The following is a 288,358-nucleotide window of genomic DNA, read 5'->3' as shown; positions in this document are numbered from 1 at the left end:
ATAATCCATGATCTACCATGTCGAAGGCACTAGACATGTCAAATTGTAGAAGTAGTATGTTCTTGCCATTTGCAATCGTTTGTTTGAAATTATTCATGAGTAACTAGTACTGTTTCGGTATTGTGGTTGGTCCGAAATCCTGACTGGGACTCGTGTAGTATTGAGAATTTGTTTAAGTAGTTTGTGAGTTGTTTGGTCACCATCCCTTCCGTTAGTTTGGTTATTAAGGGAATGGATGCTACTGGCCTGTCATGAAGCACAGGCTCACCTTTTGGTAATATAAAAGTTGCCTGAGTGACCGTATGAGACTTCCCCAATATTAATTAGCAATTACAAGCACACAGTACTATTAGTTCTACCACTAGGTGGTTGTGTATTATCCTATAAATAAGCAGTGGATTTTCCCCAAGTCCATTTTAATAATGGTCTATAGGAAGCCATCCAACCCTTTTTTAAACCGCACTAAGCTAAGTGCTTTTACTACATTCTCTGGCAACGAATTCCAGAGTTTAATTTCACGTTGAGTGAAGAAAATGTTTCTCCAATTCATTTTAAATTTACTACTTTGTAGCTTCATTTCATGCCCCCTAGTCCTAGTATTTTTGGAAAGAGAAAACAAGCGATTCACATCTACCCGTTCCACTCCACTCATTATTTTATAGACCTTCTTATCATATCTCCCCTCAGCCGTCTTCAAGCTGAAGAGCCCTAGCCACTTTAGCCTTTCCTCATAGGGAAGTCATCTCATCCCCTTTATCATTTTAGTCGCCCTTCTCTGTACCTTTTCTAATTCCACTATATCTTTAGATTTCAGCAAAGCGTTCAACAAAGTTCCGCACAGATGACTCATAAATAAACTGAGTACCCTTGGTATAGGATCTAGAGTAACTGACTGGGTTAAAAATTGGTTGAACAGAAGGAGACAGAGGGTAGTGGTAAATGGAGCTTGCTCTGAAGATAGAGATGTTATCAGTGGGATTGGTCCTAGGGCCGGCTCTTTTTAACATCTTTGTGAATAATATTGCAGAAGGGCTATCTGGTAAGATTTGCCTCTTTGCAGATGATACCGAACTCTGAAACAGGGTGGACACCCTGGAAGGTGTGGATGACATGAGGAAGGATCTAGCAAAGCTTAAGGAATGGTCCAAAAATTGGCAACTAAGATTTAATGCTAAGAATTGCAGGGTCATGCACTTGGGTTACAAAAATCCAAGGGCACAATACAATATAGGGGGTGAAGTGCTCCTGAGTACAAAAGAAGACCAGGTCTTAAGGGTGATTGTGCCTGATGACCTTAAGGTGGCCAAACAGGTAGAAAAGGCGATGGTCACAGCCAGAAGGATGCTTCAGTGTGTAAGGAAAGGGATGACCAGAAGGAAAAAAAAGAGATCATAATGCCCTTGTATAAGTCTCTGGTGAGGCCCCACTTAGAATAGTGTGTGCAATTCTGGAGACCGCACCTACAGAAAGATATAAATAGGATGGAGCTGGTCCAGAGGGCATCTACCAAATTGATAAGTGGTCTCAGTCATAAAACATATTGTGATAGGCTCATGAACCTCAACATGTATAAGCTAGAAGAGAGGCGAGAGAGAAGGGGTATGATAGAGACGTTTAAATACTTCAGTGGCATTAATGTACAGGAGAGGAATCTTTTTCAAATGAAGAAAAACTCTGGAATGAGAGGGTATAGGATGAAGTTAAGAAGAAACAGACTTAGGAAGAATCTAAGAATATATTCTTTCACAAAAAGGGCGGTGGATGCATGGAATGGCCTCCTGGTGGAAGTCGTGGAGACGAAGACTTTGTCAGAATTTAAGAAAGCATGGGACAGACACATGGGATCCCTTAGGAAAAAGAGGAGTTAGTGGTTACTGTGGAAGGGCAAACTGGATGGGCCATTTGGCCCTTATCTTCCGTCATGTTTCTATGGTTCTATTATGAGCCTTGAAAACAAAAAGAAGCACTAAGAGCCTTCAAAATCAGAACATAATTCCTTTAATGGTTAAACTTGAAAAACAATCTTCCAACGGTGACCCAACACGGGCCGTGTTTCAGCATAAAGCGCCTGCGTCAGGGGTCAAAATGCAAACAGCCCTCTCTTCCCAATCTAAGAAGTTCTATTATGAGTCTTGACATGACCCTCAAGAGTCAGCCCAGCTTGGGCTTCAATGAAAGAAATGCAATCTGCCAGCCAATTGGATATTGTGCATTTCCCAATGGCAGCTGTCATCCTATTGGAACCAAAAGAAACAAAAAGCTGGGTGGACTGTCTGAAGGGTCTAGTCGGCTCCAAGTAAAAGGCCAATGCTTGCTTGCAGTCCAAGGTGTGCAGTGCACTTTCACCAGGATGGGCATGAGGTTCGGGAAAGTTGGAAGACTGGTCAGATTGAACCCAACACAACCTTAGGCAGGAATTTAGGGTGCAATGCGGAAAAAAATTTCTATTATGATGAAATTTGGTTGTAAGGTGGATCCGCTACTAGGGCCTGAAGCTCGCTGACCCTGTGAGCTGAAACAGCCACCAACACAAGACCTTCAGATCAAGTACTTCAGATGAATCAAGCGGTTCAAAGGAGTTTTCATCACTTTTCATGAGCATTTATATTTATTTATTTATATTTATACATTTGTATCCCACATTTCCCACCTATTTGTAGGCTCAGTGTGGCTTACATAGTACCGGAGAGCGTTTGCCGTCACCGGTGTGAACAAATACAAAAGTGATGTTGTGGTCAGTAAAGTTTCATGTGGCACTGACCACCTCTAGGGAATCGTATTTGAGGAAAGTTGTGTTATGTCCATTACGTTTCTTTAGTTATGTTGTGTTGCAGCGATCAGGCATTTAGGTTGGATCAGTAGGGTATGCCTTTTCAAACAGGTTAGTTTTAGTGTTTTCTGGAAGTTGAGGTGGTTATATGTTGTTTTCAAGGCTTTCAGCAATGCATTCCACAGCTGTGTGCTTATGTAGGAAAAACTGGATGCGTAAGTTGATTTGTATTTTAGTCCTTTGCAGGTTGGGTAGTGCAGGTTTAGATCTGAAATATAAACACCTCTTAGTGGAATCTTTCCTGGAAGCCAGCAAGACCCTAGAAGCAGTGATGGCGACCTTTCAGAGACCGAGTGCCCAAACAGCCAACCACAAAATCTAATTATTTATCGCAAAGTGCCAACAGGGTCGGTACTCATTATGGGCGGGGTCACCACATATGACTCCACCCCTATGATAGCCTGCTAATTATAGCGCTTTAAGGTATAAAAACATCACATAAACAATAAAGTTAAAAAAAAGTTTATTTCAACTGTGCCTCCCTTGGACAGAGCTGTATAAGAACACTAGTAAAAAGGAAAATTATGATCATACCTGATAATTTTCTTTCCATTAATCATAGCTGATCATCCATCGACTGGTGGGTTGTGTCCATCTACCAGCAGGTGGAGATAGAGAGCAAACTTTTGCCTCCCTATATGTGGTCATTGTGCTGCCGGAACTCCTCAGTATGTCGATATCAAAGCTCCATCCGCAGGACTCAGCACTTAGAGAATTACACCCACAAAGGGACACTCTGCCCAGCTCACCACCACCGAAACGGGGGAGGGGAATCAACCAGCTCATCCCCACACAAGTGGGGGAGGGGAATCCGTCCAGTTCATCCCCGCGGAGCGGGGGAGGGACACCACCCCGCAGATGCGGGGGGATCTGGCTTATCCTGCAACCGCAACCACAGGAGGAGCTGACTAACCCCAACACCGCCGAAGCGGGAGGGGTACAAAGCTGCCCTACAGCCGCACGAAGCGGGAGGGAGTGCCGGCAGAATTTAAATCTCAATCCAGCCCCGTAAAACGGAGGGGAGAGGAATGCAGCAGCTCACTGTAACACAAACTCGTCTCAACTCTTGAAGAATCCAAGTGAAAAAAGAACTTGAACACGAAGTCCTCCTGAAGAAACTGAAGACTAAACATGAACCTAAAATTCAACCAGAATATAAACAGTACAGATATCTGGGAGGGGCTATGGATTGATCAGCTATGATTAATGGAAAGAAAATTATCAGGTATGATACATAATTTTACCTTCCATATCACCAAGCTGATCAATCCATAGACTGGTGGGATGTACCGAAGCAGTACTCACCCAGGGCGGGACATTGAAATCCCTGACCGCAACACTGAAGCTCCAAACCGGGCCTCCGCCCGAGCAGCCACAGTCAGCGGTAATGCCTGGAGAAGGTTATGGGCGATGCCCAAGTTGCCGCCTTGAATACTCCTCTTCCAAGGAGACGGACCCGGCCTTGCCATTGGAGGCCGCCAGAGCTCTAGTGGAGTGAGCCTTCAGCTGGATAGGCGGCACCTTCCCCGCTGGCCCACATAAGCCGCTGCAATGGCTTCCTGAACCCATCTGCCACTGTAAGCTTAGAAGCTGCAGACCCTTACGAGGACCTGTAACAGGACAAACAGATGATCCGACTTCCGGAAATCATGGTCACTTCCAAGTATCTGATGATGACTCGTCTCACATCCAGAAATTTGAGAGCAGAGTATTCCTCTGGGTAGTCCTCCCTACGAAAGGAAGGGAGACAGAGCTGCTGATTCACATGGAACCGAGAACATCTTGGCCAGGAAGGAGGCACTGTGCGAATAGTCACTCCTGCCTCAGTGAACTGCAGAAAAGGCTCTCGACATGAGAGCACCTGGAGCTCGGAAACTCTTTCTGGTGAAGTGATAGCCACCAAAAAGACTGCTTTCAACGTCAGGTCTTTCAGAGATTCCTAGACAAGGGTTCAAAAGGCGGCTTCTGCAAGGCTCTTAGCACCAGGTTGAGATTCCACGCAGGCACCATGAGTGCAGAGGAGGGCGCAGGTGATTAACCCCCTTGAGAAAGCGCACCACATCTGGCTGCGAAGCCAGGGAAGCACCCTTCAGAGCGGCCCCTGAAGCAAGCCAGAGCCGCACCTGGACTTTAAGGGAACTGAGCGACAGGCCTTTCTCCAGACCTTCTTGCAGGAACGCACAACACTGAAGAAATTGGAGCAGTGAAGGGAGAGAAGTGAGCCGCTTCACACCACGCTGCAAAGATACGCCAAACCCTGGCGTAAGCAGTAGAAGTAGAGCGCTTCCTCGCTCTCAGCATAGTGGCGATGACCTTGTCTGAGAAGCCCTTCTTTCTCAGACGCTGCCGCTCAATAGCCAGGCCGTAAGACCAAAGGGGGAGGGATCCTCCATCACCACGGGACCCTGATGTAACAGGCCCTGCTCCACTGGCAGCCGCAGAGGATCGTCGACTGAGAGCCTGATCAAGTCCGCATACCAGGGACGTCTGGGCCAATCCGGACCCACCAGGATTATCCGGCCCGGATGCTTTGCCACCCGGTCTAGCACCCTGCCCAGCATGGGCCAGGGCGGGAACACATAGAGAAGCTCTTGTGTCGGCCACTGTTGGAGAAGAGCATCTACTCCCAGGGATCGAGGGTCCCGTCCTCTGCTGAAAAAGCGCGGCACTTGGCAATTGGCCGATGACGCCATCAGATCTAGGCTCGGCTGGCCCCAGCGCTTCGTGATGTCCAAGAACGCCTGAGCAGATAGCTGCCACTCTCCGGGCTCCAAGGTATGGCGACTGAGAAAGTCCGCCTTGACATTCATGACTCCGGCAATGTGGGCCGCTGACAGCTGTTCCAGGTTCGCTTCCGCCCAATGGCAAAGATTCATGGCCTCCTTGGCTAGAGGGGCGCTCTTGGTACCTCCCTGGCGGTTGACATAGGCCACAGCCGTGGCATTGTCCGACAGGACCCGTACTGGCTTCAACGCCAGTACCGGGATGAACTCCAAAAGCGCCAACCGAATGGCTCTGAGTTCCAGGAGGTTGATAGACCACTTTGCCTCTGCAGGAGACCAGAGCCCCTGCGCTGTCCTTCCCAAGCAGTGGGCTCCCCAGCCCGACAAAGAGGCGTCCGTCGTGACGACAATCCACTCTGGGTCACCAGAGGCATTCCCGCAGACAACTTGTCTGTCTGCATCCACCCAGCTCAGCGCCCTGCGCACTGCTGGGTCCAAGGGAAGGCGCCACAGCATAATCCTCCGACCTCGGAGTCCAGCGCTGCAGCAGAGAGTGTTGAAGTGGTCTCATATGAGCCCTGCGCCCAGGGCACTACTTCCATCGTGGCCGTCATAGAGCCCAACAGCTGCACATAGTCCCAAGCCCGAAGAGGAGAGCTACTAGGAACTGGTCCACCTGAGCCTGAAGTTTTGACAATCCGATTGTCTGGCAGGAACACTCTGCCCACTTGGGTGTCGAATCAAACTACCAGATACTACAGGGACTGAGTCGGGCGCAGCTGGCTCTTCTCCCAAGTTGATGATTCCATCCCAGGGAGCTCAAAAGAGCAACTACCCGGTCCATCAGCTTTGCCCGCACTCTGCATAAGAGGGGGCTCGGATCAACCAGTCGTCCAGATAAGATGGACTTGTATTCCTTCTTTCGCAGGAAGGCCGCGATGACCACCATTACTTTGGAAAAGGTCCTCGGAGCAGTAGCCAACCCGAAAGGGAGGGCTCTGAACTGAAGTGTCGTCCCAGGACTGCAAAACGCAGAAAGCGTGATGAGGGAGCGCCAGATGGGAATATGCAGGTACGCTTCCTTGATGTCCAAGGAAGCCAAGAAATCTCCTGCCTTCCTGCACTATAACAGAGCAGAGAGTCTCCATGCGAAAGTGCCGCACTTTCAAGGCCCGATTGACCCCTTTGAGGTAGAGGATAGGCCGGACAGAACCTCCTTTCTTTGGTACCACAAAGTAAATGGAGTAACCGTCCCTTGCCAATCTGAGTTTCTGGCACCGGAACGACCGCACCCAGGCGGATCAGGTTGTCCAAGGTCTGCTGCCTGCCACAGCTTTGACCGGAGACTTGCAGGGAGAGAGTACAAACCCGTCTCTTAAGGGTCGGCAGAACTCTAGCTTGTAGCTGTCTCTGATGAATTCCAGCACCCAAGCGTCTGAAGTTATTGTGGTCCACTCGCCCAGAAACGAGGACAGCCGTCCTCCAATCTGCACTGGGGCGTGGACCAAGGCCCCGTCATTGGGTACGAGACCCTGGGGGAGGACGGAGGGAGCCCCTCCGGGACGGCGGTCTCTGCGAAAGGAATGCTGCTTGGGGGAGAAATTCCACTTGAAGGAAGAGGGGGCAGAGGAGCCCGACCTGCCCGGGCGGTACCGACGGGCTTCCTGAAACCGTCCTCTGGAGGTACCGGGACGAGTACTAGCCCGAGCCCTGACCTCTGGTAACTTCTTGCCCTTAGACGTGCCGAGATCGGTCACGATTTTGTCCAGCTCGACCCCAAAGAGCAGCTTGCCTTTAAAAGGCAATCTAGCCAGGCGGGATTTAGAGGCGTGGTCAGCAGACCAATGCTTCAGCCAAAGCCACCGCCGCGCAGAGATTGTCTGAGCCATGCCTTTAGCTGAGGCCCTCAAGACATCATACAGCAAGTCTGCCAAATAGGCTAAGCCCGATTCCAGGGCCGGCCAATCAGCCCTCAAGGAATGATCCGAGGGGGAAGCCCGCTGCACCATAGTTAGGCACGCCCTGGCCACATAGGAGCCGCAAACTGAGGCCTGCAAACTTAAAGCAGCCGCCTCAAAGGACGACCTTAAGGCCGCCTCCAATCTTCTGTCTTGGGCGTCCTTTAGGGCCGTGCCACCTTCCACCGGCAACGCCGTTTTCTTAGTCACCGCAGTGATTAAAGAATCCACGGTAGGCCACAGGTAGGCCTCACGTTCACCTTCAGGCAAAGGATAGAGGCGGGACATAGCCCTAGCCACTTTAAGGCTCGCTTCCGGGACATCCCATTGAGCCGAAATTAAGGTGTGCATGGCATCATGCACGTGGAAGGTTCTAGGCGGGGCGCTTCGTCCCCAGAATAATGGCAGAGCCAATAGGGGCTGAGGGAGAGACGTCCTCCGGAGAGGAAATCTTCAAATGCCCATGGCCTGCACTAACAGGTTGGGCAAATCCTCTGAGCCTAAAAAGCCGCGCTGCAGAGGGGTCTCCGCTCCAACCGAGCGGCGGATCCGTCTCCTCCAAGGAATCCGCAAAGGACCGTTGGGAGAACTCAGATACGCTGCCCTCATCTAATCGGAGGAGACAAAGTCCTCCAAGGCCTGGGAATCAACCCGAGGGCGTTTACCTCCGGGGACCTCAACCTCTTTACCAGACGAGGGAGCAGGGGCAGCGTTTTGCATAAGGAAGGCCTGATGCAGCAGCAAAACAAACTCGGGGAGAAATCCCCCCAGACCTGTGCACTTCCGCAGCCTGGGCTACAGCCCTAGACGCACCCTCAACCGGCGTTCGCAAGAGCGGGGGAGAGACATGCTGCGCATCCAAGATGGCGTCCGGCGCGACACTCCGCGAAGGAGCCGCGCGGGAAGAACGGCGCTTAACTTTAGCCGCTTTTGTGCCGTCGCCCAAATTAAGGGCGTTTCATGGCATTAATGTCTCCTACCTCAAGGGCGGCCCAAGAAGAAGCCGTCCGAGCCGCGTGGCCGGCCAAGATGGCGGAGGCGAGCAGCTGGGGATGGGCGTTTATGGCGGGAAAAACCGCCACGCCGGAGGAAGGACCGGGACACTCATCGGTCACGAAACTGTCCCCAACAAGGGCGAATCAGCCTTTAAGACCCCCGCATCCCCTCTAGAAGCGCCCAAGCGATCCGTGGAGCGACTCTTTGCGCCCTCGCCCTCCGACGCCATATGCCACGTGGAGATCAATAGGGGAACCCCCTGCCCGCTATAAAAGGTAAAAATTACCTGCTTTCCGCTCCGAGCTGTAACGACCTGGTGTCCCAGTGAGTAGCTGCAATAACGTTTAAATAAACTTCGAAATAAATGCCTTTAAGGACGTTCAAAAATTATTATTATTTTTTTTTTTTAACGGAGCCAGCAGGAGGGGGGAGAGAAAAGGAGGGACCTGGTGCCACAGGTTTGCACTTGCTCAAGAAGAGCCCTCAACCCCAGGCACTCAACAAAACTAAAGATTAGGCTTGGAGGCCTAGCCAGAGCTGCTGCTGTGTGTGACCACCACCTGCTGAGATAGAGAACATACTGAGGAGTTTCCGGCAGCACATGACCACATATAGGGAGGCAAAAGTTTGCTCTCTTCTCCACCTGCTGGTAGATGGACACAACCCACCAGTCTATGGATTGATCAGCTTGATGATATGGAAAGGCCCGTTTCTGACACAAATGAAACGGGCGCTAGCAAGGTTTTCCTCAGAGTGTGTATGTTTGGGAGAGTGTATGTGAGAGTGACTGTGTGAGAGACAGAGTGAAAGTGTGAGTGTGTGTGTATGAGAGAGAGAGAGAGTGAGTCCTGGGTGTGAGTGTGTTTGTGAGAGAGTGTGTGTGTGAGAATGAGAGTGTGTGCAAGTGTGTATGTGAGACACAGTGTGAGAGAGAGTGTGTTGTGTGTGTGCGAGAGAGAGAGTGGTGTGTGAGACACAGATTCTCTGTGAGAGTGAGTTTATGAGACCAACGCGAGTGTGTGAGTGACTGTGTGGCACATAGAGAGTGAATGTGATACAGTGTGAGACAGAGTGTGTGAGAGTGAGAGTCAGAAAGACATTGTATATGAGAGAGAGAGTGTGAGCCCTGCCCTCCCAATCCATGCCATCTGTCCCCTGCCCCCTCCATTCATCCTTTTCCAGCAATTCCCCTCTCTCCCTGAGCCCTGCCCTCCCAATCCATGCCCATCCATGCTCCTCTGTCACCTGCCCCCTCCATTCATCCCTATCCAGCAATTCCCCTCTCTTCCTGAGCCCTGCCCTGCAATCCATATCCATCCATGCCCATTTGTCCCCTCCCATTCATCCCTATCCAGCAATTCCCCTCTCTCCCTGAGCCTTGCCCTCCCAATCCATGCCCATCCATGCTCCTCTGTCACCTGCCCCCCTCCATTCATCCCTATTCAGCAATTCCCCTCTCTCCCTGAAGCCTGTCCTGCAATCCATATCCATCCATGCCCATCTGTCCCCTCCATTCATCCCTATCCAGCAATTCCCCTCTCTCCCTGAGCCACTGCCCTCCCAATCCATGCCCATCCATGCTCCTCTGTCCCCTGCCCCCTCCATTCATCCCTTTCCAGCAATTCCCCTCTCTCCCTGAGCCCTGCCCTCCCAATCCATGCCCATCCATGTTCCTCTGTCACCCTGCCCCCTCCATTCATCCCTATTCAGCAATTCCCCTCTCTCCCTGAGCCCTGCCCTGCAATCCATATCCATCCATGCCCATCTGTCCCCTCCATTCATCCCTATCCAGCAATTTCCCATCTCTCCCTGAGCCCTGCCCTCCCAATCCATGCCCATCCATGCTCCTCTGTCCCCTGCCCCCTCCATTCATCCCTTTCCAGCAATTCCCCTCTCTCCCTGAGCCCTGCCCTCCCAATCCATGCCCATCCATGCTCCTCTGTCCCCTGCCCCTCCATTCATCCCTTTCCAGCAAATTCCCCTCTCTCCCTGAGCCCTGCCCTCCCAATCCATGCCAATCCATGCTCCTCTGTCCCCTGCCCCCCTCCATTCTTCCTTTTCCTGCAATTCCCCTCTCTTCCTTCCATGACCCCCCCTCGCATCATATGCTCCTCTCTCTCCCATGTCCCAGCCTGGCTCCCGCCCTCTTCTTCCCCCCCCTCTCGCATCCATGCTGCGTTTCTTCCCCTTTGCCCTCCTGCTCCCAGTGTTCAACTTTGCTGCCCAACCTCTTCTATCCCCCCCAACATCCCTTTCTTTTTGTTTTTTTTTTTTCAAATTTACCTCCCTGGTGGCGGTTCCGGCAGCGCAGCGTCAGGGAAGAGGCGGCGTTCCCGACGTCTAGCCTTCCCTTCGCTGTGTTCCGCCTTCTTCTGACATCATTCATTGACGTCAGAAGAAGCGGAACCCAGCGAAGGGAAGGCTAGAGACGTCGGGAGCGCCGCCACCTTCCCTGACGCTGCGCTGCCGGAACTGCCACACGGAGGTAAATCTAATATACTAAAACGCACCGTGCGTAGTGCAATCAGTTTTGTTTGTTTTTTTTTTCTGCCCTCGCGATCCGTTTTTTTTTTCCCCGCCCTCGACGTCATGACGTTTGACGCGGGGCAGGACAGAGACGGCTGGGTGGCTTCACACCACGAATCCACGAACCCTTCAGAAAGTGTTTGAGTGACTTCAGAACGTTGTCTTCAGAACGTTCACGGTGCGTTTTATTATATTAGATTATACAGGAAGCAAAAATACTTACTACAGCAGTTGCAGACATACAGGATAGATCAAGTTTTGCTTGCTTACATTTGAGTATCACTCTTTTTATATACATTTTACACAATGGTTGGCCTTGTGTATGTCAAAGCTAATCTATAAATTTCTTTTGCAAATGTCAGCAGATTCCGTTCCCATGCTTTTTCTGCTAATTTCCAACCGCCCCCCTCTTCCACCCTGCTTATCTTTGTTCTCTTTTACTGCCTCATATGCTTCCTCTGAGTTATAGGCATCTGGCATATGTCTAAAAACACTTCACTACAGTTCCTTGCATTTCTTTATCTTTACTTCTGCACATACATTATATACAAATCCTCCCTTGAACCTTGCCACAAGGTTCACCATAGGCTTGACCAGGTTATAGTTGGACACACTGTTAGCTAGTGAACACTATGTATAACATGCGCATCATCAGGCCGTCATGGCGTTTTCACAACAGTTTCTATCAAACCTGGGCATTATCAAACCGTACAGTGATACTTCGTTGTGCATGGTTTATATTACTTTTCAAACTGTCATATTTGTTTGCTTCTGCGATATGCAGCATTTCATACTGTTCATTCACATGAACTGGAACTGTCAAATTAAGTGTTTGTTCACATACCTTGCGACAAATGGCCATAAGACAAGGAGTACAACATAACAACACCAGTAGCACTATAAACACAGTAAGGAAGAACATGAGTATACCTTTTAACCATGGGGTCAATTCTTAAACATGATTAAGTAGAGGAGTGTGGTAGCCGTGTTAGTCCACTCTTAAGGTTATCAATAGAAATCAAACAAAATAAAACATGGAAAAGAAAATAAGATGATACCTTTTTATTGGACATAACTTAATACATTTCTTGATTAGCTTTCGAAGGTTGCCCTTCTTCGTCAGATCGGAAATAAGCAAATGTGCTAGCTGACAGTGTATATAAGTGATAACATTCAAGCATTACTATGACAGTCTGACAGGGTGGGAGGATGGGGGTGGGTAGGAAGTATGCATGGGGACATCAAAGCATATCATTGATATTCTAACAGGGTGGGTGTGGATAGGTGAGGGGGAGGGTGATCAACAGAGACATACAGCTTTATGGTTTATAAGGGCTAGGAACCCCAGATCCTTGTTAAGTCTCTTAACAAGGATCTGGGGTTCCTAGCCCTTTATAAACCATAAAGCTGTATGTCTCTGTTGATCACCCTCCCCTCACTATCCACACCCACCCTGTTAGAATATCAATGATATGCTTTGATGTCCCCATGCATACTTCCTACCCACCCCCATCCTCCCACCCTGTCAGACTGTCATAGTAATGCTTGAATGTTATCACTTATATACACTGTCAGCTAGCACATTTGCTTATTTCCGATCTGACGAAGAAGGGCAACCTTCGAAAGCTAATCAAGAAATGTATTAAGTTAAACCATGATGTAATTGTATCCCACCAAGAACCCATCCAATAATCCTCATAATCTGATACCTCAATTTAGCAAGGGAAAAGGATCCTTTGCATTGCATTCTTTACTATAATAGATTGATTCCCTTATCACTGTGCAACAGGATGTCTCATTGACAACACACATACACCACCTGCTGGGCTAATAAAAATCAACAGAGCCTATACAGGTATGCATGGCATGACGAGCAGTATCATCAATTTGGCTTTGACAAAGTATTACAACAATGTCTAACTCATGTGTTACTACATGCAACAGAGGACTGTAGTCTGCGTATAGACAAACCTAACTCAGCAGCTACAGCAGAGCCAGCAAAGGGGAGCCAAGCAGTAGGCAGATAAAGCATCTAAACGTGTTTTAGTTAATGGATATGTGGAATTAATATAATCTAAAGCTAACTGCAATGCCTCTTCATCACTGTCGGCTGCAGGCACGGCTGTCTAGTAGAAATGGAACGTTTCCTGCGACTACCAGAAGAGAAATGTAGCAGGAGCAGAGGAGTTTAAAATGGATATAAGATCAACTAAATTCAACTGCACTAGAGTACAAACGAAAAAAACAGAGGGTAGAGAAGTATATAACACAGAATCACATAGAAGATAATCTCCCAAACGGAGATGCTGGAGAGAGGTAAGGTGTTGTGATACAAGGCAAACTTTTGGGAAAATGGGAACACAGGGTTACTTGCGTGCAGGGTCCGAATAACAAGCTTTCCGTAATAGTAGTATTAGCATGGACAGTTGAGGCATTAAATTGACACAACGAAAAGAGAAAGCTAAGGTTTGCCATGGTCAGGTGGTCGAAGAAATGAAAACACTTGTCATCGTTCTGTTTACAAGATGGTACATTAGCACAAGCTGATTGCGTGGCGGTCTGATTGATGACGTAGGGTACCCTGTAATATAATTGGAAGATGCAACATCATAAGTATAGTTGCATAAAACCTGAGGCAGTGGTTGGTGGTTGTCTGTGGAATTAATTAAGCACCAATAATTTAATATAGGAATGGTGGATGCGTACAGGGAGAAGGGCAGTAGGGAGATATCATTGGGCCAAAACTCCCGCGTTGCTTTATCGTTACCCAGTGAACAACTACCATTGGGAAAACAGTGGTGAATGCCCTGGAGTTTGATCATAGAATAAGAATGGACATGTGCGGGAATTGTAGTCACAGAAGTTACGACTGGGGTACATATAATGCAATGAGTCAAATTCAAGGTCCCGGGCAGCCGTTGTATCTAGCAACATAAGAGTTCATAAGACATGGTGAGGGACCAATTATGAGTCCAATGAGGAAACAGAGGAAGGGGTAGGGTACGTAGATCTGCGAGATGAACCCATGTTGAATGATCCTGAAGGCGCGCTGCCTTAGCTGTAAGATCAGTAATTGTGAATGGTCCTACGTAGATTGGATCTTTCCACGTTTTATGGTTATAATTCTGTCGGAGAATTGTTGGCCAACCTGAAAAGAAAACAGATTTATCAGTTAAAATGCTGGTGCCTGGTTTAATGGAGGTAAGAACTGTGGCTTCAGCCAGTGCGACAAGCGGCATGCAATTGCCGCCAATATGTATGTGGAGTAACCTGTGGTGACACAACAGGTGGTCTCATCTTGTCTACCAGTTGCAACTGGAAGGGGGAAATTTTTAAACGCTTTCAGCAGACTGCTCCGCAATGACATAAGAGCTAAGGGCAGAAATATCATACCAATTATAGTTATGATCCGGGGCCGAGGCATGCAGAGCATGTAAACAGCACCCTCAATTTTGTTTTAAAATGCCATTATAACGCTCAGCCAGGCCATTGGAAGTGGGACGATACACAGCGGTGATACCTTGCGGTGGGTGATATTCATAATAGATTGTAATTCCTGCAACAGTAAATTGTTAAAATGAGAACCATTAGGAGGTCACGTGATGCTTGGCTGAAGGAAGGACGCCGCATCCCACAGCTCCGAGGCCCCGTTTTAACATCTGGCCCGCAGCGCAGATAGCAGCTAGCGAGAAAAGCCCACAAAAAGCAGTAATCGTTAGCGGAAGATCCCCAGCGAGAGTGGCTGGCTCGGGAACTGGGTAAAATTTGGATATGACCACAAAATCAAGCCGCAAAGAGGGAGTGCGGAGCGGCGTGGGCGACGGCAAGATGGCGGAGGCTGGCCCCGCGGGAGAATCGGTGAGTTCGGCTTGGGCTGCTGAAGTAGCAGCGGAGGTCTTCGCTCTCCCTGGAAGCATCGGTGGACAGAAAACTACAAAAAATTTCAGACCAAATCGAACAGCTTGATGGTAAATTTGAAGGACTGCACGCAGATTTGGCAGTATTTCAACAGCGGCTATCGGAAGTGGAAGATCAATGCTTGCAACATGAAAACCGCCAGAAAGCCATGCAGGGAAAATTGGAAGAGTTGGCCGCAAAAGTTGAAGACCTAGAGAACAGGTCGCGAAGAAACAACCTCCGTCTCGTTGGTCTTCCAGAAGCGGTTCGCGAGGTGGACCTGAGGGACTCTTAGGTCTTGGATCCCTAAAGCTTTAAACCTTAAACGGCTGGAAAATGGCCTACAAATTGAGAGGGCCCAAAGACTGGGGCAAACAAGGCAGGAGACTGAAAACCCGAGAGTGTAATATGCAAAATACTGAATTACAAGCACAAGCAGGAAATCTTACGAGGAATGGCGCCTGAAGGGCAAGGTGCAGTATGAGTCACACACAATTTATGCTTTCAAGACTTTTCGGCTGCAGTAGCAGCCCAGCACAGGCAGTTCACGGAGATCTGCAAGCTGTTGTACAACAGGAAAGTGCGCTTACGCCCTGATATTCCCTGCTAAATTACGAATCCGCATGAAGGCAGACAGCATTATTTCACATCGCATGAAGAGGCCCCAACAATTGTGAACCATATGGGTAGGAGCGCGGAGGCGGGACAGATGGGAGCAAGGGCAAGCAGTTCGCAGCAAACCTGAGAAGGACAGCGGCAGGAGGAATAGAGAAGGAGACCAGAAAAGGTGGATGCCAGATGTAGAAGTGGATATGGACATAAAAGACTAAATTAAAGTCCACTAAGGAGAGGTATCCAGTTTCACACACAGGGTGGGTTATAGGTCTGAGAGGGGTCTGGTGATCAGGTTGGGGGTTTGCTCAAAAGGGGGTAAAATGTTAGTTTGTAAATTTAGTTCACTGATGTTAATGTTAAGGTGAAGATTTATTCATTGATGTGTGGGTTTACTAGGTATAAGACATAGGTGGGCGCTGGTCGGGCAGGGGCGGAGCGGAGGGCCGTGACTGTTTCTCTGCGAGAACGACTTGTAGAAAATGGGGGGGTTCGGGGGAGGGAGGGAGGGGGATGGGGGGCGTCCCTTTTTGTTTATATTTTTGGTGTTTTTGTTTTATTACTATTGCTTTCTTCATTTTTTCTTTTTGGTTTATTGCCTGGTTGAGCATTGGAAGATCGGGTTGTTTGGGGGGGTGTATTCCAAAGTAAGAGGGGGTCCATTCAGGGGCTGGGGAGTGGACCTCACATTTAGGAACACATTATCAGGGAGTATCATTGCAAAATTGAAGGAGTAAGGTGCTCTCAAGTTAATTTCTTGGAATGTTGGGGGTATCTCCTCGCCCATAAAGCGCACTAAAGTACTGCAGGCCCTGCGGAGGCATAAGGTGGATGTGGCATTCCTGCAGGAACGCATTTAACGGACGGCAGAACATAATAAATTTAAGAAAGGCTGGATAGAAGTAGCAGAGGGGTCACCGGCGGTGGGGAAAAAAGGGGGGGTGTTGATGCTGTTCCGCAAGGGTCTACAGGTTTTGGAATAAAGACAGTTAAAGAAGTATAGAGGGCAGGATCATATTGGTGGAGGTGGAGAGGGGTGAAATACCTACATTTTCTGTAATATATATGCGCCTAACTGTATATGACCCCAAGTTCATTGCCTCGCTGATTGAACTGCTGAGCCCCTACCAAGGGGTAACATCATACTAGGAGGGGATTTTCAATATGGTATATGATCCCAGTATGGATAAAAGCAGCCCTTCTGGACAGAGCAGAGGTCAATCCCGGGGGGGGGGGGGGGGGGCCTGGCCTCCTTAGTGATACTTAAATTTGATTGATGTGTGGAGGGTGCTTCACCCAACACAAAGGGATTATACGCATGTATCAAGAGCACATCTCTCACAGTCTCGCATAGATTATTTTCTAATATCACAGGAACTGTTTCCTGTGGTTCCCGCGGCGGAAATAGATGTATGCGAATCTCAGATCACTCCATAATATGGGTGCAGATTCAACTGCAGGGGGAGGGGAGAAGGGGGGGCGGTTGGATATTCCCGGTGGATCTCTACCTGTGATCCGAACTTTAAGGCATACATGGGTGAAAAATGGCAGGACTTTGCAACTAACAATAGCGTTCATATAGAACAAGCCAGTCTATACTGGGAAACAGCAAAAGCAGTAATGAGGGGGGAGGTCATTGCATATAGAGCCCGAGCACGTAGATCAGGGATAAGGAAATTCTCCGCCTTGGAAAAAAGAAGTCTGTAAACAGAGGAGGCGGTTTGGGAAGGTAATTTTGGCGGAAAACAAAAAGGAATTGTTAACAACCAGAGACAATTAAATGAGCTTCTTCATCAGAGGGCACAGAAATCACACATGTTTATAAACACCAACTCTTTATGTATGGGAATAAAGCAGGAGCCTTGATGGGGAGGTTAATCCAGGGAACTAGAAGCCCGGTGAAGATCTTACAAATTAGGGACCAAGGGGGCAGGCTCCTCCGAGAAACGCCACATATATTGACGCGCTTTCGGGACTATTTTGAAGACCTGTATAAGGATCCAGTGGAGGTTATGGAGGATAGTGAGGTCTACCCTGCCAAGGGTAACGGAGGCGCAGAGAGAAGCACTTAACAGCCCTATAGAGGAGGGGGAGTTACTGGTGGCAATGCAGCAGAGTCATCTACATAAAGCTCCAGGGCCAGATGGGTTCAGTATGGCTTTTTATAAACTGCTACAGGAGCAAGTTATACCTCCATTGCTGAGGCTATACAGTGGTGGAAATAAGTATTTGATCCCTTGCTGATTTTGTAAGTTTGCCCACTGACAAAGACATGAGCAGCCCATAATTGAAGGGTAGGTTATTGGTAACAGTGAGAGATAGCACATCACAAATTAAATCCGGAAAATCACATTGTGGAAAGTATATGAATTTATTTGCATTCTACAGAGGGAAATAAGTATTTGATCCCCCACCAACCAGTAAGAGATCTGGCCCCTACAGACCAGGTAGATGCTCCAAATCAACTCGTTACCTGCATGACAGACAGCTGTCGGCAATGGTCACCTGTATGAAAGACACCTGTCCACAGACTCAGTGAATCAGTCAGACTCTAACCTCTACAAAATGGCCAAGAGCAAGGAGCTGTCTAAGGATGTCAGGGACAAGATCATACACCTGCACAAGGCTGGATGGGCTACAAAACCATCAGTAAGACGCTGGGCGAGAAGGAGACAACTGTTGGTGCCATAGTAAGAAAATGGAAGAAGTACAAAATGACTGTCAATCGACAAGATCTGGGGCTCCACGCAAAATCTCACCTCGTGGGGTATCCTGATCATGAGGAAGGTTAGAAATCAGCCTACAACTACAAGGGGGGAACTTGTCAATGATCTCAAGGCAGCTGGGACCACTGTCACCACGGAAAACCATTGGTAAACATTACGACATAACGGATTGCAATCCTGCAGTGCCCGCAAGGTCCCCCTGCTCCGGAAGGCACATGTGACGGCCCGTCTGAAGTTTGCCAGTGAACACCTGGATGATGCCGAGAGTGATTGGGAGAAGGTGCTGTGGTCAGATGAGACAAAAATTGAGCTCTTTGGCATGAACTCAACTCGCCGTGTTTGGAGGAAGAGAAATGCTGCCTATGACCCAAAGAACACCGTCCCCACTGTCAAGCATGGAGGTGGAAATGTTATGTTTTGGGTGGTGTTTCTCTGCTAAGGGCACAGGACTACTTCACCGCATCAATGGGAGAATGGATGGGGCCATGTACCGTACAATTCTGAGTGACAACCTCCTTCCCTCCGCCAGGGCCTTAAAAATGGGTCGTGGCTGGGTCTTCCAGCACGACAATGACCCAAAACATACAGCCAAGGCAACAAAGGAGTGGCTCAGGAAGAAGCACATTAGGGTCATGGAGTGGCCTAGCCAGTCACCAGACCTTAATCCCATTGAAACTTATGGAGGGAGCTGAAGCTGCGAGTTGCCAAGCGACAGCCCAGAACTCTTAATGATTTAGAGATGATCTGCAAAGAGGAGTGGACCAAAATTCCTCCTGACATGTGTGCAAACCTCATCATCAACTACAGAAGACGTCTGACCGCTGTGCTTGCCAACAAGGGTTTTGCCACCAAGTATTGGTCTTGTTTGCCAGGGATTAATACTTATTTCCCTCTGCAGAATGCAAATAATTATATACTTTTCCACAATGTGATTTTCCGGATTTAATTTGTGATGTGCTATCTCTCACTGTTACTAATCACCTACCCTTCATTATGGGGCGCTCATGTCTTTGTCATTGGGCAACTTACAAATCAGCAAGGGATCAAATACTATTCCACCACTGTATAATAATATGGCTACAACAGGAGAAATGCCAGATGCGTTGAACTTGGCGAAGGTGATAGTGCTATTAAAACTGGTAAAGAGGAGTTAGTGTGAGTCTTATAGGCCCATTTCATTACTCAACTTGTGATATAAAGCTATATGCGAGACCCTGGCAACTCGATTAGCAAGGGTGCTCCCACGTTGATAGCAACTCCGCAGGTGGGATTTGTGAAAGGAAGATCAGTAACAAAAACATTAGAGCACTTCTAGCATCGTTAGAGACGGTAGAGATGAGAGCTGAGCCTTCACTGCTAGTCAGCTTCGATGTCAAGAAGGCATTTGATAGAGTAGTCTGGAGTTTTATGTTTGCTGTGATGAAGCAAGATGGGGATAGAGGGTTTTTTTAGGAGAGCGGTGGGGGCGTTATACAGGAAACCGCAGGCCATTTATGTGGATAAATGGGGAACGGTCGGGCTTTGTTTCCCATACGCCGTGGCACGCGGCAGGGGTGCCCTCGTCCCCCTGTTGTTCGTATGGGCTTTAGCCCCACTAATTAGGGAAATTGAGATGCATCCAGAAATTTGGGGCGAACCTGGGGGTCTTTCTCATTCAGGGCCTCCGCTTTCGCGGACGAAATATTAGTACAATTACTCAATCTAAACAATCTTTAGACGCGCTGCTGGAGCTGTTCAGGAATATGGAGATTTTGCAGGGCTAAAATCAATTACTCTAAATCCCAGGCTTAACGGGAAATCCAAGGGTGAGGGGCTATGGGGGCATGAATTCCCTCTGAAGTGGGCTGTCAGAATCTCTTAAGTACTTAGGGGTGCGGATTCCCATGCGTACCTCAGCAGTTTACCAGTTAAATATCACTAGAAGATTAGAGGCACAGAGAAAGCAATTAAAAACATGGAAGGTCTTGCCACTTAACTTGCATGGAGGATACATCTGTATAGGATGGTGGAGTTCCCACGGTGCTTTACCCTGTTGCAGACCCTCCCACTGCGATTAAGGAGATTTAAATCTGATTTAAATCTTATCAGATTTAAATCTGATAAATAGGGGGATAAGGAAATTATATGGAGTGCTTCAAAGCCTAAGCTGCCGTTAAAGTTGTTGATGGGTCCCTGGAGGGAGGGGGGGATGGGATGGGACTTCCAGATATACGTCGCTATAACCAAGCTTGCTTACTAAGGCACTTAGGTGACTGGTTTATGGACAGGCAGGACTTCACGTACCGAAGGTTAGAGCAGGAGTATTTTAAACCATACCATTTGTATTACCTGCTACAGTGTCCAAAGAAAATGTTACCGAGCCCGATGGGGAGCAGTTTGTTGGAATTTATTGTATTTTGCATGCATTGCCTGTCACCTATTATTTCTCTGTGATTACTCTGTGACCTCTGATGTGAACTTACTTAGAGAGGTCACACAGCTATGCAACTTCCTGTGGGGGTTAGATGCAGCAGATGCAGCACATGCAGCACATGGCGCACATGGAGCTCATGTTCTCTCCTAACCTGAGAGGATCTATGGTGGTGTGAGCATCCATTACCATCTAAGCACATGGAAGGAGCTGATAATACAAATGTATAGTAATATGTATATATAAGCCTGGTCCTGATTATAATCTAACTACAAACTGTGAGTAAACAGATGTTTTGTTACTTCAACTTTAAGTGACTCAGCAGTGAATTATTCAGGGGTGAATGAGAGAGAGATGAAGAAAGAAATTAACATTTCTAAAGCTGAAGCTGTGTGTACTAAATCTGCTAATTATTTACTACAAATAATCCAACAAAAGGGTTATGGGCCCAGGGCTCAGGAATTGAAAAAGAAGAGAAATATTACCAGGCAGAAAAAAAAGGCCACATTTTTCTCTTAAGTTTTAAAGGAAAGATTCAGTCTGTCTCTCTCTCCCCCCCACACAGCAGACAGAAGGCTAAGAAAATGGCTGAGGGAAGAAATTCACCATTGTTCTATTCTCTCAAGGTGCCTAAATTAACTGAGTTTAATTATCAGCAGTGGGAACTAAGATTCATATGTCTCCTTCGAGCAAAAAGATTAAATATATGCTTAGACCAAGACAGAACAGATGAAAATATGGCTGAATGGGACAATGCAAACTATTATGTGAAGTGCATGCTTTTGGAAGCTCTCTCAGAGAAACAAGCCATATTAGTGGAGGGAAAAGATACACCAAAGGACATTTTATATAAACTGAGAACTATGTATGCAACTACATATGCAAAGCAGCAACCAATTTGGTTGGCAGAGTTGAATGAAACCAAATTAAGGGATAAAAGTAAATGTAATGATCACATTATGCATCTTATGTCTTCATTTCAAAAGTTAGAACTTTCTGGAATTCCCATGTGTGATGCATTGAAAAGAGCATTTCTTTTTACCTCACTATCAAAGAAGTTTGATGTTTTTAGGTCTGTAAATGAGGCCATTGAAGGGCAATCTTTTGAACAGGCAACATCAAAACTAAGGCAGGAATGCATAATAAATGATTCTGAGGAGATGTGTTCTCAAAGCAAGTCAGAGAGAAATGAAACAAATTTCTTGGCAAAGAACAGAGGAAGGCGGAGCTATGGGAAAACTCCACCCAAGGGCAAGCTGATTTGCTACTTATGTGGAAAGGAGGGACATGTATCTAAATGGTGTAAGGAAACACAAAACACTCCCTCTAGCTCACCTAAGCCAATGGAACTAAAGAATTTTCAAACCAGGAAATGTATGAAGGACAAAGATAAACACAAGGGTTTTCTAATGACAGAAAAATCTTTGACTATGGTAAATAATAATTCAAATGAAAGTACTTGGATTTTGGATTCAGGGAGCACATGCCATTTAACCAATTGTAAGGATTTCTTTCAGGAAATGTGTCCAGAGGAAGGTATTCTTAAAACTGCAAACGCAGGGACTGCTAAGATCCAAGCAAAAGGTATTGGATTCTTAAAATGCAAAGTGTCTAATGAAGTTAAAGAAATTCCTGTAAGTGATGTCCTTGTATCTTCCCAAGCAGTTTGCAATATGCTTAGTGTATCTACATTAGATAAGAAGGGATTTGCGATTCATTTTGAAAACAGTAAGTGCACAATCTCTAAAATGATGAAGTGTATGCTGAAGCTTTTATGCATAATGATGTTTATAAACTGAGCATTTCAGGTGAAGCCTCACATATGGCGCAAGTAAGGAAGAATGATGGTAAATGTAGTCTGGAAATCTGGCACCGCCGCCTGGGACATCGTGATTTTAAGGTGATCCAGGATCTTTACAGTAAGCAACTGGCCACTGGCATTCAGATAAGTGCAGATGCTGGTAAAATGGAGAAATGCATAGACTGTGTTACTCAAAAAGGTGTGAGACCCTCATTTCCTGCATACACAGGAAATAGGAGTAATAAAGTGCTGGACTTAATACACAGTGACTTATGTGGACCGTTTAATATCCCATCATTGGGAAATAACAGATTTGTGCTAATATTCTTGGATGATTTCTCTAGATATTGTGTGGCCTATTTGCTGAAAGAGAAAAGTCAAGTCACAGACATGCTGAAGAAATACGTAGCCATGGTGAGCAATAAATTTGAAAGAAAACCAAAGGTTCTTCAGACCGACAATGGTGGTGAGTTCACTTCACAAAGCATTGCGCACATTTCTAGAACAAGAAGGCATTCAGCATATCACAACAGTAGCTTACACACCAGAGCAAAATTCTGTTGCAGAGAGAAAATTTAGGTCACTTGTGGAAATGACCAGATGTATGCTGTCAGATAGCAATCTCCCTAAAAGACTATGGGGGGAAGCCATTCTCACAGCAGTGTACCTACAAAACAGAATGCCAACTAAAGGCGCTGAGCGCACACCACATGAGACATGGCATGGTAGGAAGCCAAACCTGTCACACATAAGAACATTTGGAAGTACAGCATATGCTCATGTACCAAAGCAAAGAAGGCATAAGCTGGATTCCACAACAGAAAGGGGCATTTTAGTTGGCTATGCTCCAGGACACAAAGGATATAGAATTTTGAATCTGAAAACTGGCATTGTTGGCATAAGACATGTTACATATTTGATGAAAACAAAAGGGTTGATAAAGGCTGGATTATCCCAGATGAGCCTTATCATCCAGAATATGAAACTAGAACCATAATAGACATGCCAGTGTATATAAATGCCATACCAAGGCAGATGTCTGAAAGCAACTCATCTGTATCTAACGAGGAACAGGCAGAGGAAGCAGACACAGAAAGGATCATTGAAGAAGACAGTACAGTTGGAGAAGGGGAATCAATTGGAGAAGGACTCTCAGATTTAGAGGATGCAGAAAGGTCAGACCAACCTGTTGTCAGACGCTCATCCAGGGAAACAAAGGTGTTCCACCCCCAAGACTGTCTTACTTAACAAAGTCAGCAGAAGCTCAAGAGCCCTTAACATGGGATGAGATTGAGAAATGTCAGCAGAAGAAGCTGCTGAATGGCATAAAGCTGCACAAGAAGAAATTGATGCATTGGATAAAAATAATACTTGGATTCTTACAAAATTACCTCCTGGCAAGAAAGCTATAGGATGCAAATGGGTATTCAAGTTAAAAGGAATGCACAAGGAAAAGTGGAAAGGTATAAAGCCAGATTAGTCGCAAAGGGATATCTTCAAAAATATGGAGAAGATTTGATGAAGTGTTTGCACCTGTAGTGAAACACACGACAATAAGAACACTTCTGAGCATTGCAGTCTCAAAAGGCATGCAAGTCAACCACATTGATGTGAAAACAGCATTTCTTCACGGAGATATAACTGAAGACTTGTACATGGAACAGCCAACAGGTTTCATAAATACAAAACAAAGACAGCTAGTGTGTAAATTAAACAAAGGTCTTTATGGATTAAAGCAAAGTGCAAAATGTTGGAATGATAAATTGCATGAAATATTGACAATTTAGGATTTAAGCAAGGTGAAGCAGATAAATGTTTGTACACTAGGTGCACAAATGGACAATATGCATACATTTTAGCTTTTGTTGATGATCTGCTCATTGCAAGCGAAAGTGAGCAAGAGTACAAGGACATTGTAAAATGTTTAAACCTCAATGTTGAGATAAAAGAACTTGGTAATGTGTCATACTATCTTGGTATAGAAATTGAGAAACAAAATGATGGTTCTTATCTTCTAAGCCAGAAGCAGAAAATAAATGAGCTTATTGAAAGTTTAGGTATGCAAGATGCCCAAGTTGTAAGCACTCCCATGATCACTGATTTTCTGAAGGATGAAACAGTAAGAGAACCTTTACCAGATAACATCCAATATAGATCAGCCATAGGTAAGCTTTTATATCTAGCTACCACATACAGGGCTGATATAGCAAATGCAGTAGGAATTTTGAGCAGAAGGGTCAGCTCACCTACCAAATCAGATTGGACTGCAGTTAAAAGGATGGTAAGGTATTTAAAGGGTACCATTGATTGTAAATTAAAGATTTCAGCCAATAGTAATCCAAAACTAATATGTTACTGTGATTCAGATTGGGCAGGGGATCATTCTGATTATAAATCCACAAGTGGATATGTGTTTATGTATGGAAATGTACAAATTTCATGGGCCAGTCATAAACAAAGTATTGTGAGTCTGTCTTCTACAGAAGCTGAATATGTGGCCGTATCGGAAGCGTGCAGAGAACTGATGTGGATTGAAAAACTTTTGCTGGATTTTGGAATAGCTGAAAAGAGACCAATCCAGATAATGGAAGATAATCAGAGCTGCATCCGACTGTCACAGAATGACAAGGTTCAGTCACGCACCAAGCACATCGCAACGAAATACCACAACGTGCGAGAGTTGGCGAAAGAAGGGGTCATCAGTCTACACTATTGTCACACCAGTGAGATGACAGCTGACATCATGACCAAACCGTTACCCAGAGAACATTTTGTGAATCTGCGTATAAAGCTTGGACTTTGTATGAATAAATAATTGCATGACAGTTATGCATGAGAAGGGGTTTGTTGGAATTTATTGTATTTTGCATGCATTGCCTGTCACCTATTATTTCTCTGTGATTACTCTGTGACCTCTGATGTGAATTACTTAGAGAGGTCACACAGCTATGCAACTTCCTGTGGGGGTTAGATGCAGCAGATGCAGCACATGCAGCACATGGAGCACATGGAGCTCATGTTCTCTCCTAACCTGAGAGGATCTATGGTGGTGTGAGCATCCATTACCATCTAAGCACATGGAAGGAGCTGATAATACAAATGTATAGTAATATGTATATATAAGCCTGTCTGATTATAATCTAACTACAAACTGTGAGTAAACAGATGTTTTGTTACTTCAACTTTAAAGTGACTCAGCAGTGAATTATTCAGGGGTGAATGAGAGAGAGATGAAGAAAGAAATTAACATTTCTAAAGCTGAAGCTGTGTGTACTAAAATCTGCTAATTATTTACTACAAATAATCCAACACAGTTTACTGTTGAGTCCATTGAGAGAGGCGTGGCGGGACTTAGTTCAAAGTTGGGGTCTAGCAGTGGATATCTCTGACCTGTTGCCCATTCAGGGCAATCTGAGTTTCAAACCAGGGATGGAAAATATAGTGTTCCGTAGGTGGGCTGCAATGGGAATCACAAGACTAGAACATGTTTTGGGATCTAGAGGCCAGATGCTGGAGTTGGGGGCTTTAGGGGTAGGAATAGAGAATAGTTCCATGTTTGCGCACTGTCAACTCGCACACTATGTTAGGTCACTGGAGCCTGGGAAGTTGGGGGGTGGACATGGACGGCGTCTTAGAGCCTTTTTTCGGTCAGTACCTGGGGAGCACCTCTCAGTTTCGGGCCTACAGAGAGCTTTGGGGGAACAAAGTGGTGGGAGGGAAACAGGGAACATACTGAAATGCTGGGCCCAAGATTTGCAACGACCCAATTTGAGCCTCGATTTTCAGGAATTAACTGCATGAATACCCACACTGTCGGGTAATGCGACATTGCGAGAATGTCAATTTAGAATCTTATACAAAGCATACATGACTAAGAGTCAGGTATTCCGATTTGGGGGTGTCCAAGATCCAACTTGTGCGAAATGTGGACTGGGAGAGAGTACATGGTTTCACTCGCTCTGGGAGTGCCCAAAAATAAGACGTTATTGGGGGGACATAATCCAGTATTTGGAATCAGTGTTACAGGGAGGGGTTCTCTCTTCCCCAGAGGGATTTCTGCTTGATAGATACGAAGTCTTTGGGCAACATAAGGGGGGGGGGGGCTCGGCAGTTCATTCGAAAGGCAGGAATTATAGGGAAGAAGCTCATTATGGAGGCGTGGATGCAGGTGGAACCGCCGGACTATTGGCACTGGAGGAACCGCATACATGAGCTGATGATGCAGGAACGTAGGATGGTGGGATGCTCCCCTAGAAGACGGAAAGCGTTTCTGAGGATTTGGGAGCAGTATATTCAATCTTTGTCAGCCAAGGCTCGCAGCTTCATTTTGAATAGCCTTTGAAGTTTTTGTTTCTTTTTCTTTCCCTCAACTTCGTCTTATTTATCCTTTGTGGTTTGGGGGGAGGGGAGGGAGGGTAGATTGGGAAGATAAGGTTTGGGGGCTTGTAGGGTGAAGTACCTGTCAGGGAAGTTTGTCTTAATGGGGGGGGGGGGGGGGGTAGGTTGGGCATGTTACAGTGTTAAGTGTTAAAAGGTGACATTCAGGGGGTACGGGGTATGTATTCATTATTATTCCTATGTCAGTTTATACTTGTCTGTACCCCATGTTGTAATACAGTATGGATAAATGTTTCTGGAAAGGGGTGGGGAGGGAAGGGGAGGGGGGGTTGTCTGGGGAGAAAACCGAAAACTATTTGACGTCGGAAGAAACACCGACAGTTGTCTGTTGTACTAGTTCTGTTATTGATGTGCTGTTATTGACTGAAAGGTGATGAAAGCATTTTATTCTGTATGTTAAGTCAATAAACAGATTTAAACATAAAATGAGAACCATTATCCGACACTATTTTATGAGGACAGCCATGTGATGGTAATATATGCCTGATAAAACATTGAATAACTGTATGGGCTGTCTCCTTGAGAATCGGAACTTTCGGACAGAGAAACAGGATCATTCAGGAGTGAACAATAACCAAGAGCTGGTTTGGGCTTTGGGAGACTACCAGGATCGGACGACAAATTAGGACAAGTCAATGTGCTCTCTCGGTAAGAAGGGGGTAATAGAGTCTGAGTGTGAGGGGGACGGTTCAGCCCGAGCTGCCGCCTGTATTTCACAATTGGCAACATCAGCATGGAAAAGATCAGCAGCGACCATAAACAAATTTAAAACATGCAGATGTTTTTGTAGGGATTTTCCTTTCTTGTTTTGTTGTAAGTATTTTAAAAGAGAGAGTAATTGGGGTTTCAGAAAAGACCCCCGCAGTGGGCCATGCAAGAAATGGGTCTTTTGTCGCATAGCCTGCCTATTTTATACATAATTGTTCAGCGAGTTTAGCTTCAAAAGGGAATGTGTCTTTAACATGCACTAAAGGGGAACAATTCTTACGGCTATCTATATATAGCACATAAGGAGTATCTGGAGGGACATTCCCGGCTGCACTAGACATCTCTGGGGCAGTCCCTTTGGATTTAGAACTGAAACGCTTCATAATACAGAAACCAAGCCAAAAGAGAAAGAGGAAATAACACACAAATAGAAGAACAGATATCATCAAATATAAAAACAATGCCACAATGGAAATCAAAACAAAATCTGTATCTTTGCTTCAGTTTCTACTTACAGTTTCGATGAATTATGCCCTGACACCTACTCACTCCAGACTGGCCATTTCTGAAGATAATAGGGAAAGAGGTACAAAAATATTAACTTAGAATTCCGGTTGGGGAATGGAGTAGCGAGGCGGAAGGCGAAGCTGCTCCGGGACACTAACTGACCTGCACTCGTAAAAGGCGTCCTAAACAGAAAATAAACATCGGCTCCAGAACGGGAGTGAGTCCTGCACAGACCGGAGACAAGGAGCGGCGATCTAAAAGATATGGCGACGAAATCGGGGCGGAAGGAGCCCAAAGACCGCATACGTCTGGGAGACGGCAAGATGGCGGACAAAGGAGCGCCCGACTCACCTTCGCCCAGCTCACTATGGGCCGCTGAGATCACGGAAGAAGTGAAGGCAGCAGTGGAGCAGACGGTCGGACAGAAACTGCAGCTGATTTTGGACAAGTTGGACGGCATGGAAGAGAGGAAGGCCACGCTGATGGCGGAACTCCACGAGGTGCAGCAGCGAGTGGGGCAGGCGGAGGAGGAGGTCCGGAAGGTAGCAGAAGAGCAGCCGAAACTAACTCGCAGGATGGAGGAATTTGAATCGCGGCTAGAGGATCTCGAAAACCGCTCAAGACGGAACAATCTGCGACTTGTGGGTCTCCCAGAAAGCGTGGGGGAAAAAAATCTGAGTGCATTCCTGGAAAAATGGCTGCCAGGAGCGTTGGAGCATCCGAGCCTTGGAGGGAAGCTGAGAATTGAGCGGGTGCATCGTTTGGGCCCAAGGCGAGATAATATGGACAGGCCACGGGTAACCATATTAAGGATCTTGAATTATGCCCACAAGGCAGAGATTCTGCAATGCTTGAGAGCGGGGAAGAAGTTGGATTACCAAGGGAAGAACATATTATGCTTTCAAGACTACTCGCAGAAAGTTTCCGCAGCAAGAAGGGATTTTGCCCCTGTCTGCTCTACTTTGTTTGGTCTCAAATACAAGTTTAGCCTCCTTTACCCAGCGCGGCTGAAGGTGATCAACAATGGCCAAGCGGTCTTTTTTGAGAGGGTGAAGGAGGCGAAGGATTATGTCAGCAAACTGCAAGCAGCGGACGGAGGTGTGCATGGAGGGAATAATGGCTGAAAGGACAACTTCTTAAAGACTTGGCCAAGTCTGATGTGGTAATTATGACCGCAGGAGTCTGGAAGAGATTTCAAGTTGATTGTTACAAATGTTTGTGCGGACTCATCGTTGTGAGTCGCAACTGTTTATAGTTGGGGCTGTGGGCAGCCTGCAGTTTGACATGGATACCAGAGGGTTGCAACCCTCAGAGGAGTAAGAAAGTGTCCTAATCCTGGGGACACGGAAGCTCATTTGCCTTCGGGCATGGTGGGGGTACAGTATGGTGGGGGGGAGATAGGGGGGGAGGGGCTGGGAGGGGGTTGGGAAGGGGAAGGAGGAGTAGGGTCGGGGGGGGTAGGACAAAGGAGGGTTACTGGAGAGAGACGAATGTGGATGTGTGTGGAATGTGAGAGTGAGATCTGGCTGACTAGGAGAGAGGGAACGGGGTGTGAGGTGGAAGATAAAGAAGATTACCCGGGAGGTGGTGGCTGGGACATCTCCTGGGTGCGTATAACTGGGAGACAGAGGATGGGAAGGCACACTAGCATTTGGGGATGATAAATTTAAAGATTGTGACCTGGAATGTGGGGGGTATACACTCCCCAATAAAGAGGCAGAAAATCTTGAAAGTTCTGAATGATCAGAAAGCAACAATAGCTCTCCTGCAAGAAACACACTTAACACAAGTAGAACACGAGAAGCTGAAGAGATGGTGGGTGGGAGAGTTTATGGATTCCCCTGCAGTAGACGGGAAAGGCGGAGTGATAATACTGATCCGCAAAGGTCTGCATGTGAAAGTACAGAAAACTATAAAGGACACTAGAGGGCGGTATGTCCTGGTGGCTCTAGAGATAGAGAGACAGCCATTGCTGTTATGTAATATATACGCGCCCAATAAATTTGAGAAGGTGTTCTATAAGCAGCTTCTGCGGCGGTTACAGGACATGGGAGAAGGCCCTGTTGTGATGGGCGGGGACTTTAATGAAGTCAGAGAACCGCAATTAGATAGATCTAAGCCAACGGGAAGGGAGCTGTCCAGAAGCCAGAGGGGTTTGGGGATGCTGGAGGAGGCGTTAGATGTGATAGATGTTTGGAGAACCCTAAATCCATTAGAGAGAGATTATACGCACCTATCCCGAGCCCACTCCACGCTATCCCGCATTGATTATATAATGATTGCAAGGGAGATGTTAACACAAGTACAGGGGACTAAGATTGGTCCAATAGTGGTCTCTGATCATGCTTGGGTCTCCCTGGACATGCAATTGAACAGAGATGCGCAGAGGACCTCTTCCTGGCGCTTCCCGACATACCTTTACCGAGACAAGCAATTCCACCTGCAGCTGAGAAATAGATGGGAGCAATATCAGGAGGAAAATGAAGCCCATAGGAGTGACCCGGTGCTTTTCTGGGAGGCCGCGAAAGCGGTGCTCCGAGGGGAGACAATAGCCTACAATAGCTTTCGGAGGAAGGTGAGGCAACGAGAAGTGCAGAGGTGGGAGAGGAGGGTAACAGCTTTGAGGAGACTATATGGACACACTCAGACACCAGAAGTGCGGGCCCGGTTGTTGGAGGCGCAGCAAGCTTTAAATGAACTTCTGCAGCAAACAGCGCAAAAATCTGCACTGTATTATAAGTATCACCTTTATAAATTCGCTAACAAAGGGGGAAAATTTTTAGCTCGATTATTGCACAAGCAGGTGGGCTCCAGGAAAGTTCTTTCGCTAGTTAATAAACAAAAGGAGCTAAAGCATAAGGATAGAGAAATAGCGGAGATCTTTAGGCAATTCTATGAAGCGCTGTACAAACCGCAGCTGGAGATAGCAACTCCGAGTGAGGCATATCTTGGGAGCGTTGATGTGCCGAAGCTGCACAATGATGACCTACAGATCTTAAATGCAGCAATAACGGAGGATGAGGTAGACTGGGTTGTAAAGCAGAGCTCGCTGGGTAAGACACCTGGGCCGGATGGTCTCAGCAATGAATTCTATAAACTACTTAGGCCGGGAATAGGACGACAATTATCGGAGGTTTTTAACGAAGTGATCAGTAGGGGACAGATGCCCAGCCATTTGAACCAGGCTAATATTACGGTCATACTGAAGCCGAACAAGCAAGCGCACCTGCCGGAGGCCTATAGGCCTATATCTCTGTTGAATTCAGAGACAAAATTTATAGCTAAGATACTGGCAAATAGACTAGCTCGGTTCTTACCGACATTGCTGGAGCAGTCACAGGTGGGCTTTGTGAAAGGCCGGAAAGTAGTCAAGAATCTAAGGCGAATACTTGGTGCCCTGGAGCGAGTGCGGAATGAAGGTTTGCAAGCTATGTTAATCAGCTTTGATGCTGAAAAAGCCTTCGACAGGGTGGACTGGGGCTTTATGTTTGAGACCTTAAAGGCCTATGGCATAACGGGATTTTTTGGGAAGGCTTTACAGACTTTGTATACGGAGCCTAGGGCGCGAGTAAGTGTCAATGGGCTATATTCTGGCTGGTTTACTATAGGGAGGGGAACCCGGCAGGGCTGCCCGCTCTCGCCGCTTTTGTTCGTATTGACCCTGGACCTGCTAATACGGGAAATTGGAAATAATGTAGGAATTAAGGGTGTACGGATCCGGGGTCAGGAGTTTAAAACAGCGGCATTTGCGGATGACTTGTTGGTACTGATCACAGACCCACAGAGTTCGTTGGACCAACTGATGGACAGTTTGCGGGAATATGGGGACTTTTCAGGGTTTAAACTGAATCTGGAGAAATCGGAGGCACTAGTTAGCGCGGGGGTGGATCCGGTGATTTGGAATCGGACACAGCTCCGTCAAACACATAGGGAGTTTAGGTACTTGGGAGTGCAGCTCCCAATGGATCCAGCGCAGCTGTATAAGGTTAACGTCCCTCGTTTGATTGGGGAATCTAAAGCACAGCTGGCGGCGTGGATTTCCATGCCACTGTCCTTTCTTGGAAGAATACATTTATATCGCATGATAATATTCCCAAAATGGTTGTATATGCTGCAGATCTTGCCTATTAGGCTGTTGGCTAAAGATCTGAAAGCCCTGCAGAGGCATGTAGCGTGGTTCTGTTGGGCGGGGAAAAAATCGAAAATGCAATGGAAACATGTATATGGGGCGCAGTGTAAGGGAGGCTTGGGTATGCCTGATTTGAAGGATTATAATTGGGCGTGCTTGGCTAGACACTTGCGGGATTGGCTCCTTAATAAGACAACCTATACCGATATATGTTGGGAACAAGCTTTCTTCAGGCCATGGTCCTTAAATTGTTTGTTACAAGCTAACAGAAGGGGGATACCAAACCCGTTTAAAGATAGTGTACTTTTGCAACCTCTACGACAGGCCTGGAGGGTACTCTTAGGGCACTGGGGACAGGATCCGGGAACCAGTGTGATGCTGACGATAGTGGGGAACATGGACTTTCCGGCGGGTCAGGAGAGTCGTATTTTTCAAGACATGAAGAGGCAGGGAGTGTTTTTATTGGAGAGTTTTTTGCAAGTGGATGGTTCGCTGTTGCCCTATGGGGAATTTGAAAGGAGATGTGTGGGAGGTCCACTGGCAAAATTGGCCTACTTGCAGTTGGAACACTACTTTAGAGGTTTGCCCCAGTCTGCACTCACATTGGATTTTGGGAGGAAGATTCGTGACTTTCTGAAGGGGGATGCAGTGGGGCAGACTTCAATCTCTTTGTTTCATAAGGCACTGGAAGAACTGAAGCCTAAAAAAGATATTGGTGAGGTAGTGGGGAGATGGGAGCAAGAAGTGGGGGTTCCTTTGCAATCGAGAAGGTAATGGCTGCCTTAAAAGGGATGACAGGGGTGGTGCATAGTGCGGAACTGCAGGAATGTCATTTTAGATCAATCCATAGGGCATATTTCTCGGGTAAGCAAGCGTGGCATGCCGGGATAGTGGGGGCAGATAAATGCGGGAAGTGCGGAGTGGGCATGCCTTCTCTGGCACATGGGATGTGGCAATGTCGGCTCATTCAAGGATTCTGGTCGGCTCTCGCCCGGTTCGTATCAGAGCTATTGGGAAGTAGGATACACTTTCCATTTTGAACGGGTAATGTTTAGCTCCCCAGGAGTATGGACGGTGGGAACAAGGAGAAAAATTGTTCCTGAGCAAGTCCTGCCTTCTGGGGAAGAAATGCATAATGAACCACTGGCTAATGGACATACCGCCCTCATACTGGTACTGGAGGAACAAGTTGCATGCTCTCATGTTAGGGAGGCTAGGGGTGCCCGTACACGCCGAAAAGGAGACAACACTTTTGTTCGAACATGGACTGCATATTTGAATGTAGTAGCCCCTAGAGCTAGAAGTCAGGTGCTGAATGAACTGGGTTGAGAGGGGATGAATGTGGAGTGACTGATGGGAAGCGAGTGTGGGGGGGTGGGTGTGAGGCGGGAAGGACTGAGGTAATACTGAGGAGAGCAGACAAGGACATCCACAATGTAGAGATGACTCACTCCTTGAATATGGGGGTTCCTATTACTAGTTTGCACGACTTCTAAAGAGGTGTTGGCACAGGATGAAGGGCTGTAAGATATAAGTCCATGTGGGGCAGATTATGTCATAAGATATAAGTCCATGTGGGGCAGGCTATATCGTATGGTCGACACCTCCTGTGTTTCGATTGTTGGCTGTTCTGTGTGGTTGTATTGAGCAGGGTGGTATGCACCCTTTTGGAATATGCAAGGGTGATTCGCATTAATAAACATAAGGCGAGAGATGGAATAGGGAGGGATGGGGGGGGGAAAGGGGGGGGATAAAATGTAAAAGTGTATGGTGACTTAAGTGATATCATTGATAATTTGCGTTTGTCTCATTTTCTGAGCAACTTGTACAAGCTCTGTTACACACTAATAAAAAGATTTAAACATAAAATATTAACTTAATTTCTTCCTTCAATTCCAAGGATCCTACTAGATCCGTACTGACCAGCGAGCAGCGTCCTTCCGCGGGTCGCCAATTTGTTAATTATAGCGCTTTAAGGTATAAAAACATCACATAAACAATAAAGTAAAAAAAAAAAGGTTTATTTCAACTATCCTCCCTTGGACAGAGGCTGTATAAGAACATTATACAGGAAGCAAAAATACTTACTACAGCAGTTGCAGACATACAGGATAAATCAAGTTTTGCTTGCTTACATTTGAGTATCACTCTTTTTATATACATTTTACACAATGGTTGGCCTTGTGTATGTCAAAGCTAATCTATAAATTTCTTTGCAAATGTCAGCAGATTCCGTTCCCATGCTTTTTCTGCTAATTTCCAACCGCCCCCCTCCTCCACCCTGCTTATCTTTGTTCTCTTTTACTGCCTCACATGCTTCCTCTGAGTTATAGGCATCTGGCATATGTCTAAAAAACACTTCACTACAGTTCCTGTATTTCTTTATCTTACTTCTGCACATACATTATATACAAGCCACACCCCTTACACCAGCCATGGCGCATATAAACAGACATCATTGAAAATATTATACTAGTAGCTAGTAATTCGGGTTCTTTTTTCCCACATGCATCACCTTGCACTTGCTCACATTAAACGTCATCTGCCATTTAGCCGCCCAGTCTCCCAGTCTCATAAGGTCCTTCTGTAATTTTTCACAATACTGTCGCGAGTTAACGACTTTGAATAACTTTGTGTCATCAGAAATTTAATTACCTCGCTAGTTACTCCCATCTCTAAATCATTATAAATATATTAAAAAGCAGCGACCCTAGCATAGACCCCACTAAACTACCCTTCTCCATTGTGAATACTGCCCCATTTACCCCATTCTCTGTTTCCTATCCTTCAACCAGTTTTTAATCCACAATAGGACATTTCCTCCTATCACATGACCCTCCAATTTCCTCTGTAGCCTTTCATGAGGTACCTTGTCAAACGCTTTGAAAATCCAGATACAGGATATCAACCGGCTCCCCTTTGTCCACATGTTTGTTTACCTCCTTCAAAGAATTGAAGTAAATTGGTCAGAACAGATTTCCCCACACAAAAGCCGTGCTGACTTGGTCTCAGTAATCCATGTCCTTGGATGTGCTCTGCAATTTTGTTTTTGATAATAGCCTCTACCAGTTTCCCCGGCACCGACGTCAGACTTCACCGGTCTATAATTTCCCGAATCTCCCCTGGACCTTTTTTAAAAAAATCGGGCGTTACATTGGCCACCCTCCAATCTTCCGGTACCACGCTTGATTTTAATGATACATTGCATATCACTAACAGTAACAGTAGCTCCGCAAGCTCATTTTTCAGTTCTAGCAGTACTCTAGGATGATACCATCCGGTCCAGGAGATTTGCTACTCTTCAGTTTGCTGAAACTGCCCCATTACGTCCTCCAAGTTTACCGTGAAGGTCAGTAAGTTTCTCCGACTCATCCGCTTGAACTACCATATCCGACACCGGTAGTATGGGAGGATACGCATACAAAAGGCCTGACCCCAATGTAGGATTAAGGCATCTGAGGCTAGCCTGTCGTAGGTCTGAAGTCTAGAACAGAACTGAGGGACCTTGTGATTGATCTGAGTGGCAAAAAGATCCACCGAGGGGGTGCCCCATGCTCGGAAGATCTTGCGGACAACTGTCCTGTTGAGAGACCACTCGTGAGGTTTGCATGATCTGCTCAACCCTGTCGGCCAGACTGTTGTTTACGCCTGCCAGATACGTGGCTTGGAGAAACATGCTACGACGGCGAGCCCAAAGCCACATCTGGACGGCTTCCTGACACAGGGGGCGAGATCCGGTTGCCCCCTGCTTGTTGACGTAAGTACACGGCAAGCTGGTTGTCTGTCTGAATTTGGATAATTTGATTGGTCAGCTGATCTCTGAAAGCCTTTAGAGCGTTCCAGATCGCTCACAACTCCAGGAGATTGATCTGGAGACCTGATTCTTGAAGGGACCACGCTCCCTGAGGTTGGAGCCCATCTACATGAGCTCCGCACCCAGGAGAGATGCATCCGTAGTCAGCACATTTTTGAGCGGCTGAGGAATTTGGAAGGGGCTTCCTAAGGTCAAATTGGAGCGAATTGTCCACCGTACCAGGGAATGTGAAAAGCGGTGGACAACTGGACTGCATCCCTCTAGATCCCCAGCAGCTTGATACCACTGGGAAGCTAGGGTCCATTGAGCTGATCTCATGTGAAGACAGGCCATGTGGGAGTCACATGAACTGTGCAGGCCATATGGGCCCAGAAGCCTAACATCTGCCGAGCTGAGTCTGCTGAGATGCTCTGCCAAGGAAACCAGTGACAGAAGAGTGTCTGCCTCGCTTCGGGAGGTAGGCATGAGCCGTCTTGCGAGTCCAGCAGGGCTCCTATGAATTCTAGTCTCTGAACTGGAAAGAAGGGTGGGACTTGGGGCATTTATGAAAACCCCAGTAGCTCCAGGAGTTGAATAGTCATCTGCCATGGACTGTAGAGTTCCTGCCTCCGATATGTTCTTTCACTCAGCCAATCGTCGAGATAAGGGAACACATGCACTCCCAGCATGCGTTAGCGATGCGGCAACGACCGCCAGACATTTGGTAAACACCCTGGGCGCAGAGGCAAGACCAAAAGGCAGTACACAATACTGGAAAGTGCTGCATTCCAGACGGAATTGAAAATACGGCCTGTGAGCTGGCCGTATCGGGATGTGTGTATAAGCTCTTTAAGTCCAGGGAGCATAGCCAGTCGTTTTTCTGAATCATGGGAAGAAGGGTGCCCAGGGAAAGCATCCTGAACTCTTCTCGAATCAGATATTTGTTCAGAGCCCTTAGGTCTAGGATGGGATGCATCCCCATTTTCTTTTGCACAAGGAAGTACCTGGAATAGAATCCCAGCCCTTCTTGCCCCGGTGGCACGGGGGCTCGACCGCATTGGTGCTGAGAAGAGTGGAGAGTTCCTCTGCAAGTACCTGCCTGTGCTGGAAGCTGAAGGACTGAGCTCCCAGGTGGCAATTTGGAGGTTGGAGATCAAATTGAGGGAGTATCCCTGCCATACTATTTGAAGAAACCCACCAATTGGAGGTTACAAGAGGCCACCCTTTGGTTGAAAATATTTGTTAACCTCCCCTGACCGGTAGATCGTCCGGCTACGACACTTTGATTGCGGCTATGCTCGCCTGGAGCCAGTCAAAAGCCCGTCCATTGCTTTTGCTGGGAGCTGCAGGGGCCTGTCCAAGGCGCACGCTGTTGACGTGAACGAGCGTGCTGGGGCTGAGCCTGAGCCGGCTGGCGGGAAGGTGGATTGTACCTACGCTTATGATAAGTATAGGGAGCATTCCTCCTTCTCCCGTAAAAATGTCTACCTGATGAGGTAGATGCTGAAGGCACCCGGTGGGAGAGTTTGTCGAATGCGGTTTCCCGCTGGTGGAGGTGCTTGACCACCTGTTCGACTTTCTTGCCGAAAATATTATCCCCCCCGGCAAGGAACATCCGCAAGCCGCTGCTGGACTCGATTTTCCAGGTCAGAGGCACACAGCCATGAGAGTCTGCGCATCACTATACCCTGAGCAACGGCTCTGGACGCCACATCAAAAGAGTCGTAAGCACCCCTGGACAGGAATTTACGACATGCCTTCAGCTGCCTGACCACCTGCTGAAAAGGCTTGGCCTGCTCCGAAGGGAGCTGATCGACCAAGTTCACCAGTTGCTTCACATTATTCCGCAAGTGAATGCTCGTGTAGAGCTGGTAAGACTGAATTTTGGACACAAGCATAGAGGACTGGTAGGCCTTCCTCCCAAAAGAGTCCAAAGTCCGAGGTTCCCGGCCCGGGGGCGCCGAGGCGAAATCTCTCGTACTTTTGGCTCTCTTGAGAGCGGAATCCACAACCGCAGAGTCATGAGGCAACTGGGTCTTCATCAACTCCAGGTCCCTGTGAATCCGATACTGGGACTCAACCTTCTTAGGGATGGTGGAGTTAGATAATGGTTTCATCCAGTTTCTGAACAATGTCTGCTTGAGGACATTATGTAGAGGGACAGTGGATGACTCCTTAGGTGGTGCTTTTGCCTCCTAAACACTACTCACTTGCCCTGTCCTTTATCCTCATCTATTTTTTTCCCTTATCCTTAATTGTTCTGTCTGTTTACCTGTCTTATCTAGATTGTAAGCTCTTTGAGCAGGGACTGTCTTTTTGTGTCTGGTGTACAGCGCTGCATATGCCTCGTAGCACTATAGAAATGATAAATTGTAGTAGTAGGTGGAGAAGGATAGTCGAGGACCTCGAACATCTCAGCCCTGGGCTCATCCTCAGTTACCATCGGGAAGGAAATGGCCATAGACATTCCCGCACAAAGGACGAGAAAGACAAACTCTCAGGGGGGAGAAAGATTTCTCTCTGGCAAAGGAGTGGGATCAGAGGGAAGACCATAAGACTCCTCAGAAGAGAAATATCTTGGGTCTTCCTCTGCCTCCCATGAGACCTCTCCCTCGGTATCGGACAGGAGTTCCCTGACTGCAGTCCGAAGCCGAGCCCGTCTCAACGCCGAGGAGCTATGGCCCCAATGGCGATGCTGAGAAGTTGACTCCCGTGTCGGCGGCGATGAAGCTCCCTCCAACGATGTCGACGGGGAGTCAACTTAAGTGGCAGCCGAGGCCCGACGTCGAAGGCCTCACCACAGGCAGGGAGCCAGCTGCCGCATCTATCGACGGTACCGTAGGCGCAAGCAACGTCGATACTGGAACAGAGGGTCGCAGCAGCCCTTCCAGGATCCCTGGAAGAATGGCTCGGAGGTGCTCATCAAGAGTGTCTGTCGAGAAAGGCTGTGGGAGCGGTGCAGGAGTCGAAGCCAGAATCTGCCGAGGACAAGGAGGCGGTACCGGGCTGTCCCGAGACCGGCGCATCGACACCTCTTGTATGGAGGGTAAGCAGTCCTCCCAGCGTCGACGCTTCCTGGGTGCCGAATCCCTCGACGCCCCGGAGCTCTCGGTACCGTGACGAGAAGGGGACCGATGACGGTGCTTCTTTGCCTTCGCTCGAGGCGTGTCACTGGTACCCCTCGGTACCGATGAGGACGTGGAATCCACACGCCTCATCAGGGTCGGGTCCGAAAGAGGTCGGTCCCGATGGGCCTGTACTGCAGGAATCCTTGAGGCAGGTGGAGGCCGCACTCGATGGCTCACTGCTACCAGCGTGTGATGGTCTCTGGACAGCCATTACCTGCGCTCCTGAGGTCGATGGACTCTCCGGTGCCGACATCTATACCGCCGCCGATCTCGGTACCGCTGTGGACGTTGATGTACGGGCCAAGCTCCAAATAGACGAGCTTGTCTTGACGCTTGTGTTCGCTTTTTAAGGCTAAGACACAACTTACATGCGTCGGGGCGATGTTCGGCCCCAAGGCACTGAATACACCACGCATGAGGGTCAGTACCTGAGATTGCCCGGTTGCACCGAGTGCACTTCTTGAAGCTGCTGGTGATCCTCAATGTCATCGACGGAAAAAAATAGTGGCGGCGAAAATCAAACTCGCGATGGTGCCAAAAGAAGAGCACAAAAGAGGAGAAACCCGTACTGGGCGGCCAAAAAGGTCGCACACGAAAACGAAAGGACACTTATTTAGGACAAAAACCGAAAGAAAAATGAAGAAAAGCCGATGAAGTGAAGGCTCTTTTACTGAGGCAACAGAACCGCCATAACACAGCTGCTCTTGACCGGGAAAAAAAGAAGACTGAAACAGGACTCTCGCGTGCACGGGCGGGAGATGGCTGCGCATACGCGGTGTGCGTACCCGCACGCTCAAAGGCTCTAGCAAGCTTTGTTGCTAGCCGATTTTCCGGACCTGGGCTGCCGTAGAGTCACCCACATGTGAGAACAAGCAGCCTGCTTGTCCTCTGAGAATAATGCGACCCCACACAAAAGATATGCTGATTTAGCTCAGAAGTGGACAGCTGACTTGAGGGTTGGAAATTCGAGAAGGGGATATTCTACAATTTTTTGAGGGGGATTTTCTTAATCTATATAGTGCAAGGCAGAGAGAAATTCAATATGCAGATGTATAGCGGAGCCTAAGTGCTACAAGTGTGACGATACAGATGCGTCATTTTTTCATATGATATGGACGTGGCCTATATAAGGTACTTTTGGACTAAGGTACTGAGTTATGCGGACAGATACTGAATAGGTCGATTATCATGGGCCTAAGGTTATTATACCCTCCTGTATTCATCTCATCACAATCTCTATTTTCCTTTCCTTTTTCTCAACTCTCAACCTTCAACATTTCCTTCCTTCCATTCATCCATCTCTTTCTATCTGAGTACATCTCACCTTCGTCGCTGTCGTCACACCTCTCTACTCTTCTCCGTACTCTCTTGCTCCTCCTGCTCTCGCTGGGGACATTAATCCCAATCCTGGCCTTCACATCAGCTCTCATCCTATTTGTGGCAGTCACACCGTGAATATTCCTATCTATTTCTGTTCCTCTCCTCCCCCCTTCTTCCTGCCTTTCTCTTGGCCTCTATGAATACCCACTCTGTCCTGTAACAAACTTTCCTACATCTATGACCTCTTTATCTCTCGTACTCTCCATCTGCTTGCCCTAACTGAACTTGGCTATTACACTGAAGACTCTGCTTCAGTCGCGGCCCTATGCCATGGAAGTTATCTTTTCTCCCATACTCCTCGCCCGGTTTGGCCGCCGAGGTGGTGTCAGGCTACTACTTTCACCCTCTTGTAGATTTCAACCTTTTCTTCCACCTCAGTCTCACTGTTTTTCTTCCTTTGAAGTCCACTCCATCCATCTATTTGCTCCTCTGCCTCTCCAAGTAGCAGTCATTATTGACCCCCTGATAAGTCTCTTTCTTCCTTTCTCACTGACTTTGATGCCTGGCTTTCCTTCGTTCTTGAACCTTCATCTCCTTCCCTCGTTCTTGGGGATTTTAACATTCATGCTAATGATCCCTCTGACTCTTATGCTTCTCAGTTCTTGCTTTAACATCCTCTTTCAATCTTCAACTGTGCTCCACTGCCCCCATCACCAGAATGGCCAGTCTTGATCTTATTCTTCTCAAACTGCTCACTCTCCAGTTTCTGTGCCTCAACTCTTCCCCTCTCTGACCATCATCTGATAACTTTCACACTTAAACACCCTGCTCCCCAGTCCCATCCAATCTTAACCAATACATTAAGAATCTTAAGGCTATTGACCCTTCTACTCTGTCCTCCAGTGTTTCAAATCTCTTCTCTACCACGTTGTTATCCAAGTCTATCAATGAAGCTGTCTCTTCCTATAATACTATTCTCTCTTCTGCTCTGGATACTCTCGCTCCTCCCATTCCCCGTTCTGTAAAACGTACAAAACCCCAGCCTTGGCTGACCTCTAGAATCCGCTACCTACGTTCCTGTGCCTCCTCTGTCCGAACGCCTTTGGCTGAAATCCCGTGCCCATGCTGACTTCATACATTTCAATTCTTGCTGACCTCCTTCCAGTCTGCTCTTTTACTTGCCACACAGGACTATTACATCCAGTAGACAAATTCTCTTGGCTCAAACCCTCAATGTCTCTTTGCCACACTGAACTATCTCCTCAAAGTGCCTTCACCTCCAACCCCCTCTTCACTCCCCCCCCCAGACTCTGGCTGAGTTCTTTCCTGATAAGGTTCACAAGATTGAATTCTCAACCAGGTCACCTCCACCTCTCCTTCCCTTAGTCCATTCTCTCAGCCTTCCAACCCCTGCCTCCTTTTCTGAAATCACTGAAGAGGAAACTACACATCTTCTTTCCTCCTCGAAACTAACTGCCTGTTCCTCTGATCCTATTCCTACCCATCTACATAACACTCTCTCCTATTGTCATCCCTTTTATCTGTCACTAGTAAAAAAAAAAAAGCCCGTTTCTCATTGAAATGAAACGGGCGCTAGCAAGGTAATGACCTTCTGCCATTAATGGTTTTCCCCCGTCCTCTCCCCCCTCCCCCCTCGTCTCAGGACCCCCCCCTCTATCCAGCCCCCCCCCCCTCTCCTCCGATGTACGCGCCCCCCCTCCTCCCATTTCCGCCGGCCAGCGCCTCCCTCCCTCTGTCTCTGTGGACTCCGACAGCAAGAAGGACGTGTGCGGGTGTCCCAGCCCTTCGTACGTGGCAGCTGCTGTTTAAAAAGTTTTACCTCTGCTCATCCAGCAACACTGAAGTGCAGCAAGTACAGACGCTGCTTGTTTCAGCTGTTCCTCTGGTCCTGCCCTCATTTCCTGTTTGCAGAAGGGCGGGACCACAGGAACTACAGAAACAGAAGCGAAACCACAGAGTTCCCTCGAGGGCGGGGCAGTGATCGGGAGTGCGATTAGGAACCTTATGAACACTACACGGCTTCATTGCCACGCTGCCACGGAGTCAGCTTCAGAACGTTGAAGGTGCGAATTATTAATTAAATATCCTCAATCTTTCACTTCCACTATGACTGTTCCTGATGCCTTCAAACATGCCATAGTCACACCACTGCTTAAAAAACCTTCATTGGACCCTACCTGTCCTTCCAACTATCGCCCCCATCTCCCTCCTCCCTTTCCTATCCAAGATACTTGAACGTGCTGTTCACCGCCATTGCCTTGACTTTCTTTCATCTCAAGCTATTCTTGATCCAGTTCAATCTGGCTTTCGCCCCCTTCATTCAACTGAAACAGCGCTTGCTAAAATCTCCAATGATCTGTTCCTGGCCAGATCCAAAGGTCTCTATTCTATCCTCATCTTTCTCAGTCTATCTACTGCTTTTGACACTGTTGATCACAGCCTACTCCTTGATACGCTGTCCTCACTTGGATTTCAGGGGTCTGTTCTTTCCTGGTTTTCTTCTTATCTCTCCCAGCGTACCTTTAGTGTATACTCTAGTGGATCCTCCTCTACTTCTATCTTACTGTCAGTTGGTGTACCTCAGGGATCTGTCCTGGGACCTCTTCTTTTCTCCATCTATACTTCTTCCCTTGGTACTCTGATCTCATCTCATGGTTTTCAGTATCATCTTTACGCTGATGACTCCCAGATCTACCTCTCCACACCAGAAATCTCAGCCAAAGTCCAGGCCAAAGTATCAGCCTGCCTGTCTGACATTGCTACCTGAATGCCTCAGCGCCATCTGAAACTAAACATGACCAAGTCTGAGCTTCTTATCTTTCCCCCTAAACCAACCTCTCCTCTTCCCCCATTCTCTATTTCTGTGGATAACACTCTCATCCTTCCTGTCTCATCAGCTAGTAACCTTGGGGTCATCTTCGACTCCTCCCTCTCCTTCTCTGCACATATTCAGCAGACTGCTAAAACCTGTCGTTTATAATATCACCAAAATTCGCCCTTCCCTTTCTGAGCACACTACCAGAACCCTCATCCATACTCTTATCACCTCTTGCTTAGACTATTGCAACTTGCTTCTCACAGGTCTCCCACTTAGCATCTCTCTCCTCTTTAATCTGTTCAAAATTCTGCTGCATGACTAATATTCCACCAGTGTCGGTATGCTCATATTAGCCTCTCTCCTCAAGTCACCTCACTGGCTTCCTGTTCATTTCTGCATACAGTTCAAACTCCTCTTATTGACTTATAAGTGCATTCACTCTGCAGCTCCTCAGTACCTCTCCACTCTCATCTCTCCCTACACTCCTCCCCGGGAACTCCGTTCACTGGTAAATCTCTCTTATCTGCACCCTTCTCCTCCACTGCTAACTCCAGACTCCGTTCCTTTTATCTTGCTGCACCATATGCTTGGAATAGACTTCCTGAGCCGGTATGTCAAGCTCCATCTCTGGCCGTCTTCAAATCTAAGCTAAAGCCCACCTTTTTGATGCTGCTTTTAACTCCTAACCCTTATTCACTTGTTCAGAACCCTTATTTATCATCCTCTCTTTAATATTCCCTTATCTCTTGTTTGTCCTGTTTGTCTATCCTATTTAGATTGTAAGCTCTGTTGAGCAGGGACTGTCTCTTTATGTTCAAGTGTACAGTAATGCATACGTCTAGTAGAGCTATAGAAATGATAAATAGTAGTAGTAGGGAGGAGCTTCCTTCGTCGGGCAGAAAGGTCATTGCTTTATAAAGTTCATGTCATAGGGAAGCAATTTATTTTACAATACTGGACACAGAGCCTACCACCCTCTTTTTGGCACTGGAGGAATGCTTTTCATAATCTATTGCTACTGGAAGCTCGGGATGCTTGTCATACAGCTAATCGAAAGAAAAAATTTGGAGCAATTTGGGAGCTTAAATACAATCCTTGTCAGGACAGGCACACAGTTTAATTTTGAGCTCTTTGCTCTGGGATGGAGGGGGGAGGGGAGGGGGATCTAGGGTAGTTCTCTAAAATCGTCACATGTGAGGAACTGTACGAGTCCAGGTTCCTTCCTGATCGGTGGATTTGTTAAAAAGATTAGAGTGACAGAGTTTTGGAGGGGAGAGAATGGGGGGCAAAGAGGGGCTTCTCTGTTTGGTATGGGGTGTTATTGAAGGAAAGAGAGAAGGTTCACTTTTTAGGGGGGGTTGAATAGGTATAGAGGGAGGGATGTTGTTTTTTTTGGAGGGGAAAATTATGATGACGGATAGGTAAAACTTATGAATAGTTGCTGTTTGAGATGCACAATGTTCACTGATATTGCTCAAGTTGTCATCAATAAAATATTTTTCTTTGAAAAAATTAAATATAATGGGCATCTCTGAGACCCGGTGGAAGGAGGATAACCAGTGGGGCACTGTCATACCAGGGTACAAATTATATCGTAGTGATAGGATGGATCGAATTGGTGGAGGGGTAGCTTTGTATGTTAAGGAGGGCCTTGAATCATATAGATTGAAAATTCTGCAGGAAACAGAATACATCTTGGAATCTCTATGGATTGAAATTCCATGTGTAAAGGGGAAAAGGATAGTGATAGGAATGTAATATCACCTGGCCAGGATGAACAGACAGATGTAGAAATGTTATCAGAAATTAGGGAGGCTAACAAACCGGGGAACACAGTAATAATAGGAAAGCAAATAGAGTGTTAGGGATTATTAGGAAAGGAATGGAAAACAAAAGTGAGGACATTATAATGCCTTTGTATCACTCCACAGTGCAACCGAACCTCAAATACTGTATGAAATTCTGGTCACCGCATCTCAAAAAGGATATCATGGAATTAGAAAAGGTACAGAGGGTGACGTCATCAAGCAGCATGGACGCTTGAGTTGATAGCTCCGGTGGCCTCGCGGCGAAAACGATTACAATCGCAACTTAAAACAACGCTGGAGAGCTAAAATCATCAGCAGCACTAACCTGTGTAACGGTGCCACGATAGCGTATGAATCATCACCGGACAGCAACTGATCTTTCACGGTTCGCATTCGCGGGAGATGCGACAACGCCAAAAAGCAAAATGGTGGACGCACGAAAAGTGAAAGAAATGGCGAATACAGAGAAGCCTAAACCACAGGAGCTGCCGGTGGAACAACAATCAGTAACAGACCCAACTGAGGAGGAGCAACGAGGCCTGCAGACATGGCTGCAAAACATTAGCGCGGACCTCAAAGCGCTGCGCACAGAGGTGGCAAAGCTGGGTACAGATCTACGAAGCGAGATCAGGGAGCTGGGAGTACGGCTGGAGGAAACAGAGACGCAAGTAGAGGCCCACAGCGAGGCCCTGAATTCGCTAGATCAGAATATCGCTGAAATACGGGGCGATCAACAACTGCTATTTGACAAAATAGAGGACTTAGAGAATCGAGGCCGCCGTAGCAATCTGAGGTTTCGAGGAGTACCCAAAACACCACTCTACCAAGACAGCGAGCAAGTAGTCCAAAAAATTGTACAAGAACTGTTTACCAATAACGGGGCAGCAATGGAAAATGAGACAGTGCAGCTGGAAAGAGCACACCGGGCGCTGGGACCGGTAAGAGGCAATAAACCCAAAGATATCATTGCCTGCTTCACTAGCTATAAACTAAAAGAACAAATATTGAAATTGGCGCGGCAAACCCAGGACTTTAAATGGGACTCTTACACTATTGAAATCTACCAAGATCTGGCAGCGGCGACGCTACGACGGAGAGGAGATCTGAGACCCTTTACGAGACATCTCAGAGAACTTAAAATTCAATACAGGTGGAGGCACCCTTTTGCCCTGGTATTTACAAAGATGGAAAAATACACAAATTCGGTCAATCGCAGAAGCCAGAGCAATCTGCCCGGAAGCGGTTGAACCGGAAGAGAGACGGGAAGCAGGCCCAGGAGGAAGGCCCAGCATCCGATCCCTCCCGCCGAAATGGCAACGGGTGGGGAAAGGTCCGAAGAGACTACAACGCCAACAATCTGCATCGCAGATCACTTGATGAGATATAAAATATGCAACAGGGAATGCTACTAACTTTAAAGTTGCTGTTGATGTTGAAGTTGATTGTGTGGAGCTACACTCCAGCATTGGACATGAGGTAGTTTGAAATGTTTCTTGCGGCGGGGGCCCCGAGGAAGTGCCAGCTGCTCCTTCCTTTCTGAGTAGGCATCTACAAGGGTTGTAAAGTGATGCCTAGAATGTATGGGGAGAGGTTGGGAGGGGGGAGAGGGAATTTTGTGGGGGGGATAGAGGGAAACAAAAGCAAACTTTGTATGGTACAAGCAACAGATAAGACATATGAGAATGGCCAAAGTAAAAGCAAGGCAGAGGGGCGAAAGCTTACACGTTAAGTGGTAATGGGGGATATTAAATGCATGCTGCTTAATGTCAGGGGGCTAAATATACCCAGAAAACGACAACTATTGTTCTGAGAACTAAAGCGACTTGGGGTAGACATAGGACTGGTACAAGAGACCCACCTAAAGCCTAGGTACGAATACTTGTGTACCAACAAGAAATACCCTATCATTCATTTTGCCTCAAGTACAGACAACACAAAAAGCAAAGGGGTCCTGGTGGCATTTTGTAGTGGTAAGCCCTGGGAGATAAAAAAGGTTATAAAAGATAAAGAAGGGAGATATCTGATGATAGTACTTACACTAGGGGGGAGAACCTACACATTGGTGAATGTATATTGCCCCAACACAAACCAGGGGGATTTCTTCAAAAGTGGATCAAGTCCTAACTAGGCACGTTGAGGGATCCCTACTGGTGGGAGGAGACTTTAATCTCACTCTACACCCTTTGCTAGACAACACAACCCGTAAGGCGAGCTATGCCAAACAAGATAGGCGAAAACTTCATGAGTTCATAACACGTTGGCAACTTATAGACTACTGGCGAAAAGATAACCCCTCTCAACGAGCATACACATACTACTCCATGGTGCATCAGTCCTCTGCTAGAATAGACATATGGCTGGGGGATGCCTCCTTGTTGGGATCAGTAGGAGAGCAATCCATACTTCCTCACACCTGGTCGGATCACTCACCGATGATACTCACAATCAAGGGGTCAGACCCTAATAAAAAGAAACGGCAGTGGCGCCTTGATGACGCCCTACTGGCGGACCCATCTAATATATCCCAGATAGAAATGAAAATTCAGGAATATATCCAGTTTAATTGATAACGGGGAGGTCTCCCCAACTGTGCTCTGGGAGGGATTTAAAAGCAGTAATGAGAGGACATTTGATAGCCTTGCGATCAAAGAGATGGAGGGAGAGATGCACTAAAGAAACTGAATTGCGCCAACAACTTACTCAGACGGAGAAGCTGCTCCAAGAGGGGACAGATCAAAACCCCACTGAAACTCAGGGGACAGGCACATAACATTCGCACACAAATACATGATCTAGAGCTAGCAGATTTGGCAGAAAAATTACAACGGATACGTCAACTATATTTTGAATTCGGGAACAAACCTAGTAGACTACTGGCTCATAAGCTAGCACAACACACTAGCAGAAATATGGATGGTGGCCTAGAGATGCAGGGGGAACGATACATGCTGAACCAGAATTTCTAGAATCAGCTTTTAGTAGTTACTATAAGCACTTATACAGCAACGAGGGGAGCAGCGAAATAGAAGAAATCAGGGCCTATCTAGCGAGTGTGGACCTCCCACGGCTTCCAGACACGGCAAATCAAACACTAGGGAAACCCATAACACAAGAAGAGGTAGAACAAACGATCAATGGGTTATCTATGCATAAAGCCCCGGGGCCAGACAGGTTCACAAACAAATTTTATAAAACGTTTCGAAAACAATTGGCCCCTCTATTGATACGGGTATTTAACTCACTGGATGAGACCATAGGCCTCCCACCAACATGGAATTTGGCCACGATTACGATCCTCCATAAACAAGGCAAAGACCCCCAGTTGTGCAGCTCTACAGACCCATCTCACTGTTAGGAGTAGATTATAAAATATTTTCCAAAATTATGGCCACTAGGCTACAGAAATACCTCCCACAGCTTATACATGAAGACCAAGCAGGTTTTGTTCACGAACGACAGACATTTGATAACATTAGAAGAACCCTGCAGGTCATCCAGGGGGCCCAAACACTCCAATCACCTTTATGTATGGTAAAATTATGTATAATCATACCTGATAATTTTCTTTCCATTAATCATAGCTGATCAATCCATAGACTGGTGGGTTGTGTCCATCTACCAGCAGGTGGAGATAGAGAGCAAACTTTTGCCTCCCTATATGTGGTCATGTGCTGCCGGAAACTCCTCAGTATGTCGATATCAAAGCTCCATCCGCAGGACTCAGCACTTAGAGAATTACACCCACGAAGGGACACTCTGCCCAGCTCACCACCGCCGAAACGGGGGAGGGGAATAACCCAGCTCATCCCCACACAAGTGGGGGAGGGGAATCCGTCCAGCTCATCCCCGTGGAGCGGGGGAGGGACACCACACCCGCCGATGCGGGGGGATCTGGCTTATCCTGCAACCGCAACCGCGGGAGGAGGAGCTGACTGACCCTAACACGCCGAAGCGGGGAGGGGTACAAAGCTGCCCTACAGCCGCACGAAGCGGGAGGGAGTGCCGGCAGAATTTTAAGTCTCAATCCAGCCCCGAAAAACGGAGGGGAGAGGAATGCAGCAGCTCACTGTAACACAAACTCGTCTTAACTCTTGAAGAATCCAAGTGAAAAAACTTGAACACGAAGTCTTTCTGAAGTAACTGAAGACTAAACTTGAACCTGAAATGCAACCAGAATAAAAACAGTACAGATATCTGGGAGGGGCTATGGATTGATCAGCTATGATTAATGGAAAGAAAATTATCAGGTATGATTATACATAATTTTACCTTCCATATCATCAAGCTGATCAATCCATAGACTGGTGGGATGTACCGAAGCAGTACTCACCCAGGGCGGATATAGAAATCCCTGACCTCAACACTGAAGCTCCAAACCGGGCCTCCGCCCGTGCAGCCACAGTCAAACGGTAATGCTTGGAGAATGTATGAGCCGAAGCCCCCGTTGCCAGCCTTGCATATCTCTTCCAAGGAGACGGATCCGGCCACTGCCATCGAGGCCGCCTGAGCTCTCGTGGAGTGAGCCTTCAGCTGGATAGGCGGCACCTTCCCCGCGGCCACATAAGCCGCTGCAATGGCTTCCTTGACCCATCTTGCCACTGTAGGCTTAGCAGCCTGCAGACCCTTACGAGGACCTGCAAACAGGACAAACAGATGATCCGATTCCAGAAATCATGGTCACTTCCAAGTATCTGATGATGACTCGTCTCACATCCAGATATTTAAGAGCAGAGTACTCCTCTGGGTAGTCCTCCCTACGAAAGGAAGGGAGACAGAGCTGCTGATTCACATGGAAGCGAGAAACAATCTTGGGCAGGAAGGAAGGCACTGTGCGAATAGTCACTCCTGCCTCAGTGAACTGCAGAAAAGGCTCTCGACATGAGAGCGCCTGGAGCTCGGAAACTCTTCTGGCTGAAGTGATAGCCACCAAAAAGACTGCTTTCAACGTCAGGTCTTTCAGAGATGCCCTCGACAAGGGTTCAAAGGCGGCTTCTGCAATGCTCTTAGCACCAGGTTGAGATTCCACGCAGCACCACTGAGTGCAGAGGAGGGCGCAGGTGATTAACTCCCTTGAGAAAGCGCACCACATCTGGCTGCGAAGCCAGGGAAGCACCCTTCAGGCGGCCCTGAAGCAAGCCAGAGCCGCTACCTGGACTTTAAGAGGAACTGAGCGACAGGCCTTTCTCCAGACCTTCTTGCAGGAACGCCAACACTGAAGAAATTGGAGCAGTGAAGGGAGAAAGTGAGCCTGCTTCACACCATGCTGCAAAGATACGCCAAACCCTGGCGTAAGCAGTAGAAGTAGAGCGCTTCCTCGCTCTCAGCATAGTGGCGATGACCTTGTCTGAGAAGCCCTTCTTCCTCAGACGCTGCCGCTCAATAGCCAGGCCGTAAGACCAAAGGGAGAGGGATCCTCCATCACCACGGGACCCTGATGTAACAGGCCCTGCTCCACTGACAGCCGCAGAGGATCGTCGACTGAGAGCCTGATCAAGTCCGCATACCAGAGACGTCTGGGCCAATCCGGACCCACCAGGATTACCCTGCCGGGATGCTTTGCCACCTGGTCTAGCACCCTGCCCAACATGGGCCAGGGCGGGAACACATAGAGGAGCTCTTGTGTCGGCCACAGTTGGAGAAGAGCATCTACTCCCAGGGATCGAGGGTCCCGTCCTCTGCTGAAAAAGCGCGGCACTTGGCAATTGGCCGATGACGCCATCAGATCTAGGCTCGGCTGGCCCCAGCGCTTCGTGATGTCCACGAACGCCTGAGCAGATAGTTGCCACTCTCCGGGCTCCAAGGTATGGCGACTGAGAAAGTCCGCCTTGACATTCATGACTCCGGCAATGTGGGCCGCTGAAAGCTGCTCCAGGTTCGCCTCCGCCCAGTGGCAAAGACTCATAGCCTCCTTGGCTAGAGGGGCGCTCTTGGTACCTCCCTGGCGGTTGACATAGGCCACAGCCGTGGCATTGTCCGACAGGACCCGTACAGGCTACAACACCAGTACCGGGATGAACTCCAATAACACCAACCGAATGGCTCTGAGTTCCAGGAGGTTGATAGACCACTTGCCTCTGCAGGAGACTAGAGCCCCTGCGCTGTCCTTCCCAAGCAGTGGGCTCCCCAGCCCATCAAAGAGGCGTCTGTCGTGACGACAATCCACTCCGGGGTCACCAGAGGCAATCCTGCAGACAACTTGTCTGTCTGCGTCCACCAGCTCAGCGCCTTGCGCACTGCTGGGTCCACGGGAAGGCGCACAGCATAACCCTCCGACATCGGAGTCCAGCGCAGCAGCAGAGATAGCTGTAGTGGTCTCATATGAGCCCTGGCCCAGGGCACTACTTCCATCGTGGCCGTCATAGAGCCCAACAGCTGCACGTAGTCCCAAGCCCGAATAGGAGAGGCTACTAGGAACTAGTCCACCTGAGCCTGAAGCTTGACAATCCGATTGTCTGGCAGGAACACTCTGCCCACTTGGGTGTCGAATCGAACTCCCAGATACTCCAGGGACTGAGTCGGGCGCAGCTGGCTCTTCTTCCAGTTGATGATCCATCCCAGGAGCTCACAAGAGCAACTACCCGGTCCATAGCTTTGCCGCACTCTGCATAAGAGGGGGCTCGGATCAACCAGTCGTCCAGATAAGGATGGACTTGTACTCCTTCCTTTAGCAGGAAGGCCGCTATGACCCCCATTACTTTGGAAAAGGTCCGTGGAGCAGTAGCCAACCCGAAAGGGAGGGCTCTGAACTGGAAGTGTCGTCTCAGGACTGTAAAACGCAGAAAGCGTTGGAGAGGAGGCCAGATGGGAATATGCAGGTACGCTTCCTTGATGTCCAAGGAAGCCAAGAACTCTCCTGCCTTCACTGCCGCTATAACAGAGCGGAGAGTCTCCATGCGAAAGTGCCTCACTTTCCAGGCCCGATTGACCCCTTTGAGGTCGAGGATAGGCCGGACAGAACCTCCTTTCTTTGGAACCACAAAGTAAATGGAGTAACGTCCCTTGCCAATCTGATTTTTTGGCACCGGAACGACCGCACCCAGGCGGATCAGGTTGTCCAAGGTCTGCTGCACTGCCACAGCTTGACCGGAGACTTGCAGGGAGAGAGTACAAACCCGTCTCTTAAGGGTTGGCAGAACTCTAGCTTGTAGCCGTCTCTGATGACTTCCAGCACCCACGCGTCTGAAGTTATAGTGGTCCACTCGCCCAGAAACGAGGACAGCCGTCCTCCAATCTGCACTGGGTCATTGGGTACGAGACCCTGGGGGAGGTCCGGAGGGAGCACCTCCGGGACGGCGGTCTCTGCGAAAGGAATGCTGCTTGGGGGAGAAATTCCTCTTGAAGGAAGAGGGGGCAGAGGAACCCGACTTGCCCGGGCGGTACCGACGGGCTTCCAGCAACCGTCCTCTGGGGTACCGGGACGAGTACTAGCCCGAGCCCTGACCTCTGGTAATTTCTTGCCCTTAGACGTGCCGAGATCGGTCACGATTTTGTCCAGCTCGACCCCAAAAGAGCAGCTTGCCTTTAAAAGGCAATCTAGCCAGGCAGGATTTAGAGGCGTGGTCAGCAGACCAATGTTTCAGCCAAAGCCACCGCCGCGCAGAGACTGTCTGAGCCATGCCTTTAGCTGAGGCTCTCGAGACATCATACAGCAAGTCTGCCAAATAGGCTAAGCCCAATTCCAGGGCCGGCCAATCAGCCCTCAAGGAAAGATCCGAGGGGGAAGCCCGCTGCACCATAGTCAGGCACGCCCTGGCCACATAGGAGCCGCAAACTGAGGCCTGCAAACTTAAAGCAGCTGCCTCAAAGGACGACCTTAAGGCCGCCTCCAATCTTCTGTCTTGGGCGTCCTTTAGGGCCGTGCCACCTTCCACCGGCAACGCCGTTTTCTTAGTCACCGCAGTGATTAAAGAATCCACGGTAGGCCACAGATAGGCCTCACGTTCACTCACAGCCAAAGGATAGAGGCGGGACATAGCCCTAGCCACTTTAAGGCTCGTTTCCGGGACATCCCATTGAGCCGCAATTAAGGTGTGCATGGCATCATGCACGTGGAAGGATCTAGGCGGGCGCTTCGTCCCCAGCATAATGGCAGAGCCAACAGGGGCTGAGGGAGAGACGTCCTCCGGAGAGGAAATCTACAAAGTGTCCATGGCCTGTAACAACAGGTTGGGCAAATCCTCTGGGCTAAAAAGCCGCGCTGCAGAGGGGTCATCCGCTCCATCCGAGCGGGGATCTATCTCCTCCAAGGAATCCGCAAAGGACCGTTGGGAGACCTCAGACACGCTGCCCTCATCTACATCGGAGGAGACAAAGTCCTCCAAGGCATGGAAATCAACCCGAGGGCGTTTACCTCTGGGAACCTCAACCTCTTTATCAGAAGAGGGAGCAGGGGCAGCGTTTTGCATGAGGAAAGCCTGATGCAGCAGCAAAACAAACTCGGGGGAGAAACCCCCCAGCTGTGCACTTCCGCAGCCTGGGCAACAGCCCTAGACGCACTCTCAACCGGCGCTCGCAATAGCGGGGAGAGACATGCTGCGCATCCAAAATGGCGTCCGGCGCGAAACTCCGCGAAGGAGCCGCGCGGGAAGAACGGCGCTTAACTTTAGCCGCTTTGTGCCGTCGCCCAAATTAAGGGCGTTCATGCATTAATGTCTCCAACCTCAAGGGCGGCCCACGAAGAAGCCGTCCGAGCCGCGTGGCCGGCCAAGATGGCGGAGGCGAGGAGCGGGGATGGGCGTTTATGGGCGGGAAAAAACCGCCACGCCGGAGGAACGACCGGGACATTCATCGGTCCACTAAACTGTCACCCATCAAGGGCGAATCAGGTTGTAAAACCCCCGCATCCCCTCTAGAAGCGCTCCAGCGATCCGGGGAGCGACCCTTTCGCCCTCGCCCTCCGACGCCATATGCCACGAGGAGAAGAATCGGGGAACCCCCTGCCCGCTATAAAAAGGTAAAATTACCTGCTTGCCGCTCCGAGCTGTAACGAACTGGTGTCCCAGTGAGTAGCTGCAATGAACGTTTAAAGAAACGTCGAATTAAACGCCTTTAAAGACGTTTAAAATTTTTTTTTTTTTTTTTTTTTTAAACGGAGCCAGCGGGAGGGGGGGAGAAAAGGAGGGACCTGGCACCACCAGGTTTGCACTTGCTCAAAAGAGCCCTCAACCCCAGGCCTCAACAAAAACTAATGATTAGGCTTGGAGGCCTAGCCAGAGCTGCTGCTGTGTGTGACCACCACCTGCTGAGATAGAGAACATACTGAGGAGTTTCCGGCAGCACATGACCACATATAGGGAGGCAAAAGTTTGCTCTCTATCTCCACCTGCTGGTAGATGGACACAACCCACCAGTCTATGGATTGATCAGCTTGATGATATGGAAACTATCATTAGACGCGGAGAAGGCCTTCGACCGGGTCAGCTGGCGGTTTCTTTTTGCAGTACTAGAAGAGGCTGGTGTGGGAGGGCGTTTTGCGGAATGGCTGCATTTAATATATAAGGCCCCCAGTGCGGCTGTGAGGGTTAATGGTACATTGACCAGCCCTTTTCCCTTATATAGAGGCACCAGACAGGGGTGCGCATTATCGCCCCTGCTGTTCGCCCTAGTAATGGAACCATTGGCAATCAGGATATGAGCACACCAGGGAATAAGAGGCCTCACAGGAGGAGGTGTTGAAACAAAGATACTACTCTTTGCAGATGACATCTTGCTTCTATTAAAAGATCCCCTGGCTGCCTTCCCAGCTCTGGAGGATGAAATACAAGCATATGGAGCACTATCATGCTTCAAGATTAATTTCGAAAAATCTAAGGCGCTTGATATAAATCTACCTAAAACCTCTCTAGATATATTGAGAAAACAATTTCCATATAGATGGGCTAACAAGTATGTCAGATATCTTGGGGTCAATATACCACGCCAGATGGAAGAAATATTTGAATATAACTTTCCGGGTAAGGTGCGGGAACTAGAACGCTGGGAGGGACTGACATTATCTTGGGTGGGCAGAATCAATGCAATAAAGATGATAATTCTCCCAAAATTGCTGTATCTATTCACGGCCCTTCCAATCGAAATACCAGATATCTTCTTCCGGGGTTTACAGGGCACACTGTTCTCATTTATCTGGAAGAAAAGACCACCCCGGGTAAGGCGAGAAACGATGTACCAATTCCGAGAGCGGGGGGGCATGGGGGCTCCATCATTCCAAGAGTACCACATTGCAGCCCACCTACGAATCTTAGCAATTTGGTTCCAGAACTCAGGGAAAATTTGGACGGACATAGAACAAAGTTGGCTGGAGCCATACCCCCTTAGGGCAATACCATGGTTACCAAAACATACTTTACGAGGCCTGATTAAGAGAAGTCCCCCTCTTCTGCAAGGGCCATTAAAAATCTGGTATAAGATTAGAGAACAATTTTTCCACGAACGTATATACTTCAAACATACATATCTCAGATACGCCCCTCAATTTGGCCCAGGAACTTTAGACACTGTGTATAAGGACTGGGAGGATATGGGACTTTATGAACTAGGACAAATGTGTGAAGAAGGCGAGATCCCCTCATATTCGCAGTTGTGCCAGGAACATGGGCTCTCCCCCATACAGGCCTTTCATTACCACCAGGTACAGAACTTTATTAAATGCAAAGCGAGAGAAGAACTTGAGTTGACTGAGACACAACTGGAAAAAGGAATGACAAGTGGGGGGAACAAGGGAGGTATATCCAGAATATATAAAGCCCTCTTGGCCCGAGAAAACCCAGTAGAACATTATACACAGAAATGGGAGATGGCAATGGGGACCACATATGACCCAGCACAATGGAAAAGGGCACTCAAATCCCTACTTAGAGTATCGGTCTCTAGTGCTATGGTAGAGAATGGGCATAAGATCCTATATGGTTGGTACCACACCCCAAGTCGCTTGGTCAAGATGTTTGGTTCGGGCTCCTCCCAATGCTGGCGGGAATGTGGATGTGAGGGCGATATGTACCATATATGGTAGTCATGTGTACACGCACAGAGATACTGGAAGGCAATTGTGGACTATTTAAACTTAGTGACTGCCGCACACTACCAGCTGAAGGCAGAATGTTGCCTACTCCACTTCAAACCGCCGGCAATCCAAATACATGTGCATCAGTTTGCCACACAAGTGTTTGTGGCAGGTAAACTAGCGCTGGCGGCGTCCTGGAAAAAACCTAGCCTACCTGACATTTTAGTGGTACAGGAAAAACTGAAATACATACAACTGATGTCCAAGCTCACAGCGATGAACAAAGGACGAATGGCCCAACACCAGAAGATATGGGATTCATATCTCACTTGGTCGGCATCATCAGTGAACATACAAGGACATAGAGACTGCTAACAAGGAAAGAAGGGTGGGGGTAGAAGGGGGGAGGGGAGGGTGGGAGATGGAGACAAGCATAATGATGTTAATAGCTGAAGAGACATAGAACTGTAAAAAGCAATCATTCTAAAAGTTATCTACAGTAATTTGTGAAAGGTAAATGTTACATAAGTACATAAGTAGTGCCATACTGGGAAAGACCAAAGGTCCATCTAGCCCAGCATCCTGTCACCGACAGTGGCCAATTCAGGTCAAGGGCACCTGGCACGCTCCCCAAACGTAAAAACATTCCAGACAAGTTATACCTAAAAATGCGGAATTTTTCCAAGTCCATTTAATAGCGGTCTATGGACTTGTCCTTTAGGAATCTATCTAACCCCTTTTTAAACTCCGTCAAGCTAACCGCCCGTACCATTTATGTTTATGTTATATGGTTATGGAAAAACTATAAATAAAAAACTAAAAAAAAAAAAGAAAAGGTACAGAGAAGGGCAACGAAAATGATAAAGGGGATAGGACGACTTCCCTAAGAGGAAAGGTTTAAAGCAGCAAGGGCTCTTCAACTTGGAGGAAAAGACTGTTGAAGAGAGATATGATAGAGGTTTATAAAATAATGAGTGGAGTGAAACAGGTAGATGTGAATCGTTTGTTCACTCTTTCCAAAAATACTAGGACTAAGGGGCACGCAATGAAGCTACAAAATAGTAAATTAAAAAAAAATCGGAGAAAATAATTCTTCACTCAACATGTAATTAAACTCTGGAATTCGTTACCAGAGAATGTGATAAAAGCAGTTAGCTTAGCGGGGTTTTAAAAAGGTCTGGATAACTTCCTAAAAGAAAAGTCCATAGACCATTATTAAAATGGAGTTGGGGAAAATTCACTGCTTATTTTTAGAATAAGCAGCATAAAATGTATTGTACTGGGAGGTCACGTGATACACTAGAGAGGGGAAGACGTACTTCCATGCTCTCTTAGGCCTCGCTGCCCGATTTTGGGAATAATCACCCGTTTGGAATTACAAATAGGGTCCTCAGGAGTCTATTGGAGGAGTGAGACTGGCTGATAGATAAATTTATCGAGTCTCAGCCAAAGCGATGTCTGGAAGAGCCACAAAGCGAGAGAAAGAGAAACTGCGTGGGACCGGCGGTGACGAGGACCAATTTAAGCGTGAGGGACAAGCCTTCACAGCGGACCAGCTAAAACAATTAACGGAGGCAGTGGGACTGGCGATCGAGTCCAAGCTAGACAGCCTGGCGAACCAGGTAACAAACCTGGAATCGCTACTTACAGAATCGACCCAGCGGATCGGCGAGCTCGAGCGCCGGGTCTCAGACATCGAAGACGCCAGCGACCCGGCCGCAACTCTGGTTAAAACGCTGTCCTCCTCCGTAAAACTGCTCGAGGCAAAAGTAGACGATCTGGAGAACAGATCACGGTGAGCAAACTTGCGTATAGTGGGGTTCCCGGAAGCTGTGGGAGATCGAGTGCTGGCGTCGGAACTTGAGAAGTGGCTGAAGACAGAGTTTGCTCTGTCTGACATGGGGCCGTTGTGCCTTGAAAGGGCCCACCGCGTGGGCAAATTCCAAGATCGACGCCAGTCCCTGCGAGTGGTGATAATAAAAATCCATAATTATCTCCACAAAGCTGAAATACTGCGGGGCTATAGATTAAAATGGGACACCACAAAATATGACGGTCAACTAATTCGCATCTTCCAAGATTATTCAGCATCCCTCCAGGAGAAGTGGAAGCAGTTTAACTCGACTTGTCGTCGTTTGCATGAGCTCCACATTAATTTCATGCTCCTTTACCCTGCACTGCTAAAGGTGAAGCAAGGGGGAGGCTGCAAGTCTTTTGAAAACCCATTGGAAGCAGCATACTATCTGCAACGGCTGGAGAACAACCAGAATGCAGAAACAGGGGACCTGGAGACTTGATGAGAGCCCCGGAACATTTGCTGAGGACTTTAAAGTTTCTTTACTGGTAGACAGGTACCTGGGTGTTTGGAACCTATACTTACAAAGGGTGTAATATGCAATTCTCAGTTTACTTAGGGCGGGGGGGGGGGGGGTCTTAGGCATGGCAGTGACCTCAATCCCGTGGGAAGAACGGGCAGGACAAATGTTGAGTGGGAGAAGGGGGGGGGGAGGGAGTTGGAAGTGGGGGGGGGTCTCTTCAGGATTTTCAAATTTTAGGGTAATGAGAAGCAACTTGCAAGCCACTGGAGGACTAAGCCTCCTGGTGAGAGGGGCTGGGCTCACCGGGAGAGGGAAGTTGGTGCAGTCTCTGAAGGACTTACTAACTAAATTGGGTGTATAGGGTACCGCTTCGAGTAGCGTCCTGGAATGTTTCGGAAATTTCATCCCCAATAAAGCGTTCCAAGATATTAACCCAGTTGAAACATCACAAAGCCTATCGCCTGCCTACAGGAAACCAAGCTAACAGACAGTGAGCATGAGAAGTTAAAACAACAGTGAGTTGGGGAATGCTACTACTCTTCCTCAGGAGCTAAAAGGGGTGGAGTGGTGATTTTGATCAAAAAGGGCCTGTTTTGTGAATCCAGACTGGTGTTCAAAGATCAGGAGGGTAAAGTGGTGTTGATTAAGCTAAGCATGGGCAGAGATCACTTTTACTTGTGTGCAGTCTATGGCCCTAACGAGCATTCCTCGTCTTTTTTTCAATCTCTGATAAGTTAGGATTGCAGCATTCGAATGCCCCCTGGGTGTGGGTGGGGGATTTCAATCAGTCCATGAATCCTCAGGTGGACAGATCCTCGGGAGGGACGGGACTGCCAAAGGGGGGACGGAGAGTTCTTTCGGGATTTTGTCAGGCGCTGGGACTAGTGGACCCTTGGCGCTTGTTACATCCTGAGACTAAAGTCTAAAGAGAATCCACGCGTGTGGAGAACTCAATAGATCCCATGGAGCATAAAATGAAAATAAGAAAGGTGGGAATATGAGCCAGGCTATCCATAAACTGGAACCAAACCGAAGTTTTGAAATAAAATTGATTTAATAATTTCCAAATAAATGATATTAAAACAATATCACATAAACAATGACTCGACACAACATTGTGTTTCGGCCTACATCAGGAGTCTAATGACTTAGATCACCTATGAAGTGAAATCATGGGTTGACGTTATGAAAAAAATCTCATATCACAAAATACAAATCCTGTGCACAACAGCTCAAGAAAGGTCTTTAAAAAAGACCGTTGCATTAGAACAGTGGCTGGCAGAGGAGTCAAGATGGCGGTTCGGGCTTGAGGCTCTGTGGAAGCCAACGCTGAGCTCTGTTCAATATTACCTTTTTCCAATATGCCGCATACAAAGCGAAAAGGTGCAGTAAAGGGTGTCTTACCGTCGGCCCAATCACTCCCTCCGGGCCAGCGAACGCTCCTGCAGTTTGCCACGAGCACCCCTGTGGATACTGGCATGAGGAAACCCGCTGTTGGATCCGCCGAAGGAGCGGCGTTTCCACTAGGGTCGGAGACATCATTATCCCCGCAAGAGCTTAATCCGCCGCTTTGCCCTGCAGCCCTTCGGATGAGCGATGAGGACTCAATGGGACCGGAAGTCGGTAACCAGGGGGCCTCAGACAGCAGAACTCTTCCCCAGGACACAGATGGTTCGATCATAGAGCTTCAAGCTCCCCAAGCGGTGACTCTACACTCTATTTGGGCAGCAATTCAACAACTAACTACGGTCACAAAAACTTCTCGAGATACAGCATTGCTGGTAAATAAGCTTGATTCTTTAACATTAACCTTAGAAACTGTTAAGACTGAACAATTTGCTCAAAAAACCGAAATAACATCGTTAAAATCTGTTACGGATGCTTTGATAAAAGACAAAATGAAAACTTCTTTAAAATTGGAACATTTAGAGAATTATAATAGAAGACTAAATTTGAGGTTACTGAACTTTCCTTTTCAAATTGGAGTTACTCCAGTGGATTTCCTTAAAAAATACTTAATGGAAGTTTTGGCTTACCCTCAATCAGCAATACCACCTATTAATAGAGTTTACTATTTGCCAGATAAAATCTCCAAAGCGAATCCATGTGATAATAATCAAGGTCCAGAAATAAACTTGAAAGACTTATCAGCATTTCTGGAAGAATCTATTTCAGAGATAACTTGTCGAAGGACTCTATTGATATCGTTCGTTTTCGAGCAAGATCTAAATGCATTATTAAGACTTTACTTCAAGAATGCTACTAAACTTTTTCATGGTCAAAAAATCTGGATTTTTCCAGACGTGATAAAAACTACTCAGGATCGTAGGAGAGCATTTCTAGCTTACAGAGAAGAGGTTAAAACTATGGGCGCTACCTTTTTGCTGGCTTATCCCTGCAAATGCTGTATCAAGTTTCTAGGGAATAAATATATATTTTTTGAACTAGACCAGCTAAAAAAGTTTATAGATGCTAAAAAGCTATCCAAGTAAATGTGTAGAAGATATTAAGGAAATGGAAATTTGACGGGGGAATATGAACCAGGCTATTTACTTTTTGAATGTCTTGTTTTATCTCCTTAATTGCTTTATCTCCTCTCCCTCCTTCTGATTGTTGTGGTCTAAGAAAGTAGACTATATTTCATAGTTAATATCTGTTAGGTATACTGAAATACTTATTAGTTTGAGATTATGTTGAATTGTTTCATGGTAATACTAACCTATGATAATTTTACTGCTGTATTTCCATTTATAAGTCTATCTTGTAAAAATGAAAAATTCAATAAAGAAAAATAATTAAAAAAAAAAAAAGACCGTTGCAGAACCACTCCGTCTTACACTCTGCGGAGAAACGATTGAAGTGTTTCATCCCTCCACAATAGACTATACTCACCAATCGAGGGTCCATGGGTCCTGGTCTAGGTTAGATTATGTGCTGGTACAACAATCTCTTTTCTGTAGGGTTACCCACTCGGAGATAGGTCCTTTAGAAATATCAGACCATGCATTGGTATGAGTGGACTTAGCATTTACGGTGCGGGGAGAATCGGGCTACACGTGGAGGTTCCCCTCTTTTTTGTATGGGGAGTTAAAGTTTAGGGGATATATCCAGGAACAGTGGGATCAATATGTGACAAATAATCAGGGTTCTTGTGACTCACCCATTGTTTTTTGGGAAGCCTCAAAGGCTGTTATCTGGGGAGGTATAATTGCATATTTGAGCGCTAGGGCGAAGAGGCTAGCAGCTGGGATAATTCAATTAGAGCAGAATTTAAGGTTAGCAAAAAAAAAAAGATATATTCAGACCCCCTCTCTGGAGAATAGAGAAACATGGATTGCTACGAGCGTGGCTCTAAATTCCTTGATCCATGAGCAAACTCAGAAGCGATTGTGGGTGAGAGGCTCAAACTTTCAGAGATTTGGAAATAAGCCGGGTAGGTTGCTGGCCCATCAGGCGCGTTCACATACCCAAAGAAAAATGATCTCGACCATCACTATTTCTAAGGGGACCCAGGTCTCTACCTCTGAAAAGATCGCAAAGGCATTTTATGACCACTTTTCCGAGGTATATCAGGAGTGGGGGGGGGAGACTACCTTGATTTACCAGTAGACAATTATTTAGAAGACTCAGTCCTTCCCCGGCTTTCACCAGCTAATCGGAGGCGCCTCTCTCTACCAATTCAATCTCAAGAGATCCAGCGGGTGGTTCGGTCCCTGCCTTTGGGCTCGGCGCCGGGGCCCGATGGGTTCTCGGCAGAATAAAGCTTTACTGGTAGAGTCCTGTGCAGCTTTGATTGAATATTTCGAGGCGGTGGTGGAGAGGGGGCATTTCTTGGCTGGGGAAAACAAAGCATTAATCACATTGATCCCGAAGCCTGGTAAAGCCAAGGATAAAGTAGATTCGTACCGTCCCATATCCCTGATTAATGTGGACCTAAAGATTTTAGCACAAATTTTAGCAGATCAGTTGGCACCATGCAGGGATTCGTTAATCGGTGCTCACCAAGTGGGCTTTCTTAGAAATAGACATTCAGTACTTAATGTACGGAAGGTACTCCTGTGGATTGTGCAATGCAGGACCAACGAATCTGACCTATTGTTGGTCAGCCTAGAGGCCGAAAAGGCATTTGATAAGGTATGATGGGAGTATTTATTCCAAGTATTAAACTATGTTGGGGTAACGGGCTGGTTCGAGCAAGCCCTAAAAACATTATACACAGCCCCCACGGCAAGACTTTTAGTCAATGAGCTAAAAACTTCCCCTTTGAGTATTCGAGTAGGAACAAGACAAGGATGCCCCCTCTCCCCATTGCTATTCTTATTATATTTAGAACCGCTGCTGCGAACCCTGGAGGTAGACCCTGATATTACTGGAGTACAACTCTCACCTCACCCGGTAAAAGTGCTGGCATTTGCTGACGATATGTTATTGACATTGACTCAACCGCAACAGTCCCTCACTAAAACACTATTGGCTATCCAAGAGTTTGGCTGTTACTCCGGGTTGACCCTGAATCGTCAAAAATCGGTAGCCCTTCCAAATAATCCTGAAATACGGACAAGGTGGAGGGGGCCTTTGGGACTTCAGTGGGCAGAGAAGGAGGTGACCTTCTTGGGGGTGCACATCCCAGTTGATCTAAACTCTCTTTTTACAAGGAATATGGCTTGTTTGAAGGGCCGGGTGGTCAAGGCCTTCCAGAGTTAGCGTGCCCTCCCGATCTCTTTGTTGGGGAGAGTGGCACTCTATAACATGGTGCTTTTTCCAGTCTGGATTTACTCGTATCAGACCCTGCCTCTGTTTTTGACTTGGAAAGATGAACGCTGGTTGCACAAACAGCTCAATCAATTCTTGTGACAGGGGAAGAGAGCGCGGATGCCCATAGCCAGAGCGGTACTTCCTAGAGATAAGGGCGGACTGGGGCTGCTAGATCTTCGACTTTTTTCAGTGGCAAGTAGTATGCGCCACCTGTCAGATTGGTTTCGGGGTACCCAATTTTTCTCCTATACCCGGGCCGAAATTCACTGGTTGGGATCCTGCCATTTTGCTAGCTGGTTACATGCGCCAGCAGGCAAAACACCAAGTTTGGGCGCAGTGTCGCTGATTCTTCGGTCGTTGCGACAAACATGGAGCTGGCTGTGCAAATTTTTTGTATTAAACAAATCAGTGTCTCCCTTATTGCCCCTTTGAGGTAACCCAGATTTCCCAGTGGGGGATTCTTCAAGAGCTTTCAGAGATTGGACTGAAAGGGGAATTTTTTATTTGAATCAGGTGTTGGATGAACAGGGCAAAATGAAACCTTTCAATGAGCTTTGTAGAGAATTCAAACTGAAGAAAATAGATGCATTTGCATACATGCAACTCCATCACTATGTGAATTATTTTACCTAGAGTGTCACTGACTGGGGAAGTTTGGGAATGCTGGAATGCGATGTTGGGACTAGATGCGCAGTCACGGATCCCGTTGAAATATTTCCATGCGCATTTGAGAGAACATTTAGTACCTAAAAATTTTGTCCAGATGGCGCAGAAATGGAGTACAGACCTGGGAGTCAGGGTCACTGCGGAACAACCTCAAACTTACTAAGACCTCGCAGATAGTAGCGAACGTGTGCTGGTGGGAGATCCAATTCAAATTTGTTTTCCGACTACACATTTCACCAAGGCGAGCTTTCAAGGCAACATTGTGTACCACTGCAAACTGCCCCAAGTGCAGAGGAAGGGAGGCGCACTTGGGCCATATGTTTTGGTCCTGCCCAGTAATTCAAACATTTTGGACAGCTCTGGCAGTGCAGATGATGACCATGTGGAGAGTTCGATGGCATACCTCCCCTAGACAATTGTTTGGTGACTTCACTATACAGGGACAAATAAAGCCGGGACTCAGAGCATTTCTCCACCGAGCGACTCTGATGGGGAAGAAGGTGATTTTACAACATTGGCTGGAGCAGGAGGGCCCCTCCATTGCTTGGTGGCGCTCTACCATGATTCATATGTGTTCCTTGGAACGCAGAGGTATACCAGACCTAGCAGCTAAAAAAAGGAGATTTATTCTGTAAAACTTGGGCACCCTTTTGGGACACGTTAACTCCAGTGGCTCGGAGCAGGTTTCTTAACTCTTGAAGAGGCAGGGTATAAGTATAGGCATGGGGGGGTATGGGGAGGGTTGGGAAGGGTGGGGAATCAGAGGAAGTTGGGTGAGGGCTAGGGAGGGGAATAAGCAGTGGCGTACCAAGGGGGGGGTGGTGGGTGAGGTCCGCCCCGGGTGCATGCCGCTGGGGGGGTGCTGAGTGCCTGTCCGCTACGTTCGTTCTGTGCTCCCTCTGCCCCGGAACAGGTTATTTCCGAGGGGGGGGGTGTCCTTTCACCGGGAGGGGGGGGGTCGCGCTGCACCCAGGGGGCGGGGCGGGGCGCATCGGCGATCCGCCCCGGGTGTCAGCCCCCCTAGGAACGCCACTGGGAATATGTTGTATAAAAAGTTGTTGATCTTTGTATGGCAAGTGGATGACTTGGAGCATGTTACTGGTCTTTCTTTGATGTGCCTTATTCTGTACTGTTTGGCCAGTGTTAATAAAAAGGATTTTAAAAAAATGTATTGTACTGTTTTGGGATCTTGCCAGGTACTTGTAACCTGGATTGGCCACTGTTGGAAACAGGATGCTGGGCTTGATGAACCTTTGGTCTGTCCCAATATGGCAACACTTATGTTCTTAAAATGGTAACTGATGTATTCTGTTTGAACTGGTTGTCCTTCTTGAGAGCTGACTGCTGGTTACTATGTAGCTTTAGACACAATTGTCCCAGCAAGTATTTTATGCCTTAGAAGAGTCCAACTGCCAGATGTGGGCTTCAGGAACAAACCTGGAGCTATTTTTAATGGTTGGACTAGGCTGGCTTAGTGGCTGGTTCACCTTGCTGAGCTGGCCTGGCTGACGTCCCAATCTACCTTAAAGCCCCCTAGTGGCTCTGTCCCACCTCCCCGATCGTAACTTAAAGTGCCCTGGTGGTCTAGCGGCCTCTTCGGGGCAGGAAATGACCCCACTCTTTCCTGCCCACTGTCAGTTTCAATGAACTCATCTTTAATACTGGCTACAAGAAAAAGCAGAAACTGGTTTTGGTAATCACAAAGTCCAGTATCCATTATCTTGGTGCTTTTGCACTACTGCTGAGCCTGACGTGGGCTGCCAAAGGATTATAATGTGCACTTATCTTGCATTCAAGAGATACATCTTAAAGTGATTCTCTGATTCAGTCTATTATACTGTACTCTAGAGAGCAGAATATAATAGGCCTAAGTTGTTTGTTTAGAATGCCTGTTAGGCCCATAAAGTCTTCCTTTAAGTGGGGAGATGCAGGGAAGAAAATTAAGGCTGTGGGGATGGTGAGGAGACGGGAATGGAATAATGCGGGGACAGACAGAGGATGGAGTTACAAAGTCTGTTTTGACTGTGGGGATGGAGTGGGGACAGGAAAAAATGTTGGTTGCAGGGAGGGAATGTCCCTACATCACCCTCTAGCTGAAAGGTTATTTTAATTTTCGACTGAAAATGAAAGTGTTTTCAGTGGAAGCCGAAAATTGTTCTGTTTGTCTCCCTCCCTCCCAAACAGGAGTTGTTCATCCTCCTGGACCACCCTTGGATGCGTCCCATAGGCCACCTTGGGCCTAGTTTATAACCCCAGTTTCTCATACCCATTCCAGCTCTGCTCTTAAATGCCTGTCATAAGTGGGGCATTGCTCCTGCCCTAACTATATCACTAGGCCACCAGAGAATGTCAGGTAGTCCTGGGGGTGAGGGCTGCTCTTTGTATTCTTTTTTTTTTGTACTGTGATTGCAAGTAATGCAGTTATGATCTTGCACAACACTATGCTCCAAATAAATGCTTTTGATACAAAACTTGGCATAAGCTCCTTAGGAATTAGCTTCTGTTATGTCAGCTCTCTCTCTTGAGTGAAGCACAAAGCACCATGATTTTTAGTTTCAGTTTTCATTAGCTGTGGTCCATGTAAAGGGTCATGAATTTTATATACCGCCTTTCTGTGGTGCAACCAAAGTGGTTTACATTTATTATATACAGGTTATTTTGCTTGGAAGTTCAATACAGTCTTTCATTATTTAACATAGTAGATGACGGCAGAAAAAGACCTGCATGGTCCATCCAGTCTGCCCAACAAGATAAACTCACATGTGCTACTTTTTGTGTATACCTTACCTTGATTTGTACCTGTCCTTTTCAAATTATTATATTCTAGCTTGGACAATGTCCCTCGATATTCAGCCGGCGGTAGGCAGCACGGTTAACTGCTGCCAATGACGTGACCCCAAATATTCAATCCTAGGCCATATCCAGTAACCAGCACTGAATATCCGGTTTCAGTTTTGGCCATGGCAACTTAACCAGCTAAGTCAATGTTCAGCTCTAGCCAGTTACAGTATGTTAACCACTCAGTTTAGCACTGAATATTAGCGCTTGGACGGCTAACTACTACTACTACTTAACATTTCTAAAGCGCTACAAGGGTTACGCAGCGCTGTACAGTTTAACAAAGAAGGACAGTCCCTGCCCAAAGGAGCTTACAATCTAAAGGACGAAATGTCAAACTGGGCAATCTAGATTTCCTGAGTAGAGGTAAAAGGTTAGGTGCCGAAGGCGACGTTGAAGAGGTGGGCTTTGAGCTAAGTAATGTGGCTAGCCGCTAAGCGCTAATATTCAGTGGCAATAACCGGCCATCTGGCGCTGAATTTAACCAGCCAGGAGTCATTCCTGGCTGGTTAAATAGTTCTGAATATCGGGCTCCGTGGATTTAGCAGAGAGACAACTAAAAGCTCTGGAAATCCCCAGTAGCCCTCACTGGTTCCCATTCACACAACAAAACTTGAGTTTTCAGTTTCCTGCTTGGCCAAAACCAAGTGAGTTTCAGCTGTACTTTCGGTTTCGGCCATCTTTCAACGGGGCTTGCTTTCAAAAACCCAAATAAAAAGGTCAATGAAAGCAACCTAAAAAACAAAGAGAATCCTCTTATCCCTACCTCGGCACTTCTAAAACGTGAAGACAACGCTCTTTCAGAAATATTTATATTGAAGAAAGTTTTTTAATGAGTTTTAAGTATATTAATATCCTAAAAAAAATCTTATAATGCATTTGAGCTAATTGTCTAAACCTCTTAGCTGTAACCCATAGATATTTTGCCTGCAGCGCCCATTTTCTTTTTATTTTTTAATGCAAGCCACTGCAGGTTTTTCTGCTCAGAAATTCAGCACCAGGCCATACCCATATAATGGTGGGATACGGCCTCTAGAATCAAAACAGATTCTCACTAGCGACCTGTTTGAAGGCAATATTTCCTACCTCACATCCTTCTGGGATTGATTACAAAGTTTCAGTTGTTCATTCTTTTGAAAAAAGTTTTCCAGCTCTTTGCACAGTTTATCGCCTTCTGACTGGGCCTGGTACAGAGTGCCTAATTCCAACAGATATTGTTGGTTTTGTATTTTCATAGCCTGCAGTCTGGCAAAAAGAACTTCATCACAGACAGTTTCATCTTCTTCTTGAAGAAAATCCAATAGCTTGCCTTCTCTGGGAGATATTTCTGCCTCCGAATCTGAGGAAACTTTAGGTGGAAACACCTGCAGATATCAGAATTAGACATTTACTAAGAGAAACAAGATATTTAGGGCAATTTTAAAAGTTTTTTATGTGCAGAAGTAAGGATTTTGAAAGCACACATGCGCACACATATGTACGTGCCTTTATGCATATGGTTGGGTGGGGAAACAGTACACTTTGCCCAATTTCAAAAGTATGCATTTAGCTTTTACAAAAAGAGCACCTACATATATGGTAGAGGCAAATCTGTGCATGCAATTTCTCTATCAGTTTTCTATTTAAAAATGAATAGAGGTGGTAATTTTAGAAGCATCCACGTGTTCAAATGCAGAGGCCCAGATGTTTAAATGCCAATTCAAAAAAACAGTTGGACATGTGGAAGTTCACTACATCTTAATGGCAAGGGGCCATGAGGAAGGCGGGAGAGGGAATGGTCTAGGCATAATCACAATACAGACATTCATTCCCTATTTCACTTACGAAATCCATGTCTGTAGAGGGAAACCCAGACGCTGGACTTTAGACCTGTTCTGAGGCACATCTGAAGACCTCTCTGAATTCAGCAGCCTACTGCCTGCCATCACCTCACCCCCCTCCAGGCATCACAAGACTCCACGCCTCCAAACATCAGCAGACCACTCCCTGCCATCACCCAACACTTGCCCCATCACCACATGACAAGATCCCTCAACATTAGCAGCCTCCTCTCGCTGCACACTGGGAAGAAGATTTCTGTGTATGACACCTAGATCTTTTTCTTCGGTGCCGACTCCTAAGGTGGAACCTAACACCAGGTAACCTTGACATGAAATAGTTTTCCCCAACGAACATCACTTTGCATTCATTCAAATTAAATTTCATCTGCCATTTGGATGCCCAGTCTTCCAGCTTCCTAAGCAATTCTTGCAATTTTTTTGTTCTGTGGGAGTTTTTAACAAGTCATAAGTACATAAGTAATGCCACACTGGGAAAAGACCAAGGGTCCATTGAGCCCAGCATCCTGTCCACGACAGCGGCCAATCCAGGCCAAGGGCAACTGGCAAGCTTCCCAAACGTACAAACATTCTATACATGTTATTCCCGGAATTGTGGATTTTTCCCAAGTCCATTTAGTAGCGGTTTAGGAAACCGTCTAACCCCCTTTTAAACTCTGCCAAGCTAACCGCCTTCACCACGTTCTCCGGCAACGAATTCCAGAGTTTAATTACGCATTGGGTGAAGAAAAAGTTTCTCTGATTTGTTTTAAATTTACTAAACTGTAGTTTCATCGCATGCCCCCTAGTCCTAGTATTTTTGGAAAGCATGAACAGACGCTTCACATCCACCTGTTCCACTCCACTCATTATTTTATATACCTCTATCATGTCTCCCCTCAGCCATCTCTTCTCCAAGCTGAAAAGCCCTAGCCTCCTTAGTCTTTCTTCATAGGGAAGTCGTCCCATCCCCGCTATCATTTTAGTCGCCCTTCGCTGCACCTTTTCCAATTCCATTATATCTTTCTTGAGATGCGGCGACCAGAATTGAACACAATACTCAAGGTGCGGTCGCACCATGGAGCGATATAACGGCATTATAACATCCTCACACCTGTTTTCCATACCTTTCCTAATAATACCCAACATTCTATTCGCTTTCCGAGCCGCAGCAGCACACTGAGCAGAAGGTTTCAGTGTATTATCGACGACGACACCCACATCCCTTTCTTGGTCTGTAACTCCTAACGTGGAACCTTGCATGACGTAGCTATAATTCGGGTTCTTTTTTCCCACATGCATCACCTTGCACTTGCTCACATTAAACGTCATCTGCCATTTAGCCGCCCAGTCTCCCAGTCTCGTAAGGTCCTTCTGTAATTTTTCATAATCCTGTCGCGAGTTAACGACTTTTAATAACTTTGTGTCATCAGCAAATTTAATTACCTCTGTGATAAGTAAGAGGGTGTCCTATACGGTGTAGGCCACTAGAGGGCGCTAGAAGGTGGAGGTCGCTAGGACCCGGGAGAGCCCTGGGAGGTCCACAGGTGTAGGAGATTATGGGCTGGGCCTGAGAAGCTAATTAACTACTTTATACCCCACCTGAGTGGTGAAAGGAAGGGAAGTGAGCTAGCAGCAGAGGAGGAGAGAGCCCCTGAAAGATACTGGCTACCCTTATGGACTTGGGGTGGACTGGGGGTCCAAAGGAGATCAGCAGGCTGAAAGTCCTGGGGTAAGAAGTCCCTAAAGCATTAGTGTTTGACTGTGTGTTCTCCGTAGTTATAAGAACTGTGTGTTCAACGAGGGAAGAAAAGACTGTGTGTCTAGAACTGTGTGTTCAATGAGGGACTGTGGGTCCGAAGAAGAAAAGACTGTGTGTCTAGAACTGTGTGTTCAATGAGGGACTGTGTGTCCGAAGAAGAAAAGACTGTGTGTCAATGAGGATTGTGTGTCCGAGAGGGGACTGTGGGTCCAAAGTACTGAGAGAAGCAGGCTGCAAAGCCTGGGGTTGAGAGTCCCCAAAGTATTGGTAGAGTACTGAGCCCATGTATCTGTGTGGGGAGGCTCAATGTGAAGATCTATGAAAGCATAAAGTGTTAAGCTAGAAGTGTGCCCAGGGGCTGAAATAAAGAGTTGCCTGAGAAATATGCAGTTGGTGAGACCTGCTTAATGTGCTGAGTGGAAACCAGGTCACCCTGAGTGAGAAGGGGTAGCACACTAATTTGCATATGATCTGCATATTGAGAACCAGGTCACCCTGAATGAGAAGGGGGATATCACAAATGGCACCCCAGATGGGACCTGACTGTTGAACAACCACTGAGTGAGGAGGATATCAGAGGATCCCTGCTACCCTTGGCAGTTGAATACCCATGTCTTAAAGGTGAAGCCAAGGGAAGAGCTGAGGACTGATGTGGACCCAGGCAGTTGGTGTATACCCAGTGAAGTAAGATGGAGGTGTCCTTGGAGGTTCCAGAGGCTGTGTTCCAGAAGCTCGTCAAGGGGGCCAACACTAGCAAAAGCACTTTGCTCAGGTAAAGGGTACCTAGGGGGGAGATGAGGGTGGATTTGTAAGATCTGGAGGCTTGGGAGTGGCTGTAGGGGATGGAGGAGGCCACAAACCACAGGTGCAGCTCAAGTGTGGAGGGCCAGGCGAGTCAACAGGCCACACTTGGATTTGTTTTTGTGATTGCAGGCAGCACCCCATCAGACGGGCAGGAAGGATGGAGGCCAGAGAAGCCAGGGAGGAGAAGGCCCAAGCACTTGCCTGAGTCGATGGCCGATGGAGAAGATCTGGCAAAGAAGGATATTGAGAGCCAGGTTTTGGGACTTGCAGGGGATGAGCCTGGAAAAGAGTATGCCCCTGTGTAGAATTGCTGCTCCTCAGTGGAGAATGCTTAGAGGGTTGCTGAGGTAGAGCAGCAATTATTTTAAGGGTGGGGGTATGTGATAAGTAAGAGGGTGTCCTATACGGTGTAGGGCGCTAGAAGGTGGAGGTCGCTAGGACCCGGGAGAGCCCTGGGAGGTCCACAGGTGTAGGAGATTATGGGCTGGGCCTGGGTAGCTAATTAACTACTTTATACCCCACCTGAGTGGTGAAAGGAAGGGAAGTGAGCTAGCGGCAGAGGAGGAGAGAGCCCCTGAAAGATACTGGCTACCCTTATGGACTTGGGGTGGACTGGGGGTCCAAAGGAGATCAGCAGGCTGAAAGTCCTGGGGTAAGAAGTCCCTAAAGCATTAGTGTTTGACTGTGTGTCCTCCGTAGTTATAAGAACTGTGTGTTCAATGAGGGAAGAAAAGACTGTGTGTCTAGAACTGTGTGTTCAATGAGGGACTGTGGGTCCGAAGAAGAAAAGACTGTGTGTTCAATGAGTGTGTGTCCGAAGAAGGGGAGACTGTGGGTCCAAAGTACTGAGAGAAGCAGGCTGCAAAGCCTGGGGTTGAGAGTCCCCAAAGTATTGGTAGAGTACTGAGCCCATGTATCTGTGTGGGGAGGCTCAATGTGAAGATCTATGAAAGCATAAAGTGTTAAGCTAGAAGAAGTGTGCCCAGGGGCTGGAATAAAGTGTTGCCTGAGAAATATGCAGTTGGTGAGACCTGTTTAATGTGCTGAGTGGAAACCAGGTCACCCTGAGCGAGAAGGGGGATATCACACCTCGCTAGTTACTCCCATCTCTAAATCATTTATACATATATTAAAAAGCAGCGGTCCTAGCACAGACCCCTGAGGAACCCCACTAACTACCCTTCTCCATTGTGAATACTGACCATTTACATAGTAACATAGTAGATGACGGCAGAAAAAGACCTGCACGGTCCATCTAGTCTGCCCAACAAGATAAATTCATAGATTTGCAAGCACTGCCTCCATGGTATGCAAATCTATCTCATGCATATTCATTGTGGATATCCTGAAAACCTGATCTGCCTGCGGCTCTCGAGGACCAGAGTTGCCTACCCCTGCCATAAGCCATTATTAAAATGGACTTGGGGGAGAGGTCACGTGATGCTGTGATGGAGAGCGGTCGTGGGTGAATCTCTCTCCGTCGTCAACCTACCTGTTCACGAATCAGCAAGGGAATCTGTCCCTCTAAAGTGCACAAAAGCCGTAGCACAAGGCTTGGGGAGTGCTCCTGCCAACATTTCCACCGCCAAAAGCTGAAAATGACAGCGAGATCAGCGCCGCGGGACAAACAGAGGGGAAAGACGACCGACTACAAGATGGCGGCATCTCCTTCTGATGCGGGATCATCGGTCTCCTCCACTTGGATAGCGGAGATCACGTCCGAACTCACAGTGGTGATGGAGGACTTGCTTGAGCGGCGTCTGGCTCCGATTGATCAAAAACTGGATGGCAAACTGGAACAGCTGAACGCCAAGATCGGAGAACTGACCAAAGAATGTGTTGCGTTCCAGACTCGGACAAGCGTGGTCGAGGACCGCGTAACAGACTTGGAGGACACTCAGAAAAACATGAAGAAACTTGTGGAAGACATGGAGAACAAAATTGAGGATTTAAAAAATCGTTCCCGGCGGAACAATATCCGCCTGGTGGGTCTGCCAGAAGCGCTGGGGGCCCGCCAGTTAGAAAAAACCCTGGAACAATGGCTGACTACACAAGTGGAATTTCCAGAATCATTGGGCCCATTACGAGTAGAACGAGCTCATCGCCTGGGGCCTCGCCAGCTGGGGAAAACTACATCACGAGTGGTTATCTGCAAGATATTAAATTTCATGCATAAACAGTGTATATTACAAGCAGCGCGCTCCGCAACGACTTTAACCTATGAAGGCAAGAAGATTCTTTGTTTTCAAGACTATTCGGCTGGAATATCAGCAAAAAGGCGGGCGTTTTCGCCAGTATGCTCAAAGTTGTTTGAGATGAAGATTCGTTTCTCCTTGCAATATCCCGCTACTTTGAAACTGACACACAATGGTAGACTGAAAATCTTTACATCGGAGAAAGAAGCGGGAGCTTTTGTAGCCGAATTGGAGCAGGCAGCAGAATCGGAGCCTGAAGAGACTGGATCTACCTGAATCTGCTCAGACGGATAACAGAATGAAACGCACTGGTGGTTATCTGAAGATATTTGGGAAAGGTGGAGACAGACAGAAGCAGGAGAGTTTGTAAGAATTTAAAGCTATAGATGGCTCAGGACTTGATATTTGATGTTGTTGGACTCGAATTGGGAGTTACAGTTGGGGGGGGTGGGGAAGAATTTTGTAAAGTTGGACGCCACAGGTGAATGCCATACAGGGGATGAAGTGGGAGGGCGAATTAGTGTACACATATGGATTCGATCACAAGGTGGTTAGTATGGTGGAAATGGGGGAACAAAATAAATTTTATTAATGGTATCCTTTAATACATGGGGGAGGGAGAAAGAGGAAATAGATCCAGGACTGAACGGGGAGGGAGGTAAGCATTTAGGTGTGACCAATCAAACGGGGGGAAGGTTTGGTAAATGACAAGGGCAGGGGGGAGGGGCTGGGGATCAGAGGATAGGGGGAGGGGACGTAATGTATACAGAAAGAATAAGCTAAACTCTTCTCAAAGGGGAATGAGGATGGGAATATATGAATATGGACACTTTCAGTCACAATATAATGCACATGATAAATATATGGGACTGCTGCAGCTGGGACAGCAGTCCGGGAATTGGCGAGAAATCAGTCAGCTATTGGAAGCATTATATGGAGGAATAACATGAAGAATATGACAATATACTCATGGAATGTGGGAGGTATAGGCTCACCCATTCAGAGAAAGAAAATATTGGGGGAGTTGCACAAAAAGGAAGCATTGATAGCCATGTTGCAGGAAACACGTTTAACAACACAGGAGCACGCAAAACTAAAATCATGGTGGGTGGGTACTGTATTAGAGGCTCCTGCGGTTGGGAAAAAAGCAGGAGTTGCAATTTTGATTCATAAAACGCTCCAAGTAACTCAGAACTATGTTTATACAGACCCAGAGGGTCGATTTTATTATCGCTAAGGTGACGGTAGATGGAATGCCGCTGCTGTTGGTAAATGTGTACGCCCCGAATGTGTGCAGCAAAAGGTTCTTTCAAACCTTAATTGTGCGTATTCAAAAAATTAAACTGCAAGATCCACATATACAGACGGTGATTGGGGGAGACTTTAACATAGTGGCGGACGCAAATATGGATAAAACTTGTAATACGGGTGGAGGGAAAGGGGATCATATGAAAGGAATCCCTTGGATGTGTGACACATTGGAAGTTATCGATGTGTGGAGAATATTAAATCCAGGCCTTAGAGATTATACACACTACTCAAGAGCACATCGCACTCAATCTCGGATTGATTATCTTTTGATTAATGAGGGGGCTCTCCCAGATGTACAAGAGGCAGGCATAGATCCCACTATAATATCAGATCATGCGCCAGATCAATCTATATCACCTTTAATAGACAAGATACGCAATCTAAGAGGCGGAAATGGATATTCCCCATTGAGCTTTATTATGATGATGAATTTCTGAGCTATATCAGAGAGAAATGGATGGATTATAAGATTCATAATGAGAGGCATACATCAGAACCTATATTGTACTGGGAGGCAGCGAAAGCTGTACTCCGAGGAGAAATAATAGCCTATTGTAACCGAAAGAAAAAAAGGCGAGAACAGGAACTACTTAGGCTTGGGAAGCAATTAGTTAGACTACGACGTAACTATAGGGACAAAGCCCAAAGTACCGTAAGAGAGCAGCTACTAGCCACACAGATAAATTTAAATACTTTACTCCATCAAAGAGCTCTTAAATCAGCAGTATACTACAGATATCAACTTTATAAATTTGGTAGTAAGCAAGGTAAAATGTTTGCAGGGCTGATTAGGAAAAAGACTGGTCCACAAAAGGTACTTACTTTACAGCATCCCTCAGGGAATGTAACGCACTCGGAGAGTAAAATTAGACAAATATTCTTGAACTATTATACCCAGCTCTATCAGCCTGACACAGAAGATCAGTTAGAGCCCAAGATGTATTTAGACAACATAGTACTACCCCAAATAACAGAGGCCCAGAGGGGAATGATTAACAAACCTATTGATTTAGACGAAATAGCCAGGGCCATCAAAAGTAGTCCTTTACATAAAGCCCTGGGACCTGATGGGTATCGAGCTGAATTTTATAAGCTGTTGGAGGCAGAGATTGGCCAACCAATTATGATGGCCTTCCAGCGGGCAGTAGATCAGGAGTGCTTGCCAGAGACCCTTCGAGTGGCAGACATTGTGGTATTCCCCAAACCAGGGAAGGACCTGATTAAGCCAGAATCATACAGACCAATTTCCCTGATTAATTATGAAACTAAACTATTGGCGGGGATCTACGCTAATAGGCTAGCAAGGATCTTGCCAGACATCATAGCCTTACCACAAGGAGGATTTATTAAAGGGAGACAGATCGTCAAGAACGTCAGACAGATATTAGCTTCATTAGAATGGGTGAGAAGGAAGAAAGAAGACTCCTTACTTATAAGTTTCGACGCCGAAAAGGCGTTCGATAGAGTAGACTGGGGATTTATGTTTCGGACAATGTCAGCTTATGGTTTTGATGGGTCATTTGTAAAAGTTATAGCTGCACTGTATAAAGAACCCTTAGCCAGGTTGTATGTCAATGGGGACTATACTGAAACGTTTGAGATTGGTAGAGGCACGCGACAAGGATGCCCCTTATCCTCCTTGTTGTTCGCTCTGACTCTGGATCCGCTGTTGCAGACAATACTGGAGGACCAGGAGATCACAGGGGTGTGAATGGGGCCTCATGAATTTAAAATCTCGGCCTTCGCCGATGATCTCTTGGTCTATCTTACCAAACCACAGGTGGCATTACCGGTATTGCTAGAATGATTTAATATACTCTAACTCTCTAAAAGGAGTTTGTTACGTATAGTTAATTAGTTTGTGAGTGTCCCTTTAATTATGGAAAAACCCCACTTATATTATATTACAAACAATTGAAACCTCAAATCTCCAAACAGGAAAAAATACAAAAGTATTTATACTGTCCTTGTTATACCAGGAGTAAATTAATATCACTGGTTTCTTAAGAAGGACAGAGAGAAAAAAATCCCAAAAGCAAAAAAACTCACAATTAGTGAGAAGAAGCATCTTTGTTATGTTTCGATGACACAGATTCAGCTTGTATTGTAGCGGTGTTGAACTTCAGATGGATCTTTTGAAGCGCCCTTCCTGAAGCAGCCATAAATCTGGCGAAACAAGGCGCTCTTGTTGAAGGGCTGATGTCCTTTTTGTTTGGTGGAAGCATTGAAGGACTAACGCTTGTCTTTTTTGCTTGAAAAAATACTTGCAGGGCTCCGGAGCCCCCTAAGGAGGAGTGTCGGCTTTCAGCATTTATAGCAGCTGACAGGAATTCATAGCGTGCTGCAGTTCACAGTCCTTAGCAATTTATAGCAGCATTGGATACCATCAAGATCTCGGGACCTGAGACTGTCTGTTTAATTAAAGCTAAGTACTAAATTTTTGAGGAGATAGTTTGTGGATTGGTAACAAAAGCCAGCATGAGGAACTTTAAGTCAATGCCTGCTTAATGTCTGCTTAATGAACTGTTTAGATTGCCGTGCCCTCCGATTGGGGTGGTTTTCTGTAGTTAGCCCTTTTGCAAATTTAGGGCTGGGACTGGTCTGTTATAGTTTAGTTTGGGAGAGTGCCCCTTTACTAGTTAATATTTGAAGGTAAGAGAGTTTTTCATCTCACTTGCTTTTTCTCACTAATTGTGAGTTTTTTTGCTTTTGGGATTTTTTTTCTCTCTGTCCTTCTTAAGAAACCAGTGATATTAATTTACTCCTGGTATAACAAGGACAGTATAAATACTTTTGTATTTTTTCCTGTTTGGAGATTTGAGGTTTCAATTGTTTGTAATATAATATAAGTGGGGTTTTTCCATAATTAAAGGGACACTCACAAACTAATTAACTATACGTAACAAACTCCTTTTAGAGAGTTAGAGTATATTAATAGTGTTTGTTTTTCTCCTATTTAGTATTAGAATGATTTAAAGAATACGGCTCGTTTTCGGGCTTTAAACTTAATATGCAAAAATCAGAAAGTATGCCAACGCAAGATACAATACTTGAAGGGTGGAGTGGGGAGTTTCCCTTAAGATGGGTTATAGGTGAATTTAAGTATTTAGGAATAATTCTAACAGCAGATCCACGCCAACTTTATAGAAAAAATATTGATATTCTTCTGCGACAGACGAAGCAGACATTGACCCATTGGCATACATTACCGTTGACATTAAGTGGGAGAATAAGTCTGTATAGCATGGTTTTATTTCCCCGATGGCTATATGTGCTTCTACAGTTACCATTATACTTACAACAGAAAGATTTAAAAAAATTAAAGAGAATGTTGTCATACTTTTGCTGGGGGGGAAAGAAACCAAAAATTCAATTTGAGCATTTGAGTGGAAAATTACAGAAAGGGGGATTGGGGCTACCTAATCTGCAAGAATATAACTGGGCATGCTTGTTGAGACATTTGGCAGATTGGATACTAGGAACGGAAGATTATACCCCATGGGGGATGGAACTAACCTTATTTAAACCATATCATCCCTACTATATCTTACATGCCCCTACTCATAAGATACCCCCTGAGTGGAGGCAGCATCTTTTATTGGCTCCAATGAGAAAGGCATGGGATTACGTAATCCACCTCCTGGGGAAAAATCCAAGATGTACTGATATGTTACCATTAATTGACAATGCTGACTTTCAGTCGGGTATTCAGTCGATTAGACACCACAGATGGGCAACGGAAGGGGTGGTGGTAGTGGCGGACTTATTACATAATACAGGACGGATACGGACGCAAGGGGAATTAGGACAGATAGTGGGAGACGACAATGTGGATTGGTATTCCTACCTGCAGGTGAAGGTTTACATATCTAGATTGATAAGAGAGGGGTGTTCTAGAGAGCTGTTCCCTCTACTAGAAAACTTTTTCTTACCCCCAGGGATACAAAGGATTACGGTGTCGGGAGTGCATGTAGCAATCTCAAAGCTGAAATTGCCTAAGTCTTTAGCAGGGGTGGCACAAAAATGGACGAATGATCTAGGACTGACAGTCACAGAAGCTGACATTTTAACCTACATGACAGAGATCAAAGACAACTTATGTAATGCAAGACATAGGGAAACTCAGTATCGTATAATCATGCGGGCATATTTCACACCTAAACAAGCATATTATGCGGGACGTATATCAGAGAGTAAATGCTACAAATGTGGAAGTACAGACCCGTCGTTTTTACATATGCTTTGGGATTGTATTTCTATACAGAGATTCTGGATGAGAGTACAGCAGTATTGTGCATATATACTAAATAAACCAGTTACTCAGACTGCCCAGAGGTGCATCTTGGATTATAGAGGAAGTAGGACAACCTTGAGAAGAGCAGAACGCCAGTTTCTGTATAAAGCCAGTATCATTGGGAAAATGTGTATAATGCAATATTGGATCCAGGAAGAAGCTCCCTCATTTTGGCATTGGCGTAATGGACTACAGATGCTCGTTACGTGGGAGGCCAAAGATGCGAAAGGTACTTCCAAAAAGAAAAAAGAATTTTGGGAAATATGGGAGCCCTATATTCAATCGCTTGGGGGTAGAGCCCGCAGTTTAATAATGAATACGTTGCAAATATATAATCAATAAAGGGGTGACTGAAATGTGCAAACATACAAGGAGGAGAAGAATGAGAGAGAGGGGGGAAGGGTTTGTTGGGTGGGGCTTGGAAAGGGGGGAGGAGGGGGGGTGGGAGAAAAAGGGAAAAGAACAATAATAAAAGTAATTATGTTGATGTTAGAGTTGGTTATTGTTAACAAGTGGTGTGATAAAGAGGATTGTATACAGTACTCAATTACAATGTTAAAATGCATTTTCTTTAATAAAAAATTATTGACAAAAAAATGGACTTGGGGAAAATCCACTGCTTATTTCTAGAATAAGCAGCATAAAATGTATTGTATTGTATTGGAATCTTGCCAGGTACTTGTGACCTGGATTGGCCACTGTTGGAAACAGGATGCTGGGCTTGATGAACCTTCAGCCTGTCCCAGTATGCCAATACTTATGTAGTTACGTAACTCATGAGGATCCTTACCCTCAGGTCCTCTGCAGGAGCTATCTTGCATTGGAGACTCTCTTGCTCTACACCAGGTTTGTCCAACCTCAGACCTTGAGAGCCGCTGTATATGCCTTCCTATGCTTGGTCTGTTACTAAGGGCTAGGCCTAAGGCCTGTACTGTCAGTTTGGTTCTCACATGATAGCCGACTAACTCAGCATCTTGTGTAACAATCACTGCTTTCTCAGGAGCTGACACTTCATAACATTTGTTTGCAGCTGAGTATGTTTTTCATATAGGGTGGATGTAACCTTGTAAGTTGCTAGGAGACAGGCTGAGAACACAGTGTGAGCTGAACGTGTCCAGAATGTTTCATTTGGGGAGATAGAGAGAGAGGACACAAGGGTATTGTTCTGGTTGTTCATGCAGAACTCATAAGTGATTAGCCAATGTCCACTAAGGGTGCATGTGCCCACAATGTCAGGAGAGGCTGATATACCCATATATGGTATAGGCTACTTTCTGATTCTAGTTTGGGAAAAAAGTCACATGATTTCTGGGAAAGCAGAATTTGCAACAGTATATATGTGATGTCCGGGAGGTGTTAGCTGAGCAGTACTTGTCTTTCAGGATGTGCATTGCTGACTGACAACCTGCCCCAAGAGAGAGAACTATTTTTTGTACTTTTTGGCTCTGTGAGATACTAATAAAGGTAATTTACTGGCTGCGCCTAACGGAGTCTAAGGGAAAATTAGGTTCTAACCATGATAATTTTCTTTCCTTTAGTCATAGCAGATGAAGCCATTACGTATGGGTTGTGTCCATCAACCAGCAGGGGGAGATAGAGAGCACTCAACTTTTCACAGTGCCTCATGGCCAGCTAGCTCCACTGTCTCTTCAGTATTTGAAGCTTCCAAAGCAGTATGGCAAACCGCAATGGGAATAACATGAACTTTCCTCACAGCGAACGATGGCCCCTTAACAAGGGCATGAACTCAAAAAAGGAGGGAATGAACTCGTCCTCCACTTTGTATAAACGGAGGGAATACTTGCATCCTCCTGGAGGGAATAAACTCATCCTCCCAAAACATGAACTGGGAGGGAATGAACTCATCCTCCTATAACTGTAACAAGAATCCTGAAGACTGTTTTCCGACTCCCCAAGGAAGGAATATAACTTCAGGAAACAAGAACAGCACCTAAAATCAGAATCACTGCAATACAGACAATCATACAGGGAGGGCTCATGGCTTTATCTGCTATGACTAAAGGAAAGAAAATTATCATGGTAAGAATCTAATTTTCCCTTCCTTGTCATCAAGCACATGAAACCATTACGTATGGGATGTAACAAAGCAATCCCTAAATAGGGTGGGAACAAGCCACACCACGCGCTAGCACCTGTGCTCCAAAACGCGCATCCCTCCTGGCAGCCACATCCAGCCTGTAATGTCGGGCGAAAGAGAGCTTAGAAGCCCATGTTGCAGCACTGCAAATCTCATGAAGAGATAGTGCTCCAGTTTCCGCCCAGGAAGAGGAAATCGCTCTTGTGGAATGTGCCTTAAAGGCTTCAGGCGGAGCCCGGCCAGACAGCAGATATGCTGAAAAGATAGCTTCTTTGAGCCAATGGACAATAGTGGCTTTAGACGCTGAAGACTCTCTGCGAGGACCTGCAAACAGCACAAAAAGATGATCAGAGGTCCTGAAATAATTTGTAATTCGCAGATACTGCAACAGAGTCCTGCGCACATCCAAAAGGTGCAACTGCCCAAATGAATCTGGAAACTCCTCCTCAACAAAGGAGGGAAGAAAAACAGGCTGGTTTAGGTGAAATGCTGAAACCACCTTAGGCATGAAGGAAGGCACAGTCCGAACCATGACCCCTGACTCTGAGAACTGCAGAAAAGGGTCTCTACAGGACAGCGCCTGGAGCTCTGACACCCGTCTCGCCGAGGTAATGGCCACTAAAAAGACGGCCTTCAGTGTCAAATCTTTCTCTGAAGCACGCTGAAGCGATTCAAAGGGAGCCCCCTGAAGGGCCTTCAATACTAACCCCAGGTTCCAAGCTGGACAAGGTGCCCGCACGGGAGGACGGAGCCGAAGCACCCCTCTAAGAAACCATGCCACATCTGGATGAGCAGCTAAGGACACGCCTTCAACCTTGCCATGCAGGGAGGCCAATGCTGCCACTTGCACCCGCAGGGAATTATAGGCCAAGCCTTTGTGTACACCATCCTACAAAAAGTCCAGAATCGGCGAGACAGGAGCCCGCAACGGAGAAAGCGCTCTTGAAACACACCAGACTTCAAACTGGTGCCAAATCCTGGCATAAGCCACGGAAGTGGAGCTCTTACGGGCCTGCAGGAGAGTGGAAATTACCTTATTTGAGTAGCCTTTATCTCTCAATTGCGCCCTCTCAATCGCTATGCCATAAGACCAAAGCGGCAGGCGTCCTCCATGGCCACCGGACCCTGTGACAACAGGTGCGGAACCAGAGATAACGGAAAGGGAACCTCCAACAGCATCTGTCGGAGGTCCGCATACCAAGGCCTCCTGGGCCAATCCGGGGCGATGAGCACCACTTCTCCTGGATGCAGCCAAATCCGCAGGAGCACTCGCCCTATCAAGAGCCACGGAGGGAAGACATACAGCAAGCCCAGGGGCCAGGGTTGAGCCAAGGCATCCAACCCGGCAGAGCGAGGATCCCTCCGTCTGCTGAAGAAGCACGGGACTTTGGCATTGGAACTAGTCGCCATAAGATCCATCACTGGCTTGCCCCATTTGGCACATATCTGCAGGAATACATCGTCTGCTAGTTCCCACTCCGCTGGATCGATCTGATGCCTACTTAGATAGTCGGCTTGCAAGTTGCTCTGACCTGCAATGTGAGCTGCTGACAGGGACTGTAGATGCAGCTCGGCCCAGTGGCAAATTTGTTCGCCCTACGCGGCTACAGCTCTACACTGAGTGTCGCCTTGTCGATTTATGTAGGCCACTGCTGTCGTGTTGTCCGACATCACTCGGACAGCCAATCCTTCCAGGGTCACTTGCAAGGCCAGAAGAGCCAGAAACACCGCTTTCAACTCCAGGCGGTTGATAGACCACTCCGACTCGTCGGGCGTCCACAGACCCTGGGCATGTGCAATGTGCGCCCCAGCCCTTCAGGCTGGCATCTGTCACCACTAGACACCAATCGGGGAGCGCCAGCGGCATTCCCCACTGCAACATGCTGTCCGAGAGCCACCACTCCATACTGAGGCGGGAGGGAGCCAAGAAAGTCTGCACTGATAATCCTGAGATACTGGAGACCATCGTTGAAGTAGAGAATACTGTAGAGGTCTCAGGTGCGCTCTCGCCCATGGTACCACTTCCAAGGTGGCCGTCATCGATCCCAACAGCTGGACAATGTCCCAAGCTCGCGGGCGGGGCATCCTCAGGAGCAGACGGACCTGATTCTGAAGCTTGCACCGCCTTTGTTCGGGAAGAAACACATAGCCCGAGGCTGTGTCGAACCTGGCCCCCAAATATTCTAGAGATTGCGAGGGGGTCAGGTAACTTTTGGCCATATTGACGACCCAGCCCAGAGATTGAAGGACTGAAACCACTCTGGCTGTAGCTAGATGACTCTCTTTTTCCGAGTCTGCTCTGATGAGCCAGTTGTCTAGGTACGGGTGAACCCGGATACCCTCTCGCCTGAGAAAGGCAGCTACTACCACCATTACCTTGGAGAAGGTTCGGGGAGCTGTGGCGAGGCCAAAAGGCAAGGCCCGAAACTGGAAATGTTTTCCCAACACCACAAACCGCAGAAACTTCTGGTGCGGGGGCCAAATTGGTATGTGCAAGTAAGCTTCTTTCAGGTCCAGAGACATGAGAAACTCTCCTGGCTGTACTGTTGCAATGACGTAGCGCAGGGTTTCCATGTGAAAATGCCGCACTCTTAAGGACTTGTTTAGCTCTTTTAAGTCCAGGATCAGGCGAAAAGACCTGCCTTTTCGTGGCACCACAAAGTACATGGAGTAGCGGCCTAGACCTTGTTCGGCGGGAGATACCGGGGTCACAGCCCCTATCTGGCACAGACTGTGCAAAGTCTCCTCTACCGCCGCCCGTTTGGCAGCAGAACCGCATCGGTACTCCACAAACACGTCTCTCACCGGGACATCGAATTCTATTCGGTATCCGTCTCTGATCAGGTCCAAGACCTACTGATCTGAGATGTTGGCCCACTCCTCGAAAAAGAGGGAAAGTCTTCCTTCGATGACAGGAAACGAGGAGGGGGCCGGTGCACCATCATTGAGAGGGTCGCCCCTGAACTCCAGGCCTTGAACCGGCAGCTGCAGAACGTTTGTCCAAGCGAAAGGAGTTTCTCTGCTGAAAGCGGGCACGCGAAGTTAACCTAGCAGCACGCCCTGGGCGGTACCTTCTAGCTTCACGGAAGCGAGGTCTGTAAGAGGAGCGGACTGCCTGACCCTTAGAGGAAGGCTTCGGCCTATCTTCGGGCAAGCGCTGAGGTTTGGAATCCCACAGGCCTTTAACAATGTTTTCCAGCTCCTCACCAAACAGGAGAAGGCCTTGAAAGGGCAACTTCACCAACCTTTGCTTAGAGGCCATGTCGTAGCAAAAGAGTGCAGCGAGCCGCCACTGCTACAGCCATTTGTTTAGCCGAAGTTCTGACCATATCATAAAGGGCGTCAGCCAAAAAGGATAAGGCCGACTCCATCCGCGGAGCCACTTCAGATAAGGTCTCCGCTCCATCAGCATAACAACTGCATGCAGACGCCCGAACAGTGAGACCTGCCAAATCAAAGGACCGCTTCAGAGCTGAATCAAGCCTGCGGTCTTGAATATCCTTCAGGGCAACACCTCCTTCAACAGGGAGGGTAGTTCTCTTTGTCACAGCCGTGACCATGGTATCCACTTTAGGCATTGCAAAGCGAGCCAAATGTTCCTCACTCCGAGGGTATAATTGCCCCATAGCCCTGGCAACCTTCAAAGGTCCCTCGGGGTCAGCCCATTGAGCCGAAATAAGCTCTTGGAAGGAGTCATGCAAAGGAAAGGCTCGAACAGGCTTTCTGGTACTAGCCATCCTTGGATTAACCGAGGAGGCTGTGCCACTCCCAGGATCTTCAATCGAGAGGGCTTGTAAGGCATCTGAAATAAGCGCTGGCAGCTCCTCGCGGTGGAAAATCCTCACCGCAGAGGGATCATCAAGCTCCTGTGGCAATTCTGCACCCGACTCTGGCTCCTCAGCCCAAGAAGTTCTGCCAGACCCCTCAGAATCCTCATAGCCCGACCACGGGGGGGGGGGGGGGGGGGAAGGGGGGTGCGCCACACTCAGAAGGGGAATTAGCCCTTCTGCGTTTATCAGGAGGATAAGAAACAGGCAAAGCCAACTCCAAAAGGCCAGAATCCACCGGGGGGGGGGGGGGGGGGGCAGGCAGAGGGTCCGAAGATCCCTGTGGAGAGCTCTTTTAAGCATGTATGCCCTATGCAGCATTAAAACAAAATCAGGGGAGAAAACCACTCCCTGACCGCCCAGATCCTGCCCAGGGCTATCAGCTCTATTATTAGCTTCACTCAGAGGACCCCCCCCCACCCCGGATTCAGGGCTCTCCGTCGCAACGGAGGCCACGCCATGTGGAAAATCCAATATGGCGTCCGCTGCCAGCTCAGAGTGCGAAAGATCGCCGCTCGCCATGCTCGGGCCGGCTCTACCGTCTGTACAGCACGAATTATAGAGCCCCGCTGCTGATTTGCGCTTGCCACATTTAGAACAGCGCCTTACAGTCTCCGCAGCCATCGCCGAAAACGGCGGTAAAATTCAAAAATGGCAGTTCGCGCCAAAAACGTCCCGATCGTGGGCCCACCCCGGAGGAGTCAGAAAACACTCTTACCTCACTAGACCGAGTATCACAGCTCCGGTCCTGCAGAAGAATCTCAAGAAAAAAACCTCTTTTCCAAGATCGCTGCGCTAAAGCGCGACGTGACTTTACTTATTATTTTTTTTTTTAACGCTGTGAGGAAAGCAGAGGGAAAAGAGGTAAATAAAAACACTCCGGAGGCTCAGATAAGTGGGAAAGGCAGGGAAAGGCGAACCAATGTGCCTGCATCCACTGAGTGGGAAAGGACAGGGAAAAGCAAGCTAATATGTCCACATCCACGGGGGCATGGGTAAGGCAGGGAAAGGCCTGACCTATGTGCCTTCAAAGTGAAGCTGCTATAGCCTCTAACACCCCGGCTAACAACTGGCAAGCCAGGAGCCACCCCCAGGCAGATTTTTGATGGAGCTCGAAGAAGCTGCAGCCACCCTGCTTGGGGAGATAGAGAATACTGAAGAGGCAGTGGAGCTAGCTGGCCATGAGGCACTGTGAAAAGTTGAGTGCTCTCTATCTCCCCCTGCTGGTTGATGGACACAACCCATATGTAATGGCTTCATCTGCTTGATGACAAGGAAGTTCTCTTTCTTATCTGAGTTCTCTCCCTGGGGGGTAAGGGACGGAAATACACACCGCAATCCAGTCAGATTTTCAGGATTTCCCCAATGAATATACATGAAATCTATTTGTATGCACCGCCTCCATATGCAAATAAATCTCATGCATATTCAATGGGGAAATCCTGAAAATCTAACCTGGCAAGGGACAAGGTTTGACACCCCTGCTATACACTAACTCAGGGCATTTAACACCATCCTTGCCTGAGCCCGAGCCCTGCCCCTCTAACTCTGTCTCTAAGACAGCCGTTTAACACCACCTGCTATAAGAAGGCTTAACTGCACCATCAGTGAGTGGTCTTGGAGAAACCTGTTGCTATACCACTCACTCCCTCCCTCCCTCACAGGGAGTAAGAGAAGAGAATGAAGTTGGGGAAAAGGTTGAGCCACAGTGTGAATTTATTTACTTGTGACATTTATATCCCACATTCTCCCAAACAAGTTTGAGTTCAATGTGGCTTACAATAAACAGTATAGGATACATAAAGAATAATGCATAAGAAAGTCATTTGTTGTAAGAATCCAATTTTACAATACAATATCATAAACATAGTGGGATAGCTATGGATGTTTAACATTTAGAAAATCTATTATGAATGAAAAATTGTACATGAAGCAAAGAGAAAGTTAATGGTAAATAGAGTAATAACCTATTCAGGTAATAATTAATTGAGATATGGTCATTCTTTGTGAGGGTTTGTTTGAATAGGAACAATTTGAGGATTTTGCAGAATCTAGTATATTCCTGTATATTTCTTATTTTGGGTTGTAAGGAGTTCCACCATTTGGTTCCTAAGTAAGTGAAGTCTGCAGAGTGGACAGTTTGTAGATCACTTTTTTTGCAATTTGGAAGGTGTAGTCTGAGATAATTTCTTGCCTCATATTTAGCGTTTCTTTGAAGTAAGTTTATTAATGGTACCATATAGTCTGGAGCTGTGCCATTTAGTATTTGAAAGATAAAGGTACATAATTTGAAGGTGATTCTCGCTTTGATGGGAAGCCAGTGTAATTTGATTAATAAAGGGGAGTCACTTTCAAAACAAGAGATTTTATATATGAACATGGCTGCAGTGTTTTGAGCTGTTTGGAGTTTTTTCAACAGGACTCCTTACAGCCAGCATATATGGCATTACAATAATCGAATTGGGATAATGTTAATGACTATATCAACAGTCTGAATGTTTCTGATGAGAAATAGGGTCTAATCCTTTTTCGTTTCTAGAGAGACATGAAAGATTTTGTGATTTGTCTATAATTATACCTAGAATTTTCAGATTATTGTCAGTGGGGAATTAAGTGTTGTCAATTGTGAAACTGTTGTAGTCGTTTTGGTCAAATAGGTTGGTATGACCATGAATTTAGTTTTTTCTTTACTTAGCTTTAGTTTGGATTCTGAGGCCCAGGTTTCCATCAAATTTAAGCCAAGTTTTGCCTTTTGTAAGATGTCTTGATTGTTGTTTTTGAAGGTCAGCATTGTCAGCATACATTAATGTTTTGAATCCTGCTGTTTCTAGTCTGTTGCCTAGTGGTGACATCATTATATTAAACAGAATGGGCGATAATAGAGAACCCTGAGGGATGCCACAGTCCGGTGACCAAGGTGAGGATAAGGTTCCTTTCATTTTCACTTTGTAAGATCTTGATTTCGGCAATCCTTGAAACCATTAGTGGACTGTGCCACATATACCAAAGCTGTCTAGTATGTTTAGTAGGATATTATGATCTACTACATCGAATGCACTAGACATATCGAACTGCATTATTAAGATCATAGACCCTATGCTAATTTCTTTTCTGAGATTTGATTCTAGGGTAGTAAGGACAATCTCGGTGATATAGCATGGTCTGAAAGCTGATTGCGATTTGTGTAGTAGGGAGAAATGTGAAAGGTAGTCCAGAGTTTGTGCTGCTGCTATTCCTTCCATCACCTTTATCATCAAAGGATTGGAGGCTACTGGTCTGTAGTTTGTTACTTCAGTTATGGTGATTGAATTGTTTTTTGGTATTGGTGTTAGGATAATAGAACCTTTATTATCAGGTAAAGTGCCGTGAAATAGTAGGAAGGATAAATGCTGCTGAAGCAGATTGATGAATATATTAGGAGCTTCCTTCATAAGGTAACTAGGACAAGGATCTAGTATGCATTGTGAGTTTGAATTTTTTAGGAGGTAATGTTTTACTGTGTCATGGGTTGGTAGTTGGAAGGAAGGCTAGATTCTGTTGGTGGCTATTCCTGTATATGTGTCTGACTGTTTTTCGTAAATATCTTGATGGTAGACATTTAATTTGATGACTCCTTCTCTGATTTTAACTATTATTTGTTTTAAAAAAGTAGCCAGTTGTTCTGCTTTTGGTGGAGACTCTGTGGTTGTGGTTATTTCTTTTGTGGATAATAGCCTTTTTATCAGATTGAAAATTTTACTGGTATTAAGGAAATTACCACCAATTATTTTGTTATAGTTTTGAGCTTTTACAATTTTGATCTCATTTTTATACTAGTAAAAAAGGCCCGTTTCTGACACAAATGAAACGGGCGCTAGCAAGGTGTGCCTCTGAGTGTGTATGTTTGAGAGAGTGTGTGTGAGAGCGACCCTCAGGGGGAGGAATGCTGGCTTCGGCCTAACCCCTGGTAAGCCTTTCCTCAGCTGAGAGGTGCCCAGCTCTACCACCGGCTGCCTTTCAGGTGCTGTGGAGGACTTGCAGCTCATCTGCATATCCTTACAGCCTTCTCCGGGGTGACACCCAGGTCCACTCCGATCCACTCAGGGCCTCCGCTCTAGGTGCCGCGCGCCATTAGGCGCGCGGGGCATTTTTCTCTTTACATCTAATCTTGCTAAAGTACCTCAGTCATTTATGGCCCCTATTCATATTCTCTTCCTAGCCCTGTCCCTTCCTAATCTTTTCCCTCACCCCCTACCTCTCCCCGCTACAGGAACTCACTGCCCATCCATCAACTTCATCACCTCACCTTCTCTCCTACCCTCTTCCTCCCTCTTGGCTTTTAATCTCCACCTTTTTCTTCCGTCCATTTTGCCTTCCCCATTCCACCTAAATACCTCTCGCCTTCGACGCCTTCGTGGCCACACCTCTCCTACTCTCCTCCGTTCTCTTTTACTCCTTCTCTTACTCTCAGCCGGTGACATCAATCCCAATCCTGGCCCCCCCCTCACCAACTATTATCCCAACTCTACAGATCTCACCGCAACCCCTCTAACCTCATCTCTATTTCTCTACTCCCCTCCTCTTCTCTGTCCTTCTCTTGCGCCCTATGGAATGCTCGCTCTATCTGTAACAAACTTGCCTATATCCATGACCTCTTTATCTCGCGTCACCTCCATCTGCTCGCCATAACAGAAACCTGGCTCTGCCCTGATGACTCTGCTTCAGTCGCAGCCCTGTGCCATGGCGGTTATCTATTTTCACATACTCCTCGCCCTGCTGGCCGTGGGGGCGGTGTTGGACTACTTCCTCTCCCTCCTCCAGATTTCAACCCCTTCTTCCACCTCAATCTCACTGTTTTTCCTCCTTTGAAGTCCACTCTATCCGCCTTTTCTCTCCTCTGCCTCTTCGAATAGCGGTCATTTATATCCCCCTGATAAGTCCCTTTCATCCTTTCTCAGTGACTTTGATGCCTGGCTTGCCTTCTTCCATGATCCTTCCTCCCCCTCTCTCATCCTTGGTGACTTTAATATTCCTGCTAATGATCCTTCCAACTCTTATATTTCCAAGTTACTCGCTTTAACGTCCTCCTTTAATCTCCAACTGTGCTCCACCTCCCCCACTCATCAAAATGGTCACTGTCTTGATCTCATCTTCTCCTCCAACTGTTCACCCTCTAGTTTCCTTGCCTCTGATCTTCCCTCCTCTGATCACCATCTTATAACTTTTCACACTTAAATCTCCTCCCTCCCAGTCCCGTCCTATCTTATCTCATTTATCTAGGAATCTTCACGATATTGACCCTTCATCTCTATCCTCCCATGTTTCAAACCTCCTCTCTACTATGGCACCATCCAAGTCTGTCAACGAGGCTGTTTCTTCTTACAACAATACTCTATCCTCTGCCTTAGACACTCTTGCACCTTTGATGACCCACCCTGTAAGGCGTACAAAACCCCAACCTTGGCTGACTTCTAATATCCGCTACCTACGTTCCTGTACCCGCTCCGCCGAACGCCTCTGGCGGAAATCTCGGGCCCTTGCTGATTTCTTACACTTTAAGTTCATGCTGACCTCCTTCCAATCTGCTCTTTTACGTGCCAAACAGGATTATTATATCCAACTGACCAACTCTCTTGGCTCTAATTCTCGACTTCTCTTCACCACATTGAACTCTCTCCTCAAGGTGCCCCCTCCCCCAACTCCCCCTTCATTATCTCCTCAGATCCTTGCTGAATTCTTTCACAAGGTTGAAAAGATAAACCTTGCTTTCTCTACCTCACCACCTCTCCCTCCACTAGTCCGTTCCCCTCTCTCTCCTTCCCCTCATTCCCTTTCCTCCTTTCCTGAAGTTACTATTGAGGAAACTACACTTCTCCTTTCTTCCTCAAAATGTACCACCTGTTCCTCTGATCCCATTCCCACCCACCTTCTTAATGCCATCTCTCCTGCTCTTATTCCTTTTATCTGTCACATTCTCAACCTCTCACTTTCCACTGCGACTGTCCCTGCTGCCTTTAAACATGCTGTGGTCACACCTCTCCTTAAGAAGCCTTCACTCGACCCTACTTGTCCCTCTAATTACCGACCCAACTCCCTCCTTCCTTTTCTCTCCAAGTTACTTGAGTGTGCTGTTCACCGCCGCTGCCTTGATTTTCTCTCCTCACATGCTATTCTTGACCCACTACAATCTGGTTTTCGCCCTCTCCACTCAACCGAAACTGCGCTTACTAGTCTCCAATGACCTATTACTGGCTAAATCCAGAGGTCAATATTCCATCCTCATTCTTCTTGATCTTTCCGCTGCTTTTGACACAGTCGATCACAGCATACTTCTCGATACCCTATCCTCACTTGGATTCCAGGGCTCTGTCCTTTCCTGGTTCTCTTCCTACCTCTCCCTCCGCACCTTTAGTGTTCATTCTGGTGGATCCTCTTCTACTTCTATCCCTCTGCCTGTCGGCGTACCTCAGGGTTCTGTTCTTGGTCCCCTCCTCTTTTCTATCTACACTTCTTCCCTTGGCTCATTAATCTCATCCCATGGCTTTTCCTACCATCTCTATGCTGATGACTCCCACATCTACCTTTCTACCCCTGATATCTCACCTTGCATCCAAACCAAAGTTTCAGCGTGCTTGTCTGACATTGCTGTCTGGATGTCTCAACGCCACCTGAAATTAAATATGACCAAAACCGAGCTTCTCATTTTCCCCCCCAAACCCACCTCCCCGCTCCCCCCGTTTTCTATTTCTGTTGATGGCTCTCTCATTCTCCCTGTCTCCTCAGCTCGAAACCTTGGGGTCATCTTTGACTCTTCTCTCTCCTTCTCTGCTCATATCCAGCAGATTGCCAAGACCTGTCGTTTCTTTCTTTACAACATCCGTAAAATCCGCCCCTTTCTTTCCGAGCACTCTACCAAAACCCTCATCCACACCCTTGTCACCTCTCGTTTAGACTACTGCAATCTGCTTTTTGCTGGCCTCCCACTTAGTCACCTCTCCCCTCTCCAGTCGGTTCAAAAACTCTGCTGCCCGTCTCATCTTCCGCCAGGGTCGCTTTACTCATACTACCCCTCTCCTCAAGACCCTTCACTGGCTCCCTATCCGTTTTCGCATCCTGTTCAAACTTCTTCTACTAACCTATAAATGTACTCACTCTGCTGCACCCCAGTATCTCTCCACACTCGTCCTTCCCTACACCCCTTCCCGTGCACTCCGCTCCATGGATAAATCCGTCTTATCTGTTCCCTTCTCCACTACTGCCAACTCCAGACTTCGCGCCTTCTATCTCGCTGCACCCTACGCCTGGAATAAACTTCCTGAGACCCTACGTCTTGCCCCATCCTTAGCCACCTTTAAATCTAGACTGAAAGCCCACCTCTTTAACATTGCTTTTGACTCGTAACCACTTGTAACCACTCGCCTCCACCTACCCTCCTCTCTTCCTTCCCGTCCACATTAATTGATTTGATTTGCTTACTTTATTTATTTTTTGTCTATTAGATTGTAAGCTCTTTGAGCAGGGACTGTCTTTCTTCTATGTTTGTGCAGCGCTGCGTATGCCTTGTAGTGCTATAGAAATACTAAATAGTAGTAGTAGTAGTAGTACTGTGTGAGAGAGAGACACAGAGTGAATGTGTGAGTGTGTGTGTGAGTGTGTGTGTGTGAGAAAGACTGAGTGTGTGTGGCAGGGGCCCTCCCTTCGTCTCCCGACCTCCTTCCCCCTCTCCCCTGTCTTCCTTCCCCCTTTCCCATCCCCCTCGTTTTTCCTCCGCTCCCCCCTCCCAGCTTCAGGGTCGTGGCCTCTCCTACCTCCACCTGTCATGGTCATGCCCCCCCCCCTTCCTTCCTCCCTCCCTTCTTCCCACGTTCAGGCTGGCTCCCTGGCTCCCACGTTCAGGCTGGCTGGCTACCTGTCTCCCTCACTCCCACCCTCCGACGTTCAGGCTGCCTGCCTGCCTCCCTCCCACGTTGTTCCTGGTTTGCTCCGTGAAACGCTGATACCCTGTTTCTTCTTTTGTTCGTGACGCTCTTTTTGTCGGGACGCATTTTTGTTTGTTGCTCCACCTCCGCGCCTGTGCCTTGTGTGTTTCGCCACTCGATAGGTTGGCTGGCTGGCTGTGTTCCTCCCTCCCACCCTCAGACGTTCAGGCTGCCTGCCTCCCTCCCTCCCTCGCTCGTTGTGGCTGGCTTGGTTCGTCAAACGGTGATACCCTGGTTCTTCTTTTGTTCGCGACGCTGGTTTTGTCGGGATGCTCTTTTTTTTTTGTTGCTCCGCCTCCGCGCCTGTGCCTTGTCCGTTTTGTCACACGAGTGTCAGTGCTCTGCCCTCAAAGTCATTACGTTGTGACGCGAGGGCGGGGCAGACATTCATGGGCAAACCGGATATCTATGCCACTTCAAGTTTCCAGCTTGAGGCTTCATTAGAACGTTGGAGGTGCGTTTTATATATAGAGATGTTTTGATGGCAATTTTCCAAATTAATTTGTTTTCATTTGATGTATCTTTAGCCCATTTTCTTTCCAGTTTTCTACATTTTCTTTTCAAAATAAGGATAGATTGATTAAACCTAGGTGAAATTTTCTGGGTTGGTTTGGATGTAGATTTGAGGGGAGCTATTTATTTTCACACAGGTTATCCCATTTAATCATGAAGTTGTTATTGTCTGCTGGAGGAAGAGCAGGATTATTCAAGATGTTAGACCAGAACATTGTGGTATTTTTTTCCTCTAGGGATATGAGAGAAAGGGAAGGAGTCTGAAAAGAGGGTGAGTGAGGGTAAAAATGGGATCAAAAAGATGGTGAACGACAGGCAATAGGAGATGAGACTGAGAATTAGAAAAATCTGCAAGCAAGGGGGGGAAGAAGAGACAGGGCTGGAGTTGAAGCTATGAGGGGATGAGAAGCAGTGGAGAGTAGAGAAGGGCTAAGAGGGCGTGTACAGATGATGGAAATGGGGAAGAGAAGGCGAGTTAAAAATGTGGGATAGTAGACTGAGAAAAGAGGAAACAGAGGGAGCAATGGGGGCAATGGGAGTGCTGGAGAGGGAATAGAGGAAGATGGAAAAAGCTGGTAGGTTAGATTAGAGATGAAAAGGAGACTAAGGACTAGAGCAGTGATGGGCAACCTTTTGAGCTTGGTGTGTCAAAATTCGCCAAAAAAGCGAGCATAACTCGGGTGGTGTGTCACTTTGAGAAAAAAAACCATAATTTCGTAATATTTATAGTTTAAAAATGTATAATTGTAATATATAACTGTATTTAGTAAACCAAAAACTAATTATTTAACTTACCTGCTTAGTGACTTCTTTGTTCATCTGTCAGTCGGTTTCTTTTGTTGGTCTTGATATTATTTAACTTGTGTGGGGTGCCGTGAACTAAGATAAGTGAGGGGGAGGGGGAATTCTTTAACTAACCTGCCTATTAGTGACTTTTTTGTTGCTGAATTTCATTGGCTAAATCTTCAATTGAAGGTTGGTATTTTGTACACTTCAAGCCCAAGCAAGCGCTACTAACTTCATCTGTCAATCTGTTTCTTTTGTTGGTTTTGATATTATTTAACGCTGAGAATAAGGTCTCATAAAAGTACATAGAGGGAAAAATTGTGAGTAAAGCCATTGCTATATTTTTCAGGGTGCTAAAAGTGTCTGGTAATTGGTTCCAGGCACTCCAAATTTCCTGTTCGTAGTGGCACTCTTCTTGATTCTCCAAGCGGCACCTTTCCAGATTCTCAAGCTTAGACCTCAAGTCGACTAACACCTGAGCCCAGATACTGTCTTGAAATTCTACAAGTTGCATCTCCAAATCATCAATTTGCATCCATTGGAAACCATTTAATTCCAAACTACTGTAGACTACTACATCAGGATACTTATTATTTTCATGGTCTGTTCTAGGCTTCTAAATTGATTAAATCTATCACTGAACTGGTCAAGTAACGAGTCTAAAACATGCTGGTACTTTATATGCAAGGTTTCCGTTTCATTTTTTATAGCTGCACTGGCCTTCTCAAAATACTTTGTTACTCAAGGAAAATACTTATAAGTTTTAGTTTCTACATGTCGCTTGAAAATTTTAAGTTTACTTTCAAAAGCTTTTATGTATCCAAACATAACGTCAATACTTTTGCCAAAACCTTGTAACTTTAAGTTCAGTTCATTAATAGGAACAGAGAGATCTGTAAAAAAAACATCAGGGTGTTGACCCACTTATCATCATTGAGCTGAGGAAAGTTTCCCAGATCCTTATCCTCAAGAAATACCTTAATTTCATCAAAGCACTCCACAAAGCGCTCAAGAACTTTGCCTCGGCTCAGCCATCTTACATTATTGTACATCAGCAGTCCACTGTAGGTGGAATCAACCTCCAGTAAAAGTGCAGAAAATTCTCGCTTATGAAGGGGGCGAGCAGCTATTAAATTAACTATTTTTGTAACAACTGATATTAAGTCGTTTAAGTCGGTGAATCTTGCCTTGGCACATAAAGCCTCCTGATGGATAATACAATGAAAAGGCACAATCGGATGTCCAATAGCTTCCGTAACCAATTTGACAAATCCGACTTTTTTCCCCACCATGTTTGGTGCCCCATCTGTCGTCACTGACACAACTTTAGAAATATCAATGCTTAGGTCACGGAATGTTTGTATAACAACCTTACATATTTCGCTTCCTGATGTACTTGTTGGCACTGATACTAACTTTATCAACTCTTCTCTCATTGTGAGACCATCAGAATATCGACCAATAATGGCCAACTGAGCAAGTGATGTGACATCAGTAGTTTCATCAAGAGAGATCGAAAAATATTTACAATTACTTATGTCTCTCTTTAATTGATGTTGTACGTTTGTGTTCAGTCTCATTATTCGGTCTTTTATGATATTTCTACTGAGTGGTAACTCAGATATTCTCTTAATAATTGCATATTTATTCTGCATATCGTGAAATAGAACTGGTGCACATCTTAGGAGAGTTTCTTTAATAAATTCTCCCTCACTGAGTGCTTTTCCATGCTGAGCTATGGAGTGAGCAATGCTCAAACTTGCAGATGTTAAATTTGTAGAACTTTTTACAAATTTAAGGATGGAATTAGATTGGCTCTTATAAAAGTGTAGTTGCCTGGAAATGTATTCCTTCCTTTCATCCTCACTTTTTTTCAAGAGCTGGGAATGATTAGTTTCAAAATGTCTATTTATATTCCACGTTCTGCTTACTACCGTTTCAGTACATAGAACGCAAAATGATCTGCCATTTTTTTCTATAATGCCATACATTTCGGTCCATGTCTCTTGAAAGGGTCGGCTACTGCTACTACCACTTCCTTTACTTAACCTTGGTTTTTTATTTTTTGGGTTCTCCATCAGGGGGGCAGTGACAGAAGATAGAATTATAGATAGCCTGTTAGCCCTGCAGGCAATTAGGGGTTAACTAGCCTAACTGACCACAAGATGGCACATGTAACTGTCTTTTAGGAAAGGGCAGGGTTAATAAGCAGAAATAGGGGTTAATAAGGATGCACAACAGTAATAGTGGTGAAATGGAGTCTGCACTATGCTGCAAGATGGCGTTCCTTATGTAAATTAAGATGGCTGCCGCTATTTCTAATGGTGGGAAACGGCACCCATAGCACAGGCCCTCGCCTCTCCCAGCCTCCCCTCACCCATCTCAGTAATGATGGTCAATTAGAAATCCACAACACCCCAGAACAGTAGATTGGATGATGGTTGCTGCGGTTATGTGGTTGCTGGTAATGGGGATCACAGGGCCCCCAGAGATGCGTCCCCCACGGCATTCCGCTGCTCTCTGCTCCGCCGGCCGGAAGTGAGGTCAAAGATCCCCTAACGGCCGTGCAGGAGAAGAGGATGAAACGTCCTTCTCGGCATGCGGTCCCATACTTCTCTGTATGCGGACGCATGTGGCCGCGTGTCATCGAAAATGGCTACGCGTGTCAATGCTGACACGAGTGTCATAGGTTTGCCATCACGGGACTAGAGGGTGAGAAACAGGAAGGCGGGTAAAATCAAATGGGTAGATATAAATGCAGAGATGATGAAAGTAGAAAACAAACATATAAAGGAAAGATTATTGGCAGACTCTAGGGCCCAGTGTAATATTTAAAGTACTGTCTTTTCATAGGTGGGTTAGGGCTGTTACAGTTTAGTAAGTTCTTTAGATAAGTTTTGAATGTCTTCTTGTAGGGTTTCTGTTTTATGCTGCAAAGTATCTGGCCCTATTTGAAAGCAGGCCCTTGGCAACCCAAAATAAAAGTGTTCACATAGGAAAGGGGATGGGAATGGGATTTGATATACCGCCTTTCTGTGGTATTAGGATCATGTAACGCTGCTTTATGCCAGGAACACTGGCTAGCAGTTGCTCATCGGTTAACATACAAGATTCTAACCTTTACTCATAAAATCCACCACTCTGAACAGCCAAAGTACATTTCCTGCCTATTGGCCCCTTACATTCCAACTCAAACTCTCCGGTCGTTACAGAAACATCATTTTTTATCCTTTCATTTAGACTTATTAGATTGGATACTATTCGGGCCCAAAATTTTAGTGTGACGGCCTCCACCCTGTGGAATTGATTACCACTTCATTTAAGGTTAGAACAGTCACACTCCAAATTTAAATCAGAATTCAACACTTTCCCATTCTGAAAGGTCCTTCGCACAGATTAATTTGATTTCTTCAAAGTATCTCCCACTTTTGGGTTCCCTCTTCTCACCCTCATGGTGGGGTATTCACTCCCTGTTAAGTGTGTTCCTCTGCTGTACTCTCTCCATTTGTTACTATTATTTTCCTATCATTATTTGTAGTTCTTTTCTTCTAATTATATTTTATTGTGAACCATTCAGATAGTGCAGTGCGCTCAAGGGTGGTACATCAAAACTGAATAAAATCTGAAACTTGAATAAACTTGGTACAGTGAAGGTGGTTGAAACAAAACAGGAGCCAACCCGCTGCAGCATCCAAACAGCAGCAATGATGGAATGAGACGGCAGAAGGTCACTCAAATGTCACTTTAATGGAAGCTGTTCCTGCCTCTCTCTGCATTTAAACCGACAATACATATTGGCTACGTCTGCATTTACCAGAGAATATATTTGGAAACCAGTATGCCCCCTGACAAAGGTTATGCGAAACAAGGCCAGGTTGGGTCTTCTAGTTTATTTATTTATTTATTGCATTTGTATCCCACATTATCCCAACTTTTTGCGGGCTCCCATTCAAGTTACATTTGAGTGAAGTCCTTCCTTGGATCAGTCAAGGTGGTTTATTTCTTTTGTACCTGGGGCTTCCCAGGATCAGAGGGAACCAAAGCTGGTTCTCAGGCTACACAGTCTGAGTATTTCTTGTAAGGTATTGGGGAACACAGCGGGTTTCTGATACAGAACTGGAGGTGCAGGGTTGTTTTTTTTTAATCCTGTGGAGAATCCAGACTTTTATCTGGTAGCTGAAACTAGACGGAAGAGTTTCTTTATCCCACACTAGTAAAAAAAAGCCCCGTTTCTGATGCAAATGAAACGGGGGCTAGCAATGTTTTCTTCTGTGTGCATGTGGGAGTGTGTGTGTCCCAGCCCTCTGGCCTCTCTCCCTTCCCCGCTCTGAGTCCTTCACTGTTACAGAGCCAGCGATTTGATTTCGTGCTCTGCTGTTTTCCTTCACTGACTGTGTTACAGAGAGGGCGGGGCAGACACTCATAGGGAAACCGGATATCTCGCCCCCTTCACACTTCCGGCTGGAGGCTTCATAGAACGTTGGTGTTGAGTGTTGCCAGGTGGGCGGTTTTACCGCCCAATTGGGCGGTTTTCCGCGACCCGCCGCGGGAAATTTTTGCCCGCGGCGGGTCGCGGTTTTTTGGGCTTCTTTTTCTTTTCCGCGGTTTTTCGGGCGGTTTTTTCAGCCGCGGGGGGCGGGGTTAGTGATGTTTTGGGCGGGGTTAGTGACGTTTTGGGCGGGGCTGATGACGGGGAGGCGGGGCCGGTGACGGCGGGGGCAGGGGTGATGACGCGGGGGTGGGGGTGTCAGGGGCGGGGTTTGAGTTTGGGCGGGTTTTGGGCTGTTTTTGCGTTGGATTGGGTGGGAAAAAAATTTTCCACCTGGCAACTGTTGCTTTTTATATAGAGAGATAAGGCCCATGGGGGGGGGGGGGGGGGGGGGGGGGGGGGGGGAGGGCGAGACATGCGGGAAAATGGCTTTGACTTTGCCCATCAATGTTTCTCTCTACAGACGCCACTGATCCATTCCCTAAAAGAAGAAAATCTCTAGGGGCTGAGCCGGCCCTGCTCTCAGTCTCACCTGGAAATCCAGCTGCAGCCCGTCACCGGATTCCTCCGCCGCCATCAGTCGCTCCAGCAACAGAGCACGAGCGAAGCGAACCGGTCTCTTCAACTGCCGCTGGAAAGAACGACGCGGCTCGTTGCCATAGCAATGACCACGCCCCCGTCGCCCTGCGCCTACGTTATCATCAGCAATCATCACGCCCCTTCCGACGCTACGCTACAGGCATTGGGTAGGAGGAGGAGGAGGAGGTCAGTCGGTCAGATAAGATTGAGAACAGGAGACGGTACGAGGCTGCTGGCCCTTGTGCGTTAAAAGTAAATGCTATTCAAAGCAATAGTAAAAGATTATTATAACTAATGGACTGCCTTTGTCTGGTCCATCTGCAAAAAGTCTAAAGTTCTTCCAGTTGGATAGGTACTGCCTTAAAAAGAGGACATCATATATATGTTTTTTATTGTACAGATTTTTTATATTTATTTCTTTGAAACCGTCCCATATCATGTAGATATAAATGTCATCAAATCAAAACTGAGTATCACTAAAACAGATTCAAACATTATTGTAGCTGGTGGAAACAGCACTATTAAAGTGTATTTTGTGCTCATTTTTCTACACTGTTATATACAATACAGTAATGCATGGCCAAATTTCAGTGAGAATATCCTCTTTACTGATGGGTTCATCTTAACTGTTGTTGCAATCAGAATTGGGTAGCCTGGTGTTATAACGCATGGAATTGTTGCAGGAATTACCACTATTGTTAGCAGAATCTGTGGTACTTCAGGAGTCAAACACCACACACCAGAATGAGAGAGAAATCTTCTTTATTTGCCAGCAAACAAAGTAGGACATCAGCACTAGGTCTCTCCTTCTCTTCAGCTCTCTGTGTCTTGTCTCTCTCATCTCAGCTCCTTCTCTTCAGCTCCTTCTCTAACGTAAGCTGCTTCTGTTCTCCTTTATATAGGGTCCTAAACCCTTCTAGCCCCCTTTCTCACCAGATGGTAAAGAATAGATTGATTACCCTGACTTGAACTAATTATTACTTACACATTACTTAAAAATATCAGTTACATAGGTTTGAGATATTTCCTAAACTGACCTATGACCTGGGGCCTCTCAAACTAGACAATGTGGCACCTATCTCCTGCATTTTAATATTATTCACTTCTCAGATTCCCAATCAACTTCATAACTTGAGCTGGGTTCATTAAGGGGCCAAGGGGCCAGTCTTGCTTAATGGCACACAGACATGGTTTGTTATTACTTTCAGGAGGCCAGTCCTACACTTAGCTATAATCCATCAAGGAGAAGAGAGTTGACTTGTCCTCACCTCTTTCACCTATTAGCTTCATACACAGAACTAGCTAGGACTGTGGATAATTCAAACCAGATGATGACCTCTTAAACTGCAGACAAATCTCACTTGAAAGTCAGACACTGATGTAACACTGAATTGAAAAGATATTCTACATGGAGAAATAAAACTTATTAATTAAACAGAATAAAACATATTTTAAAATAAGCAGAAATCAGAATTCCTTATAAGACAAAATCTAAATCATCTAGAATTATTTAAATCTACTCTATCTCCTTCTAAACAGCATTCAGTCTAATCTTTTAAAACAGCTTGCTTGCTGATCCCCTCGAGATTGTCCAGTATGCCTTACTCAGAATGGCATCCAGATGTGGTAAATAATACCTATGAACAATCCATCACTCAAAAAGGGACAAAGAAAGTTTAATTTCTCTCTGACCTTTCTAACCTCTAGTCTAGCAAAAGCTAGACATTTGAGTAAATTAAACCCAGATGGCATTCTACCACTTTCCAGGACTGAACCAAACTTTAAACAGAATTAACAATTAATATAATTTCTCTGCCCAGGCTGCCTCAGAATCACATCTTCACCTCATCTCTTTTGTACAAATGGATTATTCTGTTTTGAACATGTTTCAAGGACAAGTGGTTACAAATAAATATTTTCTTTCATGCAGATCTCTCATTTATTTAAACACTAGTAAAAAAGGCCCGTTTCTGCCTGAAATGAAACGGGCACTAGCAAGGGTTCCCCCCTCCCTCCGTTGCTGTCTCCCTCTCTCTCCTCTGAGTCCCACGCCCTCCTTTCCTCCCCTCCGAGTTCCAGGCCGTCCTCCCTAGGGTTACCATATGGCTCCAGAAAAAGGAGGACGGATTGAGCAAGCCGGGTTTTACTTCCATTGCTTTCCATTGAACGCAATGGAAGTAAAACCCGGCTGGCTCAATTACTTCCATTTAAAGCAATGGAAGTAAAACCTGGCTGGCTCAATCCGTACTCCTTTTTCTGGAGCCATATGGTAACCCTAGTCCTCCCTCCCCTCTCCCACTCCCCTGTAACTCACCACTTTGTCCATAAGTGTCCTGGTGTTCTGCAGGGCCCTGCGGTCATCCGCCGCCTACTTGTAGTGCTCCAGTGCCAAATGGCAGACGGAGATCCAGATTCACCATTGCAGAGTTTGTGTATGATGTTGTGTGTTGTGTGTGTGTGTGTGTGTGTGTGTGTGTGTGTGTGTGTGTGAGTGAGTGAGAGACAGAGAGACTTTGATTTTCCATGGTATAGTTTGTGTATTAAGGGGGGTGGGGGGAGGGTGTGAGTGAGAGAGATGCTGTTTCTCCATGGAAGAGTGTGTGTATGATGGGGGGCAGTGTGTGGTTGTGAGTAAGAGATGCTGATTCTCCATAGTAGAGCTTGTGTATTTATTGGGAGGGGGAGGGGGGTTGTGATGTGTGAGGGAGTGGCGTGGTGCTTGGAGGGGGGTCTGCGTAGATGGGTTGAGGTTGTGAAAGTGAGGAATCGTTCATGTCATGTTTGTGTTGTCTGTCATTTGTTGTTGTGGTTTTTTTTGTTGTGCTAGAGAGTGTGTATGTGAATGTTTGTTGGGGGGTGTGGATGGTGAAATGTGAGGGAGTGGCGAGGGGGTTTTGAAGGGGGGGTCTGCGTTCCTGTGGTGCTGGGTTGAAAGTGAGGGATTCCTCTGGTCATGTTTTTGGTGTGTGTAATTTTGTTTGTTTTTTTGTGCTACTGTGTGTGTGTGTGTGTGTGTGTGTGTGTGTGTGTGTGTGTGTGTGTGTGTGTGTGTGTGTGTGTGAATGTTTGGGGGGGTGGCGGATTTGGAACTGTGAGGTAGTGGCTGTGGGCTTGGAGGGGGGTCAGGGGCTTGGAGGGGTCCAAATGAAAGAGCTGTAATAAAGAACAGGGTTGGTTGCTTTATTTTGAGTGTGTAGAAATTACAGCTGGGCGGGAGAGTGGAAACAGAGATCAACCAAATTGGCTTCCTTGTTTACAGGGAGCTAAAGAGACTCACGGTGTGTTGCAGCAGCGGTGAGGGCTTGGAGGGAGTTCAGGGGTTTTGAGGGGGGTCAGCATTGGTTGGTGGGTGGGGGCGGGCCCTCACAGCGCCTTTCACATGCGTGTGAAGGCGCTGCAACAGATGCAACTGCTGATCGTTTCCGTTCGGGCCTCCCTCCTTCCCTCCGTGTCCCACAGGGAGAGAAGGAGGGCGGGCCAAAGGGAAACGATCAGCTGTTGTGTGCTGCAGGGCCTTGACACGGAGGTCAGTGGCATTGTGAGGAGCTGGCCGGCGTTCCGTTGGCAGACGGAGAGGGGTGAGTGGAGGGGGGGAGCGGCGTTGATGACGATGACGACTGCGATTGTGGCGGGGCCATTCGTCGAGGGGTGGTTGGAGGGTAGCTGGGCTTTTGGAATCCTGGAACGTTGTTATTCTTTGACGTCACTGTAGGGTTCGTAGGTTGAAGCCATCTCTCTCTGGCCATGTCTCCGCCCTCAACGTCATTATGTTTGACGCGAGGGCGGGCCAAGGAGACATGGGCAGAGAGAGAGATGGCTTCACCACCACGAACCCTTCAGGGAGTGACGTCAGATTTCTGCAGAATGTTGAGGGTGCATGTCTTCAGAACATTGAGGGTGCGTTTTATTATAGTAGATAACTAAATGGGCTATAAGACCCTAATGCACTCCATTGGTTTTCTTATATTTTGTCCTTCTGACGACTTATACTGTGCCAAAACTGGAAATACAATGAGACAAAATAATAGAATTCAGTAACATCACAAACTTATTAATTAACATTATAATTGTGTTCACATTTGGGTAATAACTGAGAAAATCATGTAGAAAACTGACTTGAAGAAGAAATAAATATATAGCACAGAACTGGAAAATGTTGGCACGTTTTAGACTGACTCGAGACTTCTGCATGAAGGTAGTACTGTCCTCATTATTTAATATCTTTCTTTTAAATAGTAGTAATAAATATTAAGTGCATTTTTGAAATAAACCACTGCATTCCATAAAACAAAAGGAGCAAGTTCCCACAAACCATCTTTCTTTTTTTATCTAGACACGGGGGGGGGGGGGGGGGGGGGGGAACTCTTTCAGTACCCTTCTCCACCACCGCCAACTCCAGGCTCCGCCCTTTCTGTCTCGCCTCACCGCATGCTTGGAATAAACTCCCTGAGCCTGTAATGGTATCAGTTTATTATATTTTGCTGGATTATATATACCCCAATATATTTGTGCAGCTTTTATATATTTGACACTGCAGCAGAGAAAATAGCTTCATTTCAAGCCCCTCTCTCTCCATTCCTTTTTCTGGGAACTTCTGAGAGCAGGGATAGTTAATTACAAACACTTAACAAACACAAAAGAGCTTCCTCTGCCTTCCCACCTAACAAAGGCATGACTAAGGTGGGCACCTGAATACTCCATTGAAAACAAAGAACTCAGAGGAAGCATAAACAGGACATTTGCTTGTCAAAGGTATACCTGCCCCTCCCATCAGCTTTCAGACATGTGCAGAAAGGAGGGACTTGTAATGTGTATCTGCCCCAGAGACTGAGCAGGACATCAAAAGACCTTTTGCCAGCAAAATCCAGACAGTAAGTCTGTGATGTCATAAGACATGAGACCAACTCAGGGGTCGTGTGCAGACATGAGACCAAGATACCACAATGCTTTGCAAATGCCCAAGGGTCGTGTGGAAACCAGGAAATCAGGACAAAGATCCACATGGCATATCCTCCTGCAGCTTGCAAGGTATAAAAGGACAAGCTGTTTCCCAAGACTCAGATTCTCTTCAACTGCAAGCAAGACTCAGACTCTCTTCAAGCAACTCAGATGATCCACTTACTGCAGAAGCCCTGTTCCTGTCCTGCAAACATGTGCTTACCTAATGCTGTTCATACTGTGTAACAAGGACTTGTAAGTAACATAACTTTTGATCTAGACCTGCTACTTTGTTCTATTTTAAGCACAAATTCTCTGTTCTAAGATCCTTCTTAAAACCTACCTCTCGTGTGCAATTGTATATTAAATCAACCTTTTTGAAGCTAAAAATACGGTCTCTTTGTGTTCTGAGTATATGGTATCTTTTATATATACTTAATCTATTTAATTTATTGCAATTATCACCTTTGGTGATTGGTGGAGAAATTAATATCCTAAAACTTATAAATACAGCACCTGCTCTTAAATTATAAGCAGTGGCGAGTTGCTCTAGAGCTATTTTCCCCAAAATAAATCATTTATTGTAACAAGCCCATACGCCAGACCCCCTCCCTGCCCATCTTAAAATCCTTACTCAAAGCCCACCTCTTCAATGTCGCCTTCGGCACCTAACCACTATACCTCTATTCAGGAAATCTAGACTGCCCCAACTTGACATTTCGTCCTTTAAATTGTAAGCTCCTTTGAGCAGAGACTGTCCTTCTTTGTTAAACTGTACAGCGCTGCATAACCCTAGTAGTGCTCTAGAAATGTTAAGTAGTAGAAGTAGTAGTAAGTTTAATGTGGGATATATAACCACCATAAATAAATAAATAAATAAAGAGATAGAAACTCTGAATGTTGAGCACCTGAGTCTCATAACATGATAGTAACATAGTAACATAGTAGATGATGGCAGAAAAAGACCTGCACTGTCCATCCAGTCTGCCCAACAAGATAACTCATATGTGCTACTTTTTGTGTATACCTTACCTTGATTTGTATCTGTCTTTTTCAGGGCACAGACCGTATAAGTCTGCCCAGCACTAGCCCCTCCTCCCAACCACCAGCCCCTTGATTTTATCTGTCATTTTCAGGGCACAGACCGTATAAGTCTGCCCAGCACTAGCCCCGCCTCCCAACCACCAGCCCCTTGATTTGTATCTGTCTTTTTCAGGGCACAGACCGTATAAGTCTGCCCAGCACTAACCCCACCTCCCAACCACCAGCCCCGCCTCTGCCATCCAATCTCCGCTAAGCTCCTGAGGATCCCTTCCTTCCAAACAGGATTCCTTTATGCTTATCCCACGCATGTTTGAATTCCGTTACCATTTTCATCTCCACCACCTCCCATGGGAGGGCATTCCAAGCTTCCACCACTCTCTCCATGAAAAAATACTTCCTGACATTTTTCTTGAGTCTGCCCCTCTTAAATCTCATTTAATGTCCTCTAGTTCTACCGCCTTCCCATCTCCGGAAAAGGTTTGTTTGCGGATTAATACCTTTCAAATATTTGAACGGCTGTATCATATCACCCCTGTTTCTCCTTTCCTCCAGGGTATACATGTTCAGGTCCGCAAGTCTCTCCTCATACGTCTTGTAACGCAAATCCCATACCATTCTCGTAGTTTTTCTTTGCACCGCTTCAATTCTTTTTACATCCTTAGCAAGATACGGCCTCCAAAACTGAACACAATACTCCAGGTGGGGCCTCACCAACTACTTATACAGGGGCAATAAAACCTCTTTTCTTCTGCTGGTCACACCTCTCTCTATACAGCCTAGCAACCTTCTAGTTACGGCCACCGCCTTGTCACACTGTTTCATTGCCTTCAGATCCTCAGATACTATCACCCCAAGATCCCTCTCCCCGTCCGTACCTATCAGACTCTCACCGCCTAACACATACGTCTCTCGTGGATTTCTACTCCCTAAGTGCATCACTTTGCATTTCTTCGCATTGAATTTTAATTGATGTCTGTTTTAGTGGCCCTTTACCAGGAGAAAAAAATCTCTGCACAAATATAACACATGGTAGAGTGTCCCTATAACCAGCCCCTCCAAATGATACCGTGATTAAGATTTATATGACTACTCTACCTATGAAAAGTTATTCCGTTATTATACTTCCTCTGTGAACACCCATACGCTGCATAAGCTGGCATGTTTGAAAATGTAAGTGAGATTAAATAAAAAATGCTACAAACAATAAAGAAGGACAACATGGATGCAGCAGTTAATAGGTTTGTTTGCTTTGTTTTGAGTGTACGCAGAACAACAGCTGCGCAGGGAAGGGGAAAACATAGACTAACTAATTGGCTTAAACTTTTTGATGTCATGCCGCCTCCTATTCCTCACTCAAACTTCCTTGGTGCAAGCCAAGAAGGTGGAAGGAAAAAGGGTGTTCCAATCTAGTCCATTCTATGGGCTGAAGCCAGTAGACGGAGCTTCCAAGCAATAGGCAGAGTTTGACGTCTTTTTAGTTCATCCAAAACAATAGCAAAGCTATTGATATTAGAAATATGGGACTGCCCATGCATAGTCAATCTGTGACAAGTCTAAAGCTGTTTTAGTTGGATAGGCAGCTCCTTAAAAGGTGGAGGACAAAAGATGTTTGTTTTTTTTTACTTATTTGACAGCTTAATTTATTTGAAAGCTTCCCATATCTAGAAATAAATATAATGAAATACTACTACTACTACTTAACATTTCTAGAGCGCTACTAGGGTTACGCAGCGCTGTACAATTTAACAAAAGGACGGTCCCTGCTCAAAAGAGCTTACAATCTAATAAATAAAAATGGAATATCACTAAAACAGCTTCAAAGATTATTGTAGCTGCCAAACATAATGTCTGTCTTAGTGGCCCTTTACCTGGAGAAAAAATAAATGCTACCAACAAAAAAGAACGATAACATGGATGCAGCAGCAGCTCATAGGTCTGTTTGCTTTGTTTTGAGTGTACTAGATGACAACTGCGTGGCGTGCGGGGAATGGGAAACAGCGGCTAACCAAATTGGCTTCAACGTGTTGACGTCATTTCGGCTCCTGTCTGTATGGTGGAAGAGTGACGCAATTCCGGCCGGAGACTTGTTTGTTTGGCGGAAGTGAGCAGTGAGGAGCTTTCTCTTCTTGACTCGATCCCGTCTCATGTCGTGGTTTAAGGCCCGTTGGGTTTTCAGCGGTCGCGTTCTTAGGGTCGCTGCTTATCCGAGGAGATGTAGTAGCTCCGGTCGTGATTTCTATGACGTAGTGATCTCCGGGGGAGGCATGGTTGGAACAGCCATGGCCTGTGCTCTGGGTAATGACCTCTGACCTTGCTGAATTTTTGAGCTGGACTAAGGGTGGACTTGAACTGGTCTTTGCCATCGTTTGCTGTGTTTTTGATGCATTGCAAATGTTACTACTTTTAAATGGAAGTTAACGTTTTAGCGGATTTTCTGGATCTTTTAGAAGAGTGGATTTTTTTTTTTGGGGGGGGGGGGGGGGTGGAATATGGAAATGTTGGAAAACAAATACAAATCACATAAATGAAATAGGGAAGAACCAATAAACTTCCAACGAGGCAAAGGAAAACCCTGGTTTTCGTAAAATTGTATTTGACATATTCATATTGTCTCCAAATAAAAACATTTACGAAAACTAGGTATTTTCTTTGCGTTTTTGGAAGCCTAACAGCCCTTCCCTACTTCTTTTGTGTGATTTGGACTTCCCTTCCTTAGGGAGTACACTCCTGATCTTTTGCTGCTGGGAAACTGACATATACAGACTATTTATACAGTATCAAACATTTGGCTAAAAGTAAACAAAAAACCCAATCTTAATCTTAGTGTTATATTAAGGTATTTATATGCGTATTTTATACATATAGTAGGAACTATAAATATGCCTAAGACTAAAGTATGGTCTATAAGTTACAGCAGTTCTAAATACTTGAGATTTTGCTATTTGAAAGTTGGGGGCTTAGTATTGAAATTAACAGTCAACACTGTAGTACATAACATAGAGGCATATTTTGAAAGCACTTAGCCTTCCAAAGTTCCACAGAAAACTTTGGAAGGCTAAGTGCTTTGAAAATATGCCGCATAGTAACATAGTAGATGACGGCAGAAAAAGACCTGCACGGTCCATCCAGTCTGTCCAACAAGATAAACTCATATGTGCTACTTTTTGTGTATACCTTACCTTGATTTGTATCTGTCATTTTCAGGGCACAGACCGTATAAGTCTGCCCTGCTCTATCCCCGCCTCCCAACCAGCCCCCCTCCCACCACCGGCTCTGTCAGTTGGTCTCATAGGCCAACTCATTCCACCGGCATGGCACAATTCCTTTACTTTTCAATAAGGAGTAAAAAGTCTTTCTTAAGATTGGAAATTTTTCTTTAGTCAGTGTTATTTTCTGTGTGTGCTGTCAAGTTGAGGGATTGCCACTAATAGGGTTGCAAGATAATCGCAGTTAACTCTGCAATTAATGAATTAATTAATTCTTATTTTAAAAACTAATCATACTGCAGTCTTTGCTATTTCCTCCCAACTTCTGTCCTTGGTGTGATCAGGCATCTTCTCCCCTGGCTCCATTTATAACCACTGAAACATAAGCAGTTCACAATTAAAAAAAACGAACAAACAAAAACAATCCATACATAGTTTTTGACATATACAACACACAACAAGATGTCATAGTACCACACTAAAATATTCCTCAGGCTCATCCAACTGTTTCATAGCATTAGGGTCACAAAACTGTTTAAAACAGTACTCATGAAAAGGCATGAATAAAATAATGTCTTCAACTCCATTTCAAACTGCTGCAGCGATAGACACAATCAAAGAAATTTAGGTAATTTATTCTGTAACATGGGCTCTTGTACTGAAAAAGCAGCCCCCTTTTGTCTTTACATAATACCTGTCAAAGATGGTACAACCGTCTAACCCCCTCAGACAATAACCTTCGCAATGGCTTATACAACTGAATAACTGGCTTCAAGTATAATGGCACATGAACAAATATTGCCTTATACACAATCTGTACTCCTGTCAGCCAGTGTAACTGTTTCAGTCCCGGTGTAATGTCAAATTTTCCACAACCCACAATAATTTGAACTGCAGAATTCTGCGTAACGAGTGGAGGAGTGGCCTAGTGGTTAGGGTGGTGGACTTTGGTCCTGGGGAACTGAGGAACTGAGTTCGATTCCTGGCACAGGCAGCTCCTTGTGACTCTGGGCAAGTCACTTAACCCTCCATTGCCCCATGTAAGCCGCATTGAGCCTGCCATGAGTGGGAAAGCGCGGGGTACAAATGTAACAACAACAACAGTGTTTTGCACTGAGTTTTAGCAATACCGAGAAACAATGGATTGCAGTAGTTTAATCAAAACTAACATCTGGACAGCCAATCTAAAATCAATTGCTGTTAACAGAGTTCAATCCACTAAGTAAGCACAATTGGGAAAAGGCTGCTCTCACCCCCTGTCCAAGTTGATCCTTCATTGATAAACAGGCAAGGTGGTCTTCCTTGTCATCAAGCAGATGAATCCATTACGAATGGGTTGTGTCTACCTACCAGCAGGGGGAGAAAGAGAGCACTGAAAACCATAGTGCCTCTTGGCCAGCTAGCTCCATCTGCCTCTCAGTATTCTCTATCTCCCCAGCAGGGTTGGACACAGCTTATTCAGCTCCTTAAAAAATCTGCCTGGGGTGGCTCCTGGGCTTTTGCAGGGGTGTTGTGGCTATTGCAGCTTCACTTTAAAGGCACATAGGTTAGCCCTTTCCCTGCCTTACCCTTCCCCCTATGTGGCTGCAGGCATATAGGTTTGCCCTGTCCCTGCCTTTCCCACACTCTTCTATATAGATGCAGGCACATTGGTGTGTCCTTTCCCTGCCTTTCCCACACTCTTCTATGTGGATGCAGGCACATTGGTTCATCCTTTCCTTGCCTTTCCCACTCTCCTGGACCTCCGGAGTGCCTCTGTAGCTGTTGCCTCTAACTTTCCTCACAGCGTAAAAAAACAAACAAACGCGATGCGCATGCTAGTGCTGCGATTCTGAGGCTTCCTTCTGTCTGTGCAGTGTGACCGGAGCTCTGTGACTCGGTCTGGTGAGGTAAGAGAGTCTTGTAGCTCCTCCGGGGAGGGCCTGCGATTGGGACATTTTGGTGCGAATCTGCCATTTTGAAATTTTCTGCCGTTTTTGGCGATGGCTGCGGAGGTTAAGTGCTGTTTACGTTGTGGCAAGCGCAGATCTGCAGCGGGGCTCTGTAAATCATGCTGTTCAGACATCAGGGCCGGCCCGAGCATGGCGAGCGAGGTTTCTTCCCGCTCGGTGGAGCTGGCAGCGGGCGCCATCTTGGATGCGCTGCATGGCTCGACCCCTGCAGGAGTGGAGGGGTCTGAGGTCGGAGGGGAGCCTCGGACGGAGGTGGCACCGCGGATGGAGTCAGCCTTGTCATTTTTGTCTGACGCCCTCTATGATCTGGTCAGAGCTCTGGCTAAACAGATGGCTGTGGCGGTGGCCGCTCGCCGCCTTCTATGGCTAAGGCATTGGGCGGCTGACATGGCCTCTAAGCAAAGGTTGGTGAAAATGCCCTTCCAGTGCCTTCTCCTATTTGGTGAGGAGTTGGAGAAAATTGTTAAAGGCCTGGGGGAAACTAAACCCCAGCGCTTACCCGAGGATAGGCTGTGGCCTTCTTCCAAGGGTCAGGCGGTTCCCTCCTCTTCCAGACCTCGCTTCCGTGAAGCTAGAAGGTACCGCCCGGGGCGTTCTGCTGGATTTACTTCACGTGCTCGCTTTCAGCAAAGGAACTCCTTTCGCTCGGACAAACGTTCCGCAGCGGCCTGCTCAAGGCCTGGAGTTCATGGGTGACCCTCTCAATGATGGTGCGCAGGCCCACTCCTCGATTTCTGCAGTTGAAGGACTTCTTTCCCTCTTTCTCGAGGAATGTGTCAAGATGACCTCAGATCAGTGGGTTTTGAACCTGATCAGAGATGGCTACAGATTAGAATTCAATGCCCCAGTGAGAGACGTGTTTGTGGAGTCCCAATGCGGCTCTGCTGTCAAACGGGCGGCGGTAGAGGAGACCTTGCAAGGCTTGTTGCACCTCGGGGCGGTGGTCCCTGTGCCTCCCACCGAGATCGTCTATGGTTGTTACTCCATTTACTTTGTGGTGCCGCAAAAAGGAGGGTCTTTTCAGCCCATACTCAACTTAAAGGAAATCAACAAGTCACTAAGAGTGTGGCTTTTTTGCATGGAAACCCTGCGCTCCGTCATTGCGGCGGTACAGCCAGGAGAGTTTCTCACGTCTCTGGACCTGAAAGAAGCTTACTTGCACATTCCTATTTGGCCCCCGCACCACCGGTTTCTCCGGTTTGCGATATTGGGAAAACATTTCCTGTTTCAGGCCTTGCCTTTTGGCCTCGCCACAGCTCCCCGAACCTTTTCCAAGGTAATGGTGGTAGTAGCTGCCTTTCTCAGGCGAGAGGGTAGCCGGGTTCACCCCTACCTTGACGACTGGCTCATCAGAGCGGACTCTGCAGAAGAGAGTCATCATGTAACAGCCAGAGTGATCTCAGTACTTCAGTCTCTGGGCAGGGTCGTCAATATACCCAAAAGTCACCTGACCCCCACTCAATCTCTAGAATATTTGGGGGTCCGGTTCGACATAGCCTCGGGGTTTGTCTTTCTACCCAAGCAAAGGGTGCAAGCTTCAGAACCAGGTCTGTCTGCTCCTGAGGATGCCTCGCCTGCGAGCTTGTGACATAGTCCGGCTGTTGGGGTCGATGACGTCCACCTTGGAAATGGTGCCATGGGAGAGAGCACACCTGAGACCTCTGCAGTGTTCCCTGCTTCAACGATGGTCTCCAATATCTCAGGATTACCAGCGCAGACTCACTTGGCTCCCTGCGGCCTGTCTCAGTATGGAGTGGTGGCTCTCAGACAGCATGCTGCGGCAAGGAATGCCGCTAGCGCTTCCCGATTGGTGCATGGTGGTAACAGATGCCAGCCTGCAGGGCTGAGGGCACATTGCCAGAGAAGGCATGCCCAGGGTCTCTGGACACCCGAGGAGTCGGAGTTGTCTATCAATCGCTTGGAGTTGAAAGCGATATTCCAGGTGCTTCTGGCATTTCACACGACCCTGGAGGGACTGGCTGTCAGAGTTCTGTCGGACGATATGACAGCAGTGGCCTACATAAATTGACAAGGCGACACTCAGTGCAGGGCACTGGCCGCGCAGGCCGCACAGATTTGCCACTGGGCCGAGCTACATCTGCAGTTTCTGTCAGCAGCTCACATTGCAGGTGAGAGCAACGTGCAAGCCGATTATCTAAGCAGGCATCAAATCGACCCAGCAGAGTGGGAACTGGCAGACGAAGTGTTCCTTCAGATCTGTGCCAAATGGGGCACGCCCGTAGCGGATCTTATGGCGTCAGGCGCAAATGCCAAAGTCCTGTGCTTTTACAGCAGATGGAGAGATCCTCGCACGGCGGGGTTGGATGCCTTGGCTCAACCCTTGCCTCAGGTCCTCCTGTATGTGTTCCCTCCTTGGCCCTTGATAGGGCGAGTACTCCTGCAGATTCGGCTACATCAAGGAGAGGTGGTTTTCATTGCCCTGAATTTGCCCAGGCGGCCGTGGTATGTGGACCTCCCGGCGGATGCTGGTGGAGGCTCCCCTTCCTTTGCCTCTAGTACCGAACCTGTTGTCACAGGGGCCGGTAACCATGGAGGACGCCTGCCGCTTTGGTCTTACGGCATGCTATTGAGAGGGTGCAATTGAGAGACAAGGGCTATTCCAACAAGGTCATCTCCACTCTCCTTCAGGCCTGCAAGCATTCCACTTCCGTTGCCTATGCTTGGATTTGGTGCCAGTTTGAGGCTTGGTGTGCTGCTAAAGCGATTACACCCATGCGAGCTTCTGTCTCGCCGATACTTGACTTTTTGCAGGATGGTTTACAAAAAGGCTTGGCCTATAATCCTGCATGTTCAAGTTGCAGCCTTAGCATGTTTCGGGGAAAGGTGGCTGGCCTCTCCCTGGCTGCTTATCCGGAGGTGCACAGTTTCTTAGAGGGGTGCTTCGGCTCCATGTCTGGCCTGGAACCTGGGGTTATTTTAAAGGCCCTTCAGTGTTCGCCCTTCGAGCCGCTTAGGCGAGCTTCAGAGAAGGATGTGACCCTAAAGACAGTCTTTTTGGTGGCCATTACATCGACGAGATGGATGTCTGAGCTCCAGGCGCTGTCCTGTCGAGACCGATTTCTGCAATTGCACCTTCTAGATGTGTGAAGGGCTCTGTTGCAGTATCTGCGCATGTCAAATGCTTTCAGGACCTCTGATCACCTTTTTGTTTTGTTGTCAGGTCCTCGCAGAGGGTCTCCAGTGTCTGAAGCTACTCTGGCTCGTTGGCTCAAAGAAGCTATTTTTTCAGCCTATCTGCTGTCTGGGTGGCCTCCGCCAGAAGCCTTTAAGGTACATTCCACAAGAGCGATTTCCTCTTCTTGGGCTGAAACTGGAGCACTCTGTCTTCAAGAGATATGCAGTGTAGCGACATGGGCTTCTAAGCTCTCATTTGCCCAACATTACAGGCTGGATGTGGCTGCCAGGAGGGATGCGCATTTTGAAGCACAAGTGCTGGCGCATGGTGTGGCCTGTTCCCACCCTATCTAGGGATTGCTTTGATACATCCCATTCGTAATGGATTCATCTGCTTGATGACAAGGAAGGGAAAATTAGGTTCTTACCTTGGTAATTTTCTTTCCTTTAGTCATAGCAGATGAATCCATGAGCCCGCCCTGATTGATTGATTGATGCTGTTTTGGGTTCAGTTTTTCCTGTAGATATGTTTCCTCATTGGGAGAAGTTGGAAAACAGTCTTCAGGGTTTCTGTTCTGTTACAGGAGGTTGAGTTCGTCCCTCCTTTGAATTACTGCTCCTGTTCTGGGGCGTTCGTTCGCTGTGAGGGAAGTTCATGTTATTCTACTTTGCGGTGTAACACTGCTTTGGAAGCTTCAAATACTGAGAGGCAGATGGAGCTAGCTGGCCAAGAGGCACTCTGGTTTTCAGTGCTCTCTATCCCCCCCCTTCTGGTAGGTGGAGACAACCCATTCGTAATGGATTCATCTGCTATGACTAAAGGAAAGAAAATTACCAAGGTAAGAACCTAATTTTCCTATCTTCTAGACTGGTCCCCAGTAGCATAGTATATATGTGGTCTGCTCTGAAGTTTTCCCTTTGGCTCATTCCATCTTCTCTGACATCCTGTTTCTGCATGGATGGGATGGGTCAGAGGCAAAGCTTTGGAGCAGGCATTGTATATGCAACAGTGCCACTGCTGGGGGACAATAGAAGACCACCTTTAAGGTAGACTGTCAGGACAGGGGAGGCAGATCCTGGAACCCCAGGTGGGGGGAAGGTAAGTGAGCTGCGGAACTGGAGGAACCACTGGTGGAAACTATGGCAGAGGTGGTGAAGTCCAGCAGCCAAGAGAAGACCTTGGTGTTGCTGCTCATGGGGGTGGAGGGGAGGGATGGAGAATAATGGACATGGGGGACAAGGAGAGGTAGGAAAGGGAGAGAGATTAGAGGGGTTTATTTTATAAAAAAAAAAATTTTTTTAACTGCTCAAATTGAGTTGCATTCGGGTATAGTAGGTATTTCCCTGACCCTGAAGGGTTTACAATCTAAGGCATTCTTTTACAAAGCCGTGCAGCAAATGAGAGCTCATAGGAATTGAATGGGCTTCCTCATTTGCAGCACAGGAATCGCAAGCATGACCTTGTAAAATAAGTGCTAAGTTTGTACCTGAGGCGACTCAGACATTGCTGCTCTAACCAATTTGGCGTTATGCAGCTGAATATGGCTTAGAAAAGGATACTTATATTCAGGGCTTTTTTTGAGGGGGTACTTGGGGGTACTGAGTACCGGCACCTTTTCCATTGTCTGCTAAAATTGACCCATGGACCCCAAGTTTTAATGAAAGAGCTCAGGCTCTACACACCAATTCTGCCTTGTCATAGATTCTGTGACTGGTTGCAGGGGACCTGGCTATTGTAGGGTGGGTCCCTCAGTGATCACCCCACCCCTGAAGGGTGGCTTAGCATTTGAGTACCGGCACCTTTTTTGCTAGAAAAAATGCACTGCTTATATTGTATTTTGTATTTGTTATAACCATTTAAACAAACTAACATAAAAAAATATTAATTCATAAAAGGGTTTAAAGAAGAGTAACTAAAATGATAGAGGGGATTGAACTCCTCCTGTATGAGGAAAGGCTAAAGAAGTTATTTATTTATTGCATTTGTATCCCACATTTTCCCACCTCTTTGCAGGCTCAAATGTGGCTTACAATACATCATGAATGGTGGAAATATATGAGAAAATAGACATTAGTATTACAGAAGGATCTTGGGTAACATGATAATGACAAAACATGATAGTAGTGTAACAAGCAAATGTTGTAAGACAATTCTGGTTATCTGTGTGGGCTCTTCAGCTTGAAAAGAGATGGCTGAGGGGGAATATGATTGAGGTCTGCAAAATCCTGATTGGAGTGGAACCTATAGGATTTTAGATAGTGCTGGGGAGGAGCCAGATGTCTTGGTACATGTGGGTACCAATGACATAGGAAAATGTGGGAGAGAGGTTCTGTAACCCAAATTTAGGCTCTTAGGTAGAAAGCTCAAATCCAGAACCTCTAGGGTAGCATTTTCTGAACTGCTACCCGTACCATACGCAGGGGCCAAGAGCTCTGGAGTCTCAATGCATGGATGAGGCAATGGTGCAGGGAGGATGATTTTAAATTTTTAAAGAACTGGGCAACATTCTGGGGAAGGGGGAACCTATTCCGGAAGGATGGGCTGTACCTTAACCAGAGTGGGACCAGGCTGCTGGCATCGACATTTAAAAAGGAGATAGAGCATCTTTTAAACTAGAATCTGGGGGAAGGCTGACAGTCATTCAAAAACGCATGGTTCGGAAACAAGGTATGTTTCAATGATATCGCCAAAACAGGGAAGATAGGGTATACCAATTACGAGGTTGCAAAAGAGACCATAGTAGGTCAGGTGTCCTTAAAAAAAAATCAGACAAAAGATTGCAAATTAACACACTCAATTACTGAACAAGATGTAAATAGGAACACAAACATAGTTTGAAATGCCAGAAGTCTAAGAAATAAAATGGGAGAGTTAGAATATATTGCACTAAATTAAAAATTAGATATAATAGGTATTTCTGAGACCTGGTGGAAGGAGGATTATCAGTGGGACACTGTCATACTGGGGTACAAATTATATCGTAGTGTTAGGGTGGATCAAATTGGTGGAGGGGTAGCATTGTATGTTAAGGAGGGCCTTGAATCAAATAGATTTAAAATTCTGCAGGAAACAAAACACATCTTGGAATCCCTATGGATTGAAACTCCATATGTAAAGGGGAAAAGGATAGTGATAGAAGTGTAGTACCGTCCGCCTGGCCAGGATGAACAGACGGATGCTGAAATGTTAAAGGAAATTAGGGACGCAAACAAACTGGGCAACACAATAATAATGGGTGATTTCAATTACCCCGATATTGACTGGGTAAATGTAACATCAGGGAGGTAAAATTCCTTGACGAAATCAAGGACTGCTTTATGGAGCAGCTGGTACAGGAGCCAACAAGAGAAGGAAAAATTCTAGACCTAGTCCTTAGTGGAGTGCATGATTTGGTGCGGGAGGTAATGGTGATTCAATATCAGCTAGTAAGTACACACAGGAAATCCAATACGTTAGCATTTAACTTTCAAAAAGGAGACTATGATAAAATGAGAACGATGAAAAAAAAAAAAAAACGTAGAGGAGCCAGCTGCAAAGGTCAAAAATTTACATCGGGCGTGGATGCTGTTCAAAAATACCATCCTGGAAGCCCAGACCAAATATATTCCGCACATTAAAAAAGGAGGAAGGAAGAAATGACAGCTGACATGGTTAAAAAGTGAGGTGAAGGAAGCCATTAGAACTAAAAGAAAATCCTTAAAAAAATGAAAGAAGAAACTTACTGAAAACAATGAGAAACAGCATAAAGAAAAGTCAAATGCAAAGCGCTGCTAAGGAAGGCAAAGAGGGATTTTGAAAAAAAAGATTGTGTTGGAAGCAAAAACACATAGTAAACATTTTTTGAGGTATATTAAAGGCAAGAAGCCGGCAAAAGAATTGATTGGACTGCTAGATGACTGAGGTGTAAAAGGGGCAATCAGGGAATAAAAAGCCATAGCGAAGAGATTAAATGAATTATTTGCATCGGTCTTCACCGAGGAAGATATTGGGAGAGATACCGGTGCCAGAAATGGTATTCAAAGTTGACAAGTCGGAGAAACTGAATGAAATCTCTATAAACCTAGAGGATGTAATGGGGCAATTTGACAAACTGAAGAGTAGCAAATCTCCTGGACTGGATTGTATTCATCCCAGAGTACTGATAGACTTGAAAAATGGACTTGCGGAGCTATTGTTAGTAATATGTAATTTATCTTTATGTGGTACTGGAAGACTGAGGGTAGCCCATGTAACGCTGATATTTAAAAAATGTTCCAGAGAAGATCCGGGAAATTATAGACTGGTGAGCCTGACGTCGCTGCCAGGCAAAGTGGTAGAGACTATTATAGAGAACAAAATTACAGAGCATATTTAAAAGCATGGATTAATGAGACAAAGCCAACATGGATTTAGTGAAGGGAAATCTTGCCTCACCAATCTACTACATTTCTTTGAATGGGTGAACAAACGTGGATAAAGGTGAGCCAGTTAATATTGTGTATCTGGATTTTCAAAAGATGTTTGATAAAGTATCTCATTTATTTATTTTATTTATTTGTAGCATTTGTAGCCCACATTTTCCCACCTATTTGCAGGCTCAATGTGGCTTACATTATGCCGTGATGGCGATCGACATTTCCGGGTACAGAATTTCAAATGGTAATACATTTAGTTGTATACATACATGGTAAAGTGGAATACATGGTGGTATTGCATACAAATGATTTTGCATCAAGGTGCATACATACATGGTACAGAGGACTGCATTATGGCATTGCATAGAGGTTTCTAAGTGATAAAATGAGTTGTAGCATAAGTTAGGTCATCGACTATAGAGATGTCATCTTCAATTTAGGAAATAGATTAGTAGTGCATATTGTGTAGCTTTCTTTGATAGCAGTGAGGTTAAACAGTCAAGTGACAAGAGTTCGGTTTTGTCTAGTTTGTGTAAAGTCTATTTATTTTGTATATAAGATGGAACATCATGGTAAGCCTTCTTGAACAGGTTCATTTTCAGTAGTCTACGAATAGGATAGGATAGGAGGAAGTGTCCTATTGTGGATTAAAAACTGGTTAAAGGATAGAAAACAGAGAGTAGGGTTAAATGGTCAGTATTCTCAGTGGAGAAGGGTAGATAGTGTGATTCCCCAGGGGTCTGTACTGGGACTGCTTCTTTTTAACATATTTATAAATGATCCAGAGATGGGAGTATCTATTGAAGTAATTACATTTACTGACGACACAGTTATTCAAAGTTGTTAAATTGCAAGAGGATGGTGAGAAATTACAAGAGGACCTTATGAGACTGGGGTATTGGGCATCAAAATGGCAGATGACGTTTAATGTGAGCAAGTGTAAAGTGATGCATGTTGGAAAGAGGAACCCAAATTATAGCTACATAATGCAAGGTTCCATGTTAGGAGTCACCGACCAAGAAAGTGATCTAGGCGTCATCGTTGATACGTTGAAAACCGCTGCTTAGTGTGCTGCGGCTAAAAAAGCAAATAGAATGTTAGATATTAGGAAAGGAATGGAAAACAAAAATGAGGATGTTATTATACCTTTGTATTGCTCCATGGTGCAACTGCACCTCAAATATTGTGTTAAATTCTGGTCACCGCATCTCATAAAAGATACAGAGGAATTAGAAAAGGTGCAGAGAAGGGCAACAAAAATGATAAAGGGGATGGGACGACTTCCCTTTGAGGAAAGGCTAAAGCAGCTAGGGCTCTTCAGCTTAGAGAAAAGACAGCTGAGGGGACATATGATAGAGGTTTATAAAATAATGAGTGGAGTGGAAAGGGTAGACATGAATCTATTGTTTACTCTTTCCAGAAATACTAGGGGGCACACAATGAAGCTACAGAGTAGTAAATTTAAAACAAAAAGGAGAAAATATTTCTTCACTCAACATGTAATTAAACTCTGGAACTCATTGCCAAAGAATGTAGTAAAAGTGGTTAGCTTAGCAGTGTTTTAAAAAAAGGTTTGGATGGCTTCGTAAAGGAAAAGTCCATAGACCATTATTAAAATGGACTTGGGGAAATCCTATCTGTCAGATAGACAGCAATCAGTTCTGTTCGGCAATAGCACATCATTACCTTGGGCACTGGACTGTGGGGTGCCACAGGGATCCATACTGTCTCCCATTTATTTTATACCTACCTGAAGCCTCTGGCTGAGCTGCTTCGGTCAATGGACACAAAAGTCAAAATCAATGCTGATGTGCAGCTACTTGCACCCATTGAACGCGATCTACCCCCTGCCTAAGTGCAACCCTGAAATGGGCAAACAACAACAAACTTTGCCTGAATTACTACTACTTAACATTTCTAGAGCGCTACTAGAGTTACGCAGCGCTGTACAATTTAACAAAGAGAGACAGTCCCTGCTCAAAGAGCTTACAATCTAATAGAACCAAATGAAGCAGAGATTCTTTTGGGTACCAAAGAAGAGTAGGCCAATACCTGCCTTCAAAGTACCTTTTGAGAAGTATGAGCTCCCCTTAAAATCACAGGTCAGGAATCTTGGGATACTGCTAGATTCATCACTCACTCTGATCCCATAAATTCAAACAGTCTTCAAACTGTCTCTTTCCATAGCGTCCCCAGGTCAATCCAGAGACATGTGGGTTATGTTGTTCCACCAGGAGATGGAGATAGAGAGAGGACTTCAGAGATAGCTATAGGTGGTCATGCGCAGCCATCTTCTCAGTATTCTCCAGCAAGTGGAGGGTCATAAACACAGCTTTGGATTGATCTGGCTCCTTGCCCGCCCACATGTTTCAGTTGAGCCTGGATAGGAGTTAAGGTTCTGGCATTGGATGCTATTGGGGATGCATACCTGGTGGTGCCAGGTCCCTCTCCCCCTTCCCCCAACGGCCCCATGATTGCCTGCATCTTAGCCTCAGCTTCTCTCTTCTGCCCCCCCCCCCCCCCCCGTAAAAAAACAAACCTAAAGCCGGAGCTTTCGGCAGCTGAGGTAAGCACTGTTAGGCAGTTTTTTTTTTTTTAAGCAGGGAAGCTGGACGTAGGAGTGCTTACTGTTCGTGGGCGCTCTGTTCCAGGGGGCAATTTCTTGGATGTGTTTTAGTGCTGCGATGTCGTTGTTGGAGGCTGCAAAGCACTGCTCCTGGTGTGGTAACCAGAGAGCAGCGGCCAGAGGCTGTGAAGCATGCGTGCATCAAAGCTTGTCAGATGTTGCACTGGCAGTTTTGGGCGGTCTGGGTTTGTCCGGCAGCACTGAAAAGAGTCCGTGTTGGTTTTGTTGGGAACGTCTGGCACGGTAGTGAAGCGCCCTGCTGTGTGCACCGTTTTTCCAGCTCCTCTGACTTCAGCGTCGCACGTGGCAGACGCAACTTGATAGAGCTGACGGGGTGCTGGAGTCCGAGCAGTCCCAGGCTGTGGGACAGGTATTGGAGAGTGATGAAGCCTTTTCCCTGGAGTTTGTTGTGCTTATGCACTAGGCCCTTTTATTAAAATGGTTCGGGAGATCAGGGCCCAATTTGGCCCCCACTCCCCCTCGTGACCTAATTCTCCTCAAGGACTGCTCATGGCCAATGGCCATGGGTGGAGCCTTTTGTTTTTGATGATGCCTCCCTTCAGTCAGACCCTGAAGATGTCATTCCTTCTTTTGGGTCCCCCATTGGGGACACAGACCTTGGTGAGGAAGGGGAATTACCCACTGAGGAGGGTGATGACCCCATGACGGCATGGCTGTCCCGGAAAGAGGAACTCCCTACCCTAATTTTCAAAGTGCTGGAGATCTTAGATATTTCCCTGGCCACATGGTTGGGGTATAGCCCGCCCCCTCTATTATGTCCGGGACTAAGAGTCCCATGAAATCCTTCCATGTTCACGAAGCGATGAAAGTCCTCATCTCAGTGCAATGGGATGCTCAGGATGCAAGCCTGAGGATGGCAAGGGTAATGGCATGCCTATATGCACTTCCAGCATCGGATTTGGAGTCTCTGAAGTTCCCTACCGTGGACTCGATCACAGTGGTGATCAAAAGGACCACCTTACCAGTAGAAGGTGGCATGGCCCTTAAGGACCCTCAGGATCGTAAGCTTGAGGTAGCAGCATTGAGTTTGCAGGCGTCTGTGTGCGGATCCTATGCGGCCAGGGCATTTCTCTCTTTGGTACAGAAGGACTCCTTTGACAGAGGACTTTGTTAGGTGTCTCTCGGCCCTTGAGTCGGGAATGGCCTATTTGGCGGATCTGCTATATGATCTTTTGCGGGCCTCAGCGAAGCAGCTGTCCTTGATTGTCATGGCCTGTCAGTGGATTTCATTGAGGCATTGGGCAGTGGATGTGGCCTCCAAATCGAGGCTGGCGAGGTTACCCTTCAAGGGGAAGCATCTCTTCGGGAAGAGGTAGAAAAGATAGTTAAAGCCCTGGCTGATCCCAAGGGGCAGTGCTTGCCAGAAGATAGGTCAAAGACGGGGCTTGATCTGGCCTGTCCCATTCTTGATTTTGGGAAGTGCGGCGTTACCGCCCTGGGTGCACGGGATATTTTCAGAGGCCTTGCTTTCAGCAGAAGTCACAGCCCTTTCATGGTGATTGCCGGCCGGTACTCTCCTCAGCCAGGTCTCATCCCACTGCAAGAGGTCAGTAATGATGGAGTCCTGGTCCATCCCCTACCGATTGTTGCCTTTGGCAGATTTCTTTCTAGAATCTCCCTGCAAAGCAACGGTAAAAATAGCGGCGCTGCAGGACACGTTAGAGGAGTTGTTGCACCTCGAATCGGTTTGTCAAGTACCCTAGGGAGAGAGGGTCAGCGGTCGTTACTCAGTTTACCTCATGGTACTCAAAAAGGGCGGGTCCTTCCATCCGGTTCTAGATCTCAAGACCCTGTGGGTCTGACATTTCCATATGGAGACCTTGGGTCATCACAATGGAACATCTGGGGCAGTTCTTGACCGCACTCGACCTAAAGAGGCCTATCTGCACATTCCCATTTGGCCCCCTCATCAGCGTTTTGCTCAGTTTGCGGTGCTCGGACAACACCTGCAGTTTCAGGCCAGCTCTTCGGGCTTGCTATGGCACCAAGGACCTTTTCAAAGGTCATGGTGGTAGAAGCGGCACTTCGACGGGAAGGGGTTCAGGTACACCCCTATCTGGATGATTGGCTCATTTGGGCTCCATCCTATGAGGAGAGTCTGATCGATCTACAGTCTCTGGACTGGATGATCAATGTGCCAAAGTGTCACCTTGTGCCACCACAGTCTGTGGAGTACCTGGGGGTGATTTTCAACACCTGGACAGGGACTGTGTCCCTGCCGGAAGCAAGCAGCCTGCGTTTCCACACACAGGTGGAGAGTATTCTTCAGAAGCCAGTGTCACAGACATGGGATTATATGCAGGTATTGGGGTCCAAGGCGGCCACATTGGATGTGGTGTTGTGGGCCAGGAGTCACATGAGGCCCCTTCAGTTGTACCTGGTCAAGTGGAGGTCTCCCCTGTAAAGAGATTATCAAGCACACGTGCCGTGGTCGTTACGGGCCAGGTTGGCAATGCGGTGGTTGATGCCAAATCTTATCCAGAGGGGTTTTCTCTTGGCAATGCCAGACTGGGTGGTCATGACAACAGATGCTTGCCTCACCGGTTGGGGAACTCATTGTCGGGGACAGGTGACCCAGGGAACGTGGTCCCCAGTGGAGACATCTTGGTCAAGCAACTGTTTGGAGCTCAGAGCGATCCGTCTGGCTCTCCGGGAGTTTCTGGGCATCCTGCAGAGGTGCCTCGTGCTTGTGCTGTCAGATAGTGCACCAGTAGTAACATATGTAAACACAGGGGGAAAAGAAGAGTGACTCTCTGGCGAGAGAGGTGGAACTGCTCTGCCTATGGGCAGAGAGGCATCTCACTCTGCTTTCAGCGGCGAATATTGCGAGATCAACGAATGTTCAGATGGACTTTCTCAGTTGCAATGCATTGGATCCGGGCGAGTGGGAGCTCTCGCACTTGGCGTTCGAGCAGATCACAGCCCTTTGAGGGGGGAGGGTCCTGGTGATGGATCTCATAGCCAGCAGGGTCAACGTGAAAGCTGCTTCATCAGCAGGGGAAGACAGTACAGATCTGAAGGGATCAATGCACTGCTTGTTCATGGTGGGTTGAGTGGTAGGTTGGATCGCGAGGCATCCTGACATGGTGATATTAGTAGCGCCAGATTGGCTGAGGCGCGCTTGGTATGTGGATCTGATCAGACTGCTGGTGGACCGGCCACTGTGTCTTCCCGCTCAGGGAGGACTTTTGTTCCAGGGACCAATTCGGATGGAGGATCCCTTCCACTTTGGTCTTATGACCTGTCCCTTCAAAAGGCACGTTTAAGAAAGAAGGGGTATTCCAATTTGGTTATTGTGACCATTCTGCAGATCAGGAAAGGGTCTACTGCCACAGCGTATGCTAGAGTCTGGTGCACCTTTGAAGCGTGGTGTTCTTCGGCCGGAATCCGTACGGTAGCGGCTTTGGTATCTGTGATTCTAGCATCTTTGCAGGAAGGCTTGCAAAAGTCATTCTCCCTCAGTACATTCAAGGCTCAGGTAGCAGCTCTGCCCTGCTTTTGGGGCCGTCTTCAGGGGTCTTTGGCTGCTCACCCAGACATTCTCCGATTCCTTTGTGGGGTGAATCACCTATGGCCACCATGCTTGCTGGTGTTACCATCTTAGAATCTGAACCTAGTGTTGCAGGTGATGTAGCGCCTGCCATTTGAACCTTTGGGTCTCTTGTCCATGGAGACAGTTTTCCTGGTGGCTGTTAACTTCAGCTACAGGTCTTATTGTGCAGGGATCCCTTTCTCTTCTTTACAGAAGTGGGAGTTTGCATTCGGACAGTACTATCCTTTTTGCCCAAGGTGGTGTCTCGTTTCTTTCTGAACTAGGCACTGTTGTTGCCGGCATTTCACCGGGAGGACTATCCTGCTGATTTCCGGACCCTGCTGTATCTGGATGTTTGGCCCGTTGTAATCCATTATTTGGAGGTCACTAATGAATTCTGTTGATCAGATCATCTTTTTGTTCTTCATGCAGGTAGGAGAAAAGGAGAAATGGCTTCTAAAGGAGACGTGACCTAGTGGTTAGGGTGGTGGACTTTGGTCCTGGGGAACTGAGGAACTGAGTTCAATTCCCACTTTAGGCACAGGCAGCTCCTTGTGACTCTGGGCAAGTCACTTAACTCTCCATTGCCCCATGTAAGCTGCATTGAGCCTGCCATGAGTGGGAAAGTGCGGGGTACAAATGTAAAAAAAAAACAAAAAGCCACAGTGGCGTGCAGGTTACGGGAGGCGATTACGTTGGCTATATTGCTGGGGGACAAATGCCCTCCCCTGCAGCTTTGGGCGTACTCAACCGGGGGGCAAGCGGCATCACATGCTGAGGCTCATTTGGTGTCTTTGGAGGACATTTGCAGAGCTGCCACAAGGGCCTCGGTACACACTTTCATGAGACATTACAGATTGGATGTAGCGGCCTGTCAGGACGCAGCTTTCAGGGCGTCGGTGATTGCCTCTGGAGTGGATGTTTCCCATCCCATTTGAGGATTGCTTTGGTACATCCCATAATCTCTGGATTGATCTGGGGACACTATGGAAGGAAAAATTAGTTCTTACCTTATAATTTTCTTTCCATTAGCATCAGATCAATCCAGAGGCCCACCCTTATCTGTTTCAGTATGTTGTGTTTTCTTCGGTTTTTTTCGTGTGTTGGCGCAGTTTTTTTCTCATTAAGCATTCCTACGTTTGGTGTTATTTTTTTTAAATCAAACAATCTAACCTATAGGATTTACAAGTACTAAATTTGGAGCTCAGAGGCAGGAGAGTATGCAGCTTAGTTGGTTCTTGGAGTTCACTGCTTTGGTATCGACAATAGGAGAAGCTGGCTGCACATGACCACATATAGCTGTCTCTGACGTTTTCTATCTGCTGGTGGAGGGATGTAACCCACAAGTCTCTGGATTGATCTGATGGGACTAATGGAAAGAAAATTATCAGGTAAGAACTAATTTTTCCTTCAGCTACAGCAGCTACAAAATCTCTCTCCATATATTGAAAAGACCACAGTGGTCCCATGCTATGATTACATCATGACTAAACTACTGTAATGCCCTGTACACTGGCCAAACCAAATAGAGTTTGTATCAGCTCCAACTAATTCAGAATGCTGCAGCATGACTGATAGAAGGCTGCAAGTGGCGTGACCACATCACACCCTTCCTGTGAAAGCTACACTGGCTACCAGTACCTTACAGAGTCAAATGTAAAACTATTTGATTTTCAAGGTCCTCAGACAAAATGGGCCAGAATACTTAAAGAATAAGTTAGCCCTTTACATACCTTCAAGACCTCTAAGGTCCTCTCAAGGATCATCACTATTTGTACCTCTGTCAAAAGAAATTGTACGATGTGATACCCGCCAGCGAGCCTTTTCAGGAGTACACCCCATGCTCTAGAATTTACTCCCAGAGGGGCTACGTATAACTTGAGACAACCTCTACTTCAGCAAGCAGGTGAAAGCCTAGCTCTTCTCCCAAACCTTTAATAGGGTGACTGACTGTACACTCATTCTGCACCTGGACTAGCTTTCTACACACACTGTAACTTAGATCAGTTTCTTATCTCTTTCTTAACTATACAACACTTGCCTTGATTTTAGTTAACCATCAAATTATCCCAACTGATTCTGTACTACGCATCTTGTTCCCATCATATATCTGCTCTTGGTCTCTTAGCTATATGGTAAGCCGTATTGCAGAAAACCTTTAGTATCATATCTATGTTAGTTGAATGTTCTAATGCTGCTTATTAGGTGTATCATTAGTATTATGCTAACATTGTATTATATCTCTGGTATTTGAATTCCAGAATTCCAGTGCTGTTAAATGTGTATATTTTTTATACTGTTTCACAGTAGGTCTGTTTTTAGGTTTCAATCTACATTTTTCAAATTTACCTCATTTATTGTATTTATGTTTATTCTTGGTTATTTTACTATTGTTATGCTGTTAACAAAATTATAAGTTTTATGTTAAACTGTACCTGCTGTATACAGCCTTGGGTGAATCTCTTCATAAAGGTGGTTAATAAATCCCACCCCAAAACTTTTTACCATAATCATTTTATTTTTTACTGTCTATGAACATGCCTGTCTTGACTTTTTCTCTTCATACTAAATCCGTTATACTTCTATCAGCTTTGTAGCCCTGACCTTATTGTAATCTTTTCCCTCTTTGTCCTAATTCTCCCTCCCCCCACCAATCTACTTGTTCTCCTATTTCCCTTCAGTTCTCCTGATTTAATCTTCACTTAATTCAGACTGTCTTAATGTTCATCTATCTGCCTCCTCCCCTAATCCCCAGTTCGGGAGTGAGTGACATAGTGGCAGACATGGAAACGCTCCCTTACTGAGGTTATAGTTCATCCTTACAGCAGGTGGCGCTAAACCTGCCATGTCAGAGGAGTTGGGCTTAGGTAAGGAGGAGAGGGGTGGGACTTGAGTAAGGAGGAAGTAAAATTGCCTAAGCCAGAACAATTCAGGGAGGTCCTGAAGCAAGAGGCTTCCCAGGGAGAGACCCCGAGGCAAGAAGTCTCTAGAAGGGAAGGTCCCGAGGGTAAGGATCCTTCCAGCATATCCTGTTGGCTGTAGCACCCGGGAAAGGTCGGGGAAAATGGAGTGGCCTTCAGTGGACGTTGTTACCCTAAGTTTTAGTGAAGAAGAGGTTCCAGTAAGGTAGAATAAATTACTTGGAACCTAAATAAACAGACTCTGAGAAGTGACTGTTTAACCTGTGAGAGCTGTATCTGGGACAAGCTACCTGGACCTGATTCAGGAAGGAAAACAGTATATAGTGAAGTGTGGAACAGAGTACAAGGACTGTATTTGAGAGACTTTATTAAGGGTGCAGAATCTGTGAAGAAACAAGCCTGTTTATTTTCTCTTTGTTCAGAAATAAAGTTTTCCTTTTGACCTTTTCACTACCCACTGTCTATATTTTAAGCCTTGCGGTTGCTCTCGTGACCACACCCCCCTAGCCCTGACTGGCTTAGTCTTGTGATAAAATATAGCTTTTACTTTTTTTCAGGATATGATCCCCACTTTTCAAATATGCGTATTCTTCTGCTGGAAGCAGGACACAAGAAGGTGATTGACCAACTACCCCAAGGTTACAGTAACAGAGTTAGTGCCATCACTCCAGGTTCCACAGCTCTTCTTAACAGTGAGTATTGCTGAATGCAATCTGATTTATATATTATATTCTTTCAAGATAACCACTCAAGAGTGGATAGTAACCTTTTATTTTTGGTTGTTGAATTCTTCCAGGCACTTCATGTGTGGTGTGGGAGTAAGTGGCTTAGAAAGTATTGAGAATGTTATGTAGACAGATGAGTTAAGGAATATTGCATGTGATGAAGTATAGGTAGGTTGAGGAGGATAGAGCAATGTGTACTCCTAGGCTGGATAGGAAGCATTATTTTTGTAGTGCAGGGGAACAGGTAAGTTAGGGATGTGGGATATGATAAAGGGACTGGGACAACTTCCCTATGAGGAAAGGCTAAAGCGGCTAGGGCTCTTCAGCTTGGAGAAAAGGTGGCTGAGAGGCGATATGATAGAGGTCTATAAAATAATGAGTGCAGTTGAATGGGTAGATGTGAAGCATCTGTTTACGCTTCCAAAACTAATAGGACTATGGAGCATGCGATGAAGCTATAATGTAAATTTAAAACGAATCGGAGAAAATCTTTCTTCACTCAAATGTGTAATTAAACTCTGGAATTCATTGCCAGAGAATGTGGTAAAGGTGATTAGCTTAGCGGAGTTTAAAAAAGGTTTGGACGGCTTCCTAAAGGAAAAGTCCATAGACCATTATTAAATTGGACTTGGGGAAAATCCACTATTTCTGGGATAAGCAGTATGAAATGTTTTGTACTTTTTTGGGATCTTGTCAGGTAGATTGGCCACTGTTTGAAACAGGATGCTGGGCTTGATGGACCTTTGGTCTGTCCCAGTATGGCAATACTTATGTACTTATGATATGCTATAGATATAGGTAGGTAAGAGGGCTGACTGGGTAGTACCATGTGCAGATGTGACAGATTAGGGTTAGCTGGTATAGTGGATGCCCAGAAATGGAGGCATTTAAATGTGCACATGTATTCTATCTATAAAGGCCACTCACATTTATGGAAACACACAAAAATGGTGGCATGAAAAGGTGCACATGTATTCCATCTGTAAAGGGCTCTTCTCCAATCCCACAGAACCTCTCCCGTCTCCAAGGATTTATTAAGCAAATGTTTAAGAGGACCTGCCAGAGCCTCTCTGAGCTCTCTCAATATCCTGGGATGGATCCCATTCAGTCCCATGGCTTTGTCCTCCTTCAAATTTTCAAGTTATTCATAAACACTTTCTTTCGCGAACGGTGCTATATCCACTCCATTCTTTGACAGTCAACCATTGTCCTTCTCCAGGGTTTTCTTCCATGAACGCAGAACAGACGTATTTGTTTAGCACGTTTGCTTTTTCCTCATCATTCTCCACATAACGGTTTATGGCATCTTTGTCTCACAATTCCATTTGTATTCTTCCTTCTTTCAATAATATACCTGAAAACATTCTTGTTGCCCCTCCTTACGTTTCTAGCCATTAGTTCTTCCTTTTGCCAGATGTATCTCTCTCTTGGCTTCTTTTAGTTTCACTCTGTATTCCTCTGTGTTCCTCTTCTTGAGTTTTTCTGTATTTCATGAACCCCAACTCTTTAGCTTTTATTTTCTCAGCCACTTGCTTGGAGAATCATATCAATTTCCTTTTCCTCTTGCTTTTATTTACTTTCCTTACATAAAAATTAGTATTCATATTTACAGCTCCTTTCAGCCTGGACCACTGCCTTTCCACTTCTTGTATGTCCTCCCAGCCTGTCAACTCTTTCTTCAGGTATTCCCTCATTTTGCTAAAGTCAGCATGTTTGAAATCCAGGACTTTGAGTTTTGAGTGGCTGCCCTCCACTTTAGCTGTTATTATCAACCAAACAGTTTGTTTATTTATTTTAGTACGTTTATACCCCGTATTTTCCCACAAAAGCGGGCACAATGCGGCTTACAAAATTACAAAAGTTACATATGAAGAAGGGAAATAACTGTTTGAAACAGGTTCAGTGAAGAGGAAGAAGGTGTGGGCTGAGTGATGTAGTGGGAATATGCCTTCTCAAACAAGAATGTTTTTAAGGATTTTTTGAAAATGTAATGATCGTATATCTCCTTTAAGGACTTTGGTAGACTGTTCCAAAACTTAGGACTGACATAGGTGAAGGATGAGGAAAGGAGCAATTTATATCAAACAGATTTATAGCTTGGAAAGCGTAAGTTGAGGTAAGATCGAGCGGTCAAGGAAGCATTTCTGGATGGCAGATCAATCAAGTCTTCCATGGTAGGCAGGGGCCTCCCCATAGATGATCTTGTGAGTTAACGTGGAGATTTTGAAAGTGAGACAAGCTGAAATGGGGAGCCAATGTAGGTTAAAACGAAGAGGTTCTGCATTTTCAAATCGTGGTTTGCCAAAAATAAGTCTAGCGGCTGTGTTTTGGGCAGTCTGCAATTTTGTCAGGAGAGATTTTCGACTACCAGCATAAATACCACTGCAGTAGTCTATATGGGAGAGGACTAACCAATGAGTAAGAGTACGGAAGAGGTCTCTCGAGAGGAATTTCCGGATACGCCGCAATCTCCACATTGAGTAGAACATTCGTTTAGTGATGAGATTAACCTGGTTATCCAATTGCAATTGAGTGTCTAACAAGACACCAAGGATTTTCAGGGTTGACGAGACTGGAAGAGTAGAATCCCCAATGACAAGTGAAGTCGGGTTAACCTTGCTGTGCTGGGACGATAGTACTAGACACTGGGTTTTGCCCTTGTTGAGTTTAAATCGAAACGCTGCTGCCCAAGATTCCATTATGGCAAAGCTAGCAGTTATTTTGTTGGTGATTTCAGCAAGAGACGTTTTGAAAGGGATGTAGATGGTCACATCGTCCGCATAGATGAATGGGTTGAGGCCAAGATTGGCTGTGGCAAGAGGAATTAACATGATATTAAAAAGTGTTGGGGAAAGGGGTTAGCCTTGGGGCACTCTGCAAGAAGCGGTCCATGGTGCAGAAACAGCAGATTTGGATTTAACTTGGTACGATCGTAGATAGAAAGCCCCTCAACCAGTTAAGCACATTGCCACCTATACCAAAAACATCCAATAGATGAAGTAGAAAAGTGTGATCCACCATGTCAAACGCACTTGACATATCAAATTGGAGCAATAACACCTTATTCCCTGTAGATATTAATTGCTTGAAGTTCGCCAGGAGGGTAACTAACACTGTTTCGGTGCTGTACTGTGGTCGAAAACCCGATTGTATGCTATGCAGGATGCAAAATTTACTCAAATAATCTGTTAGTTGAGCGTTAACCATACTTTCCATTGTTTTGATTAGTAAAGGAATTGACACCACAGGACAATAATTAGAGACAACATCAGCCTTGATTTTCGGGTCCTTTCGAATAGGAGTGAGGAGGATGCTTCCATGAGCAGAAGGTGAATTTTATTTCTACAAAGGGAACATGCCGTTCTGGAACATGTAATTAAGATAGGCGGTGAGATCTGCTATAAAGCATGAAGGTGCAGATTGCAGCAGAGAATTAGGGCAGATATCTAGTCCACAGTGTTTCTTGTGTTTCAGTGTTTGATGATCACTACTGCCCAGGTGGGCACCCACTCAAACATTAGACACACTTTCCCCATTTGTGAGCACCAGATCCAGTGTTTCTCCATGGGTTCTGTCACCATTTGGAGTAGCCTAGTGGTTAGTGCAGTGGACTTTGATCCTGGGGAACTGAATTCGATTCCCACTGCAGCTCCTTGTGACTCTGGGCAAGTCACTTAACCCTCCATTGCCCCTGGTACAAAATAAGTACCTGAATATGTAAACTGCTTTGAATGTAGTTGCAAAAACCTCAAAAAGGCGGTGTATCAAGTCCCATTTCCTTCCTTTCCTTCCACAAGGAGCTGCAGTGGGAATCGAACTAAAAGACATATCCACTCAATAATCACTTGCCCACAAACCCACAAACATCTGTAAACTAAAATCCTAAATAATCTTAAGATCTTAATATACCAATAAAATAATTTTAATATTCCAAATAAATATTACAGTAATCCATTTGGATAGCAGCAGGGTCTGAACAACCAATCTTAACTTTTCCTGAAGTAGTTATTTCCGGATCCTTCTCAATTTAAATAAGATCCAAAAACAGTTTGTAATAAGTAAATTCACATGGGAATCCATTGTTACGTCAAAGTCAAGTGTTATCCTCAATATTTTCAAGGTGGAAGCTAATTTATAAGTGGTATTATCTATTATAAAAGAATCCTGGTGAGTGAAGAAATATTATCTCTGATGATTTGTTTTAAATTTACTACTTAGTAGCTTCATTACATGCCCTGTAGTTCTTCTGTTTTTGGAAGGAATAAACGATCAATTCCGCTCCACTCAGTATTTTATAGATGTCTATCATATTTCCCCTCAGCCGTCTCTTTTCCAAACTGAAGAACCCTAGCCTTTTTAGCCTTTCCTCATAGGGAAGTCGTCCATCCCCTTTATCATTTTCATCGCCCTTCTCTGTACCTTTTCTAATTGTGCTATAGTACATGATTTTCAAGATTCAGCAAGAAATATCTCCTGTCGATATGATTAATTTACTTGATTTTTCATGTGCCTTCTGCAAACATTTTTTACGATCTTTGAACCTACTATGTTTTCCAGATCCTAAAGCTATAAGATCAAAGAAAATTTTCATTTCCTTTTTGCTTATCCAGCAGCTAAAACTTAGAATATATTATATTATATAATTTATAATATATTATATTATATAATTTTATGCTGTTTAGGAAAATGGTAAAAACGACTCTTTTTTTGTGAATGTCACTTCTAAACTGATGTAATCAAGGCCTCGGGGGGAGGAAGTGACGTCACCACACAGCATGGTCGCATGAGTAAAGAGCTCCCGATACCCCGTAAAGAAAAATAGCATTTCTGTCCAAGCTGATGCCCAGCTGTAAGAAATAGCGCACGTGGATGGCTTCCTGAGTGGCAGGAGCGACGAAACCGACAAACCAAACAACTCCGGAGACAGATCTCTCCCGCTTTGCTTATTTGGGTGGTGCGGAGGCGCCCCGAGACAAAATGGCGGAGGCCCGGAAATCACTAGCGGCGCCAGAGGCCGTCCACGCGGCCTCGGTAGGCGATTCGACGGAGCACTCGAACTCGAGTCGGGATGAGGAGGAACTCCCACTGGCGCTCCAGAATTGGCTGCAGAATATTAGCGCGGATATCAAGGTGCTTAGGTCGGAGGTGGCGACACTCGGAACAGATCTAAGAAGCGAGATATGCGAGCTAGGGTCCCGTTTGGAGGAAACAGAGCTACAAGTAGAAGCTCATAATGAGACAATAGGATCGCTGGAACAGCAGATCACAAACCTACAAAAAGAACACCAGCAGATGAATCTGAAAGTAGAAGACCTTGAAAACAGAGGTCGCCGCAACAATTTAAGATTCCGTGGCCTGCCAGAAACCCCCACATACCAAAACAGCGAAAGAGTGGTGCAGGAATTGGTTAGTGCACTACTGGCAACAAATAATATAAATGTTGAAGTGGAGGCGATCCAGATTGAAAGAGCTCACAGAGCACTGGGCCCGGGGAAAAACAATATCCCAAAAGACATTATAGCATGTTTTACCAGCTTTAAGTTGAAGGAACAAATACTGAAAGCGGCGCGACAAGCCCAAGACTTTAAATGGGACTCTTACAAGATTGAGATTTACCAGGACCTTGCAGCAGCAACACTACGGCGGAGAGGTGAACTAAAGCCATTTACACGCCGGCTCAGAGACTTAAATATTCAGTATAGATGGAGATATCCCTTTGCCCTTGTATTTTACAAAGAAGGAAAAATGCATCAAATACAAACACTGGAGGAGGCCAGAGAAGTCTGCCCTGAAGCAGAACTTCGACTAGATCTGGAGGAGGCTGGTGTGAACAAAAGAGGTGCCACGTTTAATGCGCCACCCAAATGGAGAAGAGTTGGTAAAGGCCCAAGAAGGCTACAACGCCAACAGTCCGCCTCGAAAGTTCCCTGACTGTCGAGATCAAGGGGGCAACTTGGAATAAAGGGATCCAGCCGGCTGCAGAAGACTGCTGCAGATATTATGTTGGGACAAGTCCTTGGTTCTATATATGGTAACAGTTTGGTTCAGAGATGTTGAAAGTGGTTGTTGGGGTATTTGGTAAGCGATCAGTGGGTCACTCCACCTCTATTTGGTGCCCAAGGGTAAGCCATGGGGCGCCACAAATCAGGAGGGAAGAGTTGGGGTGGGAGGGGAGATTTACAAAATATGAGAGGGAGGGGGTGAAGAGGGAACAAGTGGGGTTGTCTGGGATAAGCAAAAGGGGAGAAATAGCAGAATTTGGTTGTTGGGGGAGGGTGCGGAAAGGTAACTCATTTAATAAGTTGTAATGATTGATGTTAAATGGCTAACTTTGAATGTTAAGGGCTTAAATACCCCCAGAAAACGACAATTGTTATTTAGAGAGCTATGCCGCTTGCGGATTGATGTAGCCCTAGTCCAAGAAACACACCTTAAATCATGCCATGAAAAACTATGCTTTCACAAACAATATCCATCTATATATTTTGCTTCCAACCAGAGCACTACCAAAAAATAAACTGATGTAATCAAGACTTTATTTGCAATTGTTTTTTTTTAAATTTTTGGTATGGTCCTCTGAGTTTTGCCTCTTTTTTCTTCTTTGTGATTCGCTTTGAACTCACTGGGAATTAGCGGATACAAGAACAGATTGTAATGTATATCTTTTGTGAGATACAGTGACCAAAACTGCAACCAGTATTCGAGGTGGGGATCACCATGGAGTGATACAAAGGCATTATTATAATCTCCATTTTGTTCTCCATTATTTTCTTAATTCCTAACATTCTGTTTGCTTTCTTAGCCACTGCTGCACATCGAGCAGAGAGTTTCATGTGGGGTTGGTGCTGGCAAAACTGAAAAACCCCCCCGCCAGAATTAAATATTCCAGCAGGTGTCACGCATTTATTTGTTGCATTTGTATCCCACATTTTCCCACCTTTTTGCAGGCTCAGTGTGGCTTACAGTATGCCGTAGTGGCGAACGCCATTTCCAGAATGAGAAATACAAAGTGGTATTGCATTAAGTACATAGACGGTAGAGTAAATTATAGATTAAATTAGATAATCAGTTCATTTCGGCGTGAGAAATAAGGTGGTAGTGTGTTAACGTTCGTTAGTGATAGCAGTCAGGTATAGAGAGTTCGGTTTTATCTAGTTCTGGAAGAGTTTCGTTGTCTGGTATTTAGGATGGATCATTGTGGTATGCCTTTTTGAACAGGTTGGTTTTTAGTAATTTTCGGAAGATTGTTAGGTCGTGCATTGTTTTTATGGCATTTGGTAATGCATTCCATAGTTGCGTGCTAATGTAGGAAAAGCTGGATGCATATGTTGATTTATATTTGTCCTTTGCAACTGGGGTAGTGGAGATTCAGGAATCTGCGTGCTGACCTTTTTGTGTTCCTGATTGGTAAGTCTATGAGGTCTGACATATATACCAGGGCCTCACAGTGAATGATTTTATGGACCAGGGTACAGATTTTGAACGCAATTCGTTCTTTTAGTGTGAGCCAGTGCAGTTTTTCTCTTAGGGGTTGGACGCTTTTATATTTCGCTTTCCCAAATATGAGTCTGGCTGCTGTGTTTTGGGCAGTTTGGAGTTTCTTAATGATTTGTTCTTTGCAACCGGCGTAGATTGCATTCCCCGAGGACAAGCAGGCTGCTTGTTCTCACTGATGGGGTGATGTCCAGCGGCAGCCCAGGATCGGAAAATCTTCCCTAGCAACAAAGGTTTGCTAGCCTCGCGCTCCCATGCGCACCGCGCATGCGCGGCCGTCTTCCCGGCCGACCACGAGCGTGTTCATCAGTCTTCTTTTTTCTGTGGTTCAGGAACGCTGCTTTGCTGCTTCTCTGCCCAGGATTCCTCTTGCGCTATTTGTTTGTTTCTTCGCCTGTTTTCGGCGATTTTCTTTTTTGAGTCTCTGACTCTTCTTTCTTTTCTTTTCTTTTGTTTAAAAAAAACAAAACAAAAATGAAAACAAGAAAAACCCTTAGTTTTCTTAGTTTTTCCCCTTAAGTTTACTTTCTTTTTTGTTTCGCGGCCATTTTGGCCGCTCGCGCAGGTCTTTCTCTTTTTTGGTGTCTTTTTTTCAGGCACCATCGCGTTCGACCTCGCCAGCACGATTTTTCCGCCCATGTCCTCGAAGCCTACCAGCGGCTTCAAAAGGTGCACGCGATGCAGCCGGACCATCTCCCTTACTGACAGACACGCTTCGTGTCTTCGGTGCCTAGGTGAGAGTCATCAACCTGACGCCTGTTTTCAGTGTCTTCAGTTGAAGAAGCGTCTCAGGCGGTGCGTTTGGCTCAGTGGAACGTCTTGTTCGGAGCCCGGTCCGGTCCTTCAGTGTCGACGGAGACAGCGGTACCGAGGTCATCGCAGGTATCGATGTCTGCATCGGAGGGTACATTGTTCTCCGGAGCGCAGGTAATGGCTGTCCAGAGACCCCATGCTGGTGGTAGTGAGCCATCGAGTGGGTCTCCATCTGCCTCGAGGACTCCTGCTGCGCAGGTCCACCGGGACCGACCTTCTTCGGACCCGGCCCCGAGGAGCCATTTGGATTCAACGTCCTCCTGTTCGGCACCGGGAGGTACGGTACCGAGCTTCGAGCTAAGGCCAAGAAGCATCGGCATCGGTCACAGTCCTGGTGCCGAGAGCTCCGGGGCGCCGAAAGAGTCGGCACCCGAGAACCGCCTCCGTGCTCCAGACAGGTTCTTACATCTTCTCCTGTACCGGCGCCTTTGTCTTTTTCAACAGCCACTCTCAACGAGAGCCTCCGAGCCGTTCTCCCAGAGATTCTGGGGGAGCTGTTGTGTCCATCTTCGGTATCTTTGGTGCTTGCGCCATCGGTACCATCTTTTTCGATGCAGTCGGTGCATGCGCTGACGGTGCCGTCGAGGGAGGCGGTGGCAAGGGACGGGCTTTTGACTGGCTCCAGCAGAGCATAACCGAGATAAAAGTGTCTGTGCCGGACGATCTGCCGGTCGGAGGGAGGTTAAAGTTTTTTCACCGAATGTGGCCTCTTGTAACCTCCGATCGGTGGGTTCTTCAAATAGTCTGGCTGGGATACTCCCTCAATTTGATATCAAAACCTCCAAATTGCCCACCAGGAACTCAATCTTTCAGCTTCCAGCACAAGCAGGTACTTGCAGAGGAACTCTCCGCCCTTCTCAGCGCCAATGCGGTCGAGCCCGTGCCACTGGGGCAAGAAGGGCTATTCCAGGTACTTCCTTGTGGAAAAGAAAACAGGGGGGATGCGTCCCATCCTACACCTAAGGGCCCTGAACAAATATCTGGTCCGAGAAAAGTTCAGGATGCTTTCCCTGGGCACCCTTCTTCCCATAATTCAGTAAAACGATTGGCTATGCTTTCTGGACTTAAAGGACGCCTACACTCACATCCCGATATTGTCAGCTCACAGGCAGTATCTGCGATTCTGTCTGGGAACACGGCATTTTCAGTATTGTGTGCTACCCTTTGGTCTCGCCTCCGCGCCCAGAGTGTTCACGAAATGCCTGGCTGTAGTAGCGGCGTCTCTTCGCAGACTGGGAGTGCATGTGTTCCCTTATCTCGACGAATGGCTGGTGAAGAACACCTCAGAGGCAGGAGCTCTACAGTCCATGCAGATGACTATTCGACTCCTGGAGCTACTGGGGTTTGTGATAACATAACATACATAATAGATTATCCAAAGTCCCACCTTCTTCCAGTTCAAAGACTAGAATTCATAGGAGCTCTGCTGGACTCCCAGATGGCTCGTGCCTACCTTCCCGAACCAAGGGCCAACAATCTTTTGGCTCTCGTCTCTTGGGTATGGGCATCTCAGCAGATCACAGCTCGGCAGATGTTGCGATTGCTGGGCCACATGGCCTCCACAGTTCATGTGACTCCCATGGCCCGTCTTCACATGAGATCAGCTCAATGGACCCTAGCTTCCCAGTGGTTTCAGGCCACGGGGATCTAGAAGATGTCATCCTACTGTCCACAAAATTTCTCAAATCCTTGCATTGGTGGACAATTCGATCCAATTTGACCCTGGGACGTCCCTTCCAAATTCCTCAGTCACAGAAAGTGCTGACGACGGATGCATCTCTCCTGGGTTGGGGAGCTCATGTCGATGGGCTTCACACCTAAGGGAGTTGGTCCCTCCAGGAAACCGGTTTTCAGATCAATCTCCTGGAGTTACGAGCGGTTTGGAACGCTCTAAAGGCTTTCAAGAATCGGTTGTGCAATCAAATTATTCAAATTCAGACAGACAATCAGGTTGCCATGTATTTTATCAACAAGCAGGGGGGCACCGGTTCTCGCCCCCTGTGTCAGGAGGCCGTCAGAATGTGGCTTTGGGCTCGCCGTCATGGCATGTTCCTCCAAGCCACGTATCTGGCAGGCATAAACAACAGTCTGGCCAACAGGTTGAGCAGGATCATGCAACCTCACGAGTGGTCTCTCAACTCGAGAGTAGTGCGCAAGATCTTTCAAGCGTGGGGCACCCCCTTGATAGATCATTTTGCCACTCAGATCAATCACAAGGTCCCTCAGTTCTGTTGCAAGCTTCAGGCCCACGGCAGACTAGCGTCGGATGCCTTTCTCCTTCATTGGGGGGAGGGCCTCCTGTACGTGTATCCTCCCATACCTTTGGTGGGGAAGACTTTGCTGAAACTCAAGCAAGACCGCGAAACCATGATTCTGATTGATCCTTTCTGGCCCTGTCAGATTTGGTTCCCTCTTCTTCTGGAGTTATCCTCTGAAGAACCATGGAGATTGGAGTGTTTTCCAACCCTCATCACTCAGAATGAGGGGGTGCTTCTGCATCCCAACCTCCAGTCCCTGGCCCTCACGGCTTGGATGTTGAGAGCGTAGACTTTGCCTCCTTGGGTCTCTCGGAGGGTGTCTCCCGAGTCTTGCTTGCTTCCAGGAAAGATTCCACTAAAAAGAGTTACTTCTTTCTATGGAGGAGGTTTACCATCTGGTGTGACAGCAAGGCCCTAGATCCTCACTCTTGTCCTACACAAACCCTGCATGAATACCTTCTATACTTATCCGAGTCTGGTCTTAAGACCAACTCCGTAAGGCTTCATCTTAGTGCTATCAGTGCTTATCATTACCGTGTAGAGGGTAAGCCAATTTCTGGACAGCCTTTAGTTGTTCGCTTTATGAGAGGTTTGCTTTTGTCAAAGTTCCCTATCAAACCTCCTGCTGTGTCATGGGATCTCAACGTCGTTCTCACCCAGCTGATGAAACCTCCTTTCAGCCTCTGCATTCCTGCCATCTGAAGTACTTGAGCTGGAAGGTCATTTTCTGTGTGCCAGTTACTTCAGCTTGCAGAGTCAGTGAGCTTCAAGCCTTAGTAACTCATGCTCCTTATACCAAATTTCATCATAACAGAGTAGTCCTTCGTACTCACCCTAAGTTCTTGCCAAAGGTGGTGTCGGAGTTCCATCTGAACCAATCAATTGTCTTGCCAACATTCTTTCCCCGTCCTCATACCCGCCCTGCTGAGCGTCAACTGCACACATTGGACTGCAAAAGAGCATTGGCCTTCTATTTGGAGTGGACGAGCCCCCACAGACAGTCCGCCCAATTGTTTGTTTCTTTTGATCCCAACAAGAGGAGTGTGGCTGTAGGGAAACGCACCATATCTAATTGGCTAGCAGATTGCATTTCCTTCACTTACGCCCAGGCTGGGCTGACTCTTGAGGGTCATGTCACGGCTCATAATGTTAGAGCGATGGCTGCGTCAGTGGCCCACTTGAAGTCAGCCACTATTGAAGAGATTTGCAAGGCTGCGACGTGGTCATCTGTCCACACATTCACATCTCATTACTGCCTGCAGCAGGATACCCGACGCGACAGTCGGTTTGGTTAGTCAGTTCTTCAGAACCTGTTTGGGCTTTAGGATCCAACTCCACCCCCCGAGGGCCCTCTTTGTTCTGTTCCAGGCTGCACTCTCTGTTAGTTGTTAACATGTTAGGTCAATCTCAGTTATGTCCTCGCCGTTGCGAGGCCCAATTGAACATGTTTATTGTTTTGAGTGAGCCTGGGGGTTAGGGATACCCCATCAGTGAGAACAAGCAGCCTGCTTGTCCTCGGAGAAACGGAAAGCTACATACCTGTAGAGGGTATTCTCCGAGGACAGCAGGCTGTTGTTCTCACGTAGTAACATAGTAACATAGTAGATGACGGCAGAAAAAGACCTGCATGGTCCATCCAGTCTGCCCAACAAGATAAACTCATATGTGTATACCTTACCTTGATTTGTACCTGCCTTTTTCAGGGCACAGACTGTACAAGTCTGCCCAGCAGTATTTCCCGCCTCCCAACCACCAATCCCGCCTCTCATCACTGGCTCTGGCACAGACCATATAAGTCTGCCCTCCACTATCCTCACCTCCCAACCACCAACCTCTCTTCCCCCACCTGCTCCGCCACCCAATTTCGGCTAAGCTTCTGAGGATCCATTCCTACTGCACAGGATTCCTTTATGCATATCCCACGCATGTTTGAATTCCGTTACCGTTTTCATCTCCACCACCTCCCACGGGAGGGCATTCCAAGCATCCACCACCCTCTCCGTGAAAAAATACTTCCCGACATCTTTTTTGAGTCTGCCCCCCTTCAATCTCATTTCATGTCCTCTTGTTCTACCACCTTCCCATCTCCGGAAAAGATTTTTTTGCGGATTAATACCTTTCAAGTATTTGAACATCTGTATCATATCACCCCTGTTCCTCCTTTCCTCCAGGGTATACATGTTCAGCTCAGCAAGTCTCTGCTCATACGTCTTGGAACGCAAATCCCATACCATTCTCGTAGCTTTTCTTTGCACCACTTCCATTTTTTTAACATCCTTCGCAAGGTACGGCCTCCAAAACTGAACACAATACTCCAGGTGGGGCCTCACCAATGACTTGTACAGGGGCATCAACACTTCCTTTCTTCTGCTGATCACACCTCTCTCTATACAGCCTAGCAACCTTCTTGCTACGGCCACCGCCTTGTCACACTGTTTCGTCGCCTTCAGATCCTCGGATACTATCACCCCAAGATCCCTCTCCCCCTCAGTACCTATCAGATTCTCATCGCCTAACACATAAGTCTCTCGTGGGTTTCTACTCCCTAAATGCATCACTTTGCATTTCTTCGCATTGAATTTTAATTGCCAAACCTTAGACCATTCTTCTAGCTTCCTCAGATCCCTTTTCATGCTTTCCACTCTCTCCCGGGTGTCCACTCTGTTGCAAATCTTAGTATCATCCGCAAATAGGCAAACTTTACCTTCTAACCCTTTGGCAATGTCACTCACAAATATATTGAACAGAATCGGCCCCAGCACCGATCCCTGAGGCACTCCACTACTCACCTTTCCCTCCTCCGAGCGAACTCCATTTACCACCACCCTCTGTCGTCTGTCTGTCAACCATTTCCTAATCCAGTTCACCACTTCGGGACCTATCTTCAGCCCATCTAGTTTATTTAAGAGCCTCCTGTGGGGAACCGTGTCAAAAGCTTTGCTAAAATCTAAGTAGATTACGTCTATAGCACGTCGATGATTCAATTCTCCAGTTACCCAATCAAAGAATTCAATGAGATTCGTTTGGCACAATTTACCTTTGGTAAAACCGTGTTATCTCGGATCTTGCAACTTATTGGCTTCTAGGAAATTCACTATCCTTTCCTTCAGCATCGCTGTGGGCCAGAAGGTCAGGTACGGACGGGGAGAGGGATCTTAGGGTGATAGTATGAGGATCTGAAGGTGACGAAACAGTGTGACAAGGCGGTGGCCATAGCTAGAAGGTTGCTAGGCTGTATAGAGAGAGGTGTGACCAGCAGAAGAAAGGGGGTGTTGATGCCCCTGTATAAGTCGTTGGTGAGGCCCCACCTGGAGCATTATGTTCAGTTTTGGAGGCCGTATCTTGCTAAGGATGTAAAAAGAATTGAAGCAGTGTAAAGAAAAGCTACAAAAATGGTATGGGATTTGCGTTACAAGACGTATGAGGAGAGACTTGCTGACCTGAACATGTATACCCTGGAGGAAAGGAGAAACAGGGGTGATATGATACAGACGTTCAAATATTTGAAAGGTATTAATCTGCAAACTAACCTTTTCCGGAGATGGGAAGGCGGTAGAACTAGAGGACATGAACTGAGATTCAAGGGGGGCAGACTCAAGAAAAATGTCAGGAAGTATTTTTTCACGGAGAGAGTGGTGGATGCTTGGAATGCCCTCACGCGGGAGTGGAGGAGTGGCCTAGTGGTTAGGGTGGTGGACTTTGATCCTGGGGAACCTGTCAGACTCTCCCCGCCTAACACATACGTCTCCCATGGATTTCTACTCCCTAAGGGCATCACGTTGCATTTCTTCGCATTGAATTTTAATTGCCAAACCTTAGACCATTCTTCAAGCTTCCTCAGATCCTTTTTCATGTTTTCCACTCCCTCCTGGGTGTCCACTCTTACAGATATTAGTATCATCCACAAATAGGCAAACTTTACCTTCTAACCCCTCGGCAATGTCACTCACTACTACTATTTAGCATTTCTATAGCGCTACAAGGCGTACGCAGCGCTGCACAAACATAGAAGAAAGACAGTCCCTGCTCAAAGAGCTTACAATCTAATAGACAAAAAATAAATAAAGTAAGCAAATCAAATCAATTAATGTGAACGGGAAGGAAGAGAGGAGGGTAGGTGGAGGCGAGTGGTTACGAGTCAAAAGCAATGTTAAAGAGGTGGGCTTTCAGTCTAGATTTAAAGGTGGCCAAGGATGGGGCAAGACGTAGGGGCTCAGGAAGTTTATTCCAGGCGTAGGGTGCAGCGAGACAGAAGGCGCGAAGTCTGGAGTTGGCAGTAGTGGAGAAGGGAACAGGTAAGAAGGATTTATCCATGGAGCGGAGTGCACGGGAAGGGGTGTAGGGAAGAACGAGTGTGGAGAGATACTGGGGAGCAGCAGAGTGAGTACATTTATAGGTTAGTAGAAGAAGTTTGAACAGGATACGAAAACGGATAGGGAGCCAGTGAAGGGTCTTGAGGAGAGGGGAAGTATGAGTAAAGCGACCCTGGCGGAAGACGAGACGGGCAGCAGAGTTTTGAACCGACTGGAGAGGAGAGAGGTGACTAAGTGGGAGGCCAGCAAGAAGCAGATTGCAGTAGTCTAAACGAGAGGTGACAAGGGTGTGGATGAGGGTTTTGGTAGAGTGCTCGGAAAGAAAGGGGCGGATTTTACGGATGTTATAAAGAAAGAAACGACAGGTCTTGGCAATCTGCTGGATATGAGCAGAGAAGGAGAGAGAAGAGTCAAAGATGACCCCAAATGTTCACAAATATATTGAACAGAATCGGCCCCAGCACCGATCCTTGAGGCACTCCACTACTCACCTTTCCCTCATCTGAGCGAATTCCATTAACCACCACCTTCTGGCGTCTGTCCGTCAACCAGTTCCTAATCCAGTTCACCACTTCGGGTCCTATCTTCAGCCCGTCCAGTTTATTTAAGAGCCTCCTGTGGGGAACCGTGTCAAAAGCTTTGCTGAAATGTAAGTAGATTGCGTCTATTGCTCTTCACTGGTTCAATTCTCTGGTCACCCAATCAAAGAACTCAATGAGATTCGTTTGGCACAATTTACCTTTGGTAAAACCATGTTGTCTCGGATCTTGCAACTTATTGGCTTCCAGGAAATTCACTATCCTTTCCTTCAACATCGCTTCCATTACTTTTCCAATAACTGAAGTGAGGCTTGCCGGCCTGTAGTTTCCAGCTTCTTCCCTATCACCACTTTTGTGAAGAGGGACCACATCCGCCGTTCTCCAATCCCTCGGAACCTCCCCCGTCTGCAAGGATTTATTAAACAAATCTTTAAGAGGCCCCGCTAGAACCTCTCTGAGCTCCCTCAATATCCTGGGGTGGATCCCGTCCGGTCCCGTGGCTCAAAGCCCACCTCTTCAATGTCGCTTTCGGCACCTAACCATTGTACCTCTACCCAAGAAATCTAGACTGCCCCAATTTTTGATTGACTGTACTCTCTGTCCTTTCGGCACCTAACCATTGTAACTCTACCTAAGAAATCTAGACTGCCCCAACTTTTTGATTGACTGTACTCTTTGTCCTTTTGTCCTTTAGATTGTAAGCTCCTTTGAGCAGGGACTGTTCTTCTTTGTTATTTGTACAGCGCTGCGTAACCCTGGTAGCGCTCTAGAAATGTTAGTAGTAGTAGATTTTCAAGTTGTTCATACACACTCTCTTCCATGAACGGTGCTATATCTACTCCATTCTCATTTGTACTTTTGCCAGTCAATCGCGGTCCTTCTCCAGGATTTTCTTCTGTGGAAGCAGAACAAAAGTACCTATTTAGCAAATTTGCTTTTTCTTCATCATTATCTACATAGCGCTTCGCAGTATCTTTTTGTCTCTCAATTCCCTTTTTAGTCATTCTCCTTTCATTAATATACCTGTGGAAATTTTTGTCACCCCTCCTTACATTTCTAGCCATTTGTTCTTCCGCTTGCGCTTTCGCCAGACATATCTCTCTCTTGGCTTCTTTCAGTTTCATCCGGTATTCCTCCCCATGTTCCTCTTGAGTTTTTCTGTATTTGTGGACCGCCAACTCTTTAGCCTTTATTTTCTCAGGCACTTGCTTGGAGAACCATATCGGTTTCCTTTTTCTCTTGCTTTTATTTACTTTCCTTACATAAAGGTTTGTGGCCCTATTTATAGCTGCTTTCAGCCTGGACCACTGTCCTTCCACTTCTTGTACGTCCTCCCAGCCCATCAGCTCCTTCCTCAGGTATTCCCCCATATTACTAAAGTCAGCATGCTTGAAATCCAGGACTTTGAGTTTTGAGTGGCCGCCCTCCACTCCAGCTGTCATATCAAACCAAACCGTTTGATGGTCACTGCTGTCCAGGTGGGCAGCCACTCAGACAAAATAACTTAAAAGTAATTTTGATATTGTTAGATCTGTATCAGTTTAATATTATTCCTAGAAAGTTGGGTACAGCAGTCTCATTTATGTTTACTCCTGGTGGCCACTTATACCCTGATTATAGCCAGTGCCGTTTTCAGCCAGGGTTAGGCCCCTGTGCGTTTAAGAAATGGGAGACTTTGGGGTTGGTCCACGGGGGCCAAATGTTTGAGGGATACCAAGTTATTAGATTTTGACATGGTGGGAACCTTCCAGATCCTTTCTCAACACTTCTATGCCTATAAGCAACTTAATTTGCTTTTTGAACTCCAGAGAGATTATAAGAAGTATGTGGGGAAAATACATTCTTAGAAGATCACAGCAATCTGTATATAAACTTATTAATAAACTGCAACACATGGATGGGTTAAAAACCAGTGCCCAACATGGCCACATTTCCTAACCTTTCTGTTCGTTATATAGAAAGATAGTGCACACTAACAGTAAATGTTAGAGACGCCCGTATATTCCTATGGACATCTCTAGCATTTAATTAGGCTACAAACGCTACAGCCTTTGTAAAAGGACCCCACAGAAACATGATGGCAGGTAAAGACCAAGTGACCCATCCATAGCATCCACTATGTCCTTCTCTCGTGCCTGTCCCACGCTTTCTTCAATTCAGACACCGTTTGAGCGATTGACAGATGCTGTATTCATGGTTTTTATATATATTTAGTTTGACATGTATTTATCATTGATACTACTATTTATGACTGACATATACTATTGTCATGTTTTGTATGTATTTGATTTGACTGTTTATCTGTATTAGCTTATTTATGATTTTACAGTAAATGCTAACATAACTTTATGGTACCATTTTATAGTGTACCTATTTATATTTTATTTGTATGTATGACATATAATTGTAGTAATTCTTTTTAAAAATTCTGTTTGCCCCTGATGCTGTTGTGGAGTGCAAAATCATGGCCATGTTGGCCTCTGGTTTTTAATCCATGTGTTGGAGTTAATTAATAAATTTTATGTACACATTGCTTTGTTTGGTGTGCTAGTTTGTTTCAATATCTGTTTCCTTGGTGTGTGTGTGTGTGTGTGTGTGGGGGGGGGGTTACAATTTGTTCAAGTTATGTGATAAAATATGTCCTTGTTGGCTGTTTTGACTCTACATGAGTTTGTATTGCTACTAGGTTAATAGACCTTAAAGATTTTTAAAGAAAAGAAAAAGACTGAAGATAATGGGACCTAATTCTTTTTGACATCTCCTGTATTAATACTCTCTTTATGGATGATTAATACAAGAATTCATTTCGTCAATAATGATTGCATATTTAGTGTTAGTAATACATTTCTGAACTCATTTAATTGTAGGATCTTTTATTTTATCCTTCTGTGTAGGGTTTGGTGCTTGGGACCACGTATGCAATATGAGAGTGAAACCCTTCAGAAGGATGCAGGTTTGCCTTTCAGTTAAATTTGTACTTATTCATGAGCCTTCTGTCAACAGCATTTTTTACAGAGACTGTTGCTCGCTCTTACTCCTCTTTGGAGTGTCTGCATGTCTTTTTTTTCTTTTCATTGGGGTATGAGTGTATCCGTGTTTTCATGAGCTGATGATGAGTGCATGGTATGCATAAAAATAAATTGTGCCCAATGCTGTAACCAAATCTTATGCAAATCATTTGTATGCCCCCCAAAAAAGGAAGAGCACTCCAGTTGTCATGGAAGTATCCCCCCACAGGTGTGCATTAGCAGCAGAATCAATATTTTGCACACAATTTCATCTGTACTTGAGGGACTATGTATGCATGTACATTATGCACTTGTGCATGTTTGGAATGCTATTCTGTGCATAAATTTGTTATGTGTACATGGGGTGGATCCTAAGGAGCTTAGCCGAGATTGGGTGGCAGAACCAGTGGTGGGAGGCGGGGATGGTGCTGGGCAGACTTATACTGTCTGTGCCAGAGCCGGTGGTGGGAGGCGGGGCTGGTGGTTGGGAGGCGGGGATAGTGCTGGGCAGACTTATACGGTCTGTGCCCTGAAAAGGACAGGTACAAATCAAGGTAAGGTATACACAAAAAGTAGCACATAGGGGTTTATCTTGTTGGGCAGACTGGATGGACCGTGCAGGTCTTTTTCTGCCATCATCTACTATGTTACTATAAATATTTATTGGTTTGATATCATCAAAGGGCCCAATATTGAAAAGGACTTAATGCCACCTGGGTAAGTCTCGCTGACTGGGGCCAAACAAACATTTTCAAAGATGATGTCTGGATAATGCTATTGAGAATCGCTACAGATCACCCACTCTTGCCCCGGGATTGGTATCATGGAATGTTGCTACTGATGGGTTTCTACCAGGTACTTGTGACCTGAATTGGCCACTGTTGGAAGCAGGATAATGGGCTAGATGGACCTGCATTATTGTAATCCACCAAGAACCTGGATTGTGCAGGTTTTATTTATTTATTTTATTGCATTTGTTTCCCACATTTTCCCACCTATTTGTGGGCTCAGTGTGGCTTACAATACATTGTAAATGATGGAAGTACAATTTGTTACAACTCAGTTATGGATTACATTGTGACAGTTATGTGAAGACAGAGTCAAGTATCATTAGGGAATAGGACAAAGGAAGAGAACAATGGAACAATGGAAAGAGACAACGGCAAACTGATAGGGTAATAGAACATTAGCAAGAGAACATTCGGTATAACATTTTTCTGTGAGTAAAGGTATAAATGTGATAAAATTACGGGGGATAAGAATTCAGAAGAGAATGTATTGGTGTATTTCTGAAACAGTGAGTGTGGGTTTCATGTGTTTTGATCCTTACAGTAAATTTTATCAAAGAGATAAGTCTTCAATAGTTTGCAGAAGTTGGTTAGTTCGTGGATTGTTTTCAAGTTGCGTGGTAGTGTATTCCAGAATTGCGTGCTTATGTAAGAAAAGGTTGATGCATGCAGCGCCTTGTATTTTAAGCCTTTGCAATTAGGGAAGTGGAGGTTAAGGAAAGTTCGAGATGATCTTTTAGCGTTTCTGGGAGGTAGGTCTATTAAGTCAGACATGTAGGCTGGGGCTTCACCGTGAATAATTTTGTGGACTAATGTGCAAACTTTAAAGGTGATGCGTTCCTTAAGTGGGAGCCAGTGTAGCTTCTCTCGTAAGGGTTTTGCACTTTCGTATTTTGGTTTTCCGAAGATGAGTCTGGCTGCTGTGTTCTGGGCTGTTTGAAGTTTCCTCAGTATTTGCTCTTTACAACCTGCGTATAATGAATTGCAGTAATCCAGATGGCTAAGTACGAGGGATTGCACTAGGTTGCGCACAGGCAGTAGAACATCTTTTTGGTTAATAAATGAGATATAGATATAGTAACATAACATAGTAGATGACGGCAGAAAAAGACCTGCACGGTCCATCCAGTCTGCCCAACAAGATAAACTCATATTGTGCTAGTTTTTGTGTATACCTTACCTTGATTTGTATCTGTCATTTTCAAGGCACAGACCGTATAATTCTGCCCATCACTATCCCTGCCTCCCAACCACCGGCTCTGGCACAGACCCTATATGTCTGCCCAGCACTATCCCCGCCTCCCAACCACCAGCCCCGCCTCCCACCACCAGCTCTGCCACCCAATCTCAGCTAAACTTCTGAGGATCCATTCCCACGGAACAGGATTCCTTTGTTTATCCCATACATGTTTGAATTCCGTTACGGTTTTCCTCTCCACCACTTCCCGTGGGAGAGCATTCCAAACAGCCACCACTCTCTCCATGAAAAAATACTTCCTGACATTTTTCTTGAGTCTGCCCCCCTTCAATCTCATTTCATGTCCTCTAGTTCTACCGCCTTCCCATCTACGGAAAAGGTTCGTTTGTGGATTAATACCTTTCAGATATTTGAACATCTGTATCATATCACCCCTGTTTCTCCTTTCCTCCAGGGTATACATGTTCAAGTCAGCAAGTCTCTTCTCATACGTCTTATAACGCAAATCCCATACCATTCTTGTAGCTTTTCTTTACACTGCTTCAATTCTTTTTACATCCTTAGCAAGATACGGCCTCCAGAACTGAACACAATACTCCAGGTGGGGCCTCACTAACGACTTATACAGGGGCATTAAAACCTCTTTTCTTCTGCTGGTCACTCCCCTCTCTATACAGCCTAGCAACCTTCTACTTACGTCCACCGCCTTGTCACACTGTTTTGTCACCTTCAGATCCTCAGATACTATCACCTCAAGATCCCTCTCCCCGTCGGTACCTATCAGACTCTCCCCGCCTAACACAGATGTCTCCCATGGATTTCTACTCCCTAAGTGCATCACTTTGCATTTCTTCGCATTGAATTTTAATTGCCAAACCTTAGACCATTCTTCTAGCTTCCGCAGATCCTTTTTCATATTTTCCACTCCCTCCCGGGTGTCCACTCTTACAAATCTTAGTATCATCCGCAAAAAGGCAAACTTTACCTTCTAACCCTTCAGCAATGTCATTCACAAATATATTGAACAGAATTGGCCCCAGCACCGATCCCTGAGGGACTCCACTACTCACCTTTCCCTCCTCCGAGCGAATTCCATTTACCACTGATTGATTGTTACATTTGTACCCCGCACTTTCCCACTCATGGCAGGCTCAATGCGGCTTACATGGGGCAATGGAGGGTTAAGTGACTTGCCCACAGTCACAAGGAGCTGCCTGTGCCGGGAATCGAACTCAGTTCCTCAGTTCCCCAGGACCAAAGTCCACCACCCTAACCACTAGGCCACTCCTCCACTCACCCTCCTCCACCACCCTCTGGCGTCTGTCCGTCAACCAGTTCCTAATCCAGTTCACCACTTCGGGTCCTACCTTCAGCCTGTCCAGTTTGTTCAAGAGCCTCCTGTGGGGAACCGTGTCAAAAGCTTTGCTGAAATCTAGGTAGATGATGTCTGTAGCACATTCCTGATTTAATTCTCCAGTCACCCAGTCAAAGAATTCAATGAGGTTCGTTTGGCACGATTTACCTTTGGTAAAACCATGTTGTCTCGGATCTTGCAACTTATTTTCTTCCAGGAAATTCACTCTCTCTTCCTTCAGCATCGCTTCCATTACTTTTCCAATAACTGAAGTGAGGCTTACCGGCCTGTAGTTTCCAGCTTCTTCCCTATCACCACTTTTGTGAAGAGGGACCACATCCGCTGTTCTCCAATCCCATGGAACCTCTCCCGTTTCCAATGATTTATTAAATCTTTAAGAGGATCCGCCAGAACCTCTCCTTCAATATCCTGGGGTGGATCCCGTCCGGTCCCACGGCTTTGTCCACCTTTAGATTTTCAAGTTGTTTATACACACTCTCTTCCGTGAACGGTGCTATATCTACTCCATTTTCATTTGTACTTTTGCCAGTCCATCATGGTCCTGGCAAATTTGCAAATTTAGCAGATCTCACCGTGACTTCTCTAATCTCATCTCTATTCCTCTACTCCCCTCCTCTTCTCTGCCCTTCTCTTGTGCCCTATGGAATGCCCGCTCTATCTGTAACAAACTCCCCTATATCCAGGACCTCTTTATCTCGCGTCACCTCCATCTGCTCGCCATAACAGAAACCTGGCTCTGCCCTGACGACTCTGCTTGAGTCGCAGCCCTCTGCCATGGTGGTTATCTTTTTTCACATACTCCTCGCCCTACTGGTCGCGGGGGCGGTGTTGGACTACTTCTCTCTCCCTCCTCCAGATTTCAACCCCTTCTTCCACCTCAATCTCACTGTTTTTCCTCCTTTGAAGTCCACTCTATCCGCCTTTTCTCTCCTCTGCCTCTTTGAATAGCGGTCATTTATCGTCCCCCTGATAAGTCCCTTTCATCCTTTCTCAGTGACTTTGATGCCTGGCTTGCCTTCTTCCATGATCCTTCCTCCCCCTCTCTCATCCTTGGTGACTAATATTCCTGCTAATGATCCTTCCAACTCTTATATCTCCAAGTTACTCGCTTTAACATCCTCCTTTAATCTCCAACTATGCTCCACCTCCCCCACTCATCAAAATGGTCACTGTCTTGATCTCATCTTCTCCTCCAACTGTTCACCCTCTAGTTTCCTTGCCTCTGATCTTCCCCTCTCTGATCACCATCTTATAACTTTCACACTTAAATCTCCTCCCTCCCAGTCCCGTCCTATTATATCTAATTTATCTAGGAATCTTCATGATATTGACCCTTCATCTCTATCCTCCCATGTTTCAAACCTCCTCTCTACTGTGGCACCATCCACATCTGTCAACGAGGCTGTTTCTTCTTACAACAATACTCTATCCTCTGCCTTAGACACTCTTGCACCTTTGATGACCCGCCCTATAAGGCGCACAAAACCCCAACCTTGGCTGACTTCTAATATCCGCTACCTATGTTCCTGTACCCGCTCCGCCGAACGCCTCTGGCGGAAATCTCGGGCCCTTGCTGATTTCCTACACTTTAAGTTCATGCTGACCTCCTTCCAATCTGCTCTTTTACGCGCCAAACAGGATTATTATATCCAACTGACCAACTCTCTTGGCTCTAACCCTCGACTTCTCTTCACCACATTGAACTCTCTCCTCAAGGTGCCCCCTCCCCCAACTCCCCCTTCATTATCTCCTCAGACCCTTGCTGAATTCTTTCACAACAAGATTCAAAAGATAAACCTTGAATTATCTACCTCGCCACCTCTCCCTCCACTAGTCCGTTCCCCTCTCTCTCCTTCCCCTCATTCTTTTTCCTCCTTTCCTGAAGTTACTATAGAGGAAACTACACTTCTCCTTTCTTCCTCAAAATGTACCACCTGTTCCTCTGATCCCATTCCCACCCACCTTCTTAATGCCATCTCACCTGCTCTTATTCCTTTTATCTGTCACATTCTCAACCTCTCACTTTCCACTGCAACTGTCCCTACTGCCTTTAAACATGCTGTGGTCACACCTCTCCTTAAGAAGCCTTCACTCGACCCTACTTGTCCCTCTAATTATCGACCCATCTCCCTCCTCCCTTTTCTCTCCAAATTACTTGAGCGTTCTGTTCACCGCCGCTGCCTTGATTTTCTCTCCTCACATGCTATTCTTGACCCACTACAATCTGGTTTTCGCCCTCACCACTCAACCGAAACTGCTCTTACTAAAGTCTCCAATGACCTATTACTGGCTAAATCCAGAGGTCAATATTCCATCCTCATTCTTCTTGATCTTTCCGCTGCTTTTGACACTGTTGATCACAGCATACTCCTCGATATCCTGTCCTCACTTGGATTCCAGGGCTCTGTCCTTTCCTGGTTCTCTTCCTACCTCTCCCTCCGCACCTTTAGTGTTCACTCTGGTGGATCCTCTTCTACTTCTATCCCTCTGCCTGTCGGCGTACCTCAGGGTTCTGTTCTTGGTCCCCTCCTCTTTTCTATCTACACTTCTTCCCTTGGTTCATTAATCTCATCCCATGGCTTTTCCTACCATCTCTATGCTGATGACTCCCAAATCTACCTTTCTACCCCTGATATCTCACCTTGCATCCAAACCAAAGTTTCAGCGTGCTTGTCTGACATTGCTATCTGGATGTCTCAACGCCACCTGAAATTAAACATGACCAAAACCGAACTTCTCATTTTTCCCCCCAAACCCACCTCCCCACTCCCCCCGTTTTCTATTTCTGTTGATGGTTCTCTCATTCTCCCTGTCTCCTCAGCTCGAAACCTTGGGGTCATCTTTGACTCTTCTCTCTCCTTCTCTGCTCACATCCAGCAGACCGCCAAGACCTGTCGTTTCTTTCTTTACAACATCCGTAAAATCCGCCCCTTTCTTTCCGAGCACTCTACCAAAACCCTCATCCACACCCTTGTCACCTCTCGTTTAGACTACTGCAATCTGCTTCTTGCTGGCCTCCCACTTAGTCACTTCTCCCCTCTCCAATCGGTTCAAAACTCTGCTGCCCGTCTCGTCTTCCGCCAGGGTCGCTTTACTCATACTACCCCTCTCCTCAAGACCCTTCACTGGCTCCCTATCCGTTTTCGCATCCTGTTCAAACTTCTTCTACTAACCTATAAATGTACTCACTCTGCTGCTCCCCAGTATCTCTCCACACTCGTCCTTCCTTACACCCCTTCCCGTGCACTCCGCTCCATGGATAAATCCTTCTTCCATATCATCAAGCTGATCAATCCATAGACTGGTGGGTTGTGTCCATCTACCAGCAGGTGGAGATAGAGAGCAAACTTTTGCCTCCCTATATGTGGTCATGTGCTGCCGGAAACTCCTCAGTATGTTCTCTATCTCAGCAGGTGGTGGTCACACACAGCAGCAGCAGCTCTGGCTAGGCCTCCAAGCCTAATTTTTAGGTTTTGTTGAGTGCCTGGGGTTGAGGGCTCTTTTGAGCAAGTGCAAACCTGGTGGTGCCAGGTCCCTCCTTTTCTCCCCCCTCCCGCTGGCTCCGTAAAAAAAAAAAAAAAAAAAAAAAAAAAAAAGAATTTTGAACGGCCTTAAAGGCGTTTATTTCGACGTTTATTTAAGCGTCTATTGCAGCTACTCACTGAGACACCAGGTCGTTACAACTCGGAGCGGACAGCAGGTAATTTTACCTTTTTATAGCGGGCGGGGGTTCCCCGATTCTTCTCCTCGTGGCACATGGCGGCGGAGGGCGAGGGCGCAAAGGGTCGCTCCCCGGGTCGCTTGAGCGCTTCTAGAGGGGATGCGGGGGTCTTAAAGCCTGATTCGCCCTTCTTGGGTGACAGTTTCGTGACCGATGAATGTTCCGGTCCTTCCTCCGGCGTGGCGGTTTTTCCCGCCATAAACGCCCATCCCCCGCTCCTCGCCTCCGCCATCTTGGCCGGCCACGCGGCTCGGCCGGCTTCTTCTTGGGCCGCCCTTGAGGTTGGAGACATTAATGCCATGAACGCCCTTAATTTGGGCGACGGCACAGAAGCGGCTAAAATAAGAGCCGTTCTTCCCGCGCGGCTCCTTCGCGGAGTTTCGCGCCGGACGCCATTTTGGATGCGCAGCATGTCTCTCCCCCGCTGTTGCGAGCGCCGGTTGAGAGCGCGCCTAGGGCTGTTGCCCAGGCTGCGGAAGTGCACGGTCTGGGGGGTTTCTCCCCCGAGTTTGTTTTGCTGTTGCATCAGGCCTTCCTCATGCACAACGCTGCCCCCGCTCCCTCGTCTGGTAAAGAGGTTGAGGTTCCCAGAGGTAAACGCCCTCGGGTTGATTCTCAGGCCTTGGAGGAATTTGTCTCCTCCGATGTAGATGAGGGCAGCGTGTCTGAGGTCTCCCAACGGTCCTTTGCGGATTCCTTGGAGGAGACGGATCCCCGCTCGGATGGAGCGGATGACCCCTCTGCAGCGCGGCTTTTTCGCCCAGAGGATTTGCCCAACCTGTTGTTACAGGCCATGGACACTTTGAAGATATCCTCTCCGGAGGACGTCTCTCCCTCAGCCCCTGTTGGCTCTGCCATTATGCTGGGGACTAAGCGCCCGCCTAGAACCTTCCACGTGCATGATGCCATGCACACCTTAATTTCGGCTCAATGGGATGTCCCAGAAGCGAGCCTTAAAGTGGCTAGGGCTATGTCCCGCCTCTATCCTTTGGCTGTGAGTGAACGTGAGGCCTATCTGTGGCCTACCGTGGATTCTTTAATCACTGCGGTGACTAAGAAAACGGCTTTGCCGGTGGAAGGTGGCACGGCCCTGAAGGACGCCCAAGACAGGAGATTGGAGGCGGCCTTAAGGTCGTCCTTTGAGGCGGCTGCTTTAAGTTTGCAGGCCTCAGTGTGCGGCTCCTACGTGGCCAGGGCGTGCCTTACTATGGTGCAGCGGGCTTCCCCCTCGGACCATTCCTTGAGGGCTGATTGGCCAGCCCTGGAATCGGGCTTAGCCTATTTGGCAGACTTGCTGTATGATGTCTTGAGAGCCTCAGCTAAAGGCATGGCTCAGACAGTCTCTGCGCGGCGGTGGCTTTGGCTGAAACATTGGTCTGCTGACCATGCCTCTAAATCCCGCCTGGCTAAATTGCCTTTTAAAGGCAAGCTGCTCTTTGGGGTCGAGCTGGACAAATCGTGACCGATCTCGGCACGTCTAAGGGCAAGAAGTTACCGGAGGTCAGGGCTAGGGCTAGTGCTCGTCCCGGTACCTCCAGAGGACGGTTTCAGGAAGCCCGTCGGTACCGCCCGGGCAGGTCGGGTGTTTCTGCCCCCTCTTCCTTTAAGAGGAATTTCTCCCCCAAGCAGCATTCCTTTCGCAGAGACCGCCGTCCCGGAGGTGCTCCCTCCGGTCCTCCCCCAGGGTCTCGTACCCAATGACGGGGTCTTGGTCCACGCCCCAGTACAGATTGGAGGACGGCTGTCCTCGTTTCTGGGCGAGTGGACCACAATAACTTCAGACGCTTGGGTGCTGGAAGTCATCAGAGACGGCTACAAGCTAGAGTTCTGCCGACCCTTAAGAGACGGGTTTGTACTCTCTCCCTGCAAGTCTCCGGTCAAAGCTGTGGCAGTGCAACAGACTTTGGACAATCTGATCCGCCTGGGTGCGGTCGTTCCGGTGCCAGAAAGTCAGCTTGGCAAGGGGCGTTACTCCATTTACTTTGTGGTACCAAAGAAAGGAGGTTCTGTTCGGCCTATCCTCGACCTCAAAGGGGTCAATCGGGCCTTGAAAGTGCGGCACTTTCGCATGGAGACTCTCCGCTCTGTTATAGCGGCAGTGAAGGCAGGGGAGTACCTGGCATCCTTGGACATCAAGGAAGCGTACCTGCATATTCCCATCTGGCCTCCTCATCAACGCTTTCTGCGTTTTGCAGTCCTGGGACGACACTTCCAGTTCAGAGCCCTCCCTTTCGGGTTGGCTACTGCTCCGCGGACCTTTTCCAAAGTAATGGTGGTCATAGCGGCCTTCCTGCGAAAGGAAGGAGTACAAGTCCATCCTTATCTGGACGACTGGTTGATCCGAGCCCCCTCTTATGCAGAGTGCGGCAAAGCTGTGGACCGGGTAGTTGCTCTTTTGAGCTCCCTGGGATGGATCATCAACTGGGAGAAGAGCCAGCTGCGTCCGACTCAGTCCCTGGAGTATCTGGGAGTTCGATTCGACACCCAAGTGGGCAGAGTGTTCCTGCCAGACAATCGGATTGTCAAGCTTCAGGCTCAGGTGGACCAGTTCCTAGTAGCCTCTCCTCTTCGGGCTTGGGACTATGTGCAGCTGTTGGGCTCTATGACGGCCACGATGGAAGTAGTGCCCTGGGCCAGGGCTCATATGAGACCACTTCAACACTCTCTGCTGCAGCGCTGGACTCCGACGTCGGAGGATTATGCGGTGCGTCTTCCCTTGGATCCAGCAGTGCGCAAGGCGCTGAGCTGGTGGATGCAGACAGACAAGTTGTCTGCGGGAATGCCTCTGGTGACCCCAGAGTGGATTGTCGTCACGACGGACGCCTCGTTGTCGGGCTGGGGAGCCCACTGCTTGGGAAGGACAGCGCAGGGGCTCTGGTCTCCTGCAGAGGCGAAGTGGTCTATCAACCTCCTGGAACTCAGAGCCATTCGGTTGGCGCTTTTGGAGTTCATCCCGGTACTGGTGCTGAAGCCTGTACGGGTACTGTCGGACAATGCCACGGCTGTGGCCTATGTCAACCGCCAGGGAGGTACCAAGAGCGCCCCTCTAGCCAAGGAGGCTATGAGTCTATGCCAGTGGGCGGAAGCGAACCTGGACCAGCTGTCAGCGGCCCACATTGCCGGAGTCATGAATGTCAAGGCGGACTTTCTCAGTCGCCATACCTTGGAGCCCGGAGAGTGGCAGCTATCTGCTCAGGCGTTCTTGGACATCACGAAGCGCTGGGGCCGGCCGAGCCTAGATCTGATGGCGTCATCGGCCAATTGCCAAGTGCCGCGCTTCTTCAGCAGAGGACGGGACCCTCGATCCCTGGGAGTAGATGCTCTTCTCCAACAATGGCCGACACAAGAGCTTCTCTATGTGTTCCCGCCCTGGCCCATGTTGGGCAGGGTGCTAGACCGGGTGGCAAAGCATCCCGGCAGGATAATCCTGGTGGGTCCGGATTGGCCCAGACGTCCCTGGTATGCGGACTTGATCAGGCTCTCAGTCGACGATCCTCTGCGGCTGCCAGTGGAGCAGGGCCTGTTACATCAGGGTCCCGTGGTGATGGAGGATCCCTCCCCCTTTGGTCTTACGGCCTGGCTATTGAGCGGCAGCGTCTGAGGAAGAAGGGCTTCTCAGACAAGGTCATCGCCACTATGCTGAGAGCGAGGAAACGCTCTACTTCTACTGCTTACGCCAGGGTTTGGCGTATCTTTGCAGCGTGGTGTGAAGCAGGCTCTCTTTCTCCTTTCACTGCTCCAATTTCTTCAGTGTTGGCGTTCCTGCAAGAAGGTCTGGACAAAGGCCTGTCGCTCAGTTCCCTTAAGGTCCAGGTAGCGGCTCTGGCTTGCTTCAGGGGCCGCCTGAAGGGTGCTTCCCTGGCTTCGCAGCCAGATGTGGTGCGCTTTCTCAAGGGAGTTAATCACCTGCGCCCTCCTCTGCACTCAGTGGTGCCTGCGTGGAATCTCAACCTGGTGCTAAGAGCATTGCAGAAGCCGCCGTTTGAACCCTTGTCGAGGGCATCTCTGAAAGACCTGACGTTGAAAGCAGTCTTTTTGGTGGCTATCACTTCAGCCAGAAGAGTTTCCGAGCTCCAGGCGCTCTCATGTCGAGAGCCTTTTCTGCAGTTCACTGAGGCAGGAGTGACTATTCGCACAGTGCCTTCCTTTCTGCCCAAGATTGTTTCTCGCTTCCATGTGAATCAGCAGCTCTGTCTCCCTTCCTTTCGTAGGGAGGACTACCCAGAGGAGTACTCTGCTCTTAAATATCTGGATGTGAGACGAGTCATCATCAGATACTTGGAAGTGACCAATGATTTCCGGAAATCGGATCATCTGTTTGTCCTGTTTACAGGTCCTCGTAGGGGTCTGCAGGCTGCTAAGCCTACAGTGGCAAGATGGGTCAAGGAAGCCATTGCAGCGGCTTATGTGGCCGCGGGGAAGGTGCCGCCTATCCAGCTGAAGGCTCACTCCACAAGAGCTCAGGCGGCCTCGATGGCAGAGGCCGGTTCCGTCTCCTTGGAAGAGATATGCAAGGCGGCAACTTGGGCTTCGGCCCATACATTCTCCAAGCATTACCGCTTGACTGTGGCTGCTCGGGCGGAGGCCCGGTTTGGAGCTTCAGTGTTGCGGTCAGGGATTTCTATGTCCCGCCCTGGGTGAGTACTGCTTCGGTACATCCCACCAGTCTATGGATTGATCAGCTTGATGATATGGAAGGTAAAATTATGTATAATCATACCTGATAATTTTCTTTCCATTAATCATAGCTGATCAATCCATAGCCCCTCCCAGATTTCTGTACTGTTTTTGTTCTGGTTGCATTTCAGGTTCAAGTTTAGTCTTCAGTTACTTCAGAAAGACTTCGTGTTCAAGTTTTTTCACTTGGATTCTTCAAGAGTTAAGACGAGTTTGTGTTACAGTGAGCTGCTGCATTCCTCTCCCCTCCGTTTTACGGGGCTGGATTGAGATTTAAATTCTGCCGGCACTCCCTCCCGCTTCGTGCGGCTGTAGGGCAGCTTTGTACCCCTCCCGCTTCGGCGGTGTTCGGGTCAGTCAGCTCCTCCCGCGGTTGCGGTTGCAGGATAAGCCAGATCCCCCCGCATCGGCGGGTGTGGTGTCCCTCCCCCGCTCCGCGGGGATGAGCTGGACGGATTCCCCTCCCCCACTTGTGTGGGGATGAGCTGGGTTAATTCCCCTCCCCCGTTTCGGCGGTGGTGAGCTGGGCAGAGTGTCCCTTCGTGGGTGTAATTCTCTAAGTGCTGAGTCCTGCGGATGGAGCTTTGATATCGACATACTGAGGAGTTTCCGGCAGCACATGACCACATATAGGGAGGCAAAAGTTTGCTCTCTATCTCCACCTGCTGGTAGATGGACACAACCCACCAGTCTATGGATTGATCAGCTATGATTAATGGAAAGAAAATTATCAGGTATGATTATACATAATTTTACCTTATCTGTTCCCTTCTCCACTACTGCCAACTCCAGACTTCGCGCCTTCTGTCTCGCTGCACCCTACGCCTGGAATAAACTTCCTGAGCCCCTACGTCTTGCCCCTTCCTTGGCCACCTTTAAATCTAGACTGAAAGCCCACCTCTTTAACATTGCTTTTGACTCGTAACCACCTGCCTCCACCTACCCTCCTCCTTCCTGTACACAATAATTGATTTGATTTGCTTACTTTATTTTTTGTCTATTAGATTGTAAGCTCTTTGAGCAGAGACTGTCTTTCTTCTATGTTTGTGCAGCGCTGCGTATGCCTTGTAGCGCTATAGAAATGCTAAATAGTAGTAGTAGTAGTAAATTTGCTTTTTCTTCATCATTATCTACATAGTGGTTCGCAGCATCTTTCAGTCTCACAATTCCCTTATTTGTCTTCCTCCTCTTTCACTAATATACCTGAAGAAATTTTTGTCACCCTTCCTTACATTTCTAGCCATTTTTTCTTCCGCTCTGCTTTCGCCAGACGTATCTCTCTCTTGGCTTCTTTCAGTTTCCTCCGGTATTCCTCTCCGTGTTCGGCTTCTTGAGTTTTTGTGTGTTTCAGGAATGCCAACTCTTTAGCCTTTATTTTCTCGGCCACTTGCTTGGAGAACCATATCGGTTTCCTTTTTCTCTTGCTTTTATTTACTCTCCTTACATAAATGCTTGTGGCTCTATGTATAGCTTCTTTCAGCCTGGACCACTGTCCTTCCACTTCTTGTTCGTTCTCCCAGCCCATCAGCTCCTTCCTCAGGTATTCCCCCATTTTACTAAAATCAGCACGCTTGAAATCTAAGACTTCGAGTTTTGAGTGGCCGCCCTCCACTTCAGCTGTCATATTGAACCAAACGGTTTGATGGTCACTACCGCCCAGGTGGGCACCCACTCGGACATTTGATACACTATCCCCATTTGTGAGCACCAGGTCCAGCGTCGCTCCCTCCCTCGTGGGTTCCTTCACCATTTGTCTGAGCAGAGCACTTTGAAAAGCATCCACTATCTCTCTACTTCTTTCCGATTCCGCAGACTAAAAAATGAGCTTGCGGAGCTACTGCTAGTGATATGCAACTTATCCTTAAAATCGAGCGTGGTACCGGAAGATTGGAGGGTGGCCAATGTAACGCTGATTTTTAAAAAAGGCTCCAGGGGAGATCCGGGAAATTATAGACCGGTGAGTCTGACGTTAGTGCTGGGGAAAATGGTAGAGGCTATTATTAAAAACAAAATTACAGAGCACATCCGAGGACATGGATTACTGAGACCGAGTCAGCACGGCTTTTGTGTGGGGAAATCCTGCCTGACCAATTTACTTCAATTCTTTGAAGGAGTAAACAAACATGTGGACAAAGGGGAACCGGTTGATATTGTGTATCTGGATTTTCAAAAGGCGTTTGACAAGGTACCTCATGAAAGGCTACAGAGGAAATTGGAGGGTCATGGGATAGGAGGAAATGTCTTATTGTGGATTAAAAACTGGTTGAAGGATAGGAAACAGAGAGTGGGGTTAAATGGGCAGTATTCACAATGGAGAAGGGTAGTTAGTGGGGTTCCTCAGGGGTCTGTGCTAGGACCGCTGCTTTTTAATATATTTATAAATGATTTAGAGATGGGAGTAACTAGCGAGGTAATTAAATTTGCTGATGACACAAAGTTATTCAAAGTTGTTAAATCGCGACAGGATTGTGAAAAATTACAAGAGGACCTTATGAGACTGGGAGACTGGGCGGCTAAATGGCAGATGACGTTTAATGTAAGCAAGTGCAAGGTGATGCATGTGGGAAAAAAGAACCCGAATTATAGCTACGTCATGCAAGGTTCCACGTTAGGAGTTATGGACCAAGAAAGGGATCTGGGTGTCGTCATCGATAATACACTGAAACCTTCTGCTCAGTGTGCTGCTGCGGCTAGGAAAGCGAATAGAATGTTGGGTATTATTAGGAAAGGTATGGAAAACAGGTGTGAGGATGTTATAATGCCGTTGTATCGCTCCATGGTGCGACCGCACCTTGAGTATTGTGTTCAATTCTGGTCGCCGCATCTCAAGAAAGATATAGTAGAATTGGAAAAGGTGCAGTGAAGAGCAACTAAAATGATAGCGGGGATGGGACGACTTCCCTATGAAGAAAGATTAAAGAGGCTAGGGCTATTCGGCTTGGAGAAGAGATGGCTGAGGGGAGACATGAAAGAGGTATATAAAATGAGTGGAGTGGAACAGGTGGATGTGAAGAGTCTGTTCACGCTTTCCAAAAATACTAGGACTAGGGGGAATGCGATGAAACTACAGTGTAGTAAATTTAAAACAAATCGGAGAAAATGTTTCTTCACCCAACGTATAATTAAACTCTGGAATTCGTTGCCGGAGAAAGTGGTGAAGGCGGTTAGCTTAGCAGAGTTTAAAAAGGGGTTGGACGGTTTCCTAAAGGACAAGTCCATAAACCGCTACTAAATGGACTTGAGAAAAATCCACAATTCCAGGAATAACATGTATACTACTACTACTAATGTTTGTACGTTTGGGAAGCTTGCCAGGTGCCCTTGGCCTGGATTGGCCGCTGTCGTGGACAGGATGCTGGGCTCGATGGACCCTTGGTCTTTCCCAGTATGGCATTACTTATGTACTTATGATGGAACCTTCCAATCTACATCTGGCAGATTGAAATCTCCCATCAACAGAACCTCTCTCTCCTTTCCCAATTTTTGAATATCTGCGATCAGATCTTTATCTAGTTCCTCTAATTGTGTTGGGGGTCTATAGACAACACCCACGTGGACAGAGTTCTATCCTCTCTTTTTAAGGTGATCCATATCACTTCTTCCTTTCCCCAGGTCCCTGTCATTTCAGTCGCCGTGATATCATTCCTCACATACAGAGCTACTCCTCCACCTTTACGACCCTCTCTATCCTTCCTAAAAAGATTATAGCCTGGTATGTTTTTTTTTTTTTTTTGTTACATTTGTACCCCGCGCTTTCCCACTCATGGCAGGCTCAATGCGGCTTACATGGGGCAATGGAGGGGTTAAGTGACTTGCCCAGAGTCACAAGGAGCTGCCTGTGCCTGAAGTGAGAATTGAACTCAGTTCCTCAGTTGCATCCCATTCATGGGAATCATTGAGCCACGTCTCTGTGATTGCAACAACATCCAAGTCTGCCTCCAACATCAGGGCCTGAAGGTCATGAACTTTATTGCTTAGACTGCGAGCATTTGTGGTCATCGCTTTCCATCTACATTTCCTGGTATGCGTTTCAACATTAGTGATTTGGGGGTTTCTTTTCTCTTTGGGTACCTTCATATCCTTTTGTTCCACTTTCATTGCTTTTTCTTCGGCTTCCGTTCTGTTTTCAAGAACATCACAGTGCTGTAATGGAGCAAAAGAATATTGTAGGGGCAACACTTGTGAGGGCGGATGCTTTATTGTCACATAACGAAGTCTGCCTGAACCTACCGTGATCCATCTATTCTTAGGTGGTTTTATCCTTTGTGGTAGTGGTGATAATTTGGTATGATTCTGTGCAGTATGATATTGTGCGGGCCTAGATGCTGCTTTAAGTGCATCTAGTTCCTGTTTTACTTTACTGAGCTCGTGTTTTAATCTAGTGAGTTGCAGACAGATAGGACAAGCCTTAAGTCTACAGATAATTGGTCTTGAAACTAAAGCACCACAATTATTACAGAGAATAAAAGTCATCCTGATTGGTTGAAATGGGTATGAACAGGTGTACTATGATGGAGTTACCAGTCTGGAAGACTGCCTGTGTGTGACCGAGGAGTAAAGCCAACAAGTTTTCACTTTATATATGTCTGGAAAACCCTGGGGTGGGTGGGATTATTGCTCCCAGTGAGTCAGCCAAGTGCTGTGTTAAAAAGTTCTCTAGGTATGACCAGAACTGGTACAGTCTGATCAAGAATTTCCAATTGATTTAGGTTTCAAATTGCACTATAATACAACTAGGACTGGTAGAGCCTTTCCTCAAAGTTAGAATGGTACAGGACCAGAAGCAGTTATAAAGCCTATTCTCTATCAGAGCTAGGCAGGAAAGGAAAGAGAGTAGATCTATGGGTATAGTTGATTAACAATGATTTTTTGATTATCCTGCCAATATGTTACTGCCAACAGCGAGAGAAGCTTGATGAACAACTTTAAGGAAGAGAAGGTAAAATGGTAATCCTATGTGATATATAGTGAGAATAGCAGCCTATGGATATGTTAACAGAGGTCCTTATTATCTAGAGCAGTAATCCTTAGCTAGTGAGTTGAAGACTGGGGATTCCTGTGATAGAGGGGTTTTCTTTTCAGAGACAGTTGTAATTTGGGTGGAGTTAATTTGTGATAAGTAGTTTATTTGGGAAAGTTATTTATGAAGTGTCAGTCTTGGGGTGGGTGGGCTTAAGCTTAAGACCTTTGGAATGTGTTTGCTGCAACCTATCTGTAGAGTTGCATTTAAATGTACCAGAAGAAATGTCCAAGTCCACAGCTCTAAGGATTGGGACAAGCAAATCACAATTTTAGCAGAGTAGATAAAAACAGGTTTTTTTGGAAAGATATAAATGCAGAATTAAAGCCAGAGCAATTCTTATCTGTGAGTGTCCTTTAGGCAGGAGTAAAGAAAAGACCTTGTGGGTTAAATACACCTCCTTCAAAAGAAGCTATCAGCCACACCTGAGCCTACAGATTGTCTTTTACAAAGCCAGATGGGGGGAGGGCTCAGCACACTTTTAGGAAGCAAACAAAAGAGATCTAATTCTTTTGGTAGTTATTATATCTAGTTTTCAGATTAAACAGATATCAAACCAGTTTAAAACACGGCAAGCAAATCATAATATTAGCAGAGTAGATATAGTTTAGGGCTATTCATTTAACACATTTAAATCAATTAATGTGTTAAAATTTTAACTTGCGCTAATAATTTTAGCTCGATTAATCGCGTCATGCTGCTCTCTCCTACGGTTGCTCCCCTCCCTCCCCGGTACTCCTGCAGCTTGTTCTCTCCTGCCACCCCACTCTCTGGCATCTCATCCCGCTCGCCTGCCACCCTCTGAACTTGCCTTGTACACATGGCGGCATTAAGCACATGCTTCTCCACTCCTCTTAGTAACCAGAGCCCTCCCTCTCTAGCGTTCTGCCTTCTCTGATGAAACTTCCTGTTTCCTGCTGCAGGAGTCAGACACTAGAGAGGGAGGGCTCCGGTTACAGAGAGGAGTGGAGCAGCATGTGCTTAATGCCGCCATGTGTACAAGGCAAGTTCGGAGGGTGGTGAGCAGTGGGGGTGGGATGAGATGCTAGAGAGCGCTGTGGTAGCAGAGAAAAAGCGGCAGACAGAAGAGAACAAGCTGCAGGGAGGGAAGGGGTAGCGGTAGGAGAGAAAAATATATGCAGGAGGGAGGAAGAGTCTGAGAGTCACAGGGTGGTAGAAAAGAAAAGGCTGCTGGTGGTGGTGGTGGTGGTGGTGGGGGGGGGGGGGGGGGGGGGTTAGGAGAGAGTGTGGGGCAGCTGGAAAGAAAAAACTGCAGGAGATCCCAGGGGATGGGGAAATGAGATTGTGCCAATAGAGAGGAAGGGAAGGAATGAGATGAGATGCTGCCTATAGAGAGGAAGGGAAAGAGAAGAGAGGAGATGGTGCCCATGGAGGGGAGGGAAGGAGATACTGAAGGAGAGAGGAGATGGTGCCCACGGAGGGGAGGGAAGGAGATACTGAAGGAGAGAGGAGATGGTGCCCACGGAGGGGAGGGAAGGAGATACTGAAGGAGAGAGGAGATGGTGCCCACGGAGGGGAGGGAAGGAGATACTGAAGGAGAGAGGAGATGGTGCCCACGGAGGGGAGGGAAGGAGATACTGAAGGAGAGAGGAGATGGTGCCCACGGAGGGGAGGGAAGGAGATACTGAAGGACAGAGGAGATGGTGCCCACGGAGGGGAGGGAAGGAGATACTGAAGGACAGAGGAGATGGTGCCCATGGATGAAGGGAAAGGAAAAGGATAGAAACAAGACAGATATATGAAAGAAGAAAAATGGCAGAAAGTTGAATGTGAAAGATGTTCTAGGGGAAGAAGTGAAGAAGAGAGGAGGAGAGAAAAGAAATAGTGAGGCGAGACGAGGCCCTGAAAATAGAGTTCAGAGCACAGACAGAGGAACAGAACCAGAGACAGGAAATAAGATGATTAGAAAATCACTAGACAACAAAGGTAAGAGAAATGTTTTTATTTTCAGTTTTGAAAATTTATATCTGCAGTCTATATTTTACATTATACATGTAAAAATGTGAGAGGGACACTTTATGCGATTAATCATGTGATTAGAAATTTTAATTGGTGAACAGCCCTAATATAAATATATACTTTACCAGTAGGCCGGGCCGAACTAACCCTATGTTGAGTCCTAGGCAAACATACATTTGTGAGCTTCCAGATGTTCTCTTTAAGCAACTTTAGCATTGGAGTCCTCCACCAGCATTCACTGGCAGGAACAGCAGAGCTTAGAGGGAATGTTGCTTGTGGCCTCCATTTACTTCTTTTCACCCCTCGAGTCATGCTGACTTTCCCTGCCCTTGGCCCTGTGTGGGCACTTTGGATCCATGTAGCCGGTGTTTTCAGGAAGATTTGCATGGGAGTCTCCAAAGATGACCATCATTTCTCTTCCTCTCCAGCCCCCCCAGCAGTGGTGATCATTATTTTTCTCCCTTCCAACCCCCTCCCACCTCAGTGGTGATCGGCTGATGCTGACACCAAAGTTATTATGCTGGGCAATTGCAGGACTTTGAGTATCTGCACATGCTCAAGGCCTGCCAACCTTCAGAAGTTTCCAAGAGGGTGGGAGCTGATAGCCTCAATTGTGTGAAGACGCTCAAGACTTCACACCAGCCCAGTGCAATAACTTTGGTGTCAGTGTCAGCAGCTGGAAGGAGGTAAGAAGAGATACGCCAGTCACCGGGGAGGGGGGAGAAATTTTTGCGCCAACTCAAATATAATCCAAGATCCCAATTTTTAACATAGTAGATGACATCCAGTCTGCCCAACAAGATAAACTCGTAGCATATGGTATGATTTAATATTATATGTGCATACTTGATTTTGATTTGTCCTTGCCATTTTCAGAGCACAGACCGTAGAAGTCTGCCTGGCACTGGTCTTGTTCTCCATATGTTGTAGCTATCATTGAAGCCCCACTCCAACCCATCCAAATCTGTCCAGCCATGATCAAAGCACTGAAGTCTGCCTGGCACTGACTTTGCTTCTCAGTTACTGGAGTTGCCATCTAATTACCACTAAGTTAGGTTTAATTCTTTCCACGCAGAATTCCTTTTATGCATATTTTCAAAGCACTTTGGGAGGCTAAGTTCCATAGGTTTCTATGGAACTTTGGGAGGCTAAGTGCTTTGAAAATGAGCCTATTTGTGTTTATCCCATGTATTTTTGAATTCTGGTACTGTTTTCATACCTGTGGGAGGGTATTCTAGGTATCTGCCACCATCTCTGTGAAAAACATTTTCCTAATGTTATTCCTGAGTTGGCCTCCCTGCAACCTAAATTCATGTCTTCTAGTTCTACCACCTTCTCGTCTTTGGAAAAGGTTTGCATATGAATACCTTTCAAATATTTGAATGTCTGTATCATATCATCCCTGTCTTTCCTTTCCTCTAGGGTATATATCTTCAGATCATCAAGTCTCTTCTCTTATGTATTGTAGTGTAAATCCCATACCATTTGTGTCACTTTTCTCTGAAGCACTTCGTCTTTTTATGTCCTTAGCAAGATATGGCCTCAAAAACTGAATGCAATATTTCAAGGGGGGCCTCACTAACGACTTGTACAGGGGCATCAACATCTCCTTCCATTATGTTCTATCCCATTATTCCAGGACAAGTGGGTAGCTATGTCCATCGACATGGAGATAGAAAATCCAGAACTGAGCAATACTACCTAGCCACGTGCTGGCTGCCCAGTTCCTCAGTATCTTCTATCTCCAGCAGCAGGTGGATGGACATACTTCGTTTCTCTCTATGTTCCATTTGGTTTCTCCTGGTCCGGTTGGTGACTGGTTCCCAGTTGAGTCACACCTGAGGAGATTTAGACATACCTGGTGGTGCTGGGTCCCTGTCTTGCTCCGGCCTGGAGGCTTTCTTCCCTTTATTTCCCTCCTGAGCCTCTCTTGTGGCAGTGTCTGTGTAGCAACCAACAAAAAAAAAAAAAAAAAAGAGAGAGAGCGCCACGTTTCTTCTGGCCGTATCACAACGGCTCCAGTCCTGCGGTGTTGGTGCTGGCTGGGGAGATGAGGAGGTTGGAGAGTTCGGGGGGTGCACACCTTGTTTCAGGATCCAGGTGATGAGTTGGGGATCTGTTAGTGGGCCGTGGTAACGGTTGCGCAGTTCCCGCGGCGCACCTTTTTTTCTATTAAACACTAGCGCCAAAAGTTAAAAAATAAGAGGAGGGAGCAAGTTAGCGGGCTTGCAGTGCAATCTTGCAAGTTGGGCCTCTGACCGGGCGTTTTTTGGTGTGGCGGCATGTCGGTCCCCACTGAGGTGGTGAAGCGCTGCTCCTCCTCGGGCCTCTGCACGTTGTGCAGACCGGTGTCCCCGAGTGGAGGAGGAGATCCTGGTGGCCTTTCTCTGGGGATAACGGGCCTGGATCAGCGCTTTGGGTCCCTGGGGGGATCTCTTGGCGACTCCTCTCTGGCGGAGGCGGGAACTTCCGTGGTCAGGGAACGTGCTCTGCCGGTGGCAGAGAAAAGGGCAGTCGCAGCAGGGGGCTTACCTGATCAGGGTATGCCTTTTTCCCCTGAATTTGTCTTGTTAATGCACCAGGCATTTTTATTGAAGCAAGGGGGGCGCTGCTCTGCCTACTCCGGGGGTCCCGGGGGGGGTGCAGAGTCAGACTCAGCCCCTCCTCCCAATAGACTTTGGCCTATCCTGTTGGATGACCCTTTGGAGGGTTGTTCACTCATTTCTCCGGGGTCAGATGCGGAGTCCGCTTCATCGGGGGGCCCTTCAGTCCTGGAGCCTTTAGAGGAGGGGGAGCTCCCCTCGGGAGACGGCGATGACCCTCGGGTGCTCTGGCTTTTTCAAAAAGATGAAATGTGTGCGTTCATTTCGGAGTCCTTATCAGCTCTCTCCATATCTGAACCTGGGGGGGATTCTTCAGGTTCCCAGCATTCTGGTCCCATGTAGGGGCTTAGGGATCCCCCTAAGGCATTCCTGATGCATCCAGATATTCAGGATTTAATCTCTGCAGAGTGGGGAGAGCCGAGGCGGGTCTGCGAGTGGGGAGAGCCATGGCCCGTCTCTACCCTTTGGTTCCAGAGGAAAGGGAGAAGTTGGGCTTTCCTAAGGTGGATTCTTTGGTGACAGCGGTCACCAAGAAGACAACTTTGCCTGTGGAAGGCGGTGTGGCCTTAAAGGACCTTCAGGATAGGAAATTGGAGCAGGCCCTGAAACAGGCCTTTGAGGTGGCTGCCTGGGGCTTGCAGGCTGCGATTTGCAGTTCCGTTGTGGCCCATGCCTCTCTGCAGTGGCATCAAAGGTCGGGGGCCAGGAGTGGCTCGCGGGCGGCTAGGATGGCGGTAGGTCTTGCTTATCTAGCAGACTCCATGTACGACATGCCTAGGGCTTAGGTACTCTATTCAATACCCAGCGGGCTCGGGTCTTTCTGACCGACCCTCGGTGGGTGAAGCTGGTGAGACAGGTACGTTCCCTTCTGTTGGCTGCCAGGCCATGGGTTTGGGACTGTGTCCAGCTTCTAGGGTCCATGACAGCGGCCATGGAGGTAGTCCCTTGGGTGCGAGCTCACATGCGTTCTTCTTCATAGGTCTCTGTTCTCTGGTGTCGGAGGCTTACCAAGTCAGTCTGCCTTGGACGTTGGAGGCCAGACAGAGCATGAGATGGTGGCTCTGCCCCCAGTCTCTGGCTCAGGGAATGTCCTTTCCCGTCTGCAGTGGGAGGTAGTGACAACGGATGCCAGCCTGTCGGGCTGGGGGGGCCCATTTCAGGGGCCATTTAGCTCAGGGTATGAGGTCACTGCATGAGTCCTGCTGGACCATCAGTTTTCTGGAGCTTCGGGTGGTGCGGCTAGTTCTGTAGGGGACGGCGGTCTGAGTCTTCTCCGACAATGCGACAACTGTAGCTTATATCAGCAGGCAGGGGAGGGACCCGCAGAAGCTGTCTAGCCAGGGAATCCGGCCTCTTGATGGTCTGGGCGGAGCGGCACCTATCTTACCTCTCAGCCGCCCACATTCCTGAGGTCCTCAACGTAGAAGCCGACTTTCTCAGTTGTCATGTTTTGGATCCCGGTGAGTGGGAGCTGTCTTGCCACAGCGTTCCAACTAGTGGTGTGGCGTTGGGGCTTTCCTTGCATGGACCTGATGGCCACGAAGGACAATGCCAAGGTTCCACAGTTCTTCAGTCGTTGCAGGGAGCAGGATTCATTAGGTTTGGATGCCCTGCTTCAACTGTGGCCGGTAGAGGGAGTCCTGTATGTCTTTCCTCCTTGGCCGATGTTGGGCCATCTGCTGAGAAGAGTAGTGACTAATCGTGGCAGAGTGATTTTGGTGGCTCCAGACTGGCCCAGGCGTCCTTGGTATGCCGACCTTATCAGTCTTCTGGACGGCCAGCTGCTGCGGCTTCCGCAGGAGAGTGGTCTTCTCCGGCAGGGATCGGTAGCCATGAAAGATCCCTCCCACTTTGGTCTTACGGCCTGGCCCTTGAGCGGTCTCGTTTGAGGAAGAAGGGCTATTCAGATTCGGTTATTACTATCCTGCTTCAGGCTCGCAAGTGGTCTACTTCTTCAGCCTATGCCCGTGTCTGGCGTATATTTAAAGATTGGTGCACGGAAAGGGGTTTGGATCCCTTTAGCGCTTCGGTGGGCAGCATTCTTGATTTTCTGCAGCAGGGGGTGCACAAGGGCTTAGCGCTGGGGTCCTTGAAGGTCCAGGTGGCTTCCGAGGGCGTTTGCACAATTCTTCGCTGGCGGCTCACCCAGATGTGGTCCGTTTTCTGAAAGGAGTGGGTCGTCTTCGACCGCCCTTCCAGGCTCCCTGCCCTGACTGGGATCTCAATCTGGTGCTTGGAGTGCTTCAGCGTCCTCCCTTTGAGCCTCTTCGTCAGGCTTCCCTGAAGGATCTTACTCTGAAGGCGGTATTTTTGGTGGCTATCGCTTCGGCCCGTCGCGTTTCTGAGCTCCAGGCGCTGTCTTACAGGGACCCCTTTCTCCGTTTTTCGGGGGGGGGGGGGTGTCTGTACAAACAGTGCTGTCTTTTCTGCCCAAGGTGGTCTCGGAATTTCATCTTAATCAGTCGGTAGAGCTGCCTTCCTTTTGTCAGCAGGATGTGGGGAGCCGGTATGCGTCCTTGCCGCTTCTGGATGTTCAATGAGTTCTTATCTGGTATCTGGAGGCGACTAACGAGTTTTGTCGCTCGGATAGATTGATTGTTTTGTTCGGTAAACAGAAGTTGGGCCTAATGGCCTCCAAAGCATCCGTTGCCCGCTGGTTGAAGGAGGTGGTGTCATCCGCCTACCTCCTGGCAGGGAATGCTTCGCCTTTGGGTTTGAAGGCCCACTCGACTAGGCGTGTGGCGACGTCGTGGGCAGAGACGTCTTTGTCTACTCCAGTAGACATTTGCAGGGCGGTGATGTGGTCGTCGTTGCATTCTTTCAGCAAGCATTATAGGGTGGATGTTGCTGCGCAGTCAGATTCGTCCTTTGGGGCAGTGGTCTTAAGAGCAGCAGGGCCGATGTCCCACCCTCGCAGGGATTGCTTTTGAACATCCCACTTGTCCTGGGATAGTGGGATAGAACGTAATGGAAGGAGAAATTAGGTCTTACCTGATAATTTTCTTTCCATTAGTTCGTCATACTATTCCAGGAGCCCTCCCAGTGTTTTCGGCCTATTTTGCTTCTGACTGCCCTGCTCACTGTTCTGGATCCTGTCGTTGGTTTTTGAGGTTTTTTTGCCTTGTTGGTTGGTTGCTGTTCATTCATTTAGTTTGGTTTTCTGCTGTCTTATGTACAATACTGAGGAACTGGGCGGTTAGCACGTGGCTATGAAGTAGTGCTCAGTTCTGGATTTTCTATCTCCACCTGCTGGTCGATGGACATAACTACCCACTTGCCATGGAATAGTGTGAAGAACTAATGGAAAGAAAATTATCAGGTAAGACCTAATTTCTCCTTTCTTCTGCAGGATATACCCCTCTCTATGCAGCCTAGCATCCTTCTGGCCGGGGCCACGGCTTTGTCACATTGTTTTGTCGCCTTGAGATCCTCGGACACCATCGTCCCACGGTTCCCCTCCTGAATTGTGCTCATCAATCTCTCGCCTCCTATCTCGTACATCTCCGTTGGATTTCTGCACCCCAAATGCATCACTCTGCACTTCTTCACATTAAATTTTAACTTCCAGACCTTTGACCATTTTTTTAATTTTTTGGTTAACAAGCCAATCAGCAGCAATATGATGTTAAGCAATTATCTGCACTAATTAGAATTTACGCACAGTACTCACCAAGACCCATTCGAACAGTTAGCGATCATCGGGAAGTTGCTAAAAACTTACCTCTTCAAAAGAGCCTACCCAAATGACCAGACTTAACCATGAACCCTCTCTACACCACTCCTACCCCTACATCCCCTGCCCATTTCACCTATCTAAACCTATTTCCTAACAACCACATCATACCTCTACTGTTGCTACAGCTGTGTTCTTTCTGTGATACTATGTAATTCCATACTATGTAAGCCGCACTGAGCCTGCTACCGAGCGGGAAAGAGCGGGGTATAAATGCAACAAATAAATACTCGCTAAGCTTATTCTATAAAGTAGTCCGTGTAAATTCTACCACATGGATTTCAAAAGTGGGCATGGCCATGAGAGGAGCATGGACAAGTTGTGGACATTTCTAAAATTTATGCACAGTGTTATAGAACAACCTGTTGTGTGCCTAAAGTTAGCGTTGGGAATTTACACCAGCTTTTCATTGGTGTAAACTGCTGCGCTACATGCATTCTATAAACCATGCCTAACTTCAGGTGTGGCTTATAGAATACACGTAGGCACGTTTTCCATCCGTGCCAATTTTTTCGGCACTAAATATAGAATAAAGCCCTAATTGTTTAACTTGCATTAAGATTTTTAACAAACATTAAAGCTCTCTCTCTCTTCTACCTCTGCCAGCACTCTGGCAGCCCCCTCTCCTTTGCATGCTCCTTCTCCTTGCTCCTCACGGCTCTCGGTTTTGACCGCTTCAGGAAAAGCACGCTGCATTTCACCCGGTCCCAAGCTTCTGTCTGTAACAGGAAGTGGTGTCAGAGGAGGCGGGACTTCTGTTAGAGAACATTGGGCTGGGTGAGATGTAGTGTACTTTCCCTGCAGCGGTCAAGGCCAAGGGCCATGAGGAGTAGGGAGAAAGAGTGGCCAGAGGAGCTTCCAAAGTACTGGGAGAGGTAAGAAGAGGTGCCGTGAGAAAAAAAAGGAAGCGAGACAGTGAGAGAAAGATGCGGACTATGGGGGGAGGGGAGGGGGAAGGCGGCAGCGGGAGAAAGAGAGAGAGATGTGGGGAGGTGGCAATGGGCGAAAGAGGAAAAGAGAGAGAAATATGGGGGAGTGGGGAAGGAAGTGCATGTGTTTTATCAAGTTTCTCTTCTTTCTTTTTAGGAAATGGTCTGTGTCTTTGGCATATGACAGCCTCTTTTTAGTGTGCCTTCTGTCTTAGGGGTTTGTCTGTTTATATTTTCTATGATTATTCTTTCTGTATCATTTTAATCTGTGTCCCGTTCTTTGTTTTTTTTAGGTATGGGATGGTTGCTCGGATGCCATGATCACCTTTGATAAAGAAGGGCTGGAGGATATGGGTTATATCGTTGAGAATGATGTTATTGCGGCTGCTCTGACTCGACAGCTGGAGGCACTGCCTAGTGAGGAAGCTTTTTCATTTATATGGAACCTGAGAAAGAATTAACAACTATATGAGATCATAAGGAGCTATAATAATATCACTACGGGGCTCATTTTTTAAAGAGAAAAACATCCAAAAAATGTCATAAAGCAGCAATTGGATGAATTTCTTCTCAAAATGTCCAAATCAGTATTTTCAAAACCTATTTTGCAGACGTTTATCTGTTCAATTTGTCTGCAGTGTGTCCAAATCCCAAGTGGGTATGTCGGGGTGTTTCGGGGGTGGGTTTAGGGTGTTTCTGGCACTTGGACATTTTATATAAAAAAAACTGGGAAATTCCAAACCTTCTTAACTTAAGTTCTAATTACCCAAATTAGTTTGAAATAATAGTAACACTTGGACATTTTATACCATAATGGAGCAAAACGAAAACATCGAGGGCTAAAACGTCAACATTTTGATCTAGACCTGTTTTTAGAAGGAATAAGGTGCAAAAAGATGCCCTAAATGACTAGAAGACCACTGGAGGGAATCAGGGATGACCACCCCTTTACTCCTCCAGTGATCACTGAGCCCCTCCCACCTCCCAAAGAGGTGAATAAAAATAGCTTCTATGACAGCTTCAGATTTTATAGCCAGTTATAGTAGAGCAGCGAGCAAGTCCCTGAAGGAGGGAGGTTGTTGCACTGCACTGTAGAGACGGGGACCCAGGCTCATATCTCAGTCTACCCGTCGCATTTGTGTTGGAAAGTGTGAGCCCTCCAAAATTGACCAAAAACCTACTGTACCCACAGATAGTGACCCCTTCACCCCTAAGGGTTATTGAAGTGATGTACAGTTGGGGGCGGTGGATTTTGCAGGGCTCAGCAGACAAGGGAGTAACAATGAGATGTGCACCTGGGTGCTTTTATAGGGTGCCCAAAGGGTGCCCCATTGCTCTCCTGAGATGTCTGTGTGGCCAGTCTACTAAAAAAGCAGCGGTTCCAGCACGGACCCCTGGGCAACCCCACTATCTACCCTTCTCTATTGAGAATACTGACCATTTAACCCTACTCTGTTTTCTATCTTTTAACCAATTTTTAATCCACAATAGGACACTACCTCCTATCCCATTTCCTCTGGAGTCTTTCATGAGGTACTTTGTCAAATGCCTTTTGAAAATCCAGATACACAATATTGACTGGCTCACCTTTATCCACATGTTTGTTCACCCCTTCAAAGAAATGTAACAGAATGTTGGGGGGCTCAGCACACAAGGTAAGGGAGCTATGTACCTGGGAGCAATTTATGAATTTCACTGCAGTGCCCCCTAGGGTGCCCAGTTGGTGTCCTGGCATGTCAGGGGGACCAGTGCAATACAAATGCTGGCTCCTCCCATGACCAAAGGGCTTGCATTTGGTCGTTTCTGAGATGGACGTCCTTGGTTTGCATTATCGCCGAAAATCAGAAACAACCAAGGATGACCTAAATTTCAAGATTTGGGCATCCCCGACTGTATTATCGAAACGAAAGATGAACGTCCATCTTGTTTCGATAATACGGGTTTCCCCCCTCTCCACCGAGACGTTTAGCGAGGACGTCCTCAGCAAAACTTGGGCATCCCTTTCGATTATTCCCCTCCACATCAACTCGAGAGAAGAAAGAAAATTGTAACTTTTAAGACAGCGAGTCCAGTCTTTGGTGGGCACTTTTCAGCTCCACTATCCCTGTAAATGTTCAGTAGTTATTTCCTCTAAAAGAGATGTTCTTTTTTGTTGTTGTTTATTTATTTATGCAATTTTTAAGATTTCACAAGCATTGATCTTGTTACAAGCAGCACAAGATACATATGTGACACCTATATGATATAGTATCATTTCTCTATAAGAAACTTAAGGTATTTGAGTTAACTCACAATGTCTCTTCCTTAGACCACAATATTGAGGGGGGGGGGGGGACTTAAACAGATTCAGGGGAATCTAATATGAAACAAGTAAAGAGGAAAGGCTTAATGTCCTAACAACCACCACCTTATATTTACTGTACTGGTATTATGTCTCAACAATCTTTTTCAGATTTATGAATTCTCTCAGTTGGTTTGGTACAAAGAATATATACTTAATACCCTGATATTTAACAATGCATTTACATGGATATGCTAGTAAAAAGATTGCCCCCAATGACCTCGTTTCTTCTCTCATTTCTAGGAATTGCTTTCTTCTTTGTTGTGTTGTTTTTGTAACATCTGGAAAGATCCATAATTTCTGACCACAAAACTTTTGCTGAGTATCCTTAAAGTATAACTTTAAAATTGCATTAAAGTCTTGTTCGAATACAAAGGAAATCAAAAGAGTAGCTCTATTTGTTACCTCAGTTAATGAATCTTCCAAAATTAATGAAATGTCTTTCAATTCCTCAGATTTTTCTTGTTCCGTATCTCCAGGGATCCCATCTTGGTTTTTCTTTGTAGGAAGGAAAAAAAAATCTTATTTATTGGAGAGATATTTTGAGGAGAAAATTTTAAATTTTCAACAAGGAATTTTTTAAATAATTCCAATGGTGAGATTCCTATCGGTTTTGGAAAATTCAAAATCCTCATATTCAATCGTCGGTTATAATGTTCGATTTGTTCAATCTTTTGACGAATACTTGTATTGTCTTTCATTACCACTAAAACGTTTTCTTTAATTTTTTCAACTTCATCATGAGAACTCTTCACTTGGTCTTTAAAGTCTTGCTTCAACTTATCCACTGATTTAGAAAGTTGGTCAACTGTGGAAATGATATTCTTTGTTTCTTGAGTAGAATTTACAATCAGGGCTTGCATTTTTTCCATGGCCTGCCAAACAGTGTTGAGTGTCACCGCCTTGGGAGGGTCAGACAAGCTTTTCCCTCCTAGACTGACATGAATTGCCGTTTTCAGCTCCGAGGGAGAACCCCCTCCACTGACCTCAACCTCTCCGACCTCCGGGGGGTGTAAGACAGCATTCTCCTCTCGGAGTTCGGCAGGACAAGGCGGGTTACCAGTCTCCGGAGGAGATAGAGATTTCACACTCCAGTGACGCTGGGCTCCCTGCCCCTGCGTCTAGCGGAACTACTCCGGTTTCTTCGGGTGGACGCCAAACTGCAAAGCCATCTAGCGTTCGCTGTGCTGGGGATGATGTACGAGCCTGAGAGGGTAAGGCTGTAACTTTCCCTTTTCTTTTAGAATGTGGCATATCGTAGGAGAAAAAAAAGAGTATCTTTAAACAGCAAACTCTCCGATGGTCTCGCTACACTCGGCGTGTCGGTGCTGTAGGAGTATTTGCTGTGATCTCACCCACCCTGTGTGCATATGAGAGCACCTTTACAGACAAAATGGACGCTGCAACCTTTCACCTATATGTCTGGCTACCCACTGTGCAGAAGGCAGCATTTCAGCTTGTAAGAGATTTACTGAAGCCTGCACCACCTCCAAGGTCACTCTGCATCGGGGGAGAATGCCTGTCCCAGGGAGAGAGCTTACGAGATAAGACGGACAAAGGAAGCTTCATACAGATGCTGGGAGTACATGGGGGAATTATTTCTGATTGGCTCCCAGAAAAGGGATTGATCTGAGAAGCGGGAACAGAAGGACTAGTTCCAGAGAGGAGAGAGAAGAGAGAAGAACTAAGAAGAAGAACAGAAGCAAAGAAGAAGATAACACTTGCATTTCTGCAAGCACCTGATTTTCCTAAGAGACTTACTGATAATACCTGGCAAAGCTTTTCCCCAGGTTACAGCTGTCTAAAGGATCTATACTGCGTCTGTATCATCTGTGGCTGATCAAGACAAGTGCATCACCTGAGCTTGTGTGACCTCGCTGAGACCTTCGGCTGAGGCATTGGAAGGAATCTGATCTGGAAACCGGGACGGTGAGATCATAGTTTACTTCCTTCAGGCTGGGTTAGGTAATTAGTCTGGGCTCGGACCCATCAGATGTGTGACGTCAGGATTTATGATCTCTAGTTGCTGTTAGCCTAGTATAAGATTTGTGTGGTAATCATTAGGATCTTGGTATTGTGTTATCTGTCATTACAGATTTAGCCAATAGGATAATCATAGTTATTCTCTATTTTTGGTATCATTGTGCATGCAATCAGGAATTGCTGATGCTATAAGCTGATAAGAGTTTTCTATATTTTTGTATATAACGCTGTATAAATAAACTAATATATTCCATTGGTCTGTCCGTTATTTTCCATGCAGCTAATGTTGGGCAGAGGCCACGCCCCCTAGACATAAGCGAGTACATAGGTAGGAAATTGGCCTCTTACAAAAACATATATATAATCCCCTACAAATTGGGGCTCTCGTCCGGGACGGTAGTGCAGGACCAGCAGAATTTAAAACTTTTTCTGAGTGTTTTCAGAAAGCTGGTTTGACTTTCTGTTTCTCTCTGCACGAACTGCAGTTCCACCCTAGCTAAAACGACAGACTTTTGTTTATACAGCTGTGTTTTATTGCTGCAATTGGTTGACAGATTTATTACTCTGAGCTCCAAAAAGAGAAGAACGGTTTCTCTAACTCTGTAAGGAAGGAACAGGGTGTGTTTAGTCTTTAACATGGCGACCGGCACTGTTGGCACATTGCCTGAAATTCTTCTGAGTGAACAGGAGAGGGGCGTGCTTAAGATATTACTGCCGCTCTCTCATAGTAAGGCGAAACCAGCTCCTCCTACAATAGAGTCTGTACGTGCTTTATTTGGTAGCAGGTCACCGAATAGCTCAGAAGCATATGCTACGGTTTTAAATACAATTATAAAAGAGAAACAGCATTTGTCACAATGGATGCTTTGTGAACTGGGCATGTCTCTTTTGGCAGTCAAGGACTCTTTGATGAATGAGATAAGACAGATATCTGTACCTCTAACAGATCGCATAGCAGAGTTGCAGTTAGATTTGTCCCAGACTAGGGAAACTGTCCAGGAGCGAGACAGTGAGTTAGCTGCATTACGAGTTGATTTAGACACTGCCAGATCTGCTTTAGCAGGGACCAATGTAAGCCCCGCCCCACCTGACTCCTCTGAAGAGATTTGTACGGAGTGCCAGACACTGTATGATAAGTGTAAAACTTTGCAGTGTGACCTAACTGATTGTGAAGCACTTAATTACACATTAAAGCAGGAAATTGCCCAGTACCTCGTGTCTTTTGATGCGGTGCAAGAGAAATTTTCTCGGGTGACGGGTGCATTACACAACCAGATTGGGGAAACAGATAAGTTGCGGACATTAAATCGGGAGCTAAAACAGGTCTCAGAAGGTGTTCAGAGTGAGTTGCGCAGGGAGCTAGTGGCCACTCAAGAACAATCTATGTCTGTGTTTCAAAATTGGCACGCAGCCAAGCTAGAGTTGGCGGTGTTAAAAGAAAAGCAGGAGACAGTCTCACTGCAATTACAATGTACAGTGAAGGACAGGGATTCATTGTCTAAAGCATTAGATGAGTGCACTGTAAAGATTTCCACAATGCAGCAAGAGCTTACGCACATGGCGCAGGAAGAAGTGCCGTATACCTTAGAATTCCCCGACAGTTTTGCTGTGGGTCACCCAAGCCCAGCTCCCGAAATGAACCGTTACGTGAGCCGGGAGGGACCCGAGTTAAACACACCCACTGGGGGCATGGCTCCGGCTCTTTCCCGCCCCTCTGTACAATTCAGCCCCATAGTGGCTGGTGAACGAAGCAGCAGACCCGAGACAGTGCCACACCCATTGGGGGCACGGGCCCAGGGACTGCCGGCTGAAATCATCAGCTCACTTGGACAGGTGCCTAGCTCAGGGCCTCAGCCTTCGGCAGATCCACCCAGTTTTAGCAACGCACCTGCCCCGAGGTTCTCTACACCTGGTAGTGATCAGCGGCATGTCAAGCCGGAACCCCAGAAAGGAATGTCTATGGAGAGGCAGGCATATGTTATAAAGATGCTACGCACCGTAATAGCGCCTTTTAAAGAGTCTGCCTTGGTATCCATAGAAACCCATCTTAAGGCAGTGCATGAACTCCTGCAAACCATGCACGTCTCTTCTGAGAATGATATCAGAGCCCTCCTCAAATGGACCTTTAGTACCGAGTGCCATGAAGTTCTAGATTTGATCATGTCTGATAACCCTGATTTACGGTCAGTGGAGCAAGCCTTAGCAAAGCGCTACGGTCTCTTTGCCAACTCTCTGGAAGCTAAGCGTGCAGCGTATACTATTAGTTGTAAGCCGGAGGAGAGTCCGCGGGAGTGGGCCCATCGCTTGAAGCATGCATATTATCAGGGGGGGGTCCCGCCTGACTCTAAAGATCTTGAATTTGGTGATTTCAGGGAACTTTTTATACAGGGTCTGCCTGATCCGATAAAGATTCCATTGGCAGGAAAAAACGCAGAACCCTATTCCAGCCTTCTAAAGCAGGCTGAAGGAATTTTTGAAATCTGCCGCGCCAAGCCAATCGCAGAGACTCCTAAACCGGCATCCAAGAGTCGCAACAGGGTGATACCACCCGCTGTTTGTGCGGTCACTTCCACGCTTTCTCTGGAAAACAAAGCGCCGAGACCAACTACGCCGCCGGGCTTTCAGGCCCTGCCGCGGGATGCAGCGCCCCCTATTGCACAGGAGGGACAGCAACACCCTAAAAAGAAGCGGTTTAATCAAAAGAAGTGGAATGCAGAGAAGATCCGCGCTATGCAAGCTCAGCTGGACCAATTGATGGCAAGATGTTCAATCGCGGAGTCTAGCAATGTACCTAAGACACCTCCATCTCATAAGAAGGTCAAATTCCAGAAGCAGAAGGACCAGTCTTCTAGACCGCCGACCCCTCCGGGGCTTAGTGTTACATCTGTTGAGGTGGAACAGCCATCCTCTTCGGAGGAAGAACAAGCATGACTAGACGTGGCCACAAAATCTGTTACCGCAAGCGTCCCCACTGTCCACGTGGATGCGTTGTCGTCCATCAGTGAGGAGTCCCCCGTGAACCATGCTGCGTCTCATCCCTCGAACCCGGAAGGGCCTCTTTCAAAAGACTCATCCCAGGAAGTCAGGTATTTTCTAGGTAAGCTTATATCTAAAGGTTACAGATATACCGTGGAGTTGTTACTTCAACAAGTACTTTCCTGTGAAGGTCTCCTGGATACAGCCTCAGAGGTGACTTTGGTCACCCAGGGCCTGTTTCAGAAACTAGAGGCATCTCTAGGGGGGGGTCAGGATGTGCTGCATGTCACACCGTGCGACTTGTCACTGGTGGCCTATGGCAATCAAAGTATTGGAACTGTGGGACAGGTTTGGCTATCTTTACAGCTTGGACAGATGACCGTTAGGCACCCAGCCATCATCACTACCAGTGAGGGTGAAGAATTTCTGATTGGAAATGACCTTTTGAAGAGATTTCGGCCTGTTTTGGATTATGACGAGGAAACGATCTGGTCTAAAGTCACTCGACCCCTTAAATATGTGCGAGGGAGATACTGGCGTACAGTCAGTGATGCCAACTCTGTGGAGCTACAGGACACTCCCCTGCGGACTGATCTCCGGTGTTCCGCGGATCCGCCCATGCGGGAGCCTCCTTTGACAGATGCACCAAAAGGGGGTCAGAAGCATGAAGAGCTGGTGCAACAAGCGGACCAACTAGAGATTGTTTCACAGGACTCAGCATCACTTGAAATCTCATCTCCTATCTCTGCTCCTGATTTTGCTCATCCTTGCAAGGTGACTGTCATCACCCAGAAAGGCGATGAATTCACCATACCAGTTCAAGTGGCTAACACCCAATTGCTTCAAGCTACTTTACTGTTCACTAGTGATCTCTCCTACATCAGTGACTCTTTGTACAGCCAAATTCGTAAGTCTGTACAACTTCCCTTCAGCAGATGTTCCTCTACTTCGGTACAGGTACCGGGACAAGGCTCCAAGCCGCTTGACGGAATATGTGGCCTTCCCTTGACTGTGGGAAAGAAGACATTCACTCACCACTTCTCTATTGTCCGGGGCTTGAGGGAACCCTTATGTTTGGGGTCAGATTGCCTTGTACGACTGGGAGTTTATGTGGACCTGGTGAATCTTGTCCTGTGGAGTAGAATGCAGAACAACCCAGTGGAACTTGAACCTACGGCTGTTTGTTTGAAGTCTGGACAGACCATTCCCCAGGTCTGTGAGGTAGTCTGTGACAAGGATGTAACCATTCCAGGAAGAGTTCGGGATTTTTCCCTCAAGCTTCGCCTCGCTCAAGGACAACGTCTGCTGGATGATGTAGTGTTCTTTAACCCACATGCCCACTTTCGAGACCTTGGATTGACAATTGGTGTTCTGCCATGTTTGGAGATCACCGGTACCACCTTATACCTGTTGGTCACCAATCCACAGTCTGCTGAAGTTGAGCTATCTGCTGGAGATTCTTTTGGCTTTCTGGTTGGCCAGTCCTTCCATGATGTCGAGGTAAGTTTGCCTATCCTTGGCAGGCTGCCTTCTTCTTGGGACACCTGCCAGGGGGGGGAGACGACTGACAGTTGGTTTACCTCTCCCAGGGGCCTCATATCTCTCGAGTTTGTTTGGCCCTATGATGCGACGTGTGCTCAGGTACAGGTGGAAGATGACTTCTTGTTTCAGTCCAGGGAAATGTCTGTACCTCAGAAGCCTCAAAGGGTGAATTCTGTGGAAACCTCAACCTTGCAGGAGGACATTGAAGAACAGGTGGAAATTTCATCCAACCAACCTTTCTCAGAGTTTGATGCTATGGTAAAAGAGCAAGTGGAACAGGCTGATGCTTGTACTACTCACATTGAGATGATGACAGGTAGGGAAATGACATTACCAATTCATTTGTTGTACAGGACTAATGATGTGAACTTGTCCAGTGCTACCTCCACTCATGAATATGTCACCCATTTGCGTAAGCATTTGCAAAGTGCCTTTGCCTTTGCTCAGAAAAACTTGGAAAGTAGCGCTAGAGGTAGAAAAGCCTATTATGATCAAGGGACTACCTCCAAAGAATACCAAATTGGCGACAAGGTATTCTACTTCAATTTTGCCAGAAACAAGGTTAAAGAAAGGAAGTTTCTGCCTAGTTGGCGTGGTCCATTCCCAATAGTGGAAAAAGCTTCACCTGTGGCTTACCAAATTTGCCTCAAGAAAAATACTAAGGGTGAAGACACCCTTAAATGGGTCCACATCAATCAGTTGAGACCACGTCATCCCAGTCATTTGATTCCAGACGTATGTGTTGATGAAACGAACTGTACTAACACCCCAACAGCATAGTCTGTTTTCTTTGTACCTTGCAGATGCAGAAAAGAACCCTGATGATCGTGTTCTTGATCTCCGTGCTGCTGGGATCGTGGTCCAAGATGATCGAACCTGGTCCCATGTCTGGAGTTGTTCTGCAAGATACCCCTGGCTTCCTGATTACCCAGTCCCAGATTGTTCCCCAGAAAGTAGTTGTGTCCCTTGACCCAATGCATGTACTACTGAAACATTTCAATATGAGTAACTTATCTCTGACTGCTGTTACCCATGCCTGGTTTCACAATTATATGCAAAATGCCCGTGCACAAGTGAAGAACATTTTGCATCAACTGGACAAAGTCATGGTACAACCTATGCAACCTTATAATTCCAGGTCCAGATCTAAGCGTTTTCTGGGTCTTGCCGGTGGTTTGATTTTTTCGGCCATTGGTTCACTTTTTGGTATTTCCATGTCTGTTGCCAACGTAGTTTCTGTCCAAAAGCTGCAGGCCAATATACATGCCATCCAAGCAGACTTGAAAGCCATTGAGACCAAGTTGGTAGTCCAACAGAGCCAACTTGTTGCCCAGGGTAAAACTATTGCTGATACGGTCACTCTTGTGAATTTACATACACATAAGATTAGTGCTAACACAGCTGATTTGTTGACAATTAAAGGTACCATGAATGAAGACCGTGTGTTTATACAACCTGTTAAGGACCTTATCCAGGATTTATTTAGGGAAGTAGATACTAGTGTTAGTAAGCTAATGCAGGGACAGATACCTACGTACCTAATACCATCTGAGGTTGTTAAAGATGCCTTTGCCAAAGTTACCCGTTTGTCTATTGAACCGGTTCAAATTCAAATTGCATTTCATTTAGGTACTGCCCTTCCCCTTTATTTGGATATGGAGCGTATGGAAATTGCCTTCATCCTTAATTTGCCATTTATTATGCCTGAGAATGTATACCAGCTTAAACAAGTTGTAAATGTAGGTACCTGGCATGAGAATTTGTACCTTAATGTTGATACACCTAAGTATGTTGCTTACCAACAGGATGCTCCGCAACATTATTTGGTCCCTAACTTAGACCTTTGCCACAAAACTAAAGATGTTAATTGGCTATGCCCTGGTAAACCTTTCCTGAAAGACACAACAGAAGCTCTTTGTGGATTGTCCACAGAGAATGTCCAAGAGAAGTGTAAGGTCACTGTATCAAAATATGATGATTTTTCTGATACCACTGTAGCAGTACTGGATACGGTATGGTTAGTTAGCACACCTAGTACTGAACTTACTGTCACCTTTCAGAAACATGATGTAATCAACCGTTACACTCTTCCTTGCAATGTTTGTGTGATCGCTGTACCCAAGTATGCTGTTGCCCACGTAGGAGGAGTTCCCCTGTTTTATCTTGACACAGACCCGGTTGTTTCTGAATTGGAAGTGCTTGATGTATTTCGTGGACATCCTATTGACTTTGCTATGGACCTTATACCATTTTTACAGTCCAAAGACTCTCATACTGTGGAATTATCTATTGACCATGAGACTCTCGAGGTTGCAGATTACAAACGTCGTTCATCTGATGTCATCCAGTTCCACATGTCCACTCACGTTGTCATCCCACTTTTGACCATCTCGTGGGTCATCATGCTCCTGTGTGCTGTAGTGTTTTGGAGAGACCTTCGTCATTTACGCTATCGCGTAAACACTTTGTCACCTACGGCAATGAGATTGCAAGACTTTATGTAATTACCTCTAACCAGAGTTTTGCCAACAATTTATTCCGTTTTCACTTTTATGTACTAATATGCTTTGCTTTGCATGATGTGATTTTCATGATCTATGTGATTATGGTTCATGATTTGTTTGATTAATTTCATGTGTTAAGACTTTTTGCCTAACTGCACATGCGGGTTCTATTATTCAGTATTTTGCTGTATTAGCATTTGTGATTTCCTTGTGAACATTATTTTGCTTAATTGAACTGTTTTGAAGAGTGTTAGTTTGCATTAGTTAAGATTTACTTTGAAACTTTTTGTAGTTTTGACCATGAAGTTTGTACCTGAATCCTGACTGAACTGTCTGGCTTATTTTTGTAGTTAGGTTGGAGAAGGCCTTTACTCCTTTGTAGTAATTTCCATCTCCAAGGGGGGGAATCTGTAGGAGTATTTGCTGTGATCTCACCCACCCTGTGTGCATATGAGAGCACCTTTACAGACAAAATGGACGCTGCAACCTTTCACCTATATGTCTGGCTACCCACTGTGCAGAAGGCAGCATTTCAGCTTGTAAGAGATTTACTGAAGCCTGCACCACCTCCAAGGTCACTCTGCATCGGGGGAGAATGCCTGTCCCAGGGAGAGAGCTTACGAGATAAGACGGACAAAGGAAGCTTCATACAGATGCTGGGAGTACATGGGGGAATTATTTCTGATTGGCTCCCAGAAAAGGGATTGATCTGAGAAGCGGGAACAGAAGGACTAGTTCCAGAGAGGAGAGAGAAGAGAGAAGAACTAAGAAGAAGAACAGAAGCAAAGAAGAAGATAACACTTGCATTTCTGCAAGCACCTGATTTTCCTAAGAGACTTACTGATAATACCTGGCAAAGCTTTTCCCCAGGTTACAGCTGTCTAAAGGATCTATACTGCGTCTGTATCATCTGTGGCTGATCAAGACAAGTGCATCACCTGAGCTTGTGTGACCTCGCTGAGACCTTCGGCTGAGGCATTGGAAGGAATCTGATCTGGAAACCGGGACGGTGAGATCATAGTTTACTTCCTTCAGGCTGGGTTAGGTAATTAGTCTGGGCTCGGACCCATCAGATGTGTGACGTCAGGATTTATGATCTCTAGTTGCTGTTAGCCTAGTATAAGATTTGTGTGGTAATCATTAGGATCTTGGTATTGTGTTATCTGTCATTACAGATTTAGCCAATAGGATAATCATAGTTATTCTCTATTTTTGGTATCATTGTGCATGCAATCAGGAATTGCTGATGCTATAAGCTGATAAGAGTTTTCTATATTTTTGTATATAACGCTGTATAAATAAACTAATATATTCCATTGGTCTGTCCGTTATTTTCCATGCAGCTAATGTTGGGCAGAGGCCACGCCCCCTAGACATAAGCGAGTACATAGGTAGGAAATTGGCCTCTTACAAAAACATATATATAATCCCCTACAGTGCCATCTTGACTCCTCCCCCTGTTGTTTTGTTTTTAATCCTGACCAGCTGCAGTTTTTATTAGAAGCAAAACAAGTGGAGACTTTGCATTAAGATTTGAGAAATGTAGTTAGAGGAGTTACTATTTGGAGTGATTAATTATGCATTTGTATTTTTTGACCTCTCTTAGTATTATTCCTTTGATTTTTCCTCTTTATTCATGCCCTATGCTTTTAGGGACCTTTGTTTGGTCGACTGTGTAGCAAATATTATTGCAGCTGTGATTTTGTTTTTTCCTATTTTTGAACATTTCTTAAGTGTGCTTTTCTTTCAAGTTTATTACTTGTATCAAAACAGAATAGTTAAAGTTTTTCAAATCCAATGGATTACAGGAATCGAGGCAACATGTTTTCACTAGAGGCAGGTCTTGTCAGACAAATCTGATACAAGATCAAGGGAGAGCTCTAGATGTGTATTTAGATTTTATCGAACCCTTTGACATGGTTCCGTATAGATGACTAATAAATCGAATGTTAGGAATTATTAGGAAAGAAATGGAAAACAAAAATGAGAATGTGATAAGGCCTTTGCATCGCTCCATGGTGCGACCTTACTTTGAATACTGCCTACAATTCTGGTCACCGCATCTCAAAAAAGATATAGTGGAATTAGAAGAGGTACAGAGAAGGGCAATGAAAATGATAAAGGGGATGTGACGACTTCCCTGTAAGGAAAGGCTAAAGTGGCTAGGGCTCTTCAGCTTGGAGAAGAGATGGCTGAGGGGAGATATGATAGAAGTCTATAAAATATTGAATGCAGTGGAACAAGTAGAGGTGAATTGCTTGTTCACGCTTTCCAAAAATACTAGGACTAGGGGGCATGCAGCGAAGCTACTAAGTAGTAACTTTAAAACAAACTGGAGAAAATATTTCTTCATTCTCTGATAAATTAGATCAATTAAACCCAACTTGATTATTGCAATGTACTGTACAATGGCCTCAATCAAAAGGATATACACCATTTACAACCCATGCAAAATACTACCATTAAACTGATTACCAGATCAAAAAAATTTGATCTAATTTGTCCACTTTTTAAAGAAGCTCATTGGCTTCCTTTTCCTTAAAAATTACCTACAAAGCATTGCTCCTGGTGCATAAGGTTCTGGTTTCTGGCGAACCTCAATATCTTTCTCGTCTCCTGACCCCCTATATTCATTCCTACATGAACATTAAGATCATCAACTCAACATCGTCTTGTGGATCTCTCATTCAGAGAAATTTTTCATGAGCATAATTGGGCAGCTATTTTTTCAGTACAGGTCCTGAAATTTGTTTAAAATTGACTTAAAATCTTTTCTTTTTCAGGATACCTTAGATAGGGCCATGACATCTACAGTTAAGGCATCCGCCATCCCCTCGGAGGTGAACCTGAATAACACTTATCCCCTCTTGTAACTACCCTTTCTATCCTCTCAATATTGTAGTTCAACCCCCTGTCATTTTCTGTCAAGTCTAGTGCCCCCATCTCTAGTTTCCTGTTTTTCTTTTTTAGTATATAAGCCACCTAGATGTACGTGCGATGAGTGGGGTAGTAAACCCTCAATAAATTTGAAATGTAATTTGTTGCTGGAGACTGTGGTAAAAGCAGTTAGCTTAGCAGGGTTTTAAAAAGGTTTGGATAATTTCCTAAAAGAAAAGTCCATAAGCCATAATTAAAATGGACTTGGGAAAATCCACTGCTTATTTCTAGGATTTTCAAGGATAAGTTGCATAAAATCTGTTTTACTGTTCTGGGACCTGGATTGGCCACTGTTGGAAACAGGATACTGGACTTGATGGACCTTCGGTCTGTCCCAATATGGCAAAACTCATGTTGTTATCTAACTTTCTCCCCTGCTTCTCAAACCCCTCCCCACCTCCATAGTGTTGATCATTTCTCTCCTTCCCTACCTCTCAAACCCCCCTCCACTCTCCGTAATACCCATCATTGTCTTCCTTCTCTGCCTTTCAAACCTGCCCCCATTTCTCCCATACCTCTTCAACCTCAGTGTCCAACATTTCTCTCCTTCCCTGCCTCTCAAATCCCTTTCCACCCCCATAGTGCTCGTTATTTCTCTTCTTCCCTGTCTCTCAAACCCCTCTCCTCCCCCGTATTTTCTGTCATTTTTCTCCTTTCCTGTCTCTCAAACCCCTCTCCCATAGTATTCATCATTTCTCTCTTTCCTTGCTTTTCAAACCCCCCCGCACCCCCATAGTGTCCATCATTTCTTCCCTACCTCTCAAATCCCCCTCCACTCCCCATAGTCCATCATTTTCCTCCTCCCTTGCCTCTCAAATCCCTCTCCATCCCCCATATTGTCCATCATTTTTCTCCTTTTTTACCTTTCAAAGCCCTCTCCAATCCTATAGTGTTCATTATTTCTCTCCTTCCCTATCTCTCAAACCCCCTCCCCCTATGATATCCAACATATCTCTCCTTTGAGATCTATGAACCTTTTCCCCCACCCCAGGTTCAGCATTTCTCTCCTTCCCTGTCTCTCAATTCCCCTCAAGCTCTTTAGCATTTCACTCCTCCCCCCTGCACTTCTTCAGCATTTCTCTCTTCCCCCCCCTCGCTTTGATAATCAAGCATATCTTGCCTTCCTTCCCTTCCCCCACCTCTTCAGCCTTTCTTCTCCCCCAGTGTCCAGCATTTCTCTTTCTTCCCCTTACTTATCACTTCTTCAGCATTTCTTGCCTCTTCCCCCACATTTTCAAAATTTCCCCAACCACCTGCATGTGGTATCCAGTATTTCTTGCCTTCCTTCCCCCCTCCCCCATTGCATCTTTCTTTGTCCTCTCGTGCTAAGTGTTGATTTCTTTCCTCTCTCCCCTGACTGCCACACAGCAATCTGCTCAACAATATGGCTATGCAGTCGGCCCCCAAACCTCTTTTGGGGGGAGGGGGGCAGAAACCAGCAGGCCTTGAGCGTGCGCAGATGCCCAAGACCCTTTGCCAGAAGGCCAGCTATGAGTCCATTTTGTTAAGCTGATTGCAGCATTGCCGCCTGGTGGAGAGAGGGGCGAAATTGATACTTAGCGTGGGAGGAAGAAGAAAAGTGCTAGAGACTGAGGTGGAAAGAGGGAGGAAAATTTTGAGGGTGCCACAGCACCTGTGGCTCTCCCTGTTCCGACACTTATGCCCCTAACCATTCGCAGTGATGTTTCTCCAAAACGTTTTAAATCAGCAATGAAAACCTGGCTATTTCAGCAGTCATATACTATCTACATGAGCACATAAGTATTGCCACACTGGGACAGACCAAAGGTCCATCAAGCCCAGCATCCTGTTTCCAACAGTGGCCAATCCAGGTCACAAATACCTGGCAAGATCCCAAAAATGTACAAAACATTTTATACTGCTTATTACTACTACTACTATTTAGCATTTCTATAGCGCTACAAGGCGTACGCAGCGCTGCTTATCCCAGAAATAGTGGATTTTCCCCAAGTCCATTTAATAATGGTCTATGGACTTTTTGGGCGGATCCTGGCTGTGCTGTTCACCTGCCTCTGGTGAATATATGATGATATGAATGATTTCTTTCCTATTCATTATTATAGTTCTTTTCCATAACTATATAGTCTCTACACCACTTATTTATTTAGTTTATTTATTAGGATTTATTTGCCGCCTTTTTGAAGGAATTCACTCAAGGCGGTGTACAGTAAGAATAGATCAAACATGAGCAATAGGCAATTAGAGCAGTAAAAATATTCGAACAACAATACAAAGTATGGCATGGTATACTACTTACAATGATAACACAATATGTACTAGAACATTATAATTGGTAGTGAAGGGTAAGGCAAAGTTGTAACATATAGATGAGTAAGAAAGTAGGAAGAATTAGAAAGTAAGGTGATTGATTTGAAGAAAGTTGCACATGAGCTCAGAGAGATTGTTAAATATTACCTCAGCTGGAGTAGGAGTGGATAAACATGTCCCGCTGCAGTATGTGCAGCCCGAGTCAATCCTTGTGTGTGTGAGTGAGACTAACAAGTTAGTTACTTCTTCCTTTAAAGGCTTTGTTGAAGAGCCAAGCTTTCACCTGCTTCCTGAAGTAGTCTTGTGTTAAGCGCAGCCTTTCAGGCAATGCATTCCAGAGTATGGGGGCTACTCCGGAGAAGGCTCAGCTCGCTTGCTGGTATCACATTGTGTAATGTCTTTGTTCTGCTTTGTCAGTTTAAGTGATGTAGTAAATCCTGAATGAATGAATGAATACTAAGATGCAAAATAATGAGCAACTTATAATGGGCAGTCTGAAGTTGACAGATTTGTTTTGTAAAGATCTGATTCAGGTTTTCACTTATCAACCATCTTGATTATCTGTGCCTTGGATCTGGATAGGGTTTGGCTCTTGAAAATGTTTTTTTTTTAATTTGCATGAAGTCTTTATTATCAGTTAAAACATATGATACAAAATACAGTACACGAAGCGTCGTGAACCTTACAGCATGCTCCAGGTCAACATAAAGTACACCTATGTACATCAGTTCTAACTTGCAAAAGGTAACAAGGTATAACTTAAATAGTTTATAAACTTTTTAACAGTTCCAAGTCCCTGGCTCTCGAAAATGTTTTTTAAAGCTCAAGATAGTGTTTATTAACTGTAAAGCTAGGATATTTCCCAGTGTCGCTAAGATCACCCAGAAGAGAAGGAAGTTGTATTTATAGCTTAGCCTGAGGTTTTGCTGATTGGTGGTCTTTTTTGGCTTAATTTTTCCTATAAATATTTAGTGAAATACCAGGAAGTTAGATATCTAATTTTTGAACCCCAAAAGTTAGCTATCTTTTTGAGTGCTAGGAATTTAGAATAGCAGTCTGCACTGTCTCCAGTCATCCCGGATGCTGTGACTAGTTCCCCTATTTTCATTTGGCGTCTACTTAATCTGTTGACATATGGAAAGGCATTTTCGATATGTCTAAGTCCAACTTTGGACGTTTTGCTCAAAACAACCAGAATCCGAATAGTAAATATAGCGATTTTAAAAACAGCAAATTGTCTATCTTTTTTTTTTTTCTTCCGAAAATGGCCACTTGGTAGATGTTTTTGTGCTCTGTGCATTTATCTTTTTGGTCCATTTTTTTGAAAAAAAAAAAAAAAAAAAAAGGTCTAAGTAAAAAATGCACAAAATCAAGCCATTGGGTTTGGATTAGCCAGTCTTCATAGTAGACTGGCCACACAGACATCCCAGTAGAATAGTGGGGCCACCCTAGAGGGCTCCCAGGTACACATCTCACCGTTATCCCCTTACATTGTATGGGGAGCCCTCCAAAACCCACTAAAAACCTACTGTACCCAACAGTATGCCACTACAATAGCCCTTATGGCTGCAGGTGTAACCTTTATGTAGGAACAGGTTTTTGGGGGGCTGAAACGTTCCACCACAAGTGTAACAGGTAGAGTGGATTATGGGCCTGAGTCCCCTTCTCTACAGTGCGCTTACACCTACCTCTAAGCTATCGAGGGGCTTCTTGCTGCTCTAATACGACTGGCCATAACATCTGAAGCTGTCATAGAGGCTGATGTGTACTGTTTCTTTCACATCTTTGGGGGGTGGGAGGGGGTCAGTGACCACTGGGGGAGTAGAGGGGTCATTCTTTTATTCCTCCAGTGGGTCATCTGGTCATTTAGGGCACTTTTTTATGGCTTCATAGTTACTAAAACGGGTCTAGCTCAAAACGTCATAGTTTTAGTCCTGGACATTTTGGTTTTGTTCCATTATGGCATAAAAACACCCCAAGTGATAGGAACGCCCTAATCCCGTCCCCAACACGCCCCTGACAGTGCCCCCTTGTGATTTGGAGGCACTGCAGATGAAATGTGTACATAAACGTCTCAAAACAGGTTTCAAAAATAGCGATTTGGACGTTTTGACAAGCACAACATCCAAATGCTGCTTTATGCCACTTAGATGTTTTTCTCTTTTGAAAATGAGCCCTATGATTTTTTTATCGTTTTTCAAGTTTTTTTTTTAAACGTTGCTGTATTGCCAATCTTGGTAACAGCCAAATCATGGCAATTTACAATTAAAATGGAAATGACTCCATAGCAAAATAGGAAAGAGTCTGTCATTCCTAAAAAAAAACCCAGAAGTATTCACACTATCAGAAAATCATACAATGCCATTGGTTCCGCTGTTACCCATTAAACAGCGCTTGAGGATTATTAAATGCTAAATTAAAGAAGTGAATGTTTAGTTTTGACCTAAATTGCTTTTGTGGTAACTTCTGACCATAAATCTAGTGGTAAATTATTCCAGAAACTGGGAGCTAAGAAAACAATTGCACTGTTTGTTGTTGGTTCCCAGTGGGCTTGTGATGGGCCTAGACGAAACAGTTTGTCATTAAGGGTGGGTCTGTGGTCATTTCCTTATTATTCCTTTGTGTTTTGTGCATTGGATCCCTATGAGGAAAGGCTAAAGTAGTTAGGGCTCTTCAGCTTGGAGAAAAGGCGGCTGAGGGGAGATATGATAGAGGTCTAGAAAATAATGAGTGGAGTTGAACGGGTAGAAGTGAAGCGTCTGTTTTCGCTTTCCAAAAATACTAGGACTAGGGGACATGCGAAGAAACTACAAAGTCGTAAATTTAAAATGAATCAGAGAAAAAGTTTCTTCACTCAATGTGTAATTAAACTCTGGAATTCGTTGCCAGAGAATGTGGTAAAGGCAGTTAAATTAGCGGAGTTTTATAAAGGTTTGGACCGCTTCCTAAAGGAAAAGTCCATTAGACCATTATTAAATGGGCTTGGGGAAAATCCACTACTTCTGGGATAAGCAGTATAAAATGTTTTGTACTTTTTTGGGATCTTGCCAGGTATTTGTGACCTGGATTGGCCACTGTTGGAAACAGGATGCTGGGCTTGATGGACCTTTGGTCTTTACACTTATGTACTTAAGTACTCCAAGGGTGCATTGCATAAGGATTGCTATGTCTTTGTTTTGTTTTTCTTTTGAGTTTTTTTTTAAATTCTTAATGATGTATTTTTTTTCTACTACTTTTCCCATTGTTAGAACAAGTTATTAGCTTGTATACTGCATTATATAATGATACATATAAAGGGGGGAGGAAATCTTTGGATATTTGTATGAGCCAAAGGAACAAAAAGCCAAATGTATGCTAGAATAAGCAAGATTGGGAGAGGTAATAAAATTATTAAGAAGAGAATGGAAAACAAAAATGTGTACATTATAATGCCTTCGTATCGCTCCATGGTGTGACCACACCTTGAATATCGTGTGCAATTCTGGTCACCACATCTAAAAAAAGATATAGTGAAATTAGAAAAGGTACAGAGAAGGGCAACGAAAACGATAAAGGGGATGGGATGACTTCCCTATGAGGAAAGGCTAAATCAGCTTCAGCTCTTCAGCTTGGAGAAAAGATGGCTGACGGGAGATATGATAGAGGTCTATACAATACCAGTGCTTTTTTTGTAGAAAAAAAGGTGCCGGTACTCATTGTGGGCGGAGTCACCACATATGACTCCACCCCTATTATAGCCACCCCCATGTTAGCCACACCCCTTATACCAGCCATAGCACATATAAACAGACATCATTGAAAATATTATACTAGTATAGGAGAAAAAAATAATGTGATTTTTTTTTCATTATAAATAATTTCTGTAAGCTGTTGCTCCAGTATACCCAGTGCAAAATAAGACAGCAGATGTAAATTCTCAAATTGGACATATTCCAGACACTAAAATGAAAATAAAAGGATTTTTTTCTACCTTTGTTACATAGTAACATAGTAGATGACGGCAGAAAAAGACCTGCACGGTCCATCCAGTCTGCCCAACAAGATAAACTCATATGTGCTACTTTTTGTGTATACCCTACCTTGATTTGTACCTGTCCTCTTCAGGGCACAGACCGTACAAGTCTGCCCAACATTTTCCCCGCCTCCCAACCACCGGCCCCGCCTCTCACCACTGGCTCTGCCACCCAATCTCGGCTAAGCTCCTGAGGATCAATTCCTTCTGAACAGGATTCCTTTATGTTTATCCCACGCATGTTTGAATTCCGTTACCATTTTCATTTCCACCACCTCCCGTGGGAGAGCATTCCAAGCATCCATCACTCTCTCCTTGAAGAAATGCTTCCTGACATTTTTCTTGAGTCTGCCCCCCTTCAATCTCATATCATGTCCTCTCGTTCTACCACCTTCCCCTCTCCAGAAATGGTTCGTTTGCGGATTAATACCTTTCAAATATTTGAACATCTGTATCATATCACCCCTGTTTCTCCTTTCCTCCAGGGTATACATGTTCAGGTCAACAAGTCTCTCCTCATACGTCTTGGAACGCAAATCCCATACCATTCTCGTAGATTTTCTTTGCACCGCTTCCATTTTTTTTAACATCCTTTGCAAGATACGGCCTCCAAAACTGAACACTTTGCATTTCTTTGCATTGAATTTTAATTGCCAAACGTTAGACCATTCTTCTGTTGTATGGTGACTTTGTTTTTCTGATCATGCTGGCCCAGTATCCAATTCTGCTGCTATCTGTCCTCTTAACTCCGTTTCCAGGGCTTCCTTTCCATCTATTTCTTTACTTTCCGCCTTTCTTCTTCATTTCTTGCCCTACATCCGTAAGTAAAAGCTGGGTCCTCTGCAGACTTGACTGTCCAGTGGATCCAGCTTCTGCCTATTTTCTACATCCATGTGCAGTTTTTCTCCTCTCTTCCTTTTCCCTCATCTCCTTCCTCACTCTTCCCTCGCCTCCATCCATGTCCAGCATTTCTTCTCTCTCCTCTATCCACCCATGTCTAGCAGCCCTCCTCTCCCCTGCCCTCCCCTCCATCCACCCATGTCCAGCATTTCTGCTCTCTCCCTTCCCTCTCCTCCATCCACCCATGTCCAGTAACCCTCCTCTCCCCCCTGCCCTCCCCTCCATCCACCCACCCATGTCCAGCAAGCAACCCTCCTCTGCCCCCTGCCCTTCCCTCCATCCACCCATGTCCAGCATTTCTTCTCTCTCTCTCCCTTCCCATCTCCTCCATCCACCCATGTCCAGCGACCCTCCTGTCCTCCCTGCCCTCCCCTGCCAGCCACCTATGTCCCCCCTCCCCTCCATCCACCCATGTCCAGCGACCCTCCTGTCCCCCTGCCCTCCCCTGCCAGCCACCTACGTCCAGAAACCCCCTCCCCTCCATCCACCCATGTCCAGTGACCCTCCTGTCCCCCCTGCCTTCCCCTGCCATCCACCTATGTCCAGAAACCCCCTCCCCTCCATCCACCCATGTCCAGCATTTCTTCTGTGTCTCTCTCACTTTCCTCTCCTCCATCCACCCATATCCAGCGACCCTCCTGTCCTCCCTGCCCTCCCCTGCCAGCCACCTATGTCCCGAAACCCCCCTCCCCTCCATCCACCCATGTCCAGCGACCCTCCTGTCCCCCCTGCCCTCCCCTGCCATCCACCTATGTCCAGAAACCCCCTTCCCCTCCATCCACCCATGTCTAGCGACCCTCCTGTCCCCCCTGCCCTCCCCTGCCATCCACCTATGTCCAGAAACCCCCTCCCCTCCATCCACCCATGTCCAGCGTCCCCCTGCCCTCCCCTGCCATCCACCTATGTCCAGAAACCCCCTCCCCTCCATCCACCCATGTCCAGCGACCCTCCTGTCCCCCCCTGCCCTCCCCTATGTCCAGAAACCCCCTCCCTTCCATCCACCCATGCCCAGCGACCCTCCTGCCCTCCCCTGCCATCCACCTATGTCCAGGCATCCAGCAAACAACCCTCCCCCCCCGGTCCCCCTTGCTCTCCACCCATGTCCAGTGACTCTCCTCGTTCCTCTGCTCCCCCTCCCTCCAGCCACCCATATTCATTTGAGCCCCCCCTCCCCGACCCCTCCCTCCCCCGAGCTAACCTACAGGGTCCCTCTGCTACTCCGTGCCGCCAGACGACCCTCCTGCCACCCGACCTGGCCAGCACCTGACCCAGCATTTAAAAAAATCTACGAAGCGGAGGCCCGGTGCTCGCATCTGAGAGTAAAAGAAGAAAAAATCGCTTCGGCGGCTGGCCTTCCCACTCTGTCCTGCCCTTGCGAAAGTTACATCAGAGGGCGGGACAGAGCGGGAAGGCTGGCCGACGAAGCGATTTTTTCTTCTTTTACTCTCAGACGCGAGCACCAGGCCTCTGCTTCGTAGAATTTTTTTAAATGCTGGGTCAGGTGCCGGCCGGGTCGGGTGGCAGGAGGGTCATCTGGCGGCACGGAGTAGCGGAGGGACCCTGTAGGTTAGCTCGGGGGAGGGAGGAGAGCCGTTGGACCTTCAAAAAAGGTGCCGGTATGCTGTACCAGCACAAAAAAAGCACTGTACAATTCTGAGTGGAGTGGAACGGGTAGAAGTGAATCGCTTGTTTACGCTTTCCAAAAATGCCAAGACTAGGGGGGCACATAATGAAGCTATAAAGTAGTAAATTTAAAACGAATCAGAGAAAGTATTTCATCACTCGGCATGCAATTAAACTCTGGATTTCGTTGCCAGAGAATGTGGTAAAAGCAGTTAGCTTAGCGGGGTTTAAAAAAAGTTCAGATAGCTTCTTAAAAGAAAAGTCCATAGACCATTATAAAAATGGGGAAAATCCACTGCTTATTTCTGGGATAAGCAGCATAAAATATATTGTACTGTTTTGGGCTCTTGCCAGGTACTCGTGACCTGGATTGGCCACTGTTGGAAACAGGATGCTGGGCTTGATGGACCTTTGGTCTGTCCCAGTATGGCAATACTTATGTAGTTATGCCTCATTTACAATGCGAAGAACATGGTAGCAAACAAAGAAGTTAGCAGGTATTGAAGATCAGAATGATACATAGATAAAAGGAACCAAGACCCAAGTGCAGAGGGGGGTTGTGTGGGTAAGTATTTGATCTGTTATCTTTAGATTATATGTTGAATCTGTTTCATGTATATAGGTTATAGCCAGTGGCGTAGCAGGGGGGGCTGGGCGGTTCTCCGTTGCACCCCCCCCCCCAGGTGTAGCACGATGACACCCCCCTTCCCCCCCCGACGACCAGCTCCCGCACCCTACCTTTAAAAAGAATATCGGGAGGCGCAGCGCCTCGCGCCTGCCCGAAAAAGAAATGTGGACCGTCGGGCCTTCTCTCACTGTCTGTCCCGCCCTTGCGGAAATAGGAAGTTGCATCAGCGGAGGGCGGGACAGATAGAGCGAGGGAAGACCCGACGGTCCACATTTCTTTTACGTGCAGGGCAGGCGCGAGGCGCTGCGCGTCGCCTCCCGATATTCTTTTTAAAGGTAGGGTGCGGGAGCTGGTCGGGGGGGGGTGTCGATTCGCCGAGGGGGGGGAGCTGGCAGGGAGCACCCCCCCCCCCCCTGAGCTGACACCCAGGGTGGACCGCCCCTCCCGCCCCCCCCCCCTTGCTACGCCACTGGTTATAGCTAACTTACTACAAACTATCACAGTATACTTTATAACATATTTCAGCAGCACATGTGCAACCACTTCTAGGATGGATGACTTAACCTTTATTTTGAGATCAACAAAACTTGATTTTGTTAATTCCTTTTGTTGCTTCTTAAAATCTCCAGAGCAGGTGGAGGTTTTCTATAGGTGCCGGGCAGTGGGATATACTTGGCCACGTCCCTATCATATAGCTGAAGCAAATCCTTGGGTACAGATTGAACTGGCTGATGGGCGGAGCATTCAGACAAAACTGCTGGTAAGCGATACAGTGTGTGTTTCATTATTGTTATTGAACTCCTTTTAATGCAAGAAAATCGAGCTACAGAATGGGTTAGATTTGATACTATGTACTCAAATGTAGTAAAGAATCTCTACATTTCGATTCTAGGAAAGTATAAATTCCTATGGTTATCCCCTAACTGATTGAGTTATAGAATAGATAGATGGATGGAAAATCGTGCTAAGCCTATCTACTGTTATAAATTTTTCTTCTTTAGATTTAACCCCATTAATCTAATGCATGCCCCCTCTTTAAAGTTTTCTTTTGTGATATAAAAAAGACAATTATTGGAATCTTGTATTGCTGTATTCAAGTGGAAGATGTAATTCTACAAAATATTTTCTTGTCTGTTTTTCTGAAGCAAGATTATCTTGTAATGTAAAATTTTGAAATTATAAAAAAAAAAAAAAGAATCTCTACATTTTGAGAAATGGAACGCACTCTACAAGATATCAGTAAAGCTGGTCTTTATTAGAGTTGCATAAAGTATCTTGTTAACAAGGAGGGAGATGGCAGAGAAACTGGCCAACTCTGTCCTGGGAACGCCCCCAAAATAGCCAGTTTCCATTTTGTTGCTAACATGTTATTTTCAGCCGTCCTAACCAGTTAAGTTCCACTGAAAATTAACATTTAAGCCCCAAACAGGCAATTTAACCCTTTGAATATCGATCTGTAGATTTATTCCTTTATACCCCCAGGGATATGCAGTTGCTTTCACAAGTTTATCTGGTGGTTAATAGTTTACTGACTTTCCACCAGAAATTTATCTAAACCTGCGGTGGGTTTTTTTTTTTTTGTATTATATTTTCAGATTTTACAAATGTATGTTACAGTGGAAATTAGGTCCACCAGGTAATTAAAAATAAGAAAATATAAATATCTTAAACACGTCTGGTAAACTATAGACCTCTCTGAAAGGAAATATGGGGGATCCAAGAGGGATTATGAATAAGAAAAAAAAAACCTACCCATACTGGGACAGACCAAAGGTCCATCAAGCCCAGCATCCTGTTTCCAACAGTGGCCAATCCAGGTCACAAATACCTGGCAAGATAAAAAAACAAAACTTTATGCTTTATGCTTATCCCAGAAATATTGGATTTTCCCCAAGTCCAATCTAATAATGGTCTACGGACTTGTCCTTTAGGAAGTCGTCCAAACCTTTTTTAAACTCTGCTAAGCTAATTGCCTTTACCATATTTTCTGGCAACGAATTCCAGAGGTGAATTACACGTTGAGTGAAGAAAAATGTTCTCCAATTCGTTTTAAATTTACTACTTTGTAGTTTCTTCGCATGCCCCTAGTCCTAGTATTTTTGGAAAGTGTAAACAGACGCTTCATGTCTACCCGTTCCACTCCACTCATTATTTTATAGACATCTATCATATATCCCCTCAGCCGTCTTTTCTCGAAGCTGAAGAGCCCCAGCTGCTTTAGCCTTTCCTAATGGGGAAGTCGTCCCATCCCCTTTATCATTTTCGTCACCCTTCTCTGCACCTTTTCTAATTCCACTATATCTTTTTTGAGATGCGGCGACCAGAATTGAACACAATATTCAAGGTGCGGTTGCACCATGAAGCGATACAAAGGCATTATAACGTCCTCATTTTTGTTTTCCATTCCTTTCCTAATAATACCGAACATTCTATTTGCTTTCTTAGCCACCGCAGCACACTGAGCAGAAGGTTTCAATGTATCATTGATGACACCTAGAGCCCTTTCTTGGTCGGTAACTCCTAACGTGGATCCTTGCATGACGTAGCATAATTCGGGTTCCTCTTTCCAATATGCATCACTTTGCACTTTCTCACATTAAACATAATCTGCCATTTAGACGTCTAGTCTCCCAGTTTTGTAAGGTCCTCTTGTAATTTTTCACAATCCTCTTGTGATTTAACAACTTTGAATAACTTTGTGTCGTCAGCAAAGTTAATTACCTCACTAGTTACTCCCATCTCTAGGTCATTTATAAATATGGTAAAAAGCAGTGGTCCCAGCACAGACCCCTGGGGAACCCCACTAACTACCCTTCTGTATTGAGAATAATGACCATTTAACCCTACTCTCTGTTTTCTAGCTTTTAACCAGTTTTTAATCCACAATAGAACACTACCTCCTATCCCATGACTTTCCAATTTCCTCCGGAGTCTTCTGTGTTACTTTACACAATTCAGGAAACAATGTCATGTTTTTGCCTATAAAGGAAATATTTCTATAGCAGAAATAAACCTTCAACATTAAATGCTTTCAATATGTCTCTATAACAAATTCCAAGTTTGTGCATTGAGTGAAAAAGAATACTTCCTCCGGTTCTAAAATTGCTACTTATCTGCATGGAGTGTCCCCATAAGAATAACCATACTGGGTCAGACCAATGATCCATCTAGCAAAGTATCCTTTTTCCAACAGTGGCCAATTCAGGTCCCAGGAAAAGCAGTGGTGTCCCCATATCTGTCTCAATAGCAGACTATGGACTTTTCCTCCAGGAATTTGTCCAAACCTTTTTTAAAGTCAGATACGCTAACCACTGTTACCACATTCTCCGGCAAAGAGTTCCAGAGCTTATCTATTCGTTGAGTGAAAAAATATTTCTTCCTATTTGTTTTAAAAGTATTTCCATGTAATTTCATTGAGTGTCCCGTCTTTGTACTTTTTGAAAGCGTAAAAAATCGATTCACTTTTACCTGTTCTACATCACTTAGGATTTTATAGACCTCAATCATATCTCCCCTCATCTGTCTCTTTTCCAAGCTGAAGAGCCCTAACCTCTTTAGCCTTTCCTCATACGAGAGGAGTTCCATCCTCTTTATCATTTTGGTCACTCTTCTTTGAACCTTTTCTAATTCCGCTGTATCTTTTTTTGAAATATGGTGACCAGAATTGAATGCAGTACTCAAGATGAGGTCACACCATAGAGCAATGTAGAGGCATTATAGTATTCTTGGTCTTATTTACCAACCCTTTCCTAATAATTCCTAGCATCCTGTTTGGTTTTTTGGCTGCCGCTGCACACTAGGCAGAAGATTCCAGCATATTGTCTAGAATGACACCTAGATCTTTTCCTTGGGTACTCACCCCTAAGGTGGACCCTTGCAACAGGTAACTATGATTCGGATTATTCTTCCCAGTTTGCATCACTGGTGCTTAGTACTACTTGAAAGCATAAGCAGCCATACCCTGTTTATCCATTCAACTTCAGTCATGATTTTATGGACTTTTATCATACCCGGTGCTTAATTTGAAGACAAAAAAGAAATTGGAACTGTAGAAGGAAGGACATATAACTCCCAAACACACACAGTGCTTAATTTATGGATGTCAGTAAGCCCAGAGAGGCTGTAATCAGTGGTTTAAGCTCACATTTCAGGACCCCCAAGCAAAAGTTTTCTGAGGGCGCCCGCAAAGCCTTGAAACTTTAGCATAAGGTCTCAGAGCATGCCAAAACCATACTTAGGGCCCTCTTTACTATGATGTGCTAGCATTTTTAGCACACGCATAAAATTATTGCATGCTAAACGCTAGAGACACCCATATATTGCAATGGGTGTCTTTAGCATTTAGCGCGTGCTAAAAACGCTAGTGTGCCCTTAGCGCTGTTTAGTATACAAGGCCCTTAGCTTTAACAGTATTGCCATAAAGTCACCCAGCATCTTCATTCAGTAAAATTATCCACATCAGGCAGGGACATTTAAAAATACCAGCATGGGATGATCACGTGACGCCATGACCAGGAGCGGTTGTTGAAATGTCCGCTCCGGCCAGCTTACCCGCTAAACCCTCAAAATCGCGGACACTGCCCTGGTAACAGACCGCTGAACACACCACCCCAGCACAAGAAGTTAAGGTACAATATCTGCGCTACTCACAGCGGAACTTCATGGCGGCGAAGGGCGTCCGCAGAGATAAAGAGAAGATGTGAGCCCGCGAGGAAAAAATGGCGGCTCCGTCGAGTCCGGCCGCGACTACCCTGAGCTCGGCGGAGGTGGCGGCGGAGGTGACAGCCGCCATGGAGCCTTTGCTGGATCGGCGATTGGGACCCATCGACAGCAAGTTAACCTTGGTCCAAGAAAATTTGGGGCAGCTCAACAAAGACCTGGCGGAGTATCAGCAGCGCCACGGGGCCCTCGAAGACAAAGTGAACAAAATGGAGGAGGAAAACACTAAGCTTAAAACCATGGTGGAAGGCTATGAAGAAAAGCTTGAAGACCTCGAGAATCGATCTCGGAGGAATAACTTAAGATTTGTAGGATTACCTGAGGCGTTGGAAACTGCAAATTTGCGAGCCTTTTTGGAAAAATGGCTGCCAGAACAACTACAACTCCCAGAAGACTTAGGAGCCCTCCAAGTAGAGAGAGCACATCGAGTGGGCCCCAGAAGCACGGAAACCACGCGCCCGCGAGTGGTGATCTGTCGTATCTTAAATTTTGCGCACAAAGAGGCAATACTGCAGTATCCGGCCAAGCTAAGAGTCACCTATCAGGCGGCCACGCAGGTTTACACCACGATAGGACAAGCCCAGGCCTTTTTGAACTGTGTGGAGCACTGCTGATCGAGAGGATGAGCGGAGGATTAACAGACACCCATGGAAGGAGGGATCGAAGAAGGCATAGTTACAACACGCACTGGATTACAAAGAGGCATATTTTCAAAGCACTTTGGGAGGCTAAGTTCCATTGGTTTCTATGGAACTTTGGGAGGCTAAGTGCTTTGAAAATGATCCGCTTTTAAAGTGTTAATTTAACTTTGAAGATCTCAGCATCCAATTGATAAATTGGAGATGGGGACCCGACAAGGGTGTACAACAACGGGAGAAAGCCTAGGAGACTTCAGCTGGTAACAAGTGAATCCCTGGAGTGCCTGCGGTGGAGTGGATCTCGGAGATTGATTGGGATCACTGGGCAGAATATCACAGAGAACCTAGGCACATGTTGTGAGGTCCTGGCAGTACTTCTTGTTTCAAGGAACTGTGCCGATTCTTGATAGAGCGGCCTGGATAAGCATGAGATTGGCATTGCTGGAGACATCTTAGAGACTTTACCGCAGAGGGTCATGGAGGTTCCCTCTTTCAGACCGGAGAGACTGACTGAAGATTTTGGAACGAGGTTTTTGAAGTTTATTATTGTTGTTGTTTGGACTAATTTGATAATTTCTGCACATATAAGCTGGAGTTGCATTGAAGGGGGGAATGGAGAGGAAGAGCAGTTTTGTGCTATTAGGCTTGCGAGAGGGAAGGAGGTAAGAGGCGTTATACGCGATGGTCTCATTTAGAGACTTGGGTTCTGTAGAAGGGAGGTTTGGGGTAATGGGGTTAGAGAGGATTTGTAGGGGGGGAAGAGGAGGGGTTGGGGGGAACTGAGACCTGGGGGATATGGCTAGTGGGGTTTGGGAAGGAATCAAAGTGGCTTAGGATGGAGCATGAGGAGGGGTGGGGGCTGGGACATCTCTCTTCCTTGAAAGAATGGTATGTACCTTATGAATGGATATCCTATGTGAACTGGGACCCCTGAAAGTAGTAACATGGAATGTGGGAGGGATCACGTCCCCCATTAAACGCTCTAAAATACTGCAGCACCTACAACGTCACAAAGTAGACATAGCCCTGCTCCAGGAAACCCATTTATCAGCTGGGGAACATGCTAAACAACAAACTTGGTGGGTGGGGAACTGTGTATCCGCAGCAGCACAGGGGAAAAATGGGGGGGAGGGGTTTGCCATTCTGTTTCGAAAAGGGATAGTGGATAAATTGGAGGTGCATTTCACTGATCCAGGCGGTAGATTCCTACTTTGTGAGGCTCATATACAACGCCAGGCCCTGTTGTTCGGAAATGTATATGCCCCGAATCAATATGAACGGAAGTTCTATAAGATGATCACCTCGAGACTGTTAACAAGTAAATCTTTGCCCATAATAGTAGGGGGGGACTTCAATATGGTGATGGACCCTTTGATCGATAGTACGGGGGCTCGGAGGCATGAGCTTAGACAAGAGTCACGGGGGTTGCCTAATCTTTGCCAGCAGGTGGGGCTAGTGGATGTCTGGAGGATTCTCAATCCACAGGGGAGGGACTACATACACCTCTCGCGTGCACATGGTACACAGGCGCGCATTGATTATCTGTTGATTTCGGAACGGATGTTTAGTTCAGTGACGAAATCAGCTATAGGAGCCGATGTGATCTCAGGTCATGCCTGGGTGGAAATGAGCTGGGTGCCTGAAGGGGAGAGGGGAGGGGTAAGGAGATGAGTGTTTCCTGCGGAATTATATTGGGATCAGAGTTTTAGGGCCTCCATACATCAGAGTTGGCGGGACTATAGAGCACACAACGCAATACATGTTGAAGATCCGGTCCTGTACTAGGAGACGGCTAAGGCTGTATTTCGTGGAGAAATCATCAGTTATATGGCACATAAATGCAAGGCTAGGAATTGAGAGATATTGAGGCTGAGTCAGTTAGTGTGCAAAGCTAGGAGAAGATATGGACAACAGGCCTTCATAGAGAATAGACAGCATTTAGTATTCCTGCAGACGACATTTAATGAAATTCTTCACCATAAGGCAGTGAAATCGCAAACATATTACAAATATCAACTATATAAGCATGGGAATAAGGGTGGTCGACTGATGGCACGTCTGATTGCGACTAAACAAAGTAAAGCCAGGATCTTGACTATGAAGACGAGGCAGGGAGAATGTGTGCGTACGGATCAGGAAATTGGGGAGAACTATTATCAGTATTATAAAAGATTATACGAGGCCCCACCTGATGATGGTCTGTCTGGAGACTCCTACTTAGATCAGATGAGATTACCGAAGCTATCCCCTCAAGAGGTGCAACGGCTTAATACTCCTATCACATCAGATGAGGTATTTCTGGCTATTAATCAAAGTGCACTGTTTAAGGCACCGGGAGTAGATGGTTACTGAGCGGAATTTTACAAGATCATGGGGGAAGAGATCACCGAGCCCCTAGCCGCATTGTTTAATACCTTAATAGAGCAGGAAAGGCTGCCTCCGGATTTAAACACCGCTTGTATCATAGTACTCCCCAAGAAAGGGAAGGATCCGGAACTAGCTGAATCATATAGACCTATTTCACTTTTAAATTATGAAGTCAAATTGATGGCTAAGATCTTGGCAAACAGACTAGCGAGAATCCTGCTGAAGCTTATACATGACTCCCAAGTAGGGTTTGTAAGGGGACGGGCAATTACTAAGAATGTCCGCAAGGTCCTGACCTCCTTAGAAGCCAGAAGTCGAGGGAATAAAACTTCTTTGTTAATAAGCTTTGATGCTGAAAAAGCTTTTGACAAAGTAAAATGGAATTTTCTCTATGCTGTTCTTCAGAAATATGGGTTCACGGATAGATTTTTATCAGGGATAAAAGCATTGTATTCAAAGCCGAAGGCTAGAATATCGGTCAATGGGATTGTAACACAAGATTTTGAAATAAGCAGGGGAACCCGCCAAGGCTGCCCTTTGTCACCTTTACTATTTGTGCTGACACTGGATCCCTTGTTGAGAGATATTGAAGAACAACAGGCGGTAGCGGGGATAGCGATAGAGAAAGAGGTTTTTAAAGTGGCGGCCTTTGCCGATGATATTTTGGTTCACTTGACAGACCCACAGGAGTCTTTGGAAGCTTTACTGGAGATCTTCTCCGAATACGGAGACTATGCAGGCCTTAGTTTGAATTTAGAGAAGTCGGAGGCCTTGGCCTCTTCAGAGGAAGTTTGGAGACAATGGAGAGGCGAGTTTCCCCTGCGGAAAGCACAAACCTCTTTCAAGTACCTAGGAATCTTGATGCCTATGAATACCTCACGGTATTCTGCATGACCTTAATATTACCTGGTTGCTAGAGGAGACCCAGACAGTGTTATAAGGATGGCTGGGTTTGCCGTTATCATTGTTAGGTAGAGTAAACTTGATTAAAATGGTGTTATTCCCCAAGTGGCTCTATGTGCTGCAGACCATTCCGATTTGGCTACGACGGAAAGACTTGCAGCATTTTTACAAATTAGCATCAAAGTTTTGCTGGAGGGGCAAGAAGCCTAGGATCCACTTCTCACAATTAATGGGCAGCTGGAGCCGGGAAGGGATGGGTATGCCAGATCTAGAGATATACAATCAGGCATGCCAATTGCGTTACTTAGGAGATTGGTGCTTGGGTACACAGCGGTACACCCCTACGGCGCTGGAGGTGGCATTTTGGGAACCTTATCAATTTTTCTCGCTTTTACATCACAAAACATGTGATCTACCGGAAGGACTAGGCAAAAGTGTGCTGTTGCGTCCGCTCCGAGACGTGTGGGGAGTGCTTATACGGCAGCTAGGGGGGGGGACCCGGCAGTAACAGACCTGTTAATATGTGGGAATTCTGAATTTTTACCAGGCTTGTCGAGCCGATATTTTGTTGAATGGGCAAAACGGGGGATTTCCAGTCTGGCACACCTGGCGGGTGGAGATGGGCAGCCCCTCACAGAAGAGGAATTAATGGGAAAGGTAGGTGACTCCTGGGGTAATAGATTTGCTATAAGGTTGGTTATGTATTTTTTGAGTGCATTTTTTTAGTGTATTATTACTTTTTTTCAACCCCAGCTTTCACAAGATAATTTACATTTTTTGTGCATATATATGTCTTAAACTTCTACCAGTACTATTGCATATTGTCTTTGTAGGTTCGACACTTTTATTGGTATAAGTTTTATTGCTGTTCAGTTTAATATTTTATTCTTCTTATTTTTATTTTTAAACATACATATTTGTGTATTTATGATGTATGCGTAAAAATTGCTTGCGACAATGCAAATGTCCTATAATTTTTATCTTACTTTTACATATTATGTTTTGTATCAAGCATGATATATGTTTTTATGATATATGTGTTGTATTTTTCTTTTGTTTTAGACCCCTGAAGAAGGCCTCTTTGGCCGAAACACGGACCGTGTAGGGTCTTAATAAAGGAATTTGGCTTTTTTACACCTGTGATTTTAGTTTGGTCTTTCTGTACATCTTCCGTTCTTGTTGTTTCCAGGCTGCACTCTCACACAGTTGTATATTATTTCAAATTAATTACTTTTTTGCCATCGTCATTGTGAGGTCCAATGGTAAAATAAATCAAAATTTATTCAACGCAGATATTTAAAATCAGCATATAACTTTCCTCTAACCGCCCAACATGGCCCTCGAGGCACTGTCCTGATGCGGATTGTGAACTGGTTAAAAGATAGAAGACAATGAGTAGAACAAAATGGTCAATTCTGTCAGTGGAGAAAGGTGAAGAGTAAAGTCCCCAGGAATCTGTATTGGGGGCTGTTGCTTTTTAAACATATTTGTAAATGACCTGGAAATGAGAATAAATGAGGTGGTAAAACATGTAGATGACACAAAATTATTCAAAGTTGTTAAAACATAAGCAGATTATGAGAAAACTGGTAAAGTGGCCAGAAAAGCAAAAATGTAAATGGAATTAAAAATTGCCAATATGGTAAAATAGAAGGACAAGACATTTGTTTAGATAAGTTTTGATAAGAGGAAGTGAAAAAGTGGCAATGTGAGACTCAAAGGTCAAGGGGAGCAATATGTAGAAGATTTAAAGGATAAGACCAAATTGTGTAACAAATATTTCTGTTCTGTGTTCATAGATGAAGGGCCAGGAATAGGACTGTAGAAGACAAATATAAATGGGAGTGGAAGCGTGGTAGACCCTCAATAATTTTCAGAGGACTGTGTTCTAGAGCATCCCCTATTGACAGAGGGATGGGGCCAGATGTGAGGGTACTGAAGGAACTTAGGGAATTTCTGATTTTTTTCAATTCTTTTCTAGAGTTGGGAGTTAGGATGAATGTGATCCTTCTCCTCAAAAGCTGAAGAAAGAAGAAGGTTGGGAAGTACAGGCTGTGGTAAGGAAATGAATGGAAATGCGAAGAATAGGTTTCTGGAACCCAGTGGATTAAAGGACTGAGGCAACATGGTTTTACTACAGGCAGGTCTTGTCAGACAAATCTGATACATTTATTTGACTGGGTGACCAGAGAGTTGGATTGAAGGAGAGCGCTAGGTGTGGTGTACTTCAATTTTAGAAAAGCCTTTGACACAGTTTGGATGACTTATAAATAAACTGAGTGTCTTCGATATGAGCTTAAGATTAGCCATACTGGGTCAGACCAATGGTCCATCTAGCCCAGTATCCATACAGTCTTTATCTGCCTTCATTTTTCTGTGTTTTTATTCTTCCTCTTTTACTTTTTACTGCTAGCATCAGATGTAACTAAGTAAAAGTAATAAAATTTGGTGACGTTATTACTTTAGTAAAAATAAAAAATTTTATCCTGCACTTCTTTACAAGTAAAAGTAACTACATTTTTAGTTAAGTACAGAAACTAGTTACTTTTACTTAATTATTATACAGCACTGAAATACACCAACTTACTTGAATAATAATAAAGAAACATATATCATTGTTATTAATTGATATACTTCCCTTTGAGAAAAGAAACTCCCACCAAAATGATGGACAATAAAAAAGAATAAGCAATCAGTATATCGGTTTAATCACAGTATTGAAGTACAGTTGCGCATTAAAAAGCCATATCGTCGTTTCTCATCTTAAAGCAATCAAATCTTCTGCATCTTGCAACTCACATCACAGTTGGCTCATGGACCCTCTTTCCTTCACATTAGTATGTCTCACAATCTCTAGGAAGGAACATTCAACAAAAAACCTACGAATAGGCGTGCTGGGTCAGACTGATGGTCGATCCAGCCCAGTATCCTGCTTCCATCAGTAGCCAATCCAGGTCACAAGTACATGATAGAATCCCAAAGAGCAGCAAGATTCCATGCTACCCATGACTTAATAGCAGATTATAGACTTTTCCTTCAGGAATTTGGCCAAAACTCTTTTTTAAACCCAAGATATGCTAACTGCTGTTACTATGTCCTCGAGCAACGAGTTCCATTATCCTGTTTCCAACAGTGGCCAATCCAGGTCACAAGTACCTGGCAAGATCCCAAAACAGTACAATACATTTTATGCTGCTTATCCTAGAAATAAGCAGTGGAGTTTTCCCAAGTCCATTTTAATAATGGCTTATGGACTTTTCTTTTAGGAAGCTAGCCAAACCTTTTTTAAACCACTAAATCCATGTTGGCTTTGTCTCATTAATCCATTCTTTTGAATATGCTCTCTTTATAATAGTCTGTTTATAATACTAGTCTCCTATTCATTGTAAAAGTGTTAACATTTAACTGCATGGAATATCCTTGAGTCTTTGTACTTCTTAAAACAATAAATTGATGTTTACCTGTTCTCAGGATTTTGTAGACCTCTAACATATCCCCCCTCAGCCACCTCTTTTCCAAGCTGAAGAGATCTAACCTCTTAAGCTTTTCCTCAAATTAGAAGCCTTCCATCTTCTTATTCATTTTGATCGTCCTTCTTTGAACCTTCTCTAATTCAGGCAACCAAAATATTCGCGGTGAGGGCACAACATGGAGCTATCGATATAGAGGTATTACAGTATTCTTTGGGTTTGATATTCAAGCGATTTAGCCTGCCAGAGACAGGTTCTGGCCTGTTAAATCTCCTGTTCGGGACTAACTGATAATTTTCAGTGGCGCTTAGCTCTGAACTGGAAATTGGCTATTTTGGAGGTGTTCCGGGGACAGAGTTGCGGTTGTTCAACACTTAACCAGCCAGGTAACTGCATAAATAGGACCACATAAGTCAGTCCTATCTTTATGCGGAAACCCAGAGCTGGTTAAGTGCTGAATGTTGCACTTGACTGGTTATATATTAGCCGGACATGGCACAGCATTGAATTTCCAGGTTTAACGCCGGCAGTGGTCAGCAAAATGCTAATCACCACAGGCAGAATATCAGTCCCTTTCTCATATTTTCTGTCCCTTTCCTAATAATTCCTAGCATTTTGTTTGCTTGACCCTGAGTTTAGCTCTTGGGATGCCACATACCAACTCCACTTCATCATGCTGATATTTATTTGTTTTTATTTAATATACTGGGACCCTCTAAATTGATTTCAAACGTAGAAACAGGAAAAATGAAGGCAGATAAAGACCATATGCCCTATCCAGTCTTTCCATCCATGTCATTTACTATCCCATCCTTTTCCTTAGATACCATATGTACTTGTCCTCAGATACAGTTTTCATCTTCACCACCTCCACAGGGTGGCTGTTCCATGAATTTACCACTCTTTCCATGAAGAAATAATTGCTCAGGTTACTCCTGAGTCTGTCCCCTTTCACCTTCATCCTATGCTCCCTCATTCCAGAACTTCCTTTCAATCGAAAGAGACTCGCCTCCTGTGCATTTATGCCACAGAGGTATTTAAACATCGCTATCATATCTCCCCTCTCTCTTCCAAAGAATACATATTGAGATCTTTAACTATGTCTCCATATGCTATATGACAAAGACCACTGACCATTTTAGTAGCCGTCTTCTGGACCGACTCTCTTCTGTTTATATTGTGTTGAATGTGTAGTCTTCAGAACTGTACACAATGTGCTAAATGAGGTCTCACTAGAGGCTTGTACAGAGGCATTAACACCTCCTTTTTCCTACTGGCCATTCCTCTCCCTATGCACCCAGGCATCCTTCCAACGTTTGCTGTTGCCATTTCTACCTGTTTGGCAAGATCACCCCCAAGTCCCAGTCCTCTTTCGTGCACAAAAATACTTCACCTGCTAAACTGTACCGTTCCTTTGAATCTTTGCAGCCCAAATGCAGGACCCTTCATTTGTTAGCATTAGATCATAGCTGCCAAATTCTGGACCGTTCTTTGAGCTCCATTATGTCCCTGCTCCTGTTATCCACAACATCAAGGGTATCTAGGCTTTTGCAGATTTTGGTTTCATCTGCAATGAGGCAAACCTTACCAGGCAGTCCTTCAGCAATATTGCTTATAAAAATGTTGACAAGAACCCTTGCAGCACACCACTGGTAACATTCCTTTCCTCAGAGTGTGCTCCACTTACCACTACCCTCTGTTGCCTTCCACTGAATCAGTTCCTAACCCAGTCAGTCACTTTTGGGCCCATACCAAGAGCACTCATTTTTTTTAATGTCTGTGCAGAACTCTTCAAAGGCTAAATACACCACATCTAGCAATCTCCCTCGATCCATTCTTTGGTCATGTAGTCAAAGAAATTAATCAGGTTTGTCTGACAAGACCTGCCTCGAGTCCTGCAATTCATTGGATTCCAGAAACCTCAATGTTTTGTTGTAGAAGAGTTTCCATTAATTTACTTATCACAGAGGTCAGCCTAACTGACATGTAGTTCCCAACCTCCTCCTTATTTCAGCTTTTGCGGAGAGGGACCATATCCAACCTTCTCCAGTGCTCCAGGACCACTCCTGAGTCTTGAGGAGTATTGAAAAGTTCATCACATGGTGCCTCCAGAACTTCCCTAAGGTCCTTCAGTACCCTCAGCTATTTGCCATCAAGTCCATCTTCTGCAGTCCTATTCCCAGCCCTTCATCTGTAAACGCAGAACAGAAATATTTGTTGATTCTACCTTATTCTTATCAGCTTCTGTGTATGCCTCCCCTTTCCCTCTGAGTCTCACAATGCCACTTTTGCACTTCCTCCACTAACATATCAAAAATTGTGTAGTCCCTTTCTCCATTTTACTGTATTTGCTATTTTTTCTTCCATTTCCATCTTTGTAGGGATTTCACATGTGAGACATCCAGTTTAGCATCTCTTATATTCTGGATAGAATAAAATCTGTTCTGAATAAGGCATGTCTATAGTACTTTGTCTTGATCAGAGTCCTTAAGGGATTCTGTTGCTGGTGGAGCACAATCCTCTACTCTGGGAGAGATGGAGCATGTACATTGAGGTTTCTTTTTAGAAAGATTCTTGTGCTAAGGGTAAGGCATTTCCATCCTAAGGGATTTGATATCAGCTTTGAAGTAGGTATACATAGGAAATCAAATACGTTAGCGTTTAACTTTAAAAAAGGAGACTATGATAAAATGAGAAGAACAGTAAAAAAAAAAACTTAGAGGAGCAGCTGCGAAGGTCAAAAACTTACATCAGGCGTGGATGCTGTTCAAAAATACCATCCTGGAAGCCCAGGACAAATATATTCTGCGTATTAAGAAAGGAGGACGGAAGACCAAATGACAGTCGGCATGGTTAAAAAGTGAGGTGAAGGAAGCTATTAGAGCTAAAAGAAAATCCTTCAGAAAATGGAAGAAGGATCCGACTGAAAATAATAAGAAACGGCATAAGGAATGTCAAGTCAAATGCAAAGCGCTGATAAGGAAGGCTAAGAGGGACTTCGAAAAAAAAGATTGCGTTGAAGGCAAAAACACATAGTAAAACTTTTTTTAGGTGTATTAAAAGCAGGAAGCCGGCAAAAGAATCGGTTGGACCGCTAGATGACTGAGGAGTAAAAGGGGCGATCAGGGAAGACAAAACTGTAGCGGAAAGATTAAATGAATTCTTTTCTTCGGTCTTCACCAAGGAAGATTTGGGTGCCAGAAATGGTATTCGAAGCTGATGAATCGGCCTCACAAGTGTTGCCCCTACAGAATTCTTTTGCTCCATTACAGCACTGTGATGTTCCTGAAAATAGAACTGAGGCGGAAGAAAAAGAAAAAGCAAGGAAGGTGGAACAAAAAGATATGAAGGTACCCAAAGAGAAAAGACACCCCCAAATCACTAAAATTGAAACACATACTAGGAAATGTAGATGGAAAGCGATGACCACAAATGCTCGCAGTCTAAGCAATAAAGTTCATGACCTTCAAGCCCTGATGTTGGAGGCAGACTTGGACATAGTTGCAGTCACAGAGACATGGCTCAATGGCTCCCACGAATGGGATGCAAACATACCAGGCTATAATCTTTTTAGGAAGGATAGAGATGTTCGTAAAGGTGGAGGAGTAGGGATCCAAGATGGCGTCTGAGAAGGTTGCATGAACGCCAGCTCCTGTACTACCTCCGCAAAATCACAAGCGGAAATCTTACCTGTTTAACGATGGGGAAGAGAAAGGGAAAGCCTGGGGTACCCTGCTCCATGGGTCAGGCGAGTTCCCTTGCCGCTCGTCAGATGACGCGGGAGGAGTCGGGTCTGGTTGTTCAGAGGACTCAAGCTGGTACTTCAAGGGGCCCGATGGAAATCTCGGACCCCAGTGTAGAGAGAGTGACATTGAGCCCCCCTCTGAGGATAACCCCCCCCCCCCCCGAGGCCCGGAGGAATTCTGTTGGCGACGGACAGCTAGCCGATAGCGGCGTCCGGAAGTGAGGCCCCTGCGGTTGGTAGTGGAGACCCCATGGCTACCTCATCACCGATCGAAACACCCTCGCAAGCAGGTCTGATGCCGAGGGCCTCTCAGCCTGTAAGAAGTCGGGACAAGCCCTCTGAAGGAAATCGGGAGATTGTGAGACCTGCGGTTATCACAATGGACTCCATCTGGGAAGCAATTCAAGGTTTAAACGGCACACTACTCAAGGTAGCAGAATCTTTAAGAGGAGATTTGAGGAAGTTGTCACAGGCTCAATTTGAGCTATCCGGTAAGGTGACTGAGCAAACATCTAGGATGGACTCCATTGAAACTGAGGTAAACTCCAATAAGAACTTTATTCAAACTATTATGAAGGATAATAGCGTTCAAAGGAAAAAAATTGAATATATGGAGAACCAGCAGAGGAGGAATAATCTTCGGTTTTTGAATTTCCCCAAGTCCCCTTTAATTCCAGCCAAAGAGATGTTGAAAAAATATTTCATTGAAGTTCTGGGGATTCCCCCAGAAGCTTTTCCCCCTTTGACTCGAGTTCTTTACATCTCTGGGGCAGGAGTTGGGAATATACAATCCCCTCAGCTAAATTTAACACAATTTTTGGAAAATTCAATGCAGGTTATCACAGAGAGGACGACATTGCTGGTATCGTTTGCTTTGGAACTGGACCGTAACAACATTTTTAGGTTGTTTTTTCGCCACATCTCCACACCTTTTCTGGGCTCGAAAATTCAGGTTTTTCCTGATCTCTCTTGAGAGACACAAAGAAGAAGGAAAGATTTCCTATTATTAAAAGCAAGGGTCCTACAAGTAGGTGGGACCTTTACTCTTAAGTTCCCATGTAAATGTTATATTTCCTTAGAATCCACTAATTATATTTTCTTTGAACCTAGAAAGCTTACAGCACTTATAGTTAGTAAGGAGTGATGAGTCGTTAACTTGGATTGTACAAATCGGCTGCCCCGACTTGAGTCCTTGCTCTTCCCTGTTAAGATTTATTTGTACTTTTGTAGGTTGAGGTGGGATTCCACTTCATTCGTGTGTTTATTTATGTACCTATATCTAGGATCAATAATATGTGGACTAATATATTGTTTTTTCCTGATATATATGAATATTAGATTTGTGTAATGCCAATTTATGTTTATGACATAAATGTAATGAAAATCAATCAATAAAAAAAAAGGTGGAGGAGTAGCTCTGTATGTGAGAAATGATATCACAGCAACTGAAATGACAGGGAACTGGGGAAAGGAAGAAGCAGTATGGATCACCTTAAAAAGAGAGGATAGAACCTCTGTCCACGTGGGTGTTGTCTACAGACCCCTGACACAATTGGAGGAACTAGATAAAGATCTGATCGCAGATATTCAAAAGTTGGAGAAGAAGAGAGAGGTGCTGTTGGGATAGTGTGTCAAATGTCCAAGTGGGTGCCCACCTGGGCAGCAGTGACCATCAAACAGTTTGGTTTGATATGATGGCTGAAGAAGAGAGTGGCCACTCAAAACTCAAAGTCCTGGATTTCAAGCAGGCTGACTTTAGTAAAATGGGGGAATACCTGAGGAAGGAGCTGATGGGCTGGGAGGACATACAAGAAGTGGAAGGGCAGTGGTCCAGGCTGAAAGAAACTATAAATAGGGCCACAAACCTTTATGTAAGGAGAGTAAATAAAAGCAAGAGAAAAAGGAAACCGATATGGTTCTCCAAGCAAGTGGCTGAGAAAATAAAGGCTAAAGAGTTGGCGTTCCAGAAATACAGACAAACTCAAAAAGAGGAACACGGAGAGGAATACCGGATGAAACTGAAGGAAGCCAAGAGAGAGATACATCTGGCAAAAGCGCAAGCGGAAGAACAAATGGCTAGAAAGGTAAGGAGGGGTGACAAAATTTTCTTCAGGTATATTAGTGAAAGGAAAATGACTAAAAAGGGAATTGTGAGACTGAAAGATGCTGCGAACCGCTATGTAGATAATGATGAAGAAAAGGCAAATTTATTAAATAGATACGTTTGTTCTGTTTTCACAGAAGAAAATCCTGGAGAAGGACCACGATGGACTGACAAAAGTACATATGAGAGTGGAGTGGATTTAGCACCGTTCACGGAAGAGAGTGTGTATGAACAACTAGGAAACGTAAAGTTGAAAAAAGCCATGGGACCAGACGGGATCCATCCCAGGATATTGAGGGAGCTCAGAGAGGTTCTGGTGGGTCCTCTTAAAGATTTGTTTAATAAATCCTTGGAGACGCGAGAGGTTCCGTGCGATTCGAGAACGGCAGAGGTGGTCCCTTTTCACAATAGTGGTGATAGGGAAGAAGCTGGAAACTACAGGCCGGTAAGCCTCACTTCGGTTATTGGAAAAGTAATGGAAGCGATACTGAAGGACAGAATAGTGAATTTCCTGGAAGCCAATAACTTGCAAGATGCGAAACAACATGGTTTTATCAAAGGGAAATCGTGACAAACGAATTTCATTGAATTCTTTGACTGGGTGACTGGAGAATTGAATCAAGGACGTGCTATGGACGTAATCTACTTAGATTTCAGCAAAGCTTTTGACACAGTTCCCCACAGGAGGCTCTTGAATAAACTGGACAGGCTGAAGATAGGACCTGAAGTGGTTAACTGGATTAGGAACTGATTGATGTACAGAAACCAGAGGGGGTGGTGGTTAATGGAATTGGAGTGCCTCAGGGATCGGTGCTGGGGCCGATTCTGTTCAATACATTTGTGAGTGACATTGCCGAAGGGTTAGAAGGTAAAGTTTGCCTTTTTGCGGACGATACTAAGATTTGCAACAGAGTGGACACCAGGGAGGGAGTGGAAAACATGAAAAAGGATCTGCGGAAGCTAGAAGAATGGTCTAAGGTTTGGCAATTAAAATTCAGTGCGAAGAAATGCAAAGTGATGCACTTAGGGAGTAGAAATCCACGGGAGACGTATGTGTTAGGCGGAGAGAGTCTGATAGGTACGGACGGGGAGAGGGACCTTGGGGTGGTAGTACTGAGGATCTGAAGGCGACGAAACAGTGTGACAAGGCGGTTGCTGTAGCGAGAAGGTTGCTAGGCTGTATAGAGAGAGGTGTGACCAGCAGAAGAAAACAGATTTTAATGCCCCTGTATAAGTCATTGGTGAGGCCCCACCTGGAGTATTGTGTTCAGTTTTGGAGGCCGTACCTTGCTAAGGATGTAAAAAGAATTGAAGCGGTGCAAAGAAAAGCGACGAGAATGGTATGGGATTTGTGTTACAAGACGTATGAGGAGAGGCTTGCTGACCTGAATATGTATACCCTGGAGGAAAGGAGAAACGGGGGTGATATGATACAGACGTTCAAATATTTGAAAGGTAATAATCCGCAAACGAACCTTTTCCGGAGATGGGAAGGTGGTAGAACTAGTGGACATGGTATGAGATTGAAGGGGGGCAGACTCAAGAAAAATGTCAGGAAGTATTTTTTCATGGAGAGAGTGGTAGATACTTGGAATGCCCTCCCGCGGGAGGTGGTGGAGATGAAAACGGTAGCGGAATTCAAGGATGCGTGGGATAAACACAAAGGAATCCTGTTCAGAAGGAATGGATCCTCAGAAGCTTAGCCAAGATTGGGAGGCGGGGCTGGTGTTTGGGAGGCGGGGCTAGTGCTGGGCAAGACATCTACGGTCTGTGCCCTGAAAATGGCAGATACAAATCAAGGTAAGGTATACACAAGAAGTAGCACATATGAGTTTATCTTCTTGGGCAGACTAGATGGACCGTGCAGGTCTTTTTCTGCCGTCATCTACTATGTTACTATGAATTCTCTGTAAACCTGGAGGATGTAATGGGGCAGTTCTACAAACTGAAGAGTAGCAAATCTCCTGGAACGGATGGTATTCATCTCAGAGTACTGATAGATGTACACACACAAACAAACTATACCAACTCATGAACAAATTACTAATACCACATTGGTTACCACTACCAACACAGACATCCCATCTGCAGACAAACTTGCTAAATACGTCAATGAGAAAATTGTTAACCTACGCAACACGCTACCACAGAACACCACCGACATTGAAAAATTTACTGACTGCCTGGACCCAATCCTCGGTGAATATCCAGCAGACCGAATCTGGACGAACTTTGCTCTCCTTACCGATGAAATCGTCACCCAAGCGATTACCGGGTTCGCCAAGACCCACTTAAACTGGACACATGCACCAATTACCTAATAAAATCCGCCACACAATGCTTCATAGCAGACCTCACATTACACCTAAACTACATGCTTGCTGCAACATGGTCTCTTTCCTAAGGACAAAGCCAACATACTACTCACCCCAATACCTAAACATACAGAAAGAAAAGCAAATGAAATCACCAACTACCGCCCGGTAGCATCTATCCCACTGATAGTCAAACTGCTGGAAAGCATGTTAACCAAGCAACTCATCGACTACATAAACAAATTCTCAGTATTACACGAATCACAATCAGGATTTCGCTCCAACCACAGCACCAAAACAGTAGTAATTACTCTCCTAACCAAATTCAAACAAGAAATTGTAACTGGCAAAAGCATACTTCTCCTACAATTCGACATGTCTAGTGCGTTCGACATGGTAAACCATAAAATACTACTAAACATCCTAGAATACTTCGGGATTGGCGGAAGTGTACTTAGCTGGATCAAAGGTTTCCTAACCACAAGAACATACCAAGTGATTTCAAATTCGAATATATCATTACCATGGAAACCAGAATGTGGAGTACCCCAAGGATCACCGTTATCTCCGACCCTTTTCAACCTAATGATGACCCCACTAGCCAAATCCCTATCCAACCAAGGCCTTAACTCTTACATCTACGCAGATGATGTTATGATATACATCCCATTCAAACACTATCTAACAGAAATCACAAACAAACTCAAACTCAGTCTGCAAATCATGAACTCATGGGTGGATGCATTCCAACTAAAACTCAACGCAGAAAAAACACACTCTCATCCTCTCATCCCAATACAACACGAATAAACCCACCAATATAATCACCCCAGATTACACCCTCCCTGTTTCAGACAGCCTGAAAATTCTCAGAGTTACAGAGTTACAGTTTACCAAAACCTCACGCTAGAAAGCCAAGCGAAAACTACAACAAAGAAAATGTTCCACTCAACGTGGAAACTCAGACGAGTAAAACCTTTCTTCCCGAGGAAAATATTCCGCAGCCTGGTACAATCAATGGTACTAAGTCACCTAGATTACTGCAATGCAATCTATGCCGGATGCAAAGAACAAATCATTAAGAAACTCCAAATGGCCCAAAATACCGCAGCAAGACTCATATTTGGAAAAACGAAATTCAAAAGCGCCAAACCCTTATGAGAAAAACTGCATTGGCTCCCAATCAAAGAACGAATTGTGTTCAAAATCTGTACCCTGGTTCATAAAATTATTCACGGTGAGGCCCTGGTATACATGGCAGACCTCATAGACTTACCAATCAGAAACACAAAAAGGTCAACACGCACATTCCTAAATCTCCACTTCCCATGCTGCAAAGGACTAAAATATAAATCAACCTATGCATCCAGCTTCTCCTACATAAGCACACAACTATGGAATGCACTACCAAACGTCATGAAACCTAACAAACTTCTGGAAATCATTAAAAACCTACTTGTTCAAAAAGGCATACCATAACGATCCAACTTAAACACCTGAACACTTCAACAAAACAAAACTTATATCAGAACTGGACAAAACTTAACTCTTCCTCCTTGATTACCAATCAGCTCTGTCACTCATGAACTCTAACGCAATACCACACTGTATTTCTCATACCGGAATTGGCGATCGCCATCACGGTACTATGTAAGCCACATTGAGCCTGCAAATGGGTGGGAAAATGTGGGATACAAGTGCAACAAATAAATAAATAACTGAAAAATGAACGACGTTACAGAGCATATTCAAAAACATGGATTAATGAGACAAAGTCAACATAGATTTAGTGAAGGGAAATCTTGCCTCACCAATCTACTACATTTCCTTGAAGGGGTGAACAAATATGTGGATAAAGGTGAGCCGGTTGATATTGTGTATCTGGATTTTCAGAAGGCGTTTGACAAAGTACCTCATGAAAATCTCCAAAGGAAATTGGAGAGTCATGGGATAGGAGGTAGTGTTCTATTATGGATTTAAAACTGGTTAAAAGATAGAAAACAGAGAGTATGGTTAAATGGTCAGTATTCTCAATGGAAAAGGGTAGTTAGTGGGGTTCCCCAGGGGTCTGTCCTGGGACCGCTGCTTTTTAACATATTTTTAAATGACCTAGAGATGGGAGTAACTAGTGAGGTAATTAACTTTGCTGATGACACAAAGTTGTTCAAAATCGTTAAATCGCGGGAGGATTGTGAAAAATTACAAGAGGACCTTCCTAGACTGGGAGACTGGGCGTCTAAATAGCAGATGTTTAATGTGAGCAAGTGCAAAGTGATGCATGTGGGAAAGTGGAACCCGAATTATAGCTACGTCATGCAAGGTTTCACGCTAGGAGTCACAGACAAAGAAAGGGATCTAGGTGTTGTCGTTGATGATACGTTGAAACTTTCTGCTCAGTGTGCTGCTGTGGCTAAGAAAGCAAATAGAATGTTAGGTGTTATTAGGAAAGGAATGGAAAACAAAAATGAGATTGTTATAATGCCTTTGTATCGCTCCATGGTGCGACCGCACCTCGAATATTGTGTTCAATTCTGGTCACCGCATCTCAAAAAAGATATAGTGGAATTAGAAAAGGTGCAGAGAAGGAAGATGAAAATGATAAAGGGGATGGGACGACTTCCCTATGAGGAAAGGCTAAAGCGGCTAGGGCTCTTCAACTTGGAGAAAAGGCAGCTGAGAGGAGATATGATAGAGGTCTATAAAATAATGAGCGAAGTTGAACGGGTAGATGTGAAGCGTCTGTTTACACTTTCCAAAAATACTAGGACTAGAGGGCATGTGATGAAGCTACAATGTAGTAAATTTAAAACGAATTGGAAAAAATTTTTCTTCACGCAACATGTAATTAAACTCTGGAATTTGTTGCCAGAGAATGTAGTAAATGCGGTTAGCTTGGCAGAGTTTAAAAAAGGTTTGGGCAGCTTCCTAAAGGAAAAGTCCATAGACCATTATTAAATGGACTTAGGGAAAATCCACTATTTCTGGGATAAGCAGTATAAAATGTTTTGTACTTTTTTGGGATCTTGCCAGGTATTTGTGACCTGAATTGGCCACTGTTGGAAACAGAATGCTGGGCTTGATGGACCTTTGGTCTTTCCCAGTATGGCAATACTTATGTACTTATGTTTTGGGAGCTACTCTTAAGTACATAAGTTTTTCAGTTCTATCAGTACTCTAGGATGAATACCATCCGGTCCAGGAGATTTGCTACTCTTCAGTTTGCTGAACTGCCCCATTACGTCCTCCAGGTTTACCGTGAAGTCAGTAAGTTTCTCCAACTCATCTACTTGAAATATCATTTCCGACACCAGTATCCCACCCAAATCGTCCTCGGTGAAGACCAAAGCAAAGAATTCATTCAATCTCTCCGCTACAAAACCTTTTCCGGAGATGGGAGGGCGGTAGAACGAGAGGACATGATATGAGAGTGAAGGGGGGCAGACTCAGGAAAAATGTCAGGAAGTATTTTTTCACGGAGAGATTGGTAGATACTTGGAATGCCCTCCTGCGGGAGGTGGTGGAGATGAAAACGGTAGTGGAATTCAAGCATGCGTGGGATAAACATAAAGGAATCCTTTGCAGAAGGAATGGATCCTCAGAAGCTTAGCTGAGGTTGAGAGGTGGGGCTGGTGTTTGGGTGGTGGGGCTAATTCTGGGCAAGACTTCTACGGTCTGTGTCCTGAAAATGGGGCTAGTTCTGGGCAAGACTTCTACGGTCTGTGTCCTGAAAATGGCAGATACAAATCAAGGTAAGGTATACACAAGAAGTAGCACATATGAGTTTATCTTGTTGGGCAGACTAGATGGACCGTCCAGGTCTTTTTCTGCCGTCATCTACTATGTTACTAAGTATTGCCATACTGGGACAGACTAAAGGTCCATCAAGCCCAGCATCCTGTTTCCAGCAGTGGCCAATCCAGGTCACAAGTACCTGGCATGGTCCCAAAATAGTACAATACATTTTATGCTGTTTATTCTAGAATTAAGCAGTGGATTTTCTCCAAGTCCTTTTCCTTTAGGAAGCCATCCAAACCTTTTTTTAAACCCTGCAAAGCTAACTGCTTTTACTACATTCTATGGCAACGAATTCCAGAGTTTAATTGCACGTTGAGTCGTAGAAATATTTTCTCCGATTTGTGTTAAATTTACTACTTTGTGGCTTCATTGCATACCCCCTAGTCCTAGTATTTTTGGAGAGAGTAAACAAGCGATTCACATCTACCCATTCCACTCCTTATTTTATAGACCTCTATCATATCTCTGCTCATCCACCTTTTCTCCAAGCCGAAGAGCCATAGCCGCTTTAGCCTTTCCTCATAGGGAAGTCATCCCATCCCCTTTATCATTTTCGTCGCCCTTCTCTGTACCTTTTCTATCTTTTTTTGAGATGTGGTGACCAGAATTGAACACAATATTTGAGGTGCAGTCACACCATGGAGTGATACAAAGGCATTATAACGTCCTCATTTTTGATTTCCTAACAATATCTAACATTCTATTTGCTTTCTTAGTGGCCGCCGCACACTGAGCAGTATCATCAACGTATCATGTTTAAGACTTGATGGTTTCTTAATTGTTTTCATTGCTTTCTTTAACATATTTAAGGCCTGCACTAATCTCCACCCATAGTTTTGGAATAAGACTGTATTATAGTACAACATAATGAATATGCAATCTCGCATCTCAGCTTTACAAGATCATTAATTTGTGAGCACAGTGATGTGTAGCCCAATTTTGAATGCTGCTTGCTACTGTTCCCCTGCAGATTGGTGCAGACGGTCAGAACTCCATTGTCCGAGCTGCAGCCTACATCCAGAATATTCAGTGGAACTATGATCAGGTGGCTCTTGTTGCTACTCTGCACTTATCTGAGGTAAGAGACAGAAGCTGTCTATTAGCTGAAAAGCACTAGGGCATACGTTTTACTGACCTTTTAATGATCTCTTCTAGGCCACAGAGAACAATGTAGCCTGGCAGAGGTTCCTGCCTTCGGGGCCAATTGCACTACTCCCGGTAAAATATCTAGTTTTTACCTCTGTCCTGTTTTTCTCTCCCATTCTTTAACTCTGCCTCTTCATTGACCTCTGCATCTTGCTGCCCTTTCTCTCTCCCCTTTCTGCCATTTGTCTCTTTTGCCTCTCTTTCCTTTTTGCATCTACCATTTTGCTATACTTACCTTCTGCAGCTTCATCTCCCTTTTGATCTACTCTGCCCTCTTTCTTCAGATTCTCCTCCATTAATTGTTAGCCTTTCTCTCATCCTTTCCCTAACACTGACCATGGGCAGCTCCTTCCTTTACCCAACTGCTTTCATATTCAGTTTCCTTTCCACCGCATCAGTTCTTGCTTCTGTGCAGACGTTTTTTAGCTGTATTTATTTATTTGTTGCATTTATATCCCACATTTTCCCACCTATTTTCAGACTCAGTGTGGCTTACATGGTACCATAAGGCATTCGCCAATTCCGGTAGTAACAGTTACAATGTGATATTGTGGTCGAATAAGGTACATATGTTTCAGGTACAATGGGGACCTATAGGGGAGAGGAAAGGTTATAACCAAAGTTCGAAATGGACACTTTATAACCTTTCAAGTGTCCATTTCGAACTTTGGTTTTGCTGTGTTGCAGGGTGTAGGTATTTATGTTGGGTCAATGAGGTATGCTTTTTTTGAACAGGTTGTTTTTTTAGTAATTTCCTGAAATTTAGGTGGTCGTAGGTTGTTTTCACAGCTTTTGGCAATGCGTTCCATAGTTGTGTGGTTATATAGGAGCAGCTGGATGCATAGGTTGCTTTGTATTTGAGTCCTTTACAGTTTGGGTAGTGGAGGTTTAGGTATGTTCGGGATGTTCTGGTTATGTTTATGTTTCTGCCGTATTTTGAGTGGTCTGGAGTTTCTTTGTGAGTTGTTTCTTACATGCAATGAAACTACAGTGTAGTAAATTTAAAACAAATCGGAGAACATTTTTCTTCACCCAACGCATAATTAAACTCTGGAATTCGTTGCCGGAGATCGTGGTGAAGGCGGTTAGCTTAGCAGAGTTTATAAAGGGGTTAGAAGGTTTCCTAAAGGACAAGTCCATAAACCGCTACTAAATGGACTTGGGAAAAATCCACAATTCCAGGAATAACATGTATAGAATGTTTGTACGTTTGGGAAGCTCGCCAGGTGCCCTTGGCCTGGATTGGCCGCTGTCGTGGACAGGATGCTGGGCTCGATGGACCTTTAGTCTTTTCCCAGTGTGGCATTACTTATGTACTTATGTACATCCCGCATAGATTCCGTTGCAATAGTCTGCATGGCTTAGTTCTATTGATTGTATTAGGTTGCAAAATATATCCCTCGGGAAGAAAGGTTTTAATCGTTTAAGTTTCCACATTGAGTGGAACATCTTCTTTGTTGTGGAGTTCATTTGACTCTCAAGTGTGAGGTTCCGGTCGATTGTGACACCAAGTATTTTCAGGCTGTCTGAGATAGGGAGGGAGTGTTCTGGGGTGATTAAGGTTGTGGGTTTGTATGTATTGTGTTGAGATGAGAGGATAAGGCAGTGTGCTTTTTTCAGTGTTTAGTTTCAGTTGGAAAGAATTTGCCCATGAATTCATGGTGTTCAAACCGAGATTGATTTCGTTGGTGATTTCAGTTAGATCATGTCTAAAGGGAATGTATATTTTGTGACATCGTCTGCATAGATGAACGGGTTGAGGCCTTGCTTTGATAGGGACTTGGCCAGTGGGATCATCATTATGTTGAAAAGTATTGGTGATAATGGTGATCCTTGAGGTACTCCACAGTCTGCTTTCCAAGGTGGGGATATGTTTAAGATTGATTTCACTTTCTCCGCTATCTTCCTACATATTTTCATTTTATTTTCCTTTTGTGTTTGCTCACCCTTCCATGTTCTTGTTGGCAGCTTTCAGACACGTGCAGTTCCTTAGTGTGGTCCACGTCTACTGGGCATGCAGCAGAATTGTTGTCCATGGATGATGAAAGATTTGTGGACACCGTTAATTCTGCTTTTGTGAGTATGTGTAACTCAGAAAGAAAGAAGCTGAGGGCCACTCACTGGGGTTATGTTGAATGAACAATTACAGATGAGTGGAGGAGTGGCCTCATGGTTAGTGCAGCGGGCTTTGATCCTGGCAACCACTGCAGCTCCTTGTGACCTTGGGCAAGTCACCTAACCCTCCATTGGCCCAGGTACAAAAACTTAGATTATGAGCCCTCTAGGGACAGCCAAAGTACCTGCATATAATGAGTAAAGTGCTGCATATGTCTAGTAGCACTATAGAAATGATTAGTAGTATTCGTAGTAGTATGTCATTATTATTTTATTATACACCTAATCTGTTTGTATGACACGAGTCTGATCAAAGAGTTGGATCAGGGGAGAGCACTAGATTTGGTATACTTGGACTTCAGTGAGATCTTTGATGCGTTTATACTTTGGCAACTTACAAATAAAATCAGTACCATTGGTATGGGCCCTAAAGTGACTTAGGGGCATAGTTATCAACGTGGACTACCATTAAAGCCATGTTATTTTACCATTAATTTGTGCTATTTTACCACAAGTCTTATTTTGAGCAGTAAAACCTAGTTGTTAATAACTGGGATAACTTCCCCTATTAATGAGTTAGAAAATGGTTCAGTGGCTAGATGGCTTCACAAATGAGTTTTTTAAGACCTTTGCAGATGTGTTGGTACCCTATTTGGTGCTGATAATTAATTCTGTCAGGGATGGCGTATCCTTCCCCAGGACGATGATGGAAGCCTGGGTGGCGGTTATCCCGAAGCCTGAAAAAGACAAAACCGACTGTGCTTCTTATCGCCCTATTTCTATATTAAATACAGACATAAAAATTTTAGCCAAGGTGCTTGCTAATCGTCTGGGGAAGGTCCTTCCTGATTTAATCCACCCGGATCAGGTTGGCTTTGTTCAGCAGAGGCAGGCAATGGATAATATACGCAGAACTATAGGCCTGCTCTACGCGGCTCAGAGGAAAGCCTGTCCGTTGGTGCTATTAGGATTGGACGCTGAAAAGGCCTTTGATCGGGTTCACTGGGGGTAGTTAGACTCTGTCCTGAATAGATTTGGGATAGGTCCATTATATCGGTCCTGGATTAAAGCGTTATATACTTCGCCGCAGGCTTGTGTTAAAATTAATGGGGGGCTTTCCGGTGCGTTTTTCTTGGGAAGGGGAACTAGACAGGGCTGTCCGCTCTCCCCACTATTGTTCGCTATGGCTATGGAACCGTTAGCTGCTGCTATACGAGAAAATGTGGATATTAGTGGCATACGCGTGGGAGCTCATGAGCATAAAATCCCGTTATTTGCGGATGATGTGCTCATGTCTCTGACCAAACCTTTGATCTCATTACCCAATTTAATTAAGGAAATAGAGCAATATTCTCGGATATCTGGTTACAAATTGAATGCCTCTAAGTCCATGGGGTTAGAGGTGGGGATCCCACCACAGATGAAAGAGGTGTTGAAGACTTCTTTTGCCTTTAAATGGTCGGACAGAGATATACGTTATTTGGGGGTTAGGATCCCTGGAGATCTGTCTGAATTATTTGCTCTTAATTACCCAGGTCTTCAGAGGGCTTTACGTAGAGATCTGGATAGATGGGTGAACATGGGCTTGTCTTGGTTGGGCCGGATAGCGGCAATTAAAATGAATATTCTGCCGCGCCTCCTGTACTTATTTCAGGTTTTGCCATTGCGGGTATCTCGGTCCTTTTTGTCCAGCTTGCAGGATATGTTGATTAGATTTATGTGGAACCAGAAGAGGCCGCGTTTACCACGGGCCTTATTATATAAGAGTACGCGGGTTGGAGGGCTGGGGGTACCTAATCTGTATTGGTACTATGGTGCTGCACAGGCCAGGTCAGCTGTTGAATGGTTTAGGTGTGAGGACCATAAGCTGTGGGTACACATAGAGCAGTCTTTGGTAGGTTCCCGTAAGTTAGGGCATTTAATGTGGCTCGCGGATAAATATCGAGGACAGGTTGCTCGGTTTCCTCCAACTGTACAGGCCACCTTTTACTATTGGGATCTTATGTTTCCAGAGCGCTGTCCCCCTGTTTCGGGATTGGCGCCAATAGTGGATAATCCTATGCTCGAGCCGGGAGTGGGGAGTACTCCTTTTTGTAGATGGGCGGAAGTGGGTCTGGATATGCTAGGGCAGCTTCATATTGGAGAGGATCTGATCCCTTTTGCGGCATTAATGGAAGATTATAAACTTAATCCTAGTGACCATTACAGCTACTTGCAGTTGAAACATTTCTTGAAGGGGCCTGTATATGGTAAGTGCCTAAGGAGGGAGGTGCACTCGTTGGAGGAAATCTGTGTGACTCCTAGGAGTACGCGTGGGATGATTACTTATTTGTATGGAGTGCTGGCGGCGTGACAAAATCCTTCCTTGGTGCATAGGAGGAAGTGGGAGCAGGAATTGCACTTTGACCTCTCGGATGAGGAGTGGTTGAAAATGGAGAGAGGGATATTGCGATCATCTCTAGCTGTGCATATGAAAGAGAATGCCATTAAAGTGTTTTACAGATGGTATCTTACCCCGGCTCGTCTGAATCACATGTTTCCTACAGTGCCAAAAACATGTTGGAGACAATGCGGTGAAGTGGGGACTATGGGACACATTTGGTGGTCCTGCCCTAAGGCAAAGGCCTATTGGAAAGGCGTGCAGTCATGTCTTCAGGTGTGGGTGGGAAAATCTGTGCATTGGCATCCGCTGGTCTTTATACTGGGGCAGAGGCCGGAGGGGTTGTCATCTCATCAATGGTTTTTAGTGAGGGGGGGCCTTACATGCAGCTCGACTTAACTTGGCTCAAAACTGGAAGTCGCCACTGGTCCCCTCTCTAGTAAGGTGGATCACCAGGGTGCATTATATCTGTGAGATGGAGAGACCGACGGCTGCTAAAAGGAGAATGTTGAAATGGGAAAAGATATGGACACCTTTTTTGAATGTATGTTCTGGTTGATTGATATATGGTTGAGTGATGGAGGGAGCAGTGGGGGGGGGGTTTAGGGGGGGATATGAGAAAAGTTGGGTGGGTTTGGGATCGGGGGGGGGGGAGAGGGGCGGGAATTAACCTGTAAAAACCCAAAATTTTTGAAGTCAAGTTGATAGTAGATATAGAGCTAACACGTACAATGTACCCGATGTCTTGTTTGTTTAGTAGTTCCTATTAGTTATAATATACTTTCTCCGAGGACAAGCAGGCTGCTTGTTCTCACTGATGGGTGACTTCCACGGCAGCCCCTCCAATCGGAACACTTTCTAGCAAAGTCCTTTGCTAGTCCTCGCGCGCCGATGCGCACCGCGCATGCGCGGCCGTCTTCCCGCCCGAACCGCCTCGTGCCGGCCAGTCTTCTTTTGTCCGCGCTCGGTACGGTCGTGTTTCGCCGTTCGCGCCCCAAACGTTCTATCGACTTTGTTTAAAAAAAAAAAAAAAAAAAAGGGTGTCGGAAGGAGACCTTTATGGTTTTCTCCCTTCCCGTACTTCCAGTCTTTGCCCCGGTAAGTTTTCTTTCGTCGTCAGGGTAGGCCCTATTTAGGCCTCGGTCGAAGTTTTTCTTCCCCCTATTTTTGCAGTGCCATTTTTGCCATTTCGAGTTTTGATCTCGCCGGCGCGATTTTTCCGCCCATGACATCGAAGTCTTCCAGCGGCTTCAAGAAGTGCACCCAGTGCGCCCGGGTAATCTTGCTCACTGACAGGCACGCGTCGTGTCTTCAGTGTCTGGGGGCTGGGCACCGCCCTCAGGCCTGTAGTCTATGTTCCCTTTTACAAAAGCGGACTCAGGTAGCGAGGTTAGCCCAGTGGAACGTTTTGTTCTCGGGCTCTTCGTCGGCATCGGCACCGGGAGTATCGACTGCTTCGACGTCGTCGGCGCCTGGACCTTCATCTTCGCCCCCAATTGCATCGAGTGCATCAAGGCATCGGCCCTCTGCATCGGGGCGACATCGGAAGGCTGCGTCGGCGTCGGTATCGAGACCTCCTCGGCTGCTGATGTCGTCGGACGGTGGTGCTTCGTCTGGAGTGCAGGTGAGGGCTGTCCATTCCCCTGCTGGTGGCGGTGAGCCTTCGGGTGGGTCTCCCCCCATTCCGAGGGCTCCTGCGGTACAGCCCCCCCGAGACCGACCTCCTTCGGTCTCGGCCCCGAGGAAGCGACGGCTGGATTCTACGTCCTCCTCGTCGGTGCCGGGAAGCTCCGGTGACATGCTTCGTTCCAAGAAGTCGAAGAAGCATCGTCACCGGTCCCCTTCCCGTGTCGGCACCGAGAGCTCTGGGTCACCGAGGGAGTCGGCACCCAGTAGGCATCGGCACCGAGAGGACCGCTCGCCCCTCTGTTCAAGAGGTGTCGATGCGCTCCCCTTTGGACAGCCCGGAACAGCCTCCACACCTGGAACAGACTCTGACATCGACGCCTGCATCGGCTTCCATGCCTTTTTCTACAGCCGCTCTGAACGAGAGTCTCCGGGCCGTTCTCCCAGAGATCCTGGGAGAGCTGTTGCGCCCTACCCCTCCGGTACCGGGGGTGCTTGCGCCACCGGTACCGTCGAGCGAGGCGCCGGCTGGCCCATTGCCCGGGGTGAGGTCTCCGGCGTCGGTGCCGCGTGCGGTACCGACTGCGGTAGCCTCCCAGGAAGGCTCCCCGACTACGTCGGCGGAGGGAGCTTCGCCGGTGCGGGCGAGGGAGTTTACCTCTCGACGCTCCCACCGTAGCCGTGGTTCCACGGAGTCGAGCCGGGCACGGTTGCAGACACAGGTCCGTGAACTTGTGTCTGACACCGATGGTGAGGCCTCGTGGGAAGAAGAAGAAGACATCAGATATTTCTCTGACGAGGAGTCTGAGGGTCTCCCTGCTGATCCCACTCCCTCTCCTGAAAGACAGCTTTCTCCTCCCGAGAGTCTGTCTTTCGCTTCCTTTGTCCGGGAGATGTCTACGGCCATCCCCTTCCTGGTGGTTGTGGAGGACGAGCCCAGGGCTGAAATGTTTGAGCTCCTGGACTATCCTTCTCCACCTAAGGAAGCGTCCACAGTACCCATGCATCATGTCCTCAAAAAGACTGCTGGCGAACTGGACCAAGCCATTAAGTAATCCCCACATCCCCAAGAAGATTGAGTCCCAGTACTGAATCCATGGGGACCCAGAGCTGATGCACACTCAGTTGCCTCATGACTCTGGTTGTGGATTTGGCCCTAAAGAAGGCCAAGAGTTCTAGGGAGCATGCTTCGGCGCCCCCGGGCAAGGACTCTAGAACCTTGGACTCCTTTGGGAGGAAGGCCTACCATTCTTCTATGCTCGTGGCCAAAATTCAGTCGTACCAGCTCTACACGAGCATACACATGCGGAACAATGTGCGGCAGTTGGCGGGCTTGGTGGATAAGCTCCCCCCTGAGCAAGCCAAGCCTTTTCAGGAGGTGGTCAGGCAGCTGAAGGCGTGCAGAAAAAACCTGGCCAGAGGGGTGTATGACACCTTTGATGTTGCGTCCAGGGCCGCTGCTCAAGGTGTGGTGATGCGCAGACTCTCATGGCTGCGTGCCTCCGACCTGGAGAATAGAATCCAGCAGCGGATTGCGGACTCGCCTTGCCGTGCGGATAATATTTTTGGAGAAAAAGTCGAACAGGTGGTAGAGCAGCTCCACCAGCGGGACACCGCATTCGACAAGTTCTCCCGCCGGCAGCCTTCAGCCTCTACCTCTACAGGTAGAAGATTTTGGGGGGGAAGGAAGACTGTTCCCTACTCTTCTGGCAAGCGTAGGTACAATCCTCCTCCTCGACAGCCTGCGGCCCAGGCTAAGCCCCAGCGCGCTCGCTCTCGTCAGCAGCGTGCGCCTCAGCAGGGCCCCTCGGCTCCCCAGCAAAAGCAAGGGACGAGCTTTTGACTGGCTCCAGCAGAGCATAGCCGACATCCAAGTGTCAGTGCCGGGCGACCTGCCAGTCGGAGGGAGGTTGAAAGCTTTTCACCAAAGGTGGCCTCTCATAACCTCCGATCAGTGGGTTCTCCAAATAGTCCGGCAAGGATACACCCTCAATTTGGCCTCAAAACCTCCAAATTGTCCACCGGGAGCTCAGTCTTACAGCTTCCACCACAAGCAGGTACTTGCAGAGGAACTCTCCGCCCTTCTCAGCACCAGTGCGGTCGAGCCCGTGCCATCCGGGCAAGAAGGGCTGGGATTCTATTCCAGGTACTTCCTTGTGGAAAAGAAAACAGGGGGGATGCGTCCCATCCTAGACCTAAGGGCCCTGAACAAATATCTGGTCAAAGAAAAGTTCAGGATGCTTTCCCTGGGCACCCTTCTCCCCATGATTCAGGAAAACGATTGGCTATGCTCTCTGGACTTGAAGGATGCCTACACACACATCCCGATACTGCCAGCTCACAGACAGTATCTGCGATTTCAGCTGGGCACACGTCACTTCCAGTACTGTGTGCTACCTTTTGGGCTCGCCTCTGCGCCCAGAGTGTTCACGAAGTGCCTGGCTGTAGTAGCAGCGGCACTTCGCAGACTGGGGGTACACGTGTTCCCATATCTCGATGATTGGCTGGTGAAGAACACATCCGAGGCAGGAGCCCTGCAGTCCATGCAGATGACTATTTGCCTCCTGGAGCTACTGGGGTTTGTGGTAAATTACCCAAAGTCCCATCTTCTCCCAGTGCAGAAACTCGAATTCATAGGAGCTCTGCTGGATTCTCGGATGGCTCGCGCCTATCTCCCAGAGACGAGAGCCAACAACTTGTTGTCCCTCTTCTCGCGGGTGCGAGCGTCTCAGCAGATCACAGCTCGGCAGATGTGGAGATTGCTGGGCCACATGGCCTCCACAGTTCATGTGACTCCCATGGCCCGCCTTCACATGAGATCTGCTCAATGGACCCTAGCTTCCCAGTGGTTTCAGGCTGCTGGGGATCTAGAAGACGTGATCCACCTGTCCACGAGTTTTCTCAAATCCCTGTATTGGTGGACGATTTGGTCCAATTTGACTCTGGGACGTCCTTTCCAAATTCCTCAGCCACAAAAAGTGCTGACCACGGATGCGTCTCTCCTGGGATGGGGAGCTCATGTCGATGGGCTTCACACCCAAGGAAGCTGGGACCTCCAGGAACGCGATCTGCAGATCAATCTTCTGGAGTTACGAGCGATCTGGAACGCTTTGAAGGCTTTCAGAGATCGGCTGTCCCACCAAATTATCCAAATTCAGACAGACAACCAGGTTGCCATGTATTACGTCAACAAGCAGGGGGGCACCGGATCTCGCCCCCTGTTTCAGGAAGCCATCAGCATGTGGCTCTGGGCTCGCCGTCACGGCATGGCACATATCTGGCAGGCGTAAACAACAGTCTGGCCGACAGGTTGAGCAGGATTATGCAACCTCACGAGTGGTCGCTCAATTCCGGTGTAGTGCGTCAGATCTTCCAGGTGTGGGGCACCCCCTTGGTAGATCTCTTCGCATCTCGAGCCAACCACAAAGTCCCTCAGTTCTGTTCCAGGCTTCAGGCCCACGGCAGACTGGCATCGGATGCCTTCCTCCTGGACTGGGGGGAGGGTCTGCTGTATGCTTATCCTCCCATACCTCTGGTGGGGAAGACTTTGTTGAAACTCAAGCAAGACCGAGGCACCATGATTCTGATTGCTCCTTTTTGGCCGCGTCAGATCTGGTTCCCTCTTCTTCTGGAGTTGTCCTCCGAAGAACCGTGGAGATTGGAGTGTTTTCCGACCCTCATCACACAGGACGAAGGGGCGCTTCTGCATCCCAACCTCCGGTCCCTGGCTCTCACGGCCTGAATGTTGAGAGCGTAGACTTTGCCTCTTTGGGTCTGTCAGAGGGTGTCTCCCGCATCTTGCTTGCTTCCAGGAAAGATTCCACTAAGAGGAGTTACTTCTTTCTGTGGAGGAGGTTTGCCGTCTGGTGTGACAGCAAGGCCCTAGATCCTCGCTCTTGTCCTACACAGACCCTGCTTGAATACCTTCTGCACTTGTCTGAGTCCGGTCTCAAGACCAACTCTGTAAGGGTTCACCTTAGTGCAATCAGTGCATACCATTACCATGTGGAAGGTAAGCCGATCTCAGGTCAGCCTTTAGTTGTTCGCTTCATGAGAGGTTTGCTTTTGTCAAAGCCCCCTGTCAAGCCTCCTACAGTGTCATGGGATCTCAATGTCGTTCTCACCCAGCTGATGAAACCTCCTTTTGAGCCACTGAATTCCTGCCATCTGAAGTACTTGACCTGGAAGGTCATTTTCTTGGTGGCAGTTACTTCAGCCCGTAGAGTCAATGAGCTTCAGGCCCTGGTAGCCCAGGCCCCTTACACCAAATTTCATCATAACAGAGTAGTCCTCCGCACTCACCCTAAGTTCTTGCCGAAGGTTGTGTCGGAGTTCCATCTGAACCAGTCAATTGTCTTGCCAACATTCTTTCCCCGTCCTCATTCCTGCCCTGCTGAACGTCAGCTGCACACATTGGAGTGCAAGAGAGCATTGGCCTTCTATCTGGAGCGGACACAGCCCAACAGACAGTCCGCCCAATTGTTTGTTTCTTTTGATCCCAACAGGAGGGGAGTGGCTGTGGGAAAACGCACCATATCTAATTGGCTAGCAGATTGCATTTCCTTCACTTACGCCCAGGCTGGGCTGGCTCTTGAGGGTCATGTCACGGCTCATAATGTTAGAGCCATGGCAGCGTCGGTAGCCCACTTGAAGTCAGCCACTATTGAAGAGATTTGCAAAGCTGCGACGTGGTCATCTGTCCACACATTCACATCTCATTACTGCCTGCAGCAGGATACCCAACGCGACAGTCGGTTCGGGCAGTCAGTGCTTCAGAATCTGTTCGGGGTTTAGAATCGAACTCCACCCCCCTAGGCCCATGTTTGTTCTGTTCCAGGCTGACACTCTCAGTTAGTTGGTAAATTTTTTAGGTCAATCTCAGTTATGTCCTCGCCGTTGCGAGGCCCAATTGACCATGGTTGTTGTTTTGAGTGAGCCTGGGGGCTAGGGATACCCCATCAGTGAGAACAAGCAGCCTGCTTGTCCTCGGAGAAAGCGAATGCTACATACCTGTAGAAGGTATTCTCCGAGGACAGCAGGCTGATTGTTCTCACAAACCCGCCCGCCTCCCCTTTGGAGTTGTGTCTTCCCTTCTCTTTGTCTTGCTACATATGAGACTGGCCAGCACGAGCCGGTTCGGGCGGGAAGACGGCCGCGCGGTGCGCATTGGCGCGCGAGGACTAGCAAAGGACTTTGCTAGAAAGTGTTCCGATTGGAGGGGCTGCCGTGGACGTCACCCATCAGTGAGAACAATCAGCCTGCTGTCCTCGGAGAATACCTTCTACAGGTATGTAGCATTCGCTTTGTATAAAATAGTATTGTACGGAACTACATATGCTTTGTTATGTGTTAACAATGCTTAATAAAGATTTCTATAAATTAAAAAAAAAAAAGAAAATGGTTCAGTGGGAAGCAACAAAGGGTACTGATAATTTAAGCTTACCTTTAGGGAAGGGTATGTTATCAGTGATGTGCCTTGGGGATCAGTCTTTGGTCCAATTCTTTTGACATTTTTTGCAACTGATATTACGAAGGGGTGCTGGGGAAAGGTTTGCTTCTTTTGGATGCTAAAATCTGCCAGAGTAGAAATACTTGAATTGTGTGTAAAACATAAGGAGGAATCTAGTGAAGCTTGAGGAGTGACCTAGAGTTTGACATTTGAGATTTAATGCTAAAAATATAGGATTATGCATTTGGGCGTCGAAAACCCAAGGGTATGGTACATCATAGGCCTTGGTCTTCACTCCCAGTTCTCAAGGGCTGCCAACAGCTCAGGTTTTCAGGATATCCCTGATGACTACTGTAATATCCCCTCTGTCCCTTTCCCCCTAGGAGGAGAGGACATTTCAGCCCTAGGGGCTGGAAATAAGAGAGCCAATCAGACTTAGATATAGGCACAACCAGTAAAAATCTTTATTGGTATCTCACTAAGCCAATACAAAATAATTGTTCTCTCTGGAGCAGGTTGTCACACAGAAAAAGCCAGACGCAAAGACTGAATAACAAAGTCTGCTCAGCCCATGTCCCTTAGTTATCACATATATACTGTTGTAAGTTTCGTTTCTCCTTATATGGTCTGTGCCAGAGCCGGTGATGGGAGGCGGGGCGGGTGGTTGGGGGGCGGGGATAGTGCTGGGCAGACTTATACGGTCTGTATAAGTCTGTATAAGTCTGCCCAGAAAACGGTAATGGAATTCAAACATGCTTGGGATAAACATAAAGGAATCCTGCTCTGTAATTTTGTTTGTAATAATAGCCTCTACCATTTTCCCTGGCACCGACGTCAGACTCACTGGTCTATAATTTCCAGAATCTCCCCTGGAACCTTTTTAAAAAATGGGCGTTACATTGGCCACCCTCCAATCTTCCGGTACCACGATCGATTTTAAGGATAAATTGCATATCACTAGCAGTAGCTCCGCAAGCTCATTTTTCAGTTCTATCAGTACTCTAGGATGAATACTATCCGGTCCAGGAGATTTGCTACTCTTCAGTTTGCTGAACTGCCCCATTACGTCCTCCAGGTTTACTGTGAAGTCAGTAAGTTTCTCCGACTCGTCCGCTTGAAATATCATTTCCAACACCAGTATCCCACCCAAATCTTCCTCGGTGAAGACCGAAGCAAAGAATTCATTCAATCTCTCCGCTACGAACCTTTTCCAGAGATGGGAGGGCGGTAGAACGAGAGGACATGATATGAGAGTGAAGGGGGGCAGACTCAAGAAAAATGTCAGGAAGTATTTTTTCACAGAGAGAGTGGTAGATACTTGGAATGCCCTCCCGCGGGATGTGGTGGAGATGAAAACGGTAGCGGAATTCAAGCATGCGTGGGATAAACATAAAGGAATCCTGTGCAGAAGGAATGGATCCTCAGAAGCTTAGCCGAGATTGGGAGGCGGGGCTGGTGTTTGGGTGGTGGGGCTAATTCTGGGCAAGACTTCTACGGTCTGTGTCCTGAAAATGGCAGATACAAATCAAGGTAAGGTATACACAAAAAGTAGCACATATGAGTTTATCTTGTTGGGCAGACTAGATGGACCATGCAGGTCTTTTTCTGCCGTCATCTACTATGTTATTATGTCTTTGTCTTCCTTGATCGCCCCTTTTACCCCTCGGTTATCCAGCGGCCCAACCGATTCTTTTGCCGGCTTCCTGCTTTTAATATACCGAAAAATTTTTTTACTATGCTTTTTTGCCTCTAATGCTATCTTTTTTTCATAATCCCTCTTGGCCTTCTTTATCTGCGCCTTGCATTTGCTTTGACACTCCTTATGCTGCTTCTTGTTATTTTCAGATGGTTCTTTCTTCCATTTTCTGAAGGCATTTCTTTTAGCCCTAATAGCTTCCTTCACCTCACTTTTCAACCAGGCCGGCTGTCTTTTGGAGTTCCGTCTTTCTTTTCTAATTTGTGGAATATGTTTGGCCTGGGCCTCCAGGATGGTATTTTTGAACAGCGTCCATGCCTGTTGTACAGTTTTTACCCTCTCATTTGTCCCCCTAAGTTTTTTTTCCACCGTTCTTCTCACTTTATCATAGTCTCCTTTTTTAAAGTTAAACGCTAATGTATTTGACTTCCTGTGTATAGTTACTTCAAGGTTGATATCAAAACTGATCATATTATGATCACTGTTGTCAAGCGGCCCCAGTACCATAACGTCCCTCACCAGATCATGCGCTCCACTAAGGACCAAGTCTAGAATTTTTCCTTCTCTCGTCGGCTCCTGCACCAGCTGCTCCATAAAGCTGTCCTTGATTTCATCAAGGAATTGTACCTCTCTGTTGTGAAGCGCTGCATACGACTGGTAGCGTTATAGAAATGATTTATAGTAGTATTAGCGTGTCCCGATGTTACATTTACCCAGTCTATATTTGGATAATTGAAGTCACCCATTATTATCACATTGCCCATTTTGTTTGCGTCTCTGATTTTTTTTAATCATTTCTGCGTCTTCCTGCTCATCCTGGCGAGGTGGACAGTAGTACACTCCTATCACCGTCCTTTTCCCTTTTATACATGGAATTTCAACCCACAATGATTCAATGGTGTGATTTGTGTCCTGCTGAATTTGTAATCTATCTGTGTCAAGGCTCTCGTTAATATACAATGCTACCCCTCCACCAGTCCAGTTCACCCTATCAGTATGATATACTTTGTACCCTGGTATGACAGTGTCCCACTGGTTATCCTCCTTCCACCAGGTCTCAGTAATGCCTATTATATCCAATTTTTCATTTAGTGCAATATATTCCAACTCTCCCATCTTATTTCTTAGACTCCTAGCATTTACATATAGACATTTCAAGGTGTGTTTGTTGTTCCTATTTGCATGATGCTTAGTACGCCTTGTAGCGCTATAGAAATGCTAAATAGTAGTAGTAGTTGTAATCTTTTGTCTGATCTTTAGTTGTTTTTTTTAATTTTTTTATTTATAAATTTCAAATTATACACCAAGTATTACACTTGTAAAGAAAAGGTACATTTGTCCATAACTTTATAAAGCAATATTCAAGAAATAATAAATCCTGACAGAGTACACACTAGTCCTCAATATTAAATCCAAGGTTTAACAATAACCGGAGAATTTAAATAACAGTTTTGAAAGAAAATAGAACCGGTCTGGGGTTTTCTTTTTTTCTATTCAAGCAAGTTCTTTTCACTTCAAAGACTTTTTGGCTGTTATAAATTCACTAAGTTGTATAGATTCAAAAAAAACCATATTTGACCGATTGATAGCAGACAATGCACTTACACGGGTAATGTAAGAAAAATGTTGTACCTAGCTGGAGGACTCCTGGCTTCAGTAACAAAAACTGCCTGCGTCTTTTTTGAGTCTCCTTAGAGACGTCAGGAAATATACGTACTTTGAAACCCATAAATTCTTTTTCTCTATTTTTAAAGAATTTCTTCATAACCATTGTTTTATCAATAGAGATAGCTAGAGTTATTAACAATGTAGCCGAGGCTACTAAGTCCTCTGTTGGTGTCTCTAAAATCACTGATACATCAAGTGGTTGCTCTTGTTGTTGTATAGAGGTCCCAGATATCCGTTGTGGTAAATAATAAACTTGACTCATAGGTGGAAAATTTTCATCTGTGAAACCTAATATTTCTTTCATATATCTGGCTAACATCTCTCTTGGAGCAATAGTTACAGCTCTCGGAAAATTCAAAAGTCTTAAATTGTTTGCTCTTTGAGAGTTTTCCAGGTTTTCAATTTTTTTCCTCATATTAGTAAGATCTCTTATCATATTATTCTGTACCTCCTGCGTTTTTTCCACTTGTTGTACCGAGGTCCCAGATTTTCCCAGTAACTCTTTGTTCTCTCTTTCTACTGATTCAACGTTTTTTTCTAAATTTTTAACTCGTGACTCCAAGTCCAGGATTTGTGGACATAGTACTTTGCCTAAATTAGCAATCAAACCCCATAAACTTTCCAGGGTAATCTCCGCTGGTTTATCTTGAAGAAAAATCAAAGTACCTTGTCTTTGCGTCTCCTCGGCCAACGTCTTCTCTGCTTCTGTGTTCCCAATAACAGCCAATCTTCCTCCCGCAAGCTGAACACTATCTTCCAGGCTTAATCGAGGGCTCCCGAATCCTTCCGCCCCTCGACTCTCCGTCAAAAGATCTTTTCTCCCCTGAGGCTCTGCCGCTAACCCAATTCCAGGGTGCTTCGGAGACGACCCCAAGACTGGAGAGAGAACAGCCTGGGGTTGCGGAGGGGGTGCTCGTTGGTCGGGGCTAAGGCTGACATCATGCACAGACGGCGTCTCAGTTCCTCCGTTTGTCCCGGACGCTGCCAGCGTGCTGCCCTCCAACCTACCAGAAACCTCCGGTCTCCGCACATACGCATCAAGAGGGCCTATCTGTGAAGAGGTAAGTCGACCTGGGGGAACAGAGGCTGTTGACTTGCCTCTACGCTTCGGCATAGCAAGAAAAAAAAATCAGAGCGTGGGGACCTGCGACCGGTTCAAGCAGCCATCTTGGATCAGCTCTCTTTAGTTGAATTTAAGGGCACCTGGCCTACCACGGTCTGTTGCGCAACCTCACTATCCAGAAAACCTATCTTCCCTGTTTGTGAGGTATCTTTACAAGATACCTTATCCTGAACCATGCGCTTTTGAGCGACTGTCGGCCTTCCCCCCATTTCTAGTTTAAAAGCTGCTTTATCTCCTTTTTAAAAGCCGACGCCAGCAGCCTGGTCCCACCCCGGTTAAGGTGGAGCCCATCCTTTCGGAATAGGCTTCCCCTTCCCCAGAATGTTGCCCAGTTCCTAACAAATCTAAAACCCTCCTCCCTGCACCATTGTCTCATCCATGCATTGAGACTCCAGAGCTCCGCCTGTCTCTTGGGCCCTGCGCATGGAACAGGTAGCATTTCAGAAAATGCTACCCTAGAGGATCTGGATTTGAGCTTTCTACCTAAGAGCCTAAATTTGGCTTCCAGAACCTCTCTCCCACATTTTCCTACGTCATTGGTACCCACATGTACCAAGACAGCCCCTCCCCAGCACTATTTAGGATGAGTGTTTGGAATGTAGGCTTAATCAGCCACTTTTCTCCACTCTTTCCTAGAGTGTGATTTGCTGGCTTCCATTTGGGGTGCGGTGCGCACAGCCCTGGGAGAGGTGTTGGGTAGGCCTATTCAGTTCACGTATACTCTCCTGATGCTGGGGGATTGGGAACCTGAAGAGGGTGGGGAGTCTGGTAGAATAGTGTCCATAGTCCATGAATAGTGTCCATACAGCCGCATGAAAAAGCAAATGAACAAACGTTTGGAAAAAGAAACAAAAGTGAACAGTCATCTTTAATCAAGAAATGTATTAAGTTATGTCCAATAAAAAAGGTATCATCTTATTTTCTTTTCCATGTTTTATTTTGTTTGATTTCTATTGATAACCTTAAGAGTGGACTAACACGGCTACCACACTCCTCTACCATAGTCCAAAAGAAATTAATCTTGTATGCTCTGATGGCAAAAAAAAAAAAAATTCTGAAGGAATGGCTATCCACTGTGGCCCCTGATCCCAGTGTATTGATCCAATGGATGTGTAAGTTGGGGTCTTTTGAACTGTGGGGATATAAATCTCACTCTAAATTATGGGCTGAAACTTATGTTGCCCTCTTGAAGTTTCTGCAGTGGCATCTCCGTGTTCCAGATGAGGGGGCGGCATAGGCGGAGGTTTCGCACACATTTTGCATGATTCTGTTCTCCATTAGCCTTGCCACAGTTTGTGGGGTGCATGTGTGGGGGAAGGGAATGAATGCAAGGGTAGTGTGCTTGTTGAATGCATGACCTGGGAGGTAGTGGGAGAGGCTGGGATAAAAATGATCAGAAAGATTTGAGGTATCTGTAGTTCTCTGGATAAGAGACCACCAGAGGGCACATAATTTCTATTCTTAAGCATTGTATTTCTGTGGTTCTTAGTTTGTAAATGTGTAAGGTGAGCTTTTGGGAGGATTCCGTGGATTGTCTCTACATTATAGTTTATTACTATACCACCTAGGCTAACTGGCAGGTCTTAGTGATTTACATAGGATGCAGGTTTGTTTATTTGTTCTTGCGTCTTGTCGATGATAAAAATAAAAAAATTATAAAAATAAAGAAAACATATAGAATAGATGTATAGACAGGGAGCACAAAGCTGACCAGTTGGGCTGCCAAAATACAAGGGCCTATGTAAAAGCCTTGGTGAACAGGTGGGTGCAGGGCAATTTTAAAATGTTGTTAAGACTGTTCAGTGTGGAGAGCAAAAGGCAGGGAATTCCATAGGGATGGACTTAATGAAAAGAAGGCAGAATGACATGTAGGAATAGAGAGTTGATTAGCTGTCGAAGACTGGAGGGTATGTGTAGGTCTGTAACTTCCCTTATTTCTCTGCAAATTCACTTTTGCTGTCTCCCATATTTAGATATCATCACTGGCTTCCAATCACCTCATATATTCAATATAAAATTTTGATATTAACTCAGAGTCCTCTTCTCCGATGCCCTTGCCTACCTTTTGTCATTAATAATCCGTTACAGACCATTATTAAAGACGAAAGGTAGGCAGGGCCATCAGAGAAGAGGACTTTGAGTTAATATCAAAAATTCTATACTGAATATGAGAGGTGATTAGAAGTCAGTGATGTCTAAATAGGGGAGTGATATGATTAAAATGGCAAAAACAACAAAGTATATGTATTGCGGTATTTTGGACAGATTATAATTTCTTGATAAGTGAGGATGGAAGACCAGCATAGACAATATTGCAGTAATCAAATTTAGTAATTACCAAAGCATGAAGGAGAATAGCATAGGAGGTGGCGTGTAAGAAAGGATGAAGACAACAAATAGAATGCAGAGAATAAAAACAAGAATGTATAACAGAGGAGATCTGAGGAGAAAATGATAATTGGGAGTCAATAATGATCCCTAAGAAAATATGGATCTGGTTAATCAGAGTGCTAAAGTTTTAGAAGGATTAAGTACTAAACTATTAGTGGAAAGCCAGTGGGCAATAAGGTCAAGGCATCCCTGTAGAGCGAAAAGGTTGGGTGCAGCAGTTATAAGTAGAGAATAGGAGAATGTCATCCACATTGATGTAGAAATTAAACTCCAAACTTTGGATCAAAAGGGGCAGAGGGGACAAAAAATTGTTAAAGAAGGGGGGAAAGAATATAGCCCTGGGGAATACCACAGTGAATGGCTCAAGATGTGGAGGTACCTTGAGGGGTCTGGACTACAAACTTACGATCAGAAAGAAGTGAAATGAACCAGGAGAGAGATACAGGATCTAGAACACACTAAGTTTTCTTCACAGATGTGAAGATTCTAGTAAGATTGGAAATAGAGGGCAAATTAAATATAGACCAGGTGGAGCTAGGAATGGTGATAGGGGAGCTAGAAGCAACCAGCTAGAGCTGGTAGAGTAATTGCTAGGGGGCAATGGATGAAGGAGGTAATGGACAAGGACCTGGAACCCAGAACTGGGTAAATAGGCGACAGAGCTGATTTTCCAGATCTTATCATCAAAGCTTTGAACATAATTGTCAGGGTTTAGTGCAATAAAGGTGGAACTGGAAGCTCCAAGTGAAGATAATTTAGAGAGGAGTCAAAAGAGGGTGTGAGGCTGGATAGGAGCTTCACGGATGAGTTTAGAGTAATATTCATGACGAACTATTTTTAGTTGAGCAAAATAATCATGGAGGAGTTGGTGGTAGTGATTAAGGTGAGAAGGAGATCTATATTTATGCCAGGCTCTTTCTGCAAGGCGTAACTGTTTGCTTAGTCAGATGCAGATTTCCACTATACCAGGATTTACAAGAAGAATTAACAGAGACAGGGGAGCGATAGGGAACATAAGACTCAAGGGCAGAATTTAGATTACTACACCAAAGAGAAGTCTGTTCAGAAAGTGGTAAATCCATAAAGCCTTGTGGCTGTGTGGAGGGGGGTGGGGGGGGGGGGAATAATAGAAGGATCGTCTTAAAGTCGAAGAAAGAAGAATTGGCAGAAGAGATAATAGGGTCAGATTGGGTGAGGGACAGAGAAAATTTAATTGTGTAATGATCAGACCAAGGTAAGGAGAAAAAGGAAGACTGAAAAAGTGAAAATGGAACAGAGTAGTGTATCAGAGCTAAATCTAAGATGTGGCCACCTTGTTGATGGAAGGAAAGATCTAACAGCAATGAGAGGAAACATTTGTCACAGTGCTGACTACAACTATTAACACAGAAACTGAAATCTCCCAAGATCATAAAATGTAAAAGCTGGAGGGAAATATTGGTAAGACACTGGAAAAATTGGTCAAGGAAGGAAATTTGGGGAGTGCGGGGAAATAGACAAGAAGAAAATAAGAGGAGGGAGAACCATCCCAGGCATAAGAGCAAGGAGTCAGGGAAAGGGAAGAAAACATAGTCAATAGTAGAAAGGGGGCGGACAGTGGGAGTGAGAACAAGCCCAAGGGGAGATATTGAAAAACAGTGCCTCATCCTTACGGAGCCAGGTCTTCATGAGGAAGAGAAGAGATTGAGGGTGAGCAATGAAAGTGTCATGTATAAGTGAAGATTTGTTGCAAAGGTATCTCCAATTTAGCAGCAGAAAGAACAGTGTAAGAAACTTAACAGAGGGGACAGGTGAAGGAACAGGAGAAACTAGGTTTAAAAAAGGTTTGGACAAGTTCCTGGAGGAAAAGTTCATAGTCTGCTATTGAGATAGACATGGGGAAGCAACTGCATGCCCTGGGATTTGTAGCATGGAATGTTGCTACTATTTAGGTTTCTGCCAGATATTTGTGACCTGGCTTGGCCACCATTGGAAACAGGATACTGGGCTAGATGGACCATTGGTCTGACCCAGTATGGCTACTCTTATGTTCTTATGTTAGGATAAAAGACTTTGTTTGAGGAAGTGGGGGATAGGACAGTTAGCCCAAATTATAGGTGTAAGTGCCATAGGAGAGCAGAACCCAAGATAAAGAAATATAATTATAGGCAGAAAAATCATTAAAGAACAAGTCCTACCAAAGGATGGACTAGGGCAAAGGCAAGGATGGTAATGGAGCTGTCCAGAGTCATCCCAAGGAACTTGTCCAAGCAGCATAACCTGCTCTTTGGGTGCACTCTGCCAAAGCACAGATGTTGCAAGCAGAGTTGGAGAAATAGCCTCGTATATTTTGTAACTTCCCTCATGTCTCTGCAAATTCACTTTTGCCAAGGCTTGGAAAATCAAAACTTTACAGTAGTCCCAAATCACCTCACCAAGTACCCTGGCTTTTCTCCAAGCTTCCTGCTTCACAGCAAAACCATGGAAAAATTAGATTATGTCTCATGGTGTTGAATCCCGCCTGGAACTCAGGGACTGGTTTCTCCCTTCCATCTCTGTAGTTGTGTCCTTCAGAAGTTGGTCACAAATACTTTTGATCACCTGGGCACAGTTTTTATATTTGTTTCTGGAATTCCTTTGAATCTTGAGTTACAGTGCCTCAACCTATTTTCAAGGTATTCTAGCGTTGCTTGAAGGTCCTGCAGTTGCTTTGTTTGCCTATCATTTTGTAGAGTTTGCAAGGCATGTCCAGCCATTCCCCTACTTATTCAATTTGATTGCCCACCTCCTAAACTTCTGACTGGAACTCAGCTTCTGCCGCTTGAATGTCCCTGTGAACCTCTGCCATCTCTTTCTTTAGTGCCTGGAACCAGTAGGTCATATCCCTTTTTGTTACTTCACCTTCACTGCCCACAGTCGCCACACATTCATCCTCTTCCAACTCTTGCTGATTTCTTACACTTTAAGTTCATGCTGACCTCCTTCCAATCTGCTCTTTTACGTGCCAAACAGGATTATTATATCCAACTGACCAACTCTCTCGGCTCTAATCCTCGACTTCTCTTCACCACATTGAACTCTCTCCTCAAGGTGCCCCCTCCCCCAACTCCCCCTTCATTATCTCCTCAGACCCTTGCTGAATTCTTTCACAACAAGGTTCAAAAGATAAACCTTGCTTTCTCTACCTCACCACCTCTCCCTCCACTAGTCCGTTCCCCTCTCTCTCCTTCCCCTCATTCCCTTTCCTCCTTTCCTGAAGTTACTATTGAGGAAACTACACTTCTCCTTTCTTCCTCAAAATGTACCACCTGTTCCTCTGATCCCATTCCCACCCACCTTCTTAATGCCATCTCTCCTGCTCTTATTTATTCCTTTTATCTGTCACATTCTCAACCTCTCACTTTCCACTGCGACTGTCCCTGCTGCCTTTAAACATGCTGTGGTCACACCTCTCCTTAAGAAGCCTTCACTCGACCCTACTTGTCCCTCTAATTACCGATCCATCTCCCTCCTCCCTTTTCTCTCCAAATTACTTGAGCTTGCTGTTCACCGCCGCTGCCTTGATTTTCTTTCCTCACATGCTATTCTTGACCCACTACAATCTGGTTTTCGCCTTCTCCACTCAACCAAAAATGCGCTTACTAAAGTCTCCAATGACCTATTACTGGCTAAATCCAGAGGTCAATATTCCATCCTCATTCTTCTTGATCTTTCCGCTGCTTTTGACACTGTCGATCACAGCATACTTCTCGATACCCTGTCCTCACTTGGATTCCAGGGCTCTGTCCTTTCCTGGTTCTCTTCCTACCTTTCGTGTTCACTCTGGTGGCTCCTCTTCTACTTCTATCCCTCTGCCTGTCGGCGTACCTCAGGGTTCTGTTCTTGGTCCCCTCCTCTTTTCTATCTACACTTCTTCCCTTGGCTCATTAATCTCATCCCATGGCTTTTCCTACCATCTCTATGCTGATGACTCCCAAATCTACCTTTCTACCCCTGATATCTCACCTTGCATCCAAACCAGTTTCAGCGTGCTTGTCTGACATTGCTGTCTGGATGTCTCAACGCCACCTGAAATTAAATATGACCAAAACTGAGCTTCTCATTTCCCCCCCCAAACCCACCTCCCCGCTCCCCCCGTTTTCTATTTCTGTTGATGGCTCTCTCATTCTCCCTGTCTCCTCAGCTCGAAACCTTGGGGTCATCTTTGACTCTTCTCTCTCCTTCTCTGCTCATATCCAGCAGATTGCCAAGACCTGTCGTTTCTTTCTTTACAACATCCGTAAAATCCGCCCCTTTCTTTCCGAGCACTGTACCAAAACCCTCATCCACACCCTTGTCACCTCTCGTTTAGACTACTGCAATCTGCTTCTTGCTGGCCTCCCACTTAGTCACCTCTCCCCTCTCCAGTCGGTTCAAAACTCTGCTGCCCGTCTCATCTTCCGCCAGGGTCGCTTTACTCATACTACCCCTCTCCTCAAGACCCTTCACTGGCTCCCTATCCATTTTCGCATCCTGTTCAAACTTCTTCTACTAACCTATAAATGTACTCACTCTGCTGCTCCCCAGTATCTCTCCACACTCGTCCATCCCTACACCCCTTCCCGTGCACTCCGCTCCATGGATAAATCCTTCTTATCTGTTCCCTTCTCCACTACTGCCAACTCCAGAGTTCGCGCCTTCTGTCTCGCTGCACCCTACGCCTGGAATAAACTTCCTGAGCCCATAGGCGCCCCGTATAAGAGGCTTGGGGAGGCTAAGCCTCCCCAGCCCAGCTGTGAGCTTCGCGGCGGCCCCACCTGCCTCCCTCTCCAAATGTACCCCGAGACTCCCGACGACGAAATCTTCTGCTGCCGCCGCTTCTATTGAGCAGCGCAGCGGCAGCCGCTTCTCTCGGAGCCAGCATAACAGAAGAAGAAAAAGAATCGCGGGGCCGCAGCAGCGTTCAGACATGCACTGTCGGCTCTGCCGGTCTCTGCCCCGTGACGTCAATTTCCCGTTCCGGGGACAGAGGACCGGCAGAGCCGACAGCGCATGTCTGAACGCTGCTGCGGCCCCGCGCTTCTTTTTCTTCTTCTGTCAGCTGCTGTAAAGAAGCTCGGGCCGGAGGGAGAGAACAGAACATGTGGAAACGGTAGGAGGAGAGAGAAGGAGAGCAGGGGAGAGCCAGAAAGCGATAGGGAAAGAAAGAGGGGACATGGAAAAGAGCAGGGGAGAGCCAGGGACATGGAAAAAAGGAGGGGAGAGCCAGAAAGAGATGGGGAGAGAAAGAGGGGCCATGGAAAAGAACAGGGGAGAGCCAGGGACATGGAAAAAAAGCAGGGGAGAGCCAGAAAGAGATGGGGAGAGAAAGAGGGGCCATGGAAAAGAGCAGAGGAGAGCCAGGGACATGGAAAAAAAGCAGGGGAGAGCCAGAAAGAGATGGGGCGAGAAAGAGGGGCCATGGAAAAGAACAGGGGAGAGCCAGGGACATGGAAAAAAAAGCAGGGGAGAGCCAGAAAGAGATGGGGAGAGAAAGAGGGGCCATGGAAAAGAGCAGAGGAGAGCCAGGGACATGGAAAAAAAGCATGGGAGAGCCAGAAAGAGATGGGGAGAGAAAGAGGGGACATGGGCAGGAGAGAGAGAGAGAAGCTGCTGGGGAGAAACTGGGGGAGACCCTAGCTGTCAGACTGAGAAATGCTGGCTGGATGAAAGGAGGGAGAAAGAGGAAACATGCTGGAAGGAGGGAAGAAACTGGTACGGAGGGAAAGAGGAAAGACACTGGAAGGATGGGGTGAGAGAGGACATGCTGAATGGAAAAGGGTCAAGAGAGAGAACTGTCTAGAAGGAAGGGGAGATAGAGGAAGACAATGGACAGAAGGATTGGGAGAGGATAATGGGTGGAAGGATGGAGAGAGAAAGAGGGATGACACTGGATGGAATGGTAGGAGAGAAAGAGGGAAGGTACTGGACATGGATGGAGGGGAGGGAAGTATATGCACATGGATGGGGGGGAGTGAGGAGAAATGCTGGATATGGATGGAAATTTAAGAGCTGGATCAGGATACTGAAGGATAGGGACAGGGCTACAGATGGTAGACAGGAAGCATAAGGACACAGGAGGATGGTGGACATGGTGAGAGAAAAAATATCAAATGGAAAGAAGACACTGCATAAAACAGAAGACACTGGGACCAAAGCGAATAGAAAAACTAAATGATCAGACAACAAAGGTAGAAAAAAGTATTTTATTCAGAATTTATTAACTGGAATATGTCAGCTTTTGGAAATGTGCATCTGTGATATTTTGCATGTAAGTTTCAATTTTTCTAGTATTGCTCCATGCTGAGTCTGACTTCTTGAGGTAACTTTCCAGTTTTGCCTTCATATCTGTTGTGTCATGTGGTTTTCATGTGTAATCAAGGTGCAGTATTCTACTAGTGTGTAGTATTTACAGCCCATTTTGGGTTTTTTTTTTGTTTCACTAGGTTGTGTACTGGTGTTTTAGAGCCCAGTGTAATTACAGTGCTGCCTTTCCACGCATAAGGTTGTAGCTCGTCCTGTCCTTGGAATTAGTGCTGTTATGGTTTGCTAAGGTTATGAGTGTGTTTTTGCACAAGTTTGTGTATAGTGTTTTGCAGTGGAGAGATTGTGTATTGGCCTTACTGAGGTGGCACCAAAACATCAGAAAGGGTTTTAGAGCCTAAATCATGGCACACTACCTCTTGAAGGATCTACATATAGTCGTTCATAAAAGGAGCTCATTGTGAACACTATCCACCCTAAAAGGGTGTTTTGTGGCTCTACATGAGAATTGTGATATTATGATCCCTTGTTTCATATTGTTGACGGTCTGCATTTTCCGTATGGGTGGTTTATTGGTTTATTAGGGTCTGCCCAGTGTTATGGTACAGTAAGGTTCTGAGTGTGTTTTTGCATAAATTTGTGCATAGTGTTTTACAGTTGAGCAATTGTGGTTAGGACATGCTTTGAGCAACCACTTTATTCTTTGACATATGATACATATTTAATATCTAAATGTAATAAAAGGTATTAATTGTGACTTATTTTTACTTATTTTTTTTCTGTGTTGTCAGACAATTATGGATGTAAGCCCCACCCCTGGCCCCACCCCTAACCCCGCCCCCTTTAGCCTCCCCAACCAGTTGGGCCACCGACCGCCTATGCCTGAGCCCCTAAGTCTTGCCCCATCCTCGGCCACCTTTAAATCTAGACTGAAAGCCCACCTCTTTAACATTGCTTTTGACTTGTAACCACTTGTAACCACTCACCTCCACCTACCCTCCTCTCTTCCTTCCCGTTCACATTAATTGATTTGATTTGCTTACTTTATTTATTTTTTGTCTATTAGATTGTAAGCTCTTTGAGCAGGGACTGTCTTTCTTCTATGTTTGTGCAGCGCTGCGTATGCCTTGTAGCGCTATAGAAATGCTAAATAGTAGTAGTAGTAACTCTGTCATTTCCAGTGCCATTTTCCATCGGTCTGCGGACTCCATGTGCACTGCGGCATGTTCACCACTATCAGGGGCCTGTTTAAACTTGTTGAGTTTCTTCGAGTAGACACCTCCCTAATGTTGCTTTTGATGTATATTCTGTTCTCTGTTTTTAAAAGGGGAAATGGAGATGAGCGCTATTTCATTAATTTTCCGGTGGAGCAATGCTCCTAAGCATCTATATCCTAGTGATGATGTCAGTTCCGCCCTTTGCTTGCTTATTTGTGATGGTAGCATCCAAGTGATTCTTATTCTTGTTTTGCTTATCAATTATGGGTTACTATGGAGGTTGCCCTCGGGGTTGGAGAGTGAAGGAAATTTGTTTTCCAAAGTGTGGTGTTTGGTTTATGGGTAGTAGCATGAGCAATCCTGTTGTATTGACAATTTAGTAAAGATTAAAGAAAATAAATATATATAAAAAGCAGTTTAAGGATTATGGACTAATAGTCACAGGTATATACTACAAGCCAGTGAGGAAGGGAGAGCTGGTACTCCTATAGCACAGGCCTGTGATATGGGACAAGGAGAGAGAGAGAGATTTCTGATCTTCAAAGGCCTGTTCTATAGGACAGTGAAAAAGATAGTCTGCTATTTACAGTTGTGCATCTAGTCAGACAGAGAGTCTATAATGGTGGCTTGTGGGCATTCTGTCAAGGTACATCTTTTGATTTTAATGGGTTTCTACAGTTGTACAAGTTGGTGAGTATTTTGATCAATTTCTCTTTGGAACTTCTCTTTTTTGCAGTGGAGTAATGATAGTCACTCAGAGTTTATTGATTCAGCTGGCTCACTTTTCCAATCAGCTATCTCTCTTCTGATGCCATCTGGATATTCTGCCCGTCAGTTGCCTCCAAGTGTTGCCAAAGTTGATCCCAAAAGTCGAGCAATGTTTCCCTTAGGAATGGGGCATGCAACGGAATATATCCGCCATCGTGTGGCATTGATTGGGTAAGGCACTGGCTTGAGCTCTATATGGGTAGGCGGCAAATGAAGAAAGGATAAATACCACAGATAAAAGGCAAAAAACCCCAAAGAATGGAGACTACCAGAAGGGCATTATGAAGCAACAACCAGATTTATTAATACATCAACCCAACAAGGCCGTGTTCTGTTCAATGTGCCTGTGTGAGAGGTCCAACATTCTAAAACAAATATAAAAATGCAAATCATATGCATATATATTAATGATCAAAAGTAATTAATAAATGAAAAATAAAACAGCATATAGATAAAAAGCATAAATCAAATAAAACCATGTCTATAACATGAACAAATACACACACTTTAATGCAGAATTTACAGCACTTTTATGTGCAAACTTCTAATCCATGGAAATGAATGTTAACTGAGTTCTCCGTGGACAAGCAGGCTGCTTGTTCTTACTGATGGGTGACGTCCGACGACAGCCTCAGAATCTGAGATCTTCCTAGCAACAAAGTTTGCTAGCCCTCGCGCGCACATGCGCGACTGTCTTCCTGCCTGTAGTGCGAGCGTGCTCCTCAGTCTCTTTTTTTCCACGGCTCAGGACGGCTGTTTTCGGTTGTTCTGCGCCTCAGAGAGGGCCCTCACCGCGTTTTTCGCTGCTTTTCACCGCTCTTCGGTTTCTTTTTCTGAGCGAGTTCGCTCGTGTTCTTTGTTTAAAAAAAAAAAAAAAGTTTACTTTCCTGTATTGTTTAGTTTTTTTTTCCTGTAAGTTTCCTTTCGTTGTTGTGAGCGGCCATTTTGGCCGCCCGTATGGGTTTTTCCCCAGTTTTGGTGCCTTTTTTCGGCATCATCGTTTTGACTTCGCCAACGGGATTTTTCCGCCCATGTCCTCGAAGCCTGCCAGCAGCTTCAAGAAGTGCACGCGGTGCAACCGGATGATCTCGCTCACTGATCGGCACGTTTCGTGTCTTCAGTGTCTGGGGGTTTGTCATCGCCCCGATGCCTGCACTTTGTGTCTTCAACTGAAGAAGAGGACCCAGGCGGCGAGATTGGTTCAGTGGAACCTTTTGTTCGGAGCCCCGTCGACGGCACCAGCGGTACCGAGGTCTTCGACGGTATCGATGTCGGCATCGGAGAGTGCATCGACGTCAGGAGCGCAGGTGATGGCTATCCAGAGACCCTCCCATGCTGGTAGCAGTGAGCCATCGAGTGGGTCTCCACCTGCCTCGAGGGCTCCTGTGGTACAGGCCCCCCGGGACCGACCTCTTTCGGACCCGGACCCGAGGAGACGTGTGGATTCCACGTCTTCCTCATCGGTACCGGGAGGTACCGGAGACATGCTTCGAGCGAAGGCGAAGAAACACCGTCATCGGTCGCATTCCTGTCACAGTACCGAGAGCTCCGGGGCGCTGAAGGAGTCGGCACCCGTGAAGCGTCGATGCCAGGAGGACTATTCACCCTCCATACAGGAGGTGTCGATGCGCTCTTCTCCGGACAGCCCGGTACTGCCTTCTCGCCCCAGACGGATTCTGCCTTTTGTCGCCTGTACCAGCCCCACTGCCTTGCTAGACAGACACTCTAGACGAGCACCTCAGAGCCATTCTTCCAGAGATCCTGGAAGGGCTGCTGCGACCATCTGTTCCGGTAACGCCGGTGCTTGTGCCGTCGGTATCGTCGAGAGATGCGACGGTTGGCTCCCTGCCCGTGGTGAGGACTGCGATGCCAGTACCGCTGGCGGCATTGGCTTCTGCTGCCACCCAAGTTGACTCCCCTTCGACGTCGCTGGAGGGAGCTTAATCGCCGGCGGCGCGGGAGTCTTCTTCTCGGCATCGCCATTGAGGACATAGTTCCTCAGCGTCGAGACGGGCCCGGATTCGGACTGAAGTCAGGGAACTTGTGTCCGATACTGAGGGTGAGGCCTCGTGGGAGGCAGAGTAAGACCCTAGATATTTCTCTGATGAGGAGTCTTGTGGTCTTCCTTCTGATCCTACTCCTTCGCCAGAGAGAAAACTTTCTCCCCCTGAGAGTCTGTCTTTCTCTTCCTTTGTACGGGAAATGTCTACGGCCATTCCCTTCCCAGTGGTTACTGAGGATGAGCCCAGGGCTGAGATGTTCGAGGTCCTGGACTATCCTTTGCCACCTAAGGAGTCATCCACTGTTCCCCTGCATAATGTCCTCAAACAGACATTGCTGGCGAACTGGACGAAACCATTAACTAATCCCTCCATCCCCAAAAACATTCAGTATCAGATCCGCGGAGACCCAGAGTTGATGAAGACCCAGTTGCCTCATGACTCTGGCGTTGTGGACTCCGCTCTCAAGAGGGCCAAGAGTTCTCGGGATTACGCCTCGGCACCCCCGGAGCGGGAGTCTAGAACTCTGGACTCTTTTGGGAGGAAGGCCTACCTTTCTGCTGTGCTCGTGTCCAAGATCCAGTCCTACCAGCTCTACACGAGCATCCACTTGCAGAACAATGTGAGGCAGCTGACGGACTTGGTCAATAAGCTCGCGTCGGAGCAGGCCAAGCCTTTTCAGGAGGTGGTCAGGCAGATGAAGGTGTGTTGCAAATTCCTGTCCAGGGGTGCTTACGACACTTTTGATGTTGCGTCCAGGGCCGCTGCTCAAGGTATAGTGATGCGCAGACTCTCATGTCTGCGTGCCACTGACCTAGACGGTAGAGTCCAGCAGCAGATTGCGGATGCTCCTTGCCGGGGGATAACATTTTGGGCGAGAAGGTCGAACAGGTGGTAGAGCAGCTCCACCAGCGGGACACCGCGTTCGACAAACTCTCCCACTGGATGCCTTCAGCGTCTACCTCTGCAGGTAGACGTTTTTATGGGGGAAGGAGGAATGTTCCCTATGCTTCTAATAGGCGTAGGTACAATCCACCTTCTCGCCAGCCTGCTCAGGCTAAGCCCCAGCACGCTCGTTCACATCAACAGCGTGCACCTCAACAGGCCCCTGCAGCTCCCCAGCAAAAGCAAGGGACGGGCTTTTGACTGGCTCCAGGCGAGCATAGCCGATATAAAAGTGTCCTTGCCAGACGATCTACCGGTTGGAGGGAGGTTATAATTTTTTCACCAAAGGTGGCCTCTCATAACCTCCGACCGGTGGGTTCTTCAAATAGTCCGGCTGGGATACTCCCTCAATTTGATATCAAAACCTCCAAATTGCCCTCCAGGAGCTCAGTCTTTCAGCTTCCAGCACAGGCAGGTACTTGCAGAGGAACTCTCCGCCCTTTTCAGCGCCAATGCAGTCGAGCCCGTGCCACCGGGGCAGGAAGGGCTGGGGTTCTATTCCAGGTACTTGTGCAAAAGAAAACAGGGGGGATGCGTCCCATCTTAGACCTAAGGGCCCTGAACAAATATCTGGTCCGAGAAAAGTTCAGGATGCTTTCCCTGGGCACCCTTCTTCCCATGATTCAGGAAAACGATTGGCTATGCTCTCTGGACTTAAAGGATGCTTATACACACATCCCGATACTGCCAGCTCACAGGCAGTATCTTCGATTCCGTCTGGGAACGCAGCACTTTCAGTATTGTGTACTGCCCTTTGGTCTCGCCTCTGCACCCAGGGTGTTTACCAAATGCCTGGCGGTGGTAGCGGCGTCGCTGCGCAGATTGGGAGTGCATGTGTTCCCTTATCTCGATGATTGGCTGGTGAAGAACACCTTGCAGGCAGGAGCTCTACAGTCCATGCAGATGACTATTCAACTCCTGGAGCTACTAGGGTTTGTGATAAATTATCCAAAGTCCCACCTTCTTCCAGTTCAAAGACTAGAATTCATAGGAGCTCTGCTGGATTCCCAGACTGCTCATGCCTACCTCCCCGAGGCGATGGCAGATAACCTTCTGGCTCTTGTTTCCTGGGTCCGAGCGTCTCAGCAGATCACAGCTCAGCAGATGTTAAGATTGCTTGGCCACATGGCCTCCACAGTTCATGTGACTCCCATGGCCCGTCTTCACATGAGATCAGCTGAATGGACCCTAGCTTCCAAGTGGTTTCCAGCTACCGGGGATGTGGAGGACTCTATCCAGCTGTCCACGGGGTTTCTCCAATCCCTACATTGGTGGACTATTTGATCCAATTTGACCTTGGGACATCCCTTTCAAATTCCTCAGCCACAAAAAGTGCTGACAACGGATGCGTCTCTCCTCGGGTGGGGAGCCCATGTCGATGGGCTTCACACTCAAGGATGTTGTTCCCTCCAGGAAACCGGTTTTCAGATCAATCTCCTAGAGTTGCCAGTGGTCTGGAACGCTCTGAAGGCTTTCAGAGATCGGCTGTCCAATCAAATTATTCAAATTCAGACGGACAATCAGGTTGCAATGTATTACATCAACAAGCTGGGGGACACCGGATCTCGCCCCGTGTGTCAGGAAGCCGTCCAGATGTGGCTTTGGGCTTGCTGTCACGGCATGTTTCTCCAAGCCACGTATCTGGCAGGCGTAAACAACAGTCTGGCCGACAGGCTGAGCAGGATAATGCAACCTCACGAGTGGTCTCTTGACTCGAGGGTGGTACGTCAGATCTTTCAAGCGTGGGGCACCCCCTTGGTCGATCTCTTTGCTGCTCAGACCAATCACAAGGTCCCTCAGTTCTGTTCCAGACTTCAGGCCTATGACAGGCTAGCATCGGATGCTTCCTTTATTGGGGGAAGGGTCTCCTGTATGCGTATCCTCCCATACCTTTGGTGGGGAAGACTTTGCTGAAACTCAAGCAGGATCGCGGGACCATGATTCTGATTGCGCCCTTCTGGCCGCACCAGATCTGGTTCCCTCTTCTTCTGGAATTGTCCTCCGAAGAATCGTGGAGATTGGAGTGTTTTCCAACCCTCATAACTCAATACGAGGGGGCGCTTCTGCACCCCAACCTCCAGTCTCTGGCTCTCACGGCCTGGATGTTGAGAGCGTAGACTTTGCCTCCTTGGGTCTCTCCGAGGGTGTCTCCCGAGTCCTGCTTGCTTCCAGGAAAGATTCCACTAAAAAGAGTTACTCTTTTAAATGGAGGAGGTTTGTCGTCTGGTGTGACAGCAAGGCCCTAGACCCTCGCTCTTGTCCTACACAGACCCTGCTTGAATACCTTCTGCACTTATCTGAGTCTGGTCTTAAAACCAACTCCGTATGAGTTCATCTTAGTGCAATTAGTGCTTTTCATTACCGTGTGGAAGGTAAGCTTATCTCTGGACAGCCTTTAGTTGTTCGCTTCATGAGAGGTTTGCTTTTGTCAAACCCCCTGTCAAACCTCCACCAGTGTCATGGGATCTCAGTGTCGTTCTCACCCAGCTGATGAAACCTCCTTTTGAGCCACTGAATTCCTGCCATCTGAAGTACTTGACCTGGAAGGTCATTTTCTTGGTGTCTGTTACTTCAGCTCGTAGAGTCAGTGAGCACCAAGCCTTGGTAGCCCATGCTCCATATACTAAATTTCATCATAACCAAGTAGTCCTCTGCACTCCCCCTAAGTTCTTGCCCAAGGTGGTGTCGGAGTTCCATCTGAACCAGTCAATTGTCTTGCCAACATTCTTTCCCCGCCCTCATACCCGCCCTGCTGAACGTCAGTTGCATACATTGGACTGCAAGCGAGCATTGGCCTTCTATCTGGAGCGGACAAGCCCATTCAGACAGTCCGCCCAAATGTTTGTTTCTTTTGATCCCAACAGAAGGGGAGTGTCTGTTGGGAAACGCACCATCTCCAATTGGCTAGCAGATTGCATTTCCTTCACTTACGCCCAAGCTGGGCTGACTCTTGAGGGTCATGTCAAGGCTCATAGTGTTAGAGCCATGGCGGCGTCAGTGGCCCACTTGAAGTCAGCCACTATTGAAGAGATTTGCAAGGCTGTGACGTGGTCATCTGTCCACACATTCACATCTTATTACTGCCTACAGCAGGATACCCGACGCAACAGTCGGTTCAGGAAGTCGGTGCTGCAGAATCTGTTTGAGGTTTAGAATCCAACTCCGCCCCCGTAGGCCCATTTTTATTCTGTTCCAGGCTGCACTCTCAGCTGGTTTTGTTTAGGTCAATCTCAGATATGTCCTCGCCGTTGCGAGGCCCAATTGACCAATGGTTGCTGTTTTGAGTGAACCTGGGGGCGAGGGATACCCCATCAGTGAGAACAAGCAGCCTGCTTGTCCTCGGAGAAAACGAAGTATTCTCCGAGGACAGCAGGCTGATTGTTCTCACAAACCCGCCCACCTCCCCTTTGGAGTTGTGTCTTTGCTTTCTACTTGACTGAGGAGCACGCTCGCACTACGGGCGGGAAGACAGTCGCACATGCGCGGTGCGCACATGTGCGCACGAGGGCTGGCAAACTTTGTTCCTAGGAAGATCTCCGATTCTGAGGCTGCCGTTGGACGTCAACTATCAGTGAGAACAATCAGCCTGCTGTTCTCGGAGAATACCTGCTACAGGTAAGTAACTTCGCTTTACTGTGACTTAATAGGAGCCCACAGATTAAAACCTTATAAAAAGTTTACATATTAATGCACATTAGGGGAGACAGTAAAAGCACTTATCCCTAACTAAATAAAAATATTAAGAACAATAAAAACTAAAATGTTTTTATTGTTCATGTGTTTATTCATTATTATTTGTCAGCAATGTGTATGTACATGACTGTATACTGGTTTATTTTAGAATGCTGGACCCATCACGCAGGGACCTTCATTAAACCATAACTGTGTCCAGTGTACTAATGAATCTGGTTGCTGCTTCATACTGTGTTTCTGGCTGCCTCTGCTCTTTGGTTTGAGCTGTACATGTGCAGAGAGAATTGCTAGCCTTCCCTTTCTAGCATTATTGTTGAAAGCAATAGTAGCTTCTGAGGTAGCGTGCTATCTAGATATGTTTGTTTTTTTATAAACACTTGATTAATCACCAAATTTTGAACATACCAAGCCCAGGCAATGTACAATATAAAATCATCAAAAAGGAAAAGAACTCCAATTCAATTAGGACATATAAAACAAACCATTCAAAAGAATAAAACCAGCATAAAATAAACCAAAACGCACAACAAATCAAAAACAATTCTGCACAAAAAGGCAATTCTGCACAAAGTCCCAGAGGCAAAGAATTCTAGACAGAAGGTGCTAAAAAAGAAAGAAAGAACTTGATCTTGTCTATTCCCAAATGTGCTTGCGAGGGTGAAGGAAGAACCAAATGGTGGTCATTCAATGACCACAAGATCCGCATAGGAGTATAGGGTATGACAAGGTTAGACAAATAATCTGGAGAATCCATCGGTAATGCTTGGAAGGTCAACAACAAAACCTTAAAATTAATTTTGAACTGAATAGGCAACCAATATAAATGTAAAAAGAGAGGTGTGGCATGATCTCCACACTTGGTTTTAGCAAAGAAAATGAGCAGCTGTATTTTATAAAGAGTGAAGCCTCTTTAAAGTAGATTGTGGTAAATCAGCATATATTACGTTGCATAAGCATGATATAGTGTATGAAATGAATGAACTGAATATAATTGTCTTAGAGGTGCTTTTACTAAGCTGCCGTAAAAGGAGGCCTGCACTAGCGTCAGGACGTGTTTTGACGCATGCTGAGGCCCATTTTTACCACAGCAAGTAAAAGGCTGGCCATTTTTGGGGAAAAGAAATGGCTGTGCTGTAAGTGAACCATTTACCGTACGGTCATTTCGGTGGGAAGCCCTTACCGCCACCCATTGAGATGGCGGCAAGGGCTCCTACGCTAACCCAGCGCTAACCCAATTACCGCCGGTTAAGTTCCTGCACTACAAAAATAAAAAAAATTACTGTAGCACCAGAAATAGACGCAAGGGGTGGGAACTGCCGCCGGGCTCCACCAGCCCCTTAGTGCAAAAAAACCCGTTCTAAGAACAGAAGAAATCTGTTTCACAAAAGTAAGACAGGAATCAGTGATAACACCTAAGTACCTAAAAGAATCCACCAGAGGGTATGGGATAGCACGTGATTAGTTTGAGCCATCACAAACAGGCTTTTCTTGCTGACATATACTACAGAAGCCCTGCTTGCAGCTTTGTTTTTGGAACTGTGTTTGATTGTAGATAAAGGAGGATAGGCAGTTGTTATGCAGATAGATCTATCTGTGACATTTATCTGCAGATTATGATCTGTTGTCTAGTTTAAAAGAAGGGGGAATTACTGGTTTAGGTTTCTAGTGGTTTTGCCAAATTTGTAACTTACTCTGTCTTAGAAGCATAGTTATCAATGTGGGTTATCGTTAACACATGTTATTTTACTGTTAACCTCTGTTATTAGTTAACCAGGTCTCATTGAATAAAATGGGACTTGTGATAAAATAACATGAGTTAGTAGTAAAATAATACATCTTAATAGTAGCCCACATTGATAGCATAATAATAAAAAAGGTAGCTACACCCTTTATTTTGTTAATAACTGTAGGCATGCCAAGTTACACACATTAGGCCCCTTAATAACAACAACAATAATAATAATAAAACTTATTTCTAACCTGCTGTATCTGAAATATTCTAAGTGGGGAATAAAGGTATATGCAAAGTAAAATATAACAGTACACATTGAACAACATAAATCACTCAACATTAATACAGTCATTCACTACCAAACAACAAAGTAGTATCATAGTAACATAGTAGATGACGGCAGAAAAAGACCTGCACGGTCCATCCAGTCTGCCCAACAAGATAACTCATATTTGCTGCTTTTTGTGTATACCCTACTTTGATTTGTACCTGTGCTCTTCAGGGCACAGACCGTATAAGTCTGCCCCGCACTATCCCCGCCTCCCAACCACCAGCCCCACCTCCCAACCACCGGCTCTGGCACAGGCACAGACCGTATAAGTCTGCCCAGCACTATCCTCAACTCCCCACCACCAGCCCTGCCTCCCAACCACCGGCTCTGGCACAGACTGTACAAGTCTGTCCAGCACTATCCCCGCCTCCCAACCACCAGTCCCGCTTCCCACCACCGGCTCTGGCACAGACTGTATAAGTCTGCCCAGCACTATCCCCGCCTCCCAACAACCAGCCCCGCCTCCCGATCTTGACTAAGCTCCTGAGGATCCTTAGTCAAGATCATTAATCTAACAACCCATATGCTTGAACAAACATGGGTTTTTAGTTCTTCCTTAAATTGAGCAATAGTCTGCACAGAGTGAAGCTCAACAAGTAGAGCATTGTACAACTTAGGGCCCTTAACATAAAAATTAGAAGATCTATACTCTTCCAAATGAACCTGCTGAAATGATGGAACTTCAAGCAGCTGGAACTTCATAGGAAGTTCTGAGCAATTTGTAAAGCCCTCAGTGAACTACTCGCAATGCCTATGAAAAGGCTGTTGAAGTAGTCCATCCGAGTACAGACTACTGATTGAACACCCTTCTGAAAATTGTCATCTGTAACAACAGGTCTAATATGTCTAACTATTTTGTTTATAAATGACCTTTGAAATCATACTCTGAACTTGTTTCTTCATTGACAATGTAGTATCGAGCTGAAATCCCAAATTTCTGATTTTAGTACTGGGATTTTGACTGAGTTAATTCATAAATCCAGTGGGACAGTCAACATCTGTAAAACCTAACAAAAGAAAAATGTGAGTTTTTGCAATGTTTCATGTTAAACAATTACCTTCCATCCTTTGATTTTTCATAAGACACAATTGTAATTTTGCTAAAGTATCTTGAAAAGAATTTTCAACTGGCAATAAAAATTGGATGTCATTGTCATACAACTTATATTGTACTCCAAGACATTTCAGTAATATGCATAATGGTATAAGAAAAAGATTGAAAGGCACCGCAGACAGACAGGAGCCCTGAAGGACTCCAGTTGAACATGCAACAGACTTAGATTTCTCAAATTCATTAAATACGCAGTACCGCCTACCTGATAAAGAACGGAACCAATATAATACAGTACGGATCGATCCTATTGATTGTAACCGGTTCAGTAAGATATTGTGATTAATGGTGTAAAAAAGCTGCAGAAATATCTAAGGTAATCGACGGGAACGTTGTCTATCAAAACTGGTCTTGACACCATCCAATAAAAAGATTAACAATGATCTTTTCTAAAAACAAATTGATGTTAATCCAAAATTCCCTGTTCTTGAACATAATCATCTAATTGCTCAAACAAAACTCACTTAATTACTTTTGCAAAAAAGGGCAGTGAGGAGAGGAGATGGTGATTGTCAATGATTGTAAGATCTAGTTTGGAGTCTTTAATCAGGTTTAACTGCTGTTACTTTCAAATCAGAAGACAGAACTCCCTCATTTTAAGGATGCATTAATTATATGAGTGTAAAAAGACAAAAATGAACTTTCAAAGTTTTCACTACAGATGGATGAACACTATCCAGTCTGCAAAAAGAATTATTAACATTCATCAGAATTTTTTCTCAATGAGATTCTGAAATAGCTGAAAACTCGGACCAAAAATGTGATTCATTCACAGATTTATATATTTCTACTGGAAAAGGATTACTCTCAAATTGAGAAACTATCTTCTGAACTTTTAAACAAAAACCACTAGTAAAATCTTGTGAAAGAATTATCTGTTTTTGCATATTTACTGATGTAAGTTTCCTTACAATAGGAAAAATCTGTTTTGCTGAAGATGGAGCTTCCTCTATTCTTTTATAGAAATGATTTCTAAGTTTCCATTCTGACAGTATAATAAGACTGCAGTTGAAAATTATAATCTTCCAAATTTGGCTGGCAAAGACACATCCTCCAGGCGCTCTCTGCCTGTTTAAGCTTACATTTTTTAATTTTTAACTGATCTGTATACCAAGGTACATAGTTTGAATGAGAAATTTCACACACATGAATTAGAACTATTTCATCCAAAGAAACAGACTCTTATTCCAACTATCAAGGCAGTTATATCTATCTCTGAACAATCATCTACTAAATTAGCTTGAAGAGCTTTCCTAAAATCAGGTAGCTCATAATGACTTCTAACAGATAATTTAACATTCCGGTCTCTAGCTTGCATGCTTTCCAGCATTGGCTCCTTGCACCTTGCCCTCACAGTATGGAATTTCCTCTCCCCCCCCTTTCCTGTTAAAGAACAAACAGCCTGTTTCTTTCACTTCTGCTTCCCAGCCTCTTTCTAAAGAGAATATTTCAAAAAAGAGGAAATTGTCTGTACTTGAAGGAGTTGGAAGAGCTTTCTCCTTCATCTCCTCAAGATTCTGAGGCAGGATCATCAGTAACTTCTGAGCATTCATTTTGTACTGATTTTCCTGAACCAGATATGCCTGGTACGGAGGGGGGGGATGATCCCACTGCAGCTAGGTTATTTCTTAAGGAAGAACTCCCCTTATTAATAACCAAAACTATGGAAGTTTTAAATATTACCTCTCCTGCTCACGCAGCGTCCTCAACTCCTTCTATAATGTCTGGTACAAAAAGATCCTCTAAGTCTTTTCATATTGATGAGTCTATGAGGAAACTCATTGTGGCTCAGTGGGACACTCCTGACTCTAGTCTAAAAGTGGCAAGGACTATGTCTAAACTTTACCCCCTTCTATCAACTGACTTAGAGCAGTTTGTTTTGCCGAAAATGGATACCCTAATTACAGCCATCACTAAAAGGACAACTATCCCAGTAGAGGGTGGTAGTACCCTTAAGGATATGCATGACTACAGACTGGAGTCCTCTTTAAAACTGCCTTTTCAAATAGCAGCTTTAAGTTCCCAAGCAGCAGTTTGTGCCTCTTTTGTTGCTAGAGCTTCTTTATCTTGGATTCAGCAATTGTCTGCCTTAGATTCTCCACCTGACTTTTTGCTTTCTTTGGAAGCAGCAGTCTTAACTTGCAGATGCTTTGTATGATATTTTGAGTCTGTCCCTAATGGCGTCTGCAAAAAGATGGCTTTGATTGAGACATTGGGCAGCTGTTGTAGCGTCCACGTTTCATCTGGCTAAATTGCCTTTCAGGTACAAAATTTTATATATTTATTTAAACATTTCTATTCCACCTACAACTAGGCAGATTACAAATCAACATACATAATAAAACAAAAAAAATATTCAAAAACAGTTCAAAACTTATATCTTCTAAATAGCCAGAAGTATCAACTCATTGATTCTGACCTAGAAAAGATTGCTAAGGATTTAGGAGACACTGAAGTTCAGCGCCTCCTGAAGGCAAACCTAAACCTCAGTCCTGAACGGCTAAAACCCATTTCAAGGAAGCCAGGCATTATGGACTGTAAAAATCTGGCTCTTCTGCTCAAAAATCACGTTTCCAAGAGAGTCGGTCTTCCTTTTGAGGAGGTAAAAAAGCTTTGCCAACCTCTTTGAGACCCTCTACCTCTGCTCATCCCTCGTAATGACAGGGACCGGGTTCACTTTTTGTCTTTAGTTATAGGAGGGCGTCTTTCCTTTTTGTACAAGGAGTGGATCACCATAACTACAGACCAATGGGTCTTGGATGTCATTCTCAGGGTTACAAACTAGAATTCTGCTGTCCAGTCGCAGATGTTTTCTTAAAGTCCTCTTGCAGCAAGTGTCAATGAGTACAACAGGCTTTGCAATCTTTGTTACTCCTGGGTGCAATTCAGCCATTTCCTCCGGCAGAGAGAGGAACAGGCAGGTACTCCAATTTATTTCATTATACCAAAGAAATGAGGTTCCTTGAACCTCAAGGGTGTCATCAAGTCCCTCAAAATCCAGAATGGAGACCCTCAGATCGGTCATAGTCTCAGACCAGCCAGGATAATTTCTTACCTCCTTTAGATTTCAAGGAGGCTTATTTTCACAGGAGATATCTTTGCTTTGCTATCCTAGGGAGTCATTTTCAATTCACGGTAATGCTATTTGGACTAGCAACTGCCCCACGCATTTTCTCCAAAGTAATGATAGTGGTGGTGGTCTTTCTTTGCAAGCAAGGTATTCAAGTGTACCCTTAGCTGGACGATTGGCTCATTTGAGCACCTTCCTTTCAAGAGTCTTCAGAATACTGTCTTCTGTAAGATAGGTGGTAAACAGCAAGAGTCATTTGACCCCATCTCAATCTCTTGAGTATCTGGGGGTCCACTTCGATATGAAGATGGGGAAGGTCTTTCTTCCCATGGCTCATCAGTTGAAGCTTCAGAATCAGATTACCACTATTTTATCTCTTCCCTGCCCCACAGTATGGGATTATGTTCAAGTTTTAGGGTCCCTGGTGGCCACTCTGGATGTAATCTCATGGACCAGATGCCACGTACGTCCTCTTTAGTCTTCGCTGTTGAGCCACTGTCCCCAGTCTCGGAAGCATGCTAGGAGTTGGTACCTTTGATGCACCAGGCCAGAGTGAGTTAAACCGGTGGTTACATCATCTGAACATTCAAGCAGGGCTTTCATTGCATACTCTGAATTGGTGTGTCCTCAGTTCAGATGCCAGCCTGTTTGGTTGGGGGGGGCTCATTCTGTTCAGCATACTGCACAAGATCGCTAGTCGGATGTGGAAGCTTCTTGGTCCAGAAACAAATTGGAGCTCAGAGCAGTCAGAAAGGCTCTTCTAGCCTTTGCCCCTCTTCTGAGAGGGAAGCCAGTTTGAGTTTTCTCAGACAACATGATGACAGTTTCTTATATCAACAGGCTGGGAAGAATCAACAGCATTTCTCTAGCCAGAGAGCTCTCCTACTCTTTCAGTGGGTAGAGAAGAACATTCCTCTAATTTCATCAGCCCATATAGTGGGCACCCTGAGTATTCGGGTGGATTACCTCAGCAGGATCTTTCTGGATCCAGAGGAGTGACAACTCTGAGACATCTTTCCACCTCATAACGTCTCACTGGAGTGTTCCAATTCTGGATCGCACGTCATCCAAACAGAACACTCAATTACACAGCTTCTTCAGTCTTTGGAAGGAGACAGGCTCCATTGGCATAGATGCTCTAGTACAGACTTGGCTGATGACGAGGATTCTCTATGTATTTCCCCCATGGTCCACGACAGGACGCTATACCTCATTGCTCTTCATCAGAGCCTGATAAATGTAGTAGCACCGGACTGGCCCAGACTTGGTATATGGACCAGTGTGCTCCTCCTCTGCATCTTCCTCAACAAGAGGACTGTTGCATCAAGGTTCCATGCTCATGGAGGATCTCTCCCACTTTGGTCTTACGGCCTAGCTATTGAGAGGGTGAGGCAAAGGAAGGATAGTTTGAATAAATCATTACCACTTTACTTCAAGCTTGCAAGTGGTCAACTTCCGCTTCTTATGCTAGAGTATGGAGATCTTTTGAAAGTTGTTCTAAAGATAGGGGTATTTCCCCTTTAAGAAGCTTCTTTGCCTCACATTTTAGCATTCATTCAAGAAGGCTTCAAAAAAGGACTCTCTTTTAATTCCCTCAAGGTTCAAGTTGCAGTCTTTGCTTTTTATAAAGGCTGTATTCAGAAATTTTCAATTGGAGCACATCTGGATATAGTCCGTTTTTTAAGGGAGTCAATCATTTATGTCCTCTTTGGAATCTTGCTCTTGTTCTTAAGGCTCTTCAGAAAGCCCAGTTTGAACCTCTTTAAGAAGGCCACTATCAAAGATCTGACATTAAAATCAGTTTTTCTGGTTACTATTCTTCTGCAAGATGGGTTTATGAACTTCAAGCCCTCTCTTGTAGGGATCCCTTTCTCCGTTTTTCGGAGGCCAGGGTTTGTTTGCACAGTTGCTTCTTGTTTGCTCAAAGTTGTTACCTCTAAACCAGACAGTTTTTCCGCCTTCCTTTACTGGGGATGATTATATTGCAGATTAGTCTTCGCTTCATCTTTTGGGTGTTGAGAGTACTCCATGTGTTATCTTGTATCTACCAGTGATTTGAGATGCTCTGATCATCTTTTTGTTCTCTTTTCAGGCCCATATAAAGGTATGTCTGCATCGAAAGCTACAGTAGCTAAATGGTTAAAAGAAGCTATTTATTCAGCTTACTTGCTGTCAGGCAAAGCTTCTTCATTAGACCTTAAAGCTCATTCAACGAGATCTTTGTCTACTTCTTTGGTGGAATCTCATGCTATCTCATTGGAGGAAATTTGTAGATTGTTACATGGTCTTCATTTCATTCCGAACCAAGCATTATTGCTTAGATATGGTGTCCAGATCAGATGCCTCTTTTAGAGTGAAAGTCCTTTCTGCAGGGGTATCACATTCCCTCCTTGAAGATTGCTTTTCTATATCCCATCAGTTTGGACTGATCATTTGGTGACGTAATGGAAGGAAAAATTAGTTCTTACCTGATCATTTTCTTTCCTTTAGTCACAAAGGATAAGTCCAGAACACACCATTATTCTCTCTTCAGTGTAATTGTTTGTACATAGTTATACTGGTCCTTGTTTCTGGGGCACATGTTTTGACCTCTATAAATTGTTCTTTAGATTCTTTAGAGGCTGGAGATTTTGTCTCTCTTTCCTCTGCTTAGCTGTTGAATCCTGGCTGAATTCTAATGCATAGGTGCATCCTTTGGGACCAAAGGAAAGAAAATTATCAGGGAAGAATTAATTTTTCCTTCTCACTCTTCTCTCCTCCTCTCTCTCCCCCCCCCCTCCCCCGGTGTGAACAACAGCAGTGCTGAAAACAGGATACCTCTGGCCAGTCTGTGAGGCTTTTCCTCTGCTGATCCTGCTCCACCAGAAACAGGAAGAAGAATCATAGGTGGTGGGACCAGCAGAGGGAAGGCCTTGCGAGCCAGTCGAAGAGAGGGAGAAGACGGAATATTGAGACAAGGAGTGGGGTGGGAAGAGCAAATGATGCTGGGAAGGAGGAAGAGGGACTAGGGTTACACACAAAGGAAAATCATCATCCTACGAACAAACTGTACAAACTGCAAAAAAGGGTTCAAACAAATCCAAACCAATAAACGACAACTAATAAAGATCACCACATTCTCAAACACAGAAGAGCCATACCATACAATTAAAGTGGGTTATATTAACGCTAGATCTGCAGTAAACAAAACAGAAACACTAACACATTGGTCCCTTGACTTACTATTCATCAATGAAACATGGATCCACGACCAAAAAGATCCCATAATACTGGACCTATGTCCTCCAGGATACAAAATCACACACTGGACCAGAAAGGGGAAAAAGATGAGGAAGCACCGCTCTAATCTACAGATCTCACTTCACCACAGAAGCCACAGCCGAATCAATAACACCTCAACTAGAAATTGCCTCAATCAGGTTACACCACAAAATCTTAGCTGACCATCTGAACTGTGTCATATTCTACAGACCATCAGGCAACTGGAGCAAAGCCCAAACAAATTTCATGGATTTCATATCAGCCACATGTAAATCTGATTCAAACGTACTGGTCATAGGAGATATTAGGCTTCACTTAGAAGACACAAACTCAACTGGTGTCCGAGAATATAAGGAATTCTTCCAACTTTGGGACTTTGAATGGCCACACCCAAATGTTACCCACTCAAAAGGCCACACACTTGACCTACTCGCACAAAAATTCTCATCAGACCGAACCCTCACAATAATAGACCATAAATGGTCGGAAACACCTTGGTCCGACCACTTCAAACTAAATCTGACCCTAAAATGACTGAAGAAAGGGCATCACCAAGCAGATGAAAAAACATCATACAATACAAGAGGCCACATGGACACAAAAACATTCTGGCAATCGATTTACGACAGTTGGTCAGCTCCATTTGGTTACATAAACTACCTCGCGGAATGGGAAAAGAGCTGCATCTCCGTACTAAATGAAATAGCCCCCATACGAACAAAAACTTCACACAAACAAGACAAAACCCCACGGTTCAACGATGAGGTGAAAAAACTAAAAACAATAGCCAGACAACTCGAACGAGCATGGAGGAAAAACAAAAATGCACAAAATCTAAACACATGGAAAGAATCACAAAGAAAATACAAACACGAGATAAACAAATCCAAACGGAATCACTACAAAGCACAATTAGGAACAAACTACAAAGACATGAAAAAACTATACAAGCTACTGGATAGACTACTAGACACCAAACCAGTGACCACATCAAACACAGGCATTCCACCAGCAGATGAACTTGCCAATTACTTCAAAGAAAAAATTATCAACCTACGCAAAACCATGACTCAGGAGCACAATAACCTGGATACCTTCCTTGATGAACTAGACCCATACTCAGGAGAATACCCAGCAGACCGAACTTGGTCAAACTTCATCCAGATCACAAAAGAAAGAGTATTTTCTTAGATACCTCCTAAACCTATTTTCTCTTAACTTCATCGTATGCCCCCTCATTCCAGAGTTTTCCTTCATTTGAAAAAGGCTCACCTCCTGTATATTGACACCACTGAGGTATTTAAACTTCTCTATTGTCTCTCTTCCAGCGTATACATGTTGGGGTTAGTAAGCCTGTCCCTGTATGTTTTATGACAGAGATCGCTTACTAATTTTGTAGCTGCCCTGTGGAATTTACTCCATCCTGTTTATATCTTTCCATAGGTGCAGTCTCCAGAATTGTAACAGAAATGTGTTTTCTTCCTTACACCGCTAAATATAAAATTAGAAAAGAATTACATTTCCAAAAAAAGTAAACATCAATGAGCAGCATGTCCCCATTTTCTTTCCCTCCCATTCATGAGCAGCATATCTTCCTCTCTTCTCCATCCCCTTCTATCCATGTGCTATATTTCCCCATTTCCCTTCCACCATGTATGTCCCCCTCACCAGTCTTTTTTCCAGCCCCCCTCCACTCATACTCCATCCGCCTTTTTTACAGCCCCTTGTCTCCACCCATCCACCTCCCCTCCTGCCCTGAGTAAGGGTCCCTTCACTGAACGTATCGTAACATTCCCTAGTGGTCTAGTGATGGCCTCTTTGGGGCAGGAAAGAACCCCACTCCATTGAAGAGATTTTCAAAGCTGCAACATGGTTTTTAGTCCATACATTCACAACTGATTAGTGCAAAATTTATTTAGTGTCTAGAATCCAATTCCACCCTCCTAGGCCCATTTTTATTCTGTTCTAGGCTGCACCTTCACAATAAGACTGTATATATGTTAAGGTTGATTGGTTTTTCGTTGGCCTTGCTGTTACAAGTTCCTATTGTGCTTGGATGGTTGTTCCAGTGAGCCTGGTAGCTAAGGATTCCCAAATATGAGAAACAGTGTCCTGTTTGTCTTTGGAGGAAGCAAAGTTAGTCCCCTGTAGCAGGTGTTCTTCGAGGACAACAGAACATGTATTCTCACATCCCTCCCTCCTCCCATGGAGTTGTATTCCTTTTGCTTGATATTGTACTTCTGGTCCTGTGCTCTCACATTGAGCGGGAAGGCACTCGAGCATGCGCAGTAGGACACTGCCAAAGACTTCTTAAGCTATGGATGTCTGGGTAGCGTCCGCACTGGGCTCTGTCGGATGACATCACCCAAATGTGAGAATGCATGTCCTCCTGTCCTCAGAGAACACCTGTTGCTGGTGAGTAACTTCACTTTGTTACTGTAATCATCTTTGAACTTATGATGGATAAACAGAAAAGAAATTACTAAATTAAAATAAAAATATTTTTCAATATGTGACATTTTCTCTCCCTTTTCACAGGGATGCAGCTCACCGGGTGCATCCGTTAGCTGGGCAAGGCGTTAACATGGGGTTTGGAGATGTTGCCACTCTTTCCCATTGCCTTAGTCAAGTGGCCTTCATTGGGAAAGATCTGGGTAATGCTATATTCACTTTTCATTTTGTGGTTTGGAATTTTGGGGTGATAGAAGCAGAGGATGGTGTGAATGGGGCAGGCGAGTAACAAATCATTCATTTTATCCCCTTATTGTGTATTCAGAATGTGAAATCTTGAGTTTGATAGTATAAACAATTAAATCTGACTGCCAGACAAAGGAAGCAACCTTGAAGTTAATAGTAGATTTTTAATGGTTCTGTATTAATAACATATGAAGGGAGACAGAATAAATTACAGAAAATGACAGTCCAAGCAAGTTGGGAAACATAATTCATAAGAATATTTGAAAGCTGCAAAGGTTGAATGTTACCATTGCTTGTTATGCTGATAGCAAGTGACAGAATGGTTGTGTCACAGGCTTATTTTCGAAAGAGAAGGGCGGCCATCTTCCGACAAAAATCGGTAGATGGGCGTCCTTCTCTCAGGGTCGCCCAAATCGGCATAATTGAAAGCCGATTTTGGGCGTCCTCAACTGCTTCCCGTTGCGGGGATGACCACAGTTCAAGGGGGCATGTCTGCATAGGAGCCAACTCTTCAAAATGATTGGGGGTGCTGAATTTTTTTTTTTTTTTTTTTTTTACAGGTGGTACATTCCCCCCTCCCCCTCGTCCCCCCTCCCTTCCTTCCTTTGAATTCCAGGCCCCCCTCCCTCCTTCCCAGTTCCAGTCCCTCCCAGTTCCAGGCCCCCCTCCTTCCCCTCTCTCTGTCCTTTCCCTCCCTCCCAGTTCCAGGGTCCCTCCCCCCTCCAGGGCCCCTCCCTCCCAGTTCCAGGGTTCTCCCTCCCTCCCAGTTCCAGGGTCCCCTCTTCCTCCTCCCTTCCTCCCTCCCTCCCTCCCAGTTCCAGGGTCGTCGTCACTCCCTCCCTTCGAGTTCCAGGCCCCCTCCCTCCTAATTTGAAAAGTCATCTATCTTACCTCATCGGGGTTAGGGCAGCAGCAACGGTAAAAACCATGCAGGCTCAGCTCGGTGCTTAATTGTTTTCCATTCTCTCTCAGCTCTGGTCCCGCCCTCATTTCCTGTTTCCGCAAGGGCGGGACCAGAGCTGAGAGAGAGAGAAGGGAAAACAACTAAGCACCGAGGTGAGCCTGCATGCTTTTTGCATCTGCTGCCGCCCTAATCCTGACGAGGGTAAAATAGATAACTTTTAAAATTTGGAGGGAGGGGGCCTGGAGCTCGGAGGGAGGGAACGAACTTCCGGTGGGTGAAATATTGGGGGTGCTCGAGCACCCACGGAGTCGGCGCCTATGCATGTCGGCACCATAGCAAAGGCAGGACTGGAGCGTGATTAAGAGATGGGCGTCCTCGGCTGATAATGGAAAAAAGAAGGGTGTCCCTGACGAGCACTTGGCTGACTTTACTTGGTCCATTGTTTCTTCCAACCAAGCCGTGAAAAGGTGCCAGAACTGACCAGATGACCACCGGAGGGTATCGGGGATAACCTCCCCTTACTCCCCGAGTGGTCACCAACCCCCTTCAACCCTAAAATAAAAAACTTTAAAAATTTTTTTTTTACCAGCCTCAGATGTCATACCCAACTCCATGACAGCAGTATGCAGGTCCCTGGAGCAGTTTTAGTGGGTGCAGTGCACTTCAGGCAGGCGGACCAAGGCCCATCCCCCCCTATCTGTTACACTTGTGGTGGTAAATGTGAGCCCTCCAAAACCCACTGTACCCACATGAAGGTGCCCCCCTTCACCCATAAGGGCTATGATAGTGGTGTACAGTTGTGGGGAGTGGGTTTTGGGGGGCTCAGCACCCAAGGTAAGGGAGCTATGCACCTGGGAGCAATTTCTGAAGTCCACTGCAGTGCCCCCTAGGGTACCCAGTTGGTGTCCTGGCATGTCAGGGGGACCAGTGCACTACGAATTCTGGCTCCTCCCACGACCAAAGGGCTTGGATTTGGTCTTTGAGATGGATGTCTTCGGTTTCCATTATGGCCGAAAACCAGGGATGACCATCTCTAAGGTCGACCTAAATGTTGAAATTTGGGCGTCCCCGACCGTATTTTTTAAACGAAAGATTGATGCCCATCTTGTTTCTATAATACGGGTTTCCCCGCCCCTTCGCGGGGGCCGTCCTGTGAGGACGCCCTCAGGAAAACTTGGGCACCCCGTTCGATTATGCCCCTCCATGTGGGTCTTTTACTAAGGTGCTCTTGCGTTTTTAGCGTACTCTAAAAATCAGCAGGTGTTAAATGCTGGGCATCTTGGCGTTTAAAGATCCCTGTAGTTTTATACCAATGTTTGAGGCAAAAGATCTGGTGATTGTCTTAACTGGCATTTAATTGTAATCCTCTTTGATACAGGCTCTATAAGGCATCTCCTTGCTTATGAGACAGAACGACAGAGACATAACCTAATGTTGATGGCTGCCATTGACTTGCTGAAACGCCTGTATTCAACTAAAGAGGCTCCATTTGTGCTGCTGAGAACTTTAGGCCTGCAGGCAACAAACTTATTTTCTCCAGTTAAGGTAAAAGCTCCAGCGTGACTTTGATGAACTAGGGGATATCCTTCAAAGATGATGGAAAAAAGCTGGTTTATAGGGCAGATGGGGTCACTATACCTAAATATGCCTAAGTAAAGTACCCCCACACTTCCCCCTGCAATTTGTATTCTTCTTTTGGTTTGTTGGCAATAAAGGATGACTTTGAAATTCAACAAAAATACCAGTTTTATTATAGAACGATAGAATAAGCAATCAGAAACATAAATATTTTGTAGGAAGAAAATTATAAAATTCTATATTATAATAGAAGAATTCTTAACATCCAGAGTATCACTCACTTTCAGAGATCTCTGTATAAAATATCCCCCAACAGACAGATAAAAAACAGCCTTACGTCTAGTCCTGGGATGGAATGGAGGAGTGGCCTAATGGTTAGTGCAGTGGGCTTTGATCCTGGCACCCTAGGTTCGATTCCTACTGCAACTCCTTGTGATCTTGGGCAAGTCACTTAAACCTCCATTGCCCCAGGTACAAAAACGTAGATTGTGGTCCCTCTAGGGACAGAGGAAATACCTGCATATAATGTGTACAGCGCTGCATATGTCTAGTAGTGCTATAGAAATGATTAGTAGTAGTATGATTTATTCCCCCATAGTATGCTACAGACTTTTGAGCCCCTTAGAAGTTCCAATGTGCAGGGAAGGATGAAAAGCACAAAGACAGTCTGTCATGCACCCATAGACAGAGACCTGTGGAAAGAGCATAACACAAGAACAAACCCACCAATATTCAGCAGGCAGCGTTTTTTTAAAATGCTTACCGTCGCTGGCTAGATTAGCCTCCAATATTCAGTGCTGAGCACTGGTACTGAATACTGGGGGCTAATGTCAGGCGGGCTGGCCACCGAAGCTTATGCAGGCCCAGCCGATATTCAGCTGGGGCCCACATAAGAGAGTTATGCAGGCCCCAGCTGAATATTGGCCGGGACTCGCATAACTTTGTATTTGGGTTTTTTGCCCTTTATTGACCCCTATCCCCTTCCTCCTTTCATCCTCCTCTCCCCAGCCTCTTTGCTCCTGCCCCTTGCTGCTGCTGATAAAATGACTGCCTTGACCTCTGTCGTCAGCTTTTACTGCAATACTGCCGCAAAAGGTCACAGCAGCCATTTTATCTTAGCAACCACAAGGGGCAGGAGTGAGTGGGCTTTGATCCTGCCCCCACCGGACCACCAGGGAGAAAAGGTAGGCATAGGGAGGGGGGGCGATCTGGACTGCAGGGGAGTGGTAGGGTTGAGGGGGTGGAGGGGTTTGTTATTCTCGGGCCTGGGGGTGGGGGTGGGGGGAAGAGAGGACAGTGGGCTTTTGGGGGGTCAGCGGCAAAAAAAGGGCACAAAAAACTCAGAATACAATATGCAAATCCTGGACAATATTCAGTGCCAGGTCTACATAGCTAAGCGGATCCTGGAACTGAATATGGCCAACACCCGCATAACCTCCGGTTGCTTCCTAACGCTACCCCTCCGTCCCTGTATCACCCCTGCAGGGGCGTAGCCAGACCTCGACGGGAGGGGGGACCAAAGCCTAAGGGGGGGCACATTTTGGCCTGCTGCCGCCCTCCTGCCTCCACTGCTCCCCCCCACGGCCGCTGGAAGGTACCTTGGTTGGCGGGAGTTCCCAACCCCTGCCAGCTAAAGAGTTTGTCCCACACTGGTCTCACATTGCCTGGCGCCCTGTCCTGTTTTCAGTGCCGTGCACACTTGTTTTAATGAAACTGAGCATGTGCGAGCATGCTCAGTTTCATTAAAACGAGCGTGCATGGTGCTGAAAATAGGACAGGGCGCCAGGCAATGTAAGACCTGTGCGGGACAAATGCATTAGCTGGCTGGGGTTGGGGACCCTGAAGCCAATTTGGGGGTGGCCCAGGCCCCCGTAGCTATGTCACTGCACCCCTGACCTGCCCACTTTTTCTTGGGCTGGTCAGTGCTTTAGTGTCGCTGTATAACGGGAATTAGGCGGTGGTAAATGATTTAAATAGACAGGGGAGGCTCCTGCCCCACTAAAATCACTTTGAATATTGTCCAGAAAGTTTCTGGCAGAGTCTCAGTGAAGTTCTCTCTGAAGCCTAGCAGAATAGCAAAGTCTTGTATGTCTCTGTCTCTCGCTCTGGTTTTGTTATTACTACTATAAATCATTTCTATAGCGCTACCAGTCGTACCAGGCTGAACCCTAGGTGCAGTTTCTCTGGCTGGAGCTCAGCAACTCAGGCCTTTCCCATCACATACACATGGTGTGACTGATACGAGCTGGTACCCATCTGTGTTATGCATGTCTCCAAGCAGCTGAAGATAGTTACTACAATGTTGCAGATCCAAAGTTTTCAGACCTGGTCACTTGTGCTGAGAAAGTTGCTTATACAGACCTCTCTACATGTACAGAATATACAGAGAGCAAAACCCTTCATTCTATAATGGCACCTTAGGGATTTACATGTGCAAGTGCTAGGTGGTAAGTCACTTAGGAGTAGCGCCAAAAATATTTCCTCCTAGGCCTAACTCTAGGCGCATCCATGTACACCAAGAAAAACTTGGTGTAAATACCAGCGGCTCAGAGAAGGTGTATTTTACAACCGTGCACATAGATTTTTGGAATGTCCACGGTCTGCCCATGACCACAATCCCTTTTTGGCAGTGCACATTAGAATTTACATGCATTACTTTAGAGAATACACCTAGCAACTTGTGCACATAAATTGTAATTAATGCCGAGCCGCGGGTTAATATGGCCGCGATGGAGTGAGCTCCGCAGAGCCCCGAGCAAGGCCCCCGGACCTGAGGACTCCAGAACCCATCAGATGGAGTGAAAATCGCACCAGCGGCTAGGGCGGGAACTGAGAGACGGATGAGGACTGGAGCGGTTGGTGTGAACTGTTGAGGGTGGCTGCGGCGAATTTCCCACTATGTGGGAGATAGAGAGGGCAGAAGCAGGAAGCGGACTGCAGCGAGTTAATTTGATGGAGAGTGGTGGAGGGTAGTGGATTATCATAACGGCAGTGAAGCGGCTGAGGAGGTTCTGGAGGGAGAGACGGAATCGAAGGGAAGAGGAAGCGGGAGTGCAGCCAGTGAAGAGCTCCACAGGAAATAAGTGCGATTGGGAGGCCGGGCAGTGAGCGTAGCAGCGACGAGTCTTTGGCTGGGATGGATGTCTGCTACGGATAGCTCAGGGTAGTGCTGGAAGAAGGAAGATATTAAAACGAGGACAGGAAGTCATTATTGGAGAGGGAAGTTTTGTGGTGCAGATTCGTGGGATGAATAATAAGAGGGTTGCACCCCAAAGAATAATTGGACTGTTGAGTAAGTAAGGAGGAGGATAAGAACACTGCAGGATGCCACCAAAAAGGAACATGGAAAGATTCCGGTATACAACGGAACAGACGGGAAGGGCGCAGCTGGAGGCGCTGGGACCAAGTCAGAGAGCTGATAAAATGGAGGCGACCCCATCTGATTCGGAGGAGGAACCCCAGAAGGAGGTCCCAGACAGTACTGAAGACATCACGAAAGCGGAGGTAGTAGGTTGGTTCAAGGAACTGAAGTCAGAAATGGAGGGAGTCCAGAAAGATAGTCAAAGCTCATAAGTACATAAGTACATAAGTAGTGCCATACTGGGAAAGACCAAAGGTCCATCTAGCCCAGCATCCTGTCACCGACAGTGGCCAATCCAGGTCAAGGGCACCTGGCACGCTCTCCAAACGTAAAAACATTCCAGACAAGTTATACCTAAAAATGCGGAATTTTTCCAAGTCCATTTAATAGCGGTCTATGGACTTGTCCTTTAGGAATCTATCTAACCCCTTTTTAAACTCCGTCAAGCTAACCGCCCGTACCACGTTCTCCGGCAACGAATTCCAGCTCCCTTAGAGAGATCCGGGTGGACATCAGAGATCTGGGGTCTCGTGTGGAGGAAGTGGAGGAGAAGATGGAAATGGTCCAAGCAGAAATGAAAAACAAACAGGCAAAGAAGCAGGCGGAAGTGATAGAGATTCAGCAGTTAAAGGAACAAGTGGAGGATCTGGAAAATAGATCGCGCCGCAACAATCTGCGGCTTAAAGGAATTCCAGAGCTGGCCATTTTTAATAACTGTGAGGCAGTGATTAAAGAACTGTGCCAATATATTTTGAGTGCGGAAGAGGGGAGTGTACAGGACATCCGTCTTCAGAGAGTACATCGCAGTACGGAACCGCAATGCGACTCTGCCCCGAGAGACATAATTGCGTGTTTCCTGGATTTACCTACTAAAGAAAAGATACTGTCAAAAGCAAGACAACAGAAGGTGATTCAATGGAAAAACTATAAGATTGGCATGTGTACCAAGACTTGGCTGGGGTTGCGCTGCAAAAACGCAGAGCTTTGAGGGAAGTTACAGGATTAATGCAAGCTAAGGGGATTAGATACAGATGGCTTTTTCTCTTTGCAATGTGGCTCACGGTGGAGGGAAAATCAAGGAAGGTAAAGACGCCTGAGGAAGCATGGGAAGCTTTAAGAGCGCTGGGCTGTGCGGGAGTTCCAGCTCGGGAGCAGCCGGCACAGTCTGTGGTGGAACCAAGAATGGATTCAGCTTGCCAGGTGGTGGCAGGACGAGGGAAAAGAGTGGACAAGAGTGCTTCTTGATAATCATAGGGAGCGGGAGCAGAGATGTGAATATTGAAACTGCAAAGATAATGAATATTAGTAATGTTTTGGGACGACAAGATCCTATGTGGGAATTATACAGAGTGGGGGGGCAGAATTAGGGCAGGAGGAGGGGGATTCAAATGGGTCGTTAGATATAGTGAGGAGAGGGTGGGATTGGTGGTGGCAGGGAGTTGGTGTCTGATTGTGTGGTAAAAGGGGGGGAGGTAAGGATGGGTGGAGTAATGGTTATATATAGATGGGGGTATGCATGTGGGAAGACTGGGGGCTTGGCGGTGCGTGGGGGCCTCAGGGGGAGTGGGAAGTACCTTTTATTGAGCTGATCGGTTCTAACAAGATCAGCATGAGGGGAGGGGGAAGGGGGGTACATAGGCAAGAAAATGAGGGAAGGATTTATGGGAGGGGGAAGGAGCGACACTGGGGGTGGGATCTTGGAATGTGAATGGACTTAGCAATCAAGGGAAAAGAAGTAGAGTGATGAAAGAATTGTATAGGCTAAAGTGGGATGTGACCTTCTTGCAAGAGACACACTTGAGACCGAGGGATACACATTTGTTAAGAGGCAAATCTTATAGGGAGGTGGTGGTGTATCAGGGCGAGGAGGGGGAAGAGGACGGGAGGAGTGGCCATCCTTATTGAGCAGAAATGTGGGTTGGTCATTACTACTGAATTTAAGGACACAACAGAGAGATGGGTAGCCATTAGGGGATTGATACAGGGAAAGGAGATTACATTGGTAAATATTTATGCCCCTAATGTAGGACAACGGGGATTTTACCGGCATTTATGGCCGGAGATTCAAGGATTTTTAGGAGGGCAGATGATCATAGGTGGGGATTTTAATATTGCTCCAGATGCCAGATTAGATCATTCTGGGGGAGGGGGGCATCAGAGGGGTCCTGGGAGAAGGGCACTACACAAATCTTTTAGACAGATGGAATTGGTGGACTGCTGGAGGATGCTACATGGAGTGTAACGGGGCTACACTTTTTACTCCTATTCGGCATGTTCTTACACCAGGATAGATGGGTTGTGGGTACACCGTAATAGTTGCAGATGGTAGAGGTGGCGGAGATAGAACCCATTCAAATTTCAGACCATGCTCCAGTTTGGATACAAGTAAAGGGATTGGTACACAAGAAGAGGAATAGTTTTTGGAAACTTAATGAATCTCTATTGGAAGATGAGAGAGTGAGGGAGGAGATACAGTTGACCGTGCAAGAATTCTGCAGATTTAATGATACAGGTGAGGTAGGAGACGGGGTGTTGTGGGATGCTTTGAAGGTGGTGGTGCGGAGGGTCTTGATTAAGTGGGGAGCCCAGAAGAAAAGAGAGAGGGATCAGTGGTTGTTGAATCTGTGTATGAGCCTGAACAGGTTGGAGAAGGCACACCAGAGAAATCCCTCTCCCCGGATATGGGCTGAGCTAAAAAGAGTCAGGGGGGAGTTAGATCAGGCCCAAATGGCAGAGGTTGAATATATGAGAATGAGACTCAAACAGCAGTATTTTGAGTTTGCAAATAGATCAAGTGCTATGTTGGCCCGTTGCCTGAGAGCTAGGAGGGGGAGATCCTTTTTTTTTTAAATTCTTTATTAATATATTTCAATACAACACTAAACAGTGTGAATATGCAACTCGCATTATTTTACAAAAGAAATTATAATACAATAAGGAAAAAAGAATATCTTATCGGCCTATTCGTCCACAAATAACAGAGAAAACAAGATCCAAGAATTCACATATCTAGAAATAAATTTTTAAAAGTAACATAACGGTAGCTACCTCAGGTTTCTAGTCCCAGCCTGCTATTTAGGGAGGGCTTATAACAAGGAGGGGGAGATCCTTGATACAGAAAATAAAGGATGAGAGGGGGGAGGGTGGGTATATGCAGATTCGGATATTGAAGGGTGCTTCTTAAAATATTACCAAGAATTATATGCAGCTGCGGAGGGGGAGTCGAAAGAGAGTTTGGCAAGATATCTGGATCAGATTCCATTTCCTAAATTGAGTGAGGCAGACAGTCAAAGGATTGGGGAACCAATCAGATTGAGAGAGCTGCAAGGGGTTAGCTGCCTAATGGTAAAGCCCCTGGATTTGATGGTTTTACAGCCCGGTTCTACAAATACTTTGAGGGTTTACTTAGCCCCTTATTGCTTAGGGTGGGAAATGGAGGGGCGTGAACTTCTGAGATCAATGTTAGAGGCGGGGGTGACAGTTTTGCCTAAGCCGGGTAAAGATCCAACTATGTGTGAGTCATACAGACCCATTTCCCTGTTGAATGTGGATGTAAAAATATTAGCTAAGATATTGGCGAATAGACTGGGTAGGATATTGCCAAGTTGATGCACACGGATCAGTTGGGATTTATTCCAGGGAGACAAATGGGGGATAATGTTAGAAGAAAGCTTCATCTATAGTGGGAGGCTCAAAGCTCCAGACCGGGAATAGCTGTACTGGCCATGGATGCGGAAAAGGCCTTTGATAGGGTAAATTGGGGGTTCATAAGGGCAGTATTGGAAAGAATGGGGCTGGGGGAAAATTTTAGTATGTGGCTGGAAGGTTTGTACAAGAGGCCGAGAGCTTGTATAAACATTAATGGGAGTTATTCTCCCTTCTTCACTATAGGTAGAGGGACCAGGCAGGGATGTCCACTTTCGCCGCTCCTTTTTGCTTTGTACATAGAGTCATTGGCGGAACTGATCCGCGGTCATCCAGAGGTGCGGGGGATTAGGATTGGGGGAAGGGAGCATCGTATTGCTTTATTTGCAGATGATATGTTGATATTTATTTATTTATTTTATTTATTTATTTATTTATTTATTTATTTATTGCATTTGTACCCCACATTTTCCCACCTTTTTGCAGGCTCAATGTGGCTTACAGAGTGTTGTTATGATATATATGTGAAAGACCCGGGATGACTCTTGCAGTGATTCAGGAGATCTTTGGGGAGTTTGGGAAATATGTGGGCTTGTGGGTGAATATGGACAAAAGTGAATTGTTGGGTATATCTCTAAGTGAGGAGGAGGTGCAAGAGGTGAGAGAAGTATTTGTTTAAATGGGCGCCACACCAAATTCGTTATCTAGGGATACCCAGGGACTTAAATAGGGTATTTCAGCTTAACTACAGCTGCATTTCTGAGCAGATTAGGAATGATGTTAAGATGGAAAGGCTTATGGTTGTCGTGGTGGGGACAGATGGCAGTGATCAAGATGAATGTGTTGCCCCGTTTGTTATTTTTATTTCAATCATTGCCTATAGCGTTTCCGGGACCACTTATTAAGAAATTGCAGAGGTCTATAATGAAATTCATATGGGGAAACAGAAGGCTGCGTTTGGCAAAACGAGTTCTATGGGGAGCTGTGGTAAGGGGGGGGAAGAGCGGTACCAAACTTGGAGTGGTACTATCTGGTGGCACAACTTCGCTTAATTTTGAATTGGGAGAGGGGAGTAGAGAAACCTGCTGTTCAGGTGGAACAGTCATATTCGCCGCAGAGATCATTGAGTTTGTTTTTGTGGCCCACTGAGGCCGGGGGGAGGGGATTGTAGTCCATATCTTAGACATTTGTTAGGCATATGGGGAGTAGTGTGGAGACGTTGGGGGCGGAGGGAAGGGGGTGTCCTCTTTGGCTTCACTTTGTTGTGAACCTAGGTTTAGATCAGGTAGAGAAAATGCTACATTTGCAAGATGGGAAAGGAAGGGATTGGTGTGTTTTAGGGATGTGCTGCATGGGAGTCGGATGTGGAGTTTTGGGTAGCTGAGTGCCCGTTATGGGCTATCTGAGGGAGATGGTTTTGCTTACATGCAATTAAAACATTTTGTGGTCACGTCAGGATGGAGGAGGGAGCACATACATGATAGGGAAAGTTTAGAACATTTGTGGTTACTGTTGGGGAAAGTCCCGAAACCTATCTCAGTGATATATCAATATTTTTGAAGCGATGATCCCGAACCTTACCCATTTCAAGGGGCGTGGGAGAAGGATTTGCAATTTAGTGAGCAGGAATGGGAGGAGATATGTGGGGAAGTTCAGAAAGCATCGGTCTGTGTGTTGGTACAAGAGAATGCATATAAGGTACTCACGCGGTGGTATTACACACCGGAGAGATTGAAAGGGATGTACCCGGGAGTTTTGGATGAGTGTTGGAGGTGTAAAGCACAGGGGGACACTTTTATGCATATCTGGTGGACTTGCTCAGGAGTGGTGTAGTTTTGGCAGGAGGTGATGAAAGCATTGGCTCGGATAATGGGAGTTTCTTTGGTGTGCAGTCCTAGGGTGTGCCTACTGGGTATGCATAATGACCGGGAGTCCTGGGAGGAGAGTAAAATGATGAGATGGGGATTGGCGGCAGCCAAATGCCTTATAGTGCACTGCTAGAAAGCAGTAGATCCCCCTAATTTGGGAGATTGGAAAATAAAAGTGAGGCAATTATAGAGTATGGAGCGTCTGACGGTTTACAGGAGAGAGGGAGAAATTCGACGTAAAAAGGGATGGACAAGACTTCAACAAATGGTGGAGGAATTATAGGGGAGGGATGGGGAATAAATGGGTTGGGGGAAGGGGGGGAGGTTAGTTCATAGAGAAGGGATTGGTTTCAAGTGGGGAAAGTATTCTAAGAATTGAGTTGAAGGTTATGGAGGGGGGATGGGTAGGTAGAGAGGGGGTACTGAAGGTTTGGAGAGGTATATATTGGGGATCAGAGCCAGTTGATAGAGATGTGAGTTGACTAGTTGTATGTTATAACGTGAAGAGTTGGATATGTAAAGGATCATATGGGAGGCACGTGTTGTGGGAGAGAGTAAACGTGCAAATGATAAGTTAGTTATGTACTTATGTGGGTATGCAATATATGCAATATGCTGTTATTGACTTTGGATGGTTCATGAAAATCAATAAAAAATTTGAAGAATAAAAAAAAATAATTCTAATTAATGCCAGTTAGTATCAATTGCTTGTTAAGTGGCAATTATCAGCGCTGATTTTATTTATTTATTTATTCATTCTTGTATCCCACTATTATCCAGAAACAAATTTTCGGTTCAAAGTGGCTTGCAATGTGGAGTGGGCATCTATAGTTCATATGGTTACTCATAGAGTTTTTGAAGAGATAGATTTGAAGAGGCAAAGGTAGTGGTAGCTTTTGTGTTCAGATGTAGAGTTTTGGTGATGTTTATTCATACAGTTTTTGAAGAGGTAGATCTGAAAGGAATGCAACGATATATTTGTGATTAGCTGTTGAATTTTTTTGAAGAGGTAGGTTTTAATTTCTTTTCTGAATTGGAGGAAATTTGTGAAGTTCCACCATTTAGAACCCTGGTAGCTAAATCCTGCTGTGTAGATAGTTTTGTAGATGGTGTTTTTGCAGTTGGGTAGATACAGGAGTAGGTAATTTCTGTTTATTGGGCTAGCATTTCTTGAGGATAGCTCAGTCATGTCAAGCATATATTTGGATGCCATTCCAAATAGTATCTTGAAGATTAGGGTGCTCGCCTTGACTGGTAGCCAGTGTAGTGTTTCAAGCAGTGTGGTTACTCTTTTGTATTTTGATTTTTTTAAAATAAGTCTTGCTGCCGTCTTTTGGACTGTTTGCAGCGATTTTAATGTGTTTTCCTTGCACCCTACGTATGCTGCATTGCAGTAGTCTAGTTACATAAGTACATAAGTAATGCCACACTGGGAAAAGACCAAGGGTCCATCGAGTCCAGCATCCTGTCCACGACAGCGGCCAATCCAGGCCAAGGGCACCTGGCAAGCTTCCCAAACGTACAAACATTCTATACATGTTATTGCTGGAATTGTGGATTTTTCCCAAGTCCTTTTAGTAGTGGTTTATGGACTTGTCCTTTAGGAAACCGTCTAACCTCTTTTTAAACTCTGCTAAGCTAAACGCCTTCACCACGTTGCAATAGTATCGTTGATTGAACCTGTGTCCGGAAAGATTGTCTCTTATTCTCTGTTTCTATAGTGTCCTGAAGAATTTTGATGTTACTGCTGATATTTGATTGTCCAGTGGTAGCTGTTTGTTGAGACTGATTGGCTTGTTAAGTAATTAAATTGCGTGCGCAAATCCAGAATACAACCGGATTTTCTCACAATGGTCGTGCTACATAGAATCCAGGGTTTAGTGAATAATTGCAAGGGGGCATACATTTAGGGATAGCACTGGGTGTGTTGTCAAGTGATGCATTCAACTTGGCATACTTTCAGTTTTGTGCATTGTGTGGCACATTCAGATATGCCAACTTACATCAGCCATTGATTAGTGTGCTAGTATTCTAGGATAAATAAAAATAACACAAAGAAAAGATACCTTTTTTATTGGACTACCTTAATACATTTTTTGATTAGCTTTCAAAGGCAATACCTTTGTCTTCAGATCAGAAATTAGCAAATGATGACATATATCACAATATGGTGCTCATTTTCAAAGCAGATGAATGTCTTCGAATGACCAAAAAACTTCCATCTGCTAAAAATGTTCAAATTTCTATTGAGGGTAAAGGCCAAGACATCCTGGTGATGAATATGTGACTGTGCAGATAGTGTCATCAAGAGCATTTTGGCTTTGTGGACCATGGGATACTTTTCCAAGGGCTGCTGAGCAGAGATGGTGCCCATCTGTCAAAGAAGGGAGGAAGTGTTGTCGGCAGCAGATTGGCTAGCCTACTGAAAAGGGGTTTAAACTACAGTCATTGGGGCAGGATGATCATAGCCCCAAATACCTCTACACAAATGGGAAAAGGGGGCAACGTCTGGAAAGCAGTATATACTAATGCCCATAGTATGGGAAATGAGGTTTTGGATCTTGAGGCTGTGATAGAAGAGGCTGATTTGGATTTATTGGGATCAGAAACAAGGTTTACAGAGAACCATGACTGGGATATAGTTATACCGGGCTATAATCTATTTAGAAAAGACAGGGTAGGAAGCAAGAGAGGGGGAGTAGCATTATATGTCAAAGATAATGTTAAAGCCACACAATTGCAGGACCTACAGGAAGTAAGGAAGAGGCCCTCTTCACAGACAGAAGTGGACAGAGATTTAATTGAAGACATTCAAAATACAGCTGTGAATGGGGAAGTACTGTTAATAGGTGAATTTAATATGTCAGATATGATTAGGGTATCCCTATTGCGGGGTCTTTTAGAAGCAGGGAGATACAGTTAGTGTATCTGGGTTTAAAATGTTTTGGACAAATTCCTGGAGGAAAAGTCCCTAGTCTGTTATTGAGATGGACATGGACATGGGGGAAGCCACTGCTTGCCCCGAAATTAGCAGCATGGAATGTTGCTACTAATTGGGTTTCTGCCAGGAACTTGTGACCTGGATTGGCCACTGTTGGAAGCAGAATACTGGGCTACATGGACCATTGGTCTGACCCAGTATGACTATTCTTTTCTTCTAATGAAAGACAGAATTTGGACATTTTATACTGCAGTTGTTCCAAATAGCAAGGGGACATGTTTTAGGCAGGACTAGGGTGGGCCCAAAATTAGGATGTGTTTCAGTGATAATAGGACAGGAAGAAAAGTCCAAGTCAAAAAAAGGACCTTTTTATCCAGACCTGTTTCAGTCATGTCCAGGGTACAAAATGTTGCCCTTATTGAGCGGCTCGCTACTGGAGGGATGAAGGCATGACCCCTCCTCCATCTTCTAGTGGTTACTGACCCCTTCCACCATCCTATGAAGTGAAAGTGATAGTGGATACCAGGCTCTATGACATCTTCAGGTATTAAGGCCATTCCTACTGGACCCCGGTGTAACTCCCACTTTAACTCTTTATTTCTGTACAAATATGTGAGCCCTCCTGGAACATAGAAATACCTACTGTATCTGAATTTATAGGACACCTGCAAGCGTGATGGCTATTGTAGTTGTGTACCTTTAGTTCTCCGAGAACACGTAACATAGTAAATGACGGCAGAAAAAGACCTGCATGGTCCATCCAGTCTGCCCAACAAGATAAACTCGTATGTGCTACTTTTTGTGTATACCTTACCTTGATTTGTACCTGTCCTTTTCAGGACACAGACCGTGTAAGTCTGCCCAGCACTATCCCCGCCTCCCAACCATCAGCCCCGCCTCCCACCACCGGCTCTGGCACAGACCGTATAAGTCTGCCCAGCACTATCCCCGCCTCCCACCACCGGCTCTGCCACCCACTCTCGGCTAAGCTCCTTAGGATCCATTCCTTCTGAACAGGATTCCTTTATGTTTATCCCACGCGTGTTTGAATTCTGTTACCGTTTTCATTTCCACCACCTCCCGCGGGAGGGCATTCCAAGCATCCACTACTCTCTCCGTGAAAAAATACTTCCTGACATTTTTCTTGAGTCTGCCCCCCTTCAATCTCATTTCATGTCCTCTCGTTCTACCGCCTTCGCACCTCCAGAAAAGATTCGTTTGCGGATTAATACTTTTCAAATATTTGAACGTCTGTATCATATCACCCCTGTTTCTCTTTTCTTCCAGAGTATACATGTTAGGTCAACAAGTCTCTCCTCATACGTCTTGTAACGCAAATCCCTTACCATTCTTGTAGCTTTTCTTTGCACCGCTTCAATTCTTTTTACATCCTTCGCAAGGTACGGCCTCCAAAACTGAACACAATACTCTAGGTGGGGCCTCACCAACGACTTATACAGGGCATCAACACCTCCTTTTTTTCTGCTGGTCACACCTCTCTCTATACAGCCTAACAACCTTCTAGCTATGGCCACCGCCTTGTCACACTGTTTCGTCACCTTCAGATCCTCAGATCCCTCTCCCTGTCCGTACCTATCAGATTCTCCCCGCCTAACACATACGTCTCCCGAGGATTTCTATTCCTTAAGTGCATCAATTTGCATTTCTTCGCATTGAATTTTAATTGCCAAACCTTAGACCTTTCTTCTAGCTTCCTCAGATCCTTTTTCATGTTTTCCACTCCCTCCTGGGTGTCCACTCTGTTACAGATCTTAGTATCATCCGCAAATAGGCAAACTTTACCTTCTAACCCTTCGGCAATGTCACTCACAAATATATTGAACAGAATCGGTCCCAGCACCGATCCTTGAGGTACACCACTACTCACCTTTCCCTCCTCCAAGCGAATTCCATTCACCACCACCCTCTGGCTTCTGTCCGTCAACCATATCCTTCTCATATGTGGGTGACGTCATTGACGTTGCCCGGTGCAGAGCGCTTTAATAGTGTCCTTTTAAGAGCATGCGCTAGTTTCCCCACTGTTTATACGCAAGTGCTTTCCCGCCCGCTACAAGAGTGCAGGATGAGCAATTTCTGTTCATCCACCGTGAGGATAGATGCAGCTCCTCACACGTCTACTGTGTGGTACTTTGAGCTTTTTTGGTGCCTTCCCTGTGGGATTTTTTTTCCTATTTGTTTTCCCTCCAGGGTATTTTTCTGTCTTCCTTTTTTGTTTTAGTCAGGTTTCTTCCCCCACTTTTAAGTTTCCTTGTTTTTTTGGGGGTTTTATTTTTTCACTCTGTTAGGCCTGAATTTTTCCCTGTCTTTTTTTGTGGTGCTTGTCCCTTTCTGAAGGTACAGTCAAGTCATTTGATTTGGCCACGGCTATTTTTCCTTCCATGTCATCGAAGGTTCCTAGTGGTTTGGTGTAATCGAACCATCTCTAGCAAAGACACTCATTCTTGGTATCTCCACTCTTTGAGACCAGAACATACCCTTGCCAGCTGTATTCGTTGCCTGCATATGCAGAAAAAGAACCCAGCTGTCCAGAGAGGCTCAAAAGAGAGAACATTTTTGGAGCCCAGTCTGAATCGTCAACATCGGCGTCGGTGTTTACACCAGCATCAGGTGCATTGGTCCCCATGGCTGCTAGACCCATGTCTGACTCTGGGAGTGGTCGTGCATCAAGCAGGTCTCCACCTGCCTCAATGCCGTCCGCTGTACAGGGCCCCTGGAACTTGTCAGCATTCAACCCAACTCTGAGGACACATGGGGGTTTGACATTGTCCTCGTCAACACCGAGGAGTGTTGATGCTCAGCATTGGGCGAAGGCCAAGAACCACAAGCATCAATCCCCCTCGACGCATGGTGCTGAGAGTACCAGGGTGCTGAGGATTCTGGTCACTGAAAAGTGTCGGCGCTAGGAGGACCACTCTCCATCCATCAAGGAGGTGCCGACATGGGGGTCTCCATGCAGCCAGGACCAGGCGCCTGCACTGACCCAACAGTTCAGCAGAATGCCTCTGAACTGACTCCCCAGCCTTTCCCGATGTCGATGAGCGCATCCGAGCCATGCTCCATGAGCACCTGGTAGGGCTTCTCCAACAAAGTGCATTGACATCTGGTGTGCTTGCACAAGCCAAGCCTCTTCTTGCTGCCCCTCCCCCCCAAGGCCCTCAGCATTCTGCAAGGTCTACAATTCCGGTATTGACAGCCACCTGTGCTGGCACCCCCTCGACATCAATGGAGGAGGCCTCGCCGGAGTTGTGGGTGGAGCCTACACCCTTCCAAACAAGGGCATGGTTCCTCTCTCTCAAGGCAGGCTCAGTCTCAGCCCTCCCATGAGAAGTTTTAAGCTGAGACAGATGAGGAGCACTCGTGGACGTCTGATGAGGACCCTAGGTACTTCTAGGAGGAGTCGTCCTATGGTATCCCATCTGACTCCTTCTCTCTAGAGGAAAGGATGAAGTCTCCACCTGAGAGCCTTTCCTTCCCACTTTTGTCTGGAAAATGGTGGCTGCCATTCCAATTTGATTGGAGACAGAGGACGAGTCCAGGGCTGAGATGTTTGAGGTCCTGGACTACGACGCTCCTCCTAGAGAGGCTGTGACGGTCTCGTTTCACAAAATTCTGTGAGACATTCAAGTGAAGAACTGGGAGTTCCCTCTGTCAGTCCCTGTCCTTCCCAAGAAGATAGATACCATGTATCGTATCCAGAATTCCCCTGGGTTTGATAGGCCACAGTTGCCTCATCATTCCTTGGTGGTGGTATCCGGGCTCAAAAGGGCCAGAAGTTCTAGAGACTTTGCTTCACCGCTCCCGGGCAGAGAAACTCGAACCCTGGACTCTTTTGGGCGGACGATGTATTGTACCTCTATGATCATCTCCCTCATACAATCATACCAGCTCTACACATGAGCCTTTACTTACGGAACTTGCTGCATAGTATGTCTGATTTGGTAGAGTCTCTCCCACAGGAGCAGGCCGAATCTCTTCACCAGCCGGCCAAGCATCAGAAGGCGTGTCATACATTTTTGGCCAGGGGAACTTATGATACCTTTGATGTGGCATCCAAGATCTCTGCTCAGAGTATAGTGATGTGCAGACTCTTATGGCTGCGTGTATCTGACTTGGACCCTGCAGTCCACAGAGATTGGCAGATGTCACATGCCAAGGGGATAACCTTTTTGGAGAGAAGGTGGATGTCGCTGACCTAATAAAAAACCATACCGATACAGTCAATACTGTCTCCTGCCAGGTGTCTCCTGCGCTCTCCTCATCCAGGAGGTTTTTGAGCAAGAGAGAGCTCCCTACTACTCTGAGGCATAGATATGCTCCTTCTCGTCGTCAACATGCGCCTAAGGCCCAGCTAGCTTCAAAACAGGGAACGAGTATTTGACTGGATCTAGCACAGTATAACCGCTATACCAGTGACCGTTCTGGGTGACCTACCGGTGGGGGAAGCTGAGCTTTTTCTAAGAAAAGTGGCCCCTTGTAACTACTGATTGGTGGGTTCTTCAAATTGTCAGTCTCTGTTACCCCCTTCATTGGTTTCAAAGACCACCAAATTGCCCTCTGAGAGCATGTTCCTTCAGTTCACAGTACATGGAAGTACTTGTAAAGGATCTCTTCACCCTTCTAAAGGCCCACACAGTCGAACCTGTTCCACTAGGGGAGGAAGGGCAGGGATTCTATTACAGGTACTTCCTTGTCCCCAATAAAACAGGGGGAATGCATCCCGTCCTAGACTCCGAGGGCCCTGAACAAACTCCTGGTAAATGAAAAGTTAAAAATTTAACAATGAACAAAAAATGTGCAATCAGAAAACAATAACAGGTAACTAAAATATGGATCAATTATAACACTAACTAAACATTTGTATACTGTCTAAACAGTACCTGGGAAGATCAGGATATATAACTGTTCACAGAGCCTCAGCAATGAAATCTGTCTCTCTTTGCTCCCTGGCTAAGACTGGAGGCAAAACTAGTACACTGTAAAGGAAATGAGCTCCTGGGCCAATCAGAGCCCAGTCAACAAGATTTAAAATTATACTGCTGCTTACTCCTTGCTTGTGTTAAAGAAAAAGAACATTCAGTTCCCTGTAACAGCTTTACAGCAAAGAAACATCACTTGCTGGTCAAATAGGAGAAATACACTTCAGGAAATAATTAAGACAGGAAAATATCCAATATATTTTACAGGCTTAAAACACAGCTTCTTCACATGTGGGAAGAGCAGCAAGGGCGTACACCACACCTTACCTTAAAGCAATTCAACTGCAAGGCACAGCCAGTGGTACAATGGTTACCATGTATTCTACTAATTATAGGATTTCATAATTTTTCTTTCTAGGAAATATTTATGCTTCTGCTGATTGCTTCCTCTTTCAGTCCATAACAAAACTGGTATTTTTGCAGAATTTCCAGGTCGTACCTTATTGCCAACAAAAGGTTTCATAAGAATCAGAGAGATGACACAAAAACACTTGCAGAGAGACAGTTGTTCTCACAAGAAATGAAAGCGTCAGCTCATAAAGAGAACTGAGGATTTACATAACTGAATTGAGTTCTGAAAATGTTCATAGATTTTATTACAGCTTTTGGTTTCTGTGATATTTGTAAGCTTATTGTTCTCAAACTCTTGTTTAGATTTGGTGGATATGAAGAGCAGTCTTGAAATTTAATGTACATGAGAGGATTGTACTGCATTCTCTATCCTTTGTTAGTCATGGAGACTACAGCAGTGTAATTTATCTTTTGTTTTCACTGCAGGAGCAAATTATGACGTTCGCTAGCAATTGAATTACATAGAAGAGATCCGAGATTTTATCACTTTGCTTAACTCAACAGACTTCTAACCAAGAAAAAGGAAAATGGTATAGCTTCTCTACCCAAACCATGAATTTGCATAAGATGTTGTATTGCATTCATGAAATTTGGCAATTAAAATATTTTAGAATGCTCAGCTTTCTCACCTGTTTTGAATGTGGTTAAAATCTGGTTTCTTTATAAAACATATTTTTTCCTCTGAGGATCAGCAGGATAGCGAAAGCTACATACCTGTAGAAGGTATTCTCCGAGGACAGCAGGCTGATTGTTCTCATGAATGGGTGACGTCCACGGCAGCCCCTCCGATCGGAGATCTTCACTAGCAACAGCGTTTGCTAGCCCTCGCGTGTACATGCACGACCGTCTTCCCGCCCGAACGCGCTTGTTTTCGTCAGTCTAGTACATAGCAAAGACATAGACAAGGGAAGGCACAACTCCAAAGGGGAGGCGGGCGGGTTGGTGAGAACAATCAGCCTGCTGTCCTCGGAGAATACCTTCTACAGGTATGGAGCTTTCGCTTTCTCCGAGGACAAGCAGGCTGCTTGTTCTCACGAATGGGGTATCCCTAGCCCCCAGGCTCACTCAAAACAACAAACAGGGTCAATTGGGCCTCGCAACGGCGAGGACATAACTGAGATTGACCTAAACTTATTCAACTAACTGAGAGTGCAGCCTGGAACAGAATAAAAATGGGCCTAGGGGGGTGGAGTTGGATTCTACTACTACTACTACTTAACATTTCTAGAGCGCTACTAGGGTTACGCAGCGCTGTACAAATTAACAATTAAGGACGGTCCCTGCTTAGAAGAGCTTACAATCTAAAGGACGAAATGTCAAGTTGGGGTAGTTAAGATTTCCTGAGAAGAGGTGTAATGATTAGGTGCCAAAGGCGACCTTGAAGAGGTGGGCTTTGAGCATTGATTTGAAAATTCTAAACCCCCGAACAGATTCTGCAGCACCGACTGCCCAAACCGACTGTCGCATCGGGTATCCTGCTGAAGGCAGTAATGAGATGTGAATGTGTGGACGGATGACTACGTCGCAGCCTTGCAAATCTCTTCAATAGTGGCTGACTTCAAGTGGGCCACGGACGCTGCCATGGCTCTAACGCTATGAGCCGCGACATGACCCTCGAGTCAGCCCAGTCTGGGCATAAGCGAAGGAAATGCAATCTGCTAGCCAATTGGATATGGTGCGTCTCCCGACAGCCACTCCCCTTCTGTTGGGATCAAAAGAAACAAACAATTGGGCGGACTGTCTGTGGGGCTGTGTCCGCTCCAGATAGAAGGCCAATGCTCGTTTGCAGTCCAATGTGTGCAGCTGGTGTTCAGCAGGGCGGGTATGAGGACGGGGAAAGAATGTTGGCAAGACAATTGACTGGTTCAGATGGAACTCCGACACCACCTTCGGCAAGAACCTAGGAGAACTACTCTGTTATGATGAAATTTGGTATAAGGAGCATGAGCTACCAAGGCTTGAAGCTCACTGACTCTGCGAGCTGAAGTAACTGCCACCAAGAAAATGACCTTCCAGGTTAAGTACTTCAGATGGCATGAATTCAGTGGCTCGAAAGGAGGTTTCATCAGCTGGTTGAGAATGACATTGAGATCCCATGACACTGTAGGAGGTTTGATGGGGGGCTTTGACAAAAGCAAACCTCTCATGAAGCGAACAACTAAAGGCTGTCCCGAGAT

The 288,358-nt window shown here is 45.9% G+C and overlaps 2 protein-coding genes across 2 annotated transcripts in view; one reads left to right on the top strand and one right to left on the bottom strand.

Annotated features, from left to right (window-relative positions):
* The window catches only part of FAM161B (FAM161 centrosomal protein B), a 277,968-nt gene extending 178,830 nt beyond the window's left edge, over positions 1-99,138 (bottom strand). The window contains 2 exon segments of the mRNA XM_030215409.1: positions 67,775-68,052; positions 99,075-99,138. Coding sequence (XP_030071269.1) covers positions 67,775-68,052; positions 99,075-99,119 — 323 coding nt within the window. The 5' untranslated portion in view covers positions 99,120-99,138.
* An 8,054-nt stretch (positions 99,139-107,192) lies between these two features.
* On the top strand, positions 107,193-286,800 carry COQ6 (coenzyme Q6, monooxygenase). Its single transcript, XM_030214499.1, has 12 exons — positions 107,193-107,398; positions 127,449-127,583; positions 145,928-145,986; positions 172,359-172,482; positions 196,430-196,560; positions 220,827-220,934; positions 221,012-221,074; positions 222,971-223,078; positions 247,665-247,867; positions 266,378-266,493; positions 268,819-268,985; positions 286,608-286,800. Exons 1-12 carry the CDS (start codon positions 107,248-107,250, stop codon positions 286,635-286,637), a joined length of 1,395 nt encoding a protein of 464 aa, XP_030070359.1. The 5' UTR covers positions 107,193-107,247; the 3' UTR covers positions 286,638-286,800.
* The last annotated feature ends 1,558 nt before the right edge of the window (positions 286,801-288,358 follow it).

This window comes from Microcaecilia unicolor, chromosome 9, assembly GCF_901765095.1.
Source record: "Microcaecilia unicolor chromosome 9, aMicUni1.1, whole genome shotgun sequence".
Classification (NCBI taxonomy): Eukaryota; Metazoa; Chordata; class Amphibia; order Gymnophiona; family Siphonopidae; genus Microcaecilia; species Microcaecilia unicolor.
This window is presented reverse-complemented; position numbering and strand designations above follow the sequence as displayed.

Coding starts and splice junctions, on each gene's coding strand:
- COQ6 (XM_030214499.1), top strand. CDS start 107,248: ATGTCGTGGTTTAAGGCCCGTTGGGTTTTCAGCGGTCGCGTTCTTAGG. Junction 196,561..220,826: donor GCATTCAGACAAAACTGCTG/GTAAGCGATACA, acceptor GTTCCCCTGCAG/ATTGGTGCAGACGGTCAGAA. Junction 220,935..221,011: donor CTACTCTGCACTTATCTGAG/GTAAGAGACAGA, acceptor GATCTCTTCTAG/GCCACAGAGAACAATGTAGC.